The sequence below is a fragment of the Candoia aspera genome, chromosome 8 (assembly GCF_035149785.1).
Source record: "Candoia aspera isolate rCanAsp1 chromosome 8, rCanAsp1.hap2, whole genome shotgun sequence".
Classification (NCBI taxonomy): domain Eukaryota; kingdom Metazoa; phylum Chordata; class Lepidosauria; order Squamata; family Boidae; genus Candoia; species Candoia aspera.
Window position 1 is genome coordinate 11,969,243 of NC_086160.1, and position 288,358 is coordinate 12,257,600.

The window sequence follows — 288,358 nt, forward strand, 5'->3', positions numbered from 1 at the left end:
ACAAACAAACGAACAAACAAACTCCAGTTCTTCCTTTAATCCCGCCTCGGCTGAGGTCCCCCCCCCAACACACACACACACACACACTCTGGCAAGAAAAGAGGGGCACGATCCCGCACGCCAAAACTTGACAAAACTTTCTTGTCCTCGGCGGCCACGTGACGCCCGCTACCCAATGAGGGGCGGCCAGGCACACGGGCTCCTGCGAAGAGGCAGCAGCGCGTTCAAAGAGAGAAACCTGGTTCCGGGGATGGCACAGCGCGGTCCGCGGCCGGCTTCGCTTCCGGAACGGCCCAGAGGCGGCAGGTAGGTGCCCGGCTTGCCCCGCGCAGTTTTTCCTCTGCGGAACTTTTTTCTCCGGGGTGGTGTGCCTGCCGTTGCCCTTGTGCGTCTGCCGATCGCCCGCGCACCTTCCCTCCCCACCTGCATCTCCGGGAGGACCGGGAGTCGGTTCTTCCCGGATCCTCTCCTCCGAGGCAGCGCCGCGATTTATTTCAACTTGTCAAACTAAATCGAGAAGAATCGGAGTCATTTCTTCATCATTCTGATTTGTGGACTGCGGTCCTCTGAGAATCCAGGCAACTCACAGACCGGCGGCGGGAGAGAGAGAATCACTCCTTTTAGTTCCACAACAACCCTGTGAGGTAGGCTGCGCTGGAAGACCATGCCTGACCCAAATCACTCAGTGAGTTCTGCACTTCAGTGAGGACTTGAATCGGAGTCACCGATCCCATGGGGATCTCAGATGGGGGTGGGGGGGATGTGGAATTGTTGAGAGGAAGAACTTAAAACAGGGGAAGCCACTTCACACATACACGAAACTGCCAGCCCCAATTAGTCCCAGCGACATTGTTAGAATCCTTGAAACAAAACACCGTGTGTTGGCAATGTGTGTTACTATGCTGCATGGGGCAGATTTAGCTTGCTCCAGTGTTGTGTGTGAAAGGCTCACAAAGGCATGAGTCAACGTTAGGGCAGGTGGAGTGAGCGAAGTTGGAAGCTGGGAAGTTGGCTGGCAGCAATGCCGAAAGATTTACTCCAAAATCGGGAAAAACAACGCATATCTGATAGCAAATCATACCTACGCCGAGGGTGTCAAGTCTTGGCTTGAGTTGCTGGGACACAAAGTGTTAGAAGAAAGTGACCTTGTCAGGATGTCTCTTACTTTTTAAGTTCTTCACGCTGAACAATCTAACATGGTGAAGAAACTTAGAAGGAGCTTGTTTTGATTCTTTCCTGTTAGGAGATTGCTCTCTTTAGGCCAGGGGTTCCTAAACGTTTTCCCATCACCCCTCCCTTTAGTGTAATCTTAATGTGCGCTCCTCCCCTAAAAATCCAAAACACCAATATGAATACAAATGAACAATGAAAACAAGACAATGAAACTTTGGGAAAGGCGGATTTGTAACTAAACGGTTCTTCACACCTCCCCTGACCTCTGTCTGCACCTCCCCAAAGGAGGTCCTGCTTTAGGCCCACTTTTGGAACCGAGAAGCAGAGAAATCTCCCAGCACTTTTAAAGAGGTTGCGTGGCACAGTGGAAACTAGATTGGGCTTGGTCCGTGGAAGACCTGGGTTTAAATTCCCGTACCCTGACTTTTGCTCTGCTAATCACTGCCTCTTTGCCTAAGCGACCTCACCAGATTGTTGGAAGGATAAAAAATATGGGTTCTCAGTAGAGCTACTCATTCATTGTAGCATAAGCTTTGGTGGGCTTCATCTGATGCTAGTCCACGAAAGTATGGCAGAGTAGATATCAACCTATTCTTGGTTGTTTTCACTTGGACACCTCCAGAAATGGTTTCTTGAAATGAAGCTGTCTGTAAATCACCAGAAGAGTTGCTTTGGAGCACAGTGGTGTAACTGGTATTTTGCTGAGTTGCCTTATTGGGAGCAGCTGTGTTTGATCGTCCTAATATTTATTTTTCTATACGTGATTCCCACTGGAGTTCTAGAGACATTGCAACCTCCAAGCCAGATGGAAAGGTGGTAAATGATTACCTGGAAGCCTGTATTTGTACTACAGAAAAAGGGGAAAGAGTAATAGCCCTTTTGAAGAGAAAACTCAGGAGCTGTATCTTTTTCTGGCATGCTTCATAGAATTCCCCGAGCCTGAAATATTTTTAAAAGAAGGTGTTGCTTTCTGTATTGACCAAACAAGTTGAAATTCCTGCATGGCAGTTAAAATGTATAAGGTCAAAAGGTTTCCTAACATGATGCGCGGAGCCAGTCCTACATTTGAAGGACCATCAGTGGCTCCTCTTGCCTTTTGAAGGGTCTGAAATGTTTCCATTCAGAAGCAAATGCATGGAGGTGGCCCATGTTCCCCTTTGCAAACTGCTGGGTTGTACGGGGACAAGCCCAGGGCAGGCCAGGAAACCCTTGAGCAGAATTCCCCCCCCCCAATTGGATCATTTTCCCCCGGCTTCAGAAGTTCCGATGTCTATATTTAGCTTTCAAAGGAAGGGATCCAGTGGCGATGCAGTTGTGTGCTTTTCCTTTCAAGTTGTGTGCTGGGGTTGTGATGTTTCCTGGAAAGATGAACTTTGTAGCTTGCAGGGAGACTTCATAAAATCTGCCAGAGTTGTTAGAGGAGTTTTCTAAAAGTGACCTGGAACTTTTCCCTGCTTCTCCCTTGTTTTGATTGTTGAGATGTTGTTGGGTTTCAATTCTCATAGCCCAGCCTGCATAGCCAGCAGCGAGGGATTCTAAACAACTGTTGCCTAGCAGATATGGAGGTCTTGCTTTCTGGACAACAAATCATGGATTAGACCAGTGTTTCTCAACCTTGGCAACTTTAAGATGTGTGGACTTCAACTCCCAGAATTCCCCAGCCAGCTTGTAAAAACATAGCAAAGAAAAAAAACATATAAATTTTTAAGCTGTTTATACTTGTTGGGATGAAGGGGGAAATTACTTCTTTTATACGCATTTTTTTTCTTTTTTGACCCCCGCCCCCATCGGCTGCCCCTGACAACTATTATTTATTTATTTATTCAATTTATATGGCCACCCCTCTCAACGAGTGACTCTGGGCAGAACAGAATTAAAATAAAATAAAATAAAAACCATCCCAAACATTACAAACAGCGATAAAAGCTATTGGAAGTAGTTGGGTAGCACCTTGTCCAACTACCACGTTTTATTAAAGAACTCACACCATTTATTCCCCTTGCTGGCTGGAGAATTCTGGGAGTTGAAGTCCACACCTCTTAAAGTTGCCACGGTTGAGAAACACTGGATTAGACACGTAAATTGTAAAGTTTGAGTCGGGCTTGATGTGTCTGTGTAGGTTTTTTTAGCAGGTGGTTTGTCCCAGGATGTTCCATGGAGATCTCCCATCTAAGTCCTAATGAAGTCTCACCTAGCCTAGCATCCAAATCCAAGCAAGAACACCCTTGTGACATGTGGGATGCTTAGCATGGATTTAGCGTGCTAAGGCGTTTTCATGGAAACAGGATGCTAATTCACTGGCTTCCTTCCATCCTGCTTTCTCTTAAGTGGAAATGTGACTTGAGTTTCAAATATATTATAGTCGAAACAAGCAGACTCAATATAAGTTAAATATTGTTGAATCAAATTGTTGCCTGTTGTGGGCAATTCAGTATCTTGCTTTAAAGGCAGGGCAGAAGAGTCTATTGTTAAATCAATGAGCAGAATGTCTATGATCTGGGGGAAAAGGATAGTCATAGTATGAATTGGGTGGTGAGGTCCTCAGGAGAAGATCTTTGGTACATATATGAGCAAGAGTGTTACAGTATAAGAATGATTTTAAAAATCCTCAACACCTCTATAACGTTTTAGAGTAATCTGGCCCAATTTACTGCCTGTAAGACTTCCCAGATGCCACTGCCAATGGGAATTATGGACCTCGTACCTCTGTAGGATGCAGATGGTTCCTTTGCTGAGATTGTCCTGATTTAGAAGGAAGGTTTGAGGAAAGGATGATGAATAACCATTGCTGTTCTTGAATGTTTGTGTTTGGATAACCCCATCCTGTCTTCATCTAGATATGCATGAACTCTTCATGCATCTCCTTTGATTCAGCATCTTTGATCACTTTGCAGAAATGAGTGGAGACACCACACAGCCACAGCAGTTTTCCATCGTGGAAAAATAGAAGCTATGCCCACAGGGTTCCAAATACGCTAGGATTTGAAAGGCAACTTTAACTAAAGTGTTATATCTGGGTTTGTTCCAAGTCATTAGCCTTCAGTTTCTGAGTTCCCACATCACGGGAGACTAAGATCCACAGTGGTTTCTTGGTTTATGTGTCCATTCACATGACAGGAAGAGCAAAGGGACTGTCTGTGGAGGTACAAGGCCAAGTTCTCCTTAAAACTGGATATTTTTTTAATCCATTCAGTCACGTCCGATTCTTGAAGACTGCCTGGACAAGTCCCTCCAGTTTTCTTGGCAGGTTTTTCAGAAGTGGTTTGCCATTGCCTCCTTCCTAGGGCTGAGAGAGAGGGACCGGCCCAAGGTCAGCCAGCTGGCTTTGTGCCTACAGCAGGACTAGAACTCACTAGAGCTCTCCTGGTTTCCAGCCTGGTGCCTTCACAACTACACCAAACTGGCTCTCATAAAACTGGACTACTCACACTTAACGCATTCTTCATCCCTAGCACTTGGGGGTGTGAAATCTTCATCTGAAACATAGTAACAAGAAAGTATTTTGTTTAGGAAAAGCCTTGTCCTGACTAAGCAAGGACCACGCTGAGACAAGGAGAAAGTCTCTAGTGTTTTATTACTACTACAGTAGACAGAAAATCCTACCAAACTGAAGAAGCGTGGGAAAACCCAGACAGATAAACCCCGAAACTCAAGGCGGGTCTGTTCTGGGTTTCTTTGAATGACAGCTCAAAGTCTCTAAACTACACATGCGTTTCCCCCCTCCCCCGGATAGGGGCCCCCTCCTGCTCACCATCAGTACTCATGACAAGCCTACCTGTTTTATGCTGAAGACACATGGATTTGTTGCAGTGTCCTCGTCACCAAATATTTGCTATGCTTTGTTTTTCTTTCTTTGTTTTAATGTGCCAGGAATATTACAAAATCAAATGCATCTCACATATTTCGTTTAAAGACTGGATGTGGCAACCCCTACCCAGTTTATGTCCAGTTATTATTCAAAATAAGAATAGGGTTATAATAAAAGGGACTGGATGCTTCTCTGCACACCCAGCAATTTGTTTTCTCAGGAGTAAGAACTCTAGCTCTTTTGCTGAAATGAGTTAAGATTCTAAAGTGCTTTATCTATTTCACACAGATCTGCCCTGTGCATGTTTATTCAGAAGTAAACTGAATGTTTTCTAGGGCTTATTCTCAAGTTTGGAGTGCATTATGGTGCAATCTTAAGTTGCTTTTTTAAATAAGTGATTTATTGGAGGAGGAGGAGGAGGAGTTGTTGTTGTTGTTGTTTCCAACCAGGAGTGAAATAAGAAAGAGATTTAAAAGACACAGGAAGCAAGTATGGAATCAGTTATCCATAATTAATGGCTTTCCAAAATGTAGGTGATATTAAGGCAGAAGAAGCTGACAGATAGCAAGTTGAAAATTTGTAGGAAATATCTGAAGTACCATTTGTGCCATCAGAGAACAGCATTGGAAGGAAATCAAGGTCCAACCTCTTCCTGATACAGGTATTACTTCTATCCATTTCCAGCCACTACATCTAAAAAAGGATATCAGTGAAGTAGAAAAATGTGGAAGAGGGCAACCCAAGTGATTTGGAGATGGCAACAAGTCCTACTGTATAGGGAAAGATTACTGTTTGCCATGACTTAATTTAGGGCAATTGGGTTGGACAACAAATAAACAATAACGTATGGTCTTGAAATGGGACCTTCTGCCTACAGATTGGGCTCACTCTCAGTGTTCCAACAATATATCACTTTTTGATGGCTCACAAGAGGCTCTTTTCAAAGTCAGAGCAGCTGATGATGGAACGTTTGGCAAATCTTACAGATAAGGGAGGAGACATGACAGAAGTTCTTGAACTTCTGCAGGCTGTAGAAGAAGTGAGTACAGAGAGGTTTTCCTCCTTTGCTCACCTAGAGTCATGGCAGAGGCCAAGAAAGCAAGAAGCCATAGATCTTGCTGGATCCATGAGATGCTGTCTTAGTATCAAGTGAGAAGGCTTTAAAGAATTGCATGATGTTATTTCAGTGGCAGTGGCATTATGAGATCCTCTGACTATTATTTCTGGTAGTGGGCAAAAAAAGTATCCTCTTGTCCTGTCCTCCTTTGGTGTCTACCAATGGTATATAGGTTGTTCCAAGAAGACACAGGATTGGAGACAAGCTACTTCTTCCCCACAGCCAGCAGTAACCAATTGTAAAAGAAGAACATGTTAGTGTAGCTGGTCCTTGCTCAGCCCAAACTAACCAAACCATATGATAACTTCCCTTATATGAATGGCCCAACCTAGGTTTTATGAGTCAGTCACTTCATTCTGACATTTAATGGACCTGTGATCTGTTACCAAACCAAGTCTATTTTTGAGATACAGAAAAACTAAAAGTTAACTAGAACCTGAAGTTTAATAGCCCCTCTCATTATGTGAAGGAAACATCTGAAAAACTGATACTTTGTTCTACATTTCTCTCTTATGCTATGAAGCATCAGAACTTCAATGACCATCCGTGGAAAACTGTAATCATAACACTCTCCTCCAAGGCTCAATTACAGTTACATGATTGATCTACTCTTCTGAAATCTGCTTAAACAGCATATTTTCTCTTTAAAAAAAGAATCTCAGTACCTTTGAGCATCAAGGATGCATCTTATTGTAAAGAAGGGTTGCACAGCCTTGAGCCCCTCCAGAATATTCTACCAAATAGTAAATGTTGATGTGCCAGAACACCTGCCAAATACAGCTGATCTTACAAATTGCATTTCTTTTTAATTTTAATTTTGATTAAATAAAATTTAATTGTTGCCTTCTTACCTACCCATTTTTGTCTTGGCTGCTGCCTTCAGAGGATGCATATTTCACAGAAGGCAGTTACCTCAATCATCTTTTCTAAATCCCTACTGAAATAATATGTTAATTAAGCCAACCAAGATCTCAGGAAACTACAAGCAAGTTCAGAGTTACTTGTTGTTTGTGGCACTTTCTAGGCTGGACTGGAAGGTTGTGGGGGAGATGGAATCTACAGAGGGGAGTGACAAAAAACTATTTCCATATTATTGCCAAAAGAAGTACATTGATGTGGCTATGGTTTCAGGAACAAAACTCAATTCAGAGGAGTTTTTGCCTTTTTTACTCCATAAATAGGATTTCTTCCTTTCAGTCAAAGATGAAAAATGGGTGGCACAATTTGGAACAACCTGGAGGATTTATCCAGAGTTTTTTGTGAGCCACATAGAGCTCTGCAGCCTCAAGTTGCAAACCTGGGCTTCATGCAATGTATAAAAACTAATTAAAAAAAAAAAACCTCAGCATTCATTCCCTGCATTAAAAAAAGTTGGAAACTCCTGCTCCATGTGTGATGCAATCCTATAAATTCTGCATCACTACCCTCCTAATGGTTGTTGTGGAGCCACCAAATTAATTTGACCTATGCTACCAAAGGTTGCCTGTTCCAGGAAACACCGCAATCCTGAAATGCCTCTTTTCCCAGTAATTTACAGGAGAAAATATGTTGTACTCACCCCCACCCATCCATCCAACAACCCTGTGCCTTCAGGAATGTAACGAGAGTGGTTTTCCCCATTGTCACATCTCTAATGCTGAGAAAAACTTACCTTCCTGTGAAACAATTCAAGACAGCTTGGAGAGGCAAGTACTAGTGACAGTACTAGTTAATGATTTAACAGGTATTTCAACCATCATTTAAAAGCAAGGAGTTTGAAAACAAGTACGGTCTACATACTAGGACTAGGCCTGCACACAATTAAATCCACTTGTTACCCATGGCAAAGGCATAAATGCTTGTGCTGAGAAAAGTAGTTTAAGTAGTTTAATTTTCAGGTACGTGGACTTCAACTCCCAGAATTCCCCAGCCAGCCCTGTTAAAGTCCACACATCTTGAAGTTGCCAAGTTTGAACAACTCTAGTTGGTAGCAGAAGTTTGTTTTCTTTCTTTTGTGTCAAAGGCCTATGTATGTCTTGTGAATGCTTCATGAGCTGCATGTGGAAAGAAAAAAAGAACAGTGGGACAAATCCAGAATATCACGATGAGAATATTCCATACAGTTTGAAAACTTGATCAGTTATATTCTTTTCTCTCCCATATGTTGGATTCCTTCCACCGTTTCCAGTCTTAAATTTTTAATTCCTTTCCCGTGTTGCAAAATAACCTCTCTTGGTTACGAACTTACTTTCCATGCTCCACCACTTTGCAGTGGCTTTCTCCCATATCTGAAAGTACCCGTTGATTTTTTTACTGCACACGCCATGCATGGCTGCAGACAATGAGATAATTAACAAAGAATAGCTTCATTTTGTTTGGGTACAGAAAACAATCCAGAAAACAAAAGCTAAACAGCCAGTACTTTTCCTGCTGGCAAGCTGATGATCAGGAGTAAAAGTGGCACTTTTTTTTTCCTGGCTGATTTCCTTTGCCTTGAACAGTTGCTGGTTGGGTAGAAATTCAGGTGTTGGCACTATAAAATTGTAGAAGTGGGATATTTAAAGCCTATCACTCTCTTCAGTGCAGATATCCTTGACCTCTAGACAGGGTGCAAAATGTGTGCCCTAGGGATCATGGGAGGCTTCCCAACAGACTTTTTTTTTTTGGTGGCCTTCAGAACCCCCAGAGATGGTGGGACCAAAATGTTCAATCCCTTTTTGCATTCTTCTTTTTTTTAGTTTTTAGAAATTAAATGTCACCATAAACCTCCCCAGATTCCCCCTAATAAGGGTCCTGAACCTGTCCACCATTGGTGTATGGTCCTTGACATGCTTGTCAGCCAAGGAGAAGTTGTGGCCTTGGATGCCAATCACATTTATCTTCGGAGTCAGGGAACTGGATTTAGCCAGAGGGCAAAGTAATTGTCATGAGTACTGATGGTGAGCAGGAGGGGGCCCCTATCCAGGGGGGAAAACGCATGCGTAGTACTGAGGAGTTAAGCAGCCATTCAAAGAGACACAGATCAGACCCGCCTTGAATTTGGGGGTTTATCTGTCTGGGTTTTTCCCACGCTTCTTCAGTTTGTTAGGATTTTCTGTCTAATGTAGCAGTAATAAAACGCTAGAGACCTATTCCTTGTCTCAGCGTGGTTCCTGGCTGTTAGGACAGTAATTTTCAATTCAGCTTTCTAATTCACCAGCCAGTTGGGTGCCATCCTGGACAGGGCAATCTCTTTATTAAAGCCTGCTCCCTCATACTCCTCCTACTCCACCACTCCCCACCCCGAAAAGAGGACAAAACGGCACAAATAAAAAATAGGACCATCATTTTCTGAGAAATACCATATGATAAATTGAAATGAACTCTACCTGGAAAGGTCTTTACTACCTGGTGTGGTCCTTTCCACCGTATTTGTAAATCCAATTAGTATTAGTTAGTAGTAGTATTAGTATTAGTTATTTCTGGTGTGTGCCTTTCTCAGTTGGGAATGATTCATGGTCAAGTACTTACAGTAGTACTTACTTTATACCTCCACTGAAATCCCCCTCAAGGCAGAAAGACATGGTATTATTTAAATGGTGGAAGAATATTGGTTCAATCAGTTTGTAGTTCCTGGGAAGAGGAGTTTTAGGGGTGGGGAAGGGCACTGGAACCGTGGTTCAGCAGAAGCCATGTTTAGGCCCTGTGGGGTGATGAATCTTCCTATGGCCCACAGTCTGGAGGTCCATGTTCTACTTCACTACCAGCAGTGGAGGTTATGTTATAAGTGAAGTGAGTTTAACATGTGAAACTGCAAGTACCTGGTGTATATCTCTTGGTGGGGGTTTTACTCAGGCACAACAAACAATATTTTCATTCTTTCTAGTCTCTCTATAGAAAGGATGGAATATTGTGTAGCGGTGATGGGAGAAATTTGCATTTCCCAAGGAAGTTTCCAATCCTATGAGAGACATTTTTGCATACATTTAAAGGACATGAGTCGAATACTACAAGATGCATGTGTGTGTGCCTTTGAGTCAGTGTTGACTCCTGGCGAATGCCTGGACAGGTCCCTGCAGTTTTCCTGGCAAGATTTCAGAAGTGGTTTGCCCTTGCCTCCTTCCTAGGGCTGAGAGAGAGCGACTTGGCCAGGATCACCCAACTGGCTTTGTGCCTAGGGCAGGTATAGAACTCACAGGCTCCTGATTTCTAATCTGGGCCTTAACCACTACACCAAACTGGCTCTCCGTTGCATGTTTAGTGGGGAGAGGTAACTTTAGTGGGGAGAATAATTATAATTTTCCCATCAAGGTGAAAGCTTTAGTAGGACAAGTGACTAGAAGTGGCTCCAAGGAATACCATAACTGCCTTTCCCAACCCTGTCTTCCTCCAAATCCACAAGATTATAATTCCCTTTATTGCTGGCTGGGGCTGATGGCAATAGTAGCACATATGTCTGAAATGGGATAAATCCAGCCTTCATTATGTTATTCTTTTGGTGTCAAAATGGGAGACAAATCTACAAGGCCAAAAATACATTCTACATTGCCCTTATTTCTTCTCTACGAAAAATCTCACGTGTTTTTTTCATTGTGAAATCATTTACCTTGAGGGTGGATTTTAAGAAACATCAGCAGGTTGCCCAGTTGCCGCCTAAGACCATTAACATGAGAGCAGAAGTGTACCTTTATATCTATGGAAGCCCTGCTGTGTTTCCATAGATTTCCATGCAGATGTAAAGTGATCTTAATATTCAAAACTACAGACAGGCTTCTAATCTTCTTAAATGATATTCCATGTTTCAAAAGACTGGTGGGAAGATAAGAGATAATAAATCTCTATTTTTTTTCACATAGCTAGCAAAATGGATGGCCCAGTGCTATCCCAACCATACTTGTCTTGTGTGTGAAATTCACCCCCTGGCAGAATTTAAGAAGATCTGCCAGATCTGAGGGCCCAGGAGTGGATAACTGTCCATGGCTGCTCCAGTTTATAATCTCCTTTGTTCACTTTTTCTCTCCCACATCTTCACCCAATGGAATCTTCTTTTTCTTTGCTCTAACATTTAAATTTGCAGGTGCACCAAAGTGCAGAGACTCCAACTATTTCCTCCAGCCTTGGCTTCACCCCGGAGGGCTATCGGTAGACCTTACTATAAACAGAGTCCTTGTTGTTGTCATACTAAAGTTTCTACTTTTGGTTCCTCTGCTTGGGGCGGGGCATGGAAAAACCAATATTTGCTGTCATGCTTCTATTCTTCCTTGTGAGTCCTTTTCCCCATGAATTTACTGGATGTCTTCTTGTCAGGCTTATACTTCAATTGTCTGAACTGTTTGCTCAGTTGTTTTTCTTTTTTTTTAAGTCACCAATAACTGAGATGTGTTTCATGGCAACAACCTAAGAGTCAAAATGAATGGAAAATGAGGTGATTAGATATTACACAAATTCTTTGGGGATTATCTCTGAATATATGTACAATTCCATACACAGGAAGGCTGTAAACAAGTCTTTTTCCTTACAGCCCCTTGCAAAGGGTATCCAAATCTTTTAAAACCCAGTATGTACCCGGTTTTCAGTACGGCGAATAACCAACTCTTATTTTATATTTAGTGTTGACTGGCAACTAACTGGAATGCATCAGTTTGATTTTCCACAAAGCATTTTGCTGATTTAGTGGATAAGTGGTCTGCCAAGTTTGATTGATATATTTCCAGTGGACCCAATGAGTTTTAAGAGTTTGGATTAGCCGGCTATGGACCATATTCAGGCAAAAGATTGAGTGTTCTTGAATTTAGGATGCTCTGTACATTCCTTTATTATGAAAGCCTTCTTCATAATGCTGATGGAAAATGAAGTCCAGCAACATCCCAATACAAAGCATTGTGTTTGCATCGTGATCTCATGGCACATGTCTCATCACAACGCCCCCTTCCCTGCCACCAGATCTCTGAGGGCTTCTATATCAAAAGCATTCAAAAGTAGCCATTCTAGAGCTAAAAAATGTTTCCTATGACCCACATTTAGGATGCTGAAAGCGTTGCTGTGTCAACTGAGGCAGCTGATAAATTGGCTAAATAAATAAATAACCACTGGTTCCACTGAGCAGAATCCAGAAACTGATGACTTGCGTTAACTTTGTGTAATGGAACTATTAAATTTAATCATGCTTGATCAAAGCATAACTGGTTGACATGCATCTGGTTGTACTTTAACTGGCCAAGAAGGTATATGCTAAGTTAGGTACAACTGGTGCATTGGACATTACATTTGAATACCGGGGTGATATTATACCCATGCATGTTTGGCTCGCTTACGAATTCTTGTACTCACAGTTCACCATGCCATTAGCTTCCCACCTGTTTCAGTTCTGAGTTCCACTGTGGAATATTACTGTGGGTAGACAGACAGCACACTGTATATGCAAGTTATTTAAATCTTCCTTGAACATTAACCGCGCAGGGTCCCTCGTGTGGGGGAGATGGGCAGTGATAAAAGTATGAGAAATAAATAAAAATAAATAAAAACATGTTCTTAATATGCGTCATCATCTCAGGAAGGCCTCTCCATCTGGGACAGCCTGCTGCTGTGTGATATATGCCACCTTTTATACTTCAGGTAGTTATGGTAGCCAACATACAAGGTTATTGTTTAATATTTGCATGACAAATCAGCTTGGCTGATTGACATTTTTGAATGCTTTCATAGCACTTCAGTTCTCTGGCTGTGAATATGTGGTTGCCAAATATTGGCAATGAGTCTAGTGATTAAGGTACTGGATTAGGAGTGAGAAAACCTGAGTTTTAGGCCAGCCTTAGATATGGAAGCCAGCTGGGTGATTTTGGATCAGTTCTTCCCAGCCCTAGGAAGAAGGCAAAGGTGAAAAATGTTGCCAAGAAAATTGCGTGGAGTTCTCCCTGTAGTCGCCAGGAGTAGTCAAGACTGACTCAAAGCAATTTTGACTTTGAAAGAGACTAAATGAGACACTAAATTTCAGGCAAAATCCCTTTGTCTACTTCTGTGTTTCTACCTGGTCCCTCTCCCAACTCCACCACTTATATGTGAAAAATAATGTTACAGTTCCAACAGCCATCAACATAGTTTCCAAAACTGGATTCATCTAATACAAAAAAAAAAGCAGCATTCCCAGTCTGCTGGTGTTAGAAATGCCTGTGAGATATATAACCATGATTGTTTTTGGGTTGCGTTCAGTTTGTGTTCACTTAGTACAAATAGTGGTGAAAAGGTTGGCACTGCACCGGTTTCAAACTGGCCTGTTTACTACTAGGACATAGTTTCTGGGGAAACATGCCTGAGGTATTCATAAAGTTACTTTGGCCCACAACTGAGATATCCAAACTCTACATCCTGCTACCACCATTGTGATAGCATTCCATAATCCACTTTAACTTGAGTAATATCTCCCCAGGGATATTTTAGTAATGATAAATAAATATTGAAGACGTGCAGGTCTTTCAAATATTTTGTAAAGCTAGTATTTTTTTCAAGGCTGCATATCCATCTCAAACATATTCCCAACTAGGAAGGTTTGAGCATTCAAATCTTAGTCTTCCATCCTTAATTGCAGATTTATGTTGTTTTCCTTTCCTTTGATCTATTCAGTCTACTCATAACCAATTGCAAGAGATAAGCAATCAGTTATGGTATGAGACCCTTTCCATCTAGATCTTAATCCATGTTGGGAAGTGCCCACTTGTAAGTGCATTACCTCCTCCCCCACTTGGGATACCTTTATCTGAGCATCTTTTCCATATGCTGCATAAACTAAAATCTTAACTGGGTTTCAAGGACTCCATCTTCCATACCCATTCACCCAGATGTATGGCATAAAACTATACATATCTAGATCATGGTGTTATATGTTTGTGACAACGGACTGGCATTAATAGGCTGATAAATGGTTCTGTAATATTGTCATACCAGTTGACATATTTTGACACACATAGTTTTCTCCACAAAATAGGTATTCCTTTTACATCTTTCTATGCCTCCTTCATCTATTTGATGTGTAGGTATGGTGCAAACAGCAGACATCTCATCTGGGGGAATATGGCTATTCCTGTTTCCATGGTGCTTCCCAAGCTCTGAATAAACATGTTTGCCCACCAGCTGAAGCAGGAGAAGGCACTGTTAGGGAACTAAAGGTCATATTTTTAACATTTGAGGCTGCAGTGGCAGGGTGGTAACCCAGAATAAACAGGGCTGCCCAGCATGTTCTTGTTTTCTTTTTCCCCCATCTTGGGTAGTTGCAATTTAATTTTTTTAAAACAATCTTAAGCCTGCAGTATTTGAGGCTTTCTGATGAACACAGAGAACTATGTGGATGGGTTTGTATAGCAGGCGGGAAAGACAACTTAGCAACACACATGGAAGGACAACTGCCATCCAGAAGTGACCCTGAATAACAGCATAGGCAGAACTGGAGGAACACATAGGCTGGTTCTTTTTTTTTTTTTTAATCCATTGAATCATGTCTGATTCTCAGAGACTCCCTGGACAAGTCCCTGCAGTTTTCTTGGCAAGGTTTTTTGGAAGGGGCTTGCCATTGTCTCCTTCCTAGGACTGAGAGAGAGGGACCTTTGTGCCTAAGGCAGGACTAGAACTCACGGTCTCCCGGTTTCTAGCCTGGTGCCTTCACCACCATGCCAAACTGGCTCTCAGACTGGTTCATATAACATGCAAAAGCTTACACCTGGATTAATGAATGTTGAGTTTTACGTTATCAAGTGCTGAATGGTTGGTTTGCAGGGGCTTCAAACATAGGCTGAAGGCTGTAGATTGTCCTAAAGGGATTAAAAGCAGACTTTGCTGTATGAGCTGATACAGTGATTGCACCATGCAAGTTAGGTTTTACTGTGTTATTTTTGTTTTATTTGTTTGTACCATGGACATTTTATTACTTTGTATCAACGGCCGTTATAAACTGCCAAGAGTTTCCTCAAGAGTGTTGGGGCTAAATCCTAAATCCAATAAATAAATAAAGCTATGGGATACACAACGTTGATGGCAAAACAAGGCTTTTATATATTATTTTAAACTAAGATGCCAAACTGCAGGTTAGGTCTTTCCTGTGGCATCTGTGGAGTGTCTAAAAAGGTAAGATAGCAGGCATAGCTTTGTGATGCAAGCCCCACTGTTTTTGTACATATGGGCACACAGATACAAAATGGGTAGGGCAAACAATCCATCATCTTGCCCTTTTTTAACCCTGCCCCAGCTACCCTCCTGCCCCCAGCAGACACTACAAAGTCTTTCCAAATCCGCTGTGATCCGGATTCCTTATGTGGCATTATATACATTTTTTATGCATTTCATTAGTCTTATTGTTTTATGAAATATTGTTCACCTCATGGAGTTACAGGGTTTAGACATATCTGAAATCAATGAAAAAAGGCAAGGGAGATGGGCAACATCTGGAGAAGTTGGGCTGCTCCAAGAAAGTTAAAAATGGAGCCTTTCTTTAAGTTGTAGCTCAAGGTCTTGAATTCATCAAAACACATTAGGAGAAAAAAGTAAGCCAACAAGTAAAAAGAAGGAAGGAGATCAAAGCAAAATAAAATGAAAACAAAAAGGAACATATGTGGAGAGCCCACTAAAACAGTTTCTGTTCCAGCACCATCAGCAGTGTTCATTGGGTGGAAAGGGGTAAAACTGGAAAAGGGGAAATGCAGTGTTGCAATAGAAGCCCTGCCCCTTTTGTACATTCAGAGCTGCCCGTCCAAAGGTCAGGCCTTCCATCACAATGCCGTACAGTCTTGCAGGTTTTGACAAACACCCCAGGAATTCTGTGAGCAGCATCTTGGCTTCACCTTTCACCTTCTTCTTTCTGGAATTACTGAACTGATCGATAACTGATCACAGAAAAAAGCTTAACACACATGTAGATCCTTTGGCCCTTTGCCGCTTGCCCCATCGTCTGGGATTAAAAAGGTGATCTTTGAAAGCTTATATATTTGTCTCCCATTTTGACAGCAAGGAAATAAATGAAAGCTGGATTTACTCCTCTCTTTCCCTTCCTGATTTCTTATTAAATATGCTTACAAAACAAAAACAGCAAACTTCAGCAATACCATCCCTTGCTTTCATTATGTTGAGCAGACTTCAGAAATAAGGTCATGTCCACCCTTTAGCCTAGAGAGATGCACCACAGGCAGTTTGCATATTCTGGAGAACATCACCATAACAAGTGATTATCCACATCAAGGTGAGGGAAAAGCAAGAGGATTTCCACTTTAATAAACAGGTTCATGTTTCCCAGGCTCATGAAGGCTGTGACATAAATGGAGAAACTTTTAGTGGCTTCGTTCCTTTTAAGTCAGCCTGCTCTTTCAAGGCTTTGCTGCTGCTGTTGTTAAGTCGTGTCTGACTCTTCATGACCCCATGGACCATAGCAGGCCAGGCCTTCCTGTTCAAGGCATAAGGGACCAGAATAAGATGATGGGAGTAGAGGACATTTTCTAGTGTAGCTGCTGCTCATTTTTAAAATCAAAGTTTATCTGTGGTGCATGTCTACAGCTTCACTGTATCTGAGTCATTGTACTCCTGTTTGGGTTGGTAAGTTTGAACAGAGACCCTATTCTTCTGGAGAGGGGAAGAATGGATGAATTGGCAGGTTGGTCTGATGCCAAACAATACTAAATCTCTTAAAGGAACAAATGCTTGCTTCAGCTTTTAAGCATTGTTCCAAGGCAGGCCTGTGAAAGATTGTAAATAATGTTAAGATAAAGAAATCAAACACCTTTCCATTCAACAGGAGGAGGAAAATAGAATTTTGTTTGGAGGAGCCTCACAATTACACTACTTCCCTCATCTGTAGATTGTAGGCTGCCCTCCAGTCAATAGGACAGTTTTACAATGCCCTGAAGAGATAAAGGCTTGATTAGAACATCACACTCCTAGTTGCCCTTTGTCAGTATGATCGGATTTATGTTCCTTCTACAAAGCTGTTAAGTCCTCTAATTATTTTTTTAAGGTGGGCCAATTGATTCAGGTGGTGAACTGGGAGCAAGATTTTGCAGTAGAAGAGGATTATTTCAAGGAAAGTCCAGTGAAAGTGTAATTTAGCTTCTCTGCATGCAAGTAGGATTGTTAATGGGCTGTTTTCTGCTTTAGAAATTGGGCAGTGGGAGCTGAAAACCTTCATCTGCCAATGTAGGTATCTAATAGAAACTTAAGTGCTCTCACACCATCATGACATCATAGTACAAATGATACTATGATGTACAGTAGTTTGTGCAATGATGTCATAGTGCTTTTTTGTCAGCCTTTCGGGGTAAATTGGATAGGAATCACAACCAAATGAGCTAATTCTACTTTATTGTACAGCTACATTGACAGAATCTTGCATGTCTGAAAGTACAATTCTCCCCCCATCTCCTTTACAGCCCAAGAAACTAGGGAGCGTCCCTTCTGAGCCACCTGCCCCATCCACTATCCAGTTGCAGGCTATGCTGTCTCTTATCTGACTGTTCCCTTGGCAGTGTTTCTAGGCCCAGTCTCCCAAGGTCTTTCCCACATACCTTTACAGTTTGCCATCACTTGCTGCCTTTGCAGACCTCCATGTTTGCATATAAACCCTGTTGTCCCAATGAACCAGAATGTTCTAAAATGTCCTTCTCTGTGGCTCAGTCATAAAATGAGGCTGTTCACAGTGTGCATCCTTCTCAGTGGTGCATCTCTGCTAAAAGATTACATGCTTTGGAAATTCCACTTAGTTTTGATTAAACAACTGCTTCAGAATTACAGTATATGGAGATTCTGAGATGTTTAGTCCCATTCTGAAATAGTATATTGAAATCCACTAATATGATGGGCTCAGAATTCTAGTTTCCTTTTATTATATTACATCTCTTGAGACTTTTGAAGCAAGCATCAAGATACAAATTAAAATATTGTTATGGTGACTAGGGAGTTAGTCTCTCAAAGTAATGGGGTTTGGTTAATTGGCATTAACCAAGGCCTATTAATCATCTTGCATTTCTTGTATGCCATCAATATTATTAGCATTATAATTTGATCTAACTTTTTCTAAATCATTAGCAATAATTATATCTAATCATCTTTAGGCCCCATATTTATTCAGGAAAGCTTTATTATTATTCCTGTTATTCAGATCTATATCCGTCATTTTCTCCAGAAGCTCAAGGGCACATAAATACCATTCCCTCTCTTATTTTTTCCCTGTTACAATACCCTGTGTGGTGGGTTGCATTGAGAGACTGTGAATATTGCAACCATTCAGTGAGTTTTCATGGCTGAAACCTTTTAGGGCTTGGTATATGTGCGGAATTTTGAGAGAATGTCATTTTTCAGATAGCTACTGAAGAAGACATTTCATATCATCTTAGGATGCAAAATTCTGGGCCACCATTAGAGAGAGGGAAAGAGTTCAAATGTTCTGTATCTTTTTGCTGACATCTAATGGCCTTCCACCATCGGAAGATCTGAAAGACAATGTTAAGGTTATGGTTAGGGACAGAGTGTCATGTAGAAAATCTGTGTGGTTGCTAAGAGACAACAACTTGATGGCACTTAATAAATCAATGGCTTTCCAGAATAATTGTTGATGATGGATTTTCCACAACTAAATATGGTGTCCCACAATAACAGCAGCTTGGCTAGCTCTGTGTTCTATTGCTGCTGTTACAAGATAAAAATTAGATGCCAAGATTTGAGTGGTGCAAAATGCCCCATACTCTCACTTCCCTTGTACCTGTAGCATTACTCAACCAAAATTACTTCACCTGTGCATTAGAGTGTTAGTGGTAGGTTGATCAGGAACAGAAATCTTAATGTTGTGGGGAAGATGTCAGCATTTGGAATATTGTCGTTCTTTACCAAGTATTTTAGGCTTGGAAAAGAAGACAAAGTGATTACAGAGAATCATGCAAGAAAGCACCATTGGCTTTTTAGTTTGGAGCAAAAGTGGGTAAAGGGAGACATGCTAGATCTAGAAAAGCACTCATGATATGAAATATGTAGATAGAAGGTTTTATTCTTCTCTTACAGTGTTAGCACTTGGAATTAACTGTTAAAACTAATCCCAGGGAAATTCAAACCCAAGCTAAGGAAACACATTCATTTTTTTATTAGGAAAAAGAGCATGTAAAAAGGAAGGCATTCCTTGTAAGCACAACTCCATTTGTGCAGAGATTTCTGCCAAGACCTTGAACTGGGCCCAACAGTCAAATTTAGGCTAGCTAGCTATTTATTTATTTGTTTGTTTGTTTGTTTTCTATCCTGTCTTTATTATTTTTATAAATAACTCAAGATGGTGAACATACCTAATCCTTTTTCCTCCTCCTATTCTCCCCACAACAACAACCCTGTGAGGTGAGTTGGGCTGAGAGCGAGCGACTGGCCCAAGGTCACCCAGCTGGCTTTCAGGCCTAAGGTGGGACTAGAACTCTCATACCACACCTGATTGGCTCTTGGGCTGAGGGAGAGGGACTGGCCCAAGGTCACCCAGCTGGCTTTCAGGCCTAAGGTGGGACTAGAACTCTCCTGGTTTCTAGCCCAGCACCTTAACCACTAGACCAAACTAAGACTTTAAAACTTTAAAGCATTTTAAAACCTGTTTTGTGTGTTCTCTGCCTCATCCTTGTAAAAAGTTGAGCTGTGGCATTAAATGCTGTGTATGTTGCTGGAAACAATCTAGTTTCAGCATCCCCTGCAAAAGAGGTCCAGGGCAATTTGTAAAGGTTTAACTCCATTGTTGTGATAACCAGGTTTGGCTACAGAGCCCAAAGGAAGCTTATAAAGGTGGGAAGGAACATGGGATTGATGGCAGTACACTGAAGTCTTTTTCTTTCCACTGAATGGGCCACTTCGTATACAGTATAACATCAGAGAAGGTACTTCACTGTTTATTTGCATCATCAACAGCCAAAACTTTTCAGTGGAATCAGCTTATGCATTCAACATTCTACTTGTCAAGCACCCATTATTGAAAAGCTGGGGTAGGGTGTATGTGTGATTCCGTTTTAATCTTCTACAGGTTCAGGGAAGAGGTTTGGGGAACCATACGTTCTACCTATGGAAGTACTCCAAAGAAACAATATGAAAACACAGATCTTGCTTCTAATAGAACATACAAAGAGCGACTTGAGGCAGGTGGAAATCTCATGGAGGGAGACCAAAGGAATTAAGAGACACTTTTGCTGTTTAGACAGTAGGGACACCACCTTTCTCAGCAGGGCCTCCAGGTGCCTTCCTTAAATTTCATCTGCAGGAGAGTGCAAAGGATGAGCCAAGGTAGAGACTTCACCCTGGAATGTAGTTGGACTTGCTGGGCGATTGGAGACAACTACAGAGGGGGAATGCTCCTGCACTCTGCTGCTTTGCACACTCCAATACTCATGTTAACTGCCCTGACTTTAGATAAATAAATGGTACACCTGACATCTGGCATCTGGCACACTTTCCTGAACCATGAATCAGAAACAGGCTTCACTTTGGATGTCCCCAAAGGCTGGAAAATGTCCATGCACTTTATTGTGCAAGAATCTTTGTTTTAGGTGTGCTTTCTGACAAGTGAATTTTATTTGTTTCTGTTTCCTAAAGCAAGTTGTTCTTGGCTTTTGAGTAAAAGTCTACCTGCAATTTTTAATTTGGAATTAAAATTGTATATTTCCCATCATTATGGCCAGAGTTCAGATGCATAATTTGGAGATTTCCAAATCTCAATTTCAAATCTCCAATTTCCAAATCTCAGTTGGACCAGGCAAAAGGAGAATTCTCTGAAGCAGGTTTTAGAGAGCGCAAATGGGCGTACTTTCTAGAATCAAACAGGATCTGAACCAAATTTCTCTTTGACACACATCCTAAATATTAAACAATAATGTATCATGCAATGGCCTTCTTTCTTTTCTAAAAATTATTTTTAGATATATATATATATTTAGACATGTAAGGTTTACCCTTTAGACTTTTTGATAGGCGGTTTCTACTTACCCATCATGGGAGGAAATACTGCCAGCTTGTAGACATGAAGTCATCTGTGCACAAAATGTGCCTTTTTAAATGTCATTGCTAGAAATAGCAAACCAAAATCCAATCAAACTTTGCCCATCCATTGATCTATATGACAGCAACCTGATTTTTTTCTTCCAATGAGATCTGTATAACAGTGGAACAAACACTCTAAAGACACTTGTGGGTTCTCCATCTCTGGAGGCTTTTAAGCAGAAGCTGGACCGCCACCTGTCATAGATGGTTTTATTGGTTTTCCTGCACATTGCAGAGAGTTGGATGCAATGATCCTTGTGGTCCTTTTCAACTCTATAATTCTTTGATTCTGCGATTTTGGATAAAGAGCCAAGTGACAGATTTGCAAAATGGGATAGAAGATTGAGTTGATACCTTTTTCTGCTGAAGAGAGCAGAAATCAGGCTTAATTTCCTTCCCTGTGCACTGACTCATATAAGTTCTAGATCAGGGTTTCTCAACCAGGGTTCCGTGGAGCCCTAGGGTTCCACAAGAGGTCACTAGGGGTTCCCTGGGAGATCACAATTTATTTTTAAAAATTTATTTCTAATTCAGGCAACTTCACATTACAGAGTTAAGTTACATTCTTTATTTTTAGTTTAAGAACACTGTAAATGCATATATACAGGCCTAAACATGAAACTAATATAATAATTTTGTAACTTCTGGCCTATATTTGAGCCTGAATGGGCAGGGGTTCCCTGAGGCCTGAAAAATATTTCAAGGGTTCCTCCAGGGTCAAAAGGTTGAGAAAGGCTGCTCTAGATACTTACAACTGGGCATTTTACATGTTCATCATTTCATCACACCTCCTTAAGCCAGGGGCTAGTGGTGAATTGCAAGGACACATCTTGCTGAGCCAAAAAGTTTCTAGTGATTACTATGACCTTAATATAGTGCCTTTCATGGCTATACATCTTTACACTAATATCCCAATTATTTCAAAGTGCAGGTTCCATCTACAAAAGTTTGTCCTGATTTAGTTTACAGAGCTATAGTAAAAACTACTAACAGTGCATGTAAAGTATTTGGACTGGGTTATATGGATGCTTAAATAAATTGTAAGTGTTTCAGGCAAGTCTTGGAAAGCATTGGAGTTCATTACATATTGGCTTCCAAAAAGGTCTTTGAGAATGGGCATGAATGGAGCCTGTCTGAAACTCTTTAAAACAGCCTTGTCTTTTTCTGGAATCATGCAACCGCCGCAGCCAAGCAGTTCTGAGAATTGATGTGGCTGCTTTAAAGAATTCTACATACATACCCTCATGACCTCCAAAGCATCATTTTGGATCTGAATCTGATCCACTGTGCAGCTGTACTACACACCAGCCTTTCCCTTTATATAAGAGTTCACTTTGGAACATAAAAAACTAGATAGCAAGAATATTTTTAACGTGTTTGTTATTTTTCACATTGCATTTTGCAAAGAAATGGATGTTCTCCCTTGCAGGAAAAAGCCAGTTGCGCATAACTTTTGTTTGATAAAATTTCCACAATGCGTTCCTATGCCAAACTCTGCTCCTAAAATTCACTTTTTCATCTGAGCAGGCATAGCACTTTCAACCCTTTTGGTAAGCTATTGCTGTCTGAAGAGATTAGAAACTCTAGGAAATGAATATGTATTTCTGAGGTCTGTTTTCAAAAATTCCCATGTGCTATGGGTCCTGAAGTCAGTGAGATGCTCCGTGTCTATTTAATTCTTTTCCTTTGTTACTCTGTGACCATTAGCAGGCAGGGATTTATTGCATGAAATTCTTTTGTTGTTGTTTATTCGTTTAGTCGCTTCCGACTCTTCGTGACTTCATGGACCAGCCCACGCCAGAGCTTCCTGTCGGTCGTCAACATCCCCAGCTCCCTCAGGGACGAGTCCGTCACCTCTAGAATATCATCCATCCATCTTGCCCTTGGTCGGCCCCTCTTCCTTTTGCCTTCCACTCTCCCTAGCATCAGCATCTTCTCCAGGGTGTCCTGTCTTCTGTGGCCAAAGTATTTCAGTTTTGCCTTTAATATCATTCCCTCAAGTGAGCAGTCTGGCTTTATTTCCTGGAGGATGGACTGGTTTGATCTTCTTGCAGTCCAAGGCACTCTCAGAATTTTCCTCCAACACCACAGTTCAAAAGCATCGATCTTCCTTCGCTCAGCCTTCCTTATGGTCCAGCTCTCGCAGCCATATGTTACTACAGGGAACACCATTGCTTTAACTATGCGGGCCTTTGTTGTCAGTGTGATGTCTCTGCTCTTAACTATTTTATCGAGATTTGTCATTGCTCTTCTCCCAAGGATTAAGCGTCTTCTGATTTCCTGACTGCAGTCAGCATCTGCAGTAATCTTTGCACCTAGGAATACAAAGTCTTTCACTGCTTCTACATTTTCTCCCTCTATTTGCCAGTTATCAATCAAGCTGGTTGCCATAATCTTGGTTTTTTTGAGGTTAAGCTGCAAGCCAGCTTTTGCACTTTCTTCTTTCACCTTCATCATAAGGCTCCTCAGTTCCTCTTCACTTTCAGCCATCAAAGTGGTATCATCTGCATATCTGAGATTGTTAATGTTTCTTCCAGAGATTTTAACTCCAGCCTTGGATTCCTCAAGACCAGCTTGTCGCATGATGTGTTCTGCATACAAGTTGAATAGGTAGGGTGAGAGTATACAGCCCTGCCGTACTCCTTTCCCAATCTTAAACCAGTCCGTTGTTCCGTGGTCTGTTCTTACTGTTGCTACTTGGTCGTTATACAGATTCTTCAGGAGGCATACAAGATGACTTGGTATCCCCATACCACTAAAAACTTGCCACAATTTGTTATGGTCCACACAGTCAAAGGCTTTAGAATAGTCAATAAAACAGAAATAGATGTTTTTCTGAAACTCCCTGGCTTTTTCCATTATCCAGCGGATATTGGCAATTTGGTCTCTAGTTCCTCTGCCTTTTCTAAACCCAGCCTGTACATCTGGCAATTCTCGCTCCATGAACTGCTGAAGTCTACCTTGCAGGATCTTGAGCATTACCTTACTGGCATGTGAAATGAGTGCCACTGTTCGATAGTTTGAACATTCTTTCGTGTTTCCCTTTTTTGGTATGGGGATATAAGTTGATTTTTTCCAATCTGATGGCCATTCTTGTGTTTTCCAAATTTGCTGGCATATAGCATGCATTACCTTGACAGCATCATCTTGCAAGATTTTGAACAGTTCAGCTGGGATGCCGTCTTCTCCTGCTGCCTTGTTATTAGCAATGCTTCTTAAGGCCCACTCAACCTCACTCTTCAGGATGTCTGGCTCTAGCTCACTGACCACACCGTCAAAGCTATCCCCGATATTGTTATCCTTCCTATACAGGTCTTCTGTATATTCTTGCCACCTTTTCTTGATCTCTTCTTCTTCTGTTAGGTCCTTGCCATCTTTGTTTTTGATCATACCCATTTTTGCCTGGAATTTACCTCCAATGTTTCTAATTTTCTGGAAGAGGTCTCTTGTCCTTCCTATTCTATTGTCTTCTTCCACTTCCACGCATTGCTTGTTTAAAAATAATTCCTTATCTCTTCTGGCTAACCTCTGGAATTTTGCATTTAATTGGGCATATCTCCCCCTATTACTGTTGCCTTTTGCTTTCCTTCTTTCTTGGGCTACTTCTAGTGTCTCAGCAGACAGCCATTTTGCCTTCTTGGTTTTCTCTTTCTTTGGGATGTATTTTGTTGCCGCCTCCTGAACAATGCTGCCAACTTCTGTCCAGAGTTCTTCCGGGACCCTATCTACTAAGTCCAGTCCCTTAAATCTATTCTTCACCTCCACTGCATATTCCTGAGGAATATTCGTGAGCTCATATCTAGCTGATCTGTGGGTCTTCCCTAATCTCTTGAGTCTGATCCTAAATTGTGCAAGAAGAAGTTCATGGTCTGAACTACAGTCAGCTCCAGGCCTAGTTTTTACCGACTGTACAGATGTCCGCCACCTTTGGCTGCAAAGGATGTAATCAATCTGATTTCGGTGTTGTCCATCTGGTGAAGTCCATGTGTAAAGCCGTCTCTTAGGTTGTTGGAAGAGAGTGTTTGTTATGCAGAGTGAATTGTCTTGGCAAAATTCTATCAGCCTATGTCCTGCTTCGTTTTGTTCTCCCAGGCCATACTTACCTGTAATTCGAGGTGTCATTTGACTGCCCACCTTAGCATTCCAGTCTCCTGTGATGAAAATAACATCTCTTTTAGGCGTGTTGTCCAGTAGGTGCTGCAGATCCTCATAGAACTGCTCTACTTCAGCTTCTTCAGCATTTGTGGTTGGGGCGTATATTTGGATCACTGTGATGTTAGATGGCTTGCCCTGAATTTGAATTGAGATCATTCTGTCGTTTTTGGGGTTGTATCCAAGCACTGCTTTAGCCACTTTACTATTAATTATGAAGGCTACTCCATTTCTTCTGTGGTCCTCTTGTCCACAGTAGTAGATCTGGTGGTCATTTGATGTGAAGTGGCCCATTCCAGTCCATTTCAGTTCACTGACGCCCAGAATGTCTATCTTTAATCTTGACATCTCACCAATAACTACATCCAATTTGCCCTGGCTCATAGATCTTACATTCCAGGTTCCAATGGTGTGTTGATCCTTAGAACATCGGATTCGCCGTTCACCACCAGCACCGTCGGCCGCTAGCCGTCCTTTCGGCTTTGAGCTAGCTGCGTCATCACGACTGGGGCTAGTTGAGCTCATCCTCTGTTCCTCCCCAGTAGCATTTTGACCATCTTCTGACCTGGGGGTCTCATCTTCCGATGGTATACCGACATATCTCTGGTTGTACTGATCCATTTAGTTTTCACGGCAAGAATACTGGGGTGGGTTGCCATTACCTTCCCCAGGGATCGCATTTAGTCTGACCTCTCTGTCATGACCTTCCCGTCTTGGGTGGCCCTTCACGGTTTAGCTCATGGCATCATTGAGGTGCTCAAGCTCCAGCACCACGACAAGGTAACGATCCTTTGCGGAGATGAAATTCTTTGCTCTGTCCTATATCTGGAGGGCAAGCCCTGACTGGTGGGTGGTGTATTTTGAGATCAGCAGGTGTGAAATAATTGCTTTAGGAGAAACTTGGGGTTGGATCTTGCCAGTGGAAGTGCTGATCTACTAATCTAATGATCTGCTGGTGTAGAAATTACTTTCCACTCTGTATGCAGTATGCAGATCTTGCCTGTCCTCATCCAGTCCTTAAGGAGTTGAAAATCAGACAGCCAGCAACTATCCCTAGTAATCCACTTAGGCATACAAGATGAGCCAGATGGTGAATGAAGTCTTGGAGCAGTTTGACTGGCCTGGTGAGTTTACATATTTAGCCCAGGGGTTTATGTTCTTGCAGAGCTTCTAACTTCCCCCGTGTGACTTGGCACATTAGAAACAGAGATAATCCAATTCATAAAAGAGGACATGAACGATTCAGAACACACCTTCCAGTCTTATATGAATGACCTTTGGTTGTAAACAGGTTTCATATATTCTTATCACCTCCTACCCTGAATCTTCAGGAAAAGGCCTTACTTTTTCTTTTCTTTTCTTTTTAACCAGGTTGGCTTTCTGTCATGCAACTTAATCCTTCCCCAGAGGATTAAGTTCTTCTGTTCCAAATACTTAGAAACCAGAAAGACATCTCAGTTTCATCACGATTTGGGGATGCTAATGAAATTTTCTCATAAAAATAGCAAGGATGCTGGAATCACAAGGCAGAAAACAATACAAAACTCTAGGAGAATGCATTCTGTTGTATTTATTTTGGTCTAATGCAGAAGTGGACAGCTTCTCGCTTGATTCTAGGCAGACCAGCAGCTGCTGGTGTAAAAGGGTTGGAAGGGATTGTGTAAAGCTGGTCGTGCAGTTAGGGTTGACCTACAGGTCCACTACCTTCTTATTGGAAGGGAATGACACCCCACCCCAGAGGTATGGGTCTGTGGTAGTCAGGCCTGACAACCTTTCAGCTGTTGTATGCTTGCCAAATGAACCATAGAATCCCTCCTTTTTATCTTTTAAAGCCACACTGTGCCTAGTGTAGTCCTTGGTTTCCAAAACATGGTCCGTTCTTGCCTTATTGTTGGTTTCTTCCTACTATTTTAATGTTAGATTGTAATCAGATGGAAATGGGAGTTGCTGATATATTTCTCTGTCTCTTGATCATATTTCTTTATAAAACATGAGCTGTCTTGAACCATGAGAGGTATAAGAGGTACAGTAGACCAGAAGGTCATCACTGCCATACAACATAGATCCCACTGGATTTTTAGAAATGGTTTCTCTTGGGTCTATTTGCAAAATCTTAACGGTATCCAAAACCTATCTCTAGAAATTGATTACTCATCCACTGATTCCACTGCTGCATTTTATCCTACACAAATTCAGTATAGGTCATAGTTCAATATGTTTGTGGAAATAGGTTCTGAAGCAAACATATATTTTATTTCAAAGAAGCATGCTTGGGATTAGAGCTCTACTCTTTTGGCCCATAAGTTGTAGACATACAGTATGCTAAACCATCATTTGGAGGAGCACTGTACTAGTTCATTTGGATGCCCCCAGCTATGGATAACTCAGTCCATGGTTTATTTAGTTGATCAGGTGATCAAGGGACTAGGATATATTCCTTGTACAACTCTCCCACATAAGGCAAGAATCAACCATATAATGTCTTGCCATTTCTTTAGATTACATGTTCCCTTGAAGCACCCAGCAACTAAAAAGCTACAAAGAGAACAGTCAGCATGGCATACTGGTTTAGAGGTTGATCTCACTTAATTCTAGAGCTTGCTGGTTGACTTTGAGCCAATACTAATTCTCAACCAACCCTAATTTGCAGGGCTGTTTTATGGAGAAAAATTGGAGGAAGGACTGTTTAGATCTTATGTCTTGAGCTTCTGGAAGAAAGGAGGGATATAAGATCAACAAATAAATAAAATGCAATATATAGAGAAAATAAATTGCATCTTTAGTGAGTTAAAGATCTGTCTCCCTGTTGTTCTTTACTAGAATTGTTTAATCCCAATCTTGATCTTAGCAATTCAGTTATTTAATGATACTGCAATTATAGGTCTTTCTTTCTTTTCCCTGTCAGCTGCTCTGGGAGTATTTTTATTAACATTAGCAAGGTATAGTGTATGTTTTAAAATTGTGTGTGTGTGTATGCACACATGCTTTAGAAACATCCGGGAGGGAATGCTATTTGCTTGAGAAATCTCAGGCTGTTGCTTTCATGGAGCTTATCTCAGACGCCCAAATCTTGTGTGAGAAAGTTCCTTTAAAAATGCATTCCTTTACAGAAGCTGGGTAATCTTTCCACAGCCTAAAGGAGAGAAAGGAAAAACTTGAGCATTCCATCTCTGATGAAAGCTAAATACACCAAAACGCACGCCGTTCTCTACTTTTCCTGTCCCATGGACGGCCCAAGGTCAAATCGCAAACCAAGAACTTCTTGAAGGACTGGTTTCTACATTCTTGCACTGAAAATCAAGAAACAGGTACTCATTTGCATCAAAGAAAAAGCCAAAGCTAGTTTAGCAATTCTTGTTGAGATTTTCATCCATGTAACTTGGAGGGAAAGTGTTTCTTAGGAATGAAATGAGAGTTGGTGGCAAGTACGGAGAGCAGATATAGATTGGGTTAGAGAAGTCTACAATTATTACCACTCAAAATACTTACAAAAAAAGTTAGCAATCCCACCTACCGTCTGGACTCAGTACTCATAATAATAGGTAGCATTATAAAGTTGTCCACCATATCTCCCCCTTCTTACTGGCTTGCTGATTTTCACAAAGGAGTTTCTTTCCAACAAGTCTACCCACATTCCAACAGCTGCATATACCTAGGTAAAGGTAAAGGTTTCCCTTGACATTAAGTCCAGTTGTGTCCGACTCTAGGGGCGGTGCTCATCTCCGTTTCTAAGCCAAAGAGCCGGTGTTTGTCCGTAGACACTTCCGTGGTCATGTGGCCGGCATGACTACATGGAACTCCGTTACCTGCCTGCTGGAGTGGTGCCTATTAATCTACTCACATTGGCATGTTTTCAGACTTCTAGGTTGGCAGGAGCTGGGGCTAGCAACGGGAGCTCACCCCGTCACACAGATTCGAACCACCAACCTTCCGATTGGCAAGCTCAGCAGCTCAGCGGTTTAACCCGCAGCGCCACCGCATCCCTGCATATACCTACCACCATGAAAAAGTGACCAGCTAGATTGGGAAGTTCATAGGAAGTGAAGGCAATTTTCTCTGATTTCTTTCCCAATACAGCATCCTCTGGAGAACAAACAACTTGCGTCTTGTACAGTATGACCCCAATCCATTTCCTTGATGCTGTTTCTTGCTCTGTATATCATTCCCATCCTCAACATGATTTTTTTGTTCAGCAGATGAGAATTCTTTGGGTTACAAAGTTCTGCTTGCTCCTTTGTAACTCTTACCAATGTTTTGTTGTTTATTCGTTCAGTCACTTCCAACTCTTCGTGACTTCATGGACCAGCCCACGCCAGAGCTTCCTGTAGGTCGTCAACACCCCCAGCTCCCCGAAGGTCAAGTCCATCACCTCTAGAATAACATCCATCCATCTTGTCCTTGGTCGGCCCCTCTTCCTTTTGCCTTCTACTCTCCCCAGCATCAGCACCTTCTCCAGGCTGTCCTGTCTTCTCATTATGTGGCCAAAGTACTTCAGTTTTGCCTTTAATATCATTTCCTCAAGTGAGCAGTCTGGCTTTATTTCCTGTAAAGCTGTACAAGTCTATCTTTGGCTTTCAACTCAAGTTGTGTGCAAGTGATTTAAGGCAGAAAATCCATGGGTTTTTTCTTCCCAAGTCTATTGTATACTGTGCACCTTAAATCTTGGCTTAGGAGAAAATGAATTCCAATACTGAGGGCTCAGAGCAACATGTCTGAGCATTCCCTGGCTGGTGCAGAAGATCTGGCTGAGGCTTTAACCCCTTGTATGTAGACTTCTTCCTGAGAAAAAGATGAGAAGGGCATTGGGCTATAATAGAGCTGAAAGAACTTCTTTTCTGCATTTATATTTCTTTTATCAAACGGGAGTTTGTCACTTGAAATCAACTATTTAATGGGTTAGTATAAACATTTATGCTTGAGACAACCCTTCCTTTATTAGATAATTCTGAAATAAAGAAAATGCCCTGGGGTGGTTCGTATTAGCTTCTTGATGGAATTTGAATGATTACTGGCAAAGTTAAGATTTAGGCAATCTTAGCCACCTTTTAATCAAAAATACTCCAGAACTTGCTAGTTTATCACTGTTTTCGAGCTTTATTCAGTTCAGGACTAAGATATTTAAGTGATTTTCTCCTATGTGTGATTTCTTGTTGGTTACTTGATAAGGATATGTTACCTGTCCTCCATCTGCATTTGGTGGCAGTTAGAGCAGGACTTACATCTACCAGCTTTAACCAACTTCTAACCTTAGGTGAAGATTCGGCTTTTTCTTTTTTTCCAAATTTCAGGAAGCCACTTTTAAAAATATTGCATAGATGCTGATGCATATGGTTCTTTATTTGTGTGATTTTTTTGGTTTGATTTGTTTATTTTCATCTTTCTGTAGTACAGTAGCCATCTGGACTATTTCCTTTCAATTAAAAAAAAAACAGGATAGAAACGTGAAAATCAACTTTTTGGGATTTTCTAAAAATCAGTCAAAATGTGGGTGCAAGGCAAAAATCCAGTAGGTTAAATTCCCATCACTGTATGAGTATCAGGGAGGAGATGTTTACCTGATAGTAATTACCGTTTCTTCAGAAGTATCTGTATATTAAACCAGATCTGGCAGACGGGGCATGTTACAAGTCCCATCTGTGAAGGAGTTCCATCTGGTGGGACCCAGGAGGAGAGCCTTTTCTGCCATGGTGCCTACCCTGTGGAACACCATCCCCCCTGAGATTAGACTGGCCCCAACCTTCTTGGCTTTTAGGAAGACCCTGAAGACATAGCTGTGCCTTCAGGCCTCGGGATCCCCTGGAGGTAGGGAGCCTGCAAGATGGCGGTATTGTTCATGAGCTGTTGGTTGGCATTCTCCTGCATGTTATGTTTCTAGTTAATGTGTCTTTAATTGTTTTAATGTTCATTTATATGAGCTTCATTTTCAGTTGCTTTAGCCTGTGAGCCGCCCAGAGTCATATATGTGAGATGGGTGGCTGCATAAATTGAAGTAATTAATTAATTAATTAATTGTTAAGATATTTGGCAGACACCCCTTCCTGGGATCTTCCCCCCTTCCGTAAAAAATATCTTCTCTGCGGTGGCATCCCAACTGTGAAAGGTTATATAGCATTCCCTGACAAAGACCTCCAAAAATGCTTCTTCGGCTTTTTCATTTAAGTTGATTTGTTAATACCTTTACTAGCTTTGTGGCTTACTTTATATTCCAATAGCAATTTTAGCCTTTGTATTATATTTTCATGTTTTCAATGTGTTTCCAGCTGAAGAGCGGTAAAACACTCTAATATAAACCTGTAAAATTCTCTCCTCCTCCCCATTTTTTATGAGGCAAATCCTTTTACGTAGATTCTGGAGTACATGGTAGTTTAATAGCGCCGATATATTGCATTGAACCTTGAAATATTAAAAATAAATAAATAAAACAGCTCTGGAGGTATTTGAAGGGCTATGTGGTCTTGGCTAGAAACACGCATACAGATCTTATGATTATCACTTATTGACAGCATAGTGGCAGACCTAAAGAAAGACTATTCTTGGCCAGGTGTGCCCAAGAAGAACTGGAGATGGAACATCAGTCTTTACTTGCTTTTGTTCAGTTTCATCCTAGGTAATATGTCCTTTTTTTTCCTCCTCCCACATAGCTGCCTGTTTCTTGCTTCTCCTGTGGATCTTGAAATGCAAATAAAGACTGCAGTCTGTTGATCATGCAAACAACAGAGTCCCAATAAAATCCATCTCACTTCCCTGTTTAGCATCCCAATGTTAAAAATAAGGAAGTTCTAGGATGGCCAACACCATCGTCTTCAATAAAAACAAGTGTACTATAATATAGTGCGTAAATCGTAGACTCTAAGCATAGACACTTGGGTTCAAATGACTTTTCGGCCATGGTGTTTTCTGGTTGGTGTTTGTCAGTCCTTCAAGGTAGTCCCAGCAAGGAGCACCAACCATGAGTACTAACACTACCTTTATTGTAAGGTTACAGTAACAGAGTCTTGCAAGTCTGAAAGGACATCTCACCTTTATGCTCCAAGGCACTAGGGAGAGTCCCTACACCCACGTTCCTTCTGAGGGTTAAGCTGCCTCTTATCTGACCATTGCCTAGTCTCAAGGGCATTCTCACAGCCACTGTATGTTGAATGAGTGATTTTAACTCAGATTAACATTAATTGGAGAATGGTTGTGATTTATATTACCATTTTATCTCTGATAAAAAGTAACATCTGCTCCAGGGGTCAGTATATTTATTAAAGGTTATTGTGAGATTTGGGGCATTTAAAAAAAAAAATCGTATTTTTAAATGGAGGGATGCAAATACCTGTTTGGGTTTCAAGTATATACTATGGTATTAATAGGTAATCTGACCAAATGAGCTGTGTTCCTGCACAAATTGGGACTTCTGAACTGTTTCCAGGGGCTGTTCTATATTTAACATTCTATAGCTTTCTAACTTAGATGTTACTGTAGCATGGATCAATGTAGCCAAGCTTTCTATATCCAGGAAAGACTATAGCTATTGTACCATGGGACGGTGGAAGGAGGTGCTCCAGACCACCAAGTCTAGCTGGGCTCAGCTGATACTCCTTTACTTGTGAAAGTGAAAATTATTTCAATTAATTTAGGTACATTGGCTTTCTTATGTCACAGGCAAAACCTGTGCTTGCAAGTGGCCGATGTTCTTCTTTCAAGGCATACAAATGATGTGCTGTTTCCTTTCATTGAATATTGAACTGGTTGGTATGACAGTGTTTTGCGGATAAAACGTTTCAAGCCCTCAGTGTTGGGCCCTGCCCCTTTGAGAGATTCCTTCTATTGAATTGTATTTTTGGAATGGATAGTTCCAAGTGCTGTCACTTGGGGGTCAGGGTCAGGGTCACATGCTTCGTTTGCCATGTGACCTGTCTGTCAAGCTTTCTATCATTACAAAATGAGCAGTTAGACCAGCATATTATTAGTATAGCCAATCTCTCCTTAAGCCTTAACTAACCCACCTGTGAGAGATTGTGGGGAGACTGGGAAAGGAATGGGAAGAGAGAGCAGACATAAACAATCAAGAGATAGCAGTAGGCAGTCAGTTGACACTTTATCTCATAAACTGCACTCAGTTCAGGAGGAAACATGGGAAGAAGCGTTTCAGATCATTCAAAGAGATGAACTCACTATCAGTGAGAGTGGGAAATTCCTAGTAAAGTTTCCAAGATTCCGTATTTACCCTAGACTAACATTAAAGAAATCGAACTGAAATCTGTGCAGCTCTTGCCCAGCTGGGTAGAGTTTGACACTATTGTTCTGATGCACCCAAGTTAATTCTGTGAGGTGTTACGGAGCCTTCATCTTGCTGACTACATAAATTATAGCATCTGTATGAGGTGCATGCTGAAAGTCCAATTAACATTCAGATATCACCTATCTATTGTCTATTGTATTGTATTGTATTGTAATCTATTGTATTGTGCTGACAGTACAGGAAGTGACGTACCAGATTGGGAGAGAGTATAGTTGGTTCTTCTGTGTCCTGTGAATAGGGCCTATGACAGCTAAAGCTGTATCCTAATCCTTCGGGCAATTTATTAAGCTATTTGTATCTGGCCTTAGGGCTGTAATAAACTTGATTTGATTTGATTTATTAAGCTATCAAGCCTTATTCTCTTCTTTCAAGTTCTTTTACATCCCAAATCATAATACCCAAACAATTTTAAAAATGGTAGAGACACAACTCCTTTCTTGGTAAAGCAGCTTAAGCCTCCCATTTGTCCAGTTCCTGAGGTTATCGACTTAAGCCTTCTCATGAGTGAAGCAGTGACAGCAAAACATGTTGACAGGATGAATCAAGGCAGCCCATGAGTGTGTCAACAGTTGCAGGCTAGAGGTGAAATGACAACTCTTGTGACACCAGCCACCTGAAAGAGTAGTTGAACAGGTAAGTTGCTGCACAGTTGGTTTGCCTTGCAACTGGCTCAATGCTGCATGTTCCAGTCATATATTTGGGGAGTGCAGGCTCGTAGCAAGGTAAATTTTACTCCTAGTCAAGATAGACCACATGCCAGTACATTCTGAAACAGTATAGCTTAAGACAGGTTGCTAGCAAGAAGAGTTTTTGAACCCTGGGGTGCTTTGGAAGTTCATTCAGAATTCCTCATTTACAGCCAAATATCAAACAGAAGTCCTCAGATTTCCTCCTTGGTGAAACACTCCCAAGGGATGATGTGTGAATTCTACAATACACTCAGTTAATCTGGGGTGAACTCTGGCTGGTGGTTTATTTGAATAGATGTTTCTGGACAACAACATCTATAATCTCAACCTACCAGCCATGTTGGCCTGGACTCCAAAACATATGGCGGGCTTTAAATCCACTCTGCTCTAAATTTACAGGAGAAAAAGGATCACCAATAAGTTTTTGGTATTGCCTGTTAGAAAACATAAGACAACAAGGGTGTATTTTTCAGTGGTTAGTTAGTTAACTATTCTATGATAGACTGTTTTAGAACCAGTTTGTTTGTGAGCCAGTTTTGGTCTAGTGGTTAAGGCTCCAGGCTAGAAACCAGGAGATTGAGAGTTCTAGTCCCGCCTTAGGCATGAAAGACAGCTGGGTGACTTTGGGCCAGTCACTCCCCCTCAGCCCTACTCACCTCACAGGGTTGTTGTTGTGGGGAAAATAGGAGGAGGAAGGACTGTTAGGTATGTTTGCCACCTTGAGTTATTTGTAAAAATAATAAAGGCAGGATAAAAAATAAAAATAACTAAAAACCTTCAGAATGAAGACAATCCAGAAAATGTAAGGGAGAGAATAGAATGCCTAAGTATCCGTTAAAGTTTAGGCCTGGTTTAAACCTGATGTCCTCGAAACGCTTTGGGTTACAGTTCCCACTTTTTTTTTTTTTTTTTACTTTGGCCTAATTGACCAGAGCTGATAGAAGTTAACATCAGAAATATTTGGAGGGCACCAGATTGCCTCTCTTCTAGGCACAGGTTTCAGATAAAAGGTTAACTTCAAGCAAAGCTACTGAAATAAACAACTATAGAAATATGCTGGCTGAAAATAGCTCAGTGGTTCCTAGGCCATGGGGATGCTGCATTTTTTAAAATGTAACATTGGCTTTATCAGGAAATCTCAAGAGAATGTTGCTACCAGAGAATTCCTTGAATAGAAAATGCTGGGTGCATTAGGATGTCGGTTCTGTCTTTCTCAAGGGAAGTCCCTGGTCTTCCTTGGGTTCTGCTCATGGGCTCACCATATGTCTTCAGCAGATAGATGTCTCCTAACAAGATTTCATAACTATCGTTTCAGATGCCCGTGAAGTTAAAATCATGGTCCTGCAACTCCCTCTGATTTGTTGGTAAGTAGGCACACCAAGCAGTTCGAAAACATGCAAATGTGAGTAGATTAATTGGTACCGCTTCGGCGGGAAGGTAACGGCGTTCCGTGAGTCATGCTGGCCACATGACCCGGAAGTGTCCTATGGACAACGCCGGCTCCAAGGCTTTGAAACGGAGATGAGCACCGCCCCCTAGAGTCGGACACGACTGGACTTTACGTCAAGGGAAACCTTTACCTTTACCTTTAGGCTAATAGAAAATATTTTCATGTCTCTGTCTGTCTCAAGAACCTATTGTTAGTTATGCTGAAATGGCCTTTTTCCAACCCCTTCTAAGCAGTGGTTTTGTCTGCCAGAGAGCAAGAGAGATCCCTTCCAGGGAAACAAGCTGTAACATCAGCTTCTGGAGAAGTTGCTCTCCAGAAACCCAGTTTCAAGAACAAAAGCGAAAACGAAAACCATCTCAAGACAAACTTGAACCGTCAATACAGTGCGCTTTTTAAATGAACAAAGGAAAAGGCAGGAAGCATTTTAGCTGTGATTTGGCAGATCTTTCTAAACTCATCAATAAAGAGAACATGTTTCCAAGCCAAGAGCAAAAAGTGATTACCTGCATATTACACCGACATCCCACCCGAAATGAGCTCATAGATTTGCATCAGTTTGCCTAGGATGCTATTGCATATGTGCAAAATTGGAAATAATTAGTTTTAAATTCAGCATAATGGCATCCAAGTAGCCTTCGGACCTGCTCAGTCTGCTGTATTAAATATTCAGGGGTAACCTCATCTTGTTTTGCTTTCTCTGACATTTTAGGTTTCTTCATCTTTAAACTGGATTAAAACGGGACAGCCCCTCAGATACAGGTGCATCCTTCAAAAAAGAACCCAGATCATGATGACAAAATAGCTTCTTCCCTGAGAAGGAAAAATATTACATCAGTCTCTTTTTGACAGAGGGACTCCAAGTTAGGTTCTCTGGCTTTTTTACACACAGTCTGCATTCCAGTATAATTGGGAGAGCGATAGTACCAGAGGAGCATCTTTGGGTGGTGTCAAAAAAGTCAGGATGGCATTTCTGACTGCATGATTAAAGCCCCACCCATTTTACACATGTCATAAAAAGGGTGGGCTTTGGCTGCCAGTCATGGATGCCACCTTGACTTTTTTGACCTCCCCTTCCCCCTGCAGATGCTCCGGGAATCCTTTTATGCTTATGAATAACCACAGTTTTTGAATCAAAGGGTCAAAGCTGTGGGCCAGACGTGGTACTTACAGTAGTGGCACTGCTGGTGGAAAGGTAGCACAGCTTTTGCTGACTTTGTTAGAAAACTAGGTCAGCCGTACAATTTTGTGAAATGATTAATCCTCAGGCAAACACACGATTACTATATTCAGAAGTCCAGGTATTCAACTTTAGGAAAAAGGTTTGTGGGGAAAAAAACAGTTCTTTCTCCAACTCTCTTCGTCTACGACAGGGTTAAATAGGATTGGATTAAATGTTTTCAAAGCATTCTCAGCCAGATTTGATGTGGCCTCCCAGTTTGGGAGCTTGAAATATCCTGTACACATCAGTGCTTTCACTTCCTTTGTTTTTAAATTCTCCTCTATAAATGAAGCCATTTTAACTGAGAACTCTCCTTCTGTCTTGCATCTTCGGTGCTTTCTGATTTGTATATAGGTTAGATTTTTCACAGCACCTCCAACACAGAAGCTACAACTACGAACAGGGTGAACCTTTGCAATTTATCTGCTGTCGCTTAATTTCTAAATGGTGCAGTTACAGGAGTCTGGATGTGGTTCTCTACTCCTGTCTCACTTCTCAGGAGAGCTTTTCACTTCATTTCAACTCCTGTTTTCAGGTTTGAGTGAAGTATGCCTCTGGTTAATATTTAACAAAGGAAATACTTTCTGTTTTTATCCCATTTGGTAGAGGAGGGAAACACCTTGAAAACACCTCTTCATCCCACTGCCTTAACTTTGCAATGTTTTGTGTTCTTAGTCACCCCTTTAGTGCCATATAACTTATTTCCAGCACATATTTATGTATCCAAGTTCTTCCATTTCTTCTGGTCTATAGAGTTTTGTCTTGCAGAGTCTCGTTGTATCAAAATTCTGTGGGGAGGAACATGCTTTTATTTTATTTTTTATTTTCCTTCTTTAAGAAGTATTGATATAGAGGAGAGACTAATAAGTGAAGCCCTCCTGTCCTGTATAATCTGATCATTTTGCTCTTCCTCAGATATTATTATTTCTCTGGGGTTTTAGCTCAGAAGCGGTTGGGAGCCATGTTGGCGCACATTTTATCCCATTTCCTTCTTTGAACACACTACATAAGTAAACTTTTTTTAAAAGTCCCCCTGCTTTTAAAAGCACTCCCTGTGACATGAACGTTTCATGAAAATCACCGATTGGTAAAAATGTATTACAATGCAAGGTCAGGCAGAAGAATGACAATCAAAGTAAGGGAGAAGAACATGATGGCATATAATGCACAATGGAATAGTTGACAAGGAATATAAACTTGATACCTCTCGTGCATAGCCAGTGGCAAAATTTAGCAACATTGGTAGTAACTTCCACACACTGGTCTGCATTACAATCAGTGGCACTCAACTTACCATTGATATTGTAGGTTACTAATGAGCATCTTGGAATTCCTTGCCCAGAGAGATCCAGTTTGCTCCCCGCTATGGACCTTTGTTTCCGAAAGACATTCATTTGTTTGGAATAGTCATATACTTTGGCCCTAATGAGTTTTGTTGCTCTTTTTCTTGATCAGAAGACAGTTGTAGAAAAGTCTAATTCAGTGTTGTTCAAACTTGGCAACTTTAAAATGTGTGGATCTCAAATCCCAGAATTCCCCAGCCAGCATGGGAGTTGAAATCCACATATTTTAAAGTTGCCAAGTTTGAAAAACACTGGTCTAATTGAATACACCCTCAAAAAAGTGTAGAGATGCGGCAATGCTGTGCTTTATCATGCTTATTCTATTGTTATTACATTTCTGCCTATCTAGTTATCTACCTGCCTATCTGCCTTGTATTTTTCTTCCTTAGCCACTTCAATCATTTTGAAATCTTAGGTTTTACTTACATATAAACATATACATAGAGCCAGTTTGGTGTAGCGGTTAAAGCATCAGACTAGCAACCGGGAGACTGGGAGTTCTAGTCCCACCTTGGGCACAAAGCCAGCTGGGTGGCCTTCGGCCAGTCACTCTCTCAGCCCTAGGAATGGGGGCAATGGCAAACCACTTCTGAAATCTTGCCAAGATAACTGCAGGACTCTTTGACTCAACTCTGACTCAAAGACACACACACACACACATCATAGACATATACATATGATAGATGGATATAGGGAAGTAGCCCAGCTAGCTGGATATTGGCTAGGGTCAGGCTTAATTGCAATTGGAAAGCAGGGAAATTATTTTCAAAGCACTGCCATGGAAGCAAAATTTGAGCTCAAGAGGAGGAATCATAAAATATACATATACTGGAATGCAAGCAACATGGTGAATGAATTTGGTCAGAAGGTCATCTCCCTTAGTGTTCCCATGTTTAAACATAAATGGAAGCGTGTTTTATCCAACGGGCACTTTCAAAGATAAGGTGGAAACTCCTGCCTCTTTCCTTTTGCAAAAAATGCCCTGGTTCAGATACCTGTTCTTTCCTTCTCTCTATCTTTTCAGATACCGACAAAGAAGAATCCAGATGGGGTGCAAGTGCTGTAAAATGATTAAAAGGTACAATAGCCTCAATATTATTTCTGGCAGGGTTAAAATAGAAGATTGATATTGCTAAAACAGTCATTTCTTTACTTAAAATTTTTGCAACCTGGCCCAACCCAAAGATTCTGGGTGGTCTGCCGCAAAGCAAAAATTGAAAAACAGTATCATGTTTAATCAGCTTTCCCCACGATGAACACCATTGAACAATCAACTAGGAGCGAAAGCACAGTGGAATAATGTTCTTTTAATTGCTTTGCCAAACGTCAAGAAAGTGGATGGTTAAGTTTAATTCCATTTAAATGTAATTGCACCATGCTTTTCTACCATTGTAAACATGTTCAAAATTTAGATGAGAAATCATGGTGAAGATAGCAGGTTTCTCGATAGCAGGGGGAAAAAAAAAGAATAACTGGGCATTCTCAAATTTTCCGCAGCTACATCTTTGATCCCCAAGAAGTGCAGACGGCTGCGTACTTCAGTGAGATAAATAACTACAAGTCAGATGAGGAAGACAGTGGCCAATTCCAGTGCAAGCAGAGCAATGACATTCAGGTCCATAAAAATGAACTCCAGAACACTGAGACACAGCTAGCAGCAAACCACTGCAGATTAAACCACACAAAGGATGCCCTTTGGAATTACAGCATCCCTGGTCTTCAAGAGAAAGGACTTGGAAACTCTATAGAAAAATGTAGCATTAATGGGATCCATTCCTCCAGTGGCATGAATCTCAGTCCCCCACATAATAAAAGCCAACATAAAGAGATTAACCCTCAGATCTGTTCTGGTCAGCTACCTGATTCTCCAGGCAAAAGAGTCTCCCAGCCAAAAATACGTGATAAACGTGAGATCCTTGATACTGAAAATCACCCAAAGCAGTCTTTGGAAATTTCAGATATTGTCCACAGAGAGGATTCTCAGAGCAATGCTGAACCTATTTTTTCCACACAATGTGCCATACCAGAGCTCCAAGGCAAAGACATTCACTTGGACAATCCGCCTTCTCTCCCCGCAGCCAGCCATGCTGAGCAACAAAGGGTTGTCAGAAACGAGCACCTGTCAAACCATCTTGTGCAAATCAACCAGAGCACTGAAAGCACAACTATCATCCACAACTGGAATCCGTCATGTTGCAAGTCTGATGAGGTTGACGGTGTCTGGAGGACAGGCCCTTTAGGCATCTGTTTCGAGGACAAAATATCCACTGAGATCCTCTTTGGAGGGAACAAGGGAGACCCAGCACAGGAAGCTCGATATGATGCCCACACCAAGGTTAATGGAGAACTAGAGGAAGATGCAGACGTTGCAGAGGCTCTTGCGGCCCTTGAGGCTGCTACAGCAGGTGAAGTTTTTGAGGAGGAGGAAGAAGACTATTAGGTGACTTTGAGTTACTGATAATATGTGTCTCTTTAAGAGTGAAGGGTTGCTGCACTTGGGAAAGCCAGTTGGAGGCCTGGGCCAGGACAGCCATAGCTGGTAGAAGGAATCGATATATAGACCAAGTAAGATATTTAATGAGAGTAGCCACCGATGGGTCCATTGTGCACCTTTTCCAGCATGATGGTGATGAACCTTCATGAACATCACCCATCTAATGTTTATGAACGCTAGGAGATACTTGCTTCTACTAGCCAAACCAAGCCCTTTTTATTTGCCAATGCTATGGAAGCATATGTTGTAAGGAGTGTTTCCCAAGACCTACCTTTTGATGGTGAGGAGGGTGCATACATTGTTTGGAGGGGCAGAGAGAAGACTGTTGATGGAGGAATAATAAAGAATGAACAGGGCTGACTGAGATTTTCTATTAATTCCTGGACTGGATGGGGGAAGTTTTTAATAAACACATTCTATGTAGTCTATTGTAGGCTTCTGCTATAGTTTCATATGTGTCCTGTTTCAAAATGGTGGGAAACTGTGCTGGTGATTTTCAGCAGTCACTAATATTTGGTGCTCAACCCTTTTGAGCTCCCACTTCTCTCTTTCTTTTTGGAGGAAAGAAAGAGGATAACAAAAGCACCAAATCGGAAACTCAAGAGCACTAGACCAGTAACTCAGAAGTAATCTTATTCCCTTGAAGAGGCATGTTGAAACTTTGAAGCTGCACAGGACTTCCCATGGTCTCCAGAGTATATGTTCTGTAAGGCAGGGCTTTTCAAATTTTTTCAAGGTGTGGCACCTGTTTGTATTTAAAAAAAAAATCCCAGAGTTCAAGAGGGGTGGGGCTTCTAAACTCAGCTGACAAATTCTGCCTTTTCTGCTGTACTTTAGTGACTTCTTCTTAGCGTTATTCCCCCGCTATGGCTGTACCTTAGTGACTAAGGGGAAAAAAAGCATTTCTCCACAAGAGACTAAAGAAAGAAAGAAAAAATGCACAAGGGACTAAGGAAAGTAAAAATTATCCACAAGGGACTAAGGTTTAGTGCCTTCTGTTCTTTTTCCCCCTAATCCTGCAGAACCTGTTCAAGTCCTTGTGAAACCCAGTTTGAAAAATTCCACTCTAGGATATTCTGCCAGGATGTTATCTCACTGTTTGATTATTATTTATTTCTTATTTTCCTAACTACTGAAAATGAGGAGAGCAGTGGTCTTTCATGGCATGCAGATGGGAGCATAGGGATCCAGGGGCACCTCTCCACTCAGCTTGTGGCAGAACATGATGTGCAGCATGTTTAGAAGGGCAAAGAAGTAGCAACATGGCCCTGTCAATGGGTGCTTATGATCCCATCCCCAAAATGCTGGAGTGTAAGTACAAGACTGGATGCCACCATCTGGAAAGCCATGCAGGAGGAGGGGTGACCCCCCACCCACCCAGTGTGAGAAGCCCCCACTATCCCTTCACAGCTTGCCTTGACCCTTCCCTGCTCAGGAATTGATTGCCACCTTTAGATAATATCCCAGTATTCCTTTTGTCTCTAGTACAGCTATTAAAGAAAATAGAATGGCCATGGATTCTTAGGAGATATACTAAGATATATATAGGAGATAAAAATGCCCTTCTCACCCCGATGGGTGGTGTGTGTCTTCCTCAACCTCGGGTCCTCTACCAGAAACCTGGGAGTTTGAGGGTTCTGCGCAGAATCTCGGCTGTTCCTAGCACTGCACTCTTCTGGGCAGAGAGCTCTGATGTTGCTCCTGGGATCTGTTGGGGCCACTCTCCCAGCTTGGGGGTCACAACCAATGGATGGACAGATGGACAGACTGACTGACTGTTTCTTGGGGCTGTGACCCCTAAGCTGGGAGAGTGGCCCCAACAGATCCCAGGGACGACATCAGAGCTCTCTGTCCAAAAGAGTGCAGTGCTGGAACAGCTAAGGTTCTGCTCAGAAACCTCAAACTTCCAGGCCTCTGGTAGAGGACCCGAGGTTGAGGAAGACACACACCACCCATAGGGGTGAGAAGGTATTTTTTCTGATATAATTTTTATACAGGATTAAAAACTACAGAAACATAAACAAGAATTAGGAAGAAGGAAAAAGATAGGAAAAGATAAAAAGTGAAAAGCAGTAAAAGTCAAGAGAAGAAAAAAGAACGAAAAAGAAAAAATACCTAAAGAAGCTATTTCTGATCTTTACAGAAGTTACAAACATAATTATTACCATTTCTGCCTTCCCAAATTACATATCATGGTTCCCTTCTTCCCATAAACAACCCATTTTAATCAGTAAATCCCGAGATCATCAGTTCATTTTTGTCCATTTCAGCAAAAAGCCCATTAATGATTTCCAGCCTTTTATAAAAGTAGTTGTTTCTTCCCTCATCAAACAAGTCAGGAATGAACTTTGTTTATGATCCCCCTGGAAAAAATGTGGATTGCAGAAGATGCATTTGAAAACGAATGTATAATTCTGCCAGTTCATACAAAGAAAGGGTATATTCACTGTCTTGACAGGGTTTTTTTTCTTTTAAGCGTATATTAGGGATAGTTACATTTTATACTGGAGCTTCTGCAAGGAAATGATTTACATGTATAAAGCTAAGGTAAATAAGAAAGGCTTTACAGCAATTTGCATGAAAGCTATATCAAGGAGATTTGCATTTTTTTAAAAAACATAATTACTGGAAGCTACAGACGCTCTTTGTTAAGATAAGTTACAAGGAAAAACTCTTTTTTTGAACAGATTTTTTTTTTAAAAGCTTTATATTTTCAGCAAATCGAAGTGCTATCTTGCAAACATGGACAAAAAAATATCAAAAGGAATCTGGTAGCACCTTTTCTGACTAATAAATGTTATTAAAAGGCATAGGTATTTAATAAACCAACACGGCTCTCCTACAGCATCTACAAACTTGGACACTAAACAAACTGGATTTTTACTGATTCTCCTATCCTCATCTCAAAGCTAAGGAGATCCGCAGCAGGAGGTCAAAAAATCAAGATGTCAGCTTCAGCCACACAACTGAAGACCTGCCCCTTTTTTTGACACATGTAAGAAGCAGATATGTCTTTGATCCAGCAGCTGTGACTACCTTTTTTAGCACACAAACACAATAACCCCTATTCAAAGCGACTATGAAATCAACCATTTTAAATAGCTCTCAGCCCAAATGTGTTCTTTCTTCCATTTTAAGCGATGCCAAAAATGCATCCCATTTGATAATAAGGAAATACATAGGTAACCCAAGTATACAGCAGGAAAACTGTATATGGGTAGTCCTCACTTAACCATTTGTTTACTGACAGTTTGGACTTAAGACAGTGCTGAAAAAACTGACTTACAACTTGTCCTCACACTTACAACCGTCACAGCATCCCCACAGTCATGTGATCACAACTTGGGCACTTGGCAACCAGTTCACATTTATGACCATTGCAGCATCCCACGGTCACGTGATCACCATTTTTGACCTTCCGGCCAGCTTCTGACAAGCAAAATCAATGGGGAATCCACGTGATTTGCTTAACAACCACATGGTTCATTTAACATTCACAGTGATTCACTCAATGACCACCTCAAAAAGGTCATAAAATCGGGTCAGATTCGTTTAATGGCTGCTTCACTTAGCAACCGAAAGTCCGGTCCCAATTGTGGTTGCCGAGCGAGGACTACCTGTATTTATTCCCTTTCTATAAATTTGCCAATCAAAAGTCAATCTTAAACTGAGCTGTATTATTTTTCTCTGCCAAGTAGATCCCATGGGGCCAAAACTTCCATCTCATCAGTGGGTCCATTAAAACACTTCGTAGTTTCTGTGCAAACAAACATCACTGCATGTCTGTTCAGCAACAAATAACAAACAGGAACATATCCAAATGTTTATGTTCTTTGGGCCTAATTCTAGCCAGTATTCATTCTGGCATGGCTTCAGGGCCGCAATTGAGGGGGGCAAGCGGGTCATGTGCCCCGGGCGCCGCACTGGGGGGGCGCCAAAATGAGTGCTGTGTGGGCGCCAAAATGGGCGCGGAATCCATGTTCGCCCCGGGTGACACAGACCCTAGTTGCGGGCCTGCATGGCTTCTATTCTTACAACCAGAGATTTCCTTGCTGTATCACAAAACAGTGCAAAGCCAAGAGCTTTCTTTTTCTTTTCTTTTCTTTTGTTTTAACTGCAGCAACTTGAAATTGGCTAAATGAAAATTAACAAGGATTTCCGTTTACTTGCAAGGGTGAGTCATGGTTGCATACGAACATATATTACTTATTCCTGATCAGTTAATATGGACCAAGTGGAACGTGGGAACGGGTGCTATTAATAAGAAGGTGTTTGGGGCTGAGCTAAAGTTGTTGCCCTGTTGTGTGTTTGTTCATCTGTTTATGTGTCAGCGCTGAGAGCAGCAAGTTGCAAAATTGTTATTTGGGATGTACTGTATACGTAAATTAAGGATCTTTACAAACACCAGGATATTCTGCCGGATAGTTCTGCCATTTGTCTTTCGCTTTCATTCATGTCGTGAATGAAAAGCATTGCATCACTTTCCCCATAGCCAGGGCAATTTTGCCCCGCAGGTGATGTACTGATGATTTTGAGAAATATATAGCATATTCTATTGTAAAATTAATCTTCTCTGTTGGCCAGATAAATCCCTTGGATTGCAAATGACTTTAACTTCATTTTGTTAGCTCTGGCCTAGGATGCTTCCAAGGAAATCATAGCTGAAAGCCAGGTGCTATCAAATTATGGCCCTTTCGGTGGTCTTTGTCAAGAATTTACTGTATTCTGTTATTAATTAAATTGTTTCGAGTATCAAGACACTCCACCCCTTCCTTTTTATTTGTAGAAAATGACCTCACTGCTGCCAGTCAAAATGTTTGGAGCCGAGTCATTACAGCTAGATCTGAACTGTTGATGGGGAGCAGCACCTGGAAAATGGAAATTAGTCATTAGCAATAGAAAAGCAATAACCCAACATTCATTTCCTTTCCCCCTCACGGTTCCCATTGCAAATTGCTGGGCGGGAGCAGGATACCCAGCACCAGGTGTGGCCTTTGAGAAAAACCCTCCTGAAGTTGGCATTCAATTCTCAGCATTCAATTCTCAGCAAAGCCAGAGGAAAAGAGAGCTAAGGATGGCAATCACCAACATTTGGTGCATCGTGAGTTTCCCTTCCCACCTACAGAACAATGTATTCTTCACCTTTTCCAGAACTCAGCCTATGTAACAGGGTGTCCTCAGGGCATGCCCACCATAGTCAAGATGACATCTACCTATTTTTTGTGTGTGTTGCGTCTCACTTTTGTGACCAGACCAGCAGCAGACACTCCTGCATGCTAAGCAGTTTTTCACCAAGCCGTCACACCTCAGCACAAACTTGGGCACCTTAACCTGTGCCCAAGTTAGTAAAAGCAGTTATTTTCTGACCAACAGAAATATGCAGCTAGTCCCTGTGGTGCTTCTGTTTCTAGGCCTCTAAAATAAAAACCAATGCTCCATTTGATTTTGAAGATCGCAATGGCCCAAGATCACGTCATACATTTCATGACTGAATGAAGATTTGAATTCAGATTGCCAATGTATTACGTTGGTGGTGCTATTATTATTGCAAAAATATAAACGTGCAACTAATAACCTCCATTTTACCAGTGTAGAACTATCTTCTTTCTGTCTTCCTTTTTCTGAACACTGCTACCTTCCTCTCAATTAAAAAAGAAAATGGGGTGGATGAGTAGGAGATAGCAAAGTGGAAGACAATGGAAAAGAGGTAAAGCAAACAATTACAATTTCTGAAAATAGGCTAAAACTTCTGAACCTGCAAATGTCCAGTTGTTTTGCTGTTCTGCTTTTGGTGAGAGAGGGAGGAAATATTTTACAAGTTAATATTGTCCAAAACTCCAACCATTTTCTTGCCTTGCTTCTTGATATAAAAGAGCACCACCTGCAGGATTAAAGATGTACTGCAGCCAGCTACAATGACAATTAAAATATAGCTGAAGCAAGGGATTTAAGACCATTTCCAAGAAAAATGCAGTAAGAAAGTATATGTTAAAACACTATTCTCTTCCCCAGACCTAGCTAGGATTTGTTTCAGCATATCTTTACAACAAGCTTTTGTATGAACACATTATGAAACAATGGCTGTTTTGTATTTTTACACCTTAGATCAGTGTTTAGAAAGGCTGGCTAGGGAATTCTGGCAGTTGAAGTCCACACATCTTAAAGTGGCCAAGGTTGAGAAACCGTGCCTTAGATTTTTAAGTGAGAGCTGCAACTGAATACTACAATATGGAACATTCCTGGCCAAAATCTAGCTTGTCAGACAGCCAAGACCTCCTCCATGATTCTCCATTCTGTTCTCACTTTTTGTTCCTAGCAATTAGTGTGCAGTGGCTAACGGACTTGCTTTATTTTTACTGGGATAGCTGAAATTTTCCCCATATCTTCAAATTTTTGCATGGATCAATGGAAGGAAGGATGCATGGATGGAAGAAAGGACATCTGCACATCTTGGTTGTCTCCCAACACAAGTTGACTAACATTTTCCCTTCTACAGGAAGAGTGCCATTTTGGCAACATCAGAATCCAGGCTGATGTCTGAGCTACAGAAACAGGAAGATGAATCATTGGCATTCTGAACATTGGATTCTGAACTTTCAGAGTGCAAAAAAAAGGCTATTGGAGTATTCAGATTTGTTCTTTTTAAGTACCATTAATTATCCATCTAATACAATTGTCAGAAATGCACTAGCCATTTGGGGCAGGGAAAGCACATAATTAATCAACACCAGGGTTTATTTTTGAATTGGTAAATAGTGCCTGTGTTTGCATTTTTGAATTCAGATTTCAGAGTTTGCTGTTTTGGATATAGGTCTGCTATTATCAAATTTTTAAAAAGATGGCAGAGCCAAGGAATAAATCTTCAACTCAACAGATGGGATACACTTGTAGATCAGGCTTTAAAAATGGGTCACAGAGTAAATGGCAGTCAAGTATCTATATACTTGTGGCATTCTCCCTGATTTTTAAAGTCCCAGCTTAAATATGTTATCCTGAAGTCAGAGAGGAAGGGAAATTCACACTAAGTTCTTCTGCTGGTCCAATTTAGTTTAATGTGTCCAATTATTACACAGCACCAAGTTTTGAGTTTGGCCCATGTAAAGCTCCACCTTCCAACTTAGGTAAAGCCAAATACCCAGCCGGCTTTCACCCTAAGAGCAATGTAAATAAAACACATCAATTAAATTAATAAAATGCACAAACAGAAACACATAATGGGGTTTAAAGGGCAAAACCACAAAAGGTATTTTGGCAGTTTTAATTGAATTCATGACATGGCTTTGCAGGGACATATCCTGTTACAAATTGAACAGTAACCCTCTGAGAATGTGACGTTTGTGTTTATTAGCTCTCGGTGATAATCAGGTTCCAGAACTGGTTCCCGTTATGTTTTATTCAATTCATATTTCAAAGTTAACATGCACACCCAAGTACAGTTCCATATTCAGCAATCCTTGGGATTTCACTGTTTTGATTTTGCTATGCAACTCACTTCAAACAAATACACAAAAAATGCATATAAAACCCCTATTTTAGATTACTGTTACTTCAAAATGTGTGGAAAAGCATGTTCCAAACTGCCTTGAGAGAGAGAAAACCTCAGATTCACACCGAAGCTGTATTTGCTGTTATGCTGAATGAAGTTTTGCAAAGAGGGAATGAACTTTGGGTCTCCAAGAACTCTTCAACAGGGCAAATGGATTTTTAAAGCACGCATGGGGCACTTTCATTGCAACTTTTTCTACTGTTAAGCTGATGCATTGCGAAGCTTTCCTCTTTTCATTCTGGAAGATATTACTAGCAATTTGCCTGAACTTAAGTGTGAAGATCTCAAGCTATCTTGCAGAATCACGGAAGTTCAGAATAGTTCATCAGTCTGAACAGAGTCCAAGACAATTCATACACACGTAGGTATGGATAAACGTAACCCATTGGATGCAGACATGACAATGCCTTCTTTTTCTGTACACATGGAACTCTCCTGATAACAGAGGCATTTGGACCCTTACTGATTGCAAAACCAGTTCTGCTGGATGTAGTACTTCGTCCTGAGAGAAATTATCCAACTGTGCTGGGTATTTAGGGTCATAGTAAATCTGAGTTTAGTCCCCAGTGAATGGCTTCCTTTCTATATTATTAAAGCAAGAATCACTCCCAGTCCTTAATTTGGAAATTCAACATAACACATTGCGTGAACCACATACTTCGATACTGTATTGTCTTGACTTCCCATTCGACGTTTTTGTTCACCTCAAAAGCTCTGAAAAGCTCTAATTCTTTTAAAATTTAAAAGCTCTAATTCTTTTAAAAATAGGTACAATGCTACCCGAGATCCTACTTGGAAAGCCCTGCTTCCTGGATACAACAATACAACATGATAAAGAATACCAAGGGTATGAAGTCTGACTTGAAAGAAGGCAACTTGACACAGCTTTTAAAAAGGGCTTTGCTGCTTTTATTGTTCAAACAGTACAAAATGTTTACAACGAACCAAATCGTTAAAAGACATTGAATGCACAGTTAAATTACACTTAGTGTGAAAAGTGAGGCTCATCTCCACTCTGGCCACTGATACAAGCTTATGGACAGAATGGCTTGTGTTCTACAATTGAGAAACACTTTTATTCAAGCACATAAATACCTTTTCGCAATCCAAAGATTTTGGTCAACAGCAGAAGTCTGTACAGATGTGAACATTTATCTAAAGGTTCCCTACCAAACTGGGAGTGGTGCAACTTGTTCTAGTACGACTCATCGTAAATCTGAAGGATACCTGCAATCAGTTTTTCCTCAAGAATCGTTGGATTGGTAGTTAAATAATCCACTTGGCCTTCCCTGCTGGTTGAATTCCAATGGAACAATGTTGGCTTTGAGAACCGGACTTCACCATCTTCAGTATTCCGTCAGTGTTTGTGCAAGCATGTCTTAAAATATTTATTAGCACTTTCCAAGGCTGAAATGTCCTCTCAATTGCCCTCCACCAACCCTATTCTAGAACTGTAGCAATTGGGGCTCTATTTCAAAGAGAGGATTTCTCAAGCTAAATGCCTAGCCAATCAGCAACCGGGAAAACATAAGTAGGATTTAGAGATCATCAGGAGAGCTTAAGCATACTGCATCACTCCATTTCTAAATTTAAGCTCAGGTCTTGATGGAGCAAAAATAGTTCTACCTGCGAGAAGGGAATGATATCAACAGAAGACACTCCCCCCAAGCAATTGCCACAGGTCACTGGCACCAACAACTACTTTAAGTAGGAAGGTAAGCGACAAGGATAACGTGGAGCAAAGCTGACTAATTAAATACATGCACCATTTTAGGATAGATTCTCATTTAATTTCAAATCTAAACTTTCCTTTAACTTTGGGCTTTAAGAATATGACCATATTGTCCAATACTGTGATACCACATGGCTACATTTTATTATATGAAAGGACAGGCTTTTCACTTAATAGGGAAATTAAGTGAAAATTTAACCTATAACCCTCCTGCCTTAAAAACCACGGGGAGGTAACATTTAGCAAGGAATAAAGAGAACTCCAAGTATCCCACATGCCGTCTAACCCAATCCCGGAAAAATGTACTTTATATCTGACATGGGATATGGAAAATGAAGTTATATTTTCCTAAATAATGCTAATGTAGATTGCAATCCTCTACATCAGTGTTTTTCAACCTCAGCAACTTTAAGAAGTGTGGACTTCAACTCCCAGAATTCCATGCTGGCTGGGGAATTCTGGGAGTTGAAGTCCATGCATCTTAAAGTTGCCAAGGTTGAAAAACACTGCTCTTAGTATCCTGAAAGAACGAACTACTGAATTTACTGGAATATACTTCTGAGCAGACATATTTTAGATTGCGCCATTAATACTATGCCCTCTTGTTCACAGATGCTTAGATGCCCTTCAGCAGTATTGATCTCTCTGAAAGAGCCATTAGTGCAGAATCTTGGAACGCTGAAGGATGTTTATTATATTTATTTTCACAGTTTGCCCAAAGAAGTAGTATCAGGCAAAAAGTAACAATAAATTGCACGCGTACCCACACACTAATTCTTGGACAAATCTACAAGATGTAATAAGCAGCTCAACTGAGCTTGGGAAAAAACAGTAAAGTCAGCTTTGAGAACCAAACAGCAATTACAGAAAGATGCGGAATGAATATAATTAAGCAGTACATTATTTAGCAGCCATTGGTACGCTAGCAATAAATTAAAACAAAAACACGGCTCACAATTTTCATTCTCTGTTACGCTGCTCTCAGAAATGAGCAGCATCTGATCACATTATTTTGATCTGATGTGACCTAACGTGATGTGACACGTACAAGAGACACTTCGACAAAATGTTTTGGTTTTGCCCATTCCAAGCGAGGTTTCATTAAGTTCTGCTTTGTTAGAAATGAAAGAAAGGGCATTTTCTTAAAAAAATATATAAAGCTGCAGACTCTATGTTCCAGGAGCCTTCAAATTATAAAATGCCATTAAATATTCCATTATTAAAAACACATTAAATATCTGGGACCAAACTGTGCAGAGATTCAGTTAGTGGAAGCTGTGCACCGCACTGCGTTTACAAATGCCTTTTTGAGATGTCATCAGGGTGCCAATTTTGACTTTCTCCCCCAATGGTCCTCCTTGCTCACTTTCTCTAAAAGCCTCTACCTGCTGAAGAAGAGAAGGAAAATCATATATTGTTGGAAGTGACAAACTGGCAATCCCTGGTCATCATACAGAACCCCTAAATTCTGCAAGCTAGCATTTATACTATGGGTGAACAGTGTAAACATGGACAATAGAAGGGATCTTCCGTTAAAGAAGAAATGCTCTCATCCATGCCAGAAGCAGCAACAAGGGAGCCGTGTTTGTGGATTCCTTTTCTCCCCGCATCCTCATTCTGAGGGCTCTCCAGAATGGTGGGAGCACAGAAATAAGGGAAACCAAGAAGAGATCTTCCTTTCTTTGATCACAACCTTTATGGGTAGAATTCCATCTGGAGAGGCATCAACAAAGGAACAGAACTTTGAATCCAATCTAAGGATATTAGATCCAGTCCAACCTTCCCACATATTCCTCAACGTGGAGATACAATACCTTGAAATAAATGGCTTATTTACAGAATTTAAGAACTTAAAGCAAATATATTCCTTCCTTAAAGAAACCCTGAGATCTTTTGGCCCTTAAAGGATTTATAATTTCTTTAGGACTTGTAACAAACACCTGGAAGGTACTGACCTGACAACAGATCGCTGTAACTTTCTATCCCAAAATGCTACTCTGAACCAGATTTCACATTCTCTTCTTGTTTGGTAGGTGTTAATTTCAATTCTTTTGATCCTTGTTTGACAGGAACTGAAGCTGGCTCTTCTTTAGAGCCTTCTTTAACAGGAGTAGAGGGCATTTCACCAGCTTCCCCTCCACTGAAGGACACCAAGTGTTTTCGTTCCTTTGCAGCAGACTTATGTTCCACTTTGGTAACCCGAAATCTGGAAAAATGCAATTAAACTATTAAAAGGATCCAGTTTAGTCAGAATAAGTAACTTAACCTAATACTCCAACAACATAAAATATCTAAAAATCGCTTTTCCAAAACGGACAAGTCATGGAAGCGGGGTGGGTGGTGTTCAATAAAGTTAAGATGGTGTCCTCAACCATGGGCTTGAAGTTCCCCCCCTTAACATGTGTCACATGATAGGTAAAAAACAGGTAACAATCTGATTATGAGGTCATAGCCATCATCTTGATTTTTCTGACACATCCCCTGTGGCCAACCCTGTATAGAAGAATAACAGCATTCATCTATTTTCATTAAAACTCGATTATCATTATTAATCCCTTGCGGGGGAAGGTACGATTTGGCATCAGGATCATCACTCACATCCAATTCTTGTGGACTTATAAAAGATTACACTGAAGCAACCTGAGCACCTTTAAATAAATATCATGTGATCTTTGTTGCTCTTCTCTATTATATTTGAAGGACAGTGTCCTCTCGCTGATCGAATGACTACAAATCTTAAGTTCTCTTAGATGTCTCACATTTCCATACCGAGTTGGCAAAATTGTAAGTGCAGCTAAGTAACAAGTAACTAACCCCAAGATAGCAATACTGTTCCCAAAATCAGAAGTGACGTGTGACATATGAGCTTAGTTTTTATTTGTTCAGACCTTGGTACCATTCCTGATTCCGTCCGCCAGGTCTGATGTTATGGAAAGTTCCAGCTGATGGTGGAAAACGTTCTTGGAAAAGACCATCCAATCATCCTTGGCCCTTGCCCATGTTGGCTTGTTATATCAAGCCAAGGTAACTTGATACATCACTGTTTCACTTGAGTCAGCCCAGTCTGAGTCCAACAGCTTACCCACTGCACCACACTGGCTCTCGTCTATTCCCAACTTGAAAGCGGAAAACAACTGGGCCGCCACTTCCAATGAAACCAGGCCAATTGTCAGCCCTTCCAGGTAAACCAGACAGGAAACACGACTAGATGAGCTAATTCTACTTTACTGTAAGGCTCCTTTGACAGAATCTTGCAAGTCTGAAAATACAAATCTCCTGTCCTCCCTATTTATTGCTTGAGTGGTCAGGGAGGGTCTTTCGTAAGTTCCTTCTTTAGACCGCCACCCTCCCTCGGACTCCCTTTCCTTTTATCTGATCATTCCCTAGGCAGCATCTCTTCCCTCTGTTCCCCAAGGCCACCCTCACATTCCATCACACCAACGTACCTTCCCACAGACAGTACTGTGACCTCTCCATGTCGGGGTCTTCTGACTTCCTTTGCCTTTTTAGCTGGACTGAAGAGATGCCACCGTTTCTGACTGCAACGACTACAAGCGCCTGTCCCAGCAATCCCACCAACGGTGTGCAAGTGGTGTCCTCGGCAAGCATGTTTTGGCAGAGGACCTCCAGGAGATACTGGAGAACCTGGACTTGTTGGACTGCCTGGAGTAGTTGGGCTAATTAGAGGAGCAGAAATACAACCAAAAAGTGAATATTTGGGATAGGCAGTTAAGAATGAAATCCCGCTACCTTTCTTTTCCTGAGATCACACTATTGATGATGCACTATCTCTGAACGCACATTTTTGCTAAATGAAACTTTTCCACAAAGCCTTTGCGTAACCTTGAACGCTTTCTTCCCAAAAAGAACTAACACCCGATATGCAAACATTGCTTTTGAACTGAAATTGCTCTGAACTTTTTGACTCAGATGGTCCTCCTCCTCCTCCCCCTCCTCCTCTTCTTCTTCCTCTTCTTCTTCCTCCTCCTCCTTCTTCTCTGTCATTTAAATCAGACTCATTCATTCCAGGGAGTTAAATGCTGGTTGAGCTGGCAACGTTAACTTTCTTCCTGATGTTTGAAGTCTGTTTCTTTACTTTGCTTTCCTACTGCCATGAGGACATTATTTTATTCTTTTCTCCAGAAGCTCAAGGTAGCTTACATGGGGGAATTCCTTCCTTTTATTCACACTCCCACTCAAAAATTTAAAAAAAAAAAACTGATACATAGGGAACTTCCATGGCTGAGGGTGGGTGTGAAACTGGGTCTCCCTGGGGCCCATCCACTACTGTAACCACCATCTCACACTGTGTTCACTAATCTCCTTTACTAAAAATAATAACTCAAATAAAAATGCACCAGTTAGGGGAAGGATCTAGGTTTGTGACATTACAGACACCAGTAAATTGACACTTTGCACATAAATTTCCCCCAGACGGCTTGTTCAGATAATTAAGCATGCTTTTTAGATCAAGTCCGTTACTCAAATGATGTTCATTGCAAACAGCTGAAAGTTTGTACATTTTGACAATCAACCTGATTTGCAATGGGGGTTGAATAATTTCGATTACAACTGTACATACCCCAAGCACAATTAGATGTGACTGTTATATTCTTGGACTCCTGTTTTTCTCGTCCTTTTCTAAAAATTTACATGCTAAGCTCCTATGCGAGAACCAGTTTTATTTATGTTGATTCAATCACACATTCAGCAACCTACCTTTTTTTCTTGACTATATCATGGTTTCAACGTGCAAGGCACTTCACGAAGCCACATTTGTATTTTCAGCTCAATGAAGCAAGCTTGTCAAATCAGCCAGCATTTTAAAACACATTCAAGAAACTTTAAAAAGAAGTCTGGGATATCCAAAATATCAGCAGACTTGAACCAAATTTCCTACAGCGACAATCAAATGAACAGAAAGATTCCCTGGATAGTTGTAGAATTATTTGCTCCATTTTATTTGATGCTGTTTAGGGAAGAGACAAAGCATTGCAATGAGATTGTTTACCTTTCTGGATCATATACCGAGTTATCAGCTACCATTGCTTTCAGCACATCTGCATTAGCTGCAAGAGTTAGAAATAATATTTAACACTTTTGTTCTAAATTTTTTACCTCGGTTGTTTCCCATTGGGTGCTGAGCAAACTGGTGAATGAGAAGACCGCAAACCATAAGCTAAATTAAATCATTTACTTATGGTACAGAATGGGTAGAAAATGGGTCTTTCAGTACAATGCTATGCACACTTACTCAGGAGAAAGATGAGAGGCACAGGACCTCCTGCTAATAGTATTTTAATAAATACTATTTTAAAAACAGAAGTTTTAAAGGTGCATTGTCTTTAAAGCAGATTTAGTTTAAATTTAGACTAAATTTCAGAGAAATTATGCATTGTTTAATCTTGGGATGGAGTGCTCTGAAGGTTACATGTTTGAATGTCTTCCTCACCAACGGTCACTTCCCAGGAGTAACAACCATAGTAAAAAAAACTATACTGTTTTCAAGGTAGCATGACTTTTAAGGATAGATGGCATCCCTGCATGAGTCTCTCCTCTATTCTGAAAATGGGAAGGTCCTGGCAGGAATACATCATGAGTTTTTTCCTTGCATTTGAATCACTGCAGTATCTCAGCACAAATCAATGAGTGGAAATAGAGTAAGACTTGCCATTCTTACTTTTGGATCACAAATTGTGTAGCCTAAACTGAAAGCAGAAATGTTTCTCCACATGAGAAATGAATTCAACTGTTTTAGATGCTAAGGAGACATCAAATGACTCTTTCAGTTCCAGGGGGCTGCCAGAAAGTCACTGAAGGCCAGCCATTTTGTGTTTGCACGCAGAAAATGTTGAAATGATTTCCAAGATGGGTGTCATGGTTTTCTGAAGGTTTACTCTGACACTTTGTTCTGACAAATTCTCAACTCTGACAAATATCTTCAGATCTATCTCTTATGCATGAGTGGGGGTGCCTTGGTTGCATGCCAAACCTGTTCACCTTAAGATCTGACTCTTCAAAAAGCACTCTTTGTTATAAGCATTTTGCACCTATACATACTGAATGTTTAAAAATCATTCTGACTTCACCTATAAAACTATGACAAAATATAAGTCATAGATTAAAGTACTAGATTTCACCACTTTAAAGTCATTCACAAGGAACTGCAGTAACTAAAAACGTGAAATAGATCTATCGAGTCATTTTTTAAAAACTTTGTCACCTACCCTCATTTTTCATTATGTAATCGACAATCTGTCCCACGGTGTCATTATTATCTTGTACGCTTTCATTCAATTCTGAAAGTAAAAACCCGAAAGTAGTTTTTGTTGATTCCTGGAACGTAAAGTCAAACAGCAATTCCCCAAAAAGCGTATGAAGCGGAGATTAAAACCACCATCTCCATAAACAGTCTGAGAGATGCAGAGAGTTATCTAAACTTAAACACATAGTATGGCTGAAAAAGAAAAACTGAAAAGAATAAGTGAGGAAGTGTCATCTCGTTCTATTTGTCCCGACTTTCTGCTTTTTTTGCAACTTTTCTGCAACTCTAAATCCAATCCACGGGAGGCTCTGCAGCTCATGATGCTCAAAATAAATGCTGAGAAAGCTTCGGAGAAACTCAAGACCAACAAAGACACAGGTATGAGACTCAGCGATCCCAGAAGGTATGGAGGGTCTGCTAAGTGACAGAAACCAAGATGGCTTACTGAGTCCATTCTGTACATCCTTAGTTAGTGAAATCTGAAGGACATACTAGGAGTTGAAGTCCCCATACCTGGAGGCCACTCAGGTTAGAGCAGTGTTTCTCAACCTTGACAACTTTAAGACGTGTGGACTTCAACTCCCAGAATTCCCCAGCCAGCATGGAATTCTGGGAGTTGAAGTCCACACGTCTTAAAGTTGTCACGGTTGAGAAACACTGGGCTAGAGAAAGCTGTATTATGGGATATAGTTAACGATGCTGCTATTCTACTTTATCCACTCAAGTTATCTGAACTTGTGTCACAAGTCTCTGACAATGGTCAGCACTGGATATAAACATTCAAGGAAAGCTCTGATTCAGATGGTTAAAAAAAACCCTGAATGGCTCAAGCATTCCAGCAAGTATTTTTTCTTTCAATTACAAATTGTATACACAGTATAGGAAATTCAAAATGGTTAGCTTCTTGCTTGCTTCTCCCCTTTCAATGAAAGGGGAAGGAAGCTCATCTCCTTTTAGAAGGAAAGCCAGCCTATATCCAGATTCTGTTTATATAAAATGGCCAAGAGTCTTATTGTGAGAATCCACTCTCAGAACTTCAGCAAGCCCCACTGATTTAAGTCCCATAACATCCAACATGAATCAACCCTAGCTGTTCCTCTATGCCAGTGTTTCTCAATCTTAGCAACTTTAAGAAGTCTGGACTTCAACTCCCAGAATTCCCCAGCCAGCCATGGAATTCTGGGAGTTGAAGTTCAGACCTCTTAAAGTTTTCAAGCTTGAGAAACACTGCTCTATGGCCATATGAATACTGAAGCTACTTCTTAAAAAATGGTTCTCGCCTACCTATCTTTTCCCCAAGCTGTTCTTCTTCTTGTTCTGCTTCGGTTGTACACCGATACCCTTTTTTCTTTAGTACGTGGCAAATTAAAATCCCCAACAGTCCCATAAGGAAGAATACTGGAATCAGGAAATAAGCAATATATTCCAGGTGTCCATCTGTTGAAGATCCATTTTCAGATTTATTGGTCATATTTCCAAAATTGTGGCTTGCCAAGGCTTCAGGGTCTCCTATGAAAACAAAAGGTGAAAAGGCCACATTAGTCAAATCTGGACTGGGACAATGGAACCTTTTAAGCATCTACAGAACTTTTTCTTCTAAGAAACTAGCTTCAAACACATGAGATAGGCTAATCCTCTCTATCAGAGCTGGGCAAGATGGCTTGGGGTTTATATATTAATTTCATTTTGCAGACAAGGTTCTTATATTTGAGGTGTCCAGCCACTTTAGTTGTAAAGATCCTTTAGTTGTAAATGCAACCATCTCTATGGATTTAAAGTCTGCTCTATCTATAGTTAATCTCTATGCTGGTAAATCAGAGCGCATATTGCTCTTCCATCAGACTAGTACATATTTGGGGAATATCATTTACGTGCTCCAGAAGTGTAGAGAGCATATCTTTGATTCACTAAGGATCTGAGACCTTAAAAAGATTCCTGTATATATTAATAAACAGATGAGAATACAGATGTCATATTAGCTATTGACCAGTAGGAGGCATTACATAACAGGGACTCTTCAGCCAGAGGTATCCTTCATACTAGATGTTCTATGTTTGACCTTGCACTTATTGATTATACAGTGCATTTAGTTTGAGAGCTATCTTGGCCTGGCTGTCAGTAGCTTGCAGGGAGGGAGGTCTTATAGAAGCTATGCAAATATGCCTTCTACATGCTATCATACTAGAGAGGTTTCTGATTTTTGTTGGTCTAGGCTTCAGGTTAGAGGCCTCGAGGTGCCTCCTCTTATAGGGGATGGGGGGGTTATGTTACCAAATAGTTATTCCATTAAGCCCTTCCATTTCAGCAGTATGAATAGCAGAGGATATTTCCAGATTTACTCTCCAACTCCACATTCCATCAAGAATAGGAGCACCACTGGAAGACCTGAAGGGCCAGGCTGGAGTCAGACCATGCTAGAGAAGGTCCATCTGTGTGGTCGGTAAGAATCAACATTGGCTTGATGGCACATAGTCAAGTTGTTGCCAAGATATAATGAACAAGCGAAGAAAAAAGCAGAAAAGCATCAGTTACAAGGGGACAGGAAAGTAAGAAGCCATAGAAGGGGGTGTGGGGAGGGAAAGTCTACAATATTTCAATCCTTTGGAAGACTTCTGACTAACTCACAAAACCAAAAATTCACCTAATGACTATTTTGTTGGAGACTTTTTAAGTTATGTCCAATAAGCTGTGATTTTGGACTTCACAGAAATGAGATCAGTTTCTGCCATGCAGCAGAACAATAAAATACATTATATTTCACATTCCTATTTCTGCTGAATTTGCTACCCAAGACTGAACAAATCCCGGAAATTGATTTCCTCTTGAAATCAACAAGACTCTGTAAGGTCAGTAGAAATATCAACTGTCCTTTGCCTTTTCTGTTGAGAACCCTGAATTCTCTTTTTCCTTATCATCATTATGATAAAGGATACAAATGCAAACATTAAACAGTTACTTACTTTACAGTATTACTGAATGGATCTGTGCAATTATCTGGTCAGTTTGAAAATCAAAATGCAATACATTTTTATGTAGATTTATCTTAAGTGATATTACTCTAATTTGATGAAGGGCTCCAGAATGAAATTAACTTCCTGGTGGCATCTATCAAGGGTGGTTCAAAAAATGGTGAGATAGTAGATGTGGCACTGTGATGCAATTTCCCCCCCGCCCCCTTTTACCCAAACATCTTAAAAGGGCCAAGACTGAGAAACACTGGTATAGATTTTTAAAAAGCAGGAAGTTCTCTGTTCAATAAATGTCACATGTTATATTATTTCTCCCTGAATAGGAAAAATAAAAGCAAGTTACAAAAATACAAAAAAAAACTCAAATCCCACAAGGGGAATAAGAAAATATGTCAACTGAAACTATCATCCACCAGAGAGCACTTAGCCAATTTACTCAGACCAAAGGTGAAAGCTATAAAAGACAGTAACATCCTCAATGCCTTATCTGTCCATGTACAAGGAGCAAATCTGATTTACTTATTTTTAGTCCTGCTTTCCTATTTAAATAAGAAAAAAAATGCAGCCTGAAAATCATTAAGTAAACAAGATTGGATGCTGTGTGTATCTTGACTCCTGGTTACTCCACAGTCAAGTCCCTGCAGCTTTCTTGCAACATTTTTGGAGGTGGTTTGTCATAATCCTGCTAGGTCTCAGAGAGAGTGGTCTAAAATCACCCAGTTGGCTTCATGCCTAAGGCAGGAACTCAGATTTCCTTACTTTGAATTCAGTCCTTAACCACTAGACCAGCCTTTCTCAACCTTTGGACCCTGGAGGAACCCTTGAAATATTTTTCAGGCCTCAGGGAACCCCTGCACATTCAGGCTCAAATATAGGCCAGAAGTTTCAAAATTATTCTATTAGTTTCATGGGTAGGGTTGTGTATATGCATTCACAGTGTTCTTAAACTAAAAATAAAGAATGTAACTTAACTCTTTAATGCTAAGTTGCCTGATTTGAAATAATTTTTTAAATAAATCGTGATCTCCCAGGGAACCCCTAGTGACCTCTCGCGGAACCCTAGGGTTCCACGGAACCCGGGTGGAGAAACCCTGTTCTAGATCAAACTGGGTCTCTGCAACTGAAGGTTACCCCTACAAGAAATTCAAAGCTCACATAGTAGCTTCCTAGATACAGTCAGCTTTCATTTTCAACATGTATTTATTTATCTGTAAAAAAAAAATGCATTATTTGTATTTCCCCCTTTTTAAATTTGATTTCTGGAAACTGACCTCATTAGTAGTCTTAGATGTAAGGCCATCATGGGGACTTACTCTTTTCAATATAACATTTACTCAGTCCCTGGATTTCAAATACCCCTCTTCCAGCTGAATGAAAGAGTTTCCATATAACTATTATTTTGGTTTCATCTGAAAAATCTGTGCGTTGCTGAAAGCAAAGAAAGCAAAAAAGTGCTCTGAATATTAAGCAGGCATTGGATAGCTAACAAGTTACAGGATTGATTTTTTTTTAATTATGGAGTGAGGAACTGCACGGAGATAGCACAGTAGAAAATATATAAATACCTTTCATGGTATACTACTGGTGGAATCTTTACTGTTACCTTCAGATACAGAGGATCTTTTTTTAAGAAGCATAGTAACAACACAAGAACTTTGTAGAAGATCTGACAACAAACTTTCCAATGTTTAAAAAACAAACAAACAAACTAAAGCGACTTTTAAACAAACAAAACCCAAACCAAGCAGAACTCAGCTCGAGCAATAGAGATAAATGCAGAGTGTTTGGGGAAAATTAAAAAGAGTTGGGAATGGGAAGTATCTCGAACAAAAGTTGTGAGGAAGGAATTCTAAACAAAGTGCTCCAGTGGATATTACACATTCTGCAAGCAAACGATAATATGCACATTCTTGAAAACACACATGCTTTCCCTTCAAAATGTGGGTTCTCTCATAGTTATTTTACCCTATGAGGTAACAGTAAGGAAAAAAATTCCAGTACTTCACAGTTTAATGAAGTATGTCATGGACTATAATGAAGAACAAGTTTTGAGATTTCCAACAGCCACTTCCTATGAAGTTCCAACCAATATAAAAATAATCGACTTGCATGCCATAGCCCAGGCATAAGTTGACAAAGACTCTTCCTGTCTACTTTGAAGATAAGACCTTGCTGGATCCTCCTATAACTTCAAGTTAACTCATTCAGTCTCATGGAAACTGGAAGGGTGAGGCTGTAGGGAATACTTTGGAAATCACCTTGCTATTAGCAGCTAACTCTGAAAATACACTGTACATTTACATGGGGAAAGTATTTGAAGGTTCAGGACTAAATCTCTTTTCAAGAGACTGCTGATTTCCACACTTGCAACGATCTCCAGAGCAGGATATTGACAAGTTGCCAAAAATAAAAAACCTAGATTTAGAAACACAGACTAGAACTAGTTTTATTTTTTTTAAAAAAACCCTCAGTAAACACATCTTTAAAAATCAAATGAATCAAAGAACGAACCTCCTTTAATCCTTCCAAATACAGACCCAACCACAGTCACTTCTATGAACACTGCTGTTCGGGGGAATGAAAAATATTTTAAAGTATTTTAATTAATTCTATTAAAGTATTAAAATATCAAATATTGTCATGAACTGTATGGAAGGATTTGAAGAGCAAGGAACCTTGATGGAACTTGTTGATAGTCTATGTCCAACTTTATTTCTACTGCCCTGTCTCACTTAAATAATTTCCACCATACAAAATTGTATTAAAAAGCCCCAAACATATTCCTTTCAGCCACCGTGAATCTTCCTTTTGCACAACTCCAAAACAACCTTGTGGGATGCAGTTAGGTGGAGAAAATTTCCAAACAAAAGTAGGTTAATTAGCAGAGATACAAGCAGCTGCATGAGATGGGACTGTGCACATGACTGTAGCTGTCCGTGAGATTCGAATATAGTTTGCAATGCAGGCTCATTCTAGCTGCGCATGTTTTGAACAATCAAATCATAACTTCCTAGTATACAGATCTGAAAGCATTATATGTGGTGATCTAGCCCGATTTGGGCACCAGCGTGCCCCCCAAAGAAGTACTGGAAAATTGGGTGAATTTTTCCCTCTTCTCAAGACTTATTAGCAGTAGAATTGGACGGACTCTACAGTCATACTAAAGGAAATAGAGTCGCCTTTTCTTGTTAGGAAAGGAAAGAGGACTGGAAAACAGAAACCCAAGCAGGATTTCAGGATGGATGGGACGAAAGCAAGTTCCAGTCTACAGACAAAGATTCGTACCTGCCTGAAATCACAACTTGCCAATCGAACAGACTGGCCCTTATGGGTGTGATGCGTGAAAGGTCCTGTAACTTGCCTCTGCTGTACCAGCCAGCCAAGGATCCTACTCTGGACTGCTCTGAAGTAGCGTCCCAGCTGAGACTCTGCCTATTCAAAAGATCTCCCCGGGTATTACTTAATCGCGGGTAGGGCGGAACAGCTGCTACAATACGGACGTGCCCTTTATGTAAGAAAAAAAGGAACAGCCCCCACAATCGCGGGAATTTGTAAGGGCGTTTGGAACGATCCTGCCTCGATTAGGAACAAAATACAAAAAGGACTCGATCGGGATGGGCCGAGAGGAAGAAAAGAAATCACACCCAAATCAATTCGGGGGTTACAGCAGGAGCCTGGCTGCGCGCGAGCTGCCTAAAGTTTAAGTTCCTGCCCTGCGAGCTGGGCCAGATTTGGGCTGCCTTCAAGACAGATCCGTAACAGTGAGGAGGCGACAATCCCAGCCTAGGAGCGAGCCAGGGCGGCTGGGGGACCGAGAGAGACGGGACTCGGGGTCCGGAAGCCCCCAAGGCAGGCGGGGGGGGTCGAGGAAAGCAGCCCAGCGAAGTTGCGAAACGCGGGCAGCCGAGACGGAAGCTCCCGACCGACGAGGCAGAGGGACCGCGAGGGAGAGCCTCCCCCCGACCTCGGCCTCCCGCTTCCCCGGCCCCCCGAGGGCTGCGCAGGACAGCCTCCCCCGCACCCACCGAGAGCCCGGGCGGGCGTCGCGAGCCGCGAGGCGGCGGAGAAGGCGGGCGCCCCGGTTGCTCCTGCGGGAGGCATCGCTCAGCCGAAAGAGGCGGCCCGCGCCGCCGCCGCCGGGGACTCCTCTCCCTCCTCGGCCCTGGGCGAGCAGCAGCCCGCGCCGCCCAGCCCCGCCGCGCCGCGCCCGGACGAGGCTCCACCCGATCGGCCCGCCCAGCCCACTGGCGGCCTGGCGGCTTCTCCGGGTCGAGCCCGACTGAGCATGCTCTGCGCCTGGAGGGTGGCCCGCGGGCGCCCAGAGAGCCAGAGAAGCCGCTTTGGACGTTGGGGGCCCTTCCTGTTCCTTGGTGTGCCCGAGAAGGAAGCGTCTGGGGGCGCGTTCCTGGAACCGGCGCGCACACGCACACACACGTGCGTGGGCGCGCGCGCCGGGGCTGCCTCTGAGTTGCCCGAGCAAGTTTACTTATTGATCTATTTATTAATTCCTGGTATTGCTCCGCCGTCGCCGCTCAACGGCGCCGAGTTTCCGTGCTTTGGAGCCTGCTTAGTGGGGGGAATGAATCCAAAGCTGCCATTTCACCTTTCTCCGATTCGATGCTCCGGGGTATGTGCGTCCATCACGCCGCGTCCCTTTTAGGCTAAGCGACTGTTAGGCAAAGGGCTGAAAATGAGGAAGAATTCCTAAGGCAGGAGGAAGAAATTGGAGGCAGAGGACCAGAGGGGAAAAAAGCAAAACAGGTGGTCCTCACTTAACCTCCACAATCTGGGGGCTGGAATTTTGGTTGCCAAGCGAAGCGGTCATTAAGCGAATCCTACCCGATTTTACAACCTTTTCTGGCAGTTGTTAAGCAAATCACTGCAGGCGTTAAGCGGGCCTCATGGTCTTTAAGTGAATCATGCGATTCCCCACTGAGTTTGCTTGCCAGAAACCAGCTGGGAAGGTCAGAAATGGCGATCACCACAGGACACTGCGAGGGTCATAAATGCCAAGTGCCTAAATCGTGATCATGTGATTGCAGGGATGCTGTGATGGTTGTAAAGTGTGAGGGCTGGTCATAAGTCAGTTTTTCAGCACTGTCATAAGTCGGAACCCTCACTAAATGAATGGCCATTAAATGAGGACTACCTGTATCATCTAATTTATACCAGCAGCTTTTCATATCTTTGCTTGATGCACTGCTTCGTGCATCACCTTTTCCAGGATTGCAGACTTTCCCTGTTCTAAGTCAGCCATAGGCTCTGAGGTCCAAATTCTTGGCTTAGTTCACAGGACAGGCTTAACAAAGCCAGGGTACAAACCTGAATGCTGCATTTGCACATGTAAAGTTGGTTGAACTGTTTTTGTATGTTTTGAGAGTTTGTATGAATTAGGCTATTTAGTGTATTACAGGAGGCCAGAAAACGAATTAATTTCATAACAAGGCGAACATGGACATTTAGAGGTCCTCAGGCTGGAGAACGTTGCAAACTTAGCTAGGAGTAACCATCTCTTCAGATACACAGTGTTGTAAAACAAATTAAATCTACCAAGTTCATCTCCTGGTGATTCCCTGGCTATGTCCATGTTGTTTACTTGGCAATAAGACCTGGCTGGTTTGCATTACTTCTTTTGGGATTATTTTTTTTTTAACTTCCCAATTTAGTCCACAGTTCTAGAATTTCCTCCTGGGCTCCTGTCAAAGTACTAACCAGATCCAATATTAGTTTTTTTTCAGACCAGCCAGGATGGGGTAGATCTGATACAGTTGGATTTAATGCAAGGAAACTGAACTAAGCTTCAAGTTGACATAAGTCCCCTTATGGTTTCTACTGGGGCGGACAGAGACTGAAATTCTATGCACAAATGCAAGGATTTAGTCCTGCCTTTCATTCAGGAGCTCTGGTGGTATCCACAGTGCTCTGTCCTCCTACTTTTTCCCACAACAACCCTGTGTTGTAAATTAGGCTGAGAGAGTGATGGGCCCAAAGTCGTCATGTGGGTGAGGGTACATAGAACCTGGATCCATTCCTAAGAAATCCTTGCTTCTCCAACAATGTCCCAGGATTCATGGAAATGTTACAATCACCACCAGCTCAAGTTTCACAGGGAAAAAGTTAACAAACGCTCAGAATTACATTTATGAACATACTGTCCCCCTTATCCAACAGTCTTGAATAATATTAGTTTATTTATTCATTAGACTTTAGACACAGCCAACTTCCAATGTCCCTGGGTGGTTTTACAAGCAAGGTCAGTTGGTACAATATTTGTTGTTGAACTGCATAATTGTTAAATTATTTATAATAATTTATATATAACCAGTTTGGGGACGCGGTGGCGCTGCGGGTTAAACCGCTGAGCTGCTGATCGGAAGGTCAGCGGTTCGAAACCGCGCGGCGGGGTGAGCTCCCGTTGCTAGTCCCAGCTCCTGCTCACCTAGCAGTTCGAAAACATGCAAATGTGAGTAGATCAATAGGTACCGCTTCGGTGGGAAGGTAACGGCGTTCCGTGTCGTCATGCTGGCCACATGACCCGGAAGTGTCTACGGACAACGGCGGCTCTAAGGCTTAGAAACGGAGATGAGCACCGCCCCCTAGAGTCGGACACGACTGGACTTTACGTCAAGGGAAACCTTTACCTTTACTTTAATCAGTTTGGGCTGTGTCTATTTTTAATTTGGGGAGGTGGGGAGAGATTGTGTGTGCATGTGCAGTGAGAAAGTGAGTTTGCCTCTTGCAGATGATCACAATAGGTACTTCCAAAGATGTTTCAATTTAGAAAAGGGTCATAAAATGCTAAACTAGCAAGTGATGGAGAAAAACCTGTAAGAGCTCACTTTTGCATTTATTTTTACCTCGATTACGACTTATACTTTTCTTTCCCCTTCTCTACCACCAAGTCAGTGGTGATGTTCGTTTGTCTACTCAGTCAGGACAACACAGTACTTCAGCCTCCAAAATTTATTATGGGTTTGCAAAGCCAAGTCAAGCACATGTGGACATGTTCAGCACCATTCCATAGGCATGACCTTGAAAGAAAATGGTGTACTTCTTAACAAGCAACAAGGAACTGCAAAACTGAAAAAGCATGATTGGTTGCAAAGAAGACAAAAGTTGAAATAGACACACCATATCATATCTGTCAAATGCAAAGCCCCAACCTTCCGCTACTTTTGTGTGATTAACTTCCTCCTAAAACCTCTTAATGCAGAGTTGAAGCTATGCCACATGCCTGCTAAAAATAGCTACTACAGTATCCATCTCATTGTTAGAGTCCAGTTGCAGGTGTCCAGTGATGCAAGCTACAGCAATGCCATGTGCATCATGACATCACTGAACATTTTACATGAATGATATTTGCAGATGCGCTTCATTGGCACGATGACCGGCATGGTATCATTCTCCCCCTCCCCTGAGACATCCATGTAAGCCCAAAGATACAGCTTTATCCAAGTCCAAGCCAATTGAAATCTGAGTTTATGCATTCAGGTATGAAATACCTGGATACTTGGTGTGCATGTTCAGCTTGGTTTGTCCATCCCTTCAAAAAAAATCTGCATGAGGGGACTGAGGCCAAAGAAAAATCACATTGTGTGTGGCCCTTTCAGTGAGTCAGTGTCCACAATGGCTCAGAATTATGGTACTTACAGATAAGCACATCAGGAAGACACCAAGTTGAACCCCCTCTTATGAGTCAGTTAATGATAACCAATTGGAATGATGGGGAACATCAGTATGGTCAAAGTCAGAATGATAGAAAAACAGGTTTCCACACCATTGCACACTGCAAGTTTTTAACTTAATTGTGGGCATTTGGCTTAACATCCATTTGAAGAAAGATCTGAAAGCTTGCTTGCTATTTTGCAATATTTTAGTTGGTCCTGGTAATTACTCTAACCTGTGTTTCTGGAATTTTCTTCCCTAGTGGATCCAAGCAACTACTATACTTGAGTTTTAGGACTAGAAATGGATTTTGCCATTTTTTTCAATAGCATCCAGTCCTAATCAGCATTAAAGAAGTGAAAGTCAATATTCTCTTAAACTCATATCAACAATCCCTTTATTCAGGAGCAATGCTCGTGGGGATATGCATTCTATGTTTGCTATATAATGCTGTTCAGAAGATTAGAAACCACAAATTATAGCTCCAGAGAAGAGGAAGGAAGAGGATTATTTGTGCTTTTACACCATCTATTATCTGTTCTGTGAGACCATATAATTAAGCTCTGTCTCGCTGATGAGGAAACAGTTGGATAGTCTTGGGCACACATGCATTCACATTCACTTCAAGCCATGCCAACAACATGTCAGCCTGGCTTTGAAAGGGCTATCATATCCACACAGAATGGCTATTTTAGAAAATGAAAGGTATAGGTGAGTTCAAGGTGAATTCAGCACCAGGATGCCTGGATACATCCATATACACAAATCAAAGCAACTTTGTTACAGTCCTAGACTAGGTACATCCATATTGTTTTCTTACTGATTACGTGCCATCAATTCAGTGCTGACTCTTAGCGACCACATCAATAGATTTTCTCCAGGACCATCTGTCACCAACCTGGCCTTTCAGAGATCTTCCAAAGGTGTGCCCAACTGAATCCATCCACCTTATTGCTGGCTCTCTTCTTTCCTTCCACCTTTCCCACCATTATAGACTACTCAAGAGAATTAAGTCTTTGCATACTTTATTTATTTATACTTCAAATTTATTCACCACCCATCTCACTCAAGGAATGACTCTGGGTGGTTTACAGTAAAAACAAGAATAAATAAGAACAAGAATAAATAATAATTAAAATGCCACAAAACAGTATTCTTATATAAAAGTATAAAAGCACAACCCAAGACTTAATTTATGGGAGCATCTTCAGGGTGCTAACCACCCCCCAGGGTTGATTGCTCCTCCACACACCCCAAGTGAGCTGGCAGAGCCAGGTCTTCACTCCTTTCCAGAAGGCTGGGAGAGGGGGCGGTTGCCTCACCTCTGAGGGGAGAATGTTCCATAGGGCGAGGGCAATGGCAGGGAAGGCTCTCTTCCTGGGCACCGCCAAACGATATTCTTTCATGGACAGGGTCCGTAACGGGCCTTCTCTCTGATCATTTGTACCTCGAGTGAGAACTCTGGATTGAGTTGTTCCGTGATCCATTTGTTTGTTTTCTTGGCTATCCAGGGTGTTTTTCAGAGTCTCCTCAACATCAATACTTTTTCTATCTTGCTTCTTCAAAGTCCAATGATCACTTCCATAGAGTATCACAGGGAATAGCATTGCCTCCATGATACTGATCTTTCTTAACAACAGCTCGAAAGCAGTTCACAGCTGACTTCCAAATTGTTATTTTTTTCCCCACTTCCCAGTTTAGCCTACATTTCTGGACTTTCCTGAATCTTACGGAATTTTCACATTCCACCTGGTCCTCCATACCAGCAAGAGGTAGCTAATTTTGCTTTTAGATGATGTTCCATTTCCTCAGAAAATTAGTCCCCAGAATAAAGAATATACCTGAATAAATAGAGTAACTATCAGAACCTAGTTGTACATGTTCTGTGTATTGACTCATTTCACTGAAGAAGCAGAAACAAGGGTCATTATTAATCAGTTGCCCTTGCAAAATGAGCAAAACACCCAAATATTTTCATGTAGACCTTCCTGGATGCAGTAAAAATCTTCCTCATAAGAGAAATTAATGGATTTCTTCCTTCCTGGAACATTTCATTTATTATTTTATTCCTCCCCCACCTCCCCAATATCATTTTTTGTGGCTCTTTTCTGGGTTGGCTCTGGTTTTGCTTTTTCATTGCTTGATTTTGGTGCTGCCCCTTTTTTTGGAGCCAGATACGCCATGCAAATTCCACCATGAGGGAGCAATTTACACCATTCCTTAGGTAGGAAAAAGCTGGCAAGGTAGGCCTATGAAAAAGAGAGCCAAGGGTGGTCTGCAAAAAGAGTGTTCAGATCAGGCTTCAACTCAACCAGCTGCTGTGGACAATATGCTGAAGAAATGTAGCATAAAATAAAATCAAGATCAAGAGGTGCTGTATATTTGAGGGTGTTTGCCCCATCCCAGGAAAGTGTATGTGGCTGTATGTGGGCTTGGAAAACCTTATTCCTCTTCCTGAACACTGTTCCGGAACACTCTGCTTCTCACCAGGTCCATGTTTCAATGCCCTTGATGCAACTCCTCCAGTGCCCTTGATAAAACTCCACTCTTAGCTTGTGATCTAACAAGCAGATGCTGAGCTTGGAATTCATAATATACATATTTGTGAATTATTAACTTGTAATCTTTTTAAATGCATAAAGAAGGCAGCAACCAGAAGAACAGGTATGTCTGTACTTCATGATTGCATGGACACAAGGCATGCAGTTTAACAGGGATAGATCAAATCTTGGCACCCCCCCAAAGGCACCGTCCAACAGCCATGTTTCTAAAGTTTGCTTCCTTTAACAAATCCTCAAAACAGCAGCAATTCAATGGTGTGGATTTAACTATGGTATGTCCAGGATGTATGCATGATGTGTAAGGTACTGAATTCTCATAAGACATAATGTTTCATAATGTCAGAAGTAAATATGGCTACTTCAGTATATATACTTTTCAAAGAGCAATTGCTACTCAGCTAAACAAGAAGGGATTTGTTTATTTTTTGTGTGTTTACACATTCCTTCAATCCTTTGGGTATTTTTATAAAGACGTTGGGTTGGAAAGCGAATGAAAATGGATCTTAAACATGTTTTTAAGGAGCCATTGGTTATTTAGCTATTTACTAATGTTGCTATGCTGCTTCATGCTTGTAAGTTTTCAGTGGCATAGAAATGTCAGGAAAAAAGTTTCAAAGCACTAGAGGATTACAACCATGTAAAACTCAAAAAAGAAGAAACAGCATCACCTACCAGGGATAGGTCAGATCTTAGCATCTCCCAAATGCATCATCGAACAGTCATGTTTTAAAAGCCCTGCAGAAATTCAGCAGAGAGGTGGTGGTCGGGATGCATGAAGGCAAGCTGTTCCATGGAAGGGGCCCCCCACTGAGAAGGCCTGACTACAGAGTTCCTGCAGGCATCAGGATCCTCCAGGCCTTCTTTCTCCCTGATCTCATTAGGTAGATTTGCTTCAGGGGGCAGTCTTGAAGGGACCCAGGGCCTGAGCCATGTAAGGATGACAACCAGCTGGTTGAATTGCTCCAGGAAATTGACCGGCAGCCAGTCCACTTCCAGGAAGACAAGTGTTATATGGGCAAATTTAGATGTGCCATAACTACCTGGTAGCAGTACCCTGTATCTGTCTTCAAGGACAGCCTCACATGCAGGGAGTTGCAGTAGACCAACCTGGAAGTGACAGGGGCATGAAAGACTGTGCGTGGTGGCTCCTGATCCTGGAAACAACACAACTGGTGCGCTAAATGAAATTCTGGAAAGGCTTTCTTGCCATGGCCTCCACTTGCTGTTGCAGGATGAGCCAACGGTCCAGAAGAACCCCCAGATTGTGGGCTAACTCAGGGGAGTGTGTGATGGAACGTGAGGGTGGCCTTGGAAGACGGGAGGAAGAGATGCTGCCTAGGGAACGATCAGATAAAAGAGAAAGGAGTCCGCAACAGAGTAATGGCCAGAGGGAGAAACTCAGGAAGGACCCGCCCTGATCACTCAGGTGGTAAATAGGGAGGGTGGGAGATTTGTACTTTCAGACTTGCAAGGTTGATGTCAGCCCTCCCAGGTAAACCAGACAGGAAACAGGACAAGATGAGCTAATTCTACTGTATTGTAAGGCTACATTAACAGAATCTTGCAAGTCTGAAAGTACAGATCTCCCGCCCTCCCTATTTACCACCTGAGTAATCAGACCCAGTCCTTCCTTGCATAGAACGGAAGGGAGGGAATTCTTTGTCCCAGTTTTCAGCTTGGGCACAGGGAGACGGTTGCCTTCAAACTGCTTTTGAGGGATCGAAGAGCGCAACTCAAAAACAGCCAAACCTACATTTGTCAACTGAGAATAATATTTCATTCACCTGAACTAGCTGGCTCTATGAACTCTCTCGCCACAGTAGATCCCTGATTTCGGTGGTTATTTTTTCTTGCAATAAATTGGCACTTGGCTTCATGCTTTCATGTGATGGACTGATTCTGACATGGTGGTTAGATGTCCAGAGTGGCCATGGGAAGCGGGGCAGAGGAAAATGGCAAGCAGTTTTAACACAGGCCCAGCATGGATCAGTTGGCTTCGCTGACAGATCTGAATGTATAGTAGCTTTATAAGGGATGTTAAATGCCATGTTCATGAGATTTCTTTTCCACTAGTTCTTTACATCTGGAATGTCTTGAGCTCTCAGCAGCAGGAGAAATACATCTCTATGGGACAGAAAGATGTATCACTTGGTTGAGTTTCTTGGAAGTGCTAGAATTTACAGAACATATGTCTGCCATCACCAGCTGTAAATCTCGCTAAATGTTGATAGGAAGAGAAGTATTTATGATAACTGACCTCAGCAGAGCAAACTGAGGCCATTTCATAGAATCACACAAAGAGAGAGAGAGAGACACACACACACACAGTTTTTAGTTTGTTTTAACAACATGGGAGTCACTTTTTCCTAAACTTGCTCTGTAATTCAAGTTCTGCCCCATGTTGTGATCACACGTGAACTTTAGATTCAGATATAGTTGAAAGATTAATTAAATGTTTTGAAGGGCTTTTAAAATAAACATCCTCAGCCCTTCTATATGAATTGGCTCAGGATAAGCAGTTCACTTTGATAATAGCGACATACAACTGAAGTCCTTGGAAAGGAAAGGAGGTGCTAAAGCTGGATTTTTACCTGAGGTGACCTGTAAACCAAATTCTTGCCTGCATGTGTCCTCCCATGCTTAAATAAAATAAAATTTAAACAGGCTGAATGCCAGTGAACTGGTACATCTGGTAAATGTCTTTAAAATGGAGCAGGACGCACACATTGAATGCCCTGTTTATGAGTGTATGTCATGTCACATACAAGCCTCAACTGCTGCTAGAAATAAATATTTGCACTCCTTGGCAATTTTTGTCTCCTAGCTGCCTTGCAATGTGACGTTGTAGGGCTATCATGATCTGCAAATGGGTGCAAATAAACTTTCGGGCCCAAACCTCATAAAATCAAAAATGCCGTACCTGCCTACAGAAAGTTGGCAGGACAGGAGTAGCCAAGCCCCCTTAGCAACAAGGTCTAGGAAGAACCACTTTGAAGGCCCAGTAGCACAAGTGTATAAATAGGGTTGGCAACAAAATGTTGCAGTATGGAATTCAGGGGGGCAGGCCTTCCATTCCAGCTCCCTGGTATCCTCCTCACATCCCAGAAGGGGGTATCAAAAAAGTCAAGGTGGAGGCCACAACTGTGCATTAGAAGCCACTCCTTTTTACATGCATCACAACATTCATAAAAAGTGGGTCTTTGATTGTATGGTGGTGGTTGCCATCTTGCCTTTTTTGACCCAGCCCCATGGACATCCCTGCACCCCAGTCAATCAGCATTTATGCCTACTTTGGTACTTCCTTAAACTCTCGCCCATGCCTGCTGATTCCTCCTCCTTGCGTCCTATATAATGCTTTTTTGACTATATACAGAAGCCATGATGGCTGGTAAATCTGGATTTGTAATCCCAATAGTTCAGCGTTTCCCAGTCTTAGAAACTTTAAGATGTGTGGACTTCAACTCCCAGAATTTGAGGGGCACCAAGTTGGATCTTACAGGGTGGTTTGAAGATGTTCATACTGTAATTCATTTGTCTTCATTATCCTTTCCAGTAATCAGCATTTACCCAGCACAGAAGAAAAGATACCGATTGCCTGTGAGATCCCATTTCTTCAACACCCATTGCATATGAAAGGTGAAGCACAGAATGAGGAATAAACATTCACCACACTTATTTGAAATTATGAAGCTACCCGGACAGATGACAAAAGCTTACATCTGCAAAATAGACCTTACTTGGAAGCTGTGAAGTTTCAAATGAGTCGTGAATGTTAGAACCTTCCATTTACCCAACCCAGTTGGGTTATTTCAGGTTCCTTCTAGAAACAGAAATAAACCAAAGGTGCTTTTTGTAGTTAACCAGAACGAATGTGTCACACTGGTTAGGGATACTGTTTGAGAAAGATAATTCCTCGATGGGGGAGACTCAGTTGTAGGGGGCTGGATAGAAGTCTTGAAGCTCTAAGATCAGATGCTGTGGAATGGCTGGGCGGGCATAACATTTTCCAGACTACAATCAAGTCCCTCTGAATATGGGAGGTTAGGCTCCAAGAAGGGTTGCACAGGAACAGACTTAAAGAGAGCCAGTTTAATGTTGTGGTTAAAGGCATCAGGCTAGAAATCGTAGACTGAATGCTTGTCCTGCCTTAGGCACCAAGCCAGCTGGATGACCTTGGGCCTGTCACTCCCTCTCAGCCCTGCAAAGAAGAAGGCAAGTAAACCACTTCCAAAAATCTTGCCAAGAAACTGCAGGGACTTGTCCAGGCAGTTGCCAGGAGTCAACGCTGACTCAAAGAAACAAGAGAGAGAGACTTTAAGGTCTGTGAGAGGGGAAGGGGGGACAGGAAGAGAAGTGGACAATAGGACATAATAGTGAGTAGCAAATTTTCCAATGCCACCCCCACCATTTTTCTACTTAGTGAGAAATCTGGGACAATGCAGAAGGGAGGTAATGTTGGGAAAATACTGTGGGTAATTTCCAGTTTGGGTTGCTCCCAGTCCCAGTCAATCCCAGTTGAAGAGCAGGCACCCGTGCCTTTCAGTTCAACTAGCAGAACATACAGCTTGATGTCTATTTATTAAACATCAGCAAAGATCACAACCAGTAAACTGGCGAGGGGAGACAACAACTAGGCAAAAGCTGGGAGGCATAAAAAAGGCAGAGAAACTCAATAACAATTTACACTCTCTACAGCTATCAATACTAAGATCTCAAGAGCAGAACCTTCTAGGCTGCTGGAAGTAATATTGTGGGTAATTAGCATGGACAGTCCCAAAGGAAGCAGCCTTTGGTTATTCCAGCCTTAATTTTTTATCAACATAACAACAGCAGAATAGAGAAGGAAAGTAGGACAGGAGATGATCCTTCTTCTGTTCTACACAATAAAGAAACCATCTGGTAAACCAAATTAAATAAACCAGTGGGTTCTACTAATTAAATGCGAGTCACCGCAGATAATCCAAGAATGTGGTCCGTGTTTTATGCACAAATTCCCCTGCATTCAATGGGGCTAAATTCCACTTCAATGGCAGCTTTAGACTATCATCCTGTCTGCAACTAGTTAGGAAGAAGTGTCATTGAACTCAGTGTGAACTGCTTTTGAGAAGTTAGCTAGCACTACTGTGTTGCAGCAAGGGAATGAACTCCCTTGGAATCCGTTGCAAATTTTGTTTGCACGATGAGGCAAAGTTAAAAGATTTTTGCAGCAAGGACAGGGCTTGCTAAGAAGCTGCTTGTGGCCCAGGGTGGCCCTTTGGGCAAGCTTTGGTCTCAAATGCAAGCACATCACTGCAGGCACAAAGTCCTATGCAGTGCCTAGTTTATCAAGTCACCTACTACAATTGCTGGGATTTGTTTTAAACTGTAGTACGTATTATCAGGCCATTATGAATCGTCAATATATAATTAATCAAAGAAACAAGGACTGCCTCAGGTTACAAATCAGTGGATAGTGAAGCAGACACTATGGTAGCATGATTCACTAGGAGAAGATATAGGAGCCTTATAAACATAGGACAATTTTCATCTGGAAAATGTGGGAACTATGAATTTTTGGAAAGGTTATCTGGTTGATCAAGCTCCTGTTTGGTCCATCTGGATTCTGAGCCTTGCTGTTCTTGAAAAGAAGCTAAAAAACTATTCTTAATGTAGATCAAGCGAGGATGATGTGGTCATATTCTAACAGAAGCATTACTATTAGGTGGACCAAATGAAGCAAGGATTGTCTCTGGACTTTGGTTTAACTAAGCTAATGTTGGTTATTTGTTCAGTCGCTTCTGACTCTTCGTGACTTCATGGACCAGCCCACGCCAGAGCTTCCTGTCGGTCGCCAACACCCCCAGCTCCCCCAGGGACGAGTCCGTCACCTCTAGAATATCATCCATCCATCTTGTCCTTGGTCGGCCCCTCTTCCTTTTGTCCTCCACTCTCCCGAGCATCAGCATCTTCTCCAGGGTGTCCTGTCTTCTCATTATGTGGCCAAAGTATTTCGGTTTTGCCTTTAATATCATTCCCTCAAGTGAGCAGTCTGGCTTGATTTCCTGGAGGATGGACTGGTTTGATCTTCTTGCAGTCCAAGACACTAAGCTAATAGCTAGGTATAATTTATGTAATGAACAGTATTCAGCACACTTCCTTAATAGAATTTCATGGCTGGTGGCTTCTAGCTGCTCAAAGCACAAACCTGGCGGGAGCTGAATGTCACAGACAGATGACTGGGCACTCAGAAGGCAGCTAGCAAAGCAGAGAGATGTCTGAGTTTTTGCAAGATGCTGGCACCATATTACTAGAGGAAGAAAACTGCAGATTCATATTTAACTGAGCAGAAAGTTACCCAGATTCAATTATTAGAATTGTTTTACTTTTAAGCACTGACTAGCTTTCTCCTTCAATTGTTTTATAACTATCTTCTTTTTTCTTTTTTCAAGAAAAATATCCTGTAAAATCTTCCTTCTCAACCACCCCCCAACAGATCCCAATATTTTAGACAATAATTAATCTCTTCTACTGGAGCATTTTCTGGTTTCCTCTATTCTTCTACAGCTCCTAAAGGCCTCGAGCAGAATTGTGTTTGCTATAATGGAAATTATTTTTTTTACATGTTCTTTGTTCTATTTAATATGCAAAACCAGCTCTTGGAATCCCTGATTTTTGCTAATGGAGAAATAGGATGGTGCAAATATTCTACATTATGTGTTAATCCAAAGTGGAGGACCTGAAGATTAAAGGACAATGAGAAAGCAAAACAAAACAAATATCTTTTGGTTTCCCAAGACCAATTAAAAACAATCTTAAAACTCCCTCTATTTGTTGCCTCTGCTCCAGTCTTCCCCAACCTGATGTCCATTAGATGCTATTTCCGGCATTCCAGGTCATTTTATGCGAGTCAGGAATTCTGGCGGTTGTTATCTGAACAGGCCCTGGATGAGTGAAGGTATAATCAAGCCAGTCTACAAAGCATCTTACTCATACTTAACAGCACAATATAAAGTGCATTTTACCAAGCAATCTGGGAGGCAAATTTTATAATTACCTGAAAAGAAAATAAAAGCTGCTAGGATAGACTTTCTTATGTCCTGTGGTTTTCTTTCTCTGTTTTTTAAAAAAAATCAGTAGAGATAAAGCCTTACTATCTTGCTTATTTTTAAAGAAAAATCTGTCACCAGCCAGACCAACTCTCATGGGAGTTATCATCCACTAATATCCAACATATTCTAATGGTAGAAAAATGGAAAAGAAACATTTGATGAGGCTAAATAGTTCAGGGGCTCAGCCCTGCCTTCTATGTGGTTGATTTGGCACGTTTTTTTCAAAGCATCATCAGGTCTGGTTTAGGATGTGGAACGTGCTCAGAATTCTTCTCCAGAAGTATTGCTGATGAAGGACTTTGGAACATGTTTGGACAAGTTATATAACCTAATAAAAAAAATAAAACAGAAGTTGAGGGGGTAAAGGTGTTTACAGAGAGGTGGTGAACAGTGTCCCCCACAAAAAAGGGGGCAGGATTTTGATTGCATAGTTGTGGCAACCATAGTGATTTTTTTTTATTGCCCTGTGGACTACCATGTGGGGATTTCAAGACAGTGTCTGGGGGAAATGGAGCATCAAAAAGAAAATGATGCAGTTGGCTATAACTGGCAGATACACTAATTGAAAGCAATCCACATTGCAACATTTTGTTCTAGATCGTGCTTGGGTAGGTTATATGTCTCAGGTATATAACCCGACAGAGGTTTATTAGTGTGTACTCAGACAATAGCAAAGTAGGGAATCCTAGAATTTTAGAATTGGACTGGAACACAAGGATCATCTCATTTGACCCTCTGTGATGTGCAGGAAAACCAGTTATACCCTCCATAAGAGCTGCCTGCCCACCCTGTTCTTGACAACCTCCAGAGACGGAGAACCTCAGTAGGTAGACTGTTCTGTTGTCGTACAAAACATCAGGGAGTTTTACCATCAGAAAAAGTGACAGTCTTTTTATTCCCAAAAGCTTTCCTAATAATCCCCAGTATGGGATTGCCCTACTGTACAGATTTTGGATCAGTGTGCTTCACCTTACAGCTGAATTGCATTTGCCAGCTGGTTTAAAGAGATTCTTCTGGAGATCTTCATAAGCCCTTTGGAGTTTCACCACCCTGAATAGGTTAATGTCATCTGCAAACTTGGCCAGCTCAAAACTTACCTCGAAGTCAAGATCATTAAAAGAGTTTTGGTCCTTGAGGATCTGAATCCCAGTGGCTGAGGAAGCAGCCAGTGGATGAGGTGGCTTCCTCCCACCAAGGCAATGGAACAACTGTAGACCTGTAATGAATATTTACCATCATGGTGTTGGACAGAGGTTATTCTTCTTCCAGTGCCATTTTGCTATTTCAAGGGGATGAGTAAACAAGCTGGTGTTTCCATTATTAGGGAAAGTATGCAAATGAGCATGTACTTTCTCAAGAGGGCAAACAGCAGATCCTGAGGTTCCCCTGTCCCATTCTGATTATTGCTTTTTGGAAAAGTTCACATGGCCTCCTGTTAAAGACCAGCATTTTCTTTTTTTTTTTAATTGTCAGTTTTTAAAAAATTGCCCCATACTGGTTTATTACATTTTTAGCTCATTGTTCCAGAGAGCTCGGCAGGGGGTACATGTTTTTCTCTATCCCCTTCCCATCATTTTATTTTCATATCAGCCTTTTGTAGGAAGCTAGCCTGGAAAAGCCAAAGACACCAATCCTGATTCACACAGTTAATTGTTAAATAGGGCTTTCCTATTTGTAGCTGGTAATTTAGTAGCCTACCCCTTTTCAGCCAAGTTGAACTTAAACTCCCATGATTCCTAGTTAGCAAAGGCCAGCTGGCTAAGAATTATGGGTGTTGACATCCAGCACAGCTGGTTGACACCAGTTTAGGAAGCCTGGTCTCAAATAAACAGATCAGCACACCCTTTTCCTTCTCATCTTGCTTAGGCAGAAGTCTCACTAGGAACAGCTCATTTGGGACATCACTCCTAATAAATACGTTACTAATTGCAGCTTTGCACTGTCAGATATTTGGTCTCAATTTCTGTTCCACTATCTCTGCATGGATTTGAAGTAGGTCCCGAAATTTGTTAAAAACAACAGCATCAAATTAAATACTCCAACAATGATGATTCATAAAACTCCATTAGTCCTGGGCGATGTAAAATGTCAGCTACAAGTCGTCATCCCACCCTGGGAAAACAAACATATGAAAGAAGGGATTTTATGTAGCCTAACCATTAGACTTCAGTAGGGCAGTGTCTCTTATATAAATAACAGCTGAAGGGAGCCTTGCTAAGCTTGCTATTTGTAGCTACGGAGAAGACTCCTTGGAGAGAGAATATTTTTGTCAAGACTGGGACAAGAAGAGAAGAAGTTAAACACTCTCTCCCCAAGTCATGATAGCTTCTAATAAACTTTGGAAGTGGTGTTATCTAGACCAGCTTTCAGTAGAGGGCAGAAAACCCTCTACTAATGATATTTTACAATGCTAGTGAATCATTAATTACTTTTTCTTCCCAAAGTAGATTTAAACATCTCTTTGACATTGATTAACATATGGCATATAGAGATAGTCTCCTCTTTGAGGTGTGTCTGTTTTTTATTTCTTGTTTCTTGTTTATACTTTTTAAAAGTATTTCTGTCTGTAAAACATCAGATAAAATATTTAAGTAACATTCTGAAAAAGAGTGTTGTAATCTGTGGTATCCTGATAAATATGTAGATAGAGCATAAGCATGCATGAGCATAATGTCCCAGTAAATTTAAAACTATATGCCCATTTTCACTGCTGCATTATACTGCCAGCCCATTCTCCAGAGCTTGGACCATGACTAACATGTCTCAGACATCATCTGTCAACTGCTAGCCACTAGCTTTCCCTAATTAAGGTCTCCACCATTATTGGTGCCAACACCCATGTCCTCATCTGACTGTCCTGTTCCGTCTTGCCCAGCAAACTCCATATCAAAGGCAGGAGGCCACTACAGGAAATATGAACCAGAATCAGGATCCTGGCATGGTTGGATAGATGTTTGGATCCTGCACCTAATTTGCACTGTGGAAACAAATCTTCCATTTCCCCAGAAAGAGATCTAGTTCAGAACTGGGGATAAGTAGCTAAAGCCTCTTGTAAGTTTGAGCTTGAATCCTAGTAACTTCATGGACATGTCATTACCGATTTCTTGGCAACAATGTGTGGTGCAAAATGCAAAGTAAATTGCTCTCCACGATAGTGGGAAAGTGGGAAGGTATATGACAAAGTGAGCTGAATTTGGCCATATTCTGCATATATCTACCCACCATAACCTTAAGCAAGCTGCTATTCTTGTACAGATGGCTGGGACAGCATATGCGAACACCAACATGCTCAGTATGATTATTGTTACTGTTAGACATTCTTCTTTCTCCTAGGACATGATATGGGAGAAAATGTGCTCCTGTTGGAGAAAGACCATCATGAGAATGGCATTTCTTGTGGTGAGGAAGTATATTTATCAAAGGAGGTCTCTATAATTATGGCACCCACCTGCTGTTTATAGAATCCCCCTAAATTGAAGGTTACAGAGATACAGGAGGAGAGGCAGCATATATTAATTATTTACTTGTTTTTCTCTGAACTCAGAAGTGGTTGGAGTAGACTGGGTACAGCAGAGATGTCAAAATAAGAGAGGATCAGTTTCTGCCATGTCATTTTTCTGTTAGGAACAATGACAAATCAGTTACGTTTTGTGTTGCAAGATTTGGGACAGGGCACCCATCAGATCCTAAACCCCTACAATATCCTGAGTTGTGTGTTGACCCTCTAAAAAATTAAATGTAAAAAGGAGCCAAAATCTTGCATGGTCATAAGACTGCCAAAATCCAAAGTGAGACAGCTGCCATGTAGATTGATTGATTGATTTCTGGTATTTCTATGCTGCCCTATTCCAAAATTATATCTGAACAGTGACATCTGATGAGATTGGATGATCTCACAAGATTTTAGGGTGATTTTGTGGGGAGGGATACTTCGTACCTAGAAAAGGAGGCAAGTCCTGATTTATCATAGAATATGGGATAGGGAAAATATTTTGGATTTTTTTTTAACCAGAACAGAAAATGACAAACCAATGGCCCAAGTTAGCATACTCCAGATTGTTGGGTGATAGAGACTTAAGTCCTACATAGAGATATTAAAGAAATTGGAAATATTTCACCTTGAGAAGATTGAGAGAATCATGGAACCATAGAACTGTGAAGTTAAAAGGGACCACAAGGATTATCTAATCCAACCATCTACAATGTGCAGGATAACACAGGAGGTGACCGCCCAGCTTCTTCTTCAAAATTTACAGAGATGGGAAACCCACAAATGTTCCACTGTTGTACAGATCTTAACATCAGGAAGTTTTTTATTTATTTGAGATATAATCACATCCTTTCATCTTTCAGAGGGAGCATGATATGATAGAATGCTTCAATTATCATAAGTATACCATACAAAAGGTTGAGACCTGTTCTCTCTCTTCCATCATGCAAGACACCAGATAATGGATTTAAGCTACAGAAAAACAAATTTCAACTGGGAGTTTGAAAAACCTTCCTAACAGTAAGAACAGTGTGATGACCCAGAGAAGGGGTTGGCTCTTATTTACTGGATATGTTCAGGCAGAAACCAGACAACCATCTGTCTGGGTGGCTTTAATTCCTCCTCCACTGAGCAGAAGGTTGGACTTGGTGGCCTCGAGGGCACTTTCCAACTCTTAAGACTTTATGAAGATATGATTGACAGCCATGTTCTGATCCACTCATCAGCTCTGGGAGACAGATCAGTTAGCATCCTAATGTCAAATGTTTTCATTCTCCAAGAATGTGACAAGACAGTCTACCTCCTGAATGAGTAATACTGTGCTCTCCACAGGGGATATATTTATTTTGAAATGACAAAAAGCCATCTAGTCCCTCCGTATAGACTTTAATTTTGCAGATGATGAGCTAATGGGTTTTGACAGCAAGGCTATATTCAGATGGACTGAAAAAAATCATAGTGTTCTCCTCTCTGTAACTCTCTTCTTCAGAAAAGAGGATTCAATAATGTATCCCTGCAAATCTCCATTGTTTTCCAAAACCATGAGCTCAACAAGTTTCTGGAGAGTCTTTGATGGGAATGAAAATAAAATACTGGTCTAAAATTAGTTACATGTAGCTCTTCCTGTTGTTCATTGTCATGACTTCTTAGGATTGATCAGACAGAATACAGCATGCAAAGTATTGCTTCCTTGTAAACCATTCTGATTTTTCTTTATTCTTGGGATAAGAAGAATAGAAAAACATAATCTAAACAAGCAGAATTCATCCAATGTATACAGACTTACAGTTCTCCCCTCCATTGGTGTGGGAGGTTGGAATATAGCAAATCCAAGGTAGTAGTAGTAATAGCTGCTACTAAATTCCCCCAAAGAATTAATCAAAGGCTTCAAATAAACTTAGCTGGCCATATTTCACAGTTAGCAAAAGTTGGGTGGTCTTCTTGTTTTTTTGGATCCATTTCTCTTTCTGGACATTTGGGTGGGGTAAACAGATCCTATGCTGCATCTTCCTCCTTGCCTAGTATCCCAATGCTTATTCCAGTTAAGTGGTCTTGAATGCCCACAGAACTACATCTTTTCAGAAGTTAAATCCATCTTTGCTTGCTAGCCATTTTTTTATACCATCTCTACCTTTTCCAACTTCAGTTCAATTTCCACACCTTCCTACCAGCTTCTTAGCCTATTTCAGCTTCAACAGTCTCCTCTGTGAGAGATTCTTTGTGTGGGCAAAACCTTTATTTGTTCTTCTTTCAGCTGTTTCCCACTCCCAGGTTCCCAGCCACAAGTACTGTTTGTATGTCTGAGCAATCACATAACCAGAGGAAAGATGGTGTTTAGCTTCCCCATTCTGTCCCACTTATAAAAAAGACAGACAGTTTGTTTTTGAGAGTAGGAGAAAAGCAGGAAGATTTAGGAATGTTGGTCTTCCAGCATTTTCATCCTGCAAGCCAACATGGCCATCCTTACTACACTTACATGGAAGGAAGTGCCATCAAATGTTACTGAGTCGAAGCAATTTGCTGTGGAAGAATGGTCCCAAATGGTCCCATCGCTGGCCCACCCAGTGATGGAGAGAGATGGAATTAAAAAATGGCTAGCAAGCAAAGATGGTTTTCGCTTCTGAAGAGATGTGGTTCTGTGGGCATTCAAGACCACTAAACTGGAATAAACGTTGGGATACTAGGCAAGGAGGGGGATGCAGCCTAGGATCTATTTGGAGACCGATTATCAATGCCAGGAAGCATTTGATTGCAGTTATTGCGGCTAAAAGTGGTGCAACCAGTTACTGAATCTAAGGACATCACTTTTTCACACTGGCACGTCATACATTGGATGACTTTGTTTATAAAATAAATGAAGCAAGCACCAAAAGTTGGTATAATTTATTCCGTCTGGATCCTTTTATATATCATTGAAACCCACATAAAATGCTAATAACTTTCAGTGGCAAAGGTATGCAAAAATTCAGAAAATTCAAAAGGAAGGTAACACTCCCCATCTCCACCCCAACTCCCACCAAAAAGCTACATATATCTGGAGTGTCCATATTCAGACAGCCACTTGATGGCAGCAGAGACACAGTCAAAACTCCCTTGTGGTCACACCAATATTTGCTGTCCAGGTCTGGCAGCTGTAGACATAAAGGAAGGCCCATACAGTTCCCTTTTATGCCTGGCATCCAAACATTCTTAGAAGTTAAAACACAAGAGGCAGAGTGGCCTACAGCAGAAATGGATATCACAAATTTTTCTAACTGATTTTTCTAGAGAAGCTCCAAATGCATTCAGTTCCAAGATTGAGTTCAAGAGGCCAAACTCAGTTTGCAGTTTTGGATTAACACTCAGAACATTTCATTTTTGCTCATTCTGTCTCCTCCCCGCTCTCCATAAAGTTCCATATTAAAAAATAAAAATGCAGGAAGCTACATTTAATGTAAAGAAAACGTGTGTAGTGAAGGTTTTTTTTTAATAACTTCTAGAGTCTGGACACTTTTGCACCCTGTGTAAATTGCTAACTTAATCAAGGCTTTCTGAAAGATTAGTGCATTATTGACTTCAGTGAAAGTGTGTTGAAGCATATAGGATGAGTGGAAGGAAGAATAACAGCCAATTAATTTTGCTCAGGCTTAATTCTAGTTGGAAATTCAAGAACAGAGACATCTGCATTGACTTAAAACTCTAAGGTTACATTCATATAACACAGCTGCATTCACACAACCAGTTAAACTTGGTTATGATTAACCCCTGGTCAGATTTTTATAGGTTAGCAGACATCCCAACCCAGCATATACAATACTATATTGTACTCTGCAAGAAAATGGGTTAATTCAGTAAGTAGCTAAGCATATTGTTGAATACAACCTAGCTGTGCCAAAGGGGGGATACAATGCAATCTTAAATTTGTTCATGCATTTTCCTGCACAGATATAGAAGGTTTGGTCCGTTAGTTGGTGTATGGTTTCTTTATAATTCATATCTTGCTTTTCTATCCAAATATGCAGAATTGGGGCATCATAAATATGTGTGAGTAAGCAGCATAAGCTCTTACTATTTTTTCACTCCTTTTCTGTATACTTCATAATGTAACCCCAAAGGAAATAGCATGATGGATATGTATGTACATACATACAGTACATATGTAGAGTTGGCTTACACTAATTATAAATAATAGTAATTATTATTTAAACTATAGCAGCATAAGAGGCAATATACAATCAACCCCAAAGTGGGAAAGAAAAAAAGTGTATTCCAACAAGCACAGCGGTTAGTGAATATATTAAATATCAATATATTATTATGTTTATACTAGACAACCTATAACTCGTTGGTTCATTGTTTCAGAGATATTTCCTTACCAGATTCCTCAATGCCTTCAACAATGGCAGAGCTTCTAATGTACTGGAAAAGTTCTTTAAAACCCAGGGAGACATTCAGAGATGCATCTGCCTTGAAAGTAGTCAACATTGAACTGTATAGCACAGTCAAACATCAGGAGTTGACCACAGGAAATGTTTTATGACATTTTATATTATGTCATGAAATGTTTTATAAAATTTGCCAAATATCTATTCCATGGAAGTCATGGATCCTGGATTTTGGACACATTCTGTAAGGTAGCCCATTTGAGGTACCTTGATTCAAAAATTGTTGGTCTATGATACACTATTTTGCCCAGTTAAAGGTTACAAAATACAGACAGACACAAGAGTTTTAGTAATATATAGATGACATATATTTGACATACCTCCTCATAACTTCCAGAGGAATTAAGCTACCAAGAGTTTTATGTCTCTAGTTTTATGTCTCTTTCAATTCCTTGCCAATTTATGCATTTTTTATTGGGGAATAAATCCATCTGAAATTGACATATTTATGAATAAAGCTGTATTTCTCCCTGTTCTTTCCAATAGTACCCTGGATTTTCTATCTCTAATTTTTAAAAATTGTTTTTATAACCTGACATGGCCTCCAGACAAGTATGATTGCAACACATGGTCAAGTTGGATGGAAATGATGGGAGTTGTAGTCCAATGCACCTGAAATGCTGCAGAAGGCAGAAGATATGTGTCTTCAAGAGGCTGATGTTTTGTAGGCTTGTTTCTTCATGATGAAAGCTAATAAATAAACTTGCCCATCCTCGCTGTGTTGCTAAGCATCACCTTTGGTCCTGAGACAACCACTCATCTTTTCTAAAAGCACACAGTGGATGAAGCCAAGTTCTCTGGGAACTCAAAAAGTAAAACCCTTTGAGCAGAAACCTTCACAACCGTCACTTTTGTAGCTTCCCAGCCTTCACTGAAGATCTTGGTGTCCTGGGGTCCTAGATCTTCACCTAATGCATGCTCATATATAACTTTCAGCTCAGTAAGGTTTCTGCTCTTCATTTGCTCCAGAAAGAGGGAGGGAGAAGAAAGAAGCAGGATACAATTCCATACTCCTGGACTGCAATCTGGTATTAAGTTGGTGTAATGGTTGCCTAATCCCAAATACTCAGTCTCACAAGCCCGGGCTTAAAGATAACCGATTTATTAAAGGAATAGTATGCAAATACAGAGAAAGCTGAGAATGAGCAAAAGCGCGCCAAATACAAACTTAAAAGCCTTGCTTCCAACCCAGTCCCGCCCCGAGCGCTCGTTAGCAACCACCCCCTCCCAGGTGCTAGCAACCGTTACATCTGCCTGGGAAAGCAACCTTGAACAGAGTTGCAAACCCAAACATACATTCCAAAGTAGCAAAATAAGGAGCACAGCAATAATGGAAAATACCAGCAAACGGTCAAGCATGAAAGACACGGAAGAACGGTTTGACATGTGAAACATTCCGATGTTAACAACACATTGAAATGGTGAACATGACAGTTGGCTAAACAAGAATGGACCCTTTTCCATTCCATGGACCCACATAACCATGGCAAGACCCATTTTGCATTCTTTTCATTGTTGGCAATGAAAAAAGGAAGGACTAGTTAAGTAAGTAGCTACCATTTCAATCTCCTATGAAATAGAAGTGCTTCAAGACGGTTTCCAAGTACAAGGGAGGACCCAAAGTCTTGACAGCTTTCTCCGTGGTTTAATTGTCCCTGCAGTTTGATTGTCTTGGGGGTCACCCATGGAAATCCAAATCTAACTTGGTATTTTCTCGCAGGTTTGGCTTGAAGGCCAATACTGAAAACAGTGGCAGCTATCAAGACTTAGCTATAGCCAAATGGATAGTACTTTTGCAATCTGTTTTGGGGTTGTACCATATTGGAATTCAGGGTGGGGAAGATAGTCTTCCATATCTGTCCCTTGATCTTCCAAGGAAAGCTTGGAGATCTAGGTCAGATATAGGCCTGACAAAGTAACCTTCATGACACTAGATCCTTTTCAGGTCTGGCTTGTTATGGCCTTCTGAGAAAAGGAACAGGGGCCAGGTAAGGTATCAGGCAATCTCAGTTGTGGAGAACTAGATGTTAGTATTGGAATCAAGAGTATGATAAAGCCCACAGCTCCTAACTCGGGGATTCTGAGCTTGATACAGGAATCTGACTGATCAGCCCACCTGCTTAGCGTCTAGGTTGCTTGGAAAGCCCCATGGGAGTAGTGGTCTACTTGGACGTAGATCATTGTCCCCAAATAGTCCAGACACAACTAGCTAAGATCAGCCCCAGCTTATTTAGGTGGAGGCCAGCAAGGTATTTAAACTTCTGGATGTTTTGTGTCAAGCCACGCCCAGCAAAATAGCTATTTTGTGAATACGCATTATGTGAAGTCTTCTGTGGTACAGTGAATGTTTTTGTGAGTGCATCCACTCACAAGAAAGCCTAAATATGCCCTTGACTTCAAAAGTTTCAAATCCAGATTTGTCGCATTTTGTTTGCTCATGGTCATTTCTAAGCACTGGAAAACTTTGATGTGAAAATAATTGTTCATCACAGTGGCTGTTCCTAATTCTATAGTTTGTAATGGGTGAAACTGCTTTATGTTGCACTGACATTAATAGGATGGGTGTCTGAGCATGTTGAATAGGGGATGCTAAAAGCTGGATCTGTAGGTCCTCAAATGTTATCTCCATACCAGCAGAGGGCGCTCTTCCCTGCAAAAACTTTTTTGGCAGCAAAAAGCATGAACTTTGAAGATGATTTTAAAGATCTAATTAACCCCACAGTTCCAAAGCGATTAAGCACATAGAGTTGTGGGGGGGAGGGTAGATACTATCAAGAAAATTGCAACAATCTCCATCTATCACTGGGAATGACTCTGTACAGTGGTATACGCACAATCCAGTTTGGTCTACTGGTTAAGGTGCTGAGCTAGAAACCAGGAGTCTGTGAGTTCTAGTCCCACCTGAGGCATGAAAGCTGGCTGGGTGACCTTGGGCCAGTCGTTCTCTCTCAGCCCAACTCACCTCACAGGGTTGTTGTTGTGGGGAAAAGAGGAGAAGGAAGGTGTATTAGGAATGTTTGCCACCTTGAGTTATTTATAAAAATAATAAAAGTGGGATAAAAAATTAAAATAAACAAAATGGCAACTTGTACAGAGCAATGTTATTCCCCAAATGCCATCATTACATACTGACTTTCCATGCTCTGACACACAAAAGCAAGTTGTAGCATCTGTGTGATGATATCATGACTATAATCCTGCTCATTTTGTGGCTTTGTTGCTATTTTATTCTACCTGTGTTTGATATAATTGCACTTCATGCTGTTTTATTCTATATTTCCTTGGAAGTTTTTTTCAAACGGCCAGCAGCCTTCAAATGTGGATTTTAAAGTGCTGTTTCACTATTATGGGCCATCATGCAGTGACCAAGAATATGGCCACAGTTATGAAATGGTTTCTTCCAGATGGTTCTAACCTAGGCTCCAGTCCTGGGATTTCCTGTGGCTGCCTAAGTATGTCCTAACCAGTGCAGCCCTTCAGATTCAGAGGCAAAGGGTGCTTCAGGGCATGCAAGATGTTCATGTAGATGCTGCATTTTTTCCCAGAAGGGCCTGGCTGCCTTCTGCAGCTGCAGTACTGTCCCAGGAAGACGTGTTTGGTTTAAGGTATGACACGCCAGGGCACCAAAGAAGGTTTGCCTTCAAATCTGAAGCACTGCACAGTCATACTGATTGAATCCCAACCTGCTTTGCCTCTGAGCTGGGACAACAGTGACCAGGTGCTGCCACCTGCTGAGAAGCCCCAGCTGCGTTTGTTCCTGGATGGGCATTTCCAGGTAGTGGCAATGGAAGAGTCCTGGTCACACTATCCCCCTTCTGTGTGTAGAATAGCAAGGCTTGGAAGTGCTGCTAAGATGGTTTGATTAACTGATGCATGCATGCATTAGATTTGTCTGCTGTTTTTCTTTCAGCAGCAATCTTGCGAAGAACCTTGGGCTGAGAGCAAGCGATCCAAAGTCACCCATGGCATTTATACAGCTGAGGGTCCGTTCCAACCTGGGTCTTCTCAGTGCTGATTAAACCCCTTCACACCTTGAGGCACCAACTAACTGTCAATAAGGCTGGTTCATAGTCCTATTTTGCAATATAGCATGCCAAAAGTTTGTTTCTTTGATTGATTGATTGATTGACTGATTGACAATATGCCATCAAGTCATTGTTGACTCTTAGTGGCCACATAGATTTTTTCCATGACAATCTGTCCATTATCTGGTCTTTTTCCCAATGGTGTCCTCATTGCCACTGTAACTGAGTCCATCCACCTGGCTGCTGGTCAGCCTCTTCTTCTCTGTCCTTCTACCTTTCCCAGCATTAAAGCCTTCTCTAGAGAGCTGGGTCTTTGCTTAATGTGTCTGAAGTAGGATAATTTAAGCCTGGTCATTTGTGCCTCAAGTAAGAACACTGGGTTGATCTGTTTGATGATCCATTTGTTTAGTTTCTTGGCTGTCCATGATATTCTCAGGAGTCTTCTCCAACACTAAAGTTCAAAATTGACAATATATTTCAGATAATACTCTGTGGCATTGAGACAGAGGATTTACTCACTGAAGTTTGCTTGCTTCTACTCCACAGGCATTCTGTAGCTGTTCCTTGTTTCTTTCCTTGATAAGGGCTATGGCAAAAAAAAGTGTGGGAAAAAAAAGCAGATTATCCAAACCATAAGCATTTTGGTTGCGTGACAAAAGCTAGTATTCCGAATTTCAGCCTGCTTGTGCATCGACTTGAAAATCCAACGGGAAAAAATATGCATCAAACATGTATACATTTGTATATGTATTTCTAAGTATCCATATCTTTTACAAACAGTTGTTCCTAACATAGCATACTTTACCTTCGTGTATACATTCTGGGGCATAATTTTCCTCTCTGTGTTTTTGGAGTTGTGAACCACATAAGGAATTATGGAAAAGTGGAGATTTTATTGGCCTGGTGTGTACATATATTTGCAGAGTCTGCCGGGTATGTTAATATTGCATTTTGAACAGAGCATATATCCACTGTCACTATGAGGACTTCCAATTTCTCTACCTTTTTTAGAGGTCTCCCAGTAGCACCAAAGTTGTCATCGGGGTCTGTATGGAGAATGTCCAGATGAAGATGACATAGTATTCCATGGTCAGCCTGTTGGAAAGGAAAAACACAAATGTTCTACTTTTGCAAGAAAGAAAACCCAATCCCCAAATATTTGAGGCTTTTTATTTCTCCTTTTAGCTTTTTGCATCATCATCTCCACCCCCACCCGCTTCAGGAACTGACAAAACTGACAGGAAGATTATTTTGGTCTTGTGTAAGTGTTTCATTTTATTTATTTATTTATTTATATCTCAGTGCAGTGACGAGACCTACTCTTCTGCTATTACGTTTCTTTGTGGCACAGCTCATGGTGGAGTTTATAAGAATCCACTTGGTATAAAAGAGAAGAAACATGGTTGCTTTCTGGATACTGCTAATAGAACTGTACAATTTTCTGAAAGATATGCTTCCCAGTGCATGTGAATGATCAGGAGACATTTTGATTGGTCACGTTTATATCCCATCAGCAAGTCCAGATGGTCTACATCAGTGTTTCTCAACTTTGGTAACTTTAAGATGTGTGGACTTCAACTCCAGAATGCTGGCTGGGGAATTCTGGGGGTTGAAGTCCTCACATCTTAAAGTTATCCGAGGTTGAGAAACACTGATCTAGAGTACATCTTTCTTTTTTATGACTTTGCACCCCATCTTTACATTATGGCTTATGGTTATGTGCAAACTGCACCGGGATGGCTTGTTCAACAAAAATACAGTGCTGTATCAAAAATCCTAATGTAATGTCTTGAGTCAGTGTGGCTTTAGGAGCAAAACCTATTGGCTAAAAAATCCATTTTAAGTTCGCCTCCAGTCTGTTATAGCCAGAAACGTGGAAGGTCCTGATACACCTAGACTCCTCCTGAAAGTTAATAGGTAGAAATCACAGGACACTCCCACTGATAAGTGTGATAATTATTTGGACAGCTTCTACGTTGTTTCACCATCCTTGTTTGTCTATAGCATCCTTTTAGTTCTAACCTTCCTCTCTTAATCTTCTGTGTAATAGGCACACCGCAATGGCCCAGCTGAGTATTTTATCATACTGCTGAGTGTTATGAAGATATGTGGATTGGCAAGTGTGCAGTGAACTAGGACACTCACACGGTCTCATTAATTTCTGCATGAGGATGTACCTGAGAGCGTAATGTGTTACCCTTCAGCATCACAGCTTTGTGATGGTCACACGAACTACTGTTGGCACACAATCCATAAGCTGCAACATCTTTTCTGTGCCTCTCTCTTTGACTAAGCCTTCCTGCTACGAATGTTGAATGGACGATTTGTTTTGTTTTTGTTCTCTTCCCTCACCGTGAAATGAATAGATTGTTTTTATACTGGTTTTAACTTACTGTTTGTGTTATATTTTAATTGCTTTGCAGTAAATCACTTGGAGATTTGCAGTAATGGGAAGCATAATGCGAATATATAATACATGAATACAAATAGGCCAAGGGATTTGAGATTATCTGGTTTATTTCATTTAGCTTTTCTTCTTATCATTTGTTATTAAACTTAGTTATTGTTTTTTTTCCTCTTCTATTATAGATTAAAAAGCAGTAAATTAAAGAGAGAACTTGTCAAAACATGAGGATGTGCAGCCACTGGAAAAATATGCAGTGATCTAAAGGGAATTAATAAAGATAATTAATGTAATTTCACTGCAAGATATCATACATGTAATTATGTGCTATTATAGCTAGCACATGGGATGGAACCTACTGAAATGGTTCCTTGTTGGCTCAGGATGGGCTTTGTCATAGTGATGTTTCATTATTAAAAGAATCCCAAGGTCAAAAGGAAGTGGAACAAATATATTTCCTATCTAATAGAATTGATATATCTCCTATCTAACATAAGGTACCAAATGTCTCCCACAAACTCAGCTGACAGCAAGTTTTATATTATTTTGCAGTTTTGGCCAGTGGGGTCATACAAAGAGACAAATTGCATGAGTAAGATGGGCCTGCCTCCCAAAATCCATTAGATCAGGTTTTCTCAGCCAGGGTTCCGTGGCACCCCAGGGTTCCATGAGAAGTCACTAGAGGTTCCCTGGGAGATCATGATTTATTTTAAAAATTATTTCAAATTCAGGCAGCTTCACATTGAAGAGGCAAGTTTCATTTTTTATTTTTAGTTTGAGAACACTATGAATGCATATATACAGGCCTACCCATGAAACAAATATAATAATTTTGTAACTTCTGGCCTCTGTTTGAGCCTGAATGGGCAGGGGTTCCCCAGGCCTGGAAAATATTTCAAGGGTTTCTCCAGGGTCAAAAAGTTGAGAAAGGCTGCATTAGATCAGTCCCCAGGGCTTCTGTTTGAGCTGGCCAAATATCAAGGTCTCGTCACCTGAAATTTATGTCCTCAGTCCTAAAATGAAAGTGAGTGAAAATAGCCAGGAAAGTACATCTCCAAAGTCAAGTGTGATACAGACAAGAAAAAAAGTTGACCGATAAACTCAGATAGATAAATGAAATAAGAAAATGGCACAATCAAAAAATAAAAAACACTGGGTATTCAGCCATCCAGAAGTGCAATAATGAAATGAACTGTGCTTAGATTTAATTATGCAGATTTTATATTTACAATACTAACTTTGGTTTATGTACTTGGAGAATGTGGTTACAAAGTTACACTATTATACATTTCTGCCTGTTTCTTCTCTTGCATTTTGAACCTCTCCATGCCCCCTTCCCTCTATCTAAATATCCATTTTTTTTCCAGCTCCTTCTAAAAAGGAAGTTATTGCTGATCTTAGGGAAGGGAAGCAAGAGGTGCTGAGGGGGGATCCAGGCAAGAGATGACACAGTCCAGAGATGGAAACAAGGATCAGCAATTCAAACTAAGCCTGCCTTTATTTTACCATAAGACCAAACAGAGGGAAGTGCGGACAGGCATTCCAGATTCTGATATTGCACCTACAACAGTAAAACAGCAATCCTGGGATCCTGGGTTGTCTTGACTTGGCCTACCTCAAAGGGGTAATGAAATCCAGATCCATCCAATGATTGCGAATACTTATTGATACTTTGGATTGGGTGCCCCCCCCCAATATTGGGGCTGAGGTCATTTGCCCCCATTGCTACCATTCCAGTGAAAAGACGAAAATAATAATTGTAATTTATTAAATTTATATGCAACTCTGGGCGGTTTACAAATTTATTTATTTAAATTAAAGCAAGAAAACAACGCTAAAAGGAACAAAGAGGGCAGTGATAACAAACCCCGATAGGAAGAAAAACGGGGGGGGGGGCTTCAATCACGCTTGCAAACCTGTGCTTCTGGACATTCGCGAACGGCTCTCCCCTTTCCTAAAGGACCCCACTGAACCGCCATCTCCCCTATCTTCTCCCTTTATGGGAGTCACAAGGGAGCCCTTGTGTGGTCCTAAGCAGCCCCACCCATCATCCTGGGCAGAGGAAAGCAGGTGGAAAAATTGCTGGTCAACGAATGAAGGAAAAGGACGGACGGACGGACGGACTGACTGACGGAAAAAGAGGCTCCTGTAAAGCCAGCTCAGCTCCCGGTGACTTCAAGAACGCATCGCAGGAAGGAATCCTGGCAGTGATTCCACCGCTTTCTTCTGGGGTGCTTTCCTGGTGGTCTCCTGTCCAACCCCCCCAAGGGTACCCTGCCTAGCTACCGCGGCTGAGCCGGGCCAGGGGGGCTGCGTCCTGGGCGCCGCTCCCCGCGCGGCGCTGCTCCCACCCCGCGCTGTCCGCTCTGCCCCGGCGCCGGCCGGCTGGACAGCATCCCCGCCCTCCGCGCGGGGCGCCCGCCCGCCTTGCAAGGTGGCGGAGGCGACCTCGCCGGTCCGCGGCCGGCTGCCCCGCCCACCCGACGTCACGCCTCCCGGAACGGGGCCTGCCGCGAGAGCCGGGAGGGCGCGGCGGCCTTCCTGGCGCGGCTGTTGCGGCGGAGTCTCCTCGCGGGCGGATGGCGGGGGAGCTCGAGCGCGCCCGGGCGGCGGCGGCCCAGTGGCTGCTCTGGGACAAGGTGAAAGGCCCCATTCCCGCGCCTTCCCTGCTTCCAGCGATGCGCGCCGGGGAGAGCCTCCCTGCGCCGGGGCAGGGCCGGCCCCGCTTCCCGCTCCCCTCGCCTGCCGCGGCTAGAGGAAGCCGGGCAGCCGTGGGCTTGCGACGCATCGCCGGGGGTGGTTCCCTCGCTTCCCAGCCGAGCCCCTCTGCCCGGGGGTTTCCGCGTGGCCTCCCCTCCGCTTGCTAACCCTGCTTCCTTTGTTCCAAACCCAGCCGAGGTCAGCGGGGCGCCTGGCCGGGCCAGGACCCGGGATCTGTTGCCTTCAGGTGCCCAAAACAGAAGAAGAAGGAAAAGGGGGAAAAAAAACAGGGTTAGGGTGTTGAGTGTTGGGGAGTGGGGTACCCCCAATATCCAACCCTTGATTCATTTCATTGATTGGTCAGATGTGCAACTCTTCTGGGAGCGCAAGGCAATGGATCTGGAACGGTGTCCCATCTTCCCCACTAACAGATGTGGGGAAGAAAGGGGGATTCACTGGGTGTAACTGGTCTTGCTGGATCTCCCAGGAATGCTTAAGTCCTTGCCCTTCCTTGTTTGCTCCTGCTCACTGGCTTCCCCATTTCCAGCAAAAGATCACGATGCAAGTTCAAGGCAAAGGGAGGATTTCAGTTTGGAGTCCTTTCAAAGACCTGAGCCTTGTTCCATGCGCTTGCTGCCCCTCAAGGGTTGATGGGCCAATTTTCCACTAGCCAAATGTAATTATATTCATTTAAATTGTAGATATGACTACTTCTTTGTAATTTTAGATGTTGTTATACCTATATCATTCTAGTGTTTATCTTATAATTTAAATATAGACTGCGCCCAGGACCTCACTCGCAGATGTTAGTTAGGTCGTTTTATAAATGTATTTTACTTTTGTCTTAAACTTTATTTTGTTTATCATCTATTAAGATTGATTAATATACCTTCACTGAGCACTCTGCTTGTACTGGTCTATGACTGACCGTAATGAACTGAACTGAAACTCAAAAGTGCTCCTAATGTTAACTAAATCAGATGCACTCAAAAGACCGTTTGCAAAGTGGACGGCTTCCTTGCCCCATAGACTGCCTGCTTGCCAAGGCCCTTTGTCTGTAAAGTGTACTGTAGTAGATATGAAAATAATACTGCCTTGTACTTTGGAGTCAGATAATGTGCCCATACATTTAAATTATATGGGACTATATTACTATCATTACCACTACTACTGCTGTTGACTGGGTCCAGCTTGTTATTCCTGCTTTGTTCCAACTGAAATGTCCAGGGCTATTAATTTTTCATAGTGGCTTCAGTGGAACCTAACTGGGTCAATCTGGGTCTAAGTCTAAAACTTTTATTCACTATTTGAGAAAAGTAACATGTGGAGGTGGGATGAAGGTGGTGAATCACTGGAGTGAGCCCACTTCCCCCTCTAGAACCTGAGCCACATCTTAACTGCAGCCTGATGTAAGAGAGGGGTTTCCGACAGTGAAGAGTCAGTCTGGTGTAGTGTGCAACTTGACGGGCTAGGATCAGGGAAGACCTCCATGTCCCCCTTCAGCCATGGAAAATCAGAGAAAACAAGTATAGCTCTTGGTGCTTATTTGTGCTTTGATGGCATGCTTAGGCAGCTTCATTTAATTACCCCTTCCATCTCGGTGGCACACAAGGGCTCCTGAATTATGAAAGTGAAAATAGAAGCCTGGATTCCTGATGCTGCTTGGGGAATTCTGGAAGTTGAAGTCTGCACGCCTTAAAGTTGTTGGGGTTGAGAAACACTGCACTATCCTATGAAGCAGTCTGACAGCATACAGGTAGTCCTCGCGTAACGACCACAATTGGGACCGGAATTTCGGTTGCTATGTGAAGCACTCATTAAGTGAATCTGACCCAATTTTACAACCTTTTTTGCGGCTGTCGTTAAGCAAATCACCATGATCGTTAAGCGAACCACATGGCTGTTAAGCGAATCACACGATTCCTCATTGATTTTGCTTGCCAGAAGCCAGCCAGGGAGGTCGAAAATGGTGATCGCATGACCACAGGATGCTGTGATGGTTGTAAGTGTGAGGACCGGCCGTAAGTGGGTTTTTTCAGCACCGTCTTAAATCCGAACTGTCACTAAACTAATGGTTGTTAAGCGAGGACTACCTGTATTTACAGAAGTATTGAGGATGGCTTGATGACTAGGGGATGGGGGAATTCATAACAGTAGTTTTCTTTGTTGTTTAAGTTGCAACAGCCAAATGGGCATGAAAAGCCCTCCCCATGTCTTTGTAGGGTCTTCAAAACCTAACGAAATTATTTACTCCCTTGAACATCATTTATGTGTCCTTCCAATGCCTAGTACATCCTTTCTCAGCTAGCATACCATATGGTTATGATTGAATTACATAAACTAAATCATGTGTCCAATTCATTCTGTGATTATTTTATTTTATGAATGGGTTACAGTACGTACTGTGTTCTACCAACACAAGGGGCTTATGGCATAAGTGATAACCAAAATTAAATTTTAAAGCTCTCTAGAGCGTCTTTATATCCTAGTGATTAAATTAAATTAATCAGCACTGTACATTTTTCAACTGTATGGCTTTTTTAAACTTTAGTGGCTTTTTGCCTATCTGAGTTACATTTCTCAAGATTTTTTAGTAACCTGTATTTTTACGTAAATATGTACATGCTTTAAATATTTATACTGTGTCTGGATTATATAAATATATTTTAAACCCCCCATTTGACATGACTTTTCAAATAAACAAATAAATCCTGTTTTCTAAAATTCTAGACAAATCAAATATTTTATTGTTGTGGTCCAAGACAAGTATACGTATAAAAATAAAACTAAGCTAAAACTGCAGTAGGGGGAGACCAGAGTGTGCTAGAAACATGAGCACTTAAAAACAAACAACGTAAATCTATGCAGAGAAGTGCAAAACTACTAAAAACAACCAAGCATATAAAATCCTGAACCATAAAATAGCTGAAATTAACCCTAAATCTAGGGGAGGGTTAACTCATAAATACTAAGAGCTATCTGATTAGAAAACAGGGATTAACGTTTAGAGGTTAAAATTTAAACGGCTGGGAGCTAAAAATGGTTATTTCAGATTACAGTACTTAAAATATTTATGAGCTTGAGTATAGACACACCTGTCTAATAGCAGTCGGGTGGCTGTCCATGCATCCAGGTATACGTAATGCCATTCCAGGCCATGAATAAATATGTAAGGCCGTGAAGCCTAGGACTCTTACCAACATCCTGAAGTTGGCACGGAAGTAACTACAGGCTACATCAGCCTTTCTCAACCTTTTGACCCCGGAGGAACCCTTGAATATTTTTCAGGCCTCAGGGAACCCCTGTACGTTCAGGCTCAAATATAGGCCAGGAATCACAATATAATTATATTTGTTTCATGTGTGGGCCTGTATATATGCAATAACAGTGTTCTTAAACTAAAAATAAAGAATGAAACTTACCTCTTTAATGTGAAGTTGCCTGAATTTGAAATAATTTTAAAGTAAATTGTGATCTTCCAGGGAATCCCTAGTGACCTCTCGCGGAACCCTGGTTGATAAACCCTAGGCTACGTGGATGTAAATAGTGGTCTGCTTGGGCCAGACCGTGTTCTGTATGCTGCTGCACAGAATTTTCAATGCTCTACATAATGGCAGAGTTCTCGTCTGTAACTAGCCGAGAAGTGTAGAAATGGCTTATGCAGTCGGCATACGTGGGCAGGAACAAAATCAACAAGATTGTTACGAGCATCTCTATAAAATGCGTCATAGAGGAGGACGTATGTTAGAGTTTTGTCCAGTGGCATGTGCCCAGTGCCCTGCCCAGTGGCATGTGGGCACTCTCCCCCCGCCAAATGGGTTTTCTTATATTGGCCTTCCAGAACAGCCAAGGGGAGGGCATGGCACCCAGCCAAAGCCAAACCCTTCCATAGCTTGGGATTTCTAGTTGTTGCAGATGGGGAAGGGGGGAGACAACATTCCAAAGTTTTTCTGGACTGTAGAAGTTTGGGGCACTGCACATATTTGTCTGTTGCTCTGTGTCTGTTAGCCTTTGTTTGATTGTTTCCCATTGTTGATAGGGGGTATGAAGAAAAACCCAGGGCTGAGATCTCTTGCAGAGAGCTCTGTTCCTGCAAAGGCAGAGGGGCCAAGCCATAAGGGTAGAGAGCTAGTTTAAGCCAGTAGTTGACCATTGCCATCCAAACTCTGCCCTCCACCTTCAGTAATCTTGTCTCAAGGCATGCCATGATGTTACAGACACACCATGGTGCTTGAAGGGCTGCATGGAGAAACTTGGACTGACACCAACCTGGGAAAAGATCCTGGCTATGCATGGAGAGGAGCTGAGCTAAAGGATTGGCTTCGAATAATTAGAGGGCTGTTCAATTTTATCTGGTTTATGTGCATTTTATATACTTTTACATTGTATTCTGGTTTTTGTCTTGCTTTTAATTGTTGTAATTGTTGTATATAAAGTATTTTTTATAGAGAGAGCCAGTTTGGTGCAGTGCTTAAGGTGCTGACCTAGAAACCAGGAGACCGTGAGTTTGAGGCCGTGAGTTAGGGATCGGTGGCTTTAGGCCAGTCACTCTCTCTCAGCCCAACCCACTTCACAGGGTTGTTGTTGTGGGGAAAATAGGCAGACTATTAGGTGTGTTCGCTGCCTTGAGTTATACAGGTAGTGACCACAATTGGGACTAGCAACTTGGTCATTAAGTGAAGCAGTCACTAAGTAAAACTGCCTGCTTTTATGATCTTACTTCAGCTTTCCTTTGCTTTACAGACCTGCGAAGATCGTAAATGCGAGGGTTGGTCGTAAAGTTACTTTTTCATCACTGTCATAACTGTGAGTGGTGACTAAACAAGGCAGTCGCTAAATGAGGACTACCTGTAGATAAAAAAGGCAGGAAAAATAGTAGTAGTAGTAAACAAATAAATAAAATGTCCTGACCACCTCTTGATCTCAAGAACTTGGGAATAGCAGAGGAGCTTCCCTGTGCAGTCTCAGTGACATGATCAGTGTGGGCCTTTCTAGAGCCAGAGGCAGGTTGTAAAGGATTAATCATTCAGCGGAGCCTGATGCAAGACGCAAGCAGAATTTAATTTTGCTTGAGCAATCTCATTCTAAATCTGCAATACCTTTAGATATAGCTCTGTCAAAGGCCCTATTTCTAAAGCAGGCGTGCACCAATCCCATCCTCAATAGTAATGCTATGAGACTACTCTTAAGCAAGTAGCTTGAAATGCCAGATGATTGCAAAACCCAAAGTAAAGTTCAGCTAAGATCCCTGTTCCAATAAGCTGAAAAGTGCTATTGCAAAACAGGAATTCAACTTGGCAAGCTATTACATAGATTGATATCGTAATCCTCGGATGAACAAAGTGCCGATCTAGAACACATGAACAAATTTTGGTCTGTACATTTCACTCAAGCCAATCAGGACCCAGTAATATATTACCAAATGGTCTTAACCTTGAATTAAATTAAAATACCTGCCATTTTATATACTGGTGGTCTTGTATTAACAGCCAGCAAAAGCTTAGAAGAGTGCTTGCTTCTGTCTCTAAATATCTTGAGCCTGGAAGGTAGAAGGTTTGCGATATAAGCATTGATTGCCTATCTTATGTTGTCAGTGAGTTATCTGATAGTGCCTATATTGCCATGCTATATATCCCAGCGTGCTGGCTGGGGATTTCTGGGAGTTGAAGTCCACACATCTTAAAGTTGCCACGTTTGAAAAACAGGGTTGTAGTGTCGTCATTATCTGTGGCAACTAGTTCAGATCTTGCTTCAGAAACTAAACTAAATTGATGGCTGCACTTACATGCCGATGGTAGGGAGAAAAAAGTCCTAATTGAAAACAATCTCGAATGTCAGCAGCAAGCAAAACCAGATCAGTAGAATGAGTGAGTTGACTCCAACTCCTTTTTGTCTTCTTCTGGAAAGAAGCAAACTACAAGGCTAGACAAACTGTTGGATCTTCTTCTGCGAAGACATCCACAAAAATATGGTGGATTTAACAAGCATGACTGACTGACAGCAGTCAATACCAGGGACACCCGGAATCATTGGTCAATCTCACTAATATGGTGGCTTCAGTGTTGGCTTTCAGCTCCCGTACTTCTCAGCCTAATTATATCAAAACTTGAAGATGAGAAGTCTGGATTAGATCATTAGAGAGGATTAAGATGCTGTTTTGCTATTTGACTCTTAATTCTCTACAGTCAACCCTCCAAATTACTTTTCACCCAGCTGGGCTCATATCTGATATTGAACATGGTCAGGTAAGAAATAAGGCAAACTACAGGGAAAGCATTAATTGCCAGTTGGGTTGAAAATTATTCAGTAGCTAGCGTTTGGTTTAACAGAGGCCTTCTAATGCTGTTGGTCAAAAGGCATTACGTGAAAGTTCCATTTTTTTCCCTTTCCTTTCAGGCTTGCTTTGGAAAGAGAGAAAAACTAAGGAAAACACGATAGGAAGAGATGGGAGAACAATGCCATCTCATCCTCTTCCAGGCAGAGTAACCGTGCAGTTAATCTTGCCTGGAAATCAAGCATGTGTGCATGGAACTTACAAACATGGTTTGCACGTGAACACAAAGCCACAGTGGGATTTATTTGGCTTGGCATTATGGCTTATTGAAGCAGAACAGGTTTAGCATGAGTTATGCCAAGTGCTTAAAGCAACTTCTCCCCATCCGGTGGCCTCCAGCTACATTGGACTACAATTCTAGTGACCTGCAACCAACATGTCTAATGACTGTATTGCTTTGGATGTTCAGAGTTCTGGTCTAACATGTTTTGTAGTTTAAAAGCATGAATCCCTCTCTGCTTAGCTGTGATTTGACTGCAGCCTCAGTAAATCAAGTACTAACACTAAGCTATATTGTTTTCTCTGCATGTTTAATGGGAAGGCATGAAATATGCATGTATTACTGTCATCTTAACTACAGACACTTGTAATAATATCAGTATTGGATTGATGGGTCGGTTCATACCTGCCTTCCTGTGTCAAATGCATAAATGAGGCTAAACTGAATGGTTCAGTGAAAAATGCTATCCTAAACTACTCTGTTGACTGTTTCTGGAGTACTATATAAGTTGTCTTGTCTGTGTGAACTGTTATTGGCTATGGTTAAGTAAGTATTGCAGATTCATGTGTCCTGTGTGTGCATGCTTGCTTATTTATTTTAGTACCATGTTTGTTTTTTCTTACAGTGTTGCTAATTTTCATGAAAGGGAAAAGAAACTGAAATACATTGTGGTCTTTCATTTAGTCTTGTAAATGCTAGACTAAATTCCAGCCACTTAGGAATCACATTCTGATAATTAGCGGGCTGGTGGAAATTCAGTTAATTTTTCCCTTTTTCCTCCTTGCCCAGCAGAGAAATTCTCTGTCTTTTCTATGTCAGGCCCAACAGGCTTATAAAAGAAGTTATATGCTTGTGATCTTATTTACAAGACCCCTTTATTAAGATAGTTCACATCCCTAATAAGCCTTTCTCAACCTCATGTCCTTCTAGTGTGTTGGGAATACAACTTCCAAAATACCAAAACCGTATTCATCTCAGAGTGATGAAAACCTGCACATCTGTTCCTTCGAATCGTTCCTCCCCATCCCTTCTCTGCTCAGAAACTGCTATAGAATCATGTAATGATGAATTTCAATGGCTGATGAGATCATTGGAATGTATAACTTGTTTATATGTGAAAGCTGACCTTTTAAATGAAACCCTCCCTTACCATATGATCTGGTCCTCTCCTTGAACCTTTGGTTACCATTTTTCTATATTGGTGTTATAAGGATTAGAAGCAAGTGAAATTTAGTGATGGTGACACAAGGAATTGGAATTCCATATTAATGTTGCCTTCTGCATTATATACACCTGTTGTACCAATGCACAGGCTGCTTCTTTGGTTTATACATACTTTAAAAAAAATCTGTTGGAATGTGTAAAACTGGTGCATAATCGGAGCATTGTCTGAATATGTCTGCTTAGTTCTTGTCTGTGTGTGTGAATTAATTTGCTCAGTCCAGCAGTGTGAATAGAAGAGTAAAATCTTTCACTTTTCTCTCTGTATGTTTTCCATTGTTATACACACTTTAGCCATATATATGTCTATTTACCTGTTGGTGTTGAAACACTAAACATTTTCCTGCAGTTTATCATAAGGATATACTATAAGAGAACATAACTAAAGCCAAGATTATAATATTTTACAGAATCCTAAAACCTCAGACATAGTTAAGCAGTTGATTGCCAAGGGAAACACGGAAGAACTACTAAAATGTTTTGGCTCACGGATGGAATTTGGGACAGCAGGACTACGCGCAGCTATGGGAGTTGGAACATCACAGATGAATGACTTGACTATTATTCAGACCTCACAGGTATCAGGTGTAGTTGCATGTGCTTATTTAAAGGCAGATGGGTTCCCATTTTCCAAGCAATGACCACAGTAAAGTTGGGTGTGCCGGTAAGAATTATTTCAAGAGTGTCTAGTTTTCTCTGGCTTGTACCCAGAGCTTATACTAATGAAAGAAAAAGGGGAGAGTTATTTTTACTGGGGTTCAATTAAAATGGTGTTCCCTAAAACTCAAGTTTTATAAAACAAACAAACAAAAGATTATGGTGACTTAATAGTATAGTCAGTGTGCCATCAATATTGCTGAAAGATTTTTAATCCTTTTTTTTCCTGAAAAACCTCTCAGTCCCCAGTCATAGCAGTTAAACTCCTGTCCATCTGTCTGTCCCTTCCCATATATACATTCCAGTTTCAAGCTAGCAGGTTGCATCTGGAAGCTGAGTATGAAACTATGCTTTCTTAGATACTCTCTGATGTATAATTTTGCTTACTGTGAATTTCTGCTTTTGCAAGCTGTAGCTTCTCCTTCCAGTCATTCATCTAGGGGAGATGTGCCAAAACTGAGACAGCTTAATAAAACTGCTAAAGCTGGCTGTTTGTTTTGTTTGTAGGGATTCTGTAGGTATCTTGAAAAGAATATCAGTGACCTGAAGAAAAGAGGAGTGGTAATTGGTTATGATGCTCGGGCCCATCCTTCAACGGGTGGGAGCAGCAAAAGGTATCCTTCACAATTCTTGCAATGCTTATTCAATAACATGATTCTCTTGCTATTTTAAAGTAGATAAGGGCCTTCTTTTTATTAAATCACAAGGAAATATTTTTCACCATGTGGCCATTATTCTTTGTTGAAAAAAGCCCGTCTATCCTAAAAGCAATTCCAGATGGGTTAGTACAGTTTCCACCAAGTGAAGATCATTAGGGGTACAGGTAGTCCTGGTTTAGTGACTGTTGATCTATTTTTTCTAAAATGTCTGATAAAATACATTTTTAGAAAATAAAGGGGGAAAGCCATACTTTTATAAACCATAACTTACAGCGGGAATATGCTTTTTGCAAGACGTTGTATGCTTCTCATGGAGAATGTATTAATATGTTACAAAATCTGTTCATTTGTCAACTAATACGTTCATTTGATGGTGCTTAATGCTTCTGTTGGGAAAATGTAATATGTAACGTGGCTTCAGGAGTCAACTAAATACAGCAGTACGGTTAAGTATATTGTGATAGGATTCGACTGTGAGTGTGTTTTTTCTCTCTTGCTAACAGGTTTGCAAGACTTACTGCAACAGCATTCATCACTCAGGGTGTTCCTGTCTACCTTTTTTCCAATATCACACCGACTCCTTTTGTGGTAGGGTTTGTGGTGGTGGTGTTGCTTATATATACTTCCAATGGAAGGCAGATAGAATTTCTTTAACAGCATCACAAAAACGTTATGATTACTTCCTATCCAATTTTGAAAGCCTTGGCTCCTGGTGAATTTATCCATGGTCAAGACTGAGGGGTTCTTGTGCTCTTTGCCTCTGCTTGTTAAAGCTGTTGCTGTGTACCAGTGCTTCTCAACCTCAGCAACTTTAAGACGTGTGGACTTCAACTCCCAGAATTCCCCAGCCAGCATGCTGGCTGGAGAATTCTGGAAGTTGAAGTCCACACGTCTTAAAGTTGCTGAGGTTGAGAAGCACTGCTTTGCACAGTACTCTAAAGCAGGGGTGGGTAACATTTGAAGGGCCGCAGCCTGTGCCTTCTAACTTTGGGAAGGCTGCAGGAAGCCACCCAGCAATGTGAAGATGCCACTGAAAGGAGTGGAGATGAAACACATCGGCTGTTTTGTGGGGCCAATAAAGGCCCATCCAAATTCTCCAAAATTGCTGTTTTGGGGACTAATTTAGAGCTAATTTAAGGAGGGATCTTCATTCGGCCCCTTAAATTCTTTTGGGTGGCATTTGAAGTTAGGGATGGAATTAGGAGGCCTTCCATTTCCTTTTTACTCTTAATTTGTAGTGAAAAAATAACCACTTTACTGCTGGAATTGGTGACAGGATGCTGGGAGATTGCAAATGTAGAGGGTTGCATGTGGGCCTCCAGTTGCGGGTTGCCCACTCCTGCTCCAGAAGGTCCTCCAACTTCTAGACAGAAGAATATTATACAAGTCCTATAAGTTGGTTAGGGGTGGTGATAGTAGGGGTTGAAATGGAGGCTTCTGGTTCTGTTTGGTACAGAAAACAACCTGCAGTTCATTGGTTAGGACATAAGTTACTAGTTAGTAACCAGCTTTATTTGGAATACTATCTCAAATAGTCATTCCACAGAATTATGATAGAATGTGTGTCTTGGCAGGGGTATATAAAATGTGTAAGCTTTTGATATTAATGGATATGAATTTTCATAATCTTCCTTATTGGATTTTGCAAATGAAGAGTGATGATCCAGGTGCGTGTCCTGGAACAAACAATTATATTTGCTCTTTTTCCCATTTCACAGTGGTGAGGATCACATGGCATGAGTTAATAATTTCTACGTTTCAGTTATACAAAAGCAAAACAATGTAAAATGGAGCATGGCCTCATCTAGTTTGCTACATTTCCCTTGCACTCTCTTTCTCTTTTTAGTCTAACCCTCAGCTCTAATTATCTGTTCAAACAGTAGTGCTTGTAATGCAGATTTAGACTTGGTCAGTGAGAGGGAGCATGATCATTTGGGGAAAATAGGGGCCATAAATATTCTGTAATTTTGATTTGATTTGATTTGAGAATGTGTTTCTTTGATGCTCTTTCTTTCTGACCTTAGTAATTAAATATTAGTGTGTTGTCCTGACCTCCTTAGAGGAGGGATAAGATACAGATGTGATAAATGTTCTTAAGAACTTTGAAGAAACAAGATAATTGTTCAAAGCAGCCTTCTTTCTTTTTAATATTTTTCTTCTGATTTTCTGTAGCCATATACAGTGACCCATCTAAAACTTGCTGCTGGAGTTATGGTCACTGCATCCCATAATCCCAAACAAGATAATGGATACAAGGTATTACCTTGCATAATTTTCCTAGCTGGAACGGCTTGGGACGGGTTAATTTGTCTTCCAGTTAATTTCAGTGTTGTTAGATAACATAGGTCAAGCTGAAACTTGCACTAATGGCATTAAAAGGAAGTCTCTGCTGATATCTCTTGCGGCGTTTAGGTTTATTGGGAAAATGGCTCTCAGATCATTGCTCCTCACGATAAAGGAATTGCTGATGCCATTATTGGAAACCTAGAGCCATGGCCTCAAGCTTGGGAGGACAGCCTTATTGATAACAGCCCTCTTCTCCATGACCCATACGCAACTGTTAACAAGGATTACTTCAAAGATATACAGAGGCACTGTTTTCACAGGTGAGTTGTTTATTTAATTATTTACCATTTATCCGATTTATATGCCTGCCCATCTCAACAAGTGACACTGGGCGGAGAACAGCACTTAAAATAAATTAGAAACAATTAAAAACGTTACGAAATTTAAAAGACATGGCAGCCAGGGAACGTCATAATCCAAAATCATTAATATAACCACGGAACAGGGCCCTGCAGACACTCAGGGCCCCAGACCTGGGCCCAGAGTTGGCAAGGAAGGCTCTTTTTCCTTTGGTGCTTAAATGTCTGTCCAATAACTTTAGCGTTATTACAAGATTAAAACTCGTAAGCAGTGGATTAAAACTGGACACAAGATCCTCCCCCCAAAAGGCAGGGCTTGCATTTCTGAACTCGGGAATGTGAGGAATGGGAGCAAATGTTGCATGCGTTATCTTAAGCAAGCAAGAAGAGCAGCAGACCAATCCGGTAAGAACGAATACTGTATGCAACTCAAAAGAGGGAATCCCTGGAAGGTCACAGTCCCTGTATAACGTAGTGATAAGAGAAGTGCATGTTTCTCAAGCCAGTTGACGACCTAGTGTTGGAAGATTCAACTCAAATGATGCCAACTGCCCATCAAGTAGGATATTGGTGTGGCGAGTCCAGTTTTGCTTTCTCAGCTGTTTAGGGAAGACATTCACAAAAGGCTTTTCCAAGAGTTTGGGGCTGTGTGTGTCTTTGTGTTGTTACAGCACGTTTTTCACACTAACCCTGTGCAGGTAAGTTTGACGGAGCAAGCACAGAAGGGGGTAGAGCAAACAAGAAAAATAGCTTTGGTGGGATCCCTTTGTAGACTTAGGTGGACGGGTCATCTTGGCCCAGCACTCCTGAACGCACATTCCACTCCTCCTAGCATAGTTCAGAACTGAGCAATTTGTCAGCAATCTTCCAAACCAAGAAAGTGCCCATTTTTTGTTCCTTGCAGTAGACAAGTTGATGCCAACTAAATGTCGTTAATGTACTTGATTCCAGGGATATAAACAAGGAGACAAAGTTGAAATTTGTTCACACCTCTGTGCATGGTGTAGGCCATGAGTTTGTGCAGTCAGCCTTTAAGGCATTTGACTTTAGCCCTCCATTTGCTGTGCCTGAGCAGAAGGACCCTGATCCAGAATTTCCAACAGTAAAATACCCAAATCCAGAGGAGGGGAAAGGTGTACTGGTAAACATTATTTAGTACATTTCTTCCTTCTACATTGCTTTCTTGCCACTTCAGACTTTTCGTTTGCATCTAAAGCATAGTTCTGAATGTTTTATCAATGTTCCCTAAAGCTTGTATACGCTTTTATCTTTTGAAAAGGCTATCCAGCTTCTTTTCTTCTTCCCATTCCTAATTTCCCAGCAGTTTGCGGGCAACTTCCTATGTTATTTGCAGGGAATCCAAAAGATGATCCCTTCTTATTTTTGCATGTTGTGCAATTAAATGATATAACGCTTATAAAATGATCTGCCCTTTTTAACATGACTGTGGCATTTCAAGCCTTAATCCAGGCTTCTATATCTTTGCAATAACCCTCAGTCTTTTTTTTTACTGTGGGCATAGAAGATATGTCTGTTTGTTTCCTTTTGAAATGTAATTTGTGCATGTTTCTTTACCATTTCCCCCCACCCCCAGACCCTCTCTTTTGCTTTGGCTGATAAACAGGGCGCCCGGGTTATTTTAGCCAACGATCCGGATGCTGATCGGCTTGCTGTGGCAGAGAAACAAGAAAGGTTAGTTTGTTGATTTCAAAACTTAACTGGGGGTAGGGGAGGGAGGAATACCTGAGAAGGGATTTTTTTTTTTAAAGGGAGGATTTTTTTACTATTCAGATACTATTTTGTTAGAGCCCCTCTCTCCACATTCAATCTAACTGAACATAGGCATGGTAGATTGCCTGTGGAAATCTACATGGTGAATAACATGAAAAATTAAAACCATGCTCCCCTTGCCTAAGTGTACACACACACACTTACACACTTCACATTCCAGAACTAATTTCCTCACCTGAATGCAATCCTGGATGCTCATCTTGCTGTTAGAAAAATTGCATCACTAAAATCCTAACAGTTCACTCATACTTTCACAGTACATGGTAAAATGGGCTGTAAATTGTTTATGCAGCATGCTAAACCTCAGACCCGCAAAACATAAAACTAACCAAGCTTAGCTTTCTGTGTACAATACATACGGCTGTGAAATCTTTAAGTAAGCCAGGGAACCTTATCTAAATACAACTGGTATCTGCTTAAATTAAAACAAGAGTATAATGAAATCTTACTTTAACAGACCAATTGTGGGGGAGAGTGTCCTGTACTAATGGAAGTCTGGTACATTGAAGAGTACGTCATCGCAGGTTTTTCGCGCTGTTTGCGTAATGGAGTGATGACATAAATAGATGCAAATGACCTAATTCACGTCATTTGCAAATGACAGTGGAATTTGGTTCACTGAATGCAAAGTCTATTGCATCAAGATTTGATAAATCAAGGTGTCACTGTAATGCCATAAAAGTACTGTCAAATTCCTAACATTTCCACACAGCTGAGAAAGAAACAAAGGCTATTTTAATTCAGTTCCTTTTGAAAAACAGTTCCATATCCATTTGTGGAAATCTCTCAGACGCTTTTCTCTCTTTGGGATCCCAGAATTAGTGTAATTGTAGCTATTATTACTGTTTTTCTGGCATATTTAAGTTGTCAGGTTACTGCCTCTTAACCATTTAAACCTCTGTTGCCCCTGCAGTGGAGAATGGAAAGTCTTTTCTGGCAACGAATTTGGAGCTCTTTTAGGTTGGTGGCTATTCACGTGCTGGAAAAAACAAAATCAGAATCCAAATGCCATTAAAGATGTATATATGTTATCGAGCACTGTGTCCTCCAAAATACTGAGAGCAATTGCTCTTAAGGAAGGCTTTCATTTTGAGGTAAGGGTCAAGTTCCTTTCCATTTTCCTTTAGTAATATCTCTGTATTTGGTGATGCCACTCAGCCACATTCTTCTGATGTACCTTAGAGCAGTGTTTTTTAACCTCAGTAAGTTTAAGATGTGTAGACTTCAATTCCCAGAATTGGCTGGCTGGGGAATTCTGGGAGTTGAAGTCCACACATCTTAAAGTTGCCGAGGTTGAAAAACACTGCCTTAGAGGCTAATAATTATACATATTTAAAAGGAACAGCCCTTTCCTGTTCTCATTTTTTTTTTTCATTGAACCTTGGTCAATACAGGAAACATTAACAGGATTCAAGTGGATGGGAAATCGAGCCAAGCAGCTCATAGACCAAGAAAAAAATGTATTATTTGCCTTTGAAGAAGCCATTGGTAATATGTTTCTCCTTATTAAATAGTAAATAAACATAGATACATTAAAATGGTTGTCTGGGATCATTTGCACTGATTTCCTTATCTGCAGAATAATATATGGTTGCTCTGTCATTCTTGTCAACCATCAGAGTTTACAGTTTTGCATATTGTATGGAGCCCATCTTTATTTTAGTAAAGGGCCAGAGGAAAATCTTTCTAAAAAGGGCTTTTGGAATGAAAACAAGATTTGTTTTAAAACTGCAATACAGAATATCATTAAGCAATTTTTCCTGGTGTTCTATGATGAATGAAAATATGAGTATGCTTGATGAATGGAACCCTGACATGCTGCCACTGTTCGAAAATAACTTTCCTTCCTGTTGATCTGGGTTGCCAGTTGCCTTGATATACATATACATACCAGGTGGAGCTAGTAAACCAGCCTCTTTATTTATTTATTTCGTGTCCAGATCAAACTTTGCTCTGCCAAAATGCAGCTGCCACCACAGTTTTGTCACTAGCTTGCTGTAGGTCATTGACAGTACAAGGCTCTGGCAATAATTGGCACACCATCAGATGCACTGGATCTTGGATTTCTCCACATTCACATAATATATCGCCGTCAGCCAGCAACCCCCACTTAAATAGATTCATCTTACACTTTGGTACCCCCACCCCCATCCTACTCATTGTCCTCCAAACTGTATTTGGGGGAGTGCTTCCTCCGGCCATTTCTTCCTTCGGTAGAATTCTTAAATCAGTGAGCTCATTCCTCCATTTACTTATTTGATTCTGTTCTTTGGGCCCCTGTAGGGTTTTAGTTCTTGCCATAAAGCTCCTTCTAGATTTAAGTCAACAAATTGGAGGAGCATATCCATTTAAAGGGTGACAACAGTCAGTCTCTTGCTTGGTTCTTTCGGCATCTGCTTCTACTTCCCTTCTAATCTTAGGTGGAGCAATGTCTACAACCAGTCTCTTGAAGCATCCCATAGTGCTGCATCTCCTCAAAACATCTTTGAGGGTCATCAGAGCGTTGCTTCAGGGACACTCCTGGTAGGGAAGTGTCTTCTATGCATGCTCAGACAGTATGACCTTCAAAGTGGCTTCACCAAACTTTTGAGAGGACTCAACACCTTGACATTAAGCAGGTTCAGATGGCTCTTTGGTCACTCTACAAAGCCTCCATCCAGGTGCTTTGTATTGTCCAACATGCATCCTTTCTGGAAATTATTCTTCAATCTGTGAAGTCATTAAAGATTGCATTTTTAATCATCATAACCAAATGAGGCTAATTAGATAATGTGCAAAGATAAAAATAAAGAGGATTTGCAGTCAAGCTCTTTGTCTTGTGTTGTATTAAAGCTGTGTTATGTGTACTTGTGCATTTTATCATCTGTGAAGAGTATTTTGATAGAACAATTTTTAGCAACAGGTTTTTTTCTGTAACCCTTCAGGATATATGTGCAGCCCTGTAGTGTTGGATAAAGATGGTGTCAGTGCTGCAGTTATAGCTGCAGAGATGTCTAGTTTTCTGGCAACCAAGAATGTGACTTTGTCTCAACAACTGAAAAACATTTACACTGAGTGAGTATAATTTAATGAGCAACTTAGTGCTTTTTACATATAAGGTACTTGGAATTCAAACTTTCCTACTTTGTCTTGATAGATATGGTTATCATATTACCAAATCTTCATATTTTATCTGCTACGATCAGAAGATTATCACAGCTCTGTTTGAGAAGCTTAGAAATTATGAGGGGAAGAACACCTATCCCAAAACATGTGGGAAATTTCCAGTGTCTGGAGTCAGGGATCTGACTACAGGCTATGACAGTAACCAGGCTGATAAAAAGGCTGTAAGTAGCTTGAAAGGTTTTCTACTGCATTCCTGTGAAATCTTTTTTTCAGTGCAGATTTATTATTTTTCTCCTGATTTCTGATGACTTTACTGTAAGTTTCACAGATTTCATTCCAGAGTGTAGCTGGGTTATTCTGCTAAAGCAAATGCCAAAATAATGATATCAGGGAAGACAATCGAGAAGCTTCATGGTGCCCTTGGGAGGCCTTGGTACCATTCTCAGAGTTTCCAGCCAATTTCAGCACTGGTGCCAAAGGGCTTCTCACTGGCATTTTCAAGGGTCAAAATCATTGTTTTTCTGTGTTGCCAGTAGCAACAGAAACACAGCAGTTGTGGGGTCAGAAATCATTGTGTTCCACTACCATCAGCATTGAGAGTACAGGTAGTCCTCACTTAACAACTATTTGTTTAGTGACAGTTTGGACTTAACAATGGTGCTGGAAAAAAATGACTTACAACTGGTCCTCACACTTACGACTGTTGCAGTGTCCCTGTGGTCACACAATCACAATTTGGGTGCTTGGCAACTGGTTTGCTTTTATGACAGTTGCAGCATCCCGTGGTCACATGATCACCATTTTCAACCTTCCCGGCCAGCTTCTGGCAAGCAAAATCAGTGGGGAACTGCATGATTCACTTAACAACTACACGGTTCACTTAATGCCCACAGTGATTCGCTTAAAAACCATCACAAAAAGGTAAAATTGTGTCGATTCACTTAGCAACCTAAATTCCCATCCCAATTGTCACTAAGTGAGGACTGCCTGTATAGCAGTTGGCCTTCCAGTGTTGCATCAGACATTCTCTCCTGCAAGAGAAAAGTTGGCCCTTGGTTTCCCCTCTGCTTCTACAAATTTTTTTCTGGAATCTTCCTCTGATAAAATTGGAGGCTGCCTGTTCCTATTGCACACCTCTTTTTCTAAATGGATCATTTATTATTTGTCATTTTGTTTTCATGCACGAACATCTCACATACTCTGGTAAAAGGTTTCTGATGAAGTTGGCTTTTCTGCTCTCAGGTGCTCCCCACGAGTAAGACCAGCCAAATGATAACGTTTACGTTTAATAATGGATGTGTAGCTACGATGAGAACCAGCGGGACTGAACCCAAAATCAAATACTATGCAGAACTTTGTGCACCCCCTGGGAACAGGTATAGTTTGGATTTTGTTTTTTAAATGCTTACCGAAATCTGCATTTTCGCAGAATAGTCACTTGAGCGTCATAGCTTCCTTAAGTTGGAGTTTTGTTCCATGAAATATTTCATGGCAGTTAAATTCTGATGACTTACTCATCAAGCTTTACTGTGTTGTATTCCAACCTTGTGGAATACCTACCTTTCAAACACATACACACAACTCAGGCATACACGTAATTCAGACTTACTTGATTTATGTAGCCTTCCATCTCACATAACTGATTCTGGACGGCTTACAATAAAATTGATTGAATTCTGGACCCGAGAGAAAAGTTATACTCTGAAGTGTTACTTAGCTTGGGACCCATTAGGTGGCCTTGAGCAAATCATTTCATATTTCACCCTCATGTAACCAGTGGGATTAGTAAGGAAAAAAGCAACGACTCCTAATTTATTCTACCTTCAACTGGCGGAATACAAATGCGGTAAATAAGGAAGCTGTAATCTAGTTGAGTTGTCCATAAAATGGCTTCGTGGCTAATTTTTCTTAACCAAAATGCTGGACTAATCGCTTAGAGTGGTGATAGGCTTCATTATGTGCTTAAGCAGTGTCTGGACAGTTGTTTGTTAAGGATGCTTTACTCTGGATTTCTTCATGGAGATGAAGGCTGAGCTCACTGTAACAAATGGTTCCTTCCATAAAATTCCACAAAGGAGTGATTACAAGGAAGTTCAGTGTTATATTTGTTCAATTAGACCAGTGTTTCTCAACCTTGGCAACTTTAAGATGTGTTGACTCGATTCCCAGAATTCCCCAGCCAGCTTACCTACTGTAGTTAAGAGATTGACCTGATAGGTTTTAGATCTGCCTAACACAATCCGAAGGCACACTGCTGCCATTCCTTACAAGGAATTAAAACCTCTGTATTTGACAATCTATATAAAGTGAATCTTAATTGTTGGAAATCTTAACACAAACCTGTCTCATTTTGGGCCTATTTTAGTGATTTTGAAAAGCTGAAGAAAGAACTGAATGAGCTGACCAGTGCTCTTGAAAAATATTTCTTTGAGCCAGAGAAAAACAAGCTGCAACCTAAACCAGAGTAATACTTCTGTATCTTTTAATCTCTATACAGTGTATTCTTAAATAAAATATATAAAGAAGAAAAAGTAATTTCTTTACAGAATAACTGGGTAAGTTATCTACATGCATTCTTCCAAGATGATAAGGAAGTCTCCCTTTGGGGGGGGAGATGGGCGGTAATAGAAATTTGATAGATAAATAATTAAGTCTTCCCTGGATAAATTCTTCTGTCAGACAATTTAAAAGTGATTTTTTTTTAAAAAATAAAACAATTGCATGTTCAAATAGAGAACTTTCTAAACCAAGAATTGGGGATTCTGTGTTGTAAATGCTGCATTCTATCACGAAGATTCTATCACTTCTGCATATCTAACGCTCTCGTTTATCATCTTTGCTACCAGTGAAACATTCCCATTTGTAATCCCAATTTTCTCTCATTCATATTTTGCCACTTTACTCCCTTATTTTGCTTATCTAATTTCTTACTGTAAATGTGAAAGCAAAAAATGCAAAAATTTATGGGAAATGCAAAAATGCTTATGGGAATAGGTGCAATAACATCCACTATCTGGGAGTGCCCCCAGTTCAGGCAGCCTACAGCACCATCAGCTTATTTCTGAATTTATAAAATGTGTCTGCATAACTATGAATAAAAGTAAAGCATATTTTGGTAATATAGTTAATTGGCAACCCATGCTGAATTTGACCTTGCAAGACATATTTCTAGAGTTATAGAATGCTGCTATCTGGGGTGAGCAACACAGTGTCCCTAGTAACCAGTGTCCATATGAACATTCCCTGTCCATCCACCCTACCTTAATTATTCTTAGTTGAAAAGGAAATGGAATACTTTGGCATTCTTAGAAAATAAAAATGATGGGTAGCTGCAACACATTGCTTTGTTTGCACACTCTTTGAAAAATGCAATGTTCATTGGATGGACAGGAATATTCTGGAAAGCTAGCTGAACCAGACTGGGAAGTGTTCATATTTGCAGGAGTTTGCTTTTGAGCATTTTTTGCCTTCATGGTACTGTAACTATTGGAAATATTAAAATCTTTATCAAATGGGCACATCCTGATCAAAGTTAAGCCCTTTCCCAGTGCAATTCTCTACATTTACTCCACAAAGTAACTCTCACTACAGGTAAACATGTAAATTCTTGCAAACTAAGCCACACTGCTGAGTTTAAGTTCTTTGCAGCTGGATTGCTCTTTATTTCAATAAGGTTACGCAGGAGCATCCGAGGGCAGGTTAAAAAAATCAGGATGACAGTTGTGACATTCATTTAAAAGGGCAGGGTTTCTATTGAGTGGTCATGATCACTATTTTGACATTTTACCCCCTCCAGTGACACTTCTAGAATCATGTCCAATATAAGAACTAAGTATTACTGCAGCAAAATGTTAAAATTGTGTGATTTATACTGTACTGTTTAATAGTAAGAGTTCTTCCCTTAAGAAATTGAGTTTTAGGATAGGCTACACCAGTCAGAGCAGGCATTGGAATTCGCTACCTCAAGATGTGGTGTTGGCTATCAGTTTGGCTGGCTTCAAAAAAGGGGGTTGATTTGTGGAAGTCATGAGGATCAATGGCTATTTGCCTTGATAGCAGTGTGACTACCTCTGAAGGCCATCTGCTGGAAGATACTGTAAGTGGGCTTCCTTGTGCAGTTGGTTGGCCACTGCAAGACTGCCAGACTAGATAGGCTGGGGATCTGATCCAACAGGGCATTGCTTATGTTCTTTTTTCGTAGACTTCTCCCATAGCAGCCACAACATGCATTCAAAGATCCAATTATCTACTTACCCAGAAGGTCACAGCAGATGGCAGCAGACTGAGTGATCTGTAAGCTAAGCAGGGTCAGATTTCCACGAGGAATCAAAGAAGCATCCCAAAAGAAAGCAAAGGCAAACCATTTCCCTACTGTTGCCAAGAAAACAACATAGATGTGTTCATTAAGTCACAGTCTTGGGCCAACTGGAGCTGAGCAGACCTCTGTCCCTGACATCCCCAGGCTTGTCCCCAAGTTACCTTAGATTGTTTGCATGGGAAGTTTTGTGTCGAGAGAAGAAAAACACCACTTGCAGGCTGAAACAATTAAAGACTTAATAGGCTGGCTCAGCATCAGACTGGAGATGAGATGGAGGTGATCCCTCAAAAACAGTTGTCTATGTGCCTTGGCAAGCAAGATGTGAGAATGATCCTGTCTGATTAGGCGTGGTCAAGAAGGAAACACTGTTTACTTTTTCCACCTGAACTGGAATAGCAGCCCCACAACCAGACATGCTTTCTCCATCTCATTCTTCCTTTAGTAGACATTGTAGGAGGAGAACTGTTATAATCTATGATTGTCCTAACAACCAGGAAACATGCTGAGACAAGGAACTGGTCTCTAATATTTATTGCTAGTACTTAACAGGAATCCTAACCAACTGAAGAAGCGTGGGGAAAACCCAGACATATAAACCCCAAGGGTTAAGGCGGTCTCGATCTGTGTCTCTTTGAATGGCTGACCAATTCCTCAGTGCTACGCATGCGCTTGACAGTCTGGATGGGAGCCCCCTGCTGGCCATCCTTACTCATGACATTGATACTCAGAACTCAGAAGGGGTCTGGGTATACCTTTTCTGACTAACATTTTTTTTTACTAAAAGTCAAAACTTTTATGAGCCATCGTTCCTCAAAATAGAATCTGATAGTTGTTCCCAGACTCCTGAATCTTCCCTTAAAGTATAAAATGCATATTAGAATATTCATTATATAAATACCACTATTTCCCTTTCTGAAAATATAACCTACAAGAACTAATTATCTATAATCGGTAACTATCTATAGTTAGAACTATCTAACTATAATCCGCAATTATCTATAAGAACCCTTTTTTTAAAAAAAAAAAGATGAAACATAGTTTTTGTAAGATTTTACTGAAATTAAGATTTTGGGGAGTCTGGTGACTTCCATCCATTTATAGCTTTTATCAGAGTAGTATACACAGTCTGCCTTTGCTTAAGCTCTTAGAGAGATACCCAGATGTTACATTATGTCATGCCCCCGTGTATGAGGTTTTATATAAATTACACACACACACACACACACACACCCTTGGGGAGGAATTCTCTATTTTAATGCAGTGTATGTCTTGTCAGCTGTATATCTTTCTGTACAAACCTTTCTGACAGATTCTACCCATTCTTTCCTGCAATACCCCTGAACATCAGACCTGGATAGCTCCTAAATATAGTCATGTAAAGCGCAAAGGTCTGAAAGCTCCATACCTGATACAGGATTTGAACCCCATAGAAGAAGATCTGGCTATATATCATGCTGTGGCATGTCTGATGATTCCTAATGAGGATGAAGCCTGTTGTGTACTGCCTCCTGATGGTCAGTGCAACTGGCTTTTAAAAATGAATGTATTGTGCTAGGAATATCATTGTGTTTTTTATTTACCTATATAGACAAAGCTTGTTGGCAATTGCCTCAAATGGTGGTGTCGTTTGTTGATCAAGTGATGCAAAATGATTAAATGTTTTCTTGTATTCTGGCTGTTTGGGGTGTCCTGGTATTTCTTTTGGGTTACTGATAAAAATGGTGGGTAGGTGAGGTGTGGAAGTAGGCAGGATGTCTTATTTTCAGCTGGTGGTTGATGCAAAGAGGTGACTCATTGCTGTTACTATTCAGGAAGGGAGGAACTAGCAGAAGTGAAAGTTTTTAAATAAAGCCCTGAAACTAAAGCCAATACCGGAACATGTTGAAAGTATTTAGTAATGCTGATTAGACTATAATGCAGTTTCTGCTTGCTTAGTCCTATTCTTCCAGTTGTCAATATTTGAAATAACTAAATATCTGAAATGGGCTATTACAACAGTGAAGATATATGAACGGATGGATGCGGGATCAAGCAGATGGTTTGTAAATGGTACCATTGTGGTTCCAGGTGGGAAGTGGTCCTCAATGTGTTGCTGAACTGCAAAGCCCACGATCCCTAATTTATCAGTCATGTTGATTGAGACTGCTGGGAATTCCTGTTGCTGTTCAATATAAAAATACAAAAAAATAACACCTATAGAGCCCGTTTCTAGGGATTATGGAATAGTTACATTGAAAACCTTTCATGTTAATTTTTTTTCAGTCTTACATTTTCAGTATGATGTCCACATTATGGCTAGTTACATAACAACCAAATTGATACATCATGCTAGACCAAAAGCAAGTAAGTTACAACTTAATGTGTCTTTTAATCCAGCTGTTTAGGTCTTAGGAGTACCTTATTTTATTTCCTCTAAGGTAAGATTTGTAAATTGCTGTAAGTCCCACTGCCAGTCTGTACAATAGGACAAGTATATTAAACTAGCAAATAAATTCATACAGAGATGTGTATACAGTCCTTCATCCAATACTCTGGGTATTCTTTGACAATTCAGGTTCCAACTAGTACCTTGAGTCATGGAGGCGGCCGCCGCCGCCGCCACCTCACTTCAATCCCGTTGGACTGACTGGCTTGTTACCTCCAGAGCATTTTAGTTTTATAACGTTTTGATAAGGTTAAAACAAACACAGCAGTCTCACAGTAAAATTTGCCAGTGCTGAGAAACAAGCATGAACTGTATCTACAGCCATGCAGCAGGACAGGCAAGAACAAAGGCCTGCTCAAACAGATCTTAATAGCTTGACGAGGTGACAAGGGTGGGGCCCATCTGATGTTGGGGGGATGCTGTTCCAGAGCAGGGGACGGGCCGTACAGCCAACAGACTCCATAGTAACACTATAAAAGGGCAAGATGAAATCTGATGGCCTGCCTGCTGTATGCCTTTGCTAAAATGCTTTATGAAAATTCATGCCACGATACATACTTGTTAGTCTTTAAACTGCCGCAGGGCACACTGTTCTGCTGCAACTAATACGTTGCAACAATGCCACACTGCATTGGAATTTCCGGAAAGTGACATTCGTCGCGCACCCATCATGTCATCCATACAAACAGATGACTTAGTGTCCCCTAATTCAACACTATCTAGCCCTGCAAAGTCATTCCATCCTCTTACCGGATCTCTCCCTTGCTCTTCTCTATAAATCAATACCGCCCTTTATACTCTTGCAAAGTACACAACGTTGAGGTTCTGTATATACTGAGACCTTTCACCATACAAAAATAGACCTGAGAAAATAAGCATGTCATAAGAAAAGCATTTGTCCTGATTCAAAGTCCCTGAAGCCAAAGGAAAAGTTTCCATTCGGTTTTAAGTAGAGTTTGAATCCGGTGGCAATTCAGCAGTAGATGAGAAATAGCTGTGCCGCTTCCTGCAGTTTCAAATGGTTGCCAACATTTTTTATTGTGGTCTTCGCTGCAACTCACAAATGTCTAATTATAGAAATCACTCTTAGTCCAAATGGTGCAATTAGGTTATTTTAGATGCATCCAAAACAGAAACGGGTTCCTGTCCTTGCTTAGAACACACACACATATGTACATGAGATGTGTGTGTATGTCTGTCTGTTATCATTTGGAAAGTGATGGAATCATGAAACATAAAGCTAGAGACAAGGAAAATGTGGTTTGTTGTTCTATGTTGCACATGGATGTCTCTAAAGTCGAGAACAAAGATAAAGGCTAAAGTTGACCTTGTTGGATTCCTTGTTTTAGAGACTTGCCTTGTGCTGCTTTTAAAAATTAGTTCCAGAATATCACCTGAATTTTCAAGAACTCTGCAATTTCCTACCATTTGCTCCAATTTCTCTTTTGCTTTACTCTTTGCTGGGCAAGACAAATTAGTGATATAAAGAAACATATTTAAAATGGGATTTATATATGAATCAAGTCACATTTTTTGTGGTTTCCTGACTTACCCCTGTTTTTCTTTTTGGCCTCCCCCACCCTCAGTTTCTAATCAATTCAAAGATACAAGGCAACATCATACCCACTCCCCCTCAAAAAAGAAAAGAAAAGGTGGGGGAAGCGGGCGTTTGTGTCATGAGTACTGATGGCGAGCAGGAGGGGGCCTCTATCCAGGGGGGGAAACGCATGCGTAGTACTGAGGAATTAAGCAGCCATTCAAAGAGACACAGATCAGACCTGCCTTAACCTTTGGGGTTTACCTGTCTGGGTTTTTCCCACGCTTTTTCAGTTTGTTGGGATTTTCTGTCTTATGTAGCAGTAATAAACACTAGAGACCTACTCCTCGTCTCAGCGTGATTCCTAACTGTTAGGACAGTTTGTGTAGATTTTAAGGGCACAGCCATGTGGCTAGCAAAAGAGTACCCACCAGAAAAATATGCTGGCATTACATTTGCAGCCATACTACCTGGAGCTCTTTTCTATCACAGTAATGCAGCTGGTGCCTGGGGGTGTCCTTGAAACCAAAATGAGGTACAGGAAAGCAATTCGTGGACACTCCTGGGGTGCATTCCCCCTCTCACCGTGCACTGCCTGCTGGCAAAAGACAACCACCAACTCTCTCCGCAATGTGGGGTGGGGTTAGGTGAAGGTACGGAGATGCTTGGATTGGTTTCTTCAGCTGTCTTGTTAAGATATCTCACTCAGTGTTTCTCAACCTTGGTGACCTTACGATGCTCGGACATGCTAGCTGGGGAATTCTGGGAGTTGAAGCACGCACATCTTAAAGTTGCTGAGGTTGAGAAACCCTGCTCTAGTGGACAGCCAGAAGCTTGAGTGGATGCTAAAGAATTATTGTACTAGCATCATCATCAAGATGTGAGACTCATTTGTTCTCTATTTAGTTTCGATTGCGGGCTGCTGGGGAAAGGTCTTAGGTGAGACAAGAATTTCTCTCACGTAACAGAACCCCTGTGTAATAAGCACAGCCCCTTCCCAGCTGATACGAGAACGGGATCTTCTTCCCTTGTGATGGCATCTGAAAACCTCTTCTCCTGTAACACCAGCTGGCACAGAACTCCCACTGGGAGCCCTTTCTCCTACTTCCAACACAGCTCAAGGACGTCCTAGTTAAAAGCATTGCTAAGCTCTTTCTTCCCAGGAACCTGTTGCCACTAAGAAGGAAAAGAATTACCTTGGGTAATGGATTCTGGGAAGAAAGTGGAAGCCTATGTCCACCCCGCTGCATTTCTACCTTCTTAACTTGGTTTATATGTAGCAGAGAAGTAGGCCTGGTCAGTTTGCTGGCTACCAATCATCCAGTCTAGTCAGTTTCTCCAAGCCCAGCTCTGTTGACCCTCCTGGGAAAATTCCCAGAGCAAAACAGCAGCTGAACAGTCAGCTCAGGTCATGTTTCCTTCCCAGCACTGGGCATGCCTTGCTCTGCATACAACATGCGCTTGGGTGCAGCTTCTGCGGCCTTTTAGATTTCAGCAGGCAGGAAGTTGATAAGGTGAATGAACAGCAGTGGAGCATTAGGGAGCAGAAGTTTTGTCTGCCATGTAGAAGACAGTGTCTCTTTCCCTATTTGCAGTTCAGAGTAGCATCAGAATGCCCCGATGACCCCAGTGTGTTCCCCGTGGCTACACAATCTATAGAGCAGTGTTCCTCAACCTCAGCAACTCCAGCTTAGTGTGGACTTCAATTCCCAGAATTCCACACAGCTTAAATTTGCTGAGGTTGAAAAACACTGCTATAGGGTATTATGCCACTGCTTTGTATTCCAGAATAGAAGTGGCTTTTCCCCCTTAATTCCACGCTGCCCTGCTCCAAGGTTTGTAAACTTTATAGCACTTCATTCTCATTGTTGCACAATTACATCCCGGTGACCTGTAGCAAGTGTGACCAGAGGCATGTTGCCTGGTATTGCGAGAATAATTTCACACACTGATCAAAATAAAAATAAAATATAAATAAATAAATAGTCTAGCAGATGTTCATCTAACAATCAACCAAACAGTCATGGAACATCTGCGGAAAAATGGAGCATAGTTCTGGTCATAGCTTTAGATTGCCTATATATACTTTTCTTATTTGAAAATAGAGTACTTGCTGGAATTCTTGTGTTATAACCTTAACCTTCCTTCTAATAAATATTACTAACCAGAGCTGCTTCCTTCAAGGAGGGAAGTCTGGGAGGGATTTCGTCTGGTCACTAGTTAGTATCTACTGCTACTACTGTTTTTCTTCTGGCATTTGCCTCTCATTTTTGTCTGAATCCTGAGATTTTTTTCCCTGCCTTCCTTTTTTTAAAAAAAAACAAAAATTTTTTAAAAATTAAAAAATAAACTCCCCCTGCAATCTGCTTTTCCAACCACACTAAAGTAAAATGAGCAAAGCCTTGTAGGTCTCTGGCCTATATGTTGTGGAAGAAACAGGAATGGGTTTAACAGTTCTGACATGAGCCAGAACACCAGTTCTTCCTTGCTGTGGCATTCAGAAAACAATGAGGGTCATCAAACTGGGGGTTTGCTGATTATTTGCTACTTTCACTGTATTTGTCAGTTTTGATCGCTTTCACTTGGGGTAGTAAAACAGGGTTGCCAGTGGGTGTTCAGTTTCACTTACCTCATGACAAAGCACTGGATTACATGTTGTAGTAATTTATTTAGTAGTGTAAGAGCAAGAAGCTTACAATTTTAAATCCTACAGGGTATCTTCCACCAGAATTCTGATCTATTGACCTGCAAGCCGTAATTGAAGTTGTAAATTCGTAACATATTTCTTGACCCCATAACTTGGGTTTTGACACCAACCAGCTAAAAACACTGTAGAAATGTATACTCCTTTAGGCGAAGTTGTAAGATTCCCAGCTGAGATAATGGGGCTGTTTGTAAACAAGCAAAGTGACTAAAGACTTTGATTTTGGGAAATGGCTGTGATAAGAATTGCTCAGTGCAGACCTATTTGCATTCCATGTTTCTTAAATGTGTTCACAAACAAGGGACATTAGTAAAAATGCCTTCATGGGGGAAAGCAATGAATTAGCTAAACCATCCCATGGCATGCTTGTTGTGGTGAATATGGAGCTTGGAACACATACAAAGCAAGAACTGATTTAATGGCATCTGTCACTGCAGTTTAACGACACTGAAATAACTAAATTTCGTTTATCAGAAGTCTCTCTGAACTACCAGGAAATTTCCATTAAAGTCCACACTGCTTAGTTACGATGACATTGTCCAGCTAACCACTGTGCAAAATTGGGCCTGGTTAGTCATTCAGTAGAGGCCTCCAGGAAGTCAGACTGAGACATAAAAAAAAAAAAAGAGGTATCTGCTAGAGCACAGAAAACCCACTTCCTATCCTGGCAGAGAAATCTCTGTGGGCATGGCCTAAGAGTTCCCAGGCGTTGAGCTCAATTTGAAGATGTTGCCTTCTACAGTACTTATTTTTCAATCAGCATCTTTCGGATTGCACCAGGTTCCTTCCCAGTGACACCATTCAGAGCAAGGGTAAGTCACAGACAAAGTAAAGATGCTCTCCCGTTGACCGTGGCCCCAAACAATCACATCCAGGCAGCACGTCCACCCTGCAAGTGGTTTGCAATGGCATCCTCCAGTTTCAACATAACACCCTGGGCTCTCCTGCTGGTCCCCCATCCGCGTGCTTAGCCTCAGAGATCAGCCAGGGTTGACAAGAGGCTTCCACCTGCCGAAGCAAGAGTAGACCAAAGGAAAGCGAGGAAGCCACCCCGCCAACTCCAAGCTCGTCTGGATGGGAGAGAGGCGGGTCCGTAGCCCTCCCGCCTCCCAATCGGGCTCCAAGGCGGGAAAATAGTGCCGTGAAAAAGGAAGCGGCCGCTTTGCACGCCTCGGCCCGGTTGGGGCTGTCCGGGGGTGCAACGCCTGCTCGCTTCAACAGCGGAGGCGGAAAGGCCGGGCGCGTCGCCCCTTCGGGCGCTTAAGACCGTAGCGAGTTGCTCGAAGGAAGAGGCGGGCGGCCGGGCGGCGCCTTCCCCCTACGCCGGCGCGCGCCCTGCCCGGCTCTGTGCGCTCCCCGGGCCCGGCGCTCCGGCCGCCCGCCGACCCGTCTATTTTTACCCTTCGCCCCCCTCCAAGCGAGGGCGCGTCATGGCCCCGCCGGGAGCGCCCCCTCCGGCCCGGCCCGGCCCGGCCCGGCCGCCCTTGGGCTCCTCCCCGGGAGGCGAAGGCGAGAGCAGGTGAGGCGGTGGGGGGGGGGACCCCTCCCGGCAGCGCGGCGTGGGGCGCGACGGCCCCGCTCCGCCGAGGTCTTTGCCCGCCGCCGCCCCGCCACTAAAGGCGCGCTTCCCCTCGGCGGCCGCTCCCTGCAGAGAGCCCCGCTTGGCCAGGGTGGGGGAGCGGGCGGAGAGTTGAACTTCTGCCTCGCAAGCTCTCCTCGTCCGCCGGGGACCTTCCCGACAGTCCGCCGGGACGCTGCAGGCGCCGGGGCAGCGCGGCTTCGCGCCAGCTGGGTAAGGGAGCCCGCGTGGCCTCCAGCAAAGGGGTGCGCCGGGGCAGGGCCTCCCCCGCTCCCCGAGTGGAGGGTGGCGTCCCATTCCCAGCCCGGGGGAGCCAGCAATCTGGGCGGGTTGCGGCGAGCAGAGAACTGGGGAAATGAGGAAAAGAAGACAGGACTATAAGAGAAGAAATGCGGGAAGTTTAAGACGTATTCTGGAAGAGTTTCCAGGGGTATTTCAGGGGCCATATCCTTAAATAGTCGTCCCTAGGGCGGCTTCTGGAGCTCTCCCGGCGTTTGGGGCTGAGAACTGAACTTTCAGTCGCGGCTCGGATAAATAGAGAAATGCGCGGCCGCGTTGTTTAATTTTCTTGCTTGTTGCTTTATGCAAAGCATCGGTCATTCATGGGGCGATCAGTTAGCCTGGGCGGTTGGCAATTTGACACAGGCTTGGCTTCCACTGAAATCCTATCAAGCCGCGATTCAAAGAGATGCAATGAAGTTTTAATGCATTTTCGTCACCTTGTTGCATAGCCTCCGCTGCTCTGCTTAGGTCAATAAACATCTACAGCAGTTAGTATAATACGCTCAATGCAAATGTCACCCTTGAAGGAGACTTAGGTTGGGCTCTTTCTGTGCTGTTTTTATGTTTTAGAGGTTTCACGTGTTTATCGCAGCTAAATGAATTCAAAGCTCGCTGGGCTGATTGTAAGGTTCTAGCAACAAAGAACTGAACGAAGGGGAACAGCTTGGCTTGTAACCCGTCTGTCCAAATCGTGTGTCTGCGTGCGTGATGTTCTGTTCCGTCTAGGGATCGAGTGATAAAGGGATCGCTTTGCCATCCAGCACTGAAGCCCTCAGGGTAACCTGAAGCCTGGGTCCGGGAGGCTCTTCTGAAATCCCAGCATGATAGAAAGAATTCAAGAAGAACGGTCTGATCTGCGGAATGACTCCTTTTAAGCTGCAGAAGATAATCACTTATCTTTTCCCCTGCTCTCTTTGAAGTGACAGGAAGTTGTAACCATTGTCAGTTCCGAGTGTTTTGTTTCTGGTAGCTTTCGTGTGTTCTAATCAAGCATCATCAAAGTTGCTAATTGCCCTTTTTTGAAAACAGAACAGGGATTCCCCCCCCCTTTGGAGCTTGCTTACATTGTTCCTAAAAATGTGTCAGCTTGGAACATGATACTTTGTTGTTATTTTCTATAAACGCCAACTTGATAGTGGTGCATCCCTCCAACCTCTGCGCAAAAGTAATCTTTAACTAGCACTTGGTTTGCATGACTTTTCTTTAGAGTTTGCAAGTGTGTTTAGCAGGGAATCTTGGCTGCCTCAGTCAAATGGCTTCTAATTAGAACGACTTGAAAAATCAGTACAGTAAATATAAACAACTGAGTGTAACATTAGCTATGAAAGGGATTTGTTCAGAGTAGTTGAAAATTAGAGAGCATTTGGGGGACTTAGGTCTTTCTGGAAGCTACCCTCATTAGCTAGTGCCAATTATAATGTACAGTATTTAATTTGTTATTGTTTGTATGTTTCCTGTTGGATGCAGTTTAGAGCCATTTTGGAGTGGCATAGAAAAATGAGTAAATATAGTAAAAAAATTTTGGGGGGGTGCCTTTGAATCAGTGTTGATTCCCGGCGACTGCGTGGACAAGTCCCTGCAGTTCTCTTGACAAGGTTTTTTTTCCCAGAAGTGGTTTGCCATTGCCTCCTTCCTAGGGCTGAGAGAGTATAACGGGCCCAAGGTCACCAAGCTGGCTTTGTGCCTTAGGCAGGACTAGAATTCACAGTCTCCTGGTTTCTAGCCTGGCACCTTAACCACTACACCAAACTGGATCTCTAGCAGTAAATAATAATAATAATAATAATAATAATAATAATTATTATTATTATTATTATTATTATTAGGAGTATGCCAAGCCTATAAGCACTGTATCTATTATCAGATCAGAAAACCTATTTTCAGGCTTTCTATTTTTCTAGTATTTTTGTTAAAAATTGAAATTTGGAATTCAGAGAATTCTGGAATACAGATATTATACTTGTTGGTTGGTATTGGGAGCAGGTGCACAACTGCTTAATTTTACTTTAGATCAGTTTACTTAATAAATAATAAAGGCATGAACCAGCGCCTGAAGAAAATTAAAAGTGAGGAATCCAAAGAACTGCTAATATAATCATGATGTACTTGTTATAACACTTACTATAATAAGCCAAGAGTAACTGACTAATATAACTTATTCCACAGGAACAGTTTCTTAGACGAAGCAATTAGAATGAATTCCAGGAGTGACCTGAGCTCATAAAAAGCATTTTAAAAGGTTGTTGAGCCCATAATTCTGAAATCACTAAATTTATGATGGTTGCTTATATGACCTCAAGGACCAAATTGTGTGCACTTCAAGTACATAAGTACTATGACTAATTTGCATCTATTTGCATGAAATTAGCATCCTGTGCATTTAGGGTCTGTATCCTATTTCAACTGTATTATCTTTTTTAAAACCTTTCTTTCCGAGGCCAAACAGAAAACTGTTTAATCCTTTTGAAACCCATAAGATCACAAGTTTAAAAAACAGATCGTAAGGGTAAGGGACGTTTGGTTTTTGGGTTACTTACTGCATGCTCTTGGTTGATTTATCACCAGTTTTCAAAAATACTTCTATAGCCAAGGCAAAGAAACATATATTTTAAAAAAGCACATTCTTAGAATTGTAAGAAGTACTGATGAAGTACCACTTCCTTGACTGCTGCAGTGTTAAGCTTTTCCAGTCATACTGCTTGGGTTTAAGATGTTAACCTGGCATCTCCCATCATCCACAGGAGCCCCCAGGGTGACTTTGGGCCAGTCTCTCTCTCATTCTGATCTACCTGGCAGGGATGTTGTAAGGGGGAAACAAATCAAGGAAGCACTACATGGGCTGTCAAGCTCTTGAAAGAAAGGTGGAACATAAATCTAAGGAATCTAAAGTAATCTTCAACCATATATCCTATCCCCAAGTGCTATCAGAGGCTAACAGAGTGAAACTAAAGTTTGTGAATAAGGAAATCCCCCAGATGTATATTTACTTGCTTGCTGCCATCTCCTCTTACTGAAGATGATTAAAACCTCTCTACTTTCATTATGCAGTCTGTAAGCTGGAGCTCCATTCACCAAGCTTGTAGGATTGAGGCAAAGGCATTCACACTTTTTAAAATACTGTATTCATGAATATCAAAGGTCAGTTTACTTCTCATCATTGTAGCAAAAACATTTATTCCCCACTGGTGAGGAAGCAAATTTCAACTGACTTTAGACAAAAAGTACTGAAGTTTGGACACACCTTTTTGAAATCGGTGCATCAGTGTTTGGTTTCTTGTTTTAGCAAGTTCCTTTTACGTAATATTTAAAGAGAAATCAAGGAATTTTTTTTCTTATAAACATGTACTCTGTTTCAGTCTAGTTTTAAAAGACTGAATACTTGCATATTATGTAGAATACAGGCTAGTAACCTTGCTCAGCTTAATTTTTGGAAACTTCATGGATACATTTGTATTCCTCCCAGTCCGCTCCCCCAGCAAGAAAAAGTGATTTAGCACTAACTTTTTTGATGCTTTTAAATATTCCATCAGGCTCCCTTAGTTCTTTTGGACTGCTCCAATGTAATTTTGTAGGTCCAAGGAACTGTATAATGCTGGAAGCTGGTACATTGCAGAATGGCAACTTTCTATTAATTTTCTAAACAAAACTAACTTTTTTAGAGGTCAAGTAACATAGGCAGCCTAATGGTCACCAAGGGGCAAAAACATCACGTTATCCTGATTAGTGTAATGTGTGAATGAAATGAAAAAGAGGACTGAAGGGGAATGGTGTGTGTTTCTGTCTTTCTGTATTACAGCGTTTATTATTTATTTATTTAAAGGTAAAGGTAAAGGTTTCCCTTGACGTAAAGTCCAGTCGTGTCCGACTCTAGGGGGCGGTGCTCATCTCCGTTTCAAAGCCTTGGAGCCGGCGTTGTCCATAGGACACTTCCGGGTCATGTGGCCAGCATGACTCACGGAACGCCGTTACCTTCCCGCCGAAGCGGTACCAATTAATCTACTCACATTTGCATGTTTTCGAACTGCTTGGTGTGCAGAAGCTGGGACGAGCAACGGGAGCTCACCCCGCCGCGCGGTTTTGAACCGCCGACCTTCCGATCGACAGCTCAGCGGTTTAACCCGCAGCGCTATCTATTAATCAAATTTATCACTGCCCATCTCCCAAAAGGGACTCTGGGCGGTTTACAATAAAACATGAATAAAAATATAAAACTGTAAAACATAATACACAATAAAATAAATATGATAACAACCCCGATGTCTGGAAGCTCTCTGTGATTTGCAAGCAGAGCAGGGTCCTGCTAAGAAACTAACCATTCCCAGGAATGGCTACTCTCCCTCCCGCCCCAGGCATAATTACAGAACCAGGTCTTTAGCTGTTTCCTAAAGTTCAGGAGAGAGGGAGCCAATCTCACTTCCGGGGGAAGGATATTCCAAAGGGCAGGGGCTGTTTCAGAGAAGGGACACCTCCTGGACCCCGTCTGCAAGATAATTCCATCTCCTCTCTGCATGACTGGTTGGGATGGGTTGATGTGATGGGGAGGAGACGGTCCCTTAGGTAACCTGGACCTGTGCCATGTAGGGCTTTAAAGGTGATAACCAACACCTTGAATTGGACCCGGAAGCAGACTGGCAACCAATGCAGCTCGCAGAGCAAAGGAGTGACATGTGCTGATCTTGGGAAACCCAAGATCGCCCGCGTGATTTTATTTTAAAATGAAGACTTTTAATTGTTCAGAGGTCAAACATAGAACCTGAAAGTGCACAGTGAAAAAGTCCAATTTATTTATTTATTTTTTAGTTTGGCCTTGTATTTCCCTTGCATTTTTCATTTTTGATGAGTTAGGACATTTTGGTCTTATACTTTCTTTGCTCCTTTTTTCCCAAGATCCTTCATTTCAGTGTGTTATTGCTCTCTCTCTTTCTTTTCTTCTTCTTTGTATTTTTCTCATATGTAGGCTGAAACTAATTCTTGAGTTTGACAGTCGGTCAATGGAAGAGGCACTGCAGAATCCATGTCTCCCTCATTTTCTTCTTCCTTGCTAATGTGGCGTCTTTTCCTAACCTTGTCAAGTGCATAAACAGTGACAAAAGCAGAAGAAGATAAACTCAACTTGCTTTGTCCTCTCTGCTAAGAGTTATGGAGTGAACTTGGAGGAAGAAGACATTATCATGGTCTGTGGTGCTAGTGACATGAAGAAAGACTTAGTCAAGCATCTGTGAGGTGAAAGGCCCCCTGTGCAAGCACCGAGTCATGTTTGACCCTTTGGGGGGATGCCACTTTTGCAACATTTTCTTGGCAGACTATAGAGCAGGGTGGTTTGCCATTGCCTTCCCCAGTTGTCACCTTCCCCAGCAAGCCGGGTGCTCATTTTACCGACCTCGGAAGGATGGAAGGCTGAGTTGACCTGAGCCGGGTACCCGAGAATCCAGCTTCTGCTGGGTTCGTACTTGGGTCGTGGGGAGAGTTTTCGGTTGCAACTCTGCACCACACGATGCTCTTAGTCAACCATCTAGGTTTGCTGAAACCATCTTCCCCAAACTAGAGGCAGCACTGTATGAATGTCTTATAGTGCTTACTTTTCTATCACCTGGTTTTCCATTCCACACTCTTCTATCACCAAAAAAAGTGATTGTCTATCAACAATGGACATAGTAGCTACTCTCTTTCTGTTTTACATAATCTCTGGTATATTGCCAGGTCTGTTGTCAATATCACAAAGATTCTACATCTGTATGCATCTGTAACTAACACCATTTTCTGCATTCAGTGATTTATTTTATAAAACAGAGGATGGCTCGTTTGGCTTTTCCTGCAGTCATCTCTTTTTAACTCATTCAGGTCTCCATTACTGTCTTTTCTTTGTACCGATGTGATCACGGTATTCTTCTTTGCAGGCACTACAGGTTTTAGCATCCTTTTCCCCAGAAGATTGCAAATGGCAAGAGAGTTATTCCTATGTGCCTAGTGCACTGATGAGCTCATTGTAACTATGAGGGCCCTCCACTAGGTATCGATATGTTGTGGTGAGATAAATGGTGCTGGTGGTAAGTCTCTGTTTTGGCTCTCTTCTACTGTCTCCTCAACTTCAGATGCAAGGGATGAGTGCTTTAATTCCTTTCTCAGCTCTTTAACACTTTTGACGTTATTTGTCTTTTATTCTCCTGAATTAACGTACTTTCCTTTCCCATATTTAACTTTTAGACCAGCTATTATTTTGTTTTAATGAATGGAACAGATTTTTCTCGTAATTCTTGAAGCTATTCCCTTTGTCTTCAATTATGGTATCTTAATCTCTTTAACACGCCTGTAGATTATCTCTGATTGGCTTCTTGATCATATTTATTCAGTGTAATATATTGATAATGAATCCCTTTTCATCTATCGTTCTTGTGTAAACATCACTTTTAAGTCAAGCTTGACTCCTGGGGACTTACATGGACAAATCCATGCACTTTTCTTGGCAAAATATTGAAATGGTTTCCTGTTGTCTTACTCCAGATTGTTTTTCCAACATTGGTTGATTTATAGGGTTGGATCTGGTTCTCATGTAGGTGAGAGATTATGAGATACACCCATGATTGTAAACTAGACTCGAAAGTCGAAAAACGTACCATAAGAAGGCAGTGGGAAACCATATCTATCTATCTGTCTGTCTGTCTATCCATCCATCAAAACTGAATAGCATATAGCAAACTGAGAATCTTATGACTCTTTAATGTTCTACTGTTTTAATATGTTCTAACAATTATCATGGGTTTCTTCCAAGAATGAAATATTCCTGTTAATGCCAGTTATCCCTACTAAAATGAGAGCCAGCTTGGCCTAGTGGTTAAGGCTCCAGGCTAGAATCTAGGAGATGGGGAGTTCTAGTCCCACCTCAGGCATGAAAGCCAGCTGGGTGACTTTGGGCCAGTCACACTCAGCCTAACCCACTTCACAGGGTTGCTTTTGTGGGGAAAATAGGAGGAGGAAGGAGTATTAGGTATGTTCGCCATTTTCAGTTATTTATAAAAATTATAAAGGCCGGATTAAAAAAATCTAAAAAAAATTGTAGTATTTTGAGACACTGAAATCAAGCAAAATGGCAGTTTGAGCTCTAGATCTATAATTTGGTCACAACAGTTGTAACTGATTAGTATTCTGTATGGAGAAATGAAAGCTCAACCAAAACTAGAAAGGTTTTTTTTTCCTTGAGAAATTGAGAAACATGGGAAAGAGTTTTTAAAAGTTCCAGTATTTTCAGTTAGAGTAATAAATACAGTAAGATAAAGCACTTGTCTATTGCAGCAATTTTATTCCTCTTTCAGTGTCTGCTGTTGGGCTGAGAAATGGTTCAGATTTGAAGGAAAAAGTTTCAAGACACACATGGAGGCAGAAGTAGCAACTGTTAGCAATTCTTTAAGCCAAACAGACCTTTTCCCGGGTTTACAGTATGGGGGGCAGTCATGCGATCCTGAGAAAGGTGACTGGTGTTATGGGGTTATAGGCAGATACTTGGGTGAGTTCCCCTAAGATATTCTGAAGCACCTCTTCTACCTGGAATCCAGAGTGCTGCTCAAACATTGATTGATTGATTGATTGATTGATTGATTGATTGATTATGTGCCATCAAGTCATTTTTTACTCGTAGCGACCACATAGATAGATTTTCTCCATGATGATCTATCCCTAAACTGGTCTTTCATCTTCCAACGGTGCACTCTTTGCCACTGTAACTGAGTCCGTCCACCTTGCTGCTGGTTGTCCTCTTCTGTTATGCTCAAAGATACTGTAATTTCTACTAACTTTTAATAAGACTTTTACTTAAGAGTATCTAAGTATCACAGCTCCTTTATGCAGAGAACAAAGAGGGCATTACTGGTTTAATTTACGTTGGCTTGGCAATTGCTAGCTTTTTATTTAGAGGTTGCTGGTTCTGTCTGGGGCTAGGCCTCGAGACATTGCTCTATTTATTAACACGTTGATCATTCTCTCTGTCTTCATCTTTGTTTTTAGGTTGTCAAACTGATAAAAGTAAGAGGTACGTAAGAGTTCTGCAGCTTATAGGTCTCCTAGTTAAAAAAAAAAAAGGAAATTCAATAAATGTACTTCTTGTCTGACTAAATTATAGTTTTACTTAAAAGAAGTTGAGAAACATCATATTTGTAAGAGTGTATCAAATGTTATATATATTGTATTGTGTGGTCTTAAAATAGCACAGTGAACTTCTATCAGTAAAGGGTGTTTTAAAAATAAATACAGCACATATTTTTTGTTTTTGTTTTTTTTAAAGTTGAAATAGAAAAATGCATTTTTATGTAGCTTCAACACTTCCAGAAATATTACATTTCTGGCTATGAGATTTAGACAGTCGATCTATAACATGTTGAATTTGAGTATTTGTTTTAATATTTGCAAAGTATTTATTAAAAGATAGTATGACATAATTTCTTTCAGATACTTTCAAAAGTAGTGTTTTCCTTCATCAGTAATAACTTACATTTATTACATAAATGCCATTGTATAAACAAAAGAAAAAATTGAAGTATGGATGTTTAGTTTAATCATTGGGATGATTCTTGGAACAGACAGAAATTACTAGATCAGCGTGTTAACTACATAATCTTTGTTTTCATTTTAGAATTTCAGGACTTCCTAATCGATTGGGTTGATGTCCTCCCTTTTATGACTTAAAAATGGAACCTGTATCATTCAGAGTTAAAAATCCTGAAGCATTCAGTGACGGTTCAGTTGATTTCAGTCTTCAACTGATAGGTTCCTTGCCTGTGCACCCTTTAACCACAATGCCAATGCTTCCTTGGATTGTGGCACAGATCCGACAGCTCAGTGCTCAGGCTTCGAAGGAAGAGCCTGGCACCAGCCAAATTCGGATTTATGTCTCACCAGCCAGGATACGATGTGAAGTGGACTCAGGAAAAAACCAGCAGTGGGATCCTTTGATTTGTTCTAGCCTGTTTGAATGTAGGCCACAACATGTCCACAAACTGATTCATAACAGCCATGATCCAAGCTATTTTGCCTGCCTAATAAAAGATGGAGTACAAAATCAGCAGCAAAATATCTGCTATGTCTTCAAAGCTGATGATCAAACAAAAGTAAGTGAATATTTTCTTTGGGTTAAAGCTAAAAGAGATGAGTGATTCTTTTAGACAATGTGCCCCAAATAACAAAGGAAGTTAAGTAAATCATGTTGTAGAAACTTGTCCATCTGTATACAACCTACAGGTAGTCCTCGGCTTACGACCATTTAGCAACCATTCAAAGTTATGACGGTGCTGAAAAAAGTGACTTACGACCAGTCCTCACACTTATGACTGCCACAGCATCCCTGCAGTCATGTGACCAAAATTTAGGTGCTTGGCAGCTGGCATGTATTTATGACAGTTGCAGCATCCTGGGGTCAGGTGATTGCTATTTGCAACCTTCCCAGCCAGCTTTCGACAAGCAAAGTCAATGGGGGAATTTTTATGATTCATTTAATGACCATGTGATTCATTTAATGACTGCAGTGATTTGCTTAACAGCTATGGCAAAAATGGTCGTAAAATTGAGCGTGACTCACTTAACAACCACCTTGCTTAGCGACGGAAGTTCTGGTCCCAATTATGGTTGTAAGTCGAGGGTTTAGACAAATTGTTCAAGTTGAACAATTTGTCTAAATCTAGTAAACTGATACGGATAAAACTCTTATATGTTACTGTACCATATTACAATCTGAGTCGCAACATCTGTTCCGAATGAGTGATCTGGACTGTGATAACTGAACTATATCCTGAAGGCATGCAATATGTAAATCTGTTAATTTAGCTCAATTTATCACAACTTTCCAAATTAATATTCGCAATTAAATTAAGGATTGCTAGGTAGTCATCAGAACTATAATTCCCATAGAAAGAAAATGACTGATAAATTAATTTGCAGTGGATATGCCTTCTTTATACTCTAATACAGACTAAAAAAATTGCTTTTTCTTATAACCAAAATGTGGCTCCTTGAGCCATAAAATCTGCTTTTACCCTGATATAAGAGATTGTGATTATGGTCAGGCTGGCAGGCTCAAAATTGCTTTGAATAATAATCTGATATGACACCAATGTTATTCCTGATGGCCAAAAGAAGATAATTCCTCTGTTCTTGATCTGGCTTTAGCTCACTCTTTTGAGATGACATGATGCCAACCCCACCTACATGCAGTGGCTCCATTTGTCTTCACTGACGTCATGGTATTGGCATCCGTTGACAGTACAGGACTTTCTCCCACAGCAATAATGGTTCTGCTAATCAGCTCAAATACTCAGCCCTGTACAATAACAAATGTTCCCAGTTCTCTGTCTGCTGCGTCCCACAATATCCTCTTTAGCTGTGCATTGTGGAAAAAAATAATCTGCCTCACCTTGTTCAAGTCTGAAAATAGATTGGTAGGAAACCCAAAGAACAAAACCGTGGATTAATATACAAGGCTGGAAGTTTAATTGCCAATCTTTGAGGATAATGAATATCCTAGACGTTTCTTAGGAAGATTTACTGTTCAGTTGTTCACTTGTTTCCAACTCTTCATGACCCAATGGATTGTCATTTCACCCGGACTGTTGCTAGTAACTGTTTCTTTGAGTTCTTGTAAGCTCCTCCTTGTGTCACCAGTGATAGCATCTACAGTAGCTCTCTTGTCCTCTTTCAGCCTTTTTTCTTTGCTGCAGCTTTTTCCATCCAAAGACTTTGGCCTTTGCATTATGTGTCCAAAACATCCAAGTTTACTAGTGTTTTGGTGAGCAGTCTGGTTTTAGTTCATGTGGTACTGAATGACTTCTCAACACTTGCGTTTTCTACATCACAGTTCAATGACATCAGTATTTCTTGGAGTTACTGAAGGATCAGATTTCAAAGCCATGTTACAACTGGGGAAACCATGGCCTTGACAATCTGTACCTTGGTTGTCAGTGTGCACTTTTCATTCTTCGTCTAGATGTGTCATCATCTTCCCTAAGTAGGAGACCTCTCTTTAGTTCATGGCTACAGTCATCACCTTTGTGAATTTTTAACTCTAGGAAGATAAAGCCTATTACACTCCTCATATCCACTGCACTGGCATAGCCTTTAACATAACCTTAGGGTTTATTTATTTATTTGTTTTATTTATTCATTGGATTTTGAGACCACCTTACTCCAGAATGGATCTGGCAGAGATGACTGCAGTATAGGTAAACAGTCCTTCAGATGGCCCGGCCATGGAGGGCTTTAAAGGTGATAACTAGCCCTTTGAGTTGTATCCAGAAGCCAACTGGTAACTAGTGAAGCTTGCGAAACAGGGGGGTCTTGTGCACATAATACTGAGCAGAAAATCAGCTTTGAACCTGCTTCTTTCACCTTCAACAAGAGATCCTTTAAGTCTTCTTGTCTTACAGCCATCAAAGTGGTCCCATCAGCATATCTGAGGTTGCTGGTGTTTCTTCCAGCAATTTTAATTCCAATTTTTGCTTTAATTCCAATTTTTGCTTCTTTCCCCAGCATTTCTCATGATGTATTCTGTCTATAAGTTAAATAATGCATATTAGTTAAAAAATAATAATAGTATACCACATTGGTATACATGTTGCCCAGTTTTGAACCATTTAGTTCCATATTGCTTCCTAGACATCTTACAAATTCAGTGGGCAGATGAGGCAGCCTAGATCAAGGCTTTTAAGGGCTATTCACAATAAGCTGTGGTCTGCACAGTGAAAAGCTTTCCATTATCCATTGGATGCTAGCAATATGATTCTTGGGTGTTCCCACTCTTTCTGAAACTGCAGCTTGTACATCTGGCAGTTTTTTTCCCATGTACTGTTGAAGTCTGGACTGCAAAATCTTAAGCATGATCTTACTAGCATGTGAGATAAGGGCAATTGTTTGGTAGTTTGAGCATTCTCTAGTACTATCCTTTTTGATTTGGGGCTATAAATTGATCTTTTCCAATTTGTTGGCTCCTGCTGTGTTTTTCTTACTGCTTACCAAGTAACACATTAAATAGATAAGATTTTAAGCCGTTCTGCTGGTATTTCATCAACTCTTGCAACTTAGTTGTTAGCAATGTTTTCTAGCCAATTAACTTTAGTTTCCAGAATGTCTGGTTCTAGTTCAGTGATCAAGCCTCCATAAACACAATCAAATTTGTGATATTTTCCATACAGTGGTTCTGAGTACTGCCAGCTCTATTTTATATCCTTCTCTAATAAGTGTCTTTTTTTCCACTTTGCATTCAAGTTTTCCATCTTTGCATAAAATTTCCACTGCAGTTTTCTTAAATAAATATCTTGTTCTTCTGTTATTAAATAACAAAACAACATTCATTTGTTATCCTCAATGTATACACTGTTTATTTATATGTAACTCCTTGTTCCTTGTTGCTCTTCTCTAAAACTCAATGTTTAGTTAGCTGGGGAAATTTCTGTATATCTGTTGTGCCTTTTGTTTTACACCTTTCTTTAGTTATTTTCAATGTATCAGGAAACAGGTGGGACGCGGTGGCGCTGCGGGTTAAACCGCTGAGCTGCCGATCGGAAGGTCGGCGGTTCGAAACCGTGCAGCGGGGTGAGCTCCCGTTGCTAGTCCCAGCTCCTGCACACCAAGCAGTTCGAAAACATGCAAATGTGAGTAGATTAATTGATTACCTTCGGCGGGAAGGTAACGGCGTTCCGTGCAGTCATGCTGGCCACATGACCCGGAAGTGTCCCTAGGGACAACGCCGGCTCCAAGGCTTAGAAACGGAGATGAGCACCGCCCCCTAGAGTCGGACTCGACTGGACTTTACGTCAAGGGAAACCTTTACCTTTACTATCAGGAAACAACCTTCTTTCTTTTGGGGAAATTTTAGGATATTTTTGTTTGCGCTGCTTTTAAGGACATCACAAATTTCAGTCCAGAGTCTTCAAACACTCTGTCAAATCTAATTCATTAAATCTAATTTTTACCTTCACAGGATAATCATATGGAATATTTCTGAGGTCATACCTTGTTGGTTGAATGATTTTATTCCTTTTCTGTGGAGTCCTTGGTGCTCTCTGAGCCTTGTTGTTTTCTTGCAGATGTTTCATTGCCTGACTAGGCAACATCTTCAGTGCAAGGAGGGAGAAAGAGAAAGAAGAAAAAACAGGAGTTATTTACAACATACAGTGCAAAGACTGTAGTAGCCACTGTGTAGGACAAACAGGCAGAAGATTAGCAGAGCACATCCATGAACACCAACTAGTAGTTAGAAGACACAATGAGAACTCCTTAATCTCCCCACACATGGACAGACTCAACCATAGCTTCAACTGGGAAACTGTGATCATCCTAAACCATGCCAAATCCAAAAACGCCAGAGAATTCCTGGAAGCCTGGCACTCAGACAAAGCAGCCATCAACAGACACATAGAGGTAAACAACATTTACATACCATTCAAAAGAGACAATGGAAAAGCCAGAAGACCAGAACACCTCCTTGCCAGCAGTCAACACCCAGATATGCAAAGATCAACACTAGGATTAACACCAGATGAACCATCAAACAGCACAATACACCCTAATCAAGGAACTATTAACTCAGGCAGTCAACCAAGCAGCAAACAACAGCCCAATCAAAGAACTCCCAAGGAGAGAACAACACCCCTACCAACACAAGCAGGGCAAGCCACGGTACATAAACTGAGAGCAAGGCCCACTCCCTCTTCACACTGAAGATGCTGCCTAGTCTGGCAATGAAACGTCTGCAAGAAAACAACAAGACTCAGAGAGCACCAAGGACTTCACAGTTCAGCCCTAAGCTACAAGTATTCGCTTTGATTGGTATTCATTTTCTGTATTTAAATTGTAGTTTTGCGTGAAGGAGTTTGTGATCTGCACCACAATCAGCCTCAAACTTAGGTTTTGCTGACTGAATACAGTTTTTCCATCTTTGCTTGCAGAGTAGTCAGTCATCATCCATTTGATTTTGGTATTGTCCATCCACTGATGACCATGTGTAGAGTTGTCTGTTACGAACTGGGCCTTCCTACCTTGCTAATTCTGTTGGGATCTTAATACTGTAGGCTGCTAAACAGGAACTTCTGTTCCAGAAGTCCCAAAATTCTTTTCTATTAATTAAACAGAGCCTTTCTCTTCTTCTCCAACATTTATGAAAGCTTTCTGGTAATTCCCTTTGTTGTAGATCCAGCAGACCAAAGGTTTTCTCCCTCTTCCTATAATCACTTTTATGGCCAAATAATACTATGGTGGGGTAAATTGCAACGGAGTAAGTCAACTGTAGCAAGAAGTACCGTATATTTCACTCTTAAATTTCAACAGTAATCACCAGCCATGCAAATGGGCAGGCTGAGAGGATGTTCAAACAAACTTGAGTTCTTTCTGATATCATTTTATTCATGGTTTGGCCAGAGTCAGCCAAACTGAGGGAGAGCAAATCAGGTAATATTTTTCTGAGATTGCTGGAAGAAAGGATTTGCATTTGGGTTTGTGTGAGCAGAGTTCTTTTAGTCTGACTCCTCACTTACACCAAAGCCACATTTTCCCATTCCAGATGCTATTTTACTTCCAACTTCAGTATTACGGTCTCCTCTAATTAGTATGGAGTGGTTTTTTTTTTCCCTGTGGTGTCACATCACCATAGAACTTTCTCTGCATCTATGAATTGGAGCATAAACGTGTGTCCTAACAGTCAGGAATCACGCTGAGACGAGGAATAGGTCTCTAGTGTTTATTGCTGCTACATAAGACAGAAAATCCTAACAAACTGAAGAAGCGTGGGAAAAACCCAGACAGATAAACCCCAAAAGTTAAGGCGGGTCTGATCTGTGTCTCTTTGCATGGCTGCTTGACTCCTCAGTACTACGCATGTGTTTTCCCCCCTGGATAGAGGCCCCCTCCTGCTCGCCATCAGTACTCATGACATCATGGATCACAATAATATTGATTGGCTTGCCTTGGATTCTAAGAACATTCCATAATTTTGGGTGTTGTTTCTTCTCTCTCATGCGAAGTGACTCATCCCAGTCAATTTCAGTTCACTGAGTTCCAAAGTGGCAATGTTCAATCCCGACATTTCTTCTCCGGCAACATCAACTTTATCTTTGCTTATGGTTTTGACATTTCATGTACCCATGGAATACATGTCTTTCTTGCATCAAACTCCCCTTTTACTTGGAGGCACAACAGTTCAGGGCAGCAACTAGGAGGGGGCAAGCGGGGCATGTGCCCCAGGCACTGTGCTGGGGGGCACCAAAATGAGTGCTGGGGGGGTGCCAAAATGGGCACGGAATCTACGTTTTCCCCAGATGACACAGACCCTAGTTGCGGGCCTGCAACAGTTTGATGTCTTTTTGGCTCTCATCCAGTTATTCTAGAGCAGGAGTGGAGAACCAGTAGCCCTGAATTATAGCTAACTAGTACTGGAGAAGAATGCTGGGAATTGTAGTTCTAAAGGTTGCTTTTGGAGCAGCTCATGTTTCTCATTAAAAAGTGAGCAATTATACTTTTTACTATGCAGCTGCATATACAGATACCTTAAAAAATTAACAATTTGCTGATACGGATGTCTCAGTGCCCAGCCTTTTGAGGGTTTTTGTTTTGTTTTTTCTCTTCAATAAGATAGCTTTTTAATTTATGTTTACCCAGTAATCTTACTGTTACGTCATCTAGAGTGTCACTGTTCCTCCCAAAGAAAAGCAAATACGTACATAAAGCCGTATATTCTCAAGCAGTACATTCTCAGTGCAAATTTTCATCCAGATTTGCTAGTATTTTGAAGAGGGTCCTGCCAAAAGATAATTCTGAAAGTTGATACTAATGTCAGAGGTATCCAGGACAGGGAATTTATGGGACTCTTAGAAAACTCCCCATGGCCTTTTCATTGGATATCATTTGAGGGTTAATATGCCCAGAGATATGTGAAATGATCAAATACGTTTGTGGAGCTATATCTAACTTTTCAGGATAGTAACCGTACTAGTTTTGAAGTGATTCAGATCTAGTAAAATGGCAACCCACAAGATTTCTGCAGACTGACAGCGGTGAGAGAAAGTTACTGAACCCTTCAAAACTACACATAATCCCGCAGTACCGTGACTTACAATGTGCTCTGAGCTTATCCTGCGTCCTATTAATAGATAAAGAGATTCTGTTTAAACAAACAACACACAACACAGTGTAGTGTGTCATGTCTTTATTGAGCCAGGGTTCACTCTCTTTATTGGAAAACCTATGTGGGGCCTTAGAGAAATCAGCTTGAGTCAGATCAATAAGATGACCATCATGTGAGTTTGTGGGACCCTCACCTATATGCATGTTCCTTTCCACAATAAGAGTCTCTTCTTCAGGCAATATATTTGTGGAAGTGAATCAAAATAAATCTCTGCAGGCTTCAGAAACAAGGCTTGTCAATGCTCATGAGGCTAGAGAGGACTACAAATCCATTGCTAAAAATGCATGCATGCATTCATTGCTTTCCACAACACTAATTTCCATCTGTTTCAAGTTTGGCAAAGGCATCCAGGTTGATCCAGCAAACTATTGGAACAATTTTTTGTGATTAACGAATGCCAAAAATTATTCTGAACAGATTTGAGAAAAGTGGAACTTTTTGGCATTAATGTTTGGAAAAAAACAAAACAATGCATTCCAATAAATGGACCTCATCCCAACTATGAAGCACATTGGTGAGTGTATCGTGGTTTGGGGCTTCCTTGTACCCTCAGCACCCTGATGGCTCATATTCATTACGGAACTATGGATTCTGGATCAGACCTGGACATTCTATTGGTATCTGTCCATAAGCTGATGCTTAAACCAATGTGCATCATAAATGATTCAACAAGTTGTGGCAAGAGCTGAAATGAACAATTAATGGAAAACAATTCAAAGTGATTAGTGAGTTGAAGAGGTTCCAAGCTGATGTGTGGGATTGCTCAACAGGTACAGTACAGGAAATATTTGGTTGAAGCATTGCTGCTAAAAGAAGCACCACGTTACTGCATCTAAGCTCTAGATACGTTTTCCAACAAAGGCAGTGAAATCTTGTCTCAGTGTGTTCAGTAAAGACACTGTTTTATCCTCAATTTTTAACCAGATTTAAAAAAATCTATTAATAGGATTTAGATGAAGCTCAGATCACATTGTAGGCCATGCTACTGCTGAATTAGCGATAATTCTAGAGGGTTCACCAACTGTCTCTCCCTGCTGTTGATCAGTAGGTCTATTGATCAGCCCTGCAGACAGTAGCTCCCTTCATTGTTTCAATCTTGCACAGGAGATGTTTTTATAATCCCCTGAATTGCATTTGTGGGTTTTTCGACTGAAAAAAAAACAATTCTGTGTGATTCTCATTGCATCAACCACTTACAAGAATTAAAACAGTAAAGAGGAAATAGCAGGATCAAAGGCAAAGCTTTTCTGAAGAAGGGCTGAACATTTAGATAAATAATAATAAAAAAATCCACATGCATAGAAGAAAATCTACAATTTTTTAAATACTACAATGATATACGGCGTTCCGTGTCGTCATGCTGGCCACATGACCACAGACGGGTCCTTACGGACAACGCCGGCTCCAAGGCTTAGAAACGGAGATGAGCACCGCCCCCTAGAGTCGGATACGACTGGACTTTACGTCAAGGGAAACCTTTACCTTTACCTTACAATGATATACAGTATACTATATACTTCGTATGCTTTAGTAGTCCAGGAGAATCCATAAGAAAAAAGAAGCAGTTAGCAAACCTCCTCATTCTCACCAAGTTGTATCTTTCAACATCCTCTCCCCCACATCCCTGCATTCCTTCTACTACAGTAATTCCTTGTTACAGCCACACAGTGGAGCTCTGTCATATAGAAGAGTTCAGCCGTCCACCTTATTTAGTATGTTGCATGCATAGATTATTGTCTTCTCCCTGCTGAGATGTGGACAGCAACACTGAAAACAGCAATAATAGGCTAATGTTGGGCTCCTGCATTGTGCTAAGCCATGGTTTACTGAATGAGTAAACCACAAGGGCCGTACTTAGCCTTGGCTAGCTCTCTAAGCCAAAACCAAATAAATCACATTATGCTTTGGTCTAATCCATATATGCTGGTAACATTGGTATTCAGATTTATAATTTTAGATTCGTAACTTGGCAAACTAATTAGAAGCTGTGACAAACTAAATTTGCCTGTCCTGTGGGGATTCAGACATTCTTGCTGCTGAAAACAATTTACCTGGAATTCCTACTAATTTTAGTGGATCAGACTTATGGTATGATGGACTTCAGCCTATGAGTCTTTTGACATACTTACTACATAGACACAATTTCAATAAAGGAAAATATGTGGTATTGTACATAGAGTATTTTTCACATTCCAGTAAGTATATATTTTAATATGTGGTGGGTTTTAGGCCGGAGAAGTCACATTAGGACCACAAAAAACAAATGTTATTGGGGAGTGCTATTTAAATGAAATAAAAAAGTAGTATGCCTACTTTATACCATAACTGTTCTCTTTTTATGTTAAATCTAATAATGTGTTTTTCATCAGTTGATTTTTATATATTTGACATCTGTTTAATATGATAAATTTTGTTTATTCATTTATTAGATTTTTAGACAGCTATAATCTTGCCAGGACGCGGTGGCACTGCGGGTTAAACCGCTGAGCTGTCGATCGGAAGGTCGGCGGTTCGAAACCGCGCGGCGGGGTGAGCTCCCGTTGTTAATCCCAGCTCCTGCTCACCTAGCAGTTCGAAAACATGCAAATGTGGGTAGATCAATAGGTACCGCTTCGGCGGGAAGGTAACGACGTTCCGAGTCGTCATGCTGGCCACATGACCCGGAAGTGTCTATGACAACGCCGGCTCCAAGGCTTAGAAACGGAGATGAGCACCGCCCCCTAGAGTCGGATTCGACTGGACTTTACGTCAAGGGAAACCTTTACCTTTACCTAATCTTGCCACTCTTGGTGGTTTACAGAAATAAAATATCCAAAGTATGATATAATGAAAGTAGTAAAACCATAAAAATATTACCATTAATGTGTGTTTGGTCTGGAACCATAAAATAATAAACCATCATTAATGTAAAATCAAAACAGTTTCCCAGTAACTATTTACAATTCAACTGGCACTGTGTAATTTGATTAATTTAAAAAGTCTTCTGGAAGACCTCCATTTTGACTATTTTGATTACCATTTTGTAATTTCTACTAATGGAAACTGTGGGTAAAAATGTGCATTTTCAAGTAGATGCTGATTATATTTTAGTTTGAAAATGTTAATATATTCATTTGTACAATTCAGTATCATGTTCAAACTTTGCTGAAACGCACATAAGGGTTCTTTATTAGGTACCATGTTTTAACTTTATACTTTTAAACTGCTTTTTCTTTCATTTTAAACTCTTTTGCTTAGATGACATTTCTAGAGTTGGACTTTGAAAAGAACACAGCTTTGATGGCAACATGTAGATAAAATAATGGTGAGTCAGCTGTGTATAGGATCGCAGGCTGAGGTTGTGTACCTCAATTAAAAACACAACAACAGAAGCCTAACATAGCTCTATTCATCATTTTTAATTCTCCGCTGATGTGAACTGCTTTCGTGTGACTTCTGCCAACATAAACAGGGCTGAAGTCTGCATGGATATCCAATTGCAGTCCACCTCTGAAGCATTCCTTCAAGTTCTGCCAGGAGTCAGAAGCTGGTTCATTTGCTTTTATAAAAATAGCTGCAAGCATGTGGGGCACTTTATCTGTGGTGTATATTTCAAAATATTTTCATAGCTTTTGAGTTAATGCATACTGATTCTCATAGTATAGTCGCAAGACTTTGTAAATGAGGCTATCAGCATTTGCTATCAACTTGAGTTGTATAGTTTCCCCATAAGACAGCTTATAAACATCGACTGTTCGTTTCTGCAAAACTACCAAATGCATATTTCCCAGTTGGTATGACTTTTATTACTTTTATAGCTTTAATAATGTCCAATCGTTTTGAACAATTGAGTGGACTTACGTACCACTGAAGAAAAAAGGGGGAGGCTGACTCAGGATAACCATTCAAATAAATCCTGTAGTTTATTAGGAGAATTAAACTAGTTTAACGCTCAGATATTTTCCAGCTCAGATAATGATGGGTATCTCCCAGATAAGCCATCTCTCCTAGAATTCTCCCACACTTTGTCAAAATATACAGCTCCCAGGATTATGTGCGGAGAGTCCACAACACTTGAAATTGGCTTCTCACCAGTCATTGTAAGCACAGATACACCCTAAAGAGAAAACCATATCATTTCTAAATAATATTCTTATTTGTAAGCCATGTACATCTTAGTTCCAGTTCACATATTTCCAGTGTGGCCATCTTTAATTTAATTTAATTTAATTTAATTTAATTTAATTTAGGCACTGCCTGACTCGAAACTGACTCTGGGGGTGTACAATAAAACCAAACAAAATACTAAGAATATAATACAATACAATAGCGAAGGAAGAAGAAAAAGAAGAAGAGCAGAAGGTGAATCCAGCTAACAGTGCCCCCCACTCTGAAACATATCTCATCCTTTAAAAGCATAGTAGCTGTGATGTTCCGCTGCAGATTTTCATCTGGTGGTCTACAGAGGTGATTTATAAACAAACAAGCAATAAAATGCATAACTTCCTTGTCAAAGAGGAATGCCTTGGTCTTTTACTCATTAATTTTCATACTTCTCACTCATTCAGGTTTTCAGCCAATGACATGGCATCATCTGCATCAAAATGTACTACGTATCCATTCACATCCCCAACCCACAGACCTCTAGCATCACCTCAAGTATTCCTTACACATTTACCCATAAATACATTAAACAACCAAAGGAACTAAGCAGGTCATTTATTCTCATCCATACTTTATTTCCATCAGGTTCCATTGGTAATGGTTCAAGAGCCACCCTTCAATTCCATATAAGGGTATAATTTAAGTCTATTCACTTTATCATACTCTTTCTCTAAATTAACAGACATGCAATAGGCTATCTTTTTTCACATTCATGCATTTTTCAATATCTCACCCAAAAGCAGAAATTTGTGTCTGCATAACCCCTGCCCGGAATACGGCCCACTGCTCTCCTCAAATTTTGCTCATTGCCATCTCTCATATCCTTTCAGTTAAAATCTTTGCAGGCATTTTTCCAGGCATATTTAATAAATTAATTTTGCATCCACTCTTTCTGCATTTACTCTTGTCACCTTTCCCTTTCTATCGGAGAACAGTCATCACGTTCCTCTAAGTTTATTAGGGTACAGATGCAGTCATCAAACCCATGTTAAATGAGTCAGAGAGCCGCTTCATAAGTAAATTACTCCTCTATTTTAACACTTGTTCAGTTACATCACCTACCTCTGCAGCCTTACCATTTTACAGCATTCTCATGGCATTTACATATATCTTCATTTTCATCAACTTTTTCCATGGATACTTAACACTGATAGCATTCTTTCCAAGTCCTCTCTTTAATGTATCCCTACATTCCCACACATTCCCTCTCTAAAGTATTCCTTCCAGATTTCAGTTTCATCCCAATCCCTGTTATCACTTTCATTTTCAGTTCCATTTATTCTGCTAGAGCAGAGCTTCTCCACCCGGGTTCCATGGAACCCCAGGGTTCCGCAAGTGGTCACTAGGAGTTCCCTGGGAGATCGCAATTTATTTAGAAAATTATTTCAGATTTCGGCACCCTCACATTAAAGAGATAAGTTTCATTCTTTATTTTTATTTTAAGAACATTTTTAATGCATATATACAGGCCAAACAATATAATAATTTTGTAACTTCTGGCCTATATTTGAGCCTGAATGTGCAAGGGTTCCCCGAGGCCTGAAAAATATTTCAAGGGTTCCACCAGGGTCCAAAGGTTGAGAAAGGCTGTGCTAGATACTTCTTGTTAGCCCACTTCACAGAACTCTAAAACAGTGTTTATCTCCATCAAAATCACTTCACATTTTCTCTGCCTGTTTAAATCATACCCATTCCTTGCTTGCTTTGACTACATTCTTTATAACTATGTTTTGTCTCTGTACCTTATGAAACACCTTTTTCTCGCTCTCATTTGTTGCAGTAGTAATTTTCTGCCATTTTCCTTATCCACAGCCTTTTTCTCTTCATCATCCCACCAAATATATTTTTTTCAGTTTCCTTAGCATAACTCCACAAACGTCTGTGAAACTGTGTGACATCATTCTTTTCACTCTGCTCCAGGCAGCTTCCACCTCCCCTTTTCTTAGGTTCGCTTTCTATTCATTTAGTTTGGACTTTAATATATTTTGTATTACTTTTCATTCAGGGCTCATACTTAGTCTTCCTGAAGCCATTCTGAGTCCACTCCTTCTTTTATACTTTCCTTCTATGTTTGCTTTTCCTAACATCCACTCTTGACACTATCAAATGTTAGTTTGTTCCAAATTCAGAAAGACTCACTACCTTGTATTCTTCACCAGTCTGCTCAATCTTCATCATAAACAAGCAAATGAATCATGATTTTCATTTCTTTTTGGAACTGCTTTCTGTATAGCTTTCCAGCTGATATAGCTTTCCACCTTTTCTAATTGCTTTATTCTGTAAAGTTTTGATCCCACCTAAACTAATTATTTTTCTTTCCCTTATAGATATTGGACTACATTCTGCTTCTGAACAACTTATTCCATTACATCATACAATCTAAATTAATCTGAACTGGATGTTTTGCTGACCAAAGCACAATACAGTTTAGATAATGATGCCATTCCACTTCTCAAGGAAATTAAACTGACTTGATTAATGGACTTGTGAAGCATGAGTGGGGTTTAATGACAAAAGAGAACATATGTGCTTCCTGGTTGATTTCAATTTTGGGTCACTCTGCATATTATTACCCACATTTTCTATACAAATTTTCTCTACAGCTTCCCAGCTTTAAACTTAAGAGGAAAATCTACTTGTCTAGAAGTGCATCCAAGCAAGCAAACACAAAGCTCAGTATATCAACAGATGATATATTTTTTTTAAATGTGGACTTTTACAATTGAGAATGTGGATTTGCCTTCAAAATCATGCACTTAGTATATATTATTTCAAGAAAGAGATTCATGTTATGCTTCATGCAGTACATTCGTTGACCATAATGAATGACTTAGTATTTGCCCAGGGTAGTGGGCTGTGAGAGTAACCTAGGAGATCAGGAGGAAGAGCTGCAGGCTAGGCAATGGACTGGCAAGGGATGTCTTAGCCCACAGAAGGAATGGGAGTGGAGAAAGCATCTCAGAAGGGACCCTCCCTAGTTCTGTGAAAAGGCAAGGTAAGGGAGGAGAGAAGTACTTTCAGACTTGCAAGCTTCTGTTACTGTAACCCTATGATAAAGGTCATGTGAGTACTCCCAGTTTTGGTTTTTTGTCTGGATTACCTCAAAGAACTGGCATGAGTCTTGCAAACTTGAAAGCATTCTCCCTTCCCTTGCCTTAACTTTCCACAGAACTAGGGAAGGTCCCTTCTGAGATGCTTTCTCCACCCTCATTCCTTCTGTGGGCTGTGATACCTCTTGCCAGGCCGTTGTCTAGCCTGTGGCTCTTCCTCCTGATCCCCTAGGCTACTCTCACAGCCCATTACACCCAGTGAGAAGAATGGGAAGTAGCTAAATCAAGTTAATATGAAACTGTTGAGTCCTTGCCAGTGTAACCTAGCAGTAATCCACCAGTAAACAACCAAGCTCAGAGAACACCAAGAATCTAACTGTTCAACCCTGAGCTACATACAGTGGATATAAAAAGTCTACACACCCTGTTAAAATGCCAGGTTGTTGAGATGTAAAAAAATCAGACCAAGATAAATCACTTCAGGATTTTTTCCACCTTTAATATAACATACAAGCTGTACAGTGCTGTGCACATGTATGACCACGTTATTCTAGTTCTTTATTTTTATTTTTTTGCCCTAAACAGTTTGTTTTTCAATTGAATTGTACAGCTTGTACGTTACATTAAAGGTGGAAAAAATTCTGAAGTGATTTATCTTGGTCTGATTTTTTTACATCTCAACAACCTGGCATTTTAACAGGGGTGTGTAGACTTTTTATATCCGCTGTATATTCTCTGCTGTTGGAAGTCAGAAAGTGGTATAGAAGGAGGCTAAGCTATGAATGAAAAACCTCATTCAGGTCTCAGCTTACCCTTCATATCATCTGCAGTGTGGAGATAATTGTACCATTTCTGCTGAACAGCAAGGCAGTATATGAGAAGTCTTTATGGATTTCAAAATGAAGGGTTCATTGAAGTGACCTCCAAACTTCTGTTGCGTGCATTTACTGTATATTGGGAAGAGGGTCATCCTGACTTAATTTCAAAGGCTACATTAGATAAAAGCAGGCCTTACTAACAGGTAGCAGGTACCTACTGACCATGTCTGGCTTGCAAGTTAAGCAGGGTCAAACCCAGGGAGTACTTGGATGGGAGACCATAAGGCAGTTGCAGGACTGCTAGTTTGGAAGGTCAGAATATATTCCTGAAGAAAACCAGGGCAAAAAACCATCCTTATCACTGCCAAAAAAGGACCCCCTACATAGATATGGTAAAGAAGGAACGCTTGACTAGAAAAAGACTTGATTTTAACGGTTACGAAGAAAGCCCAAATTGTTCATTATTCCTGTTGGTAAGCTGGGTTGGTAGCAGGATTCCCCACTCCCACTGCCAAATGTAGAACTAGTGAATGAAATCCTATTATCACCATCACCTGAGAAAGCACCATGGTAACTAGCCAGCGTTTTGTGGCATCCTAAAAGATAAATTTATTCTGCCCTAAGCTTTTGTTGACTGCAGTCTACTTCAGATACAACTCTGGGCATCCATGAAGTGGATTGCAGACTGTAAAAACTGATGCAATTTTTAAAAAAAAAATAGTTTTGAATGAACAAATGTTGGCAGATTCTGTGACTACCTTCTTGGGGTGAACATTGATATCTGGAAATGGAATTAACTGACGCCTTAGCTGAAACAGCAGTCTCTTCATCATTGTTGTCTTTCACAGGCAATCAAGAAATCTCATTCAGACACAAATATATCTGAGTTCTCCCCCTGAAACCAAACTTATACTGTGAGCCCAAGTTTATGCTCTTGTATTTGTTGCTATCCTGCTTTTTCACTCTGTTGCTGATAATAATCTGTGCTTAGCTTGAAAAATGGTGCTGTGGTGCTCTCTCCAAAATTTTCCATCTCCCAGTGAGGTTTATTTAGCCCCTTCCCACTCATCGTAAGGACCTATGTGAAGCACAGATAATATGGTTCTTGTGCCTGCTACACATTTACTCTTCTGCAGGAAGTGGCCCTCAGCTTTGCCAGAAAACACAGTAGTAATTCCGCTTGTTCCTCAGGGATCTTGTTTGCACCACTACTGAACTAATCCTGGAGTTCCACCCTTTCATAGCATCGTGGGCGTTCAGGAGCAAGACCAGCTCAGATTTTTTTGTTTTGTTTTGTTTTGTTTTGTTATGACCAGATAAATCCACCCTAATCTGCTAATTTCAATTTAAGAGGCTCTCAGGATGGACCTGGGAGGCTTGTATTCTCTGCGGTGTTTTTGGAATTGTTCAAGTCTGCGCTGTAGCCCAGACAAAGAAGCAGAAGTGAAATAGACAAGAGTTTTATCTGTTTCCCACTTCCATAATGCCACTTCTCTTATTCCAGCAACTGGTTGGGGAGTTCTGGGAGTTGAAGTCCACATGTCTTAAAGTTGTCAAGTTTGAGAAACACTGGTCTACATCCTATTGATGATGCTTATCTGTCAGCATTATTTAAAGCAGTGTTTCTCAATCCTGGCAACTTTAAGAGTGTGCAGACTTGCTGGCTGGGGAATTCTGGCTGGGGAATTCTGGGAGTTGGAGTCCACACATCTCAAAATTGCCAGGGTTGAGAAACACTGATTTAGAATATAACTTCCCTCTCCTCCTTTTCATCCAGCCTGTGACACAGAGCCATGTTTACAACTGGAAAAAGCATCTGCTTGCAGAACTGCCAGGCTGACATCCTTTCATTCTCCCATTTAGCAATAGGCTTTTAAATGCAGCAGAAGAATGGTGACTTGGAAGCTTCCCAGCTACCCCTTTATAGCAACTGCTCAGATTTTTAAAATTTGTTATTTTGCAAACAGCAGCTCAGGACCCGAAATCAGAAACATGGATGGGGGCTGAAATAATGTGGCAAAGGGGGGAAAAGGAGATTTTTGTTTGCAGGGCTTGTAGAAGCTGGGATGGGCCAGATGGGTTGATGTGGTCAGCCAGAGGAGGGGTACAGATTTGCTCATGGTGTTCCCTTGTGTTCTGAGGTCTGCAACAGTGGTGATAATTTCATGGCTAGCTTCAGAACAGGGGAGGGCTGGGGCATACCATCTGCTGTGTGGAAATACCCTCAGAACAGATCAGTGCACAAAAATGGAAATAAGGATATGGGCAGGTAGTAATTTGTATTTTCTTTTTGTGTGTAAGTAACCTCAACCTAAACATTACCATGAGCTGTGATGCTGGCTACCAGCTTGGTTGGTTTCAAAAAAAGGCTTGTCCAATTCATGGAAATCATGGGGATTAGCCTTGATGGGGGTGGGACTGCCTCTGAATGCCATTTGCTGGAGGGCTAGTGGGCTTCCATGTGCAGTTGGTTGGCCACTGTGAGAACAGACTGCTGGACAAAATGGGCCAGGGGTCCAATCCAGCAGGGCACTGCTTATGTTGTTATGTTGTCATACTTTTATTGTAGTTAACAATAAAGCCTTGTCAACATGGTTTGCAAAACAAACCATCTGTCCATCCTCTCCCTTTTCTTTCTTTTCCTCTGACAATGCGCACTGCAGCTTTGCTTTCTGATAAACGTCTGTGTCCACCTGTGTTTATGCCGAAAGCTGCCAACATTCTGTAGCATGATGCAGGGTGTGCACTGATGCCCACCTAAAAGTGGGCAGAGGCTCCTTGGTGAACAGTTTGAGAAATACAGTATGTATTTGAGCCAATATATCAATGGGATAAATTTCAGGGAGGACAATTCTCAGTATTTTAGTTATGAGACAACTGAAGCATTCACATTGCCAGCCACCAGTAACATCTTCTGACACGTCTCTCTCTGCCTTATTCATGTGTTTACGATTTCATGCGGGATATGTTTGCACAGCTTAACAATTCATGCTTGCTTTTTTTGAAGAGGCAGAACTGGGTAGGGAGTATGGAGGCAGGGAGTCAGCGTCAAATTGCATTTAGGTTTGGCACCAACCAGCCACCAATTATAGATACATTGCAACAATAAAGCACAGGAATTGAAAATGGATATTTTGCCATTCTTATTTATGTTATAAATGTCCCTGTTCCGCTTTGTTGTAATGTACATTTAAACCTTAAACAGGGGCAGAAAAATGGCTTAACTAAACGTTGGGTTTTGTTTCTATCTTCAGCTAGCAATTGCATAATTTATTTGCAGGTTGAAATATTTCTGCAAAAGTCCTAACAACTGCTAGTCGTTGTTTCTTTAAAGCAGAGGTTATGAATACTGTCTTTTATTCCGAATGCTTTAAAAGTTGCCAGTGTACGTTCATAATTTTCTTCCTGCCTTGGCATGTTCCTGCAGTGCTCTTAAACACAAGCTGCTACATTTCACAATTTCCTGAATGACCCACACAGCAGTCTTTGTTGGTACTTTTTTCTCCTCCCACTCCTCCTGAGAGGGGGGCGGGGTTGTCTTTTTAAAACAGCCAATAGAAGGTCTCTTCTACTCTTAGCCCACCCCGCCTTTTCTTCCATGCATTCAGCCTTAGGGAGAGACTATGGACTTGTGAGAGGGATTAGTGACCTCATAGTTGCAAGACGAAGCTAACGTATTCCTTTGCAGCACAGAGGAAGCGCTGAAATGCTTTCATGTCTCCCTGGAAATGAGCTGATGCTTGAGGCAGATGTGGGAGAGCAAACTCTGAACAAGAAGAGGAGAAGGCAGTTGGAATTGCAGCTGGCCACCCACTGCCAGATCTCCTCTTGTTAGGATGTCACCATTGTTTAACTGGGTAGCAAAGGTAGGACTTGCACTTGGTTTGATCTTTGTCTTTATAACAGAGGGGATTTGATTTTTGAAGTGCCAGAAAAAGGAAATTCAGTTCAAGAGCACAGTTTAGCTGGAGAACTGTAAATACATAAACTCAGCTGATGGCAAATCCATGACAGTCCAGTCCTGCATGGATTTTCTTGGAAGTTACAGAACCTAAGTTACAGCTTTAGCTTCTGAGGACATTTGTGAAAATGAGGAAGTTAACGTGGTTATGTAAGAGATTGTTTTAACTGTGGTGGAGTCTTGTTTAATTTGACACTAGTCATTGCTGTTTGTTCTAGAAAGTAGCTTTTCAAAGGCAGAAACTCTGCATTATAAAACAATGCAATGGACAGAGATGTGCAGATCAAAAATGGTAGAGCTTCATGTTTTAAGTATGTGCTCAGAAGATTTCATAGTCATTTTCATTCATTCTTATTTTATTCTAAGTCAGGGTACTGGATAGTACTGGAGTTCAGAATGATTAGGTATACTGTGTACAGGGATATTTTTACCTGCTCTCCGAAGATTAATGCACTTAAACACAACTTTGAGATTCCTGTAAAACTTGAATTTTACATCAATTTTTTCCTCCCAGTGCTCCTCAAGGGACAGAAGAAGAATAGATTGAAAAGCTGAGCCAGAAGTTCAAAGCAATATTTTTTTTACATTTGTCTCATTTGTGTCTTACTGCATATATTCTTACTATAGAAAAACATTGAGATTTTTAAAAGTATCTGTGTAGTTGCAAATGTCAAGAATTTAACTAACTTCTTGGCCTATTACTGTGCATGTAGATTGTTTGGCTACAAAAAATATTATTCTGTTAAATTAGTGATGGTACCAAAGCAATTCTTGTATATTGTTATTGTCTACCTCTTGATGTTACTGCTGAGTCTAATACAAAGGGTGTGCCTTGTACTTCAGATAAGCTGTTCATAATCCCCTGTTTGTTTGTTTGTTTGCTTGCTTTTATTCTTTCCTCAAATTTCCATCCTGGCCAGAAGTAAAAGCTGTATGTTCTTCTGGCTTCACACCAGGGCTTGCCTTAAATTTAGACCCTCCAGATGCTTTCCCCATTCAAAACTGTAGAAGACTGTAAGATGCAACCTGGCTAAATGAGACTCTCTCTTGCTGGCAAAAAATGAAGCTGTATGCCCTACAGATTATTTGCCCTCTGCGGTTCAACAAAGTCAAATCCTTTACAAAGGGCTGTGCTCCCCAGTTTATCCTCCAGGATTTCCCCTGACTTTTCAGATTAACAGATACTTGCATTTTCTTTTGATAGCCTTGGGGCAACTGAACTACGTTGACATCATGGCTCTCTCTCATGAATGAAGTACCAGTTGCCTCTGCCCACATGGTATATGTTGCCTCTGCCCACATGACTTTCTCTGTTTATAACCTTGAGGAAAAATATTTACTCACTTCTATCTTCCGTCTGTCATGTTGGTTGGTTGGTCTGGCTGTGGTTATCCTGGAGAGGGTAAGCACATTTTTTTAACAGCCAATCTTCAATTATTTTTTTCCTCCTTGTCTTACCACAAACCAATTGCAGAGTTTATATCCTTCCATGTATTTTGGACCAAGTGGGGGTGGTATTTTAACTTAACAAATTGACACTGCTGTAGTCGAGAGTGGGGTGTTGAAAAAGAGAACAAGCAAGCACACACAGATAATTAAGGCAATGCTCTTGACAGTCCTCAATACTGGTCCTTATAATTCCTCTGCATTCTTGTTCCCACTTTACAGATGAGGGGTTTTATATTTATATCCAGGGGTTTGTCCAAGTCACCCCACTTGGAATGCCAGCCCCTTAGATTCAGTTCATAATATGGGAAGAAATATGATTTCTGCAGAAAAAGCTTGTTTGCCATAGCTCTAGAATTTTATATGATACTAGTTCATGCATAAAGGGGATGTATTTAAAACACACAACCCTTTTTTTTTTTTTAGAATCTTGATTTTAATGGGTTTTTCCCCCCTATGTCAAATGACTCTTTAATAGATGCTCTGTGGATCACAGCAGCAAAGAATAAAATGTAATATTAAGATGTACTAATAAGTACAACAATGAAAATAAGACTATTTCAGTATTAAAAATCGAAGTTCATCTAATGGACTTGGGCATTCCCAGGGATATTTGTGTAATAAGGCTGCAAGGCGCAATGCAATGTGGTCTAGTGGTTTGGATGCGGAACTAGGACTGGGGAAACCCAGGGTCTATTTCATGCTCAGCCAGGAAAACTCAGAGGGTGATTTTGATCCAGATATCCACTTAGCGTAACTTATCTCACCAGAGTACTGTTGCAGGTATCAAACAAAGGGAGGACCACCTTTACCATGAGTGCTGAAGAAGCAGCAGAATATACAGTATATCTAAATGGTAACAACAGCAGCAACAACAATCTTGCATCACACGCATCCCTGTATCGTATTTTTCTCTATTTTTTGGTTTATGTGAGCTTTGCTTTTGTGCATGTGCTCTGCCATATTTCATAACAGAAATAGGTAGAATGATGTTCAGAATATATTGGATATTTTCTGGCAGCACCATGTTTGCGATAACTTTGGGGATGTCATAGAATTTGCGGCAGTCCTTATGTGGTAGAATAAGAGGATGGTGCACTGCCTTCTATCAAACCAGACACCTAGTCCATTCAGTTTAGGACTGTCTATCCTGCAGTGTTCTCAGTTTGCTTGGAGAATGCAAGGATTAAGCATGAAACCTTTAACATGCAAACAAGAGGCTGTGGCAGTGAGCTACACCTTTCTCTCCATCTTGGAAATATTGGAGATGGTAAGGAGTAGATGTTCTTGGTTGGAATTTAGACCTAAATTATTGATCAGCCACTTTTCAAAGAAGTGAACATGCTTTGCATTATATTGTATTGTGCTGTATGTTTTTGGAACGTTGTGTTTGTTCCTGGAACTGCAGATGTATATCTACTTAACAATTGGATTTGTTTAAAGCCTTAAGAGCATAAAAGGACTAAACAGTGTGAGCATCAAGTCTACCAGAATGGATAGGCTTGATAATAAGAAATTGGGATTCTAGATTTTCCTTTCTTAATGGGATCCATACAATATTTTCCCACTTTTGTGGGAGATCTTTGCCTATTTAAAACATACTCACATACCCAATCCAGCTAAAGCCTGTCTTAAAACTGCTACTCCCTTTGATCTGAGGTAACAAAACTAACAACTGACCTTGGGGTGGTCGGAAGGCAATCCATTCTGACTTATTGCTAGTTCCAGAGCATATTTTGCAAATACTGAGACATTTCTAGTTGAAAGAATTTTTCCAGTTACAGTTAAAAAGAAAACCTGTCACATCAAGAATAAATGTCTCTTGCACTCTCCATTATCAAGATGTGAGAGAAATTCTGTGCAGAGACTGAAGCCAAAAATAACCTAAGCTGCTTCCACAATACAAGTTCTGCTCCAACTCCTGGACCAATGTAGGTAAAGATGGCTTCTCCAAAAACCATTAGTTGATATTTTCCTGGCTATCTCTTCTAGCAAGAGTGACTGAATTGTCTCCCAAGCTGGGCTGCAACTCTTAGTTGAAGTTTGATGTGACTCAACATTTTTGTATTTAGTTTTCTTTTGGGTTTCCATACGCTTTCTTCAAATCGCTTCCACAGTGCTCTCCAAATTCAGTATCTTTGTGCTTACAATTTAAATGAACCATATCTTTTCTCTACTCACCTCTGATTTTGTGGATCAGCCTGGAACTGTTGACTGGTGCTGGAAAGACCATGATCTTGCTCTCTGTCCAAATCACAGCAGCTGGGGAAACCAGTGGTGTCCTGATCTCAGAAGTGACTCTTAGGACAAACCTCTTGATTACTGAATATAGTAGTCTGTCTCCCACCACACCATTAAAATACTCAACCAAGCATCAAAAGGTTTAGTGACTTATTGGTGCCTATTGCAGTGCTACCATTTGTACCACAGTAGTGCTCCAGAATCGCCATTTGGAGATTTAGAATTTCTCTGAAGGTTCTGAATCCACATACCTGATTTACCACCTCAGGAGTACAAAGATCTGCCCCAAATTGCTCAATATTCCCCTGATTTGGGCTTTGTTGCCAGTCAAAGCACAACTATACCTCATAGCATTATATGGACATTGTATGCACTTGGTAGTAGACTAATAGTGCTTTCCAGGATAGGAAAAAGGAGCAACTTCTTCTAATGCTTCTGGCTTGTAATTGAAAGGACAAGATGGAAACCCAAATCACTCCTTTGAGGAATTCATTCGATTGTACTTAAACACTACAGAAGAAAATATTGAAAACAGGAACATGAATTATTGAAATGGCTCCTTAATTAGTTTTTTGAAAGGAAAGGAACAATCATGACCTTAAAAAGGATAGTAGAGGATAGCCATTACTGCAGCAAATTATGTCCAGCAAAGAAGAAGAAAATTGCTCGCAAACCCAGTGGGTAGTCACTTGGATTTGCTTTGGGCAGAAAAATAAAGCAGACAATTAAGCATTGCATTTTCAACAGGATTTAGCATTTCTTGAACTCAGACTTACTGAGTTATCTCCCTTTTAATATTTGTGAATCATATCCTTAGATAATGACCCATCATTTAAAAAAAAACAACGGCTTAATGCTATTGATAGACACTATTAGTTTCTTTGGGAATAATGATGAGATCAATGGCAAACCTGTGGTATGTTAGACAGCCATTACAGCAAAAGGGATTTGAGTAAGAATAGAAATACAAATATTCTATGCAAGCTGTACATGTACAAGCATGTACAGCTTGTGCTGCTGAATCACATTTGGAGGGAATAAAATGAAATAGCTGAATTGCTATCATTATTGAACTAGTTGGCCTGTTGGAAGAAAAGGGAGGGATCTATGCTGGTTTAGAGAGTCTGTAGCTGTGTAATACAGGGCAAGCTTTCTAGGTCTCTGTAGTCAAAGATACTCTTCTTAAACCTTCTAGATGTAAAGATTCTAAGAAGACTTTGTATAGATCCTAGAGAGCCGCCGGTACAGGCCGAAAATTAGGAGCGGATTACTGCATATTGCCTTTGACAACCAAATCCTAACTCTGTTAGTGCATCGTGATCCTAATGCACGCTAAATATTACCGAGCTGCCTCCAGTGAATGGAAAATAGGAGTATAATGTGTTGGCTGGCTTTGCTAATGCATTTTAAAGAACTAGAGATAACAAAAGCGGGAACAATGCAGTACGGACAGCGTTCATATTTAGAACTTTAAAATGGAAAAATGAATCAATTCTCAAAAATTACTCCTCCACTTAGGGCTGGTCAGTGACTGAAATGAAGTACTTTGAACTTTTTCCTCTCTCCCTTAACTAATGCTTTGTGTTGCAAGATCCGAGACCTCTTGTTCTCCAGCACTAAATACATGTTAGTCATCTTGAGGCTGAGTAATCAAGGCTGAACAATACTTTTAAACCAGGATTTGCTGTGCACTTGGCATTCATCCTAGTGTTTACTAAAATCATGGAACTCCCGTAATAAATGAGTGATTAAAACTTTGCTAGATTTGGCTTTGGAAAAGGTTCTGAATCCACATACCTGATTTACCACCTCAGGAGTACAAAGATCTGCCCCAAATTGCTCAATATTTCCATGATTTGGGCTTTGTTGCCAGTCAAAGCACAACTATACCTCATAGCAAAGACTTAGGAAAAGCCAAAGGAAAAGGAAAAGCCTTTTCATAGGAAAAGACAAAGACAAAAACCATACCTACACATTCTTCCTGCTATGGCAGGATCATGTCTTTTTGTTTTTGCTTCAATATAGTAGGAATATTTAAACATATGTACTACAGGTCGTCCTTGACTTACGACCATTTGTTTGGCAATTGTTCAGTCACAACGGCACTGGAAAAAGTGACTTACGGAGGGGCCTCACATTTATGGCTGTCACAGCATCCCTGCGGTCATGTGATCAAAATTCGGGTGCTTGGCAATCCGCATGTCTTTACAATGGTTGCAGCATCCCGGGGTCACGTGATCGCCATTTGCGACCTTCCCAGCTGACTTCCGACTAGCAAAATCAATGGGGGGAGTCAGAGTTGTTGAATGACCACCTGAGTCACTTAATAACTATGACAAAAAGGGTCGTAAAATTGGGTGCAGTCACGTGATGCTTTGCTTAATGACCGCACCACCTGACGACAAATTTTCGTTGGATGTAAGTCAAGGTGGACGTAGTGGAGCAGGCAGAGGCATCAGCAGGGGGGTTCGGAAAGGTGAAATGGTATCCCCAACCATGCAGTTGAAGCACCATCATGCTTTTTAATGTGTGCTGTACAACATATGTTAAAAAAAAAAGGGCAGGCTTCAGTTGCATAGTTGCCAACTGCTTCTTGACTTCTTTGAAGCCCTGATGGATGGTCCTGGGAGCAGGGATGAAAGAAGGCTGTGCAAGAAAAGCAAATCTAATTGCTCAGATCAGTGAACATACATGGTCAAGAAGCAGGGTCACCTGAGCCGTTTTATTTGTATTGGAAGCCTTTTTCTTGTCGCTGTGTGATTGTCTGTCGTTCCCGTGTTCAGCTAGTTCCAATCGCTGGAGCTCCAGTTGAATGGCAGCCTGACACCTCTTCCACTGTGGGAACTCTCTTCTTCTTGGGGCAAGAACTTCCAAGTGCAAGACTAGCTTTCCAGATTCCGTCTTTTAATTCATTGGGTGTATAGGAATGTTTGTGTTCTAAATCTGTATTGTCTTGATAAGGCTTCTACTTTCCCTGACTTTCCTGTTTGTAAAAACAAATACGGCTCTTTAGATAAACAGCTTGTTTTACGTACAAGGCTGTAGAACTGCAGAAACAGTTTCCCTCAAATGCAAGTTCCCATTAAACTATTGCTCAAATTATAGCTGGAGGTCCCAGTAAATTTACGTCGCTTTCAGAACAGGGACACACAGTTTATTCTTTACCCGTTTGATCAGTTGGGTATGAAATGTCCTGGAAAATAATTAAAATTTTTGAATGTGGGAAAGTTAAAAAGTTCTCTTAAAGTGATGTGGAAGCATATGTTATGTGGATCAAAATAAGATGAAGATTGCTTTCTATTCTATCCAAAATTTTACAAAATCCAGTTTTGTAAAATGTGGATCTGAGGGAAGAAGTTAATAGATTTGGGTTTTCGCCTATGTAAAATCTTTCCTCGAGTCTACATACTCTATTCAATTATGCATCTCTCAGTAAAAGTTCTGGCATTTTGAAAATTAATTTAAAATATTATCTCCAGTGTATTGCTAGAAAGAATAATATTCCCCTCGTTCTCTGTCTTACTTCCTACTTTAAAATAAGCCATCACATTTGATTATGTAATAATAAACTGGTAATTGTATGAATTCTGCTCCATAAGTATTAGAAGGAATGAAGACCAAACCGCTGAGCTGCCGATCGGAAGGTCGGCGGTTCGAAACCGCGCGGCGGGGTGAGCTCCCGTTGCTCGTCCCAGCTCCTGCTCACCTAGCAGTTCGAAAACATGCAAATGTGAGTAGATCAATAGGTACCGCTTCGGCGGGAAGGTAACGGCGTTCCGTGAGTCATGCTGGCCACATGACCCGGAAGTGTCTATGACAACGCCGGCTCTAAGGCTTAGAAACGGAGATGAGCACCGCCCCCTAGAGTCGAACACGACTGGACTTTACGTCGAGGGAAACCTTTACCTTTACCTATGTAGGGTTTAATTATGAGCTACACTTGAAAGGTTTGTAAAGAAAGTTAGTGTGTGTGTGTGTGTGTATAATTACTGTTGCACTGTGAATACTAAATACTGGCCAAACAAGCAAATGTAAAAAATCACATTTTTGTAACCTCTGTAGAGGCCCATCATATGCAAGGCATTTCTGAGAATGCATTACAAGTTCTCTTCTAACTCTTCTACTTTTCAAAAAGTACTTTTCAAAAATAGTTCAACTACATGTCCAACTGAACCACAGACTATATTCTGAGAACGATGTAATTCTTCCTGTCATCATTTCCTTATTGTAATCCTCTGACTAATTCTATTGAAATATGTCGGTTATCCATAAAATGACCTTATTGGGTTCTTTGTCAAATGCTATTACTGCTAAGGATGAAATTGCATCTGCTTCCCCCAGAGTTTGTAAAGATGCATACAAAAATCAGATTTTTCCAGAAGGAGTTACTTTGATGCCTTCTTCTGTTCCCTCAGAATAGAAGTCTTGTATTTCAATCCAACCTGTCCTATTATTATGAGAAAGCAAGCAAATGCTGTACTGCCATTTCCCCTTCCTTGAATGCCTCAACCTGGCATGAAAAGTAATGCCATGTTCCTTCTTGCCAAGCTGTTATGTCAGTGTGATGGTTCCATCAGACCACATGTAATGTTTACACTGACCCTTCATATACTCAAAGTTTATTTGTGTTTGTAACCTATGTTACAAAAGAACCCCTTAATCCCTAACAGTGTGAAAGCCAGAAAGAAGATACAGACACATGCACAAACGCACACTGGTCAGAACAGAGTATACTGGGTATGCACATTGCATGAAGCCAAAATTAGACCACATTTTGCCTTAATGCAGTGTGGGATCTCAGCTATTCTCTTTGTAGTACCAGAAGCATTTTTGGTATGCCTCTGGAGCTAGAGGATGGATGGAACGATTATTACATAATCAAATGTGATGGCTTATTTTAAAGTATGGATGGAACAAATGGAACTTCCCATTAGTGCTGAAGCACAGAATCTCCTGAGAATAATTAGCAGCTTTTAAGGAACTGGCTGCAGCAAAGCTGGAGGGCACAGCAATTTGTGGGTGGGCCTTTTGGTTCAAGCCACCATGTCCCAAGATACTGTACATTCACACCATAACTTTGTATGTTGCTTGATTCTCTGCAACACTAGCACTGCTTACCAGCATTGTCTTTAAGGGAATGCAAACGTTTTCCTGTGGCTATTATATCTGCGATAGCAAATTTTGCATATATATTATCTCAGCAATTGGGGTAGTTCCAGGAGACCAACCAAAATCAAGAATTAATTTGTACAGAGGGTTCCAAGATTGATTCTCATCTCTATCACCTTCGGCCATATTTTTGTTCCTTTTGTTCCTCCTCTTTTAAGACAAGATTTTTCTTTTCTTGCAGGTGCCTGAGATTATTAGCACCATCAGACAAGCAGGGAAGATTGCACGTCAGGAAGAGTTTCAGAATAATCTTTCAGATGTTGAAGATCCTTTCAGCAAAAAGTTTGAGGTGCTGTTCTGTGGTCGAGTGACTGTCGCTCATAAAAATGCACCTCCAGCCCTTATAGATGAATGCATTGAGAAATTTAATGACGTTAGTTATACCAAAAACTTGGACTCTGGCTCATTCTCTCATCAAAGTGATACTGCCAGCCACTCGAGTGGATTTTCCATAAGTGATAAATTCCGCTCGGTCTTCCAACCCTTGGTTAATGAAGAACAGGTGAATAAGCCGATGAGGAAATCTTACTCTCAACCTGGACTACGTTCTTTTTCTTTTAAGAAAGATCTACAAGCCTGGAGCCTAAAGAGTAACAGCACTGCCAGATCCTTTGATGACAATGTCATTTCTCTGAACTTAAAAAGTCAGTTGATCCATGGGCAAAACGTACAACCAACAGATATTGCAGGGAACCGGATTATGTTGTTCACGGTAAAGCACAATTTTGTTTGCTAGCATTACTGAGAATTGTTGTAATTGAAATACTGCAGTGAATCGGGGAGTGAGTGATACGGGGCATTGGGTTTAGGGCAAAGCAGACCTGCATCTTGTGATCCTTGAAGCCAAATTCAGCCCATCGTCACTTGGCGTGGTGGTCTGTAACTTCTAGTCTGGGGTAAATACGTCATCTTGGAAACTTCAAGAGGAGTTTTCCAGTCTCATTTATAGTGAATTAATGAAGGTACAGTCCCTTTGTATCATTTGAAATGCTTCTCACCTAGGCTGAGCTGCTGTTTCTGAGATACGTTCTCAGCTGGTTCACCTGCTGCTATCTGTTCCGTTCCTTTCCCAGCTCCTCACAATCTTTCTCCACTTTTCATCCAAGCAAAAAAACCCAGGAAGTCATCCATTAACCAGTTTCCTTTAATTTTTGTCCGCACAGACAATTTTTGCAAACTTTAAGTCAATTTGGATGAAATGAGAAACTAAAGCAGAAGCATTTGTGGGTTTATTTGCTGTGATGTGAAGGAACAAGCTACGTGTCCATGGTGGCTGGGCAATTCTGGGAGTTGAAGTCTTAAAGTTGCCAAGGTTGAGAAACACTGTTCTAAACCAACCAGATCACAAGTACAAATCTAAATGGTGCTCTTTTATGTTTGAATTGGTTAAACAGAGTGACACTTATTTTTGTTCTATGTCTTTTAAACTGTCTGGCTTAGGAAATGAGAATAGGAATACTTTCATGCTTAAACTAACACAAAATTAAACATTGTCCTTAAAATCGGTACATCTCCTGTGGTTCTGCATCTAGCTGTAAAGATAGGCAAGTATAAGTCATAACTTTCTGGCAAATGGTTAAAATGCTATCGGGGAAGGCTGTTCCTTTTCTGTACAGCTCCATGTTAAACTCTTCCCCGTCACCGTTGGTTATTTATTCTGGCATGGATGGAAATAATTGTGTATACATTATGATCACCACAGAGTCAGATCATTATAAAACCCTAATAACCATGATAGCGGAAGGCTGCCGTGATCTGCTACTTGTATGCTTCCTAGATGCTTCTGGTAGGCCACCATGTGAAACAGAAGGCTGGCTAGATGGGCCTAGGCCTGTCGAACAGGCTGGTTTCATGTTCTCGTATGTTTTCCTTTTTTAACTGAGAAGTTCCTGCGGGAGGATTCCCGTTGTACTAACTTAGCAACCTTTTTCTCCTTTCATATTTTCACTGCATGAAACTGCCATTATCTTCTCTGGGGAAAAGAAAGAGATTCTGTGCATATTTGCTGAGGAATAAATCATAGTAGATTCCAGTGGAATTGATTTCCTAGGATGAGTGTCTTCTCATAGCAGATAAAATGTAGGTAATGCTGGTCTTAACTATGAAGCTTCTTTCAGTGTGCCCATGTAGCACTACTGTGCCTTCCTCTAATGGATGTATTGTTTCTTTTAATTTAAGGAAATGGGTATGAAGTAATAAAGGAAAAAATACTTCTGACCTTACACTTCCCTCTTCATTGGGCAACTGGAAACTTTCCCTACTTGTTAGGAAGAAAGGTCTGGGTCAAATAGACAAGGCCCTCCTTTTAGAAAAGAAACTTTAATCACCTTTTCTAGAAAACTTTGAAATGGTTATAGTTTATGATGGTACTCCTACGCAAAGTCCTAACTCTTCTTCTGTTACTTTGTACCAACCCGATCACATCTTCTAAGAGTCCATGATAAAATCTACCAGATAACTAGGACGGAGAAGGACTTTTGGATAGGGTCATATCAAATAAGGCATCCTTCCCCCAAAGGTTCCCTGTCGTCTTGCAGTGCACCCAGATCTTTTAATTCCATTATACCATCGGGGTCTCTCAGTTGCAAAAGTTGTGTTTTACATTCTGGGATGTTGTTAATTTTGATGCTTTTGATGTTATGGTTTTATGCGATATGCTGTGCTTAACTTGTTCTTATTTTTTAACAGAAGCCATTCAGGAAGTTTTATCAAATTAAAAAAACAAAACACAGTTGCATCACCTACTGGTTCCATCATGTACAGACTGTTTGCTGTGGAGGGAGGGCCCAATACGATGGGCACTTTGGAGGGTTTGTCAGCCCTCAGTTCAGTGTGCAATGGTGTGCAAACCTGAGTATACAGTACATAATATTCATCAAAAGTTTCCAAGTAAAATTAAGCAGCATAGGGTAAGATTTGCCCATCGAAAATGCTTAACAGGCTATGAGGTAATGTCTCATAGTCTGCTTTCTTAAAACCACTTCCATCCACGGTAGCCTGGCAACATGTGGCATGTCAAACGATAGTCTACAGCTGCAGTCCCAAGCTGCAGCCTTGAATAAGCATACCTGTATGATCATGCATTTTTAACAGCTGTTTATCCCATTAACTTTATATATACTAAAGCAGCTTGTATAATAGGTGAAGTAGCCCTGGTGACATTGCCTTCCACTAAAGCAAGGTTATATTAATCAGACTTCTAGTCTGGTAATCCTTCATAGTATATAAGATTAAATTTGCTTCAGGAAGCTATGTAAGGAAAAATAAAATGTGAAGGCTCTTCTTGTGGGAAATAACTCCGTTACGGTTTTGCTCATTGTGTATATTGTAGTTTCATTTTACAGCTCATTTGACCTGTGTGCAAATGTTTCCACTCATTTTGGAGTAGGTGCGACCAAAAAGGGAGAGATGTTCAATCCTTCCTTCTCCTTTGAAGTGAATAATGTATAACTATTTATGAATTACTGTGTGTATGGAGACCTTTAGGGAGAGAGATCACAGTTCCCTTCTAATCCACAGGCTTTGCAGGTAGGAATATCTATTTCAAGTCCAAAAGATGAGATAGCAGGATAGGGTCTAAGAACTTATGAGAACTGCTGTCACCAGAATGGACAGGGACATAGCTGAGATCTGTTTTACAAGCCAGAGGCATTTACTATAAACCCCAGTGACATGAAAGCGATGGAACACATATTTTGATGTCACAGTGCCAACTCTTCCTTATGTACTTATGTGTAACATCACGCAAATTCAGAAGGGGCAGAGTTTGCAACACTTGTTTCATCATTTGCAATCATTGGAACATGCCGTTTGTTCAGTCGGGTTAATCGATTTTTTTTTAAAGTAAGCTAATTCAGTTTTTAATACTGCGTTAAATAGCATTTAAATCCTCCTTTGCATTCTGCTTATGCAGAGCATACCAACTCAAAATGCTGAGCTTAATAACCATATTTTGGCTGCATAATAAAGCTTATTAACACTGTTTTTATCATTTTCAGATTGGGCAGTCTGAAGTTTACATCATTAGTCCTGATACCAAAAAAGTAGTTATTGAGAAAAGCTTTAAAGAAATTTCTTTTTGCTCCCAGGTATCAACATTTTCATTCATTTTTCATTCTCTTGTCTCTGATTGATTTCTGTTTGTTGGTTTCTACACATTATTATTATTATTATTAGATTTTTTTCATTGCAGAATGAAAAAAATCCCATTGCTATTTTGGCTGTTTAATTAAACGACCACTTTATTACAGCCTTGTACTTTTAAATTTTTATTTCCACACCACAAGCTTTTAAATATTTCTCAATAGTATCAGGAAGTATTGTTTGTTTGTTTGTTTATTGTTGTGGTTACATACTTCAGGATTCCACAAGAATGTCTCCTGGTGGTTTACAACAAAAAATAAAAACAGTGTGAAAGCATAAAAACCAATAAATGCATAAATAACCGTAAAGCGCTAAGTGTAATGGTGACCATTCAGTTCCTAAAGGCCCTCTAGAATAGCCCTGATTTTAGCAGTTTCTGGAAGGAAATGAGGGTGCTGTTGTAGTAAAAGTACAAAATAACTATTATTAAGGTCTAGAATTAAATTCTTGCTTCTACTAAGAATTCTAAGAATAAATGTATTTGTTTAGCAAATTAAAAGGGGCTACCCCAAAACAGTGGTGGGTTATACATGACAATGACATTCTTAGGATTTTAGCTGCAAACTGTAAACTTAGCTGATTGTTAGAAATTCTGGACTGTATTAAAATATTTTCATTCATTTTACTGACAGTCCTATGGTATGCTATGATTCTGTCTTACTTTTCTGGGATTAGCAAAAGTTCCCCGTCTCGTATCAAGCCAGAATTGTGCCAGGGGAACTGGTGAAAGCGATAAAGGTGAAACATACAGTTTTGCTTTCACAGCCATCTGTATTTTAGGAAGCCCAGGATTATTAGCCAAATATAGCTAGTTTGTGATGGAGAGAAAAAAACTTACATGTTTTTTGACCAGTGCATTTTTAAAAACTTGCTTCCTATGTGAAGTCCTGTCTCATGAAGCTTTTTTTTTTCCAGATTGTCCAAAGTATGGAAGCAGATAATGTAATTCCATAGAAATCCCCTGATACTAAGTGGTTGGCTGCCAATAATGAATTTACTTATCAAAGGAACTTTAAAACACGTTAACATAAATCCCAGAACGGTTCTTTCTAAAGGAAATCTGTCATAAATTAGAAGAAGCTTCTCTGAGACCATTTCCTTAGTCAAGGAATATTTCTGAGTCAGCACTTAGCCACTTGCCCTCAAGGTCAAATTCTGTTTTTCTCAGGCCAACAGGAAATAAAATGTAACAATCTGACTCCCACTCCCAGTCCATTTAACTGGTTAACTTGTAGCACAGCCAGTGGAAGAAAACATTACAGTACACATCTTAACGTCTGTTGATAAAGCAAGGCATATGCCAAGCTCTGCATCTTCACTTGGAGGTTGACCACAATATTCGTTGACAATGTTCTCTTATTTTAAGGTGCAGCAGGGAAAAATGATCTGTTTTACTTCCCTTTTCTATTCAGAAGAGTCATTAATTCTAAAACCAGATCCATCCCAGAGTTGCTGTTCAAGAAAAACATAAAATATTAAAAAATGGGACCAAGGATTAAAATCTTTCTATGGAAGTACTATCACTGTAAAGAAGGGCTGATTTCCAAGATGAAAAACTGTAACTGTAAGATGAAGAATGTATAACTGAAAAATCTTAGAATTAAGCTTTATGAAAATGTTTTACAAACTCCTCCAGAATATTTACAAACTCCTTCAGAATATTCTTCATTGCACAGTAATTACCCTGCTGTTTGATTTCATGTTTTACAACCACATGTTAGAGTTATTTTTCCATAGCCTATAAATGAAACCTAAAATATTTATTCTTTCAAGATTATGAGCTAGGTTAACATGCATTTTCTGCATTCTCAGTAAATTTGATTTACATTAAATGCTTTGTGTTACATGTATAAGCTTTGCTTTATACATGCTGTCTACTGAAATAAACAGTTTATTCAGCTTCAGCTACCCTGATTTGCTCTCAGTCTGATAGCTATAATTTTGAGGTCGAAATAAATAAAGGTGGAAACTATAATTAGTTAAAAGCTTTCTGTTTATTTGTTCCAATTGCAAAGGGAGAACTAAAGGGGCTATCTAGAGCATCTTAGGAAGTTTCAAACCATGAACATCTGCTCCACTTTCCCTGTTTTTAGGATCATATTTCCACCACATTTCCATCAGCATTTTATTTAAAAAATGTAGAAATACACTGGACTAGATTATAGACAGATGGGATTTGCACCTTGCGAGTTGTATAAGAGTTCCCCTTTTGTTTTATCTCCTCTGTATCTTTAAAGGTTTTAGAATGTTTATAACAGCACCAGATTTTTTTCAGGCCAGGCTTCTGTCCTGGCACTTCCAGAACTGAACAGCAGAAGGTCAGATATGAGTGTTGCACATGAAAAGCATCATATTTTAATGTATTAGTGTATCTACCCATGGTCATGGAAAGATTGTTATATTATACAATTCAATTCCTTTGAGACTTCTGCTAAATTATGTCTCTTGTGGAATTGCTTGCTCAGAGCATTTTACTTTAATCTTTCTGTAAGGCAAATAAGAAGGAAAAGATTCTGAGATCTTCTTTCATGGAGTTTTTTAAGTATGAAGGCAACTAAACCATAGTTTAATGCTACATGAAAAAGATTATGAACTAACCCCCTCCTTTCTCCTCAGTTCAATCATAAGGCTATAAGGAATGTCCTTTCCTGTTTTCAGCTGTGACTTACCATTTTATCAAAGTGGGACAATATGTGGTTATATTTAACTGTGGCTTGTCTGAAAAAGACAATTTCAGTCTCTGGTTTATGAATCTGGAGAGGCTATAGTAAAAACTAATTATACTTCCTAGTCTGGACATGTTACTTCTGGGGTTGAAAATATAATTGAATGCAACCAATTAATGTGCACTTCTTTTAAAAGTATTTTTGAAAAATACTTTGTATGTGGCAGTATTGTTACTATGAACAGGGCTATTTATAGTCATTTCTTTGTAAACCTTTGATGTAATGATGTGTCTTGCAGGGGATTAGACATGTGGATCACTTTGGATTTATCTGCAGAGAGTCTTCAAAAAATGGAGGCTTCCATTTTGTATGTTATGTATTTCAGTGTACAGATGAAGCCCTGGTAAGAGCTTGAAAAGTTGGAGAAAGACTGTATTATTCAAGATGCCTCGAGAGAATTGCAGTGACAGACCCACACATCTGCACAGAATGTAGGGATTGTAAGCCAGCCTAAGAGTTAGAAGGAAACAGGTTGTGAAAATGCTTCAGAGAATTCTTCATGAATTCACTGATTTAAAGCAGCAGCAGCAGCAGCAGCTCCCAGTGCTGAAAGCTTACTCTGATTTGATTTTTTTAGTTATTATTTTAGCATAACAAGTCATTACTATGCAAACTGCAAATGCTGAATATGCAACAGGCTGGCTATTTTTTGACACATTGCACTCCCAGATTTTGATTGGCTACAGCTATGCTATTGCACAACTTATTTAGGAAGATCTGTGCTATGTTAGTGAGCATATTTTTGTTGATCAGGCTTTTCAGTCTTGCTTTCGGATCGGGATTTCAGGACAGCTATCTAGAACTGCAAGCAGTATGCAGAGATACCGAAAACAGCAGTAATAACCTATAAAAAAGAGCAAGAATAAGCAGTAAACTAATTGGCATGTAATCTTTAAAAAAAATCAATTTCATTTTAAATCTTTAAAAAAAAATCTATTTCTTGAAAGCAGGATCAGCCCTGTACCTAAAATTTCACCTCCTTAAAATGGATGGTGAATATGCATTATAATGAAAGGAAACATATTAAGAAATCATTGATCAGAATAGAAACTTTAAAGTCCAATTTAAATCCAGCATGGTAGTAACAGTCATTTCCTGACTCTTCAGGACTTTATTCTTCTTCCCTTTTCCTCCATTCATCCAAGAAGTCCTCCCAAACTAACAGAGCAGATTTGGAGTCCCAGTTCTGTGAAATATGAACAGTACATTACTTAACCTGTTAAGTCTGCTCTTTTGCAGTTTTCTTTTTGGGCTGTTCACCTGCTTGGATTTATTCTTACTGATTTTAGCGGTAAACCTGTATTGCTGTAGCCTTCTGGAGTAGAATTGCCTGAAGCATAGGAGAGGTGCAGTAAATGCTTAATTAATTATACTTGCTCTCTGAAACTTGATTCTTGTCATTGCCAAGACTAGTACAGCAGGGACATAGTCCAAACAATACTCTTTGTACTACCGTCTCAACAATGAAGTCCTCAGCTTTGACTCGCTTTCATTTAGGTGGATGAGATCATGATGACCTTGAAACAGGCTTTCAGTGTGGCTGCAATCCAGCAAAGTTCCAAAGCACAGGTCCAGTTCTGCGATGGGTGTCCTATGCAAACTCTTCATAAACTTTCTGAAAAGGTAGAAGGTAAGAATTATACAGCCCAGTATATGTGTTTTCTTTAATAAATTGGGGAGTTAGTGATAGATATAGCACCAGGAACAAAAAGCTTTGTTTAATTTTTAGGGTGTAAAAATGTATCTTTGCTACTTCAGCAACACTGGAGAAGGGTTGAGAGAAACTGTGGTTCCCAGACTGTGCACCTGTGCCACGGGACATTTTACTACTGAGTCAGCTGAAGGTGAATGAGCAGAGCTGAAATCTCATTCAATATAGCCCTGTTGGATCCTGCTGCACACCAGGGCAGCAGTCACCAATCAAAATGATCCTTTTTACATAGCAGCCTGTCTCCAGAGTTTTCTTCGATTAATGTCACTGCCATAGCAATGGCAACTTATGCCCTCATGGCTTCCAAGTTGGACTGCTATAATGAGCTTGACATGGGGCTGCCCTTGAAGATGACCCAAATCAAATCAGTCTTTATGCCTGCCATAGACCAGCATAAGAGAATGACCCAGAAATTGGAGAATATGAAAGCTCAGCTACTGGTGAATGACAGTTGATTCAGCCATCTGATACCAGGCACTCTTGGCTATTGGTAGGTTTCCAAATCCAATTCAAAGTGCTAGTTTTATCATATAGAGCCTTACATGGCTTAGTTCCTAGGTATCTTCAGGACTTTCCTTTAACTGAATTTTAGGAAGGCATAACAACAGTTTTATGTCATAGAACCTTTAGAGAATGATAGTTGCCTTCAGATACTGGCAGTTGGTTATTTTCAGCTGTGATCTTTCTACTTTTATCTGAGTTTGAGAGAACTAGATTTTTAACTGTTTAATGATTATTGTATTCTGTATATCTTATCTCTCTCTATGATCATTAACCGCCTGGAGTCTTATGGAGCGGAACAGTATATAAATGCATAAATAAATAAATATTGATGTCTGGGGCCAAAACAAATGTGAATCTTTTTTAAAAAAAAATAAATTTTATTAAGTTTCAAGAGAAGAATAAAAACTACAAAAAAAACTACAAAGAAAGAAAAAAGAACTGAAAAGGTGTGAAAACACAAGAGAATTTTTTTTCAAATTTTTAATAATCTTTATCTTAATAAACCCCCAAAACAAAGATAATTCAAAACAGTGACCTCAAATCAAATCCTTAAAACCATCCAAATAAACATATTTTTAAACCCTAATAATCGTAACCCAAATCTTTAAAAGCAAATGACATCAATCAAACCCTTAAAGCAAACCAAATAAACATTCTTTAACCCTTATCCCACTTCAAAATAAACCAGAGCATTTACATATCCCCACAATGTGCACAGAGCTCTATTCTCAATTCTCCTTTATATTTGGAAGAAAAATGAAATCTAAAACTTAAAAAAAATTTTTTTTTTAAGAAGTAATCCCAAAAATAACGATAAGCACCAAGAGAGCCAGCTTCTCCTCCCTGTAGAAAGCCTCTCTTGGGGTACGTATACTTAAAAAAAATACAAATTTGGTGATCTAGAAATCAGATGGCCAGTCTTAGTGTCCCTTTAAGGCTACAGCATGGCTTGGAAAGTAGTGACGTCCCACCTCCCAGCTGGCTCTTACCAGTTGAATGTGAAATGCTGTTTGCGACCTTCTGGCTGCAAGCAGCCATCTGGAGGACAGATGGGATGATTCCAAGTGTTCTCCTTGATCCAGAGAACATTTCTGGGGTTCAGGAGAACCTGCCAGAGCCCAAAAAAAGTTACTGCGTTTCAACTCCGCCCGCTAAGCCTGCGGCACAGCCAGTCAGTCTGCCATTCCCTACCGGAAGCCAACAAATATGAACCTTAATCTGTTGCTGCAGCTACTTTTCACCAGGGGATGAAAGAGCAAATTGTTTCCCCCATGGCTTCATCCATCCATAGCACACTTTGCGAATATCATGTGACCAAATATTGTCCAAAAGACACTTTGCTGACTTAATGTTGATCTGTTATTTGCCAGGGATGCATCCTTCTAAAACTAAGTTGGAGCTGCAAAAACATTTAACAACATTGAATAACCAGGAGCAGGCCTCAATCTTTGAGGAAATTCAGGTAATCTTATGAGTATTTTTTTTTGAGGAAAAACACATTTTCTAGTTTGTATCTCTAATTTGTGCCTCTTAGCGGAAGTTGCACTACATCAACTTCTTGCCCATCATTAAACGTCATTGGTTGATTATATAATTTAACATAATAAGCTGTGTTTTTCGTATTATAGCATCTGAGACTTCTCCATATGTTTTGATTTCAACCTTGATTAATCTAAAATAGATCTAGGTTTCTGAATAGGAAATATTTGTCAAAAACATCTTGCTTTATATTGGGTTGAGGCAAACTTTTGTAGCATTGGGCCCATAAATGATGTGGAAAAGCCTGGAAATAACAAGCATATGATTTTAAATTAGAGATATAATCTTTTGGAGCCAGCTAAATAAACATTGCCTTTAGAAGTCAGGATTGTTTGGCCATTCACTTCTTAGAATGACAGAGGATAGAAGGCTAATTAAGATAAATAGTTTTATAACTCCTGCTGTATATTGTGAAGTTGATGTGGCCAACTCATGATATTTGCAGCAATTTGGTTATACAATGAGTTAGCAAAAACTAAGATATCCTTTTTTCTTATATAGAAAATAAGGCCAAGAAATGAACAGAAGGAGAATGAACTAATAATGTCTATTCTCAGAAACATGTATGAAGACAAACAGAAAGATCACATTCACCTTGGTGAAGTTAAACAGGTCCGCCGTTTTCTTTTCTATTTCCTGTATTTGTTTTGAAAAGATGGGGAAAACGTTTTCTAATAGCATCTGCATAGGAGAGCGGAAGTCAGTTTTTTTAAAAAAGGATACAGCCTGTTGGGTAAATGGATATTTGAAAATTGCTCTGCACAAATCATCTTGCAAGTAGAAAGCTAGGATGTACTGCTGGAACAGATTTACTATTTTTCTCAAATCATGTGATACTCACCAAAACCTTAGAACCAATTTGAGAAATATAAAGTTATAGGAAGCAAAGATGACATGTTGTGTCTCTGAATCTTAGAAAAAGTAATTAAACCCAAAATGGCTGTACTTGAATTTCTTTTATTTACTTATCTCATGAGCAAAATTGAAGCGGTATTTGTTCATATTTGAATTTTCAGCTTTTGTTTGTTTTAATGCTATCAAATAGCCTTTTTTTTAAGCTATTATTTTGGGCTAAACATTTACTGAAACATTGTGACGGCCCCAGTACCAGGATCTTAACTTGAGAAATTCTCCAGACAGTCCATTAGGAAGATTAAAGAATTAATTTACACAGGACAGTTGCAAAGCTCTGAATGACATTTTGGTGCCAAAGCATTCAGATTAAATCATTCCCTCTGACATAGTCTCTCCTCCCTGTTTCGTCTCACAAACAACCCCTCACTCCTGATCTTCCCCCTCCCTTCTCCTTAGACTTAATTAGAGTCCAGGTATCTTATCAACCGTCCTTGGCTTCAACGGCTTGTGAAGGAATGTGGTTAATGATCCTCTCTGTCTTCAAAGCTGCAAGAGCTGACACGTGTTTGCTCTCGTTCTGGCATAGCATCTAGCAGCTGATATGTGTAGCAGCGAGTTCATGGCAGGCATGCAAAGTGAGCCTGACAAAAATGAACAGCAGGACAGTGCTCCTTACATTCTGAATTAGACATATAATGCCAGTTCACAATTAAAATTGATTGGCTACACTAGTGTTTGATCCCTGATTGGCTAAGCTTTCCTAAGCTGCCCAAAAATTGTATAGCTGTGCCAAACCATTGCCAAGAGGATGACCAAACAAGGACTGATAAAAATGTCCCTGGAGGACTTTGGGAAGCCTTTTGCATTCTTGACCAGCAACTTTTTCATTCTAAAAATGTTCACTGGGAGAACAGCGTGGAAAAATGCATTAGAAACATGAGGGATTGTTTTAAAGGAATCCTATTCATTTATCTTTATTTTCTTTTCAAATGCTTTTGTTGTCTTAACCTCCCAGACCACGCAGTCCTCCGTAGAAGCCATGGGAAACGAGATGCCGAACAGCACAACCCGGTTCAAGCTAGACATGTTCAAGAGCAAAGCAAAAAGGTCACTTACAGAGTCATTAGAAAACATTTTATCTCGAGTAAGTCTCTTTTGACATCTTGCATCCAATGTTGCTGTTTTGTTATTCCAGTTGTTGAAATCAGAGTTACGAAAAATGTGTTTTTATAATAAAATAAACAACCATATATAAAAATATTTCTAAAATGATAAAAATGATGAATAATATATAATATGTATCCGTCTGTGAATGCAGCCCACTTTTTTTATGGAGCGCCTTACAAACATTGGTCCCCCAATGTCATTTTCAATCTTTGAGACTTAATATTTAAGTATCAAGAGAGAGAAAAAAATGAAAGCATGTGAAAAGAAAACCCAACTAGAGAGGCTATTGTGTATGACGCCGAGTTTCTAGTTAGATATGTCCGGCATTTACCATGCAAGTTTTATTATTTTATGCGTTCCATGGGCCGGAATGAAACTGCAGCACACACATTTGCTTAATAAATAGGTTTAGAAGGCAAGAAGTCATTCCTGTTTCCACAGTTTGATAGGTAAAGTTTGATGTTGCCAAATGGCACAGCAGAATTGTAATCCTCAGTTAAAGATCTGAGAAGCTTAACAGAATTACCAGTAGCCCCAAAATAGAACAGAACAGAACAGAATACTTTATTGGCCAAGTATGATTAGACATACAAGGAATTTGACTTTGGTGCAAGAGCTCTCAATATATTTACATAACATCAGAAAATAAACAATAATAAAGTAGTAATGTTATTTACTAAAACTATACAATCAAAAAAAGAAAAGAATTGAAGGAAAATAACACTATGACTATTAACTAACTTACAGTCATATTTAAAGGGAGAATTAAGGGACAACGTACTGCATCTGCTGTCCAACATATGTTCACATTTAACAGAGCATTACCGGTCACATCTTAGCAGTCATGTCTTGCCATACATTATCAATCATTATATCATGCTATATTAATTAGGAGTTCAACAGAGCAATGGCACGAGGGAAAAAACTGTTTTGATGTCTAGATGTTTTGACATACGGTACTCTGTAGCACCGTCCTGATAGAAGTTGAAACAGTTCATGTCCAGGATGCGAAGGGTCTGCAGATATCTTCTCCGCCCTCCTTTTGACCCTTGCAATATACAGGTCTTCTATAGAAGGCAGGAGGATTGCAATAATTCTTTCTGCAGACTTAACTATCCACTGAAGTCTAGATCTGCCCTGCTTGGTTGCGGAACCAAACCAGACAGTTATAGAAGAACAGATAATAGACTCAATAATTCCTCTGTAAAACTGTACCGAAAGCTCCTGAGATAAATTAAACTTCCTAAGTTGACGCAGGAAGAACATCCTTTGTTCACCTTTTTGATGGTAGTTCTGATGTTAAGCGTCCATCTCAGGTCTTGAGAAATTATGGAGCCCCAAAACTTAAAGGACTCTACTACTAATACTGGGCTATCGAATATAAGATAATTGTTTTCATAGGGCAAGCTCTCCTACAGAATCTTTGCTCTGAATGTCTCCACTTTCTATAACGAACTTGATAACTACAAGGCAGAGCCTACTAGATTTTAAAATGTTCTCCCTTCAGATTTGTGTGGCGCTGGTATTTTCAGGAATTTAGGCAGAGCTAAAACAGGTTTCTGCATCTAAATGTTTAATTTATTTGCCATTAGTCTACTGGTGGTGATCAGTTTGTATATTGGAGTTGTATTTATATAAGAGTTGGGGGAGGATGGACTATTTTTTTAATTGTTACAAACAGCTTTTTCAAGACTCATACTGAAATATTAGCGGAATAGAAATATAGCATAGGTATTGAACCTTTTATTTTGTAGATGTTTTGACTTGTTAATTGTAATTTCTTGAAATTTACACCAAACTTTGTTTTTAACTGTTGTTTTTAACTACTTTTAATATATCTGATTCTCATGTTAATGTTGTTGTTTGTTTTACAAGCAATGATAAATAATGTACCTTTTAGCAGATTTTTAATGTATCCCACTCCCTGATTTTTCTTTATTTAATAATACTATTGTTTAAAGTTCAAACTGTTCTCATTGTGATAATCTTTTTTTTTAATTAAAATCAGTGATTTATTTTAAAGGAGTTTATAATACTGATTTTTTCACAAAAACACATATAATACTTGGATATATTTTATTTTGTTGATTTCTGAGTTGTTTACAAAGTCAGTGTCTTAACCCATCTGAGTCATCCTTCTAAAACAGTCTGTTTTTCTTGTAGAGTAAGGCTATTCTTAGCTCACCCAGGAAATTAAATTTAATAATGATCTCAATACAGTCAGGAACTTTAAATTTAATAATTTCTTCATTACAAGGGATGCCTTTTATGTGAAATGTATATGAATTTTCATATTTTTTACATATGCATATCTTTGTATTTTTAAAATATATATATAACACAAGGGTTTTCTTGGCAGGGAAATAAAAGTAAGTGTCAACAGGAAACTTCTGGAAGTATTGATTTGGATAGCTCCTTATCCAGCACACTCAGTACTACAAGTAAAGTAAGTAAACTAATCACTGTAAAACAGCACAAAAAAGGAATAGCTTATTTTACCATTTTCTAATTTTCTTTCATAAAATGAATAACCTCCCTTATTTTAGTCCACAATAAATGCTTACAGCAATTGTTATATTTTATTGTTAAAGGTCTAAATCACTTTATCATAAATGTGCTAATAAGCCTGAATAATAGACCTATCTACTGTATGTATATCTGTATAATTTCTCACTAGTGATTGCAAGAAAATACAGACTCTCTTGCTTACAGTCTGTTTTGTTCAAGTGTCTTCTCATTCTAAGAAGGTGATGAGCATGAGTCTCCATGGTGTCCTCTTTGATTCATGGTTGACTATGTAATAGAAAGATGTGGTAAGGCCTTGATTGCAGCCACATTCTATATTGTTGACCAAATTAGGTTGGTTCATCTTCCTTTAGGGGTATTTTCCTACTTCCAGGGTGAGTACCATGGAGACTCATCTGCACAAGGTCCCATTGAGCATATTTTATTCTTCTGCCAGCTTGTCTGTTGGTCTTCACAGAAGTCCATTAGCATCCATAATAACAGAGTTATTATGGAAGATCCTAGGGAACACCGTGGTGACATGAACTTGATTGGCCCCCCCTTTTACAATCTATAGAAATCTTTCTGCTTGATTATCTGCATTAGATATTTGGTCATTAAAGGCGACCAGGTGATCTAGTATTTAAAAATAAAACAATTCTTAATCCCCTACTATTAGGTCATGCACATTTTGATGGGCAATTTTGCTTAATTCAACAGGAAACATCTCTCTATGACCAGGAAAACCACTTTCCCTCAGAGAGCCCTCTAAAAACAAATGGATCAGTGGACAATCTTGACCTTCTCTCAACTGCATCAGAAAGCCTGTCTCCTGAACAGCCTGCCCAATCAGCCTATCAGGGCTTTAGAAGGCGAGCTAACACCCTGAGCCACATGCCGTTGGAAAGCCAGGAGCCATCTGAGTCTACTGAAGCATCTCCATCTGTTTCACAAAGAAAACTTTTGAGGTATCATTCCATGAGCTCAGAGACTCCTCACCAGCAAAAGTAAGATTACGTTTATAGTAGGGGAGAGACATTTGGGAAAAATGTTTTGAGGTATGTTAGTCTTAGAGAAAGGAGAGTAATCCTGGAATTCATTTTTTTTTTTGGTCATAACCATAGCATGGACTCTCATTTTGAAATGCTCAGATGATGTAACAGTGTCTGCTTTCCATGATGATGTGCTTTATGAATGAAACTTCCAAGTAATCTTTATTAATTGGGCTAGGAAGCAAGCATCTACTCTTTCATGATTTTGGACATGTCTGTTATATTAGTGCCTACTATTATTACTATAATTTACATTTATTATAGCCACCCCACTCCAAAGACTCTGAGTGGCTTACAACATCCAAAGTACAATTTAAAACAGAGCATAGCAAAGGATAGAAACCTGGAGAGAAAACTCTATACCTGCTTAGTGTAAACTGATTCTAATCTTAGATTTATTTATCTGGACTGATATACTTATTTGCCTGTGGTATTCTCCATAGGTAATACATAAGCCCAAAATGTAATTGAAGGAATAGGCTTCCAAGAAAATGGAAGGTGATGAATTTATAGTCCAAAATCTTTGGAGGCCGCCAATGTGATGCAGAAAGCTGATAGAGTGAAGGAACTTCTCGATACACAAGGCTGGAAGTATCTTCTCTGCACTAATAGGGATTAGCCCCTTGCCCTTTTTATAACCTAGCAAACAGTGAAACTGTGCTTGACTGGACAGTGTGTGCTTATTTATACTGACATTCATCTCATGTTCCTCTGCATAATGTTTTTGTATATCATTGCATGTAGAATTGTAATGCAAAACTAATGCAACTACATACCTTCTTCTCTAATTATTTTTTCTGCTGCCCCTTTCCACGTTGGCATGCCCCTCATCTGAAATAATCTGTGGCTTTGCTGGAAATGCTGCAACATTGAGTGTGTGCCAAAGCAAATTTTATTTCTTGCCTACAGGTAATACATGCCTAGGATGAGTAGTTACTGGTAGAAAGGAAATGGAGAGAGGAAAGTGAGAAATGTCATAGCTGAGGTTTCATTGTCCTCTTTTTGAACCTTGTTGCTTGCTTTCTTCTTCTATGCCAGATTTTACCGCAGCAGTATTTCCAACTTGACAGTGCTTGTTCAGTAAGAGCTGAACTGTTAGTCTTTGATGTTGGTTCTCAGATGTAGAGAAGCAGCTTCTTGCTGAGGATATGGTGTTGACTTGCTTTGGTTATATGTTCAGAATAAAGGAGAATTTTGTGTTTTGCTTCGTTGTACACTGAAAGCTGTGGTTCATGTTCTGAACAGCTTGCTTCAAGGACATACTAGAACGGAGACGGAAAATATGTAGAATTTTACTTTATTTGAACTTCATCTAAATCCTATTAATAGATTAAAGATTCTGGTTAAATAAACATGGCACAACTCAATGTCTTGTGTCATGGCTTTATTGAAACCTTTGAGACAACAGTCACTACTTTTGTTAGAAAAAAATATGTGACAATCAGCTCACTTAAGGGAATAAGTTGAGTCAGATGTTCCAGTCAATGAGATGACAATGAGGTGTGAGTTTGAGGGTGCCTCCCATATTAAAACATGCAAACATTTGTTTTCAAAGACTTTGGCCTCCCTCTGTAGCTAACATCTTTGAATACAAACCAAGAAATGGAGATCACATGACATTCCCTTCTACCCAGTCGTACATTTGAATTGCAATGGTTTTAAGTGTCACTGAAGTTGATAAGAACTTGGTCACGTAGTTGGTTGCGTGGTCTGTCACTATGTCATAGGAACTCCTAATGCTTTCATATCTGTCCTAACAGTTAGGAATCACGCTGAGACAAGGAATAGGTCTCTAGTGTTTATTACTGCTACATAAGACAGAAAATCCTAACAAACTGAAGAAGCGTGGGAAAAACCCAGACAGATAAACCCCAAAGGTTAAGGCGGGTCTGATCTGTGTCCCTTTGAATGGCTGCTTAATTCCACAGTACTACGCATGCGTTTTCCCCCCTGGATAGAGGCCCCCTCCTGCTCACCATCAGTACTCATGACAATATCACCTCCTTAACACAAGGAATGTATTCACTGTACCTCCCCCACAAAAAAAAGCTTGGCATGTTGCAAACTGTTTTAGACTTCCTTGCATCAGCTGTGGTTACCTTTTGATCTCTACTGGTCTGATTGAGCATGGATGCTGTTCAGCATGGAAGGTTAGATATGCAGGATGAGGACATAGGAGGCTTGGAAGGAAACTGGTCTTGGTCCTGTTGATATATTTCAGGCCGTCCTTTCTTTTCCCCAGTGTCTTATCAAGCTTTTCAAAGCTGAGACCCTATTACGCTCTCAAGGTCTGGAAAACAGGCAACTTTGCCCTCATTAAAAACCAAGACTTCTGCCAAGCATGTAAGGCAATAGTACCTGCTCCATTCATTAATATATTCTTTCTACCTGTCTTCATTCTGAAGTTATTAGGAGACATGACTAGAAGATCCTTGAGAGGCTAAGATTGTAGAAGAAGTAAATTTCAGTAAAAGAGCTTTAATATGCTTCTTGATTCCACTTTGTATGTTGTTACAAAGCATATGGATCATACTCTTAATCAAAGTTCTGCAGTATATTTTTTATTTTTATTCTCAGCCTTTCATGTATCACATATACTTTACTTGACCTTTCTTTCTCTCTCTCTCTCTCTCTCTCTCCTTCTCTCTCCTTCTCTCTCTTTCACTCTCTTTCTCTCTTTCACTCTCTTTCTCTTTCTCTTTCTCTCTCTCTCTCTCTCTCTCTCTCTTTCTCTCCCCCCCTTCCTTCCTTCCTTCCTTCCTTCCTTCCTTCCTTTTGCTGGAATCCTCCTTGTAAAAACTGAACGTACCTACCAGCAGCTCTCACACTTCTTCCAGTCAGGCATCACTAGCTGCTGTGCTTCCTTCTCCAGCTCGACTTCATTGCTCAGCCTCCTCACCCAATTTCTTAAAACGCGTTAGGCGTAGCTCAAGTGGAGAACAAGGCAGGCACGCCATGCCAAAGAGGTGAGGACAGATACATAGCGTTTTTGTGTGTGTGGTTAGCAGCATATCAGTTCCTAAGTATTTATCATTGAAGACATTTGTACATTGTGAAGAGAAGTAATAAATCAAACTGAAAATAGATCAGCAGTTTCAGGCCCGCAGAAAAATGACCCTATCTTGGTACCATGATGTAGCTCTTAATCATGGGTTAGTTAATTAGCTACATGTAATCTAGGAAGAAATAAAACTTTACCTTATTCAAAGTCTCAGGCTGAAGTAAGATCTCAGCCAGTTACATTATTATTATTTATTGCATTTATATGCCACCACAACCTAAATTGGCCCTAATCGATTTACATGATATAGGCAGTTAATTTTAACACACCCCCATAAAAATTGGAACAAAAATTAGAAAGTTAAAACAAAAGCAAAAGATCCAAGTAATGAGCAATGAGCTGTACAAAGAAAAGGCTAGCCAGAAGAAAGGTTAGAAACACAGACAGAATTATTGTACCCTGTCCTACTTCCCTATGTTGTCAAGCAGGGTTGTAGTTTTGCTGAAACCAACCCTGAGGATGGTTTTTCTCTACAGTAGTGTACATGGGTCATGTTTATGTGTGTGAGAGAGAGAGCTCTGTGTAACACCATGTCAACAAACTTATGGATATCAAACCAGAATGGGTCAGTGGTAGGTAGGACAAGTCTGTACTTTCACCTATTTTACACTTCCCACATAATTACAATAATAGCCCTTTTTAAACAATATGCCAAACTAGAGCACTACTTTTCCTCCATGTCTGTGCAGTGGGGAGTCTTTATTTCCATGGAGACTTCATGACTGAGGATCTGAATTTCCTTGAGTCTTCATGGGAGAGGAAATCTTCCATAGGTAGAGGAGGCTGTCCACTGCAGATACTCATCCTCTACACCTGGAGCCAGCAAGAGGCCCGATATGAGTTTCTTCTACTCTGCCATTTAGACCCTTGTTTTCAGTGTTTATATTGGCTGGCTGGGGAATTCTCACAGTTGAAGACCACACTTCTTAAAGTTGCCAAGGTTGAGAAACACTGCTCTAAGCAGTTACCTAAAAATTTTTGCAGCTGAGACTGTTAGCCTTTGCTTTGTTTTCATTCCTGTGAGTATTATCAGTATTACATTTTTCCTGATTTGATACTTATTTCTTTGTGGTTTGTTTTGTTTTCTCTTTTTGTGTGTATGTTTTACTCGCTGTGCTAAACTTCCCCCATTCTGAACTACCCTTTTCAACCACCCTCAGCAACTCCTACCGTTCTGCTCTCCAGAAAAAAGGTTACTCTTCCTCTGTGCCAAACTTCTTAAAATTTCTGGCTCCTGTAGATGAAAATAACACCTCTGACTTTAGGAACTCAACAAGGTAGGGTTCTGTTCTTTCAGAGGCTGTCTGGTTCAGAAAGATTGCTTCAGATTTGAGGGTGCAGTTTGAAGTGTTGAAGTTATTGTTGTTCAGAAGAGATAGAAAAGTCTTCAAATTGAGTTAGACTCCATGTTGTTTTCTTGGCACCAGCACAAATCTGGCTTGCTGTTGCTTTCTTCTGAGATTTGGGCTACAGCTGTGGAATTTTGTGGAGGTCTCCTCTTAAAGTGCTAAGCATATCTGACCCTGTTTAGCTTTCTCAAAGTTCTGGTTATCATCTATCAAGCTCTATACAGTGTGGCCCCGGAATATGTCAGGATTTCCTTGCCAAGCATGAACCTGCCCATCTAGACATCTGAAGAAGGCCTGTGGAGTATCCCACTCCCCACTTGGAAGGTCCATGGGGTGGGGACCAAACACCAAGCCTTCTTGGTAATAGCCCCCACACTGCTTCAAGAGCCATGTCTAGCACCAACTCTCTTCTTGTTTAAAAAAGCCCCAGATATTGTTTTATTTCAACTGGCCTTTGCCTCAGTAGAGTTGTTGGGCGACCATGGTTCTTTTTGGTCTGCTTTGCAGATTAAATATATATTATAGAGAATAAATAAATAAATGCTTGTGTACCATATCTTTTTTATTCATTATTGATATTTTTTATTTAACCATCTAAATAAGAGTGTACATTTAATTTCTAAGATTATCGAATGATGGTGATAATAAAGCTGCAAGCTAACTAACTAGCTTTTAGTTAAGGCTGTTTATGAATAAACATGTAATGTGCATTCAGAACTTCACTGAACAACGTAATTAAGGCTTTAATTTTCATGGGAAAGCATTAAAACGACACTTTAGTAGTGTGCTCACAATTTGGAATCAAGCTGTGCTCCAGTTTCCTATGAAATTGAATGCCATTTTTTCCCTTGAAAATGCTTGATGGAGGGAATACTTTAATGATAGGAGAAAATGAGCGTAGAGACTTGATATGAGGGAGGAAGATGGAATTTTGAAAAGAAACTATTAAGGAGATACAGGTTCACAGCTTTTTCTTCATGTTAAAACATGTCAGAGTTAAGTACATTTTTTAAAACAGTACAACTAATGTAATGTGTAGTCTGGCCAACAAAAAAACAGAACTGCAGTGGAAAATTAAGGAGAAGATGGAATAATCTTCACACATGAAATAAATTGAAAGCTTCCTGGGTTTAATCACCAAGATTGGCGTTAGTATAAATTAGGCCAATATAAGAAATGCATATTTATTAGCATTGTTTGATTTCTGACCAGCTTTGCAGAGTCTGGAATAATGTTTAGAAGTGAGAGGAAAGTTACCTTATAGCTTTTTTGTCACAGAAATCAGAATATGATTCAAACCCTACAAAACAAGGAAGGTTAAGGGAGATGCACCCTTTCTCAGAGGATTCTCACTCAGAATATCCATGAGACAGTGTAAAGCCTTTGCAGAATCACATCTTTTTGTCATGAGGAGCAGGGATAACAACAAACAGCAACAGAATATGGTTTCTGAATCTTTTTGAGTATTTCTGTCAAGAAGCTTATTGATTCGTTAAAGAATTAAGCCGGATAATTTTCTATTTTCACTTTTAATTTGCTGCTGCGGCTCTTTAGAGAATTCATACATTTATTTCATCTAAAAACTGTCTTGCAATCGCAGCTGAAACAATAAACAAATAAATTCCCTTACTTCTAATCTTAGGGATTACAAATCCAAGTCTAACGAAGCAGATTTTGTCCCAGAAACTCCGGTGAAGGCTCGACGGCATTCCTGGAGGCAGCAAATATTTCTAAGAGTGGCAACTCCACAAAAAGGATGTGACTCTCCTGGTTGGCATGAAGGTAAAATCCATCCATAGTTAAAGAGCTTGTCTAATTAATGCTACAAACGAAGGCTTAGCTTTTCTTGCAGTTTTTAGTGCAACTGAGTAATGGAATTACCAGTTCATTGTGTCTTATTTCAGGTTACTCTTTAATCTTATGTGGATATGAATGGTTTTTATTGTTGCTGCCGTTTCATACCTGCTTGCTGAAATTCCTTCTTTTAGTTTGTTATGTAATGTTTTATTTTCTTGTATTCGAGGGAAAGGAAATTTTAAAATCAGGGGAGGGAGCAGGATATGATTTAGTTACATCACACTTTGGAGATTGGTAAAGGCTTTCCAAGTTCTTTCTATGGGTGGGTGGAAGAAACTTGGAAATGACCATAGAGTACGTGGTAACAGACCATGGGAATTGCATGAACCATGCAATTCCCCCCTCTTCATTCATTTTTAACAGAAAGCAGGGTAGGGGCATGGTCAAGAAGGGAACATGTCATATCAGAAATGCTTTAAAGGACGGTCTAGGCTGGAAGTGCCAGGTTGCCCTTTGGGCTTAGAGGATCACCAGCGTTAATTGATAGCATCTGCATGGATCTTTGGATCGACTGAGATGCTTTTGCTAGTTATATCAGATAGCAATATGAAAACTCCCCATGGTGGTGGTGGTGGTGGTGATTTCCTTGGTAAATATCCTGCCTATTTCATCCATGGTCAAATAGCTTTCAGACACAGGTTATTTCAGCCAGCTTCTACAGTGACAAAGTCAGTCATTTCTTTAGTTTACTAGTAAAGGTAAAGGTTTCCCTTGACGTAAAGTCCAGTCGTGTCCGACTCTAGGGGGCGGTGCTCATCTCCGTTTCAAAGCCTTGGAGTCGGCGTTGTCCATAGGACACTTCCGGGTCATGTGGCCAGCATGACTCACGGAACGCCGTTACCTTCCCGCCGAAGCGGTACCAATTAATCTACTCACATTTGCATGTTTTCGAACTGCTTGGTGTGCAGAAGCTGGGACGAGCAACGGGAGCTCACCCCGCCGCGCGGTTTCGAACCGCCGACCTTCCGATCGACAGCTCAGCGGTTTAACCCGCAGCGCCACCGCGTCCCCTTAGTTTACTATCCATAGATAAATCCTGAGATACCATCCCATCATGATGGATCAATTAGTAGAATCAAAAAACAATTGTGCATTTTGTTACAAATAGTTTCTCTTGCAGTGTTTTCACTTTGTAATCACAGAAACACGAACCATTTGTAAGGAAGGGCCCCTTTGACCATTAAGTGGCACACTAGATGCTCAGTTCCTATAGTTGTGCTAAGTCAGCATGAAAAGCATTTACCTGTAAATGCAGGATATAATAAAACAATCACGTCTGACTGTATGAGCAGCAAAACCCAAACTACAAAATTAGACAACAGATGGAAGGTTAGGAAAGGAGACTGACGTTTCTAATGACAGTCATATTTATCATTTTTCCGTGTTACGTATGAAGTTGCTTTTATCCTTTGCCCTCACCACATTCTGAATGCTATGACAAATCACAACTGCATCATTTCAGAATGGTTCTACACGCAAAATGATTTTCACATATTTATTTTATTTTTATATCACCCCAGTGAAACAAGTCTGGGTGGACTATAGAAGGCTTTCTGCCTAAGCAGTCTCCCAACATACAACATCTATAACAGGACTATCACAAACAAGGGCAGAGGGGGACCCTCCATCCTCCCTGGACATTAGAATCACCAAAGTTCTATATAAAAAGAAACATTTTGAGGAGTTTCCTAAAATCCATGGGTGCGGGGGCAGGGAAACATATATCCAGGGGCATTATATTCCAGAAAGTAGTGGCCAATTCTGAAGAGGTTTTGTAATGGCACGTGGGAAAGACCTTAGGAATCTGGGCGAAGAGACGCTGCCAAGGGAACAATTAGCTAAAAGACAGCATAGCCCGCAGATGGATAGTGGGCAGGGCAAGAGGCTCAGAAGGGACCCTCCCTAGCTTCTCAGGCTGTAAAGGAGATGGGGCGTGGGGGAATTGTACTTTCAGACTTATGAGATTCTGTCAATGTAGCTGTACAATAATGTAGAATTAGCTCATCTGGTCGTGTATCCTGTCTGGTCTCCCCATGAGGCCAACAGGTCTGCCTTCTAGCTCACATTCATCTCACTTCATATGGGGGCAAGATCTTAAGCATGCCCTCTCTAGTTGACCTGACAGGAGGGGCAGAATCATTACAAACAAGGCAATACCTAATGTATCATATAGGGCTTGATAGGTGAGAACAAGCACTTTGAATTTGGCCTGGAAGCATACTAACAACCAATGTAGTGACCATAAAATGGCTTGGGGCCAGGTTATTTGCAGGACCACCTTTCCCCAGTTACATCCACCTGGTCTACCAGAGCAGAGATGCAGGGCATGTTGCGGGTCCCTTCAGTTAGGGAGGTACATCTAGTGGGACCAAAGAAAAGGGCCTTCTCCATAGTGGCTCCCTCCTTGTGGAACATCGTTCCCCCAGATATAAGATTGGCCCCCTCCTTGCTCCTGTTCTGGAAGGCCCTGAAGACGTGGTTCTGTAAACGGGCCTGGGGACCCCAAGCTGCTTCGGAGCCAATCAAGTGGCTGGTATGAATGTGTTTGCTGCCACTGGGGGTGTGTGTGTATCTATTGTGTTTTTATGGTTTTTAAATCTGTAAGCTGCCCGGAGTCACTGTGTGTGAGTTGGGAGGCCCTATACATCTGTTTAATAAATAAATAAATAATAACAATAAAATAGGTGTTACTCTGCAGTGAGGGGACTATTGACCAGCAGTCTACATTCTGCTTCAGTTGTAGTTTCCAGGTTGCCTTCAAAGACAGCCTCACGTAGAGTGCATTGCAGTAGTCCAGTCGCATAGTGCAGGTCATACCACTGTGTGGTATGGGTGTGAGTCACTGTCACCCATATAATGTGTTTTCCAAGTTTATCAGGAAAGGGATCACAGTGAAGTGATACTGTCATAACACTTTCATACAGTATGGCTACTCTTCCAATACCACTGTGTTTTAACAATGTATATTGCTAAAATGGGAAACCAGAACAAACTCCTGGTTAGAGCACTTGGCTGTGGGAAGGCCTGATCTGAAGAAGGTAAAATGGAATTTTATTTTCTATCCTTTTCTTAAAGTATTGTAACTAGGGCCACCAAGTAAAATGACCCAAAGATGACAAATGTCCTACTTGCCAGGATTGAAAAGATACACAGAGAATAGAGATTCTGCTGTTATACCAAAGAGATTGTACAAGTCCATAGGCTCTGAATGCCAGTGGTGGCAGAGGTTGGGGAGAATAGTAAGGGAGGAAAGTTGCCTTTATGTCTGAGGATTATAAATCTTTGGCCATGCTTGAAAACCCTCCTTGACTGCACCCTTGAGTGATAAAATGACATATGGTCTAAAGATCGTGGACAGAGAAGGAAGAATAAATCTTCTCAGTTGATTGAACTTATTTAAAAGAAACCTTTGGATGTTTGCTTATTGGCCCTCTGCAGCATGTCCCTAATTAGTACTGCATTATCAGTTCCAACCTTTGTCATCATTTCCTGCTTAGAGCCCATCTGTCATGGCACTAGAATCTTTGCGTTTTGAGGTGTGGATGTGTCAGCACTGTTTTAATAAGCAATTATTGTCTTTAAGTTCTGTGGAGTCCTTGGTGCTCTCTGAGCCTGGTTGTTTTCTTGCAGACATTTCATTGCCTCACTAGGCAACATCTTCAGTGCGAGAAGGGAATGGGGCTTGCCCTGCTTGTGTCGGTGGGATGGTGTTCTCTCCTTGGCAGTTCCTTGATTAGGCTGTTGTTTGCTGCTTGGTTGATTGATTAATAGATTGATTAGGGCATTGTGTACTGCTTGATTGTTTGTCTGGCATTAATCCTGGTGTTAATCTTTGCATCTCTGGGTGTTGATTGCTGGCAAGGAGGTGTTGTGGTCTTTTTTGTTTCCTTTTTAGCTTTTTTGTTGTCTCTTTTGAATGGTGTTTTAATGTTGTTTACCTCTGTGTGCCTGTTGATGGCTGACTTGTCTGAGTCCCAAGCTTCCAGGAATTCCCTAGCATTTCTGGATTTGGCTTGGTCTAGGATGCTGACAGTTTCCCAGTTGAAACTATGGTTGAATCTGTCCATGTGTTGTGAGATTAAGGAGTTCTCATTGTGTCTTCTGACTGCCTGTTGGTTTTCGTGGATGCGCTCTGCTAGTCTTCTGCCTGTCTGTCCTACATAGTGGCTGTTGCAGTCCTTACAGTGTGTGTTGTAGATAATTCCTGTTTTTCCTTCTTGGGCTACTGGGTCTTTTGATTTGCTTACAATGTTCTGGAGGACTTTGGTTGGTTTGGGTGCTTCGCTGATGCCATGCGGTTGTACCAGTCTGTAGGTGGTTTCCGAGATGTTTCTGATGTGTGGCAGTGTTACCCTATTCATAGCTTGTGTTGGTTGTGCTGTAGTAGGTTGAGTGGCCAGGCACTTTTTGATAAAGTTGCGTGGGTATCCATTTTGTTGGAAGATGCTGTATAGGCGGTCTGTTTCCTTTTTCTGGTGTTCTGGGTTGCTGCAGTACATTTGTGCTCATCTGAATAATATTCTTACACAGCTCCTCTTGTGGGCGGTTGGGTTGTTACTTTGATAATGGAGCACTTGGTTAGTGTGTGTTGATTTCCGGTAGACTGGCGTTTCTAGGTTGCTGTCATTTCCTCTACTGATGAGGATGTCCAAGAAGGGTAGAGTGTTGTTTTATTTTTCCCTTGTGAATTTTATTCCTCTGAAGATGTTGTTGATCGTTTCATGTGTCTTCTCTAGTTGTTCCTTTTTTATTATGACAAAGGTGTCATCTACATACCAGATCCATATTTTTGGCTGTATGCATGGGAGTGCTATAGTTTCTAGACCCTGCATTACAGTCTCTTCTATGAGTCCTGGGAGTGGTGATCCCATGTCTTTAAGTTCATCCATTTAACATAATTATAACACAAACATATTGGTTGTAACTGAGGAAAAGATGTTTGAGGAGACATGGGCAGCATTTAAAAGGTTGCCTGTATTTTGTCGTTTGGCTTAATAATGGGAAGTATTGAATTAGGAAGACTCAGGTTGGGTTCCTTACTCAACAGTGATGTGCACTGGATGACTTGGGTCCAGTCACTGTGCCCACTTCACACAGAGTTCAGAATCCATCTGTTTCCAATCTCATGACGTTAGCTTTCACTGGGAGGTGAGTCAATTTACTGCTGACTTATCTCCAATGGATCTGAAATTGTAGCTAAGCTGGTCTTTTCATTTGAAGCACTGCAGCTCTGCAGAGTTTGGGAGTTGCTTGTTCAAAGCCAGGCGCTCTTGCCTCACCCTGCCGTGTAAGCTCTGACCTCTGCCCATTCCATCGAGGTCCAGCCCCCAGAGTATTCTCATTGCTTTGAGATTGGCAGAAGACAATTTTGGATTGACTTCAAGCTATTGCTGAAAGAATCCCTTTCTTTCAGGCAAACCTAATGCAGTGTTGTTGCAAGGATCATGTGGAAGAAAACCATGCAGCATTGTCTTGTCAGTGTCAGGAGAAAAGCAACAAAAATATATAATAATTAAATAGCACCAGCATCTATCAGAAGTTTTTTGTAGGAACTCATTTGTAGCCAAAGCAGGAAGTCATGTTGCTGTTTTGTATAGCTCTTTTTGTTGCTGTTATTTTAACTCTGGCAACTGTAGAACTGTGGGAATGTGGTTGCTTTAACTGGCCAGAGGATCTCAATGTGTACCATTTTGGAGCCCAATGAATCCAATGAGTTTTAGCTGGTGGGGTCATTTTTTTTCCTTCAAAATAAAAGTGAGTAATTGCCTGAGTACATACACAGCTGTGCAGGAATGCAAACTTTTGAGAAGGAAAAAAAATAGTATATATATTCATGGCACAATAGTTTTACTGTGTTATTGTTTATTCCAAAATAGCCTGGAGAGGAGGGGAGCCACTGCTTTTCAATCGGCCAACCCTTCTCCCTGCCTGAAATCAAAAGAGAAGTGGGAAGAAAATGTTGCAGATAATGGCTTTAACTCAGGAGCACAGCGAAGTTATAAATATGGTACAAAACTGTTCTCATAAAAGGGGAGGCAGAATAAAATATAGAAGGAGTAATAATCTAGGAGAATGGGTTGGAAGTGTCTTATCTGCCATGAGAGAGAACCACACCATACAATACTGGAGAAAAACATTAGTATAGATAAGACTCCAAAACATCATTCCTTGAGTTGGGTGGCTTTATCATGTAAATGTTTTACCTTATACACTAGATGGCACTGTTTATTTTTCTTTGTAATTCTAGGAAAGTTAATTTGATTATTTAATTTAAATGTCATGAACTTGAAACCCCAAATATGAAGACATTTGGGTACTAATGTTGATAACAGAATACCTTGTTCTAGCAGTGGTGGGGGTTTTTGTAACCTGGTTTTTCAGAATTTAGATTTTTGCAGGAAGAAGGTGAGAGGGTAATGAAAAAACAAATGATCATCAAAGGTCTGACATTTAACACATATCCTGGTTCGTGTGGAGAACATTTTGTGCAGTCTTTTGGATCTAGTCTGCTGAGCTGGTTATATTTTTCAGGGACAACTGGAAATCAAGTCTAAATGATTTGTAAGTTCTGTGTAAGAGCTGGAGTCTGTAGAAAATTCTTAGCTAAACGCAGAGTCATTTATAGCAGCTGTAAAGTTCAAAGTTCAGAAAAATTGTAAAATCTTACATAAAATGAGTAATGCGTTTGCTCAAATATCGGAAGACAAAAGGTCTTGTGAGATTTTCAGTTTAGGAAAGCAGGTTTACTTCTGCCCATTACTCTTCTGATAATTCCTTTCCTAAGGCCAGGATTGATCTAGGAATTCAGACAAATCCTCAAATCAAAATAATGTTTCTGAATGTTTCTCTTTGGGTATATTAAGATTTTTCTGAACTGGGAGAATTGCCACCCAGATCACCGTTACAACCAGTTTGTGAAGACAGTCCTTTTGGGACAGTAAAAGAAGATAGAAAAAGGACATCCAAGGAGCTGCGGGAACTGTGGCAAAAAGCTATTCTGCAGCAGATACTCCTCCTTAGGATGGAAAAGGAAAACCAGAAGTTGCAAGGTAAATAAATTGTTCTACCAAATATCTCCAGAAAATTCAACATCATTGGCATTTGTAGGTAAAGGTAAAGGTTTCCCTTGACGTAAAGTCCAGTCGTGTCCGACTCTAGGGGGCGGTGCTCATCTCCGTTTCTAAGCCTTGGAGCCGGCGTTGTCATAGACACTTCTGGGTCATGTGGCCAGCATGACGACTCGGAACGCCGTTACCTTCCCGCCGAAGTGGTACCTATTGATCTACTCACATTTGCATGTTTTCGAACTGCTAGGTGAGCAGGAGCTGGGATGAGCAACGGGAGCTCACCCCATTGCGCGGTTTCGAACCGCCGACCTTCCGATCGACAGCTCAGCGGTTTAACCGAAAGGCAATAAATAAGTAGTCTGAAGGTGTGTTATTCATTGCCTGTTGTGCTTGTTGCTCTTCTTGCTGTACTTTACCTGTACTGGGTTTATTTAATCTTAATAGGCACTTTGCTTATTTTATCAATGGCAACTCTTAAGCCTTGTTCCTGGAAGTGCTGATAAGAGGCTCAGACTCTGTCTCCTTTGAACCCTTCATCTGGTATAGCTGGATTCACTTCTTTATGTTCAAAGTTATTGTCATTTTAGCATCTCTTACTATCTAATTTAACTTGTTTTTGAAAACCTCTTCTCTTCAAGCAGTTGTCCTTGACCCTTGAACCCATCTGTGCAATTTTGTCTTCAAATAAGTTCACTGGAAGAAGCCACAAAAAAGTGAGCTTTCTCCTAGTCCAGCTCAGCTTCTAGCAACCACAGGACACATCTATGTTATTGTCTAGGTAACAATACAGGACTGGTTTGTCCCAGCCTTGTCTACAGCCTTGGGATTTCCTGCTGTCACCAATCCAAGTACTAACTAGGTGTGACTCTGCTTCACTTTTTTGAGATAAGTCAAGGCCAGCTAGGTGCTTCTCCTACAGATACTTAAAACACTTAGGGTTTTTAAAGGAACCCTTTTATAGGAACTCTTTAAAAACAATTGCAAAGTATTTCTGCTTATGTATCCCTATAGGTATTCTTCCAAATAGCCAGGTGAGTGAATGTCCCTTTTGGGAGATGGGCAGTGATAAATCTGATTAATAAATAAATAATAAATGAATAAATGAATATCTTTCTGCGTCTTCCCTTCCCAAAGTCTTTATGTCTTCTGTGGCTCTTCTACATCACTTTAGGGCCCTGGACAAATAACGTAAAATCATGGAGAAATAATGCTGTGATTTTGTAATGCCATTCAAAGTTGGTTGAATGCTGTCATTACCTTCATTCAGATGGAGGGAAGAGGTGGATCTAAACACTTAGTTCTTTTTTATGCTGTTCTTAGAGGCTGCACTCAGTGCAATTAAAAAAGGGTTGTCTTGACACTTTAGGAATATTCCCCTGTCCTGTTGGTTGCAGTGCAGGGAAAATGCTGCCTAGGCTATGGGTAGACACAATTTCTTTTCTCTACATCATGAGCAGATGTCACTCCTGCTCTCAGTCCCTGCCCCCAAAGCTCCATTGCATGTCCAAACAATATAGGGGACACCTGAAACTAAAGCAAAGGCTAAACTTTGGGTCACAGTAAACAGTAAAAACAAGGTAGTGTTCCTTTTATGCCATAGATTGGACAAGAACATCTAACAGTCTTACAATCAAAGAACAATAATGCTATATCCAGAAAAGGAGTTCAGAAGCAATGTGGTCCCTTCCCACATTGTCCAACTTCACAAACAAGCAACACAATTTAAGTAGGAATTCTAAATGTGTCTCTCATGAGAGGTCTCAAGAGCTGTTCTGGATTCTAAATCCAAATGTATTACATCATCATCATCATCATCATGATTACTATTATTATTGAATTCTTTTATCCCAAATTATTCTTTTTTATGGTCAGAATAAGGAGGAGAGGGGAAAAAATCACTTATTGACTTGCGTGTTCTTTTCAACATACCCAGTAAAAGTGAAATTTTCAGAGGCACTACCAAAATCAAAATGGAAAAGAGTATTGTTTGTTCTGCCAGTTGGAGCTATAATGCATACTAAACTATCTGCCTGGTGACATATTTGTTGTTGTTGTTGTTAGTGCTGCTTTGAAGAAACCCCATGCTATTAAATTATCAAAGTGGCAGCATTTTGTGATGTATCAGAAGCCTGGGTCCCAAGAATGACAGAGTGCTCGTAATGTATTTCCAGAGCAAGGGCTTACTGTCTGTATATCAAAGCAGACAACATTAAAGGGTCCGCCCTGAGGTGGTGCATTATCATTTAAATGTGGGTCTTAGTTGTGTTAGAGTCCACGTGTCTTCTAAATGCTGCTGTTAAAGGGAAACAAAACTAAAGATTTAACTTTCCTTGTTTTTTTCTATCTCCTTTTCAACTTGTTTTCTATATTCCAGTTCATTCCTATGAAGAGTTTCCTTGATGTAGTAGTCTCTGTGGTTTCATTTTCAAAATTATAGTCATTTCTGTCTTCCCAGTGGAGGACTCCTTATGATAATCACCTAGAACATTTCCTTACAATAGAGCTTCTTGGAAATAATAAAACACAAGCAATAAGAATATATGAGAGCCAGTTTGGTGTAGTGGTTAAGGCATTAGGCTAGAAACCGGATGACCGTGAGTTCTAGTCCCTCCTAATCATTCTCTCTCAGCCCTAGGAAGGAGGCAATGGCAAACCACTTCTGAAAAACCTTGCCAAGAAAACTGCAGGGACTTGTCCAGGCACTCTCCAAGAATTGGACATGATTGAACGGATTAAAAAAAATAGTACAACAACAAATCAAGGATAACAAGGCTTCCGATCAATCACCTATGCCCATTTATCTCTATAATCACTGGGCTCTAACCTTACTATCCCAGTGTCTGGGGGGAAAGCCAGCTCTTCACAGCTTTCTGGAAGGTTAAGAGGGTGAGGTGCTGCCAGATCTCAAAGGGAAGGGTGTTCCACAAGGCAGGAACATGCTTCCTAGGTCCCACTAGATGGCAACCTTTAAAGGAAGGGACCTGGAGCATCCCCCCTTTATCCCATCTAGTGGAACAGGCAGATACCCTCAAGCAGAGGGTATTATTTTGGGGGGCAGCAACCTTACATGCAGAACACCAAGAAGGTGTAAACAAAAGCAGTTAAAAACATGAGATAAGAAAAAAGAAAAGGTTATACCAATACTGTTGGTCCTTGCTTTCACCAGGTCCAAATACCACTTGTACACTTTCCACTTCTCATCTCTCTCTTTTTGAAGACCTCATCGACTCCATCTAACCTCATTGTTTAGTCTTTCTCATTCACACAACCCATTCACTCTTCCTTCATATACGGTGTCGGTTTGCTATTCAATCCACATTCATGCCAAATTATTTGAGCAGGCAAGGCACAAATACTGCTAAACAAGTCAGTGGCAGCAAGCGAAATTTCTCAACCCCTCTGGAAATCACTGTTGACCTGGCAGGAAATAACTTTCCTCTTCTTCTAAGCTTTTATGACCGTTGGCATCCAAGGGACAATAATTACAGCTCTGCACCCCATAAATCAAGTGGTTCATGGCCTTTGCTGAATGAATTTTTATTGCAGGTGGACTATATTAATTGCCATTATAGTTTGCATAACAAAGAATGGCATTTGTGAGACAATAGGAGGAAACAGCTCTTAAGTGTTCATTCCCAGTAACCAATACCTGAAAAGGGCTCTAATACATTAATTTTCAGAAATCTGTTTCTTCTTTTATCATAGAATCTGTTTGCTAACATTTTCAGCCCCCAAAACACACCTGAACGTTACCACAATTATTATTATACCTCTATCTATAAGTACATTAAACAGCCAAGGGGACGTCACACATCTTTATCTTACTCTTTGTTCTATGCCAGCCATTTACTAAACATTCCATTTATTCTCATGCATTCTTTATTTCCATCATACAGCACTTTCATCTCATTCAGCGACCAACCTTCAACTCCACATTATCCCAAAACGTTCCATAATTCTGGTTTATTTGTTTTTTCATCACCTTTCTCTGAATTATTAAACATACAATAAGCTTTCCTTCTCCCATTCATACTGAAGAGCAAAAATATGCTCTGAACATCCCTTGCCAAGCATAAAGCCACACTGCCCTTCCCAAATGTTGCTAACTGTCACTTGTTGTACCCATTAATCAGAATTCTGCCAGTGCGTTCTCGGGCCCACTAAAGAGACAGCCCCCCATTGTCTGTGTGTTCACTTCCGCTACCTTTCCCTTTGCATAAAGGAGCAATAACTAAATTCTTCCAATTCTCTACACTTGCAACTTACCATTTTTCAACATTCTCACAGCATTTATGACTTTTTATCCTTTTTTCCCTTGGACACTAACATTAATTGCATTGTTTCAATTCCTCTCTTCAACATACCACTGTTATTCTCATAAAGCACTACTTCCAGCATTTGCTCAATTCAGCTTCATCCGAAGCCTGATCATCACTTTCATATTCCATCCACTTTGCTGGAGTCTCCTTGTTTAGCCCTTTTCATCCACATGACTTCCATCAAAATCGTTCTGCATATTCTCAGCCTCTTAACCAGTCCTTGCTCTCTTTGATGGCTTTCTGTGCTATGATCTTTGGGTCTTACTGTGGAGCATTATGTGAAATAGTTTTATCATAAGCCAATTTTAGATTAGTGTATTTTCCAGCTCAGAGTAATATACTTAATGCCTCTGCTGTTTTCCATATGAAAACAATAAAGCTAAGATTTGAGTATGTACCTGCATTAATATGCTAGTAAAGCCCAGTTTTATTGTGCCATCTTTCAAATTGCCCATAGTGAAAAATCCATGAGTAGCAACAAACTGAATGCGTATAGCAATGCGGTCATGTTTCTATATGGTTTGCTTTCTAAAGTTGCTGAAATAGGCTTGCCTTTGTTTTGACTTGGGCATCCCATTAGGTTTTGGTTTTCAATGAACTGTCTTAAATTACTTTGTAATAATTAGGGGTGCACAACTGCTTGAAGCTTGCGCTACAATTTGCAGAACATGTTGATGGCCAGTAGGCAGGGAGGGGCTCAAATGGAAAAAATCAGTGGGACTGTTGGATGTGGATGTGGAGTATTTAAGAGGTGAATTTGGAGCTATAAACCTCTGCACAGCTGAAGATGTTTTCTAAACCACCACTGGCTCCACCACCACCACCCTCTCTCTCTACAGGCTAAATTTTTGGATCTCACCTGATCTTGGACGGTATCTGCAGAAGATTTGTTAGTGGCCTTTCACATGTGCACCTGGCTTTAACTTGTTCACCTTTTTTTCCCCTCTAGCTTCTGAAAACGATCTGCTAAATAAGCGCCTGAAGCTTGATTATGAAGAAATCACCCCATGTCTCAAAGAAGTAATGTCAGTCTGGGAAAAAATGCTGAATACGCCAGGAAGATCAAAGATGAAGTTTGACATGGAAAAAATACATTCTGCTGTTGAGAAAGGTGAGCGTATCTAATTACTGAGGGATGCAGGTATGTGTAAACTTTGGAAAGTGAATTATTATCTTTTTAAACAGATGCAGTAATCGATTATAAGAATATAGTGAGATGTTGAGTGGCTTGAGCTTTTAGTTGTAATATTACTGGAATAAACTTAAGGGTTATGATGCTAGTTATGGCCAGAACCGTTTAAAGAGTCATTCTCAGAAGAACTGTTTCCTATGATTATTATCAGAGATCTAGCATTCTGTGGTGGCTAAAAATTGAGTTGCAAAGCAGAAAATCCCAAGTCTAAATCTCCTTTACTATTTTGTCACAAATCTGTTAGATCCGCCTTATTCTCCACATCTGCAATATAAGACACAGTAAAGCAGAATTATTTTTGGGATAGTTCAAGACTTCCAACTGAATTATGCATGTTGTGGTCTTGGAATTAAAAAGTGCTATTAAAAGTATTTATGAAGACGATGAACAAAATATTATTAGGATTTCATTCAGGAGATTAAACTGAAATCAATGCCTTGATCTGACTCTCACCTTATAGATCTTTTTCTAGTCCACAGATGGATCCCTATATTTGTTTTTAAATCCACATAGGTATTTCACAGATAGTATAAAAACATAACCACTGCCAATGTTTTTCAGCTATGGTTAATATTACTGTTCTAATAGGAGAGAACATTTCCCCCTCCCCACTCCCCCTCTTCTTCCTCTTCCTCTTCTTCTTTTTCTTCCATGTAATTTTCAATAAACTCCCTAGGATTCACTTGGGGATCAACACAGGATTGCAGTAAAAAAAATTCTGGCTTATTTCGTTTTCCATTATGTATGTGGACAACTGGATTTTATGTTCCCATTTAAACAAGTTATAACCATGACAATAAAACCCATCTATCTTCTCTCCCCTTTTGCAGTAAAATGTGTGTGAGTATGCTTTTCATGCAAGAATTCTTTATTTCCTAGAGAAAGCCAGTTATTGTGACAACAAATCAGGAGGAGTCTGGTAGCACCTTTTCTGATTAATGAATTTTATTAAAAGCTTTCATGAGTTGCCACTCACTTTATCAGATAGATAAAGAGTGGTTTCATCAGGTGCATGGAGTCTAGCCTACTCTAATTTGGCCTAGAGGGCTGTGCAGAAAAATTACCTTTCCTCTTAAAAGTGTTTGTGATGTACTGAGTATTGCTGGGAGAGATTTGTGTTGGTAGAGTGTCCATGTATGACTATAATAGAGGTAGAAATGAGCTTACCTTACCCTATTTTATTCTTCCTTTTTCCACTGAGGTAAATATTCAGGGATCTGGTCAAAAGAGGAGCATTCCTCTCAGCTCCTTGTATGATCATGACTTGATAGTCCATTATGAACTGTTCTGAGGGATATTCCAGGAACAATGAACTTATCTTACTTTTCTGTCCCTTTTTTCCCCCTCATTGACCCTTGAAATGGTGTTGCATCACAGCAGCATTTCAAGGTCATTCTGGAGGGGTATCCACGTTGTGTGCAATGATTCCTTTTTAAAGCAGGTGGCTTGTAAATACGAAGTAGTGTGTGTTGGTCCCTAGTCTAATTCACTGTTATCCTTTTTCGCTCTTACAATCTTTTGAAAAGGAGTTCCTCGGCAACAACGTGGTGAGATATGGAAATTTTTAGCAGAGCAGCACCAGCTCAAGCATCAGTTTCCAAATAAACAACAGCCAATGGATACACCTTATAAAGAACTCTTAAAACAGCTGACTTCCCAGCAGCATGCCATTCTGATTGATTTAGGTAAGTCTGCATAGAAATAAATCTGATATTAATCTCGGAATGTTATGCCTTGCAAAGAAGGGTTATGTTTTTCCTATGACTTGATTAGGTTCTGTATGTATTGAAGAAGTGTCTTTGTGGGCAATGGCATTCAAGACTTACATCTTTAATGTCTCAGTGCTCACCTTTTTTTCCCATTTTTTTTAAAGAAAAGTGAAAAAGGAATATATAATCCAGTTTGTCTCATGATTACAGAGGAGAATCTAGAAAATATAAACTAGACTTTTCTAAATGTACATGAGAGTTTAAATAAGATTTAGGCATGGAAAGCATTAAATGATAGTCAGGTCTGTTGCTAATAATGTTTCACTGCTTCCAATAAATCCACTAGCCTCCAGTGAAACCCTTTTCCTATATAACTGTATACATTGTGAATTTGTTTGCTAGTTTGCCATATAAATGAATTAAAATAAGCAGAATATTTTATTTTAGTCACTTGGTCAGACAAACCTGTAATTCTCCTCTATTAGGTCAAGCGGTTAACTCAGTTCCTGACAGACAGTACACTAGATATGTCTGAATAACCTTGCACATGTGTCCCAGGGGTTACCGGTTTAGCTAACGATGAGGTCCGCTGCATCATTTGTGAATCATTTGCAGCCCACATTAAAACCAACCCATGATTTCTCCACTTTGTCCTCACTAACAACAAAGCAAGCATGCTTTTGACATAGAATCTTTGTGCTTGCATATCTGAGGCTTGCAGAGAGCCTTTCAGTCTACCGTTGCTCAGTTTGAAATCAACCAATAATTGAGCCACTGAGGGTCATTGGACTATAGTGGGAAATTAATGCAATAAATAAATATAAACTAACAAACAGATGCAGAGAGCACTAACCAATTGGCCTTCCCTCATTCTATTTCCAGCTGGCTTATATCATTGAGTATATTGCCCCCATCCCCTGACATTTCAGGGTTCTGTGCCTGAGCATCAGCCCTTCTCAAGAAGAGCAGCAAAAGAGTTTCTTTTCTCATCCTGCTTCCCCCTCCTCACACCATACGTTGTTCATGCAATTGTCTGCACGTATTTGTATACATTTTTCTGGTTATTTGCAAAACATACCTCTTGATAAGCTGCTACAAATCTGGTTGCAAGCGCTGTTTTTAAAAACAAACAAAAGTACTGAGAAGCCTCAAAAGCTTATATTCACCATGGTGCCTCCCCTGCTTGGACTGTCCCTAGGTATTTTTTCAATGTTCTATATGGTCCTCATAGAAAACAATTTACCCTGGCCTGATTTGGGGTGTTGTCTGTTCGGACAAGAACTGGCAGATAGATAAGTCTCCCATACAAAAGCTGTGCTCATTTTTGTTCAGACATGGAGGTAGGATCTGTTTCATACCTGCTATTAAAATGTGGCAATCAAGCTTAATATTTCCAGTTGTTAACAACATTAATTGCCATTGTGACCAGGAGGCCTTCTTTTGGGTGCCCGCTCTTCAGAAACCTCCAAGAAGTTTGCAAAATTTCTATCAATTATTACAGCTCTTAGAAGTGGTTCCTCCCTCACGCTATTAACTACCTGTTAATTGTTTCAGGATTTTCTTGCAATTAAAAAAAAACTTTTATTATATTAATTGTATTCTTGGTGTTTTTCATGTGTTTGGTCTTGGATCGTAAATAAACTTTGATTGATTGGTTCACCATGGTGCCAGACCTGCACCACAGAACACACCATGTCAAATGTAGCATCTCAGCAAAAACTGTGGCCATCCCACAAAAATTGCACTCTGTGGTTTTTCTGCAATAACAAGTATCACATTGTCAAGTTACTAAACTTGGCTTCATGACATTAAAAGGGAGATGCACATCATTTATTTCATTTGGGCTTAATTGTGATGTTGTTAATTCCAAAAAACTAGTTCCAAGTTACAGTAGTAGCCTTTCTTATACTTCACTGTAGTTGTTCCCCATAACATAGGGCAGTGTCCTAAAATTGTAAGATGCTGTTAACCCTTGATGAGTATTTCACTACAAAAATCCAAAGATCCACAACAGTTTTTGAGTAGAGCTTCTAAAAGTGCCCCATACACACACACATACACACACACACACACACACACATACAGTATATGTATGTATGTATATGCCATTCAGTGTATGCTGTTCCTGCCTGGGTGTAAAATGTAGGCAGGAACCGCATACACTGAATGGCACAACCAAGTAGCTGGCATTGTGTACAGGAACATCTGCACAGTGTATGGGCTAGGCCCTCCCAAGTCCAGACAGGAGATTCCACAGAAGGTCATGGAGAATGACAGGTCTAAGATCCTGTGGGACTTCCAGATCCAGACAGACAGGCAGGTACTGGCCAATCAACCAGACATCGTGGTAGTAGACAAGGACCAGAAGACAGCGGTGGTGATAAATGTAGCAGTGCCAAGTGACAGCAACATCAGGAAGAAGGAGTATGAGAAGCTGTAGAAGTACCAGGGCCTGAAGGAGGAACTAGAGGGGATGTGGAAAGTGAAGGCCAAAGTGGTCCCAGTGGTGGTAGGAGCACTCCGGGCTGTGACCCCTAAGCTGGGAGAGTGGCTCCAGTAGATCTCAGGAGCAACATCAGAGCTCTCTGTCCAGAAGAGTGCAGTGCTAGGAACAGGTAATATACTGCACAGAACCTTCAAACTCCCAGGCCTCTGGTAGAGGACCCAAGGTTGACAAAGACACATATCACCCACAGGGGTGAGAAGGGAATTTTTCATGTGTGTGTATAGGCATGCATATTGAGATATATATATGTATGTATGTATGCATGCATGCATGCCAAGACACACCTCAAAACCCATATGTTATAGTCAGCAAGAAAATACTCTGATCACTCAATAAGTTAGATCTTAAAAATCAAGAACAAATACAGTTGTCAAAGTCTCCCCCAAATTCACAGTGCAATAATGGGATTATTAATATTTGGAGCTGGAAAAATGTATTAACACTGCTTTGGTGATAGCTCTATTTGGTTTCTCAGTAATTTCCACGTGAAAGAAAGAGCCCGTGCTTGAAAATGGGAACTCTTTCTTCTGGCATATGCTCCTTGAACATGTCAGCTTCCTCAGTGCCTTTCACCCCTGAATCATCTTAGTTCTCTTGAACTTGAAGGCTTTAAGATCTGATCCAGAGATTTATAGCTTTTCTAATTTTGGAGACTTATATTCCCTTTCCTTCCAGTGAGAATTGGCAGGAAAATGCCTAAATTATATCATCAGTTATAAGTAGGAATTACATCTGCCTTCATCTTCCTTAGCATACCTTTCTTGTTCCAAATTTTTCCCCCCTCCACTTCAGTTCATTCTTTCAGAGTGAACCCCTAATGGGGCTCTGCCAAACTGAAGCTATTGAGCAGGATTGTTCAGTAGGAACAACTCCTACATTGGGCAGGGAAGTGGCTGCTGAGCAGCACAAGCTGTGCTTCTCATGGGAAGGAAAGTACAGTGTATCTGCAGAAATATTAGGGTCCCTGACAGCCCAGGCAATCAGGAGCCCGTCCCAGAAATTAAATGCCGCCTTCTAATTGCAAGATTTGACTTCTAGCTTCATTTTTTCATGAAATAAGATTCTGGTAATACCTAGGAAGACTTTGGACTTTGGAGTCCTTGTTGCTTCTGAGCCTGTTGATTGCAGACGTTTCATTACCCAACTAGGTAACATCATCAGTGCTAGTGAGGGTGGGGTTTGCTTCCTATTTATATACAGCAGCTTGCTCGGCCAGTTTTTGGTGGGGGTGTGGTTTTCTCCTTGGTAGTTCCTTGATTAGGGTATTGTTTTCTTCTTGCTTGATTGTTTGTCTGATGTTGATCCTTGCTTATCTGGGCGTTGGCTGCTGGAGAGGATGTGTTCTGGTCTTTTTGTTTCCTTCTTAGCTTTTTGATTGTCTCTTTTGAATGGCATGTAAATGTGGTTTATCTCTATGTGTCTATTGATGGCTGATTTGTCTGAATGCCCAGCTTCCAGGACTTGGTTGCCATACAACCAAAACAGGCTTCTAGGAAATCCCTAGAGTTTTGGGATTTGGCTTGATCTAGGATGCTCACAGTTCCCCAGTTGAAACTGCGGCTGAGTCTGTCCATGTGTTGTGGGATGAAGGAGTTTTCATTGTGTCTTCTGGCTGCTAGTTGGTATTCATGGATGAGCTCTGCTACTCTTCTGCCTGTCTGCCCTACATAGTGGCTGTTACAGTCCTTGCACTGTATGTTGTAGATGATTCCTGTTTTTTTCTTCTTGGGCTACTGGGTCTTTTGGTTTGCTTAAGATGTTTTGGAGGACTTTGGTTGATATGTGTGGCTGTAATAGTCTGTTGGTAGTTTCTGAGATGTTTCTGATGTATGGCAGTGTTATCCTTTTCATAGCTTGTGTTGGTTGGGTTGTAGTGGGTTGAGTGGTCAGGCACTTTTTGATAAAGTTGCGTGGGTATCCATTTTGCTGGAAGATTCTGTATAGGAGGTCTTTCCTTTTTCTGGTGTTCTGGGTTGCTGCAGTGCATTTGTGCTCATCTGAATAATGTTCTTACACAGCTCCTCTTGTGGGAGGTTGGGTTGTTACTTTGGTAATGGAGCACTTGGTTAGTGTGGGTTGTTTTCCAATAGACTGGTGTTTCTAATTTGCCATTGCTTCCTCTGCTGATGAGGATATCCAGGAAGGGTAGTGTGTAGTTTTCTTCTTCCCTTCTGAATTTAATTCCTTTGAAGATGATTGTTGTTTCAGTGTCTTCTCTAGTTGTTCCTTTTTTAATATGGTGAAGCTGTTGCCTCCATACCAGATCCATACTTTTGACTGTATGTCTGGAAATTCTATAGTTTCTAGGCACTGCATTATGGTCTCCTCTATGAGGCCTGAAAGTGGTGATCCCATGGGTGTTCTTCTGCTTTCTTGGTATATCTGTCCATATCTGTCCATAATTGTGTATGTGCAAGAACATCCTGGGCCAAGCTAAATCCAAAAATGCTAGGGAATTCCTAGAAGCTTGGCTTGGTTGTATGCCAACAACATGGTTATCATGTTTCATAGATGTTAATAATGCCCATTGTTGGTACTAATAGTACCCCAAGTAAAAGCTCTGGAAAGATTGACATGTAATTTAAGATTGAGAGAACTTGTTTATATAAATCATGACAAAAGGTTGCCCAGTAGATGATGACATTAGTTGTTGCAGACTGTTGCCATTCTTCTTCCCAATTTCACACTTGTATTTGTAAAATAATCATTATCTGATAGATTCCCTGATTTATTTAGACAATACATGAAACCATTTGTATGTGCTTGACAACAGCTTTTAAAACATTTCAGATCCTCTACAATTACATGTTATTATGCCAGAACTTTTGTACTCCAAACTGTTATCCATAAAAACTGTTTCTGCAGAATTTCTCAGTCTGGCCACCAAAGGGAAAATAAAAAAACTATACAAAGGACTTTCAGATAGAAGGCTTCTGTTAGAACAATATTGTATAATTACTCTGTGTTTATCTCTTTAATGGTTTTTCTCCACTAAAGACAAGGCAGGGAAAGCATGCAGAGCATGGCATCTAAGACTTTTTCCCACCCACTTTATCAGCAGTGGCCATAGGAGGGATCTGTATTTTCTTCTGTATAATAAAATTAAATGTTGTGTCTGGGTGTGTATGTGTTTCTGCTCTCCCTTGTCACTGTGTGTATGGGCACACTGAGAAACATGCTTCAGACTATACACGCTTGCTCTGGATCACATGAAATAGAAGTTTAGAAAGGGACAGCCAGCAGCTTTTCAAGCCAGTGCTTCTCCCATAGGATGCACTGGGAGATATTTTCTGGATTTTTGCCCAGCTTCTTGCTGGATCTGGCCCATTCGTGAGCTGTCTTTGCTGGCTTTCCCCTTAACATCAAATTTGGCCCCTTTCAGTACAATTTTCAAGGCGTTACCCTCCTGATGGCAAAAAAAGTCCTGAGTCCTATTATATAATTGCTTTAACCTCTAAAGGGTTTATACTGTACTTGAGGGACCATCTTTTGATTCCCCTGTCAACTTCCATGGGTGATCGTATAATAAAAGATCTTTCCACAGAAAGTCATGAAGAGTGATTGTTATGATTCAAACTGAAAAATCTTGGGGAAGGCACACTGATGAATCCCAGCAAAGTTGAATTTCTCTTCTGCTCCTCCTGAAAATGGCAAAATTGGAAGGACTACTGTATGGGAGAGAAAGACTCTTTCATATGATCCTAGTCTAGTAATTAGGGAAGTTGAGCAACTTCCTTTTCTAGCCATGCCACATAACTGGGCAAAGGTAGTCCAAAGTGTGCTAACAGTGCCTTGTTTCACTTTTCTCCTCTACTCTTGCTGCTTCCAACTTTTATGGACCCTGGCCAAGAATTAGACAAGGAACCCCCAGAGATACCCAGAAATGGGATTTTTAGAACTTTCCACATAGGAATACTCTTTCAGCTAATAGGCCACCTCCCTATCAACTTTACCCAAACAAAAATTCCTTTCTGGCTGCTATAAGTGCTTAGCTTCAACCTCCACCATGTCTGCCACCACAGTCCAGTAATAAAGAGATAGCAAAGGCAAAAACAATCTTCAATTGCTGGCATTCAGCATGGATAAGTGGCCAAGATAAACCACTCAAAAACATGCAGAGCTCACACCAGTCCCATTTTCACCATTTGGACTTCTCCCCCTCCTTTCTGGCTAAAGAGACTTCGTTTACTTTTAGATTTAGGATGCAAAGACCACCTTGGGTTTAAGTTGCTGAATTTAGACCAGGAAAAGATTTAGCTTTAGAGTTTTTTAAATACTTGGAAGGTATTTTGCATGACAGTATGGCTGACTTGTATCGCCGACCTTCTCTTTTTCCTCCCTCCCGCAGGACGCACCTTTCCAACACATCCCTATTTCTCAGCCCAGCTTGGAGCTGGACAGCTGTCCCTCTATAATATCTTGAAGGCGTATTCCCTCCTGGATCAGGAGGTGGGCTATTGTCAAGGCCTTAGCTTTGTGGCAGGGGTGCTGTTGCTCCATATGAGTGAAGAAGAGGCCTTCAAGATGCTCAAGTTTCTTATGTTCGATATGGGCCTTAGGAAGCAGTATCGACCTGACATGACAATTCTACAGGTCAGAACTTGTGTCTCGTTTATTTATTTTTGCATTTCTGTATGAACTCTAGATTCCATTTCTACTGATCAGTCACACCTGCACATTGAAGTGGTTGGAGGAAAGATTAAAAAAAAACAGGAATGCTTTCAGTTGCACATGCAGATGATTCTGGGGAGGGTGAAGTGTGGTTAATTTTGATAGATTTGCTAGCAGTAACTGATCTTCTTATAGAAATCAATGAAGATTGTTTCAAGAGTGGAGCTTCTGTAGTAAAAAGGTGAAGATCACAGCAAATCATCAATTAAAACTTCTTTGTCTGGTTGCCCTTGCAGCCTTCTTATGTATAGGGTGAAAACTCAGAAATGGCTCTCAGTTATATTGTCCTAATTAATGAATGTCCTGATCGTGCAGGACATGAACAAACATCTATCTGATGTTAGTTTACATTTCCACTTTCCATCTCACCTTATGTTCAGTGCAGCTAAAACTGGACTGCAAGATTCAGGATTAATTTGTAGTTTTACCTGGCTCCATATTATGATGGGCAGCTATTTGGATCCAAAGCAGAAAAGATGCTTCAGAGGGGATGTGGAAGTTCTTGATGCACTTGTTGGGACCTCCTTGAAGAAACCGAACTCTGTTTCTGGCTTGCATGGCAGCCACAGTCCCACTTTGAGTTAAGGAGCTGCCCACCCCCTCTCTAATGCCTCCTCAGCTCACACATGTACTTTGCTAGGACCTCAGCTGCCATGCGAGCCCAGGAACAGGTGCAGCCTCTTTAAGGAGATGCCAAGAGGGGCAGCAATTGTGCCCACATCTCTTCCAAAGCAACTTTTCCACTTTGGATCCAAATAGCTGCTCATCCCAACTGCATAAATACTATGGTCCACAGTTACTGGCAACTGCAGCATAAAAAGCCCTGACCCTGTTTCCTCTCTTTTGTATTTGCTTTACAGATCCAGATGTATCAGCTTTCTCGACTCCTTCATGATTACCACAAAGATCTTTACAATCACTTTGAAGCACATGAGATCAGTCCTAGTCTCTACGCTGCCCCCTGGTTTCTTACCATGTTTGCTTCTCAGTTTCCCCTGGGATTTGTAGCTCGGGTATTCGGTAAGTCATTCTAATTCCTTGGGATTGTGTTTGATACCTGCTTAACAATTGGCACTAGGGACAAAGCTTGCTTGATATGCAAGAGGTTACTCCTGTGCTTTTTATGAGGTTAAATTGATACATCCCCATCATGCTGTTCCATTCCAGGGTACACAGTGTTATGCAGAGTACAGAAGAGGAGTAAGGAATAGAAAGACTTCCTCAATCTTTCCCTTCTTTTCAATGCCTTCATTTTTCCTTCATATATTTGTTTTGCTATTCAAACTTGACTCATTGTGTGATCAAACTAATTCATTGTACCTTTTTTGTACTTTTATATTCCATCCATATTCATTCAGCACCCACTCATACCTGACCTTCTCTCTTTTTTTTTCCCCATACACATACTTTTTAAGTGACCCATTCCCACCACCTTTTCAGTTTCTCCTGACATATCCAACTCTCACCACATAGTAAAATGGGCAGGAACACACTCTTACACAGTGTTATTGCTTCTTTCAACAAGTACTGCCCACTAAACCACATACTGCCCACTAACTTTTTAATAGCTTTTATTTGTCTTAAAATGTCTCCATTTTCATACCTTCTACTTCTTCCTTCTCTTTTCGGCCAGCTTTCTCCTTTCTAACTCTTCTCCATTCTTTCTGTTGAGGTATACAAATTCATCAGTTACTCAGCTTTGTTGAAACAAAGTTGAGTAACTGATAAATTTGTATACCTCAATAGAAGGAATGGAGTTGATTGATTACAGTGGGGTTTACGTAAATAAATAAATGCAATTATTTGCTCCATTCTCCCTGCCAAAGTTAAACTTGGATATATTAACATTCAAATCCATACTTCTCATCCATACATTTTACCTGCAAATCATTTGGGTTCTCAGCCACCAATACTACATCCAGAAATACATGTACAGTCACATCCCCAACCAACCCATCTCTAACATCACCACAATCATGCCTTATGTATTCAAAAATTAAACCACTGAAGGGACGTCACTCTCCTTGTCTTACTCTGTGCTCAGTGCTGAACATTTCATTCTCATGCACATTTTGTTTCTATCATATACTACTCTTATCACATTCAGGAACCAGTTTTTAACTGTAGTTTGCACAAACACTCCATAATTCAAGGCTGTTGACTTTCTCATACGCTTCTGTCAATCAACAAACTTACACTGAATTTTCTTTCTTGCATTCATTTAGGAACTTGAGAACATAAGGAAACCAAGTAATAGTAGGAAACAAAAGGGTTTTCTAAGGTCACATGACTTTTCAAAGGTGAGGACAGATTGTGAGAGAGGACCATTGTGCCAGCAAGAACTCCCTTGCTTTTCCTCTCCTGTTTTTTCCCCTGCCGGGAAAAGGGCCCCACCATTACCATTTTTACTAAGCTAGTCCTTGAAAAATGGGATCTGGTTAAAGCAGGAAGGAGGTGATGCAAAAGTTGCTGAAATCTTCACTATATTATTTATACTCTTGATGCCCAAGAGAAATGTGGTTTAACTTTCTCTACCATCTCCTCTATCTAACCTCTTCTATTTTTTAACCTATGACTCAATTTTCTATCTTAGCTTCACTTGAATCTTATCTCAAGACTACCCAATTTCAGCCTTGCATTAGTGTGGGAAGAAAGACTGGGGAAGAAAAGAGTTGGAAAGGCAAAAGCTGGCAGAAAAAGAGAGAGGAGGAGGGGGAGGAGGTGATAACAGCAGTAGTTGAGGGGAAAAAGTGCAAAGACACTACCTTGTCCTAAAGGAGGAATTGGGGGTCGTGGTGGCAAGCAGCCCACTTAGAGGATCCAGGAGTTTGGAGAATCATATTGAGGACACCTAGGATGGATGCTGAAGTGTCTTGTGTGATGTTGGGTAGTATCAGTGGCCTTCAGCAAAGAGGGGGAGAAGCCAGAATAGGTGGTAGTACATGGGGAAGTCCCCTGGAGATCTCAGGACAATAAAAAGCGCAGTAGTGATGGGCTGGGCCCTGAGAATCCAGGAGAAGGAAGAAAGGAGAGGAAAGCAGTTAGTATCTCCATTCTTTGTAGTGCCAATTAGCCACTACAGAGGAGGCCCAGGGTATTTATTGGAAGTCTAGACTGATTGGATTTTGACCACAGTCAGCCATAATCAACAACCAACCATACCAGCAGAGAATAATGCCAGAGGTGGCAAGAGGCCAGGCAGAGCAGGTTAGATGCATTAGGCTTTCGACTGCAAGGATGAAATTGGGTAGTCTTGAGATAAGATTCAAGTGAAGCTAAGATAGAAAATTGAGTCATAGGTTAAAAAATAGAAGAGGTTAGATAGAGGAGATGGTAGAGAAAGTTAAACCACATTTCCCTTGGGCATCAAGAGAAAGAGTATAAATAATATAGTACCAAGTATAAAAAGCAAAGAGTAAAAGGTAATGTGGTTAAGACAAGCCAGGGTTGTTTAGGGCCTACTGCGGGTTTAAGGACAAAGGATAGAACCAGAGCAACTCTTAGATGGAGGTCTAAGAGGGGTGTGTGTGTGTGTGTGTGTGTGTGTGTGTGTCAGAAGCACCTACCAAGGCACTTCTGTCCCTATTATTTTCCCACCGAAGTGGTACCTATTTATCTACTTGCATTTGCATGCTTTCAGACTGCTAGGTTAGCAGGAGCTGGGACAAGTTGATGGGAGCTCACTCCATCACATGGCTTGCGCTCTCAGGTTTTGAACTGCCGAGCTGCCGACCTTAATGGTCCTCTGACTCAGCGTCTTAACCACTGAGCCACCGTGGCCGCTCCAGGCCTAAGAGTTATAGCAATAGATTAGAATTAAGATACGGAATGAAAGTATGAAGAACCTGAGTTGAGCCTAAAAAGGCATTGAATTTGAAATTCCTTATTCCAGCCAGTAACTGAAGCTGGGATAAAATGAGCAACGATAAGCTTCAAGAAGAACAATGGAAAGTGGGACCATGCAGAAAAGGACATGCACAGTGCCGTGAGGATCTCCCTGGGAAGGAAGGGTACAAGCAGATAGGAAACAAAGAAAGAAGATCATATGGAAATACGTATAATATTATGCTGGATGTAGAGCTGGACATCTTTTTCTAAATCAAGTATTAACTGGAATGGGTTGAAACAGGGTAGATTTACTCATGCACAGTTCAGCATCTTATTCATTCTAGTTTGGGAAGAAGTAAATTAGTTGTTAGGGAAATTAAGCAGATGAATTTGTCCCATTGGCAACTGTCTGACAATTAAAGGAACAGAAAACTGATATAGTTGAGCATTTGATCTGACCAGCACCACTTTTTTCTTGTTTTAATTCTGATCAAAAGTTCCTAATTAAAACAGGGCTAAATCATTAAAAAATACGATGTCTTATATATAGAAGTATGTCTCCTGAAGTAGAAGAAACAAAAAAAAAAATTTGTTAAGGCTGTTTGTCAATTTGTAAAAATATGCTAATTTGACAGACCTGTGAATTTTCACTCCACGTTCAACAAATATTTGGGAGCCCTGTCCTTACTCTAAATCTAGGAATTTCTCCATCCATATGTAATCAGACTGACATTCCAGGTCAAGAGTTTGAGGATGCCCTGTGACTTTGCCTTTCAGAGTCATACATAAAAACAATTATGATTTTTGGCATTCTTTGTCATTGTTTTGGTTGAATGCAAATAAACTAAATTATCTGCTATCTAATCCACCCAACCCAGTATGTTTTTAATAGTAAGATTGGTGGTGGTTCTAATTACCTTGCATTTTCAGTTTAGTTTGCTTCTTGCAGAAATACAAATGTCGCTTTCTAAGAAAACCTTTGAAAGGAACTCTGCATATTTGAGACAGAGAGAGAGAGCGAATGAGACAATGAATAAAGAATGCCAGCTGTAGCTGGTTTTAACAGGGCTTTCGAAAAGTAATTTGGCTTTTAAGGGAAAATGTTATGGTATTCACTGTTAATGGGCATTCTGAAATGGTCCTTTTGTGTAACCACATCTACTTAGAATTGTCCCAATAGTTTTCTGCTTTAACATTCCTTAAGAAGACTGAACCCCGCCAATGGCTAAGAATTGAAAAATGAAATAAACAATGGTCCAAATTAGATAAACTATGTAACAAACTCACTGATTCCAGCAGGAATTTTTCACTTGCTCATGGAGTTTGTGGTAAAGATAAGGGCTGTGCACACGTCAAAACTGATTTGGGAGAAGCGCTTTGGACCTCACATGAATCCTGGTATTCATTAGAAACTGCAGATCTCTTGTTTAGACTTCTGTATGAGCCTGAAATAAAAAAGGCTGCTGCTTTAATGAATTAAACCATTATAAAAGTCCATTTTTGATTAAAGAGGCCTAAGCAGGGGCATCTTTTTTTTTTCAGGCTTGCATCAGTCATAAAACTTGTGTGAACTGGCTTGATCAGCAAATCATGATTAAAATCCTGGCTTAGTACTAAGTATGAATTAGGGCATGTTGTTGATTAGAAAGAAAGATAAGATACATATACCTGCTATAGGTGTAATCCATTAAATTCAGGGATAACAGGATGGGAAAAACTGGTCTCTCTCTCTTCAACATTTTAAGAATCCTGGGAATTAAGTTAGTGTAGAAGAGTCTATACCTGGCCGAAATCACTCGGATGGCATTAAGATTGACTGAACATTTGCAGTGATACTTTTTTGGTCCAAGTTCTCTGAAGTGGATCACATTGACTTGGAGAGCAGTTCTTATAGCTAGAGAATAAATGAACAGAAACTTAAGGTAAAAGAATAGAATCGTCATCTTCAAATCCTCTCTTCCTAATGTTTCTCCTCTCTTCTTCAGACATGATGTTTCTCCAAGGACCGGAAGTTATATTTAAAGTGGCTTTAAGTCTCTTGGGAAGCCATAAGCCCTTGATTCTGCAGCATGAAAACCTGGAAACAATTGTTGATTTCATTAAAAGTATTCTTCCAAATCTGGGCTTAGTACAGATGGAAAAAACCATTAACCAGGTATGCAGTTGAGTATCGCCAAGGAACGTATAAGCTGCAAAATTTAGAGCAGTTACTTCATGTAATTTATGCCATTTTTCCTAGCCAGACTGATTTGCTGAGGCTTCTTTAGGGAGTTAAGAAGTAGGAATTTCCTTATACAGAATTAACATATTTCTAAACAATGGCCAACTCTGTTCGAAGATGTTTTGCGTAATGGTGAGGCTATAGTCCCTACTGTGTTTTCCTGTTTTATTTGGAGTGGAATAAGCTTTAGATGCTTGAACAATAATATCCTATCTTCTGCAGAAATTAGTGTAAGTACCCTGTCTAAGAAATTTAATGCAATACTTTGTGAATGTAAAAAGTAAACAGAAAGTGAACGCAGTACAGCCTAGTCTACTTTAATGCAAAATAATTGTGAAAGAGTGAAAACAACACGGAGGTGTATCACAGAACCAAACAAGGAAAGTCAATCTTCTTAACTCTTTCTCATTTCTGTAAAAATGGATTCAAATCTGGGTCCCCAATCTCAACAGTGCATTCCACTTTCTACACTTCTGATTTTTCTTCCGTGGCAACGTGGAAGAAGGGGCTATGCAGCGCTTTATATCTGAAAGTAAGCAGGTGCTCTGGAGTACTTAAAGCAGCTGCATCTTTTCCTGTTCTCTCTTATGACTTTATCTTGCTTTCAGTTCATTATCTTAAATTCAATAACAGTCTAATTATACTGTACCTGGTGAGTTAGATAACATGAATAAAGGAAGTTCAACTCTGTAATTCACTACATCATTGCTTATCAAGATCGATTATTTGTTACCATCCTGCTGCTTGCTAAGAGCCCTTTATCTGTGCTTTTATTATGCAGAGGGGACAGCTTTTTTTTTTCTTTGACACTTAAAATTCTAGATACTGAGTATTCAGAAGAATTCCCTTTGGGACTTCCGGTGGGGACATGGTGGACTGAACAGCTGTGCCCACGGGCTCAGCGGGCAGAACTGACAACAAGGCAGTTTTTTGGGGCTCAAGCAGGTTTTTCCTGAAGCCCAGGAATGTTTTTCTGGAAAAAGGAAAACACCTGGAATCACCCCACCTGTCCTCCAGACGGCTGCTTACAGCCAGAAGATCGCAAATAGCGTTTGCATTCGACTGGTAAGAGCAGCCGGGAGGCTGGGACATCACCATTTCCAAGCCACGCTGTAGCCTTAAAGGGACACTAAGGCCGGCCACTCCATTTCTAAATCCCCCAATTTATATTTCTTTTAAGTACGCATACCCTAAGAGGGGCTTTCTACAGCAAGGAGAAGTGGGTTCTCTTGGTGCTTATTGTTATTTTTGGGATCAATTTTTTTAAAAAATCTTTTTAAGTTTTGGACTTTGTTTTCCATCCAAATATTAAGGAGGATTGAGAGTAAATAACTGTCTTCCTATTATTATTTTTGTACTAAATTTGAAGATATTAGCATTTTCCTACACATTGAATCGGCTGTTGTGAACTTTCAGTTTTCTGCTTCTACCCTGGCGAATGTCTGCATATCTCAGTTTCACTTATGTAAATGCATTTCGGAATTCTTTCATACAGTATATTCGACTTTCACTGGTTAAGCTCCTAGGGGGTGCCATAATCTACTGCTTGGGACATGGAGGATTTTAAGCAGACTTTCTCTGACTTCCGCCAAGATTTTAAACAGATTAAACAGATTTCTGATTCCTACCAAGTGTTTATGCAAGGCATTCAGGACATTGTGGAAAACATGAGGTCTAAAATGTGTCATCTGGTTGGGGATGTCATGGATGAAACTGAGGAATTTAACAGTGACAGAAATGTCTCCTCTAAGAGTGAGATCGGGACTTCTTTTGAAATGCTGGATGAAGATAAAGAACCTGTCATAAGTAATGATGGCAAGCAGGAAGGGGCTCCCATCCAGGGTGGAAAACGCATGTGTAGTACTGAGGAATTAAGCAGCCATTCAAAAGACACAGATCAGGCCCACCTTAGCTTTTGGGGTTTATATGTCTGGGTTTTTCCCACACTTATTCAGTTTGTTAGGATTCTGTTTATGTAGCAGTAATAAACACTAGAGAACTACTTCTTGTCTCGGTGTGTGTCTCACTGTTAGGACAGAACCCCATGGAAAAGAAAGGGTTATTAAGTATGGGAGGTCTCCTGAAGACAAGTTGGAGTTTTTGAGTGGGGCAGTTGGGCTGTTTGGTTTTTTTAAGAAAAAAGCTCTGTGCGGATTGTGGGAATATGTAAATGCTCTGGTTCATTTTGAGGTGGGATAAGGGTTGAAGAATATTTATCTGGATTGCTTTTAGGGTTTGTCTGATTTCATTTATCTTTAACGATTTGGATTAAGATTATTAAGGTATAATGAAAAATAATAAATGTGTGGTTTGGGGTTTAATATGATTAAGATTATTAAAATTGTTATATTATCAAGTACAATGGCAGACAATTTGCTTTTTAGCTTGATCTTTATTATAGTAGACAGAAATGTACAGAATAGTAGTAGGAAGGAAATAATTAAATAAATGTTATCTTTGAGGGGGGAGTTGATTAGGAGGTTTATATTTTTTCTTTTCTTTTAATATAAGAGGAGGGAGCAACTGCATTTAGTAATTTTTATAATGTGTCAATGGAATGATTTATAGAAATAATGTGATCATGGTTTAATATAGAGTCAGGAATTGATTATGGAAAATTGTTGTATATCCTTGCTGTTAAAAGTTGGAAGTCGCCTCTTTTTGTAATTTTGAAAAAAATTTCCCTTGTGTTTCTGCACTTTTTTTGTTTTTTGTTTTTTTTCTTTGTAGTTTTTTGTTTTCCTGTAGCTTTTATCTTTGCTTGAAACTTAATAAAATTCTTATATAAAAAAAGAATTCACTGGTTTTCAAATTTTCCCCCCAAATATCGGGATCCTAGCAATTGGATGGCTAGATTTTCTCTGTATTTTTTCCATTTTTGGAATTACTATGCTAGTTTAGGCAAAGGTTCTTATAAAAACAATATCAGTAAGTTGATAATACAAGGCCTTAACTACTATGCCTCATTGACATTTGAGAACATCTTTCAGGTAGAGTGATACCAGTTTTACCTAAAATTATCACCTTGTTATTGGATAATAAGATCCAAGACCAGAAAAGAACTTTATGGTAGATAAGAAATTCGGCTTAAGAGAATGTTTGCATTCTCAGATACCTCTGAATTCTTTTATATGGTGTTATGAGCCAAACTTGATGTTACATAAGAAATGTGGTTTTCTATTTATTTTCCTTTCCTTGCCAGGTATTTGAGATGGATATTTCCAAACAGTTACAGGCTTATGAGGTTGAATACCATGTTCTTCAGGATGAATTAATAGATTCTTCTGTCAATGACAATCAAAGGATGGATAAACTAGAAAAAGCCAATAGTAGTTTACGGAAGCAAAACTTTGATCTCCTTGAGGAGCTGCAGGTATGGACTGCATTTTATGTATTACACATTAAACAAGATATTAAGGCCAGTAAATTATTTTGCGCAATTTGTTCTATAAACCAAATAGGATAGCCATAAGATTCACAATAAATTTAAAAGTGATGTTCCTAAACATACCAGTAGTAGTTTTAAGGGTTTTATACACCTGGAATGTTCTCCTGCAAAAGAAAGGAGTTACAGATCTCTGTCCCCCAGTGGTGATATTCAGCTCCCAGGTTGCAGTGCCTCTAAAGACCAGGAGTTTTTGGAAGTAAGACTTTCCTAAAAACTATGTTGACCATTTTTTCTTTGCTCCACTTTAGCCAAAGAGGTTCTACCCTTGCAAGAACTCAATTGGAGCTCTTGCATAGATAGTTCTGTTTTGGCCCACCCACCCCTGCCCTTGGGGACTTTCCTGCCAAGTAAGGAATAGCAAGCATTAGATTTGAAGCCATGCCATGGGTATATTACAGAATTGCTAAGGAAGAGGAGTTGAAGGGAGTGTACTTGAGCTATCACTATTACAAGTCTATCCTGAAATAGTCATTGCTCACCAAGGTATACACACACAAGTAGCAAAGCAGAATTACCGCCCCACCATGGTTAGATTTTTTTCTTTTTTCTTTATTAGCTTTCCTAGATTTTTGCCCCTGCTGTTTATCAGACTAAAGTCATTCTGGAACTGAATAAAGGTTTAGAAAGGATGAAGAGAATGTTGTCTAGAGGAAATTAAATGTTTTATCTCATAGCTACATTGCGTCAAGTATGGTTTGTCCATGTAGTCAAAACCTTTATTGGTCAGTGGTAACATCTTAATGTCTGGAGAAAGACATTAAAGGCCAGTTCCTCAGAGTTTTCCAAATTTCAACCCAATTACTTATATCCTATAGAACTTAAAAAATCTACTGCAACAGGAGGTTCAACTCATTCATATTGTCCTGGTATTAGTTCCCATTCTGGGACAAGGTGAAATCCCAAATCTGAATGAGATTTATGTATGCCAGTTAGTGAGTGCATCTGAAATTGTGTTTTTAATTCCATCTTTATTCTGCATGGAAGTTCCAGCTTGAATCATGTGTGGTTTCTTATGAGATGGGCGGAAACCTACTGAGTGGTCAGGCGGTATGCCAGGGATAGTTGCCCTGGTGGCCTCCAGAAGTTTGGACTACAACCCCAACATCCCTTTGTCATTGGCCATGCTCACTGGGGCTAATGATAGCTGAAACTTGATGAGGGCAACCTGTTAATTACTGCTGCTGTATATTCTCCCACCATCATCAGTATACTTGTTTCCTGTTTATTCTTTCAAGGTGGCTAATGGAAAGATCCAAAACCTAGAGGTCATGGTTGAGGCTTTGCTTAATAATGAAGGCAAGCTGAAGCAGACAATCCTCACTCTAGAACTGGAGAGGAAAGCATTGTTAGAAACTATAAAGGAATTGCACACTCAGCCAGCAAGCGCCAGTGGAAAATCTCTGCTCCCCGAGTAAGAACATATGAATGCTGCTAACTGAGAATTTCAGGTTTAATGGAGGAGAAAAAGGGGAAACCTATTTTCTTAAGCACTATTAGAATTTTTCATATTGTCCATGCCTTATCTTTTTTTCTTCTTCTTCAAATAACGTTGCACAAAGGAGAAACATGTTACATGGAAGTGCTTGCTTGTCTATATCCAAAATTCTTTAAAATAATACATATGTGCAGTACAACAAGCAAAGAAGATCTTTATGCTGCTTCCCCCCCCCTTTTTTTTTTTTTTACTGTAATCTGACACATTTCCACTTGGTTGTAAACTTCTGGAGTTCTGTACTCTACAGTAAGTGCTTTTCATTCCAAGATTTCCATCGCATTTACACATAAAGCATTTTGGAAATTCCATGTTAAACATCATGAGCTGCAAACGTCTCAAAGAATTTCAACCATAGGAGCACTCTGGAGTGATTCTTTCCCCTGTTTTAGGGGCTAACATGTTTTCATTTGTGACTGAATTTCTTTCTCTGAAGCAGAAAGTGGATTCTACTTACTCCTGTTGTATTTTTAAAACTCTTGCCTGGGGACATCATGAACCACAAGAAGCCAAATGTCACCATATAATTTTGGGGACTACTCTTTGTTGTTGCACATGTGATAAATATGGATGTTTGTTATTTTTAATCTAACATCATAGCATGGTTGAATGCTCTGATAAGAGAGATCAGGGTCAAGGTGCAACCTTTCCCTTCTCTCTGTATGGGCAGAATCTGAAACTTTCATATCATTATGGTTGATTATGCCTTAAAATGATTATTTATTTTTGAATCATTGTGTTATAAGCCTTTGTTTTCTGAATGCAAATCTAATGATTTTCAGTTTTAATTTCAGTAGTTAAATCAGATAGCAATCAATTATAATTTGATACACTCCAAATATCACTTTTAGAAATTCTGGAAGTACTTATTAATTGAATGAAAGAACTAAGATATTCCCATATATGTCTCACTTGGAAGTAAATTACACTGGACCAGATTACAGTCTTAAAACAGTTTTATACAAAATGGTTCTAGTATTTTTCATTAGGAGTGCAAGGTCTCTGTTATGCATTGAAAATATAGCTTTTTTCTGTCTGTTGAAGTTTTTTAAGATAGTTAAAAGACTATTCTGCAAGTACTCTAGGATTCATCAGTGTGCAGCTCCAAAAAGTTTAAATAGAAATAGCAGTTAATAACACACTTTTGTTTGTTTTCATACAAATGTGCATGTTGGTGATTTTAAAGGTTTTAACCTAGTCACGTGAGACTCGGTGAGTGGTTTTCCACTGCTTGCAGTAGACCTGCACTTCTGGGCATATCTGCACTACAAACTTCACTTTATTTAATGACTATTTCATCCTGCCAAAAGACAGTTCCATTGTAAGGAAGACACAATGGCCTCTGAAAGATAATTTTAAATATCCTCGTCAGATTAATTCATTTGATCCTTAAAAAAAAAGTATAACAAAGTAGCATGTCTTCTATATGTGATGTAGTGTGGTTATTTCTCGAATAACAGTTGGCTGCATTAAATAACAAATGTTTCTTGTTTCTAAAAAAAATTAGACTGGCTCCTTGAAAAATAATTGTGGTGAATTCACCACATGGTTTTGCATTGATAAATATTAGTATTGACAATCTATTAACTTTTTTTTTGTTGTGGTTTGGTTTGGTTTGGTGTTTTAGGCATCATCACCTAAATCTTCATATCTTTGTTTTTCCATAATTGGTTCATATTGGCAGCATCCGACGTTTACTTCCATAATTATATACTGTTAGTATGCCTAGGAATGTTGGATTTGGACTGACATTATCCCATCTATAAGTTTTTAACACTTAAAAAAGCAATAAACTTCTGATGAACACTGCCAGTTTCATGTTGTGATGCTCCAAAATCCAGAACAGTGTCTTCTCTTGTACGCCCTGGGATTCTTAAATATAAATATGAAGAAACATTCCACAGAAGAGCCTGCAAGTGTATAGGCCTTGTGCTTTCTAGATGATGGATTGATGATCCTTCCTACGCAATGATTCTCACCATCCATATGAGTTGTCAACAAACCCTTCAGCATTCAAGGCTGTTGCCACTAATTAAATTCTTTGTCTCTATTCCTCCACTTGGAAGGAAGAAAGCAGGGAGACATGGAGACTTCAACCAAGCCATGCTTGCTTTTGGATCAAATGGGAGCTCCCTAATTGCATGATGACTGCATGGTATATCAGTATAAAGGAAACAAAATCTTACTAATATATTTTTATGAAGGTAAATACGCTTTTAAGTCAAGCTTGATTCCTAGAGACTGCATTGATGCAGTTTTCCTGGCACAGGTACAGAAGCTGTTGGCCATTGCCGCCTTCTGGGATGTTTTTAGCCTCTTCATCTAACCTACAGTCTTGGAGTAGCCAAGTGGTTCCCCCATTCAGGTCAAAATCAGGTTTGAATCTGTTTAGCTGAGACCATCCAGGGTCATTAGGAGCTGCTACTGTATTATATTTTGACTTCTCTTTGAGGGTGAGAATGGCTGAGATTTCTTACAGACATGTAATGAGCCAACTGGGCAAGCATTTTCTCTCAGGCTTACTCTAAGTATATGACACCAGGCCTTCTAATAAATATTTATCCCAGGCACTATAGACCATTTGGTGGGGCTACCATTTCTAAGCTGCAAAAATCTTGAGGCCCCCTGAATGGCAGGAAAGGTGTACAGAAAGGAACTTGTTGTTTATTCATTCAGTCACTTCCGACTCTTCGTGACTTCATGGACCAGCCCCTGCCAGAGCTTCCTGTTGGTCATCGCCACCCCCAGCTCCCACGGGGGCAAGTCCGTCACCTCTAGAATATCATCCATCCACCTTGCCCTTGGTCGGCCCCTCTTCCTTTTGCCCTCCACTTTCCCCAGCATCAGCATCCTCTCCAGGGTATCCTGTCTTCTCATTATGTGGCCAAAGTACTTCAGCTTTGCCTTTAATATCATTCCCTCAAGTGAGCAGTCTGGCTTGATTTCCTGGACTGGTTTGATCTTCTTGCAGTCCAGGAAAGGAAAGGAACTAACTTGCAGAAAGGAACTAACTGCTGTCTATTGGTTGCTCAGATCTCACAATCCAGACATTGTAGCCCTATCATTTGGGCTCACAAATGAAAGGAAGGAGGTTTCCAATCTTTTTGGTTCAGATTGTGGTAAGCATTCTTTCAAAATGAATACCAGAATTGATGTGATGTGATGTGATTTGATTTCCCAAGCACCCTTCTAGGATTCTTGAGACATTCTTGGAAATAAAGGTACTGCTTGAGATGGGTTCTTTCCTCTGCAAACTCCTAGCTTCCCTATTTTTTTTAAAATGAAAACTAAAAACAATATAAAGATGAATGACAAAAATAAGTTTAAAACCCAATGGGTGCAGTGAAGAACTACAACTGTTCAGCTCCTAGTTTGTGAATGTGACCACCTAATTATTTGTACCTTTCATTCATGTCTTTTTATTGAAAGCATTTATATATGGTTTCCCATAAAATATTCCACAATGGTTTATAATCAAATTTAAAAACAATAGGAAAATAAATTAAATGGTTAATATAAAATGGTCATGTGTTTGCTATGGAAATTCCAGCTAGACGTTACTAGTTGGGTTAGTGCTTGTTTTCAGTTTCAAGATTAGATTCTGCTATGTTTTCCCCAAGAGAAATATGTCCAAACATGCTAAAGTTTGAAAAATCCCCATCCTAAGAAAGAATTCTCAGCAGCTCTTTTGATTTCCCCTTGCTTACACCGAATTGAGTAGGGTGTATTAGTAAGTTCCTCTCTCATATGTGAAAAATGTTGTCACCTTTTGTCAAGTGAAGATGGTATGGGTTGGGCAGAGAGTAAGTTTAGTGTTTTAATCTAGTCCTCCAAAACTCTGAGATTTCAACTAAAAACAGATTTGGGCATTGGATGAGTCTGCTTTGCACATTGCGGACTGTGGTCTCCTCTGCACCTGGCACAGAAATCCGTGTTTCTGTTTTGACTTTCCAAATGAGGAAATGGTGGCTCTGAACTCTGGAAACCAGCCAGTTCTTAGAAGGAGAGAGCACACTACACAGAAGGAAGCCATAGAACAGGATTTGTTTTGTTTCCTTGAAAATGAAGATTATGGGTGGTATAAAAATAAGGAGACAAAGATGAGAACTATCATAGCCCTGAAGGAGGCTGATCAGAAGAAACGTGGGGCAAAGCCAGAAAAAGTGAGAATAGAAAGATTTTGAAATAGATGCAATCTACAGTGATTATAGGATCTCCTGGGGGTGAAAGTGAGAAAAAACAGCTTTGGGATAAAGCTTGTCTTGGTGATAGGAGTAAAATTCAATCAAAATGGCAATAATGGGAGATGCCCATATTATATTGTTACCAATATTACACTTCCAAAATAATGGAGTTGACTGCCAAACTTCTTAAAATATTCTCTGAGAGGTTCAATAAACATGAAAAACATAATTCTTTTTTTTTGAATTCGCCTCAGCAGAAGCATGCTTAATGTTCTTTAAAACAGACTTTCATCAATGAATGAGATATTCCAATTCTTTATTCCAGAGTTCTTGCAACTAACAAATGTCCATTTTTATTTGTTTGTTTGTTTGTCTGTTTATTTATTAAACAAATTTATAAGGCCACCCAGCTCACACACGATGACTCCAGGTGGCTTACAGAATTAAAAACCATAAAAACACAATAGATACACACACACACACACACACACACACCCCGGTGGCAGCAAACACATTCATACCAGCCACTTGATTGGCTCCGAAGCAGCTTGGGGTCCCCAGGCCCGTTGACAGAACCACGTCTTCAGGGCCTTCCAGAACAGGAGCAAGGAGGGGGCCAATCTTATATCTGGGGGAACGATGTTCCACAGGGAGGGAGCCACTACGGAGAAGGCCCTTATTTTAGCAATAATTCACTATAATCTACTAAAGTAAATTCTAAGAATTGTCACCTTAGAATCAACTAAAACCACTTTCTAACACAGTTATTTGGGAGTGTTGATGCTGCTAATATATCTGAATTGGGAAATCTAGAGGTGTTTAAATTGAACCACTGCTATTTTGCGACTTTAGGCAATCCAAGTTCTCAAATGGTGAAAAAAAGCTTGATAAGCATTAAGCTTTTCTAAACTATTAATTCTACCTGTCTATGATTAAAAATAAATTAAACTTGCCACATTCAAATGGGGATTGTGTAATTCTGCCATGAGAATAAGAATTAGAAGTACACTTCCATCCCAACATCTTTCAAATGCTTCTCGTAGTCTTTCATGAATAAAATACAGTGGAGCTGTGATTAAATAGCAATGTCAAGGGGGTCACATAATAATTATCTAACCAGCCAACCTTGATGACAATAGTTGTATTTTTCTACTAAACTTTAAATTTTTGAACCACTAGTTGCAACTTCTTAGGCTACCTAGCTATCAAGCTATATCATCAATTAGGAGAATATAGATTTTTTTTGCTGCAATGCTTACCTCCTGCCCACCTCCAAAATAAAATTTTGTTTTTAATCCTCTCCAAGAAATTTAACAGCTAGAAAATATTCTGTAGCTTCCAGACACACTACTTGGCTTGTTCTGTTTCCCCAGATTTATTTACATAAGCTTTTGTTAGATGAATGAGTGGCTCCTATTACTCCACCTGAAGATTTTCTTATCCATTTTAGCACAGAACCTTCTGTTTGAATGTATTATCCCTAAAGGGATTTTATCTCTGACACACAGGAAGCTTTCTAGTGGGACGATAGCCTAGGCCTCCTCACAGGTGCATTAAGTTGGATTCCTGAGAAGAGATTTCCATCTTTTGGTTTATGATAAAGGCATTTTAATTGCTCCCACCGTGCAGTCTAATTTTTGATGGCTGAGGAATTTCATAGGGATAAACTCAGGAAATGCTAGAGCTTGTTCATGGTTTCTATCTTTAAGCTGATTTACAATTCAACTTTCTATTCCATAGGGTGTTTTTAAAAATTGAACTGACCATGTTGACAACTTCTGCCTACATCTGTTAATGATTTGTTAGTGTTAGGGGAAAAAAAAAAGAGGATAGGGCTTCCAGATCGGCATTGCAAAGATATGGACAACCAGTAGACAGCAACAAAGAGCTAGCATTTTCTGTATCTCTTTTCAAGTGCTCATCCAGATGTTTGCAGTCCAGACCTACTAGCCCTCATAGATTAATTTCTGGGGTTATAGGTTTTTTATAGAAGATATAGCTGCTGAGAGGATTGAGGCAGATCTACCATGATTGTTCAGTCACTGGGTCCTGTAGAATGGAATAACCAAAACTGACTAGCTGCTGAGATTTGTTACTTAGGGAGGGTGTTAATTGAAAACCAGTAAGACAGGGAAATTAGCACAAGCATGCCTCCCTTTTACCCCAAATGAAATAAGGGACTTCTTGGGACATGAAGAGAAATGGATGACAAAAACAGAAAGGAGGGATGGGGAAGTGAAAGTTTGAAAGAAATTCAAGTCCCAAGGAGGACAAAGCCTGGGAGATAAACAGTTGAGGAAGAGGCTGGTTTGGGTCCATGTCTCTCAACTCCCCCAAACATACCATTGATTACACCCACTGCTGATTGTGGATTCAAAGATAGCCCCTAAGACCAGATGAAAAGTGGAGAGCACAAGGTTTGAGCAAACCATGTTGTTTTTTTGAATAAGAAGCATTTTGGCTTTAAAAGAGAAGCATTCTTTTGGCTTTGAAAGCAAACATTTCCAACCCCCCTCCATTCAAAACCAGACAAGAAACAACCTAATAAGAAGGTTATAAAAAGGCTCGGGGGGGGGGGGGCGGGAAATGGGCTGCCAACTTTTGCTTTAGAAAGAAGTAGGAAGTTTGGTGATTAAAGGAAATCTTAGAAGCAAAACACAGGAAGCAGGAAATGAGAATGGAAGATAACAAATCTGCATTTTAGTGGTGAGCTTCTTAATAATGGTCAAATACCTGTGTAAGAGCCACGTGAACTGCCTATATGTGGCCCTGCATTAAGAGCTCTGGGGATGCCTGAAACAGAGCCAAATTTCCATTCCTGATTGCTAGGTCATTTTTTCTGAGCAAGGACACATGCCAACATGACCAGTGGTGCCCAACTGCAAGCCTATCTGAATCCCCGCTAGATTCAATTTGCACCTAGTTTGGCATATTAGGGCATTCTGTAATCTAATAGATACAATTTCTCACATCCTCCATACACAGAACTTTTTAGAGTTCCCAATTTCCTTCTAGAGGATCCTTCATCCTTCCTTTTAGATTCTTGCTTTATATATCTTTTATACCATCTATGTCTTGTGCGTAGAGAGAGAGGGAGACTTTTTAATTTATACACTTCATATGGCTTTTATACACAGTACAACTTTTTATGCTTTGTGCCCTATCCTGTACCCCGTCCCTTAATGGTCATAATAAAGATTGATTTGATTGGATATATCTGAATCTACCCTGCAGGCAGCTTTTCCTAGCACTCAGCCTTATGCTAAGCAGATACCGAAGGAATCACCTGGAGGACATCTGGATCAGCCAAAGCATTGACTTGGTCTGTTTGAATTTCCTCCATGAAAGTTACTCTCTCCCACTGCCACAAAAACCCCTCTGTTGGGTGAAACTGCTTTGTCTGCAAGAGACTGGCAGAGAGTAAAGACCTGCGCTGGCTACAGACACCCAAGGAATTACCCTGAAGGGATCACAGGTAGGTTTTGGGAAGGCTGATCAGGTTTGTTAGTGAAGTCTATGTTTTGTTTTATCTTGAACTGCAATTCACTTCTCTCTGCTGAAAAGTTCCAACTTGGGAACTGGAGCTGATTTACTCTGTGTAGCTGAGGGAGTAGTCCTATCCACGTGTCAGGCTGCTGTGTAGATATATTTTCCTGGTTCTTAAGACAGAAAAGGGAATCTCTGCAAAATAAGAGCTTGTCTTGCTCCAGATATGCAACGCTTAGCCTGGATTTTCATGGGTTCCAGCTGAGGTCACACAAGTGGTGACAGCCCATCTGCCTTGAAAATAAGAGTGTTGGGTAGTTTGTCCTACTTCACAAGTTGGAGGTGCAGGTTTCTCCCATCCCCTCCAGTTGTTACCATGCCATTTTAGATTTCAGTTGAGCAGATGGGCTCAAGAGAGGTCAATGTCTTGTCAAAATCTTGCCGGGTATAAAAATATTCATTGTTTTTAAAGTTACTTTTAAAGGACAGTATATTTTAAGAGTATTCTTTGTGGCCAGCAGCACTGTGACCAGACAATAGATGTTGGTTGGGCAGCATAATCAAAGCTGCCGCCGCCCCCCTTAATAAAGAGGTGGGGCTTTGAACACATTGCTGCAATTGCCATGTTGCTTTTTTGAAGCCATCTCCTTGCAGATGCTGCTGATTATGGCTATACTTAATACCGCTTAACTACATTTTGATTTGTCCTTTCTCTCAGCTTCTTAGCCATTCTTTATGATAGTCTTGAGAAGCTCTGATTCAGACATCTAGACCAAATGAAGAGAGAGATGAAAAGGGAGAAGACCTTCTCCATGATAGCTGTCCTCTCAGAAAGGCTCTTGGGGCAAGATCTTTAAAGTCATGGGATGCCCTGAGAAGCATAGGGGTGCACAATTTTTCCTGAGCTGAGCACCATACTTGACCTCTAGGGAGGATGAACAAAAATTAAATTAATTTGATTTCCTTTATATTTTTAATTGAAGTTAAACTTTGTTTTAATAGAGGATTAAGAGAGCCAGTTTGGTGTAGTGGTTAAGGTACCAGGCTAGAAACTGGGAGACTGCGAGTTCTAGTCTCATCTTAGGCACAAAGCCAGCTGGGTGACCTTGGGCCAGTCACTTTCTCTCAGCCCTAGGAAGGAGGCAATGGCAAACCACATCTGAAATTTTGCCAAGAAAACTGCAGGGATTTGTCCAGGCAGTCTTCGAGAATCAGACATGATTGAATGGACTAAAAAAAAAAAAAACAGGATTGGAGAATAGTCATACTGTCCATCCATCTGTCCACCCAGATGTATGTGCTTCCATCGATAGCAGCACCTGCCCTGATCTTGTCTGGGCTCAGAGGCTAAGTAGAGCTAGACTGGGAAGTCAAGACACATCCCATGTCACATTCTGTGGCAAGAAGGCAAATCACTTCCATTAATTGTTGACAAGAAAACTATTTGTCCATAAAGTTGCCAAAAGTCAAATTGACCTGAGAGATTTGACATCCATATTCCTTTTCTTATGTTCAAAATTACAAGGTAACAGTTTTTGGATGCCTCTTGATGGAGACACCCAATACTTTGAGGGGCCACATGTGACCCTCCTGCAGTCTCTGTGCATCTCTTTTGTAGAAGTTTGATCCAGGTTTATATGTAATATATATTTTAATTGGTCATCCTGTAAAATTGACTTTCTGATGTTCTTTCACTAGAAAATTTGATCCTATGATCTATTATTTATGATAGTTTCATTTTGTATTATGAGACAGGGGGAACCAGCTTGAATTCCCATTCATTTCTGAATATACATTCTCATTTGTTGCTGATATATTCAAATATAAACTTCTTTGCACATACATTTATTTATCTTCTATCCCACCTTTATTATTTTTATAAATAACTCAAGGCGGCAAACATACAGTACCTAATACTCCTTCCTCCTAATGTCAGTTTTCTTACTGGAAATAAGTACTCCAAAGAGAATCTCAAAGTCCAACTTTCCCACTTTATATAAAATAAAAGTGGAGATTTATCTACTGTTATACTGTACATAGATTCTCCACTGAAAGGCATGTATGCCCCCTCCCCATCATAAAATTGTATTAAAAAGCTAAAAAGATAATAAAAGACAGAGGACCTGATTATAAAGAAGATTTTAAAAGTCTAAAAACAAAGGGAAAGTATAACCAAGTGTCTCAACAATTACTTGCATTAAAATTTGAAAACTTTTTTTTGGCAGAGATGACGTCCCCATAGAAAGCATCTAAATTCTGCACCCAGAAAACCAGAATTGTGTGACTTCTCTTCAATACTTTTCTCAAAAGGGAAAAATATATGCAGTTTCCTTATTTTGCATACAATGTATTTGCCACTTACAAGGAAGGGGTACAGTCCAGGGCTAAAGGAAAACTGTGACAATAACAAACTTATCTAACTTTTCCATGGGCATGAAAACCAGTTTTTACCATCATAAGGACTACAAACTTGCCTTTGTTTTAAATGAAAGATGACATTCTCAGGGTACCTAATTTCTGCTGTGCTTAACACAGAATCACTGAGATTGTGCAGTCCTCAGTACTGTCCTAGGAGTTGCGGGGGCATTAAATACTTCTCTTGCACCATATATTTTGAGAACTCTGCATATTTCTACTGATGCAAGAAGATGCAGTCTTATCTTTCCATGAGGGGGAATTGTAACAGCAACTTCACAACTAGGTGGCAATGTTGTTCTAGTCAGTTCCTGGATACCAGTCATGCTTTTCCAGGATGCCCACTTGGAAAGGTTATAGTAGCTATTGCGTACCACAAGACAAGGTGAGGAAGTTAGAAGGATAGTGTTTACAAGGTGGAAGGAAGAGACTCTTGTGTAATCAAGCTAAGCAGTTCTGCAGTGCTGCTGTGTACACACAAAGGACTGCCCTGCCTCTCTCCTTATGTGACCCAACTCTAGTGTTATAGATATTAGGTAATTCCTTATCGAAGCTTTTTGGTAATCATTTGATTGATAGGCTTGGCTAACACATCTAAACACATTTAGGAAGGAATCAGCCAATATCAGAAAAACCCACCACTAAACTTGGAGTGTCCTTCTCAGATTTTGATGGATGGATGAATGGATGGATGATGTGCCATCAAGTCAGTGCCAAATTTCAGCAGCCACATAGATCGATTTCTCCCTGACAATCTGTTCCTAACCCGGTCTTTCAGGTCTTCCAAGAGTACACCCATTGCCACTGTAACTGAGTCCATCCACCTTGCTGCTGGTTGTCCTATTATTTTGCTTTTGCGATGGGTCAAACTAGATGAACAAATTGCCTTTGCTCAGCTGGGGAAAAGTATGCATTTGCAGCCTTTCATCACATCCCCTGTGATTATCGCCGCGTGTTCAGACATCTGACTTCACAGAAGAAAATGGTCTCCTGAAAAGTCTGTTCAATAGTTTTCAAGAGATAACTATCCATCTCCAATGTAAACCATGGAAGCTGATTAAGCCAACGCCCGGTTCATCTCTCACTCCCACCAAGCAAGAGACATTTCTGTTTCCATGATAGTCATTTCAAAATGCGCAGCTCCGCATGTCAATTCCTATGGGCACATTTTAGTCTTATTTTCTTTTTTATTATAGCTTCTTCTCCAGGATATCTGAACTTGTGAATGTTGCTGTTCTCTATACTTGAAAGGGGCAAAATCACATTCAAACAAGTTTTAAGAATGCTACTGGTTATGCCTTTTGCTATTTTTTTAAACATTTTAAAAAAGCTTTCAGTACTAGTCCTCTTGCTGGTATTGCATTACTACATGCTGGAAGAGAATGCTGTATGCATTTTGAGTCCTTTTTGTGTCAACCCAGAAGAGTCTTAAAATGTATTTTAGAAGATGCCCCCTCATTCATCTGAAAATATCATTTTCATCTGAACCGTACCATGTAAATATTGTGAATGTGCCAAGGATTTCCTAAGTCCTCTCTCATATTGAGAGCTCACTCTGAAATATAACCATTTCTCCCCATTTCATGGTTCCATGGCTGAGATGCATCTTTCACATGCAAGGCATATAAATGGCTTCTGTTTCCAAACTATTTCCAACTGCAAATCCACACTGGATTCACACTAATGCCTTTTCTCTACTTCCACCCCCAGTTTTAGCATTGAGCAGGTTCTCACTCCAACATTGTGAAAGAGAAACTTAGTGGCATGTTAGATCTGGTGAACTCAAAGAAATTGGTTCCCACTGACATTGTGGAATGAAGCTATCAGAATTCTCTTTTAAATCTCAGTGGAATTTAAGTATGGCTGCCTTTAGACTATGCCATGCAATCCTATCAATATACCTCAAATCAAATCTGAGCCTGTTCAAAACAGCTTATTCCCAAAAAGTGTGCGAAGTATTGCAGCCTTCAGCTTTTGCTGAAAGTCAGTCTTCCCCTCAAAAGTGTGCCACCATTGGAAACGTTCACTTATTTCTTCCACCAGAATACATTGATGATTGCCTATCCTCTTTGCTTTGACCACCATGAGCCAAATGCTACTGAATAAAAACCTGCAAGAAAAACAGAGCTCTAAATCTCCTAGAAGAGAGAAAAGCAGGTCATGCAGTCCACACCCAACTACACATGCCATCAGTACTGCACACCATGTAAACTGGGAAGCCAAATTATGGGACACAGTGCTTAGAAACAAAAAATGACACCTCTCTTCTTTGGCCACACAGTCAATAAAATAGTCCTTTGCCCTTTTAAAGATCAGAACGAAGGGCTGAAGCAGGCATCTTCTCATATTCTTGTCATGTGGATTTCTCTCCATTATGTAGCATCCTTTCATCTTTTTACATTAAGTCACTTGATGTACATCAACACTTCCTCCCTGAGAGTGTTTGTAGACTCAGCCTTGCTTATGTCAAGCCCCGGAATTCCCAGCTGTTGGGAAGGATGGACTATGTCCATCCGTATGAAGGCAGCAATTGGGCCAAATATTCATAAGAAAGTACACTGCATACGATTACTTGGCAAGTTGTATGGTGTTAATCCTTACCATACTTCTATACTAGTCCAATGAGATGGCTGTTGTGCAGATGTATCACCCTTCAGTCACATGGGAATCAAATTTCCCTTCCACCAGTGGTGGTGATCCATATGATCTCCCCCTGCTTATTCACACACTTAACTCATTTCAGTGCTCTTCTGGATTCTTATGGGAAAACACAACAAAAATAACCAAATTCAGAAGTGGGAAGAATGACATTCTGCTTTCCATTTAACAGGATGGTCAAATTAACTGGTTGATCACGTGCTTAAAAGTAGAGAAATTGGTCTTTGTGCTCCTGGTCAGCTCATCCTGGACTCAGGTCTGGATAAGGACACAGTTACAAGGCAGCCCTCCACTTAAAAGAAAAGTTCAACATGGCATTTAAAATGCATATTTTGAGAGAAAATATGTAAGTGAAAAAAAATCAAATTGTAGATTAATGCAGAGAAATAAACAGCCCACATATGCTCTTAATGAACTAACAAAAGTACAAGGGTCATGGACTGGAGGTACTGTATTGTAGATTGATTTGCCCAGCTGTAATTAGCCTCTGTGTAAATATGTATGGCCATTTGTATCCAGTCATTATTTGCATAGGCAGGGAAAGAGATGAGAGTAGAAAAGTGTCCTAGTTTGGATTGTGTTAGCCTTTTGTGCAAAATTTCCCAAATTTAACATTTTGAAAAGTGAATATGAATATGAATATGAATATGAATATATATATATATATATATATATATATATATATATATATATATATGGAATAAAAAGATTGAAGGCCTCGACCACAGTGACTAGGCTTCAAAATCTTGTTGAGATTTTTCTTGATGATGATTTCCCAGAAGAACTGACATCTTCACCCATTCCCTGAGCTTCGAATTACAAGCCTGAATGTCCTGTTCTGGTAAATTAATGGAAAATTGCATTAAACCACATGAAATTGGCTTCCCATGAACTGAAAACATTGCTTCATGTATACTAGATTAATCTGGGCATTAGTAACTCCAGATTAACTTCACCCTGCTGTTAGAAACATAACTCAGGAGATGGAATCTTAGCCCATTATGGTTTGGTCTTGTCCTGTTGTTGTGTTTTGGAGTAATATTAATGGAACAGCTAATATGAATCTGGATCAATCACTGTATGTTACAGATGAATATGATCTTCTTGGGTGTATCTCCAGTACTGGATTCTATCAAGATAACAAGAATTGTGGATTTTTAAAGTGTTGAGGTTTGTTCTGTTTATAACACCATTTATGGTTCTTTATTTTCCATGTTCCTTTTTTTAGTGGTACGCTTATTCGTTTTATAGTTGTGTTGTGTTGATCCTTTAAAAGCATTGAATGTATTTGTATGTTTTTATCAGTTCAAATCACAAATACAAAATTTTAAAAATGAAAAATGAAATTTCCTTCCCATCTTGAAATAATGGTAGAAGGATTGTGCAATCAATAACATCTAAGTATATATTAGGCACACATAGCATAGTTGTGAATTCTCAGTAGTCTGAAATAATAATGAAGTTTAGCTTTTGACCTGCATCAGGATGTTGAAACATTGTTCCACAGCAAACCAGCTTCTTTGAGAAATTGTGCAACTTTTCCTGGGACTTTCAAGCTGGTGTTCCTGGTGTTTAAATCAGCATTCAGAAATGCCTTTGCCTCAAAGGGATTTTTTGGAAATGTCCATACTCATTAGGCTGAGGAATAGCGGCCGCTAGAGCTGTGAAATATAACTTTCTCCACCCTTTGTTAGTTGTATGTAAAATAAGACTTCAGCTGATTTTTGGGTTCCTTTTGAATGTACCCACAACAAACGCTTGCATAAGACCAGAATGAGTTTTGAGAAATGGCTAAACCTACTAGTCTATCTTTCTATCAAAACTCACCTCCTTCCCAACACCAGCTGTTTTCCCACCGGCTGGTGATATTTGTTAGAAGGGGAGGGAAAGAAAGCCAGGAAAATCTCATCCATCTCTGTCATTAATGTGCTCTACATACAATAAATACCAACAGCATCATGCCTATGTCAGGATAGAGGTCATCAATGGGGGGCAGTACACTTTATGCCAATATAGTTTGCTGCCAACTCAAGAAGTGGTGGATAGCAGTCTAAATTAGCCATGAGGAAGAGCCCTCAGCGAGCTTGGTACTCATCCATACACATTCTTAAAGTTTCCCCCACTATACTTCTGGCAGGGTTGTTTGTCTTGTGCTTGTTCCATCCCTCTTTGACTTGCTTGTCCTTTAGAATTTCAACCCACGGTATGCTATTCACCTTTTGCCAGAGTACATTAAAATATGTCTTTCTGAAGCCCAAGGCACAACTTCTATATCAGCATTTCCACCCTTAATTATCATGAACTCCACCACTGTGGTCAATTCCCCCCAAGTTTCCTGACACTTTCCATCAATCAGTTTCTCCCTCTTGTCAGGATAGCTGACCCTTGTGTTTCTTATTGTGCATCTGAAATATGAAATTGTCAGCAGAAATCTGCTGGACCTCCCATCCCAGGATGAATTAGTCTTCCAGTACATACCAGGGTAAATGAAATCTCTCATTGCCTCTGTACCCTATCTTCAGAAGTTAGCATGTCATCCACATTTTGTACCTGGGTAAATGGCCTGCAGTGAGCTCCCACAATTGTATGACTCTTGTTTCTTTCGCCTTTTAACCCTACCCCAATGCTTTCAGCAGGTCCTCCATATTCAGGGTCATTAATCTCTTTACATGCATTTGAATTTTTTATCTACAAAGCCACTCTGCCTCTGTTTTTGAGAGGTCTATTTAGGTTGAACAAGTAATATTTTAGCAAATTTACATTAAGCAAATGTTCTACATTCCAGTTTGACTATCATCCCACTTTTATTTTCACGATAACTATTGGTTCATATTTGCTTTCTTGTGTTAGGATTTCTACTTCCTCTGTACACTGATGTATAGACTTTAGAGATGGGGAATGCCCTTTTTCACACATGCCCCTATTGCCACATGTTGACGACTTCCTACCCTTTCCCCCCTCATTATGTGCAGCCATATTCTTGTCTACCTGAGTCTGTGCCTCTGTCTCCCTCCTGTTTCTGGTTTAATTTAAAGCCATCCTGATACGGCTTGCAAGGCTCTTGTCAAGCAAGTGTTCCCCTATCCTTGTGAGATCCAGCCCGTTTGTACCTAACAGTCCCATCTACTTGTGATGTAGTTAGTCTACAACACCATTTTTAGCCAGTTGTTCTCTTCCAGGAGCCTGCTTTTGACAGGATGAAAATACTGTTTGTATCCCCAGTTCCTTCGCCATCCTAACTAGAGCCTTATAGTTGCAGGTAAGCCTGTGAAGTGCTTGTCCACTTTGGTCAGTGTTGTTTGACCCCACGTGGATAAGCGATCAGAATGCCTGCAGAGGAAGGTAATACGTTTCTTATGATAGCTTGTCTGGCCAACATCCTGCTGCTTCTCTGCCACTCTTCTTTTCCTTCTCAGTGGTTATTTTTTATTCGTGTCAGGAGCATCACAATTAAAATAAGGCATACTGTAAAACAGAATTTAAAATATAAGATATAAAAGTTACGATATATAAAAGTTAAACAGATCTTGCCCATAAACTGGCAATATTAATTGCTTTCTGTCACACTGTCATGAGGTCCTTAAATGTGCATTGATCGGGGCACAGAGGACAGGTGTACAAATGTGCTGTTGTCTGCATGTCTCCACATTCACAAAGGGCAGAGGCCACCAGATAGCCCCATTTGTTCAGAGTATCTCTGGATCTTGTTATGCCCGTGCGCAGTCTGCTCAGCGATTTCCATACTTCCCAACTTTCGCCAAGCCCACATGCTAGTTCCTCTGCTGGCTCCATCCAGTGTTGGTTGGTTGGTTGGTTTATTAATTTCGGTCACAGACCAGAATTACAAATAAAAAAAAAATACATTGAAATGCGTTAAAATACATTAAAAATACATGAAATGAAATGAACAAAGCAAGATAATATATTTACAGATTAATAGAATCATCAATGGGCAGTCGAGGTCTGCCTAATTTGCAGACAGTGTAACAAAATTTTGCTACGTTCAGGGAAACTAAGTCATTCTGATCAGATAGCAACAACTGAACATAAAAAAGATCAGAATTTCCTGGATATTTTATCAAATGAGGGGTAATTAAATGGGTTTGTGAATCCTTATAGAGAATACAGTATAGCAGGACATGTTCTATAGTTTCAATTAGCCCCTTGTCCACAGGGGCACAGTCTCAACTCATATGGGACTTTTTTGTAATGGCCCTCCAGAACTGCTGTGGGAAGCACATTACAGCATGCCAGAGTAAGTGCCCTTCAAAATCTGGAGACAGTGATATGATTTAGGTATCTCGCTGGCTTATAAGAAAAGCCTTGATCGCCCCAAAAAACACTCTTAGGCAAAGCTGACTGGTCCTGCTGGATTTCCAGGTCTTTGATACGCTGCTTGAATTTGTTAAGTACATGCTCATAGCCCATCATTAGGAGTGCCTCACTAGAGAAGGCGAGGTGTTGTAGTTTTTGTGAGATGGTCCTGAACCATACTGATTTATAATTATTCTTAAAGAGGAAAGAACCCAAACCCCTAGGGAAAAACAGTAGTTTCAGCCAATGTGCTATAATACAAGTCCATGCCCCTGTTTCAACTTTAGGCAACCCTGCTTCCTTCCTTAATACTACATTTGGAGTACAGGGGGGTACCTGAAATATGGCCCTTAAGACTTTGGACTGAACCCTTTCCAATGGTGCGAAAGGAGGATAGGGTCCTAGCTGAGCACCGAAGAGTAATTGTGTGCAGGCCTTAGCTGACTATAACTTCAGTGCTGCTGGAATGTGCTGTGCTCCCTTGGTGAAGTGAAAGGACTGGATTGCTGCCAGTGTTTTTTGAGCGTTTTGTATAATGTAGCTTTGGTGCGCACTGCGTTTAGTGGAGCTGTGAAAAACCATGCCCAGATATGTCCACTCTACTTTTAAATTCATTGAAATCTTCCGTCGACCTAAGGAAACTTTTCCTGGATTTTAATCTCTGAGGAGCTGGTTGTAGGCCATACAGAGGGTATTGCTTGTGTATTGGTGATTTAAGCCTTTCTCTATATGCTGCGTGGTGAAATTTGGTTTTGTTGATTTTGTTTGGGAAAGATTGGATAACAAATTATACCAGGCAGTTGGAACACACCTTCCATGGACAGAGCTTCAAACTGGACAGATATGGTCACCTCCTAGTTTGCCCACCCCTTCTTGCTATATGTCTTCAAACATGCAGTATTCCCATTGGAGTGTTTTCTTCCCCCTGGGCCTCTTCTGCTCTGAGATAGCTTCCTGTACCCTGCCCTTCTTAGACTTCTCATATATTTAGAAGTATATGGCCGACGATATATTCTGTTTATTCAAAACACTTAAAAGATCTGATGTACTGTAGATGCTACTGAGAACTAGATAAATCAAATTCTGGGTCTTTAGAGGGGAATTTGCCATCATTGTGCTGTCTTATGCTCTGATGAATATAAATCTGAAAGAGTTATTTGCTCTGATAATCTGTTGTCCTTCTTCAAGAATAAACACATTGTTTCAAAGAATCAGGCAAGGGTCCTTGCAAGTAAGAGGTACATCAGTGAATTCCTATGAGCAGGTCTACGGTCCAACTGGTTTGGCTTTTGACACTGACCGCTTATGCAGCTTATCTTCCATCAAAAGGAAGTGACACATATTTTCAGGCCAGTGCTGCCATAAGGAGCCTCCTCAGAACAAAGATGAGATCCAAGAATTCACTGACTTGGTGTCATCTGGAGACATAGTACAAGGGTTATCTTTACAAAAATTCTGGGTATGCATAGGAGCCAAACCTGACTTACAGCTTGGAACCTCACTGAACTCCCAGCAATTCAGATGCTTACAGTTTCAGAGCTGACAGATGTAGGCATGATTGATGGCAAGGGGGGTCTTTGGGAAACATACAAGTCTACTGAGAAATGAGTCTTATTCTTGGGTAATCCCTTTTGTGTGGCCAGTTCTCAGTAAATAGCAGCTTAATGGAAAATGAAACTCCACAGCTGGTAACCCACAGCTAACTTGGTCATGTTCCTTTGCTGCTTCTATTGGTTGGCAAGCTTTAGCCCAACCAAACACCTTTGGAAGCCCTTGGATCTAGACCCCTTGGAATACAATCTAGTACTCTCCTGTTTTCAGCTTCTTTGATCATTGCTGAATACGTCTTCTGAATTTGGCATTAGTACCACCAAATAAGGCAAGCGTCCTGTTGTTCTTCATCTCCTGATCCTTGATTCTTTTCACTGGAGATGACATGTTTTGCTTTGTTTTGCTCTGCTTTACAGTAAGTGAAGAACTTTACTGTTTGGCTCTTTGGCCTAAAATCAAAAGGGACTATTTTCCAAGCAGAATTCTCAAAGAACCTCTTTAGCAAGATTTAATGAGAAGAAGTGATGGCAGTTGAATTATTTCCCATCTAAAGCCAATATATCTCCAAAGTGCATTTCTTTGTTTTCTTTTGCTGAATCTTTTCACAGAGATCAAAGGAGGTTGCAAGTCATTGCTTACATAATGCTCTGCAAAGTCTTGATCATTCTGAGAATGAACCATTACATCCACCCCTCGTGAGGAAGTGAATTCTTCTGCTCCTTGGCAAGCATGGATTTGGAGAAAACAAGCCATGTCAGATGATTTTTGCCAGTCACTTTCTCTTCCTCTTAGAGGAAGACAACGTGACACATCTGTTTTTATGAAACAACCAAGGAAGGCAGGAATTAGATGTTTGGAATCAGATGGATGAGCAGCACTTGAAAGTAATGGGTCTGGTAGAAGGTGGAGAGCAGCATGAAGATAGGGATAGAGAAGGAAGGAAGTGGCAAATATCTCTGTGTGGGAAGAGCAGATGGGTTTCACAAGCATGTCTGGCTTGGTAAGTCAGCAATCAGAACCAGAAAGGAATTTTAAAATGTTATGTGCCTGATTAACATAGAGGTTTTCACAGCTGGGTTGCTGGCATCGCTGAATCACCTGTTCCATTACCAAGAATAGTCAGAGTGTATGGGGTGAGTCTTTGGAAGAACAGAATATGATCCTTGAGATGGTGTTTCCTTTCCTGGAAATTCAGCTTAAAAAACAATCCATTTCTAGTTCTTGTGCCTTTCTAAGCATGTGGGAAATGTGTAGTGAACTGAGAAACCAGAGAGATGTTTGAGAATCTTTACCACTGGTTGGAACTGAGAGCGGTGATTTCTTCTTCTTATCCTTTTCAAGATTAGCAGAACAGAAATAGATTATATAGATTAGGAAAGAGACCTGCAAAGAGGAAGAACTGCAAATCTGTATTTGTCCAAATGCCAACCCAAAAGCTTGAAAATGGAAGCTGGTGGCTGCCCCTTTGGTTGAAACCTTCTCTATAATTCTTCTTCCTATTGCCTTCCCTTCTAGTGACAACCTCCATAAAGATTGTGGAGTCCTTGGTGCTCTCTGAGCTTGGCGTTTTGTTTGCAGACATTTCATTACCCAACTAGGTAACATCATCAGTGCGAGTGAGTGTGGGGTTTGCTCCCTGTTTATATACAGTAGCTTGTCCTGCCAGTGTCAGTGGGCATGTGGTTTTCTCCTTGGTAGTTCCTTGATTAGGCTGTTGTTTGCTGCTTGATTGTCTCTGCATTACAGTCTCTGCTATGAGTCCTGAGAATGGTGATCCCATGGGTGTTCCTCTGATTTGTTGGTATATTTGTCCATCAAACTGAAAGTAGGTGGTGAGGCAGAAGTCGATGAGGTCCATGATTCTGGGTGTATCAATCTTAGTGTATTTGGCTAGGTTGGGTGTGTTATGTAGTTCTTCTGCCATCGATTCTTTCACTAGTTCTGGATCTATGGACATAAAGTGCCATGACATTGAATGAATGTCACAGCAGAGACTGTAATGCAGAGTCTATAAAATATAGCACTCCCACACATACAATCAAAAGTATGGATCCCATATGTAGATGACACTTTTGTCATAATAAAGAACAACTAGAGAAGACACATGAAACAATCAACATCTTCAAAGGAACTAAATGTACAAGGGAAGAAGAAAACTACACACTACCCTTCCTGGATACCCTCATCAGCAGAGGAAGCAATGGCAATTAGAAACGCCAGTCTATTGGAAATCAACCCACACTAACCAAGTGCTCCATTACCAAAGTAACAACCCAACCTCCCACAAGAGGAGCTGTGTAAGAACATTATTCAGATGAGCACAAATGCACTGCAGCAACCCAGAACACCAGAAAAAGGAAACAGACCACCTATACAGCATCTTCCAAAATAAAAATGGACACCCACACAACTTTATCAAAAAGTGCCTGCCCACTCAGCCCACTACAGCACAACCAACACAAGCTATGGAAAGGATAACACTGCCAGACATCAGAAACATCTCAGAAACTGCCAACAGACTGGTACAACTGCGTGGCATCACTGTAGCACCCAAACCAACCAAAGCCCTCCAGAACATCTTAAACAAACCAAAAGACCCAGTAGATGAAGAAGAAAAAACAGGAGTCATGTACAACACACACTGTAAGGACTGTAGCAGCCACTATGTAGGGCAGACAGACAGAAGACTAGCAGAGCGCATCCATGAATACCAGCTAGCAGTCAGAAGACATGAGAACTCCTCAATCTCACAACACATGGACAGACTCAACCATGGTTTCAACTGGGAAACTGAGCATCCTAGACCAAGCCAAATCCAAAAATGCTAGGGAATTCCTGGAAGCTTGGCATTCAGACAAATCAGACACATAGAGATAAACCACATTTACACCACTCAAAAGAGACAATAAAAAAGCTAGGAAGGAAACAAAAAGACCAGAACACATCCTCTCCAGCAGCCAATATCCAGATAACCAGGGATTAACACCAGACAAACAGTCAAGCAAGAAGAAAACAATACCCTAATCAAGGAACTATCAAGGAGAAAACCACATGCCCACCAAGACTGGCAGGGCAAGCTGTTATATATAAACAAACCTGTGTAAGAACTGGCACCATTAGTCCCAATATTGACCCAACTCATGCACAATTGAAATATGCAGAATTCAGGTTTATTAAAGACAAGTGCACAGAACAAAAGAAAAGCTGCAATTGAAAAGTTCCTGCCTAAACTCTCAATTAAAATATTTCAACACCCGGCACCCCCCTTCCTTTCTCTTTCTCACTCTGCTTCCAACGGTCAGCAATACCAGCCACAGATGTCTGCAGCAACATGACCTTGTTATGTTACAGCCAAAACAGCAGTAATTCACACTCCTTGCAATTCCCCCCTCCCATCTTCCTCCTTGTCACGCGTTGACTCATCATTGCAGACAAACGCGATCAGACAATTCAGCAATCCTTTGATTGTGGAGTCTGACATCCTGAGCTACCGATATTCTCTTCTATTGGATTCATAAAGATTTTATACATTCCAGTATTGACAGCTCTTTCAGTATAGTTGAATGAAATAGCTTCCAGAACTCTTTGAAAGAAAATTCTGTATAATATGGTATGAATGCTGGTTTAATACTTGTCATTCTGTTTTGATGGAGAACGCAACCAACCAATCCAAAATTTTTGCTTATTTATTAAACGTCTAAGCTGCCTAACTCCAAAACAACTCCAAGCAGCTTCACAAGATTAACAGTGTAACATCATACATAAGATACCACACACAACAATATGTCAAAACACAACTGATGTATGGGGGAAACCACAAAACATAACATATTTCAGCATCGCCTCCAACTACCAGAAAACTCACCCAACTGTTTAATCCAAGGCCTGGAGAAAAACCAGTTTTTTAAAGACTACTCAAAGGCAGGCAAGGTGGAGGCCACATGGATTTGGTGACAGAGAAGCCTCACTTCCTGTGTCCCACTAGATTGATTGATTTCATATTTCTATGCCACCTCAATCAAAACTACTCTTGGCAACTCCCAGAGGAAAAAATTAAATTTAAAACAAGTCCCAGAAAAAATAAAAGCACACCAATAATGCAAAAATAGAAAAAAAATAAAAAGATGGCAACATCTTTTTGCAATCAAATTAGGGCATGGCTTTCCAAAACAGCTTGGTCTTTAAGAGCTTTCGAAACACCAGCAAAGAGGGAGTCAGTGGGATCTCCACAGGGAGATTATTCCACAATGTTGGCTCTGCAACAGAAAAGCAGTGCCTCCTCACCTCAGCCCCCCACCCCCAATTGTCCTGGAAGTGTGGGATTGGCAGCAATTTCTCCCCGCTAGATCTGATCTGTTGGGCCAAAGCTGGTATAATGGCATTTATTTGATTAATGGGACTTGAAGCAAGCAAATCCTGCAAAAGTGAACAGGATGGGCAGGCACCATGGGAGACAGGTGATCCATCAACTAGGTAGGTGCTATGCTATGTAGGATTTTACAGATACTAATCAGCACTTGAATTGAACCCAGAAGCCAACTGGCAGCTGATGCAGCTTTCCATAGCAGAGATGTCACAAGGCCATAGAGAGACCTGCCTATCATTGTTTCTGCTGCATTCTGGATCAGCTATAGTTTTCAGATGGCCTTCAAAGACAGCCCCATGTAGAGTGCATTGCAGCAGTCCAACTAGGAAGTGACCAAGATGTGTGTGACTGTGAGGAATGCCTCTCTATCCAGGAATTTTCTTGGGTCTAGTCTGAAAGATCTGGGGGAAAAAACAGCTATTCATCTTGTAGGCATGTCTCTTAGATGTGCAAATCATCATCATCATCATCATCATCATCATCATCCACATTCTTAGGGGACAAATGTATTTTTACAACAGCTGGCAAACAAATCCATCCTGCTGGTTTGCTTTAATGTAAAATGAATGCAAATAGCACACCTCAACTTAAAAATTTAAATATTACAAAAAAGAAATGGAGGACCCAAATTAATTAGTAAAACTAATGTGAGAGGATGTTTTCTCCATTTCTCATGGACCATCTTTTTAAAGCTTACTCTATAAACATCGAGTGGAACTGTTTTCCATCAGGATAGGCCATCTGGGGTGAAGAACCACCCATAGGCAGACCACATCCTTTTTCTGTTTCACATTTTTAGTTAAGAACAAAGCTAGGCGTAGAGAAGTTGAACTGATGCCTGCAGATGGTGTCTGCCTTGCTTTGGGCAAATAAATTGACCTGTCATCGGACAACAACAAATGGGGAGTTAAAAGTTCATAGGTTCATGGAAGTCTAGTGGGAAAGTACTGCTCCAGTAGACTTTGAGGACTGTAGGAGCACGTGCCCATCTGGAGGTTGTTCCTAGATTTATCTTGATGTTGGACACTGAGTCTTTTTAGTTCAGAGCACTTTTCATCAACTGAGTTTAGTTCTGCACTAAGCTCCCTGCTCCTTTATGTTTCCAGAGATGGTTTGGTAGTTTTCTGGAAGGAACTCTTCCAGCCCAGGGAGTTTGTAATGATACAGAGGGAGGCTAACCCTAAAATAGCCCTGGAAACTGGTGAACCACATCTGTGCCAGCAGAGCATAGAATGTTATGCTTCCGTTGCTTAATCTGGCCATAGTTAGCTACTAATGTCTATAATGAATTTTTCATGGAGATATTTTTGCCAATTGTTTGGAAACATCAGATCACTCAGCATACACTTATTCCTTGTAGCAGGGTGCTGAAAACAAAATACCCCAACCCTTAAAAAAAAACAATAAAACATAAAAAAAAAATGAAATTAATGAATTATGTTAGAATTACTTCCTGTCTTTCCCTCAGGAAATCAAAGAGGGAATGCTTTTATACCACCCTTGGTATTAAATGTGATTCTCCAGATGTAACCCAACACATCTGGAACTTTGCTGCAAAACCTAACTGTTTCTGGACAGGAAATGCATGATAAACATGGCAAGATTTGGAGGGTTAATCATTCACTTCAACTGGAGATCCCTTTACTGACCACATAGTAAAGTTCATTATTAGAATTCCTTCTCCATTCCCATGACCCCCCCATCTCATACATTTTTCATTCAAAATCTATGTGTCATGTTCACTGTTTCAATGTACAGTATACATCGTAACGTTTCACATGCCATGGCGCTGACGCGCATTTCTGTTTGGGAGGGAGCTGCTGTGAGACCTTGTACCAAGCTCTATATGTGAAATCAGGACAATGGAATGTGTTTGGGTTGTTTTCTCTGTTCAAGGCCTTTTCCCGCAGACCATCAGAAACCGTTAGGAGCACCTGAACTTGAGAAGATTCTACGGGGGGAGGGATTTCATTTGCACTGAGAGTTTTTAGTTTACATTTGGTGTGCTTTTATCATTCTCAGCTTTCTCTGTGATCCTGCATACTATTCTTTAATAAATCAGATATCCTTGAATCTTGCCTGTGAGTCTGATCCTGTTTTAGAACAGGCAATCATTACACTATGGCAATTTTGTTTTGGTTGCCTGCACTCTTAGAAAAGGCTGGTCTGGACCAATTACTGGCAATATTATTAACGAGGAACTTTCAGGGATACGAAATCTACTCTAGTTACCTGTGGTGTAATAGAAGCTTGAAGAATTCCTCTCCTTTATTCGGTAGTACACGCCACTTAATTGTGGCTTTGCTTTTATTTCATGCCACTTTGAGTTTGCCACAATCCACCTAGAGCCATAAAAAGCAGGTATTTTGTTGGTAGTGTGGGAACAATCATACGGTGGTTGATCACACCAGAGAGCCAGTTGGAAAGGCTAGATGTCTTAGCTAAAGTTCGAGAGGCGTTGGAAGCAGGCCCTTGGTCCCAGACTGGAGATACAGCTGCTGCTTTTGCTGTCATGCTAGATTTGTTGGGTATAAGAAGGAGGGTGTTGGTGGAGTGGGGTGTGGTGTAGCGTGGGATTAAGTAGGCAGGGACACAGAAAGGGTATGCTGAGTGGTAAGTGTGAATCCAGGTCAGATGTGGAAGAAAAATTGGTTTCACAGGAACCCCAGCAATGAAAAACGATACAGCAGAAGGAAAGGGAGATCCTTAGAATAGAAGCTAAGAAGAAAGTCAGAAGTACTCAGATTACAGGTGGGGGTTATTTAGTTTGGCTCAGTTTTGTTTCTTGGGTGTAATAAGATAACCTCTGCTTACACCTCCTCATAAGATTATCCAGATGTACAAGCATGCTGATGAAAGCATTGGATCCTCTGTGTACAAGTCCCAGCTTCACTTAAGGAACCCTGGGAATTGTAGTTTGTTGAAAAGGCTAATGAGGTCTGCCATGCCCCCCACCTCCCCATTTGTCAACGAAACTCAGTTTCTCCAGACTGTTCTTACTATCTGTGGATCTCAAATATTTTTAGCATAACACTGTCTATAGGTTTGTAAACAGGACAATGATCTCCTTCAGCCATTAACTGCTCAGACTGAGTTAGCCACCGGCATCCATGAGATGGGGAGCATATGATGACATACACATCATGGTGTCATTACACAAATGATATGATTTATCCATGTCATGATGTAAATTATCTAATGATGTCATCTGCATGATGGTATCATGATAAACATGTCATCATTTTGACATTATTGTGGTCTTTACAGATGCCTATGCCTTCTTTTTGTGATGGTAGGTGAAGGGATGCTTGCTCAGCTGTTGGCCAATAGCTGAGCTCAGAGAATGCAGCCAATCAGCCTGCTCTGTTTGTTCCAAACTGGCCAGTTGCTGAGTGTATAGCCCTCAGACCTTCCAGCACTTTGTGATTTAGCAAGCATCCCTTCACCTACCATCACAAAAAGAAAACTTTTTACTCAGATAAAACTAACATAATTTCAAACTGGCAATTATCACTTCAGTGACCTAGGTCTGAGCAAATGTTACCCAGGAAACCAATTGTAGCCATGCACTTAAATGCAGTGATTTCTCAGGGTTTGATAAACCTCCAGATTCTTTGCGTGTCTAGGATCTATAGAAATAGTGGCTTGTCTGGCATCTGATGGGAAGCAGCAGAAGAGAAACAAAAAGGGGCAGTTCCAATGACAAATAATTGTGCCTATTTTGTTCTGATGGTTTCAGGAGCTAACTATTTTTTACTGATGACCTGTATAAGTTTGTGTACGTTATTGAAAAAGGAAAGAGGATTCCAGCCCTCAGTGTGTTCCTGTGCTCTTTTAGCTAATTACTTTAATATTTGGACTTGGTTTGTTCTTAAACAATTGCTAATTGTAGATTAGTTCAGGGCTCAGTTTTGCAGTTAATCTGCTATTTAAAATGACCAACATTATGCATTCAGGTATGAACTTTCTGGTTGTATAAAGGGATTATGGTGGGCCACCAGGGTTTAGGAACTCATTGGGTTAATTATGAACAATTGTCTAAATCAGATACGTTTTCAGCAAGTTCCTTTATCCATTAAGTGATCTCTCTGCTTTGGGGTGGAGACCCATGAACAAGGGTGTGGCAGAAATAGGCTCATCCAGTGCAAAGCATTTGAACTTGGGTCAGGCATTGAACAATAAACTATATGTCTTGGGGCCTTCACTCTGGAATTCTTCACCAGCTCAGGCAGCTACGCCCTGCTGAAATAATTCCAGCTAATCTGGTTGATCAGGTCAGAAGAAATGATGTCTCCAGCTCCACCCCATGTCCCCACCTGAAAAGAAGAAAAGCATGGAGCACACTTTTGAACAGGCTGTGACAGCAACTGGTGTCAATTACAACTGTCACATTTTAATAAGCTGCACATAAAAATTCAGTAGACAATGCAGAGGAGGAAAACAGGCATGGGAAACTCTGCCTCAGCATGCTTTCTTTACCAAATGTTTTATTTCAGTTTTTTCCCCTTCAGTCCCCTTCCACCAACAGCAATGGCTTGTATCCTTCAGCCAGCCAAGCTTATCACTGGTTGAAGTCAAGGAGGTTGAAGTCAACAGCAATACAATTTTAAAGAGTAAGTGCCATATTTATCTTTTTTCTGCTATATCCTGATGATTTTGCCTTCATCTCAACCCCATCACATAGCCAAAGCAGTTTAGAGTTGTCGTTGGTTACTCCAGGTTTAATATGCTGTAGTGTTTTTGCTCTTCTCCATTTTTGCTGTTGATGTGATCTAGCATGGTTCATCATTAATGATATAGTTGATTCTGCTGGAGCTTTGGAATCTGCCCAACTTCTACTGTCCACTTTGACCTGCTCCAGGCACATCCCTCCTCCCAGGTACTGGGACTTCCCTCCATGACCATTTTGGCTTTGACTTTAGGAAACAGCAGACACCTGGTTGTTCAGGGCTTTCCACAGTATATTCCTAGGGCAGCTATTAAAGTATTACAATGAAATGGGGCTTACTTTGGAGGTAAATATGGGATTAGACTACATGTTTTATTCCCTATGGTGTGATAACTTTATTAACATGACTTCAGCATTTTGTCCTGTGGAGATGAAAGGATAAATACATAACCAAGATATGGCAGAATTCAGATCAAGTAAAACACTAACTTCTACCTTTGAAGTTCTGCTGATTTCAGGAGGTGTGTCAATATCTGCATATATCTGAATTCCTGAGTACTCTGTTGCTTCTTTACATAATTTGTGTGCCCTGACTTAGAAGAAATATATGTTCTTCACTCAGCTTGTGGAAGTGTCTATGGAGTCAGAGCATTAAGCTGTATATTGTGTGGACTGAAATCAGTGGGACTTAAAAGTGGGTGAATCACCTTCTGCTTCTTAATAAAAGGGGTCAATAGGGTGCGATCTGATCGTACTGGTGCCATCGGTAAGGACTTGTCTTCATAATGGGTAGGAGAAGCTATTCTTTAACAGATTAACATGGCTATATGAGGTGTTGGCCCAGAAAGGAACAAGATCAAAAAATGTGGGCAGGTCAAAAAAAAAACACATGAATAAAATATCATGCCAGGCACTTTCTTAGAGAGACAAGTCTCTTCCTGGAGGATAGCTGATTGAGCCAAGAAAACAATCTTCCTGCCTACCTTTCCCATTTGTTCTTCTTTATATCTCATCTTCTTTGGACTGTAAATCTGAAAGCAGGATCTGACTGACTATGTCGTCTGTTATCCTAGAAACCTCCCCCACAACTAAAAGATTATTTTTTAAAAAATGCAAAAAGTAAATAATAAAGGTTCCTGAACCAATGGCAACTGGAGCAAAACAAAGGGTTGGGGAAAAGGGGGACATCCACACCCCAACCCATGAAGCAGTGTTCTGAAGCCAAAGCAGAAGCTCTCCTTGGCATGAAGACAGAAGCTGAGTCATGCCATCTGAAATGCCTCAGTGAAAAGCATGGGGAGAGGTGTTTCAGCAACAAGGACTCCATGAACTGAGCCATTCAAACCCAGTTGCTTTCCAAAGCAACACCTAGAGACAAGCAAATGACTTTCAGAACCCAAAAATTATTTTCATTGAATAATTTAAGAGCATTTGCAGATATCCCTGGACTGTGCAAAACTCTATAAATGTCTGACCATTCCTGACAGTGATGTTCACTTTAAGGCTATAGAAAAAGAGCTACTCATCACTCTGGGTACACACAGGGTATTTTTAATAAGAGGGAGAAAGAAAGATAGACAGACCCCCTTGGCTTCCTCTGCTCTTGTGCATTTAATAAGAAGAGCACAAACTCCTGCCATCAACTCCAGCATTGTTTTTTAATTGCATGAAGGCAGGGAAAAAATATTTTTCTAAGGAAGAAAGAATTTCATAAAAAGAGAGAAGATAGGATTTGCTAGAGCACTTAAACATCATCCTACAGATATTCTATTCAGGACTGTACTTGAATGTCTGCCATCAATTGCATCCTGGACCATTTGCTTTGCCAGCTGTCTCCACCATGATCTTCTTCTTGCTCCTGCTCAACAATGCACTGCTCCTAAAGGGCTCTTTAAAAACATCCAGATGTACAGGCCAGGTCAGGATTACATAACCAGTAAGGAATACGCCATACAGAGTCAGGTCTTTTTGGCATGCTTCAGGGGGCATGACTGAGGAGAAAGCAGAGCTTCTGAAATCTCATCCAATTTATTTGGGGCTGCTTCAGGGAGGCAGCCCCAAGATATGAATGAATCTCATCATTCATATCTTTAAAAAAGGTCCCTCGTTAAAGCATGCCCAGTTCCTCAAAGTTTGCTATCAGTTTAATTTTGATTTAAAAAGAAAAACATTGCTTTACTCCTTGATTGCTCAATTTAGTTCTGTTATATTTTAAACATCTGAAGCTATATAAGTCTGTCTCCCTTTTGTTTATTTTAGTTCTTGAGATATTGAGTAGAGACATAAGACAAGATGAGAGAATCGCGGGGCTTAAGATTAAAAAGGGAAGTATAAGTTAAGGGCATTTGCAGATGACTTGGTGATAGTTTGGGAAGATCCGCTAGAGGGAGTAGAAATATTAATGGGAAAATTAAAGGACTTTGGTATGCTAGCAGGTTTTAAGATTAATAATCAGAAGAGAAAGATGCTAACAAAAACTATGAAAATAGAAGATCAAATAGAACTGATGGAGAAAACTGGTTTTAAGATTGAGAAAAAAGTAAAATACTTGGGTATTATTTTGCGGAATATGAAGTTATTTCATAATTATGTTAATTCATAATTATGTTAAAACATGGAATGAAATTAAGAAGAACATGTTAAGATGTGAGAAATTAAAATAGTCACTATTAGGGAGAATTTCTGTGGTAACAATGTATGTTTTGCCTAAGAATGATGTTTGTTTCAGACAATACCTGTTTTGACAACTGATGTACCTTTTAAGCAATGGCAAAAAGATATATCTAAATTTGTATGGCAAGGGAAAAAACCATGAGTTAAATATAAAGTGGTACAAGATGCAAAGGAAAGAGGAGGATTGGGTTTACCGGATTGGAAATTGTACTTTGCAGTTTGTTGTTTGGTCTGGATGAAAGAATGGATGTTGCTGAGAAACAAGAGACACTTAGAATTAGAAGCCCATGACCTGAGGTTTGGACGGCATGGATACTTATGGTACAATAAAGTTAAAGTTAATTGAATTTTAAAAGCTATTTTATTAGACGTGCCATATTGAGAATATGGAATAGATAGAAACTCAGGCTGTGCCTGAAAACACCTCTTTGGATCTCAGCTAAAGAAGCATTTTATAGAAGAGAAACAGCAGGCAAAGATTAATGTTTAACATACCAGGAATTATTGGAAAATTACCAAGGGGAATGTTAAATTAAATCAAGAGAGCAACTAATGGCAGAAGGATATAATTGTCAATGGTTTCCTATTTACAGTTATCAGAAAGAATTAAAATGGATAAAAAGTTCTGGAGCAAAAAAAGACAGAATTTGAAGTATAATTGTGTACCAGTGATAAACATGTAATTGCTAAAATGTATAAACTTTTACTGAAATTTGAAACAGAGGAAGAAGAGGCTAAAGAATGTATGATAAAGTGGGCTAAGAATCTTGGATATAACATATAGATGGATCAATGGGGAAATATGGGGTTAAAAGAGTTGAAATTTGTATTACGTGATGATCTAAAGAAAATTTTTATAAAATGACGTATCACTGGTACATGACACAAGAGAAATTATCTAGAATGTATAAAGGCATTTCAAATTTATGTAGGAAATGTGAACAACATGAAGGAACATTTTATCATGCTTGGTGGACATGTTGTTGTTGTTGTTTATTCGTTTAGTCGCTTCCGACTCTTCGTGACTTCATGGACCAGCCCACGCCAGAGCTTCCTGTCGGTCGTCAACACCCCCAGCTCCCCCAGGGACGAATCCGTCACCTCTAGAATATCATCCATCCATCTTGCCCTTGGTCGGCCCCTCTTCCTTTTGCCCTCCACTCTCCCTAGCATCAGCATCCTCTCCAGGGTGTCTTGTCTTCTCATTATGTGGCCAAAGTATTTCAGTTTTGCCTTTAATATCATTCCCTCAAGTGAGCAGTCTGGCTTTATTTCCTGGAGAATGGACTGGTTGGATCTTCTTGCAGTCCAAGGCACTCTCAGAATTTTCCTCCAACACCACAGTTCAAAAGCATCGATCTTCCTTCGCTCAGCCTTCCTTATGGTCCAGCTCTCGCAGCCATATGTTACTACAGGGAACACCATTGCTTTAACTATGCGGGCCTTTGTTGTCAGTGTGATGTCTCTGCTCTTAACTATTTTATCGAGATTTGTCATTGCTCTTCTTCCAAGGATTAAGCGTCTTCTGATTTCCTGACTGCAGTCAGCATCTGCAGTAATCTTTGCACCTAGGAATACAAAGTCTTTCACTGCTTCTACATTTTCTCCCTCTATTTGCCAGTTATCAATCAAGCTGGTTGCCATAATCTTGGTTTTTTTGAGGTTTAGCTGCAAACCAGCTTTTGCACTTTCTTCTTTCACCTTCATCATAAGGCTCCTCAGTTCCTCTTCACTTTCAGCCATCAAAGTGGTATCATCTGCATATCTGAGATTGTTAATGTTTCTTCCAGAGATTTTAACTCCAGCCTTGGATTCCTCAAGGCCAGCTTGTCGCATGATGTGTTCTGCATACAAGTTGAATAGGTAGGGTGAGAGTATACAGCCCTGCCGTACTCCTTTCCCAATCTTAAACCAGTCTGTTGTTCCATGGTCTGTTCTTACTGTTGCTACTTAGTCGTTATACAGATTCTTCAGGAGGCAGACAAGATGACTTGGTATCCCCATACCACTAAGAACTTGCCACAATTTGTTATGGTCCACACAGTCAAAGGCTTTAGAATAGTCAATAAAACAGAAATAGATGTTTTTCTGAAACTCCCTGGCTTTTTCCATTATCCAGCGGATATTGGCAATTTGGTCTCTAGTTCCTCTGCCTTTTCTAAACCCAGCTTGTACATCTGGCAATTCCCGCTCCATGAACTGCTGAAGTCTACCTTGAAGGATCTTGAGCATTACCTTACTGGCATGTGAAATGAGTGCCACTGTTCGATAGTTTGAACATTCTTTAGTGTTTCCCTTTTTTGGTATGGGGATATAAGTTGATTTTTTCCAGTCTGATGGCCATTCTTGTGTTTTCCAAATTTGCTGGCATATAGCATGCATTACCTTGACAGCATCATCTTGCAAGATTTTGAACAGTTCAGCTGGGATGCCGTCGTCTCCTGTTGCCTTGTTATTAGCAATGCTTCTTAAGGCCCACTCAACCTCACTCTTCAGGATGTCTGGCTCTAGCTCACCGACCACACCGTCAAAGCTATCCCCGATATTGTTATCCTTCCTATACAGGTTTTCTGTATATTCTTGCCACCTTTTCTTGATCTCTTCTTCTTCTGTTAGGTCCTTGCCATCTTTGTTTTTGATCATACCCATTTTTGCCTGGAATTTACCTCCAATGTTTCTAATTTTCTGGAAGAGGTCTCTTGTCCTTCCTATTCTATTGTCTTCTTCCACTTCCACGCATTGCTTGTTTAAAAATAATTCCTGATCTCTTCTGGCTAACCTCTGGAATTTTGCATTTAATTGGGCATATCTCCCCCTATCACTGTTGCCTTTTGCTTTCCTTCTTTCTTGGGCTACTTCTAGTGTCTCAGCAGACAGCCATTTTGCCTTCTTGGTTTTCTCTTTCTTTGGGATGTATTTTGTTGCCGCCTCCTGAACAATGCTGCCAACTTCTGTCCAGAGTTCTTCCGGGACCCTATCTACTAAGTCCAGTCCCTTAAATCTATTCTTCACCTCCACTGCATATTCCTTAGGAATATTAGTGAGCTCATATCTAGCTGATCTGTGGGTCTTCCCTAATCTCTTTAGTCTGATCCTAAATCGTGCAAGAAGAAGTTCGTGATCTGAACTACAGTCAGCTCCAGGCCTTATTTTTACCGACTGTACAGATGTCCGCCACCTTTGGCTGCAAAGGATGTAATCAATCTGATTTCGGTGTTGTCCATCTGGTGAAGTCCATGTATAAAGCCGTCTCTTAGGTTGTTGGAAGAGAGTGTTTGTTATGCAGAGTGAATTGTCTTGGCAAAATTCTATCAGCCTGTGTCCTGCTTCGTTTTGTTCTCCCAGGCCATACTTACCTGTAATTCGAGGTGTCATTTGACTGCCCACCTTAGCATTCCAGTCTCCTGTGATGAAAATAACATCTCTTTTAGGCGTGTTGTCCAGTAGGTGCTGCAGATCCTCCTAGAACTGCTCTACTTCAGCTTCTTCAGCATTTGTGGTTGGGGCGTATATTTGGATCACTGTGATGTTAGATGGCTTGCCCTGAATTCGAATTGAGATCATTCTGTCGTTTTTTGGGTTGTATCCAAGCACTGCTTTAGCCACTTTACTATTAATTATGAAGGCTACTCCATTTCTTCTGTGGTCCTCTTGTCCGCAGTAGTATATCTGGTGGTCATTTGATGTGAAGTGGCCCATCCCAGTCCATTTCAGTTCACTGACGCCCAAAATGTCTATCTTTAATCTTGACATCTCACCAATAACCACATCCAATTTGCCCTGGCTCATAGATCTTACATTCCAGGTTCCGATGGTGTGTTGATCCTTAGAACATCGGATTCGCCGTTCACCACCAGCACCGTCGGCCGCTAGCCGTCCTTTCGGCTTTGAGCTAGCTGCGTCATCACGTCTGGGGCTAGTTGAGCTCATCCTCTGTTCCTCCCCAGTAGCATTTTGACCATCTTCCGACCTGGGGGTCTCATCTTCCGATGGTATACCGACATATCTCTGGTTGTACTGATCCATTTAGTTTTCATGGCAAGAATACTGAGGTGGGTTGCCATTACCTTCCCCAGGGATCGCATTTAGTCTGACCTCTCTGTCATGACCTTCCCGTCTTGGGTGGCCCTTCACGGTTTAGCTCATGGCATCATTGAGGTGCTCAAGCTCCAGCACCACGACAAGGTAACGATCCTTTGCTGAAGTGGTGGACATGTAAAAAGCAAAAAAAAAATTGGATTCAAAAACATACATTGATATAGAGAATTTTAAAGATTAATATTCAATTGAAGCCAGAACTTTTCCTTTTAGGACTGATGGATAAAAACTTAGAAAAAAGCCATGGAAGGTTATTTCAATGTATGATTACTGTGTCAAGGTTACTATATGCACAAAGATGGGAAGATTTGGCATTACCCACCAGGGAGGAACGGTTGATGAAATTGACAGAACTTCCTGAGATGGACAGACTGACTTGTTTGATTAGAGAAAGGATTTGTTGTTTATTCGTTTAGTCACTTCCGACTCTTCATGACTTCATGGACCAGCCCACGCCAGAGCTTCCTGTCAGTCGTCAACACCCCCAGCTCCCCCAGGGATGAGTCCGTCACCTCTAGAATATCATCCATCCACCTTGCCCTTGGTCGGCCCCTCTTCCTTTTGCCCTCCACTCTCCCTAGCATCAGCATCTTCTCCAGGGTGTCCTGTCTTCTCATGATGTGGCCAAAGTATTTCAGTTTTGCCTTTAATACCATTCCCTCAAGTGAGCAGTCTGGCTTTATTTCCTGGAGGATGGACTGGTTTGATCTTCTTGCAGTCCAAGGCACTCTCAGAATTTTCCTCCAACACCACAGTTCAAAAGCATCTATCTTCCTTCTCTCAGCCTTCCTTATGGTCCAGCACTCGCAGCCATATGTTACTACAGGGAACACCATTGCTTTAACTATGCGGGCCTTTGTTGTCAGTGTGATGTCTCTGCTCTTAACTATTTTATCGAGATTTGTCATTGCTCTTCTCCCAAGGATTAAGCGTCTTCTGATTTCCTGACTGCAGTCAGCATCTGCAGTAATCTTCGCACCTAGAAATACGAAGTCTTTCACTGCTTCTACATTTTCTCCCTCTATTTGCCAGTTATCAATCAAGCTGGTTGCCATAATCTTGGTTTTTTTGAGGTTTAGCTGCAAGCCAGCTTTTGCACTTTCTTCTTTCACCTTCATCATAAGGCTCCTCAGTTCCTCTTCATTTTCAGCCATCAAAGTGGTGTCATCTGCATATCTGAGATTGTTAATGTTTCTTCCAGCGATTTTAACTCCAGCCTTGGCATCCTCAAGCCCAGCATGTCGCATGATGTGTTCTGCGTACAAGTTGAATAGGTAGGGTGAGAGTATACAGCCCTGCCATACTCCTTTCCCAATCTTAAACCAGTCCGTTGTTCGGTGGTCTGTTCTTACTGTTGCTACTTGGTCGTTATACAGATTCTTCAGGAGGCAGACAAGATGACTTGGTATCCCCATACCACTAAGAACTTGCCACAATTTGTTATGGTCCACACAGTCAAAGGCTTTAGAATAGTCAATAAAACAGAAATAGATGTTTTTCTGAAACTCCCTGACTTTTTCCATTATCCAGTGGATATTGGCAATTTGGTCCTGAGTTCCTCTGCCTTTTCTAAACCCAGCTTGTACATCTGGCAATTCTCGCTCCATGAACTGCTGACATCTACCTTGAAGGATCTTGAGCATTACCTTACTGGCATGTGAAATGAGTGCCACTGTTCGATAGTTTGAACATTCTTTAGTGTTTCCCTTTTTTGGTATGGGGATATAAGTTGATTTTTTCCAGTCTGATGGCCATTCTTGTGTTTTCCAAATTTGCTGGCATATAGCATGCATTACCTTGACAGCATCATCTTGCAAGATGTTGAACAGTTCAGCTGGGATGCCGTCGTCTCCTGCTGCCTTGTTATTAGCAATGCTTCTTAAGGCCCATTCAACCTCACTCTTCAGGATGTCTGGCTCTAGCTCACTGACCACACTGTCAAAGCTATCCCCGATATTGTTATCCTTCCTATACAGGTCTTCTGTATATTCTTGCCACCTTTTCTTGATCTCTTCTTCTTCTGTTAGGTCCTTGCCATCTTTGTTTTTGATCATGCCCATTTTTGCCTGGAATTTACCTCCAATGTTTCTAATTTTCTGGAAGAGGTGTCTTGTCCTTCCTATTCTATTGTCTTCTTCCACTTCCGCGCATTGCTTGTTTAAAAATAATTCCTTATCTCTTCTGGCTAACCTCTGGAATTTTGCATTTAATTGGGCATATCTCCCCCTATCACTGTTGCCTTTTGCTTTCCTTCTTTCTTGGGCTACTTCTAGTGTCTCAGCAGACAGCCATTTTGCCTTCTTGGCTTTCTCTTTCTTTGGGATGTATTTTGTTGCCACCTCCTGAACAATGTTGCGAACTTCTGTCCAGAGTTCTTCTGGAACCCTATCTACTAAGTCCAGTCCCTTAAATCTATTCTTCACCTCCACTGCATATTCCTTAGGAATATTAGTGAGCTCATATCTAGCTGATCTGTGGGTCTTCCCTAATTTCTTTAGTCTGATCCTAAATTGTGCAAGAAGAAGTTCGTGATCTGAACTACAGTCAGCTCCAGGTCTTGTTTTTACTGACTGTACAGATGTCTGCCACCTTTGGCTGCATAGGATGTAGTCAATCTGATTTCGGTGTTGTCCATCTTGTGAAGTCCATGTATAAAGCCGTCTCTTAGGTTGTTGGAAGAGAGTGTTTGTTATGCACATTGAGTTGTCTTGGCAAAATTCTATCAGCCTATGTCCTGCTTCGTTTTGTTCTCCCAGGCCATACTTACCTGTAATTCCAGGTGTCATTTGACTGCCCACCTTAGCATTCCAGTCTCCTGTGATGAAAATAACATCTCTTTTAAGCATGTTGTCCAGTAGGTGCTGCAGATCCTCATAGAACTGCTCTACTTCAGCTTCTTCAGCATCTGTGGTTGGGGCTTATATTTGGATCACTGTGATGCTAGATGGCTTGCCCTGAATTCAAATTGAGATCATTCTGTTGTTTTTTGGATTGGATCCAAGCACTGCTTTAGCCACTTTACTATTAATTATGAAGGCTACTCCATTTCTTCTGTGGTCCTCTTGTCCACAGTAGTAGATCTGGTGGTCATTTGATGTGAAGTGGCCCATTCCAGTCCATTTCAGTTCACTGATGCCCAAAATGTCTATCTTTAATCTTGACATTTCACCAATAACCACATCCAATTTGCCCTGGCTCATAGATCTTACATTCCAGGTTCCAGTGGTGTGTTGATCCTTAGAACATCGGATTTGCCATTCACCACCAGCACCGTCGGCCGCTAGCCATCCTTTCGGCTTTGAGCTAGCTGCGTCATCATGTCTGAGGCTAGTTGAACTCATCCTCTGTTCCTCCCCAGTAGCATTTTGACCATCTTCCAACCTGGGGGTCTCATCTTCCGATGGTATACCGACATATCTCTGGTTGTACTGATCCATTTAGTTTTCATGGCATGAATACTGGGGTGGGTTGCCATTACCTTCCCCAGGGATCGCATTTAGTCTGACCTCTCTGTCATGACCTTCCTGTCTTGGGTGGCCCTTTGCTGAAGAGAGAAACGATCCTTTGCTGAAGAGAGAAAGAATAGTATCTACATTTATTGGTGACTGGAAATCCCTTATGGACTTTTTGTGTAAAAATGAAAAAAATGAACTTGTGATTTATGGTTTTGACAATTAGACAGGTTAGAGTTTAGAAAGACGAGAGTCATGATGTAACTTTAGAGAGAGACGTTAAAATATAATTGGACTTATAACTGCTGTGAAGAAGATTGGAAGCCACTTTTTTGTGTCTTTCTTTTTATCTTTTTTTCTACTTCTTTTGCTTATTGTACTTTTAGCTTTTTCTGCTATTTCTCCCTTGCCTTTGCCTTTTCTTTGTTCTATTTTAGTTTGTAGTACTTCTTATTATTGCTCTAAAAATTGTATGTATGTATGTCAAGATGGTATATTGTAGTGGTACAAGGGAATGGCCTTGAGGGACAGGAGGAAGAGCCGCTACCAAGACAATGGTCAGATTTTTATTTATTATCGCCCATCTCACCATAAAAGTGACTCTGGGTGACTTACAAATGAAAGAACCCTGAGTCCAGGGTAGAACTGTAACCTGAGAAAGCGTCTCAGGCACAGCCCTCCCTAGTTCCCACAAAGATAGAGGGAGGGCAGAGGGAAGCACATTCAGACTAGCAAGATTCAGTTACTATAACCTTATAATAAAAGTAGCATTGGCCTGCATGGCTTTGGCTTCCTAGTCTGCATGGCTTTCACTTTTAGTCTGGTCTACCTTGCAGGTAGTGATTGAACACCCACCCCTTTTTTGCATGTGCCGCATGCATGACACACATAAAAAAAAAAGGTGGGAATTCGATTATTCGGTTGTGGATGCCAATTTGACCTTTTTGCCTTCCTAACCTGCCTGTGGTCACCCTGGTACTGAGCTCATTTAGACTATCTACAAAATGCTAGATCTAAACACTACTTGTTTACAGAGCAGCATCAAGTCACATGATAATAAATCCTGAGTGCTAACAAAAGTGAAAGCCATGCAGAATAATCTCTCTAAAATGGCAGTTGGATATGAAATGTATCTAGATCTTCCAACCAATAAAATAAGGATATTATTATTTTTACAAGGGAAGGGAAGGGAAGGGATTGTGTGTCTCCAGATGATGACATCTGTACTCATGGGTTTTACAATCCACACAATTGTGGCCAAATCATACCAACTTGGTGAAAACTGGGATGTACGATACCCCTGGGAAGTAATCAGGTGGATGTTGTCATAGCCTTTTATCACTGGGGGAGGTAAAGTGTGGAACCAAATCCTCTGTCTGCAAAGTTATGCTATTTAACATTCATGGATCAGATTATATGAGTCCATAAAACATATCTGTCTGTCAGCTAGGCCCATATTTTAAACTTTACCACATTTGACTCTTGAATTTGGAAATTACCATCATAATCGTGAAGCCTGCCTAAATTCAAACAGGGCTTTATGGAAACCAGAGGTATCCCCATTAATATCAACAAGGCTTGCTCAAATTGGATTTAATTAATGTTTTATTGCTTGCAAAGATTTAAGAGTAGAGTCTTTAAAGAGTGCCTTTGCAACTTCACATGAGCAGAATATGGTGCTCAACCTCTGGCTTTGCACCAAAGATAGATTTCCGCTATCTTGCCATTTGAACCAAATTTAATTTCTGTTAAAGGGAATAATTGACCCTAAAGCTTTGTCCCTATAGAAAACTCTAGTCTATCTCAGGATCATAAATAAAAGGTGGCATTGTTGTGTCCTGCATGGCAGTCATATTCTGCAATCCATATCGTTCTCTCACCTATATCTTTTGCCTGTTTGTTAATAGACATTGAAAGTAGAATCAGAGTCGCATGCTAAGGCACTGCATGTGACTTCAAGATCTTACTTTAATAATTCTGCTGTAAGAAGGCATTCTTCCCTCCACACTTACGATACCTTTATATTTTTAAAATCAAACTTGAAGTTGCGTGAGGTGTGATGTTTTGACTTTTTCCTACCCCGCTAACAACCTCCCCCCAATTTCATAACAGTGATGTTCCATCCTTTTTTACAATTATTTGTGAATTATGCCACCAGTCCATGTATGCATGTGTAACCCATGTGTGCAAATTGCACTTTATTTCCATGCTGCTTTTCATTCCAGAACTCAAAGAAGTGTGCATAGTGTTTTCTCCTCCTATTTTTCCTCACAACAATCCTTAAGATACATTGGGCTGAGAAGGAAGGACTGGGCCCAAATCCCTCAGGGAACTTCCATGGATAAAGGTGGACTAGAACCTGGATCTCTCAAGTCCTAATCTAACACTTTAACCACTTCACCACTCTAGCTCTTGGAATGAGAGAAAAGGACTGCCCAAAGTCATCCAGGGAACTTCCATGGCTGAGGATGGACTAGAACTTGGGTCTCCCTGCTACTGGTCCAACATCTTAACTTCTACACCACATTGGCTGTCATTGATTATTATTACTGAGAAGTATGTGGCAATTCTATTTTTCCAACACTGACAGCAAACTGGGTTTATTACCAGAATAGATGTCACCATTTCATTGGCAAGCTATGTGTTATGGCAGAATAGGACAGGTGGGATTACTTCTCATGGAGAACATCTCTCTATGTGGTTGCTAAGAGTCTATAACAACTTGATGGCACATAATCAGTCAAAATCAGGATAACTTCAGTCAAGCATATGTTAACTAACTTCCCACCAATTCTGGAAGGATCACAAAACAGACAAATGTGTTCCTTAGTTTCACATATTGCTAGGGATAGGCAAATCTGCTATTTTATTTTCTCTCACATTCACTATTTTTAAAATCATGGGTTCTTTTCATCCAGTCTTCTAACTGAGAATGTTAAGTTCTTTATTAAAAAAAACCAGAGCAATCAAAATTCTCACTGAACTCGATGTGCCAAATGCAATAAGTACAGCTATTTTCAGCATGAAAAGAACGGTCTAACTGCCTGCTGTATAAAAAGTTGAGCACTTGTAATATATATTACAAGTAAAAAGTAATATATACGATAACACTAACTCTGTAGCAGGTACAGAAATTAAACCTAAATTTCAAAGAGCCAAGCAGGCAAAATCCTTTGGTCAGAAGAATGAATCTATTGTTTTCTGTTTTCTTTCATACCAATAAAATCTCTCTCTCTCTCTCTCTCTCTCTCTCTCTCTTTCCTGTTAATGAAAAATTGTGTAAATGGTTAGGTTATGACTCTTATTAAAAAGAGAGAAACAGTCAAAACTACCATTGATCCTTGTGTTCATATTAATAAGGTAGGGTGCCATCTCTCTGTGCTCTTAAAAAATCTCTACAACTGTATGCAAAATCTTGCAAAAATACATCTCTATGGAAATGCTGTAGGCAGAAATTAAAATTTGCAACTACTCAAGTGGAAGAATTGCAGAATAGTCGCAGCCTAAGCAGACGTGGAGAATTCACAGACTGCAAGCTGTGATGGGGCCTCCAGAACCCTGTCCAGATTCCATCAGATAAATCCAAACCATTGTTTCTGGTTCTTAGGATCTGTGGGAATTAAGTGTTTGCGGGTTCTTGTGTGGGAGGATTCTTTGGGATCTCTTTGGCGTCTAAAAGAGAAAAAAAAGACAAGTCAACTTTCAGTTTACCTAAATGGCTAATATATCACTAATTCTTTTTCCGTAACTTCATTTCTGTAATTAGGCCACCATCTTTTTTCCTCCTCCTTTTCAAATAATAACGACAACAACAAGATAATGAACTATGGCAAAGATTAAAAAAAAGAACTTTGGAGAAAAGGAAAGCCCTTTTGTGAGACAAGAAAAAGGAAGAGGTGAATTGGTAAAAAAAGGAACTTAAAACTATGGTGTGCATCTCTCTGGCTGTCTGTAAATTAAGTTGCCACCTGGATACAATCTTCATTCTTCCTTATTGTTATATAGCCTACCTGGATGGCATTAGCTTATTACATTTTTTAATGTTTTCAAGTACAGAAAGGTAGCATAGAAATGGCAACGATAGATGGATAGAGTCTCTGTACAGTGCTAGACTGCCAGTACTCTACTATTGAGCTAATATCTCCCTCTATCCAAGCTGGAACACCCAAACTTAGAAGATCGTATCAAATGAAGACCCATCTTGGCTACCATTGTTCAAACAAGTTTCTAGCCCTCATGGTTGCTTTGGACATGTCAGTGCACATTAAGGCTGCATTGGCATCAACCCACAACAGTAGGCAATCCCAAAACACAGAGCTGTTGGAAGGACAAGTCCTGGCAGGATTCATGCCTGGCAGCTGAACAGAAGACACAGCACAGGAGTACATAAACAAGCCTCAAAAGCTGGTCTTCACATTTGTATTACTGCAAAAGCCAAATAATAATAATAATAATAATAATAATAATAATAATAATAATAATAATAATAATAATTTATACACCACAGACTTAACAATTGTTGGTAAGAAAGGCGAAAATGTCTGGATAGTGGACATTGCAATACCCGGAGACAGCAGAAGAGAAGAGAAAGAACTGGAGAAAATCACAAAATACAAAGATCTGCAAATAGAAGTAGAGCAACTGTGGCAAAAGAAAGCTGTGGTAGTACCAATAGTAATAGGTGCCTTGGGTGCAATTCCAAAACATCTGGAGAACCACTTGAACACCATCGGCACTGACAGAATCACCATCAGTCAATTGCAAAAGGCAGCTTTACTTGGAACAGCTTACATCCTGTGACGATGCCTTTAATATTATTAAACAACAACATCTGCCTATCCCAGGTCCTGGGGAAAGACTTGATGGGTCGACAAAAATGACAAATCCAGTCTAAACATCTGGCTGACTGTGTGACCAACCATAATAATTTATTAAACTTGTATGCCACCTGACTCCCAACAACTCTAGGTGGCTCATGACAATCAAAAGTGTTGGTTAGTGATAACTCTGACTGAGAGTCAAAGAATCACTCCAAAAGGTACAAATATGAGTACATGTATGAGTGAAGGAGGCAGACATAAATATACAGAATGTCCTGGGAACTAGACAGGCAAATTAGATGTTTTCCAGGTTCAGTTTCAAAGCTGATCCCAAGCACTAAATTGGTGCAGGATTAGCAAAGCTGCTTTGTGTGATGGAAGGTGGTGGTGGTGGTGGTAGTGCTTCAGGCAGATTAAAATATGAGCTTTCTTCTATCTTCTTACAGACTTTGCAGCCTGTACTCAGATGCAACAGAATTGTAAGGCCAAAGTTCCTTGAGGTTTTTGGAGATTGTAGTCCAAACACATCTGGAGGTTCCAGGTTGAAAACTGCTGCCTTGGTAGGCTTTCACACCCTTTTGCTTCCACTAACCAGTAGTGATCTGAAGTTGAACCATCTTAATTGCTGCAGTCTAAGAAACCCTGAAAACACCATGAGCCAATCCGTGTTGGCAGCCTGTAGCCATCATTTGTTTTTCTTTTAAGTTGTAGGCACTATCCCCCACCTCCAAATCTGAGTGATTGCTATGGGAGGGCAGCTAAGCCACCATGGTACCATCCCTTCTGTTTTCATGACCACCTGTGAAAGAATCACATCTCTGCAAGATGCTACCAGAGGAAACTCTATGGAAAGAAAGGGAGGATGGCTTGAATCAAGTAGGCAGGTGATGTGAGAGACCCGTCTGCAAGCTCTCTAGAGGAATGCAAATTATTCAGGGGCAGTTACAGACACACCCTAGCCAAGCCAGAAGTTAACCAGCTCAACTGAGAAATGGAGATAGCAGCATAGGATCACCCAGTGGAGTGCAGTTGAGACTACAAAGCTCTTATGAGAAAGCGTTCTTTAGTGGGCATGCCACAGCATAATGGGAGCCAATTAATCGCTGGGAAGGAGCACAATACCATTTCCTCCTTTTACATATCTTGGGAGGGATCTACTGTAACTAATTTGCAGCCTAACTACCCCATGAGCTTAAGTTTGTGATTCCTAATTATGTAGTGGTATTATTTTAATCACCAGCACCACAGATCCTGGGGAAAGGGGGCTTGAGTTTTTTCTGCCCTTTCCCTATCTCAGTAAAATGAATGGATAGAAATAAATGATATAGATGATGATGGATGGATGGATGGATGGATGATACTGTAGCACAGCAATTAGCATTAGGAAGAAAAGTCCCATAGAATTATTGCTTAAAACCATAGAATTGGAAGAAGCCAGGAAGTCCAGTCCACTGTTCCATGCAGGAATCCAAGACCAATGGCTTTTCATAAAAACACAGAATGTTAAATGCTGTGACATTGTGGTGGGGAGGTGTGATTGTAGCTGAGAAAGGAACACTTAGATCTCCCTTTATTCTGTAGTTCCAGTGATTACACAGTCTGTCACAGTTGAACAACTCCAGCTTAGAGAAGTTGTGTTTTTTTTAGTTAATCCCCCCAAAGCTAAACTGGGTCAGGCCTGCTTAGAACTTAAATGGAAGACCCCCAGAAAATCCTGGGCTGCATGCTAGACTGGAAAGTTAAAACAAAAATCCTGGAAGATGTTAATGGAAAACTACTTCAACACTGCTGCCAAAAAAAATGGGCATGTCTGTGTCAAATTTGATTCAAAGAAGGCTTTACCTTTTTTACTCTCACTGCTCTATGATGTTTCTTCTTGATTACCAACCTTCCCTCCTTTGCTCTGTTCTCTCTGCACTGCCCCACCTTAGCCTCCTATACACCCCCTGGGACTAACCTGTCCTCAGCTTTGATCCCCAAATTCCAAACCTCTTTGAAATCATCACAATGTATATTTTCTGATGTGCATGCTAGTTGAATTCCAGAGTTGAGTAGGGCAAGAGAAAAAGAACAATGTTCAACAGAGTCACAGAACCCACATAGAAAATGATGCAACTGAAATTTCCTGGTATGTCTGAGGATCCTGAATGAATGGACTGAAATGCCTGAAAAGTTGGCAGAACGCTATATCTTCTGTAGACACGACTTTGATTTTTCTTCCACCTTTCTGTTTTATTGCCCTCTATTAGCACAGCTTTTTATGGTACCTAGTAGACACAAATTGTTCTAATCACGGCCATAAAACATTGAAACTTCAGAGATGTCAGGCAAAGATCTGGCTCTGTGTTCATACATCCACCTTGCTTGTAAGTCTTTTGAAATAGATTTCTCCTGTCAGATGCTGCCTGTCTTATTAAGAAGATTCTCGGAAGAGGTGCCTCCCATACTCCTGTTTGTGTTGACCTAAATTGTGCTTGGCAGGCTCTGTTAAAAAAGAAAAGAAAAAAAAACAACCTCCAAGCCCACAAGGGTTGCTATAAACACCCCAGCCCAACAAACAGGACAGAGAGAGAAAGAGGTAGGTGTGCCAGAGTTTTAAACATGATAACTTGCAGGCATAACATCCAGGAAAACTTTGGAAGCAAACTTTATTTGCAGCTTTATTAGGGAAATTTCCCGTGGGACTTCTACTGTGATGAAATCTTTGGGTAAGGAGAAGCCTGAACTTTGACAGATATGGGTGCTTTAGGAAACAGAAGACAGAAAACTATCCCTTTACTGTTCCTTTTTTTAAAGAAAAAACCCCCACAGTGTGCAGTATTGATTTCAGCTAAAATGTCTTGAGCCAGCTTTGCTTGAAAGCATTATTTTCAAATTCAAGACTGAAATTTCACTCAAAGTGTTTGGAGTACCATATCTGATCTGCAACATTAAGAATGGCCTCTAGATGGCAGCAGAGAGTCTGAGCTTGTTGTTTTTTAGCTCTTTGCTGCCCTCCATTAAATAGTTGGATTTTTGCAGTCTAGATACAGTAATGTACACAGTTCCCTTCAGTCTTTAGAATTCATCTGTGTTTTCCTTCCCTTTACCGCACTATAATTTCTTTGACCTCACAGATATTACAAACTCACCCAAAGTTGTTTTTGCAAATTGACACACAATTCATATAGTTAAAGTAATTACTAGCTGTCAACTAATTAGAAATGTTGAATGCACTGTTTCTCAGCATTGCCAAGCTCACAAGATGACTGCTAAGATAAATAGGAAAGAGCAATACAGTTTACCCTGAGCACTTTGAAGGAGTGATAGGACTTTTTTTTCCAAAGTGGTGCTTTGCATGTGAAACTGCTGAAGAGTACTTTAAATTATGAGATGTCCCTCTTCTCTGACAGCCCTTGAAATAGGGAGATGTCCTTCATAAATTGGGATGCATATTTGTCCTACTTAAAGCTTCATGCCAAGAAGCTCAGCCTTGATTAACTGAAGTGTCACAAGTCACTTACCTATCTCACTTGTAATTTTGCAGAGAACCATTCATATTATTCAGTTATAAGTTATAAGTGGGATTTTAAATTATAACATGGGATTTGGCAGATTCCTTGTACTCTATGATTGCCCATGTTGGGAACCCACCATTCACTAGTCCTCAGGTTAATGGACGAAGGGCGAAATTTGCTATTTAAGGAACAAGCATTTTCCATATGTGAGAAACTGGATCTGATCCCAATATATCTCTGTACTACACAGACATACAGGTAGCCTTTGCTGTGAGAAAACCTGGATCCAGTCAGAACATGAATTCACTATCTTGGGTTAAAGATCGTTAGACATAACTAGACATCACTTCTGTTTTTGTTTACTATTCATTTGATTCTGTTGACATTCAAGTAACTCTGTTAGGCTTCTCCTCATTTTTCCCTCACTATGTACTGTATGAATACAAATCTGGATTATGGAAGGATTTAGGGAGGGGTCACCTTTAAACGTTTAACCTATTTGGAGCCACATACGGAAGTGAAAAGCAGATGTATTTCTCAGCTGTAATTGGGGATTATTGCCTCACTGTTGTGTTCTGTGTTACAGAATGCTATGCTGCTATTCCTAATGCATTAAATAGGTATCTTTCAAAACAAGTAAGTCAACCAAGCATAAGGCAGCATTTTCTCCTTGTATGCATTACTTTGAGCCAAGGATAATAAACTAAAGAGGCTGTACTCAAAGGAGAATTAAAAGTGAAGCTTCTAGTAAGGTGGGACTGATACAGCTCTAAGAAAAACATATAAAACTGTGCAGCAAGCAAGAGAGTGTGTCCTTGTAAGATCTTTGGACTCAGCCTGGATTTTTTTTGGTGGGGGGGGATTTTGGAAACTGCAAGCACCACATGGGGACCCTCACACTGACATGAGTGGGAATTACTGTAGTACGGCTTCCTTTCTCTGGAGCATTGGAGGTCAGAAGCAGCCTAACTGGGTGACCCACAAAGAGAACTAAGTACCATTTTATAGATGAGTGCAGGATCTTAGCACTGCTATTAATACAATTGCATTTTTAAAATCATTAGGCTGGCATTGCTATCAAGCACATGAAGGTCTTTCAAAGCCCCTCTCCCCATTAGTAAAACCTTTTCCAAGCCTAGGAGATTGCAAGTCTTTCCTTCAAACCATGCCATTCCATTCTTGGCTTCGTTTCTTGCCTCTACCAAAGTGGAGCCACGGCTCCTGCAGAGCAAAGGTTGTGCAATGGCTGGTTTGGAATTTGCCTTACCAGACAGCGAAGCGTGATCGCACAGATCCACCCCACCCTTCATTAGAGCCAAGGATATTCCTTCACACCCTGTCCTGCCTGGCAGAGAGAATGTAGCACGTATTCTCCCAGACAACGAGGCTACTGCACTTTTTGCCTCTAATTAAAAATGATTGTGAAGAGATGAGGTTGAAGTGCACTGGAGTCTCTGCTCATAAGCAGTTGCGGAGATAAAATCTGGTAGCTTTCTGAGGCTGGATCAGAGATTCTCAGCCCATCATTATAATGCCTGCTTGAGCAGTGGATGGTAAACAAGCAAATTTGGTCACGATGATGCAACCATAAATGCACATGGTCCTATTCCCATGGCTTTGGTCCTATGGCCGGAGACTGAGACGCGTTAATCCACCTTCAGAAAATGATTTCCAGGTTTCTTCTTCCAGCCCAGGTTTTTTATGAAAGATGAGCCCAGGGCTGCAATAAAAGAGGACCAGGTTGGTCACACTGGATTTCCCAGTGAAAAAGACACACCAAAAAGAAATGTAGAGCTTTTCTTTCAAAGTTGGTGTTCCAAAGGAGGAATCGTTAAGGATAGTCAGTCCTGCCGTTCTCCTAGCCTGATAGCAGACAAATTGCATAACTGACTGAATGCACAGACTGTAAACAGAACCCTTTAGAATGTTTTAAAGCTGATGTCTGGAGGTGGCGAGGGGGAGACGCTTGCCATTGAATGAGCAATGTTTCAGTGAAGGGCAGAAATGATACGAGGAGGACTTGTGGAGCCTTGGAGAAACCAGATGGATTTGGGGAGTGGTAAGAAAATACTTTCCCAGAAAACACATCACAGAAGTTTGGCCACATCGCAAGGAACTGTTAAAATGTTGTGAAATGTCCAGCCGTAAGAATGGTTTGGGTAATAGAGCAGATCTCTGTGGCAAAAATAAACTTTCATCAGCAGAGGACATGAATAACACACAAGCATTGGGCTGGAGTACAGTATGATGTTGACTTTCGCAGGGCAACTGGTAACTTTTGTGTACAAGGCCCAAGCTGTAAAACGTACTTTCCTATACTTCCTAATTCACACTCTAAATGAGCATCTACACCTTAAAAATAAGGATCTTATTTTTAACAATTGTGACACATTTCTCTCTTCTTTTTTCCCCTTCATAAGGGTATGTTTTATAACAGTGAAGTGTAGGACTAGCATCAAGGGAGACCCAAGTTCAAGTCAATCCTTGGAAACACACTCAAGACCTTGGGTAAGTCACTATTTTTTAGCCCAAGCTAGGTCATAAGGGGTTTGTGAGAAAAAAAATAGAGGAGAATGTGGTCCATATACCATCTGTACTCCTGGAGGGAAGGCAGAATATCAATTTCACAAATAAATAATAAAGACAATGAATGATTCAGTGTTTGCAGCCCCAGTGTTGCAAACTCAAAAAGAGACCATGAGATTTTTTCAGTTTCATGGTAAAGCACACTCATTACAGAAGAGTAAGTCAACATCACATGTCCAAGCCCTTCCAGCAATTAAGCTGCATAATGTCTGCAGGCTTGAGCAATATGCCACAGTGGTCCACCTACGGCATCCCCACATCTCCAAAGTCAGATAAAAAGTCGACTTCCCAATGGTTCAAACTTTCAAATAAGCATTTTAAGATACTGCATTGCCTTTACAGGGCATCAGTTAAAGCTTTACTTGAGTCTTGTTCATTTCTGGAGTTTCTAGTGCTTGATTTAAAGAACAAAAGGTGACAAAACCAAAACAATCATTAGAGGAATGAAAGTGAGTGAAATGTACAAGCAGGACCTCAAAGCATTTTTCTTCTTTGTCTGAAAGGTGTGGTTTTGTCATAGATGCTCAAGGTTATTTCTAAGTCATTTGGATCAAATTCACTATATAATTAAGGAGTGGTTCAAGAGTTGAATTTAATTGTCAAGATTTCCCCAGGGAGGAAGGGCATTAATCCATCACCCTTCTGATATCTACAAGATCCTCATAGACCCTGTAGAATCCAAAACTGTATATTTTTCAGATGAATAAAGAGACACAATTGAAGAGGCTGGTGAGGTAGAAAGGGTGCTTATATCTCTGTAATGTCATAAATGAATCCATCATATTCTCATTACTCCTTTAATGTTTGCATTGTAATGCATCCCTCCCATTCACATCTTGATCACTTTGACTGTTAGTGGTTCATTTTGAGTTAATCATAATTTATCCTCCCTCTAACATGTTTTTTTAATCAATTTCCACAGCGATAGCATCCAAGAGGTCCAACCAGAACCCACTTCATCCCACCAACAGTATAGAAGAAACCAAGGCTCTCAGCTGTCCTGTTCCTGCTGATGATGAGCAAGAGACTGAGATGGGCTGCACATGCTTGGAGGCCTGGCTCAATATTCCTTTTCATGGACAGCACAGTCCATATGGAACTAGCAGACAGCGTAATATTTCTTTGAATGGAATTTGGCTCACCTGGTGCACAGCAAGCAAAGAAAAGGGAAGTGCAGGTACATCTAACCACAGACTTCATCTCAAGAATGGTGCACTTTTCCTCCTTCCACACCAGGGTAGGGATAGAGAACTTCAGAACTGCAATCAAAATGTTGGGTGCAAAGTCTCCAAATCCTGAGCTTGGATCTTTATTCTGCCACACTTCTTCTAAGACTTTCAGCAGATGAAGTATTCCAGTCCCCTAAAGCTGTCCTGTAAGCCTCCTCTGAAAGCTATCCAATTTTTCAGCAGTGTGTTGGGGAAGAATGAAGGAAGTCTTTATGAACACTTCAGGTGGCTCCAGCAAGCCAGCCAAGTTACATCCTAAATCAGGATGCTTTTGCTTGTTCAAAAAGAAGAATTTAAGCATGAAGGTCAAGCCAGATAAAGATGTTTTCAATGGATTATCTGTCTAGGTGAGTGTTCAAACTATTCTCCTTATTAAGCTCCGATCTTGTTATGTTCTTTTGCGGCACAACTCTTTTTTTAACAGATTCAGGTGATGCACACTTGGGCAGAATACTGAATACACCAAAGCCTGTCCTGTATTAAATCATGCTTTTTTCTATTTTCATCCTCAAAACACCTCCTTTGTGTATTTAATATGTATTAAAAGTGATTAATTTCATTTGTTTATTAGGTTATAACCTAGTAACTATATATCACTTGCTGGTTTACATCAATTAAAAACTTCACAATACATTATTGATGATGATTATGTGCCATCAGGTTGGTGTCAACTGTTAGCAACTACACAGATTTTCTCCATTATGATCTGTCCCTAACCAGATCCTTCAGGTCTTCCAATGGTGCATCCTGTCAGAATGGAGGCTGACTCTGACTTGGAGGAGGGGGAGTTGGAGTTGAATGTTGGTAGTAATAAAGGTGGGAAATTTGAAGTGGAGCATGATTCAGTAAGGCAGGAAAGTCTGGAGCTGCAGATTGGTGAGAGCCAGGAGGCGGATTCACCACCACCAATGAGCGCACGAGAAAGGTGAGCTGAGAAGTGTGCCAAGGAGAGAGAAGCCCAATTGGTCTCTGATGAGAAATGGTGGGAAGGAAACAGAATAAAAGGGCACCAGTGCAAGGAATGGGTTGCTGGAGACAACCGTTCATTAGAATCTCCATTGAAGCCTGCATCTGTCTACCTCCAGTCTGCTACTGCATCAGTGCCTTCAACTGCCAAGACCACAAACTCTGAGCTGGACCGTACCGCTGAAGACTTAGACCCTGTTGCAGAGCTCTGTTTTCCTACACTGGACCACGTGCTTAGCACCTCCTTGCTGCGTTCTTCAGCTGAGTCTTGCCTGCCGCTTTGCTGCATTGTTCAGCCAAGTCTTGTCCTGCCACCTTGCTGTGTTCTTCAGCCGAATCTTGCCCTGTCAATTCACTGCGTTCTTCAGCCGAGTCTTGTCCTGCCGCCTTGCTGCATTCTTCAGCCGAGTCTTGCCTGCTGCTCCCATGCATTCTTCAGCCGAGTCTTGCCTGCTGCTCCCATGCATTCTTCAGCCGAGTCTTGCCTGCTGCTCCCATGCATTCTTCAGCCGAGTCTTGCCTGCTGCTCCCATGCATTCTTCAGCCGAGTCTTGCCTGCTGCTCCCATGCATTCTTCAGCCGAGTCTTGCCTGCTGCTCACATGCATTCTTCAGCCGAGTCTTGCCTGCTGCTCCCATGCATTCTTCAGCCGAGTCTTGCCTGCTGCTCCCATGCATTCTTCAGCCGAGTCTTGCCTGCTGCTCCCATGCATTCTTCAGCCGAGTCTTGCCTGCTGCTCCCATGCATTCTTCAGCCGAGTCTTGCCTGCTGCTCCCATGCATTCTTCAGCCGAGTCTTGCCTGCTGCTCCCATGCATTCTTCAGCCGAGTCTTGCCTGCTGCTCACATGCATTCTTCAGCCGAGCCTTGTCCTGCCGCCTTGCCACGTTCCGCAACCAAGCTGTGCCTTACCGCCTTGTGGTGATCTACAGCAGAGTCTCACCTCATTGCCTTGACACATTCTACAGCCGAACCTAGCCTTGTCCAGTTTCTACATTCTACAGCAGAACTCTATCCAGCGAGGCTCCAGAACTCTTCAGTCAAGATCTGTTCTACCTTCTTGCCAGGGCAGAACTGATGGATGAAAATACTGCTGCCCCTTGAATTAAGTTTTAACCCATTTAAATAGCTGTAAATATTGTAAATGAAACATGAAACCACCTCCTCCTGGTCGGTTCATACTCAGAACAGAACACACCCATAGCTACTGTGACTGAGTCCATCCACCTTGCTGTTGGTCATCCTCTTTTGCTCTTTCCTTCCAAAGTTCCCAGTATTATAGCCTTCTCCAGAGTGTTAAGTCTTTGCACAATGCACCCAAAATATGACAACTTGAGCCTGGTGCTTTGAGTAAGAACTCTCAATTGATTTGTTTGATGATCCTTTTTTTTTCTTGGTAGTTCATGGTATTCTCAGGAGTTTTTTCCAGTACCAAAGTTCAAAAGCAGCATTGTCATTAATATGAAATGAAAATGGTACCCCTATAACCATTTTCAATTGCAGGGGTGGGGCTTGTGCTGTGATGTCCCATCTACCTTCTGGCCAATTCTTCTGGCCAAGTCTTCCACCTCACCTTCCTCTTGGGGGGAGATGGGCAGTAATAGAAATGTGAAAAATAAATAAATAAATAAAATGAGAAGCAGCTTTTTGCTCTCTCTCTTTCAATGAATTCCGGTGAGAATGGTGCAGAAAACCTCATGAATTTGAAACATGCACCCAGGTGCTCAATTCAATGTGATTTAATAGTTTTGCGGCAACCCCCCAGGTGACGTTTCGCAGCTTTTCCTCCATTCAGGAAGCTCTTTGCTAGCAGGTTTGGGCTGGCCAGCATCCATTTTTGCAGCTTTGTTTTTTGAAATGCAGCCAGCGTACCATTCCTACACAGCATACAAGGTCTCTGCTGTTCTCTTAATAGCTCATAGATGATAGATAGCTAAAAGGTAAGGCAGCTTTGTTTCATAGCCTCCGGCAAGATAGCAAGAGGAGGGAGAGAAACAAGCATCAGCAAAATAAATTATGCAACTACCAGTTTATATGAATTGGATTAGCGCTACCAGATCTGAGCTGCAAAAATACAGATGGCCAGTAGATGGCAGCAATGAGCTACAGAAGAGGTAGATTTGCTGCCATCTATTGGTCTGATTTCCATCCTTCCTTTCTTCCTTTCTGGAAGCCCAGACCTTGTAACCCTAAATTTAATAATATGTATTTATTTTATTGATTTTTACATGCTGTGTGCAAGGCATACTGTGTGCAGTATTTGATATTGCAATCCAAAAAGAACAAATGGATCCAAAAATATAACACAATGAGTGTCAGAAGATATAACAACATTCTGGAACTAAAATAATCCCATAAATTATTATTATTTATAATATCTATATATTATAAATATATTATTTCTCCCATGCTTTAAAAACAATTTAAAAAGCAAGATAGAAAAACATAGCCCTGATATTAAAAGGGTAAGACAGCCATAAGGCCATTATGGGGAAAAGACTAAGTATAAAAGTAGATATTTGTTTGTTTTTAAAAATCACTACAGAAAAGTCAGATCAAACTCTTAGGGGAAAGGAATGCCAAAGTGCTGAACCACCAACGAAAAACCTCTGGTAGTAGTTAATTCCAAGAGACCCTTTTTCTAGAGAGACCTGGGCAAAATACATTATTATATATAAATCTCAAAATGGCTTGGGCCTTGCCTAAGACTCAAGCCATCTTGAAATTAATATATAATAATGTGCACCTTGAATTGGACCTGGAAATACCCCAATCTTGTTACATATGTCAACACACCTGACAGAAGGCTGGCCACTACATTTTGAACCCATGGTAATTTCTGGATCTCCTTTAAGATATCCCTATGAATCCAACTATCCTGATTCGCCAATGTATAGGTTTCTGATTTGGAAAGTAAAATATGTGCTGTAATTCTTGTGTCGTTATTTTTACCTTTGTCCTAATGAAATTTACTAATCTGAGCTCTGGAAGACTTGGCCTTTGGATTGGTTGTTTCTACACTTGATCTTAGCCAAAAGGCCTTAGGGCTGTAATAAACTTGATGATGATGAGTGGGTTTTTCTAGAGAAGTCTGATATTAGCAATCCAGTCCAATTATGAGCCATTCAAGGAGATGGGCTCGCCTGATGCTGATGGAAAAGAGAAGTAAAGCTGGCTGTCATCTGCATCAAGGTGGCACTCAGCCCTGCAACCCCTGAGGATCACTCTTTAGCTTCATGGCAATGTAAAATAGAATGGGGGATAGAACAGAACCTTATGGCCCCACCACTGAAAAGCTGGGAGGTAGAACAGTACATAGGATGGTGTGACCTCCATCCAAAAGTGATCATAATTCGTTTGTGTAGGGCTTAGCGTAATCTGGAAAGAGCAACACATGGTTTCATCTTACCATTACCGTCCCTATTTCTGTGGTGTTGCTATGCAAGTGCCTTAAAAGGGTTACCAAAATCCATACTATTCAGTAGGCAAAACTTCAATCTGAGATAGCATTTAGTGATGATGGTTGGCAAGAGGATCCAAGATAAGAGGCAGCCTCTGTTGTATCATAAACTGTATCTCGGACAGTTCAATACTAGAGCATTCTGAGATTCCCTAAGCTCAGCTTATTGCACAGTAACAGATGGAAAGGTGGGGGAAGTAATGATCACACCTTCTCTGGTAGTTTTATAAAGTTCCACCCTCAACTTTAATACTGGCCTTAATTTTCCTGTGATTTAGGACGTGGTGGAAGGTTGTCCCACTCTAGTCCAGCAGAGCAGGGCTCAAACAATGCAGAAGTTTCTTTGTTCACTACCATCTATTGGATGTATGGATTTTTGCAGCCCAGATCTGATAAGAGATTACCAAAAAAGGATGCACCAATTTGCATATACTGTAGTTTGTCTCTTCTCATTTTATGCATATATGCATATCAAGTTAGCAGAGAATACTGTGATTTTTCTGAGGGCTTTATCTGCTACACGGTGCTTGGAGTTGAGTTCTCCCTCTTCTTAGACTTATTTGCCTATCAGTGTAATGACTGCCCACTCAGTTTCTCATTAAATCTGATTCATAAGCAGAAATCTCTTTAACGGAGTGCAGTGTGCAGTACAGAGAAAAAGTTGTGAATAGAAGTTCCCGCGCTTTCCCCAAGTTAAACAGCCCAATAAATTCAACCCCCTCCCCCTTGTTCAGTATGCCGCCCCCCTTTTCGTGCCAGTCCGTTCAGTTCTTTGCAGATGTCTCTGCCGGATGACCTTGGATGCCGGAGATAGTCCAAACAAGATGCTTTCACACTCTTGGCTTGCCCCACTCCCACTTCTACTGACTCGCAAGTCTCAACCCGGGTTGATTCCATTCAGGCTTGCAAGTCAGATCAGATGTTCTGGGAATGTTTGATCTGGGAGCATGACAATCAGTAGTATTGGATTGGACAACTCTTCAAAAGGAGAATACTTTTAAATAGAGGCCAAGTAAACAGTTTGTATTTGGGGTACAGATAAATGAGGAGATGGCCAGGGAGAGGTGATGGAACCAAAGAAAAAGCTACAAGCTGCTAAGATCAACCAGGGGCTCCAGAATTAGGTAAGACTCAAGGTACAGATTGCCAATTTAAGAAAGACACACATATACATAAACACAGAGCACACCTGCTATTTTGGCACGAAATCTAGAGACAAAGCTCTCTGCACTGAGAAACAAACCAGAATTGCTGGTGGAGAGGGGATCAGAGGTAAGATGTTGTTGACATCCATGGAAGTACCTAAGTTCAAAATCCATTGTTCTAATTGTATAGCTTTATCAGTGACTGAGGGTTCTTGATCCCATGCTTTTCTGACAACTTGTCAGGCTTTTTTAACTACCCCACCAGAAAGTTCTTCCCAATGATTTGACAGTCTTCCTACATTACTGCTAGCAAGGTAATTTGTCAAGTCTTTCTTTTTATAATACAGTAGCCACCCTTAATTTTGGTCATCATGATAAAAAGTAGAAAATCCAAGGATAACAACTTCAAGAACATTTTGTTGTCCAAACTTGCAAACAAATACAAGTAATTGCTGGGAAGAAAACTGGTGCATAAACATTCTTCTTCGTATCTTACTCAACCTTCATTATTTGAAGCAACATTTATTTATTTATTTATTTATTTATTTATAGATTTATTCACCCCCATCTCCCCCTCATGGGGGACTCTGGGCAGTTTACAACAAAATGCAGTTAAAACTTAAAACCATTTCAGTATAACAATACAATAAAATAAGAATATAGTAAAATCTAAGTGGCAAGAGATTTTAATCAGTCCGTGAGTGTAGCAAGCCCCTCAGAATCACTTACAGCACTAGCCATCCCCAGGTATAACTATTCCCCCTCCCGTTCCAAGCCTGCTGGCAAAACCAGGTCTTTAGTCATTTTCGGAAGTCCAGGAGCAAAGGGGCCTGTCAGACCTCTGGGGGAAGGATGTTCCAAAGGATTGTCAATTGCCTTTCAAAAAACTGACAACTGTATTAGTCTATAAAGAAATGCCAACCTTCATTGATTAGCTATCAACCAGTTGGAGACAGTATGACAAATACATTCAATTTGAGATTACTTCATACTATGGATTAATTAGAAGGCTGGTGGTAGGCCAAGTTGTTGCTGTTATTCTTATTTGGGTTTCCAACAGCATCTCCTTACTAAGGATACTAAGAGCCGTTTGCGAGATGGGTGGTGTAGAAATATGAGAAATCAAATAAATTTCTCATGTCTTGTGGGCTGTTACAGCATTCCTTGAGCTGGCAGAAAATGATATTGGCATATAATGTGTTACTTTCACTCTTGCCACAGGAGGAATGCTGGGAAATTGTGGTACCCTTATTCATGGTGTTCAAGGCATGTTAAGGACAGAAACTGGTGGAGGTCCTGGCTTTGTTTCTCTCCTCCAAATCACTATCCAACAGGAAACCATCCTCAGTCATTCACATTAACTTGAGAGGGAGCTGAGTCTGAAAAGAAGGTGAGTTTAGAGATTTGGATGGTTTTGGCCATCTGTTGAAACTTATTTTGATTTTGGACAAGTATATTCAAAGGACACAGCACTATTCCAGCTGATAACTGATTGTTGAGCTGCTTTTAAAGACTGATGTAGTGCTATTTCCAAGTTCTCTTCAAAAGGAGCTGGATGCAGCCTTAACTGTCTTCAGAACCAGCACTAAACCCATGTTCAAAAGCAGCCAGGGAATCAGCAGTCATATGAGAGGTTGTGCCATGAGGTAGCACAGTGAGAGACCTCATGCTTCACCACACAGGTCCCCTGCAATGCATTAGCTGGGAGTTGCTGTTTGGGTTGGTCCAGGATGTGAAGATGATCTGGCTATGATATCTGTCACTCCATTGATCACCAGGGTTGATTGGGGCTGATTTGGCTGGCTAGGTGGGTGTCCCCTTCATCCCTCACCACTCCATGTGCATCATTCCCAAAGCTACATGCTCAGTGGAAGAGGACAACCATCCCAGATAAGAGGAGTGTACCGATCTTCAGTCAAGGGTATACAGTAGCTGCGCTCTCCTGCTAGAACTCAGACGAGCTGTTTTGGGTTGATCCAAATCTCTGAGCTGGGCATTGGCTTGGAGACCTGATGAGTACAGGGGGAGAGGCTGGTTTGAAAGACCTGGCCTCTCCTTTTACCCAGACTAGAAAACCCCCAGAGGATTGTTCCTGGAGGGACCAGAGGGAGGAGGCATGTTTGTACCAGCCTACAATGGCCAACTCCTAGGATTAGCCAGACCAATTAGCAACAGATTGACTGGTGAAACATGTCAGATTGAGGCCTTGGCAAAAATTGTGCAAGGATAACACTACTTCACAACTAGAACAGTTAAGGACAACTCAAGGCTGCCTTTTGTACAGGCTATGGACCAGATGTCATGAGGACACAAGACAAAAGAAATTTTCCAGGCATGTTTGGGCACAACGTGAAGAGTAAGAGAAGAAATGCTCAGTGTCCTTCAAACATCACTATACCACTATATTAGTCAGGCTTTAAATCACCAAAAATCATTATTTTAAAAATGGGTTAGGTAAAATACTTGAAAAAGGGGAAACTTTGTAGCCAATCAGGTTAATCACAGAAAATGACTAGATCACATACACCTGCATGTATCTGACCAGTCTTTTTCCAAGGGCCTTCTTGAGTGGCCCTGCCTTCTAAGAAGGAGGAATATTCTTTAAAAAAAAAAAGTGGCGTATCAATTATAGAACCTTTTTCAGGGAACGTCAGCTTTGCATGTAAAAAGTTAACAACTGTGTTCCTCTCTGCTTTGAATAGAGTTTTTACAATTCTGAATTCATAGACACCCCTGCAGTGGAGTTGAATAAGCTTTCTACAGATGTATGATTTAAGTGCTTGAGTCCAATCTCACGATACAGGGTGCTGGATTACAATTTTTGTGAAGCAAAAGTCAGATTATCTGGTTTTAACTGATACACCTTCCAGCTCTCTCTAAATCCCCTTCTAGCCATGTTTTATTTTAACTCTAGTCAGAAACTAACCCTGCTTGGTGTTAATAGAGATGGAAAATGTGCTGCTGTCAGCTTCCAAAACCAGGAGGGGGAATTCTGAAACAGGAAGGAGGGAAAGAGGGATAAGAACTGAATTAAGCTGGAGTTGCTGCCAATGGCCTCATCATAGCTGGCATAGAGACGTTATACATTATGCATCAGGCCCTTAAAAGGAAGAGTTGCTATTGTTACAATCTAAAGTTATTAGTCACCCACTCAGGACCAATTTAAAGATCACAAGGGTCTAAGCTAAAGTGCTTCCCCCACCCACAGCTTTTGCCCCATCATTGTATCTAGAAGCTTGGTGTAGAAACAAGATGGGCAATGCCTTCTTCTTAATCACGGTTGACAGAATGTATTATATCGCCACTCCATTATTTGCACAGCTATTCCACTGGGTTGAGTGTGGGTAGAAAGAAGTTGTATCTAATGTTTTAAGAAAAGTACATCCAGGGAAGGGGTGCTTAGGCTCCCATCCCTGAGAGAGATCAAGGGGTGAATCCTACTCTGTGATGGCCCCAACATTATGGTTCCCCTTGTTTGCCCGGTCCCTACTTTCTTGCTCTTCATAAAACTATCAAGATAATTCAGTTCAAGTGGGCTTTGGGAGGGGTGTGTGTGTTAGGACCGACAGGATGGGATATTTTATATTTTTGGTTTTATGATGAAGCTGCAATACTGCTTTTTACTTTTTATACCTTTTGAATACTGATATTTATTTTTATGTGCCATTCTGTGGATTGGGTTGCTGGGTGTGGAGTGTCTGTGGGATTCTGTTTTATGATTACTTGAAATGCTGAAAGTCTTGGCAGCTAGGTGGTCTATAAATGCAGGATCATGCTGTAAATTGGGCGGGGGGGATGATACATTAGCAGAGATTTTGCTCTAGCTTTCAATATCCTCTTCACAAGAACACTGAAATATATGAAGCTATAAAAGCTGGTGTTTAGTTTTCTAAGCACATCCTCATTTCCCAAATGGCAAACCAGTTCCAGATTGCAACAGCATGCCTTATTTTTAGCCCCCAGCCCTGATGAATTGGCCTGAAGTCAGTTTTGCCACGAACACTGAAAGAGCGGTAAGGCAGGGAATTGTGGAGACACAAATTCCTGCTGGTGATAAGCTGACCTCTGTTTTGAACTATATGGATGGCAAACCCATTGTGAAAACCTCCAGAGCTATCCTCATCCAAAGCATCCAAAAACATGGAAAGAAATAATTGAAAGACACAGGAGACAATGTCAATGGGACAATGTTACCTAGTATATACTGCACAGAATACAGTGTGAGACCTGTTGGGCTACCTGTTGAGGAACCACCAACCAGTGGCTCAAATACAGTACATAAAGTTCTGGTTGAAATCATGACGGATCTGTTGAATGGTAATTTATTTATCTATTTATTTTCTATCCTGCCTTTATTATTTTTATAAATAACTCAAGGCGGCGAACATACCTAATACTCCTTCCTCCTCCTATTTTCCCCACAACAGCAGCCCTGTGAGGTGAGTTGGGCTGAGAGGGAGCGACTGGCCCAGCTGGCTTTCATGCCTAAGGCAGGACTAGAACTCTCAGTCTCCTGGTTTTTAACTCATTGCCTTAACCACTAGACCAAACTGGCTCTCCAATATAGGACAGGAATACTGTACCTAGTTTGCAGGGAAAGGATCTAACTGAAACAACTGTCTTGGTATTCCACACATAAGCCTGGGAAGGAATTGGCCATACATTCCACTGGTAATGAACCTGGGAGCTTCACCACCAGATTAATCTGGAGTATGACGATTGCTAACCATAAGCTGGTATTCATCTTCCCTTTTTGAAAAGGATCTTTGGAAAGACCTGTACAAAATGCCAAGGTATCTTCCATGCTTACAGCAGGACTGGACTTTTTACAGACCCACCTGGTATGGCATTTTTTCTATGATTTTTAAATGAAATGAAATGAACTGGAAGCTGGAAAGGAAAACTGCCCCCCAAAGTAGGAAATAGAATGAAGTAGTTTTTTTAGTGTTCCCATATATCTACTAACACAAAATCTGCTTCCAAACTAAGTTGGATCTCATGTTTTGCTTTCATTCAGAAGTCCATAATCAGGTCAACAGAACCAATCCCCACATATCCCATTGGAAGAGTACCGTCTTTTATTTTCCCTGTTTCCTTCACATGACCTAGCCACCTTGGCCACTAATTCCTAAAGTAACTTAGTAAATGAGCCTCAAGCCAAAGCCTTTACAACGTTTGACCACACTACTGTATCAATCAAGCTGTCTATGTATAAAGTTTCAGAGTAGTCAAGGTATAATTGTCACTAAGCTTGGTAAAAGTGTCTGGGTTGCTACATCCCCCCCCCCCCAGTTTGCAATGTGCAAGATGAAATGAGGGAATGATTGCTTAAGGCGTTGTCACAAGTTAATTAAATAAAAGAAGGCTTGTTCATGCCTTCTACAATGTAGTGACAGGATTCTGGATAAATAGGTCGAGGGCAGTGTGGGATAGTCTAGTGGTATCCAGGTTTTTTTTCCTCCTCTATGCTGACCATTACATCTTTATCACAACCTTTTGGAAACTACCACAAATATTGGTTGGGAACATTGCACCTATAGGCACTGTGACATGTATCCCCTCAGAGGACAACTGCAGCATCTGAAAATTCAATAAAAATGATTTTAATTAAGAAAAAAGGGCTGAAATCTCTCTATTTTATCAGTTTTGCTGAAATTACAAAATATCATGACATTTTGTTATACCCAACTAAAAATCTTCTGAGAATAGGCAGGCCCGCAACTAGGGTCTGTGTCACCCAGGGCAAACATGGATTCTGTGCCCATTTTGGCACACACACACCCCGCGCTCATTTTGGCGCCCCCCAGTGCAGCACCCGGGGCACATGCCCCACTTGCCCCCACCTTGTTGCAGCCCTGAGAATAAGCGGGAATACTAATGCCTCATGATGTTTGGTAATTTTGGGGGGATTTGAAACATGAACGCCCACATTGTATAATATTTGGCAATTTCCCATATTTCGGCTATATAAATACCTGCATGAGGGCCTACCTGTAGTCCCTAGACCACCAGTTGAAAATCATTGTTTAGAGCAGAAGTTCTTGGTAGAGATTTATGTTCTTGATTATCCACTAAGATTATTGTACTTACTCTCTAAGCCAGTCTACTCTCTCTTGGGATTTGTGTGACAAAAGAGGAAGCATGTGAGCCATCTTGCTGTCCTTGGATAAATGATGGGGTAAAAACAAATGGATAGAAGCACCCATCTTCTACAGATCAATAATGCTGCAGGCATTTGACCTCGGGCATTCCAAAAGGTCAATAGATAGCTGGTTATTATGCTTGTACATTACCATAAGGAGGGGAAGAGGTATGTGGTATCATCAACCATGGATAATATGCAACTTGATTTAGGGAAAGGCACCATTTACTACTCCATTGCAGGCAATAAGATGTTTGGGTCCTGATACTAATGAAGGTCCACAGGTTTCCGTAGATCTTGCATTAAGCTTGGGCTGAGTGTTTCTGAATCAGTAATAAGATGTGAATTTATGACCTGGCCTAGAAGTATCATTTGTCTCACCTGCTAATCTTTATTTGAATAATAGACATAATACTGACTTGTGACACAGTACTATTATTAAAACAGTCAAGACAAAGACTTAAATCACTAAGCAAATAAAAATGTTTTAAATATTAATATTCTAATAGTTGTTTTTCAGGCATCTTCAGGAAAAGATGGGATTAGTGTCCTAAATATAGATTCAACCATCCATATTATTCAACAACCCTAATTAAATCTGCAAAATGATGTTCCGTCAAGGTTGTTGTCAAGTCTGTAAGCTGAAAATGCTTGCAAAAGTTGGCTTAAATTACTGCTACTTAATAGATACCAAGCAATTGCTCGGCTAAAGGCTTGGCCAAAATAATCAACTGGTTTGGCGGGAGGTGGGCATTTTCCAAACTTGGTAGACCTGTATTGTCCATTAAAAGGCTTTGGGGAAAACTGTATTGTCCATTAAAAGGCTTTGGGGAAAACCTTAGTGAAGCTCACAACTAAGAATAACAAGAGATTAAAGGAATCAGCTAAAAGGCAAAAGGTTCAAGCCAGGTGAAGGAATATTTTCTAGGCAAGATGACCCATCCTTACCTGTGGATTTCATCACCGCAGCACTACTATATGGGAAAAAATAAGGAGAAGGAAAATAATGGATCTTTATTCATTTACAACTCGGTAAGGCTACCCTGAACAGCTCCTGGTGACTCAGTGTTGTTTGACTCTTCTGTATCTAAGTAGAAATCAAGAGGTCAGAACTATGTGCTATAAGGAAAAATGCAGGGCTTCCAATTAATATTCCTCTGGGGGCAGACAGCACTGGCTGGGATAATTGGGTGGCTGAAGGGGGTTAATTAACACTTTGTGCTCCCATGTGTTGGTTTGTTTCTGGTCAAACTTCCCACATATTAGCCAAGCCATCATCTGATCAAACTCAAGGAAATCAAGGTAGGCAATTTCTGCCTTCCCCCCCCCCCAGGTGCTTTTTAAAAAAAGTTAATAATTTGTTTTAAAATATTTAAAGAAAAGAATACATAGCTACATAAAAGAAATTCTCATTGGGACCAGGTAATCCATCTAATAGCACATCAATTTAGGAATTCAGTTGTAGTCCAAAACATTAGAAGAACACTAAGTTGCCTATCTCAGTCTTAGATCCAAGCCAGTTAATTTCCATCCTTTCACCAGGTCAGATCTTTTGTCCATCTGGCTCACTATAATCAACATCAGATACACAACTTGAACAGCATGTGGTCCCCAAAAACCTTGAATAAAGCCCAAATTTGCCAGGCAATTGTAATTTTTAAGGGGGAAGCTATTAAATAAATGGGAATGAATTGTATTGACCGCATTTACTGTAATGTATGTGTGTGAAAATATATATATATATACACACACACACACAGAGTGTATATACAGTATATATATACACATACTGTATTGTATGTATGTGTGTATATATATATATATATTATACATTATATATGTATGTATGTATAGTGCCTTTGAGTCAGCATTGACTCCTAGCAACTGCCTGGCCAAGTCCCTGCAATTTTCTTGGCAAGGCTTTTCAGAAGACGTTTGCCATTGCCTTCTTTTTCCTTGGGCTGAGAGAGAATGACTGGCCCAAGGTCACCCAGTTGGCTTTGTGCCTAAGGCGGGACTAGAACTCTCATACCATGCCTGATTGGCTCTTGGGCTGAGAGAGAGGGACTGGCCCAAGGTCACCCAGCCGGCTTTCAGGCCTAAGGTGGGACTAGAACTTTCATACCATGCCTGATTGGCTCTTGGGCTGAGAGAGGGGGACTGGCCCAAGGTCACCTAGTTGGCTTTGTGCCTAAAGTGGGACTAGAACTCACAGTCTCCCAGTTTCTAGCCTGATGCCTTAACCACTATGCCAAACTGGCTCTCTTTAATGCACATAATGTCATTTTAATTCAAAATTACATTCAAACACATTTAGGTTTTGTCTTGGCTATGCCTACTCTTTGCAGCATAGTGGGTGGTTGTCACCCAAAATGGAAGAATGGCTTGCAGAATGAAAAATTCGTTTAACCCAGTCTTACCTTCACTGATAGCGGTCCTCGGTTTCAGGCAGCAATTTTGCTAGAGTATTTGGAACTGCTGAGGATGTCCTGTGAGCAAAGTAGTTGCTCTTATCAGTAAACTCTGTATCCTCCCTAAGGTGAAGAAGAAAACAGAAAAACATGACATAATGAAGTTGTACAGAAGGAACAGAAAATGGGGACACACTTTCCTCATACAAGACAAGGCAAACAAGTTTAAGGAAAAAAGAAGCTGTCCTCCATTCCCATTGCCATCTTCCATGTTTGTATGTTTTTGCCCAGAATAGTTTAGAAAACAAGAAACATATCTTTTCAATTTATTAAGCACCAATGGAAAAAAAAATAGTTTGGAGACCATTATATTCTCCCATGGATTTATTTTTTAAAAATTTATTTCTTTAATCTAATTATAAGCCACCTCAATTGTTGAGCAACCCTAGATGGCTTGCAGCAAAATAATGAATGCTGATCAAAAGCACAGCAAAAAGAAGAACTATCAAGTGATAACAAAGAGCGAAGGATCCTCATCAGGGAACAGCAGAATAACTGAATACAAGGCATCACTTGAAAGCATGATGAAACTAATGCAGCACTGAAGAACAGGAAATTCTTGTGGTCTTGAGGATCAGCGGCCTTCCTGGAGGAGGTTAAGGAGAAGTCAAATGCTAGAAACCACCCCCATCCCCTGAAGTGCTAAGTATTCAGAATGGTATTGAGTAAGTCAGTCTATACAGTACAAGATGGCTAGCCAAGTTTTACAGAAGAATGTATGTATGGTGTAGGTACAATCAGTGAAGAGGGAAATCTGATTTCAGAGCAAAGAAGGACGACAGATGGACCTTCTGCTCTGACTGTATCCTTAGTCCCTTTTCTCCCACCTGAGTTGGTAGTAGAAATTGCTGTGAAAAAAAACAGCATTAAAATAAAAAGGACACAGAAAAAGAAAGCACCCACAAGTACTTCAGTTGCTTACCTTTATTTATTAATGGGATGAATCTAGCAGTCAAAAAATGGGTTGCCATGAAGATTGCTCTGGAGAATCTTTGCCACCCTTTGAGAGAAGAAAACCAGGAGGGGAGAATTACAAATTTGAAGTTCTCAATAATAATGTCGGGATGCAAGCTCTGAAAACTAACATGCAGCAGAGTTTTTCCTGCTGGGCCTTAGGCCAAAGAATATATATCCAGCATACATAATTCCTCCAATTTTCTGCTTTGCTTTATTTTGTTTTCTTAATTGGAGATGGATTCCAAATTTGGAAAGAGGAACTGCTTGCCAGTCAGAGTGGATGTGTGCAAAATGCTTGGCTGTCCTTATGAAGGGCATGAAGAGAAAAGCTCTATTTTGCAAAGACTTCTACTGGAGGAATATAGTGCCCTTCTGAAAGCTCTGGGGAAAAGTCATATTGTACTACCCATGGGGTCCTCCTCAGTGGAGATTAGTTCCTGCTGGTTCAAGGTAGGGCCATCTCCAGGTTTTGTGAGATTCTTGGGCAAAAGGCTTTGAGTAAGCTCACTTCTTGGCTACAGAACCACTCACCTGATTTCTTCCTCTGTGTCCCACCACAGCATTGCTCAAGAGGAAAAGGAAAGTTCCTTCAGCTGTTCCTTCTTCTTGGTCTCATCATTGGTCACATGCTGGAGAGCAGGTATGTGAGCACACCAAGACAGCAAGGAGGAATGGTCAAGTCAGGTCTCTGATTTTTAAAAAAGATATTTGAGTGTGTCAAATGAAGGAACAAAAAAAGAAAGAGGAACACAAGGCACTGTATGAATGAGTGTATGGACATGGTGGTAGCAAGGAATGTTTGCAGGGACAGAAAGGTATGGAGAGGTCTAGGGAATGATGGTGTAAACCAGGTTTAGGTATGTTTCCTCCCCCCCCCCCCATCTCATGCCTTTAGTTTCTATGGCTTACTAATTCTTACTCCATTTCTATGCTCTGCATAACACTGCTTACTGTAAAAGGGAAAAAGGATAATGGGTATGCACCATTTAATATTTTTTAGAATTTCTAATGCCAGAAGCAAGATGTACTAAAACTATATTGAGAAGAAAAAAAGGCATCCTTGACATGCACCATGGCATAACTTTAGCTAAGATATTGGGACAACATTGATAATTATTTGTGATTTGGGGATTAAATAGAACATATCCATCCAGCCTTTAAAACTTTGGGGAAACAGTGACCTCTGATGGGGTGAGGACCTAGGCAAGTTTCCTTAATTCCATCTCAGAATGGAGGGAATAAGAGTCACAGGGCAAACAGATCCTGGATATGGCTTCCTATCTCTGGCTTGAAATCCAGAGCATTAGGGTTCAAATGAGAATGCTAAAAATTCCCACCAACTTAAGTCGACTAAAGCCAGCATCACTCCCACAGCCTTTACTGTAATTGAAATCTTTGATTATTTAGAGTGTCATTTTATCCAGCACTTATAGCCTGCACATTTACAAAGCATGCAATTTGAGTTTAGCCATTATCCTAGGTCTGAAACATAAAAAATACCACCCCAGTGCTCTAAAGTACCAGCCACAAACGACAGAAGTGATTTATTGATTGATTTCTAATGTTCTACACTCTTGAGGGAAAATAATTCTTATATCTCGACTTCTCATAGTTGCTGTACGATGTCTCCAACATGATTTTACATGCCATTGAAAGAAACTTCCATTTTTTGACCAGGCTAAAACCTGCACCATTGACTAATTAAAGAATATTGGCAGACAGTGGCACAGATTTTGCTGCAGCAAATGTTATTGGGTTTTTTATTGGTTTATTTCTAGTGTATGTATGTATTTTGCCTTTCAAGGTATAACATACCAGATTGGTCTCCCAGATTTTTTTTTTTTTTTTGCAGACAGGAACCTAACAACAAAAAAGACACAATTTTTATAATCCATCAGCAACAGTTGACTCTTCTCATAGTTGACTGGTAATTTTTCCTTCTCTTTTTGGTTATCTTTACCCCAGATTTGGACTGGACATTCTGCTGTCTTTGTGGGAAGGACATCTTCAGATAGAAAACTATCCTTTGTAAAGAAGGACATAAATGTCCCCCTACAATTAAGCCTGGTTTAAAAGGAGTCTCTAGATAGCATCAGTGAGGTAAAGGAGAGGAACCTGTAGGGCTTACTCATAAAATATAAAAAGATTTTCAGTGGCTTCTGCAACAGAGCAGGCAAGAAGGTCCCTCATGTGGGGGAGATGGGAGGTGATAAAAATATGATAAATAAAAAAATAAATAAAGAACTGTGTTTTCACCCACCTAGCTAAACACTGGATAAGGATGAAGACAGATGTAATACTTTAAGGATGGTAGAAAGTTTAAACACATTACTTGTGCTGTGTTTGTCTTCAGAGATGTAAATACATTCAGACCTCTTTCAGTTTCACCCTAATTGGTGTAACTCAATGATGCAAAAGCAGAATGCATCTCAGGGGTTGTTACTTTATGATATAAGCTGATCCAGGCATGGAACCTCCAAAGCTTATAGGTTTCAAAGTTCCTGTTCTTGAGTGAATACTAAGCAAGGCCTAAAGCTCTCCTGAATATCTACACTTCATCAGGATCACAGCTATTTCGCTCCAGACTTGCTCACTGCATTCATTGTCTTCCAAGGCTAATAGCAGCTTTCAAACAGCTGTTTCTTTCCATCCAGCAGATGGCTGATTTGGGCAGTTGGAAAAGTGAATGGGTTCCCTTGGTTCTGTGAGCAACAATAAAGTTGCTGTGGCATATGGTTCATGGCACACTTAACTCTGACATGGAGAAATTAGACCCTCAGTGAAAACGATACTAAAAGTCTTTTGGCATCTGTTCCTGGAGTTTGGCATTAAGGAAGTGGTTTGCTAGGTGGAGCTGAGAATGATTCAAGTAAACAATAATTTTAAAAAATAATAATGAAGCAGCTGTTTGGGTGGAAAAAGAAAAACAAGTTGGGCCCCAAAATAAAAGCATATGGTATGGGTGCAAAAGTTAAAATCAGTCAAGATGCAAGTAGTTTATGGTATGACAGTTCAGCCAATAGAATTGCAAAAGGCTATTGGGTTGTTCTCCTTCCTATAGTTCCAATTTCTGCCTTGTTTTTAAAAATGGCCACAATCCAATTCCCATCAAACATCTTGATATTCATGTTTAGGACTGTGATGCAAGAAACCATCTCTACCAGGTATCTTCCTTCCCTCCCTCCCTCCCTCCTTCCCTCCCTCCCTCCTTCCTTCCTTCCTTCCTTCCTTCCTTCCTTCCTTCCTTCCTTCCTTCCTTCCTCAAAGTTGGACCAAAATAGCTGATTGTATATACACTTTTGGGGGTTGTTTTTCTCCCTGGCTTTTTTTTTTTTAACAGAAGTTCTGCCTGAATCTAAATCAAGAAAGATTACTCCTTTCCTTTGTTCTGTTAGAGAAGGAGTAGACATATCTCAAGAATGGGCAACTCTCTGTTTGATGCAACTTATAATGTCTTCTTCTATGCTCATCAAAAATGCCCAAGACTCTTTAGCTCCTGCTGCCAGTGAGGCTGGGGTATCTGTGATTTCCCCTTCTCTTTGCTCTCTTTGGAATTTTACTGTTTTCTTTATTCTGACTTCATTCCTTTTCCTTCCCCAAACCAGTACTTTCTCCCAGGAAAAATAGGTAAAGACACCCACCCTACCACCAAATTTTTTGTTTGTGGAGACTGACTTTTTAAAGGGAAGAACACAGACTCTTTTAACAGTGCCAACTGACTTTAGCAGATAAGATACATATGCAGTTGGATTTTGGTAAACTCCCAGTCTATCAAGCCACACCCAGTTGGGGCCCAATGAGATGGATATCCCTGCCTCATCTATCTGCAGGACTCCAGCTAGTATTTTGTAACTGCAGAACACTCAAGTCTCCAGAGAGACTGAGATCATTGCAAGCCAATGAAGCTGATTGTTGTCCTAGCTTTTTCTTAGCCTTTGGCTGATCCAACCAGCACCCTATCTTGTGATAAATACCATTATAAAGATTCCAACTCACATGTCAGTCCTTGTTTTGAAATGCAGTGAAGTAGTTGCTAAAGATGCAACTTGGGGCTGACTGACATTTTTAAAAACTTGTTGATTTTAATGGCTGATTGTCAGGATACATTTTCAAAGGAAATGCAAATAAAAATTCATGGATAAATAAAAGAACATGAATGGTGCAGTTTTCAAGTATGTTTTCCACCCCAATTCATCATTCTTCTTCTACATTTGATGATGATGATGATGATGATGACGATGATTTAAGTTTATATAAAGACACCCCCCCTTTAAAAAGTTGATAATCTAACATCTAGGAATAGTGAAAAAAATATCAATGAACTTCCTCATCTTACAGGTAATTATCTGGGTTTTGTCCAGATCTAAGAGTTCTCCCATCTAATGTTCTTCTGAAAGAGCATAGTCCAAACATTATGTTGTTGTTGTTTATTCGTTTAGTCGCTTCCGACTCTTTGTGACTTCATGGACCAGCCCACGCCAAAGCTTCCTGTCGGTCGTCAACACCCCCAGCTCCCCCAGGGACGAATCCATCACCTCTAGAATATCATCCATCCACCTTGCCCTTGGTCGGCCCCTCTTCCTTTTGCCTTCCACTCTCCCTAGCATCAGCACCTTCTCCAGGGTGTCCTGTCTTCTCATTATGTGGCCAAAGTATTTCAGTTTTGCCTTTAATATCATTCCCTCAAGTGAGCAGTCTGGCTTTATTTCCTGGAGGATGGACTGGTTGGATCTTCTTGCAGTCCAAGGCACTCTCAGAATTTTCCTCCAACACCACAGTTCAAAAGCATCTATCTTCCTTCTCTCAGCCTTCCTTATGGTCCAGCTCTCACAGCCATATGTTACTACGGGGAACACCATTGCTTTAACTATGCGGACCTTTTTTGTCAGTGTGATGTCTCTGCTCTTAACTATTTTATCGAGATTGGTCATTGCTCTTCTCCCAAGGATTAAGCGTCTTCTGATTTCCTGACTGCAGTCAGCATCTGCAGAACTGCACCTAGAAATACAAAGTCTTTCACTGCTTCTACATTTTCTCCCTCTATTTGCCAGTTATCAATCAAACTAGTTGCCATAATCTTGGGTTTTTTGAGGTTTAGCTGCAAGCCAGCTTTTGCACTTTCTTCTTTCACCTTCATCATAAGGCTCCTCAGTTCCTCTTTGCTTTCAGCCATCAAAGTGGTATCATCTGCATATCTGAGATTAATGTTTCTTCCAGCGATTTTAACTCCAGCCTTGGATTCCTCAAGCCCAGCATATTGCATGATGTGTTCTGCATACAAGTTGAATAGGTAGGGTGAGAGTATACAGCCCTGCCGTACTCCTTTCCCAATCTTAAACCAGTCCGTTGTTCCATGGTCTGTTCTTACTGTTGCTATTTGGTCGTTATACAGATTCTTCAGGAGGCAGACAAGATGACTTGGTATCCCCATACCACTAAGAACTTGCCACAGTCAAAGGCTTTAGAATAGTCAATAAAACAGAAATAGATGTTTTTCTGAAACTCCCTGGCTTTTTCCATTATCCAGCGGATATTGGCAATTTGGTCCCTAGTTCCTCTGCCTTTTCTAAACCCAGCTTGTGCATCTGGCAATTCTCGCTCCATGAATTGCTGAAGTCTACCTTGCAGGATCTTGAGCATTACCTTACTGGCATGTGAAATGAGTGCCACTGTTCGATAGTTTGAACATTCTTTAGTGTTTCCCTTTTTTGGTATGGGGATATAAGTTGATTTTTTCCAGTCTGATGGCCCTTCTTGTGTTTTCCAAATTTGCTGGCATATAGCATGCATTACCTTGACAGCATCATCTTGCAAGATTTTGAACAGTTCAGCTGGGATGCCGTCGTCTCCTGCTGCCTTGTTATTAGCAATGCTTCTTAAGGCCCATTCAACCTCACTCTTCAGGATGTCTGGCTCTAGCTCACTGACAACACCGTCAAAGCTATCCCCAATATTGTTATCCTTCCTATACAGATCTTCTGTATATTCTTGCCACCTTTTCTTGATCTCTTCTTCTTCTGTTAGGTCCTTGCCATCTTTGTTTTTGATCATGCCCATTTTTGCCTGGAATTTACCTCCAATGTTTCTAATTTTCTGAAAGAGGTCTCTTGTCCTTCCTATTCTATTGTCTTCTTCTACTTCCGCGCATTGCTTGTTTTAAAATAAATCCTTATCTCTTCTGGCTAACCTCTGGAAATTTGCATTTAATTGGGCATATCTCCCCCTATCACCGTTGCCTTTTGCTTTCTTTCTTTCTTGGGCTACTTCTAGTGTCTCAGCAGACAGCCATTTTGCCTTCTTGGTTTTCTCTTTCTTTGGGACGTATTTTGTTGCCGCCTCCTGAACAATGTTGCGAACTTCTGTCCAGAGTTCTTCCAGACCCTAAGTCCAGTCCCTTAAATCTATTCTTCACCTCCACTGCATATTCCTTAGGAATCTTAGTGAGCTCATATCTAGTTGATCTGTGGGTCTTCCCTAATTTCTTTAGTCTGATCCTAAATTGTGCAAGAAGAAGTTCGTGATCTGAACTACAGTCAGCTCCAGGTCTTGTTTTTACCGACTGTACAGATGTCCACCCCCTTTGGCTGCAAAGGATGTAGTCAATCTGATTTTGGTGTTGTCCATCTGGTGAAGTCCATGTATAAAGCCATCTCTTAGGTTGTTGGAAGAGAGTGTTTGTTTTGCAGAGTGAGTTGTTTTGGCAAAATTCTATCAGCCTACGTCCTGCTTCATTTTGTTCTCCCAGGCCATGCTTACCTGTAATTCCAGGTGTCATTTGACTGCCCACCTTAGCATTCCAGTCTCCTGTGATGAAAATAACATCTCTTTTAGGCATGTTGTCCAGTAGGTGCTGCAGATCCTCATAGAACTGCTCTACTTCAGCTTCTTCAGCATCTGTGGTTGGGGCGTATATTTGGATCACTGTGATGCTAGATGGCTTGCCCTGAATTTGAATTGAGATCATTCTATCATTTTTTTTGGATTGTATCCAAGCACTGCTTTAGCCACTTTACTATTAATTATGAAGGCTACTCCATTTCTTCTGTGGTCCTCTTGTCCACAGTAGTAGATCTGGTGGTCATTTGATGTGAAGTGACCCATTCCAGTCCATTTCAGTTCACTGACGCCCAAAATGTCTATCTTTAATCTTGACATCTCACCAATAACCACATCCAATTTGCCTGGCTCATAGATCTTACATTCCAGGTTCCAGTGGTGTGTTGATCCTTAGAACATCGGATTCGCCGTTCACCACCAGCACCGTCGGCCACTAGCCGTCCTTTCGGCTTTGAGCTAGCTGCGTCATCATGTCTGGGGCTAGTTGAACTCATCCTCTGTTCCTCCCCAGTAGCATTTTGACCATCTTCCGACCTGGGGGTATCATCTTCCGATGGTATACTGACATATCTCTGATTGTACTGATCCATTTAGTTTTCACGGCAAGAATACTGGGGTGGGTTGCCATTACCTTCCCCAGGGATCGCATTTAGTCTGACCTCTCTGTCATGACCTTCCCGTCTTGGGTGGCTCTTCACGGTTTAGCTCATGGCATCATTGAGGTGCTCAAGCTCCAGCACCATGACAAGGTAACGATCCTTTGCTGAAGCCAAACATTATACAAGGATGTTTATAAGATAGCAACCTGAGATTCATACCTATTGATTTAAAGCTGGGTTGAGGAAACCTTTTCCTTTCCAGGGTAACCGACCCTCCAAAAAGTTAATCAGGGGTTGCAATTGATGATTGTGGAACCAGATCCAAGAGTAGGAGGGGGAAAAAATCAATTCCACAAGATTGTCTTCTATTTGTGCCACCAAACTATCCCACAAGTCTTTACACCAAACACAAATAGAATAACACATTCTCCACTCCAGGTAGCTAAAAGCAAGTCCTCAAAACTCACTATTTATTATCCAAATATTCTTTTTCAAAAGAGGAATTATTTTGCTTTCATGAAACTTTGGACATCGACAAAAGGAAATCTTTTTACTATCTAGTGATGAACATCTTAGACATTTTCACAGTGGAGACACTGACCACTCACCCAAGCTCTGTGTGCAGAGAATTTGATCACATCCATGACAATGTCTGACAGTGGTATTTGGGTCTCCATATTCATGGAAGGCAGACAGAATTTGGTTTCACTGCAGTATTGTTCTCCAGAGCTTCAATATATTTATTCTTATAAATGCAAAACTGCCATATGATTAATGTTTTTCAAGTGGCATTCCAAGATTTTGTGATAAGACCAGTA

At 40.5% G+C, this 288,358-nt stretch overlaps 4 protein-coding genes across 10 annotated transcripts; 3 read left to right on the forward strand and 1 right to left on the reverse strand.

The window, feature by feature from the left end:
* The first annotated feature begins 206 nt into the window (after positions 1-206).
* Positions 207-41,142, forward strand: C8H4orf19 (chromosome 8 C4orf19 homolog). 4 transcript variants are annotated; one of them, XM_063310075.1, is made up of 5 exons: positions 207-306; positions 35,524-35,572; positions 37,232-37,281; positions 39,245-39,298; positions 39,718-41,142. In XM_063310075.1, the coding sequence occupies exons 4-5, from the start codon at positions 39,267-39,269 to the stop codon at positions 40,658-40,660; spliced, it is 975 nt and encodes a 324-aa protein (XP_063166145.1). In that variant the 5' UTR covers positions 207-306; positions 35,524-35,572; positions 37,232-37,281; positions 39,245-39,266; the 3' UTR covers positions 40,661-41,142. The 4 variants fall into 4 exon arrangements, with proteins under 4 accessions (XP_063166145.1, XP_063166143.1, XP_063166144.1 ...); XM_063310074.1 differs by lacking the exon at positions 37,232-37,281 and adding an exon at positions 34,055-34,152 and having other exon boundaries at positions 213-306; XM_063310073.1 differs by lacking the exon at positions 37,232-37,281.
* Positions 41,143-49,146: 8,004 nt separating this feature from the next.
* On the reverse strand, positions 49,147-63,389 carry RELL1 (RELT like 1). The gene is made up of 6 exons (XM_063309668.1): positions 63,252-63,389; positions 57,542-57,766; positions 56,220-56,291; positions 55,004-55,061; positions 53,439-53,669; positions 49,147-52,198 (listed from the first exon to the last, which is right to left on the reverse strand). The coding sequence occupies exons 1-6, from the start codon at positions 63,325-63,327 to the stop codon at positions 51,985-51,987; spliced, it is 876 nt and encodes a 291-aa protein (XP_063165738.1). The 5' UTR covers positions 63,328-63,389; the 3' UTR covers positions 49,147-51,984.
* Positions 63,390-93,391: 30,002 nt separating this feature from the next.
* On the forward strand, positions 93,392-113,366 carry PGM2 (phosphoglucomutase 2). Of its 2 annotated transcripts, XM_063310766.1 has the most exons (15): positions 93,433-93,522; positions 98,327-98,389; positions 101,769-101,936; positions 102,523-102,629; positions 103,178-103,262; positions 104,847-104,930; positions 105,087-105,280; positions 106,271-106,460; positions 106,914-107,011; positions 108,024-108,204; positions 108,505-108,598; positions 110,035-110,164; positions 110,247-110,436; positions 111,458-111,591; positions 112,581-113,366. In XM_063310766.1, the coding sequence occupies exons 3-15, from the start codon at positions 101,850-101,852 to the stop codon at positions 112,681-112,683; spliced, it is 1,677 nt and encodes a 558-aa protein (XP_063166836.1). In that variant the 5' UTR covers positions 93,433-93,522; positions 98,327-98,389; positions 101,769-101,849; the 3' UTR covers positions 112,684-113,366. The 2 variants fall into 2 exon arrangements, with proteins under 2 accessions (XP_063166834.1, XP_063166836.1); XM_063310764.1 differs by lacking the exon at positions 98,327-98,389 and having other exon boundaries at positions 93,392-93,522.
* An 18,342-nt stretch (positions 113,367-131,708) lies between these two features.
* TBC1D1 (TBC1 domain family member 1) lies at positions 131,709-216,778 on the forward strand. 3 transcript variants are annotated; one of them, XM_063310686.1, is made up of 21 exons: positions 131,709-132,158; positions 160,226-160,756; positions 164,043-164,132; positions 167,152-167,256; positions 168,411-168,543; positions 170,499-170,590; positions 171,169-171,279; positions 172,538-172,666; positions 175,049-175,135; positions 175,915-176,201; positions 179,063-179,212; positions 180,468-180,584; positions 182,299-182,438; positions 189,377-189,562; positions 194,849-195,010; positions 196,618-196,776; positions 203,655-203,899; positions 204,838-204,997; positions 209,791-209,960; positions 213,229-213,399; positions 214,710-216,778. In XM_063310686.1, exons 1-21 carry the CDS (start codon positions 131,739-131,741, stop codon positions 214,887-214,889), a joined length of 3,825 nt encoding a protein of 1,274 aa, XP_063166756.1. In that variant the 5' UTR covers positions 131,709-131,738; the 3' UTR covers positions 214,890-216,778. The 3 variants fall into 3 exon arrangements, with proteins under 3 accessions (XP_063166756.1, XP_063166754.1, XP_063166755.1); XM_063310684.1 differs by lacking the exon at positions 179,063-179,212 and having other exon boundaries at positions 131,710-132,158; XM_063310685.1 differs by lacking the exons at positions 179,063-179,212; positions 180,468-180,584 and having other exon boundaries at positions 131,710-132,158.
* The last annotated feature ends 71,580 nt before the right edge of the window (positions 216,779-288,358 follow it).

Bases quoted from the DNA above. Each gene is read 5' to 3' on its own strand.
- PGM2 (XM_063310764.1), top strand. From the start codon at position 93,463: ATGGCGGGGGAGCTCGAGCGCGCCCGGGCGGCGGCGGCCCAGTGGCTG. The intron at 102,630-103,177 runs GTATCCTTCACA...TCTTGCTAACAG, and splicing joins ACGGGTGGGAGCAGCAAAAG to GTTTGCAAGACTTACTGCAA. The intron at 110,165-110,246 runs GTGAGTATAATT...TTGTCTTGATAG, and splicing joins CTGAAAAACATTTACACTGA to ATATGGTTATCATATTACCA.
- C8H4orf19 (XM_063310075.1), top strand. From the start codon at position 39,267: ATGGGGTGCAAGTGCTGTAAAATGATTAAAAG. The intron at 39,299-39,717 runs GTACAATAGCCT...AATTTTCCGCAG, and splicing joins TGCTGTAAAATGATTAAAAG to CTACATCTTTGATCCCCAAG.
- RELL1 (XM_063309668.1), bottom strand. From the start codon at position 63,327: ATGCCTCCCGCAGGAGCAACCGGGGCGCCCGCCTTCTCCGCCGCCTCG. The intron at 55,062-56,219 runs GTAGGTGACAAA...TAACTCTTGCAG, and splicing joins TTACATAATGAAAAATGAGG to CTAATGCAGATGTGCTGAAA. The intron at 52,199-53,438 runs GTACGTTGGTGT...GCATTTTTCCAG, and splicing joins ACAGTACTGTCTGTGGGAAG to ATTTCGGGTTACCAAAGTGG.
- TBC1D1 (XM_063310686.1), top strand. From the start codon at position 131,739: ATGGAACCTGTATCATTCAGAGTTAAAAATCCTGAAGCATTCAGTGAC. The intron at 167,257-168,410 runs GTAAGAGCTTGA...GCTTTCATTTAG, and splicing joins AGTGTACAGATGAAGCCCTG to GTGGATGAGATCATGATGAC. The intron at 189,563-194,848 runs GTAAATAAATTG...TTTCCCCTCTAG, and splicing joins GGAAAACCAGAAGTTGCAAG to CTTCTGAAAACGATCTGCTA.